Source organism: Stomoxys calcitrans, chromosome 2, assembly GCF_963082655.1.
Source record: "Stomoxys calcitrans chromosome 2, idStoCalc2.1, whole genome shotgun sequence".
In the NCBI taxonomy this organism is placed as follows: Eukaryota; Metazoa; Arthropoda; class Insecta; order Diptera; family Muscidae; genus Stomoxys; species Stomoxys calcitrans.
In genome coordinates this window covers 162,683,122-162,907,797 of record NC_081553.1, presented here as the reverse complement: position 1 = coordinate 162,907,797, position 224,676 = coordinate 162,683,122, and the positions used below count along the sequence as shown (strand labels likewise).

The 224,676-nt window shown below is 38.4% G+C and overlaps 2 protein-coding genes across 2 annotated transcripts; one reads left to right on the top strand and one right to left on the bottom strand.

The window, feature by feature from the left end:
• Positions 1-31,569: 31,569 nt before the first annotated feature.
• On the bottom strand, positions 31,570-157,799 carry LOC106094216 (uncharacterized). Its single transcript, XM_059363099.1, has 9 exons — positions 157,713-157,799; positions 117,693-117,736; positions 62,058-62,641; positions 40,810-41,176; positions 40,517-40,752; positions 37,616-38,497; positions 35,861-36,116; positions 35,486-35,796; positions 31,570-35,367 (listed from the first exon to the last, which is right to left on the bottom strand). Exons 3-9 carry the CDS (start codon positions 62,246-62,248, stop codon positions 34,425-34,427), a joined length of 3,186 nt encoding a protein of 1,061 aa, XP_059219082.1. The 5' UTR covers positions 62,249-62,641; positions 117,693-117,736; positions 157,713-157,799; the 3' UTR covers positions 31,570-34,424.
• A 17,029-nt stretch (positions 157,800-174,828) lies between these two features.
• On the top strand, positions 174,829-175,430 carry LOC106093564 (callisulfakinin). Its single transcript, XM_013260633.2, has one exon. It carries the CDS (start codon positions 174,851-174,853, stop codon positions 175,265-175,267), a length of 417 nt encoding a protein of 138 aa, XP_013116087.2. The 5' UTR covers positions 174,829-174,850; the 3' UTR covers positions 175,268-175,430.
• The last annotated feature ends 49,246 nt before the right edge of the window (positions 175,431-224,676 follow it).

Below are 224,676 nucleotides of genomic sequence, written 5' to 3'. Positions count from 1 at the left end.
CACCCCAATCCCCAGGAGGCCACCGTGGCGCAGATGTTAGCATGTCCGCCTATGACGCTGAACGCCTGGGTTCGAAACCAGGCGAGACCATGAGAAAAAAATTTTCAGCGGTGGTTTTCCCCTCCTAATGCTGGCAACATTTGTGAGGTACTATGCCATGTAAAACTTCTCTCCACAGAGGTGTCGCACTGCGGCACGCCGTTCGGACTCGGCTATAAAAAGGAGGTCCCTTATCATTGAGCTTGAACTTGAATCGGACAGCACTCATTGGTATGTGAGAAGTTTGCCCCTGTTCCATAGTGGAATGTTCATGGGCAAAATTTGCATTTTACCCCAATCCCCAAAACACCCCTAAATCGGGCATATTTACCGACCATGACAATGTGGGGCTTAAATGAAAGGTATTGGGGGGTAGAGCAAGAATTGATACCCATTTTCGGGACCAATTTTTTGGGGGTCTACCCCTTTCCCAAAATACCCCAGCTATACCAACAGTTATTTTTTAGTGACCATCGCAATATGGGGCTAAAATAAAGGTATTTGGGAGTAGAATACGAATTTGATATCCAAATGTAGGACCATGTATTTAGGGCATCACCCCTTTCCCAAAACACCCCCCAAAGGGAAAAAATTTTTCGACCATTCCAAAATGTGGTTCAAATGAAAGGTATTTCAGATTAGAAAACGAATTTGATAACCTATTTTTGGGTCACGTGTTTGGGGGACGCCTCATCCTGTAAACTCCTCTTAAGCCAATGGCAATATGGGGTTTAAATAAATTGTATTTGAGAGAAGAGCACGATGATGACATTTTTTCAGGGCCAAGTATCTGGGGGACCACCTCAGCCCCGAAAACACCTCTAAATCAGACATCTTGAGAATATCGGGCTGAAATGAAGTATTTTAAGAATGGAGAACACCTTACATCCAAACTTAAATTCGTAGGCCAATAAAGATCATATGGGATTAAGATAAAGGCACTTATATTGTTAAACTGTTAGCCAAGCGATATACTATTTTCTACCATGGTATTTCACTAAAAGATCTTTAATTGTCGAAAATAAATATTCCAAGGAAACTTTTGTCCCACATAAAGTAAAAGAAGGCACAGCGGAGCGGGCCCGGGTCAGCTAGTTTGAAGATAAATATCAATCAATGTTTGAAACCTAGAAGCGGATAGAACGGATAGAAACGTTATTAAAATACCCTTAATAAGGTAAGTAAAATATACTAAATTCGACATTAAAAATCTTATGGACGACAGCTTGTTAAAAACTTTCAGCGCTTTATTTTGCAACCTCTAATGAATATTTTGATGTGTTACAAACGGAATGACGATATTAGTGTAGCCCCCATCATATGGAGGAGGGTAGACAAATGGAGTAAAGAAAATTAATTGTATTAGATATATCAATGATTTTATAGTCGGCGAGGTCGGACGAGAGGAATACAAGCAAAAATTTTACCTGAATGGTTCGCTACTAGTGCTGCATCATTAAATCCTACCAACATAGGTTCGCATTAAATTAAACCTTCCAATAAACACACTATATATATTCCCTGATTTAACTGACTGAATCAGTATAAGTCTTAATTTTTGATCCGATTTGGGCGATATTTGGTGCGTAAAGTACATTTATACACTCCAATACTCACAACAAATCCCACTTGGTACAGCCCTCTTATAAGCGATTTCCACATTTGACTTCTTGAGATCCGAGAGGCTTCGAACTTCATCCGATTACATTTGGTACGTCAAGTACACTTAAACCTTGCAATAAAAACACCAAATATTGCCTTTAAACCGCACTCCACTGTCGCAGATTTCTCAACGAGATGGCCGAACAGTTCAGAGAGATATCCCAGGGAATTGTAGAGTAGACGAGTTTGTGAGACTAGGAACTCCTTACACATTACAGGGGAACTGGAACCTGTGGGGATGCCTCTAACGACATGTAAGTTAGGCCATCAGCATCAGATCCGAATGACAGATAGTCACAAAGGATGGGCTGTGAGCATTCCAAAATGATGTGGTCTAACCTAGACTTAAAGAGCTCTACTGCTCTGCTGTCGCTGGCTAGAACAGATGTCGTAGTCATTGAGTCCGTCATGACAGGTTACTGGTTGATCGAAAAACAACCTGATAGGCTTAGGGTTGCCAGTAACGACTTCTGCGGAAGGCGTGAGGACGTCGAGGAAGAATAGACTATCGAACATCTGCTGTGTGTATGTCCCGCACTGACAGTCAGAAGCATTTCCGCTTAAGATTCCCATTTAATTGAGAATTTGGACTTTTAAAGCGACATGGATGGTTCAACAGTAGGAAGTAGAAGAAGATATCTTCGTTATTGTTTTACTATGGTATCGCAGTGGATGAAAACGTCTAAGCGAGTCTGATGGCTGACTGGCACTTAAACCTTACCTAACCTACCTTATTAACCGATCCCTCGATATGACTTCTTAAGTTGTCAGTTGTCTTAAGCAATATTTTTTTTTATTTCTTAAAAATAAACTTATTTAAGCATCATACATTTTAAGACGAATCCATCGTGATGGATGTCCAATGTTCGCCTCAAAATATTCGTCTCGACGTTTTGAGTCGATCTAGTCAGGTCTGTCGCAATCACGATAGCGGTCGAACGCGTAAAACTAGGCGCTTCAAATGTCACAAAGATACTTAATATTGATGTAGGTCGTTGGCGATTGCAAATGGGCCATATCGGTTCAGATTTAGATACAGCTCCCATATAAACCGATCTGCCGATTTGACTTCTTAAGCCCGTGAAAGCCGCACGTAGTGTTCTGTTATTACTTCCAATAGCTGCGTAAAGTACAGTCCAAATCAGTCTATAACCAGATATAGCTCCCATATTTAAGCAGAATCCATGGTGGTCGGTTTTCAATATTCGGCCCGGCCGAACTTAGCACGCTTTTACTTATTTTTCTGTTCATAGAATTGCTTTTGTGCCTTTGCAAGATGTTTTCAATTGAATTCGGCAATTTGTGTGTACCGAATTGTGTCTGTCAGAATTATAAACCGTAAAATGCTTTGCATTTTATTACCATACGATTCCAAAAAGAAGTAAAAAGTTCGGCCGGGTCGAACTTTGTATACCCACCACCTCGGGTATATATGTAAACTATCTTTCGTCATAATCCTGTGAAAAATGCATATCTTATGCCCCATAGCAGCTTTATCGAAATATGGTCCGATTTTTTACAAATTCGACACGGATATTAAGAGGTTTAATAAGTACAAGTCATTATTCAATCTTGTAGAACAAAATATTGGTCTTTTTAGTAGCCATATCCAAATATAGACCGATCTGAACCATATACGACACGGATGTCGAAAAGCCCAACATATATGACTGTGTCAAATTTCAGAGAAATTGGATTATAAATGTGTTTTTATATGGCCGAAACTTTAAATCGTTGGATCGTTCTATATGGCAGCTATATCCAAATCTTAACCGATGTGAGCCAAATTGAAGAGGGCTGTCGAAGGGATTAAGATAACTCACATTCCCAAATTTCGGCGAAATCAGACAATAAATGCGCCTTTTATCAGCCCAAGACCTAAACTTGAGAGATCGTTCTATATGGCAGCTATATCCAAATCTGGACCGATTTGTGCTATATTGCAGAAGGATGGCGAAATTTTAGCGACATCGGACAATAAATGCGACTTTTATGGGCCTAAGAACTTAAATCGAGAGATCGGTTTATATGGCAGCTATATCCAAATTTAGACCGATCTGGGCCACATTGCAGAAAGTTTTTGAAGAGCCTAACGCAACTCACTGTCCTAAATTTCGGCGAAATCGGACAGTAAGCTTAAATCGAGAGATCGTTCTATGTGGCAGCTATATCCAAATCTGAGCAGATCTCTGCTATATTCAAGAAAAATGTCGAGGGGCCTAACACAACTCACTGTTCCAAATTTTGACGACATTGGACAGTAAATGCTCCTTTTATGGGCCCAGGACCTTAAATCGGGAGATCGGTCTATATGGCAGCTATATCCAAATCTGGACTGATCTGAGCCAAATTCAAGAAGGTTGTCAACTGGCTTAACACGACTCACTGTCCCAAAATTTCAGCAAAATCGGATAAAAAATATTATTTTTTTTGGGCCTAAGACCCTAAATCGGCGGATCGGTCTATATGGGGCTATATCAAGATATAGTCCGACATAGCCCATCTACGAACATTACCTGCTTATGGACAAAAACAGAATCTGCGTAAAGTTTCAGCTCAATATCTCTAATTTTAAAGACTGTAGCGTGATTTCAACAGACAGACGGACGGACTTGGCTAGATCGTCTTAGATTTTTGCAAAATTAATATACCCACCACCACCCGAGAAGGGGTGGTGGGTATAAAAATAAAAACATATATTGATAATGTAATATACAAATTTTGAAATTTTAAACTTTTATTCTAAAAAAGATAAAAATTAATTGACACTCCTATGCGCAAGGCGTATGCAATTGGGCAAAACAAATGTCCCATTTCTTCTATAGCCATTTAAATGTTGCCAATGAAATGTAATGTAAATGATATAAAAATCGCACGAAAACCGGAGGATGAACCATGCATCGCACGAATCTTCCATGGATATCGGAACAGGCCGGAATATGCAATATAGAATGTTTTGACTTGTTTATGAACTGTTGATGCTATTTTGAAAATTTTATGGTCCCGTTTCCCGTGTACGCTTTTCGATGTTTTCCTGTTCAGAATTGCTGGAACACACAGCAAGGTGTAAGCTAGCGGGTAGGCAAAGAAATTAGTTAATTAAAACAGCAAAAAAGTTTGTGCAACAATAATGTTTGCTATTTTAGCTACCACAATCTGCCATTTTACTACTATACCGACAATCCACTTTTGCTACTTTAGTAAACATAGTGTTCTGTTATTCTAAACTCTAAAAAATTCTAAATTGAAAATACATTCTGTGCACTTCGTTATGTTTCGGAGTAACCTCGGAGATTTTAGTATTTAGAGTGCAAAAAAAGCTGAATACTGCCTTAGGTGCACACCCATAGTGGCATAGAGGCGGATTTATATCCGCACCCTCTTTTCAACCTAACCTATATTTCGGGAGTACTATCGACAATTTAAATAAAGATCGTTATTTGCTTCCCATAAAATTTTGGCACATAGCAGTTAAATATGCCTCATAACAATCCCATCCTAAATGGAGCAGCTGACCTTTTAATAAGACTTTTCTGTCGTCAACCTGTTATACTGAAATTGTAAGCATTTTGCTATAACAGCAAAACTATGGCTGTAATAGCATGAGAATTAACAGCGAACAATCAGCAGCCAGTTTTTGCTATTATTAGAAGACTTTTTCTAATGAGAACATGGGGGTGGGTTAAGGAGAAATTCATTTAATAGACTAAAATTGTTTACTTGGATTGTCTTTCGTTTTAACTTACATATTTGTTTTGGCATATTCTTTAGGTGTTTTCATAAACATACTTTAAATTTGTCGATTTTCTTAAATGCTTTTAAGCGTACTTCACCTTTAAGTTTTAAATGACGAAACGAACAAAATTCTATCTTTACTTCTGCTTCAGTATTGACAGTGGTGAGAATTGCAGTGTCATCAACAAATGTTCCAATGGCATGCACAACAAATCTGGGAAACCCCAATTTCATTCGATGTGTTTCTTTTCATATTTTCGTTATTTATTTGTTTAACGAATTCTATCCCTCATGCATTGTTGATAACTTATGGTAGAGGAAAATGAGTGTTGAAACTTATGGATCTCAGTTGCAGACAAATCAAATAAAAAAGTAGCATTCTTTTACCCTACACCACTACAAGGTATTATTGTTGTGATCAATACTTTCAATCGAATCTACCTTACTTAAAATATATGTATTAATATGTAGGAGTAGGCTAGGGAAACATTTGTTTTAAATATTTCGTGTATGCATAGAAATTTTTCAGTCTGTAAAAAACCATTGTTCGATTTATTGACTTTTCTTTTATCTTTTAACTAGCCGAACCGGACCCGCTCCCCTGCGCCGTCTCTAACTATCTAATATCTTTTTAGGGTGGGGACACTTCGCCCTGACGCGGATATCGAATTCGTGCCATTGTAGCCTCTGACGCTGAGCGTGTTTGAATCCTGGCGCGAACATCGGACAAAGCGTTGTTTATCCCCTCTTAATGTTGGCAACATTTGCGAGGTACAATGCCATTCATAGACATTTAAAAACATTTTCCCCAAAGAGGTGTCGCACTGCAGGACGCCGTTCGGACTCGGCTATAAAAAAGGACCCTTATCATTAAGTTTAAACTTGAATCGGAAAGCACTCATCGATGTGTGAGAATTTGCCCCTTCTCGGTTCCTGGTGGTAATGTTCTTCCATAGGGTAATGTTCTCATTAGGAGACATTTCGACGCAAATATGGATATCAAATTCTAGCTGCACTTCCAAATCCCATATTGCCATGGTCGGTAAATATAGCCTATGTTTCCATCCAGACAAACGTGCACAATCTAAGAAAATTGTAAGAAAATCGAATCAGCCAGGTATCAACAGATTTTGCGTTGTGTTTTTGGCATAAGTGGGAGGGTCCATCCCCCTTCCGATACCGTCAAATTATATAGCCTACTGGCTGATCCGGACCCGCTCCGCGGCGCCTTTTTTTACTTTATATGGAACAAAAGTTTCCTTGGAATTTTTATTTTCGAAAATCTTTTAGTGAAATACCATGCTAATTTGACTAAGAGTTTAACAATATAAGTGCCTTTATCTGAATCCCATATGATACTTCATTTCAGCCCAATATTCTCATAATGTCTGATTTAGTGGTGTCTTCGGGGGAGAGGTGGTCCCCCAGATACTTGGCCCTGAAAAATATCAGCATCGTGCTCTTCTCTTAAATACCATTTATTTAAACCCCATATTGCCATTGGCTTAAGAGGAGTTTGCAGGATGAGGCATTCCCAAACACATGGACCCAAAATAGGTTATGAAATTCGTTTTCTAATCTCAAATACCTTTCATTTAAGCTACATATTGGCATGGTCGAAAAATTCTTTCCTATGGGGGTGTTTTGGGAAAGGGGTGATGCCCTATATACATGGTCCTACATTTGGATATCAATTTCTTATTCTACCCAAATACCTTTATTTGAGCCCCATATTGCGATGGTCACTAAAAAATAGCTGTTGGTATTGCTGGGGTATTTTGGGAAAGGGGTAGACCCCCAGAAAATTGGTCCCGAAAATGGGTATCAATTCTTGCTCTACCCCCCAATACCTTTCATTTAAGCTCTACATTGACATGGTCGGTAAATATGCCCGATTTAGGGGAAAAAATATCAGCAAAGTGCTCTATTCTCATATATCCATATATCATTTATTTGAACCCAAAATTGCCATTGGCCTCAAAATTGGATATCACTTTCGTTTTCTAATCCCATTTAAAAATCTGTAAATATAAATAAAATATGTAAAAATATGTACTATTTGAGGGTTGTTATGGTGGTGGGACGTCCGCTAGAAAATTGGCCCCTAATGTTGATATCAGATACGTGGTCTACTCCCACATACCTTTAATTTGAGCCCCATATTTCCATAGTCGGCAAACATGACCGGCTTGGGAGGTGTTTTGGGGGATGGGCGGCCAATCAGTGAGTTGGCCTTGAAAATATATATCGGATTCTTGTTCCACCTTAAAAACCCTCTTATTTGACCCTCATATTGCAATAGTCAGAAAATGCTTACTATTTGAGTGGTGTTGTAAGGGGTGGCGTGGCTCCATAGACACTTTTCCCGAATATTGATATCAAATTCGTGCTTTACTCCCAAAGACCTTTCATTTGGGCCCCATATTGCTATGGTCGTAAATTTGTCCCCTTTGGGGGATGATTTGGTGAGAGGCGGCCCCCCCCCAAACACTTGGTCCCATATTTGGATATCAAATTCGTATTCTACATTCAAACACCTTTTATTTAAGCCCCATACTCCCATGGTCAGTAAATAAGTCTTGTTTGGGGGGTGTTTTGGGGAAGGGGTGGACCCCCAGAAACGTGGCCCCACATTTGGATATCAGATTCGTATTCTACTCGCAAATACCTTTCATTTGAGTCCCACATTGCGGTCGGTAAATATGTCCGATTTAGGGGTGTTTTGGGGGTTGGGGTGGTCCCCTTAACACTTGGTCCGACAATTGGACATCAGATACGTTTTTTAATCTTAATTACCTTTCATTTGAGTCCCATATTGTCGTGGTTGGTTTAAATATATGTTTTTTGGGTTTTAGGGTGGGACGGCCCCCCCTAGGTACCCCATCCGAAATTTGGATACCAAATTTTTATTTGTAGGGTACTATATGAAAACACACAAAATTTCGCACCACCCATCTCCGAGATCTGGCGTTTCTGAAAATTAGGGTAAGGGGGAGGGTCCGCCCCCCCTTCAGATATCAAGAAATGTAGGGGATCATTATACACAATCTGTGAAAATTTCAAGAAAATCGGTTCAGCCGTTTCTGTGTCTATAAGGAACACACAAACATACAAACAAACAAACAAACCTACAAACAAACACAAATTGATTTTTATATATAAGATATTTACATCCAGACCAACCTACACAATAAGCGAAAATTTCTAAAAAAATGGTTCTGCTGTTTTTCAGTCTATATGGAACAAACAAACCTAGTCCCATATATCCGTGATTGTCTAATGTGCGCATTTTGATCGTTTTTGTGGGAGTGGGTGACCCATTATACTTCGACATGAATTTGTATGTCAAATTCGTTATCTACTCCCGCATACTTTTCATTTGTTATCCATATTGTCCTTACCGGTCCACTCTAGATTTTGGGTGGTGTTTTTGGGGTAACGGTGCAGGGTCCACCCTCTTCTGTTATCAAAAAATTCTAAAGCCTATTCCTAATTCCTGACCAAATTCGTAATCTATTCCCGAATACCTTTCATTTGAGTCCCATATTGTCATGATCTTCAAATAAACCTGTTTTAAGCGGTTTTTAGGCTGGGGCGGCCCCCCAGGTTCTTGGACCCAACATTTAATATGATATTCGTACTCTACTCTTGAATACCTTTCATTTGAATTCTATATTGTCCCGATCGGTCCTCTTTACGATATACATGTCCGCCTGAACGCCAGAATCGCTGGACATGACCGTGATACTTGGATCCACATATAAACATTAGATACGAACTTTACTGTCATTGACATTTCTTTTAATTCTCATATTATCCCATTCAAACTACATGTCCTATTTAAGGGTATTTAGTGGGTGGACCGCTCACGGACTCTACCAAATGTGTACATCAGATTCGTATTCAACTCCCAAAGACCTTACATTTCATACTCAATTTGTGACTTTGGACATTCATACCCGTTTTGGGGGTTTTTAAGGTTGCGGAGGCCCCGTACACATGATGGACCAAATTCTTACAACAGATGTGAACTCTACTTCCAAATTCATTTGTCCTAATCGGTAATGTGTCCTGTTGAGGGGTTTTAGGTGGTGGGGAGGCGCCTCCAACACCAAAATATACATTTTTATATCAGACTAGCTGACCCGGGCCCACTCCGCTCCGCCTTCTTTTACTTTATAAGGAACAAAAGTTTCCTTGGAATATTTATTTTCGACAACTAAAGAGCTTTTAGTGAAATACCATGGTACGAAAATAGTATATCGCCTGACTAATTGTTTAACAATATAAGTGCCTTTGTCCGAATCCCATATTATCTTTATTGGCCTACGAATTTAAGTTTGGATGTAAGATGTACTCCATTCTTAAAATACTTTATTTCAGCCCGCTACTCTCATGATATCTGATTTATGGGTGTTTTCGGGGGTGAGGTGGTCCCCCAGGCACTTGGCCCTGAAAAAATATCAGCATCGTGCTCTCCTTTCAAAAACCATTTATTTAAATCCCATGTTGCCATAGGTTTAGGGGAGTTTTCAGGATAAGGCGTCCCCCAAACATATGGCCTAAAATAGGTTATCAAATTCGTTTTCTAATCTTAACTACCACATATTGGCATGGTCGAAAAACTTTTACCCTTTGCGGGGGTTTTGGGGAAGGGGTGATTCCCTATATACATGGTCCTAAATTTGGATATCAAATTCGTATTTAGTCCCAAATACCTTTATTTGAGCCCCATTTTGCGATGATCACTAAAAAATTGCTGCTTGTGGGGTATTTTGGGAAAGGGGTTGACCCCCAGAAAATTGGTTCCGAAAGGGGTTATCAATTCTTGCTCTACCCCCATTTTCCTTTCATTTAAGCTCAACATTGACATGGTCGGTATATATGGCCGATTTAGGGGTGTTTTGGGGTGGTCGCCCAAACACAAAGTCCGGAAAATATATGAGCAACGTGCTGTATTCTCATATATCTATATATCATTTATTTGAACTCCATATTGCCATTGGCCTCAAAATTGAATATCAAATTAGTTTTCTAATCTCATTTAAACTCCTTATTGCAAAAGTCAACAAATATGTCCGATTTGGGGTATTGGTCCTAAAAACTATAAATATTGTATTTAGTTCCACTCTCTTTATGACCCAAATTGTCTTGGTGAGCAAATACGTGCTATTTGGGGGTTTTTATGGTGGTGGGATGTCCCCTAGACAGTTGGCCCCTAATGTTGATATCAGCTACGTGGTCTACTCCCAAATACCTTTAATTTGAACCCCATATTTCCATAGTCGGCAAACATGACCGGCTTGGGGGTGTTTTGGGGGATGGGCGGCCACTCAGTGAATTGGCCTTGAAAATATATATCGGATTTGTGTTCGACTCTAAAACCCTCTTATTTGACCCTCATATTGCAAAAGTCAGCAAATACCTACTATTTGGGTGGTGTTATGGGGGTGGGGTGGCCCCATAGACACTTTTCCCAAATATTGATATCAGATTCGTGCTTTACTCCCAAAGACCTTTCATTTGTCCCCTTTGGGAGATGATTTGGTGAGAGGCGGCCCCCCAAACACTTGGTCCCATATTTGTATATCAGATTCTTAAATACCTTTCTACACTCAAATACCTTTTATTTAAGCCCCATATTTCCATGGTCAGTAAATAAGTCCTGTTTGGGGAATGTTTTGGGAAAGGGGGGGACCCCCGGAAACGTGGTCCCACATTTGGATATCAGATTCGTATTCTACTCGCAAATACCTATCATTTGAGTCCCATACTGCCATGGTCGGTAAATATGTCCGATTTAGGGATGTTTTGGGGGTTGGGGTGTTCCCCTAGCACTTGGTTCGACAAATGGATATCAGATACGTTTTCGAATCCTAAATACCTTTCATTTGAGTCCCATATTGTCGTGATTGGTCTAAATATATGTTTGGTTGGTTTTAGGGTGGGGCAGCCCCCCTAGGTACCCATCCGAAATTTGGATACCAAATTTTTTTTTTGGGTACTATATGAGAGCACATAAAATTTCGCTTAAATCGCACCATCAATCTCTGAGATCTGGCGTTTTTGAAAATTAGAGTAAGGGGGAGGGTCCGCCCCCCCCTTCAGATATCAAAAAATGTAGTACCCTATTTTCACCGCGGGGTAATTATGCACCATCTGTGAAAATTGCAAGAAAATCGGTTCAGCCGTTTCTGAGTCTATAAGGAACACACAAACATACAAGCAAACAAACAAAGAAACAAACAAGCAAACCTACAAACAAACACAAATTGATTTTTATATATAAGATTCTTACTCTACTTTTCAATACCATCCATTTGATATTCATATTGTCCCAATGGGTAAATATGTCCTGCCGGGGGGTTTTGTGGGTGGGGGACCCCCTGAACACTTTGGGTGAAATTTGTATACAAAGTGTCTCTTATTTTATCTGAGCCCTATACTGACACGGTTAGGAAATATGCATCCATATTGGGTGGGGGTGGGGAGCCCTCAGACACCAAGGAATAAATTTTTAAGTCAGATTTGTACTCTACTTTCATTTGATATCCATATTACCGGTGAAATATTAGCGGTGAAATAGTCTATTTGGCATTTGCAATATAGGGTTTAAATAAATGGTATTTGGGAGAAGAGCATGATGCTATTGTAATATTTTTTCAGGGTCAAGTGTCTGGGGGACCACCTTAACCCCGAAAACACCTCCAAATTAGACATCATGAAAATATGGGGGTGAAATAAAGTATTTATTTTTAAGCCATGGGCATGGTCGGTAAATATTGTATGTCGATTTAGAGGTGTTTTGGGGGTTGGAGTGGTCCCCCAAACCCTTAATCCGACAATTGGATATCAGATACTTTTTCTAATCTTAAATACCTTTCCTTTGAGTCCCATATTGTCGTGATTGGTATATATATATACATTTGGTAGGTTTTTGTGAGGGGCCAAAGCCTTGGCTTGATTTCACGATACCATCGTGCGGTCGGCTTTTAATATGACCCACCAAGTCCATTTTTTCTTCCGAACTTCTACATCGACAGGGGAAATGTTTGTTCTTTTTTGCAATTATTCATTTGAAATACGCTTTGGTGCAAAATTTTAAGTATTTGTCGTAGGCAGCGATTTATGAAAACTTTGACTTTACGGGTAGTCGCTTGTGTCAAGCTCCAAGTTGTACAACTATATAATAAAATAGATTCCATACAACTGTTGAAGATCCAAATACAACTTTTTTGCCCATGAACTTTCCACTAAACAAAAGGGGCAAATTTCTCACATATCAATGAGTGGAGTCCGATTCAAGTTTAAGCTCAATGATAAGGGGCCTAATTTTTTTAAGGGCGAGTCCCAACGACGTGCCGCAGTGCGACACCGCTTTGGAGAGAAGTTTTTACATGGCATAGTACCTTACAAATGTTGCCAGCATTAGGAGGGGAAAACCACCGCTGAAAATTTTTTCCGATTATCTCGCCAGGATTCGAACCCAAGCGTTCAGCGTCATAAGCGGACATGCTAACCTCTGCGCTACGGTGGTCACCAAGATCCTGACTTTTATATTATGTGAGATGTCGCTGCATCTCCAGACGTTGACAACTTCTCGTAACTTGGCAGCAAAATAATAAAGACGAAGGATCAGAGACAGACATACGCGTACGTATCAACAAGGCTAGAAGCGCCATTCTTAAATTCAGCAAAGTTTGAAGACGTTAAATAAAGTAATAATTAAAACAAGTAAAAAGGCGTTAAGTTCGGCCGGGCCGAACTTTCGATACCCACCACCTCGGATATATATGTAAACCACCTTTCGTCAAAATCTGGTGCAAAACTCACACCTATATATATATATATATAGCTATATCAATGTTCCGATTTGGACCAAATTCTAATAAGTAAAAGTCATTGTTCAATTGTATATAACAAAATATTGGTCTTTTTAGTAGGTATATCTAAAAATAAACCGATTTGAACTATATACGACACGGATGTCGAAAAGCATAAAATATGTCAGTGTGTCAAATTTCAGTGCAATCGGATTAAAAAGGCGCCTTTTATGGGGCCAAGACTTTAAAACGAGAGATCGGTCTATATGGCAGCTATATGCAAATCCTAATCGATCAAGACCAAATTGCAGAAATATGTGGAGGGGCTTAACTTAACTCTTTGTCCCAAATTTCGGCAGCTATATCCAAATCTGGACCGATCTCAGCCAAATTGACGGAGGATGTTGAAGGGGATAACACTACTCACTGTCCCAAATTTCCGCAAAATTGGATAATAAATGTGGGCCTAAGACCCTAAATTGGAGGATCGGTCTATATGGCAGCTATACTCAAATCTGAACCGATCTAAGCCATATTGACGGAGAATGTCGAGGGGCTTAAGACAACGTACTGTCCCAAATTTCAGCAAAATCGGATAGTAAATGTAGCTTTTATGGGCCTATGACCCTAAATCGGAGGATCGGTCTATATGACAGCTATATCCAAATCTGAAGCGATCTGAACCATATTGACAGAGGACGTCGAGAGGCCTAAGACAACATACTGTCCCAAATTTCAGCAAAATCGGATAATAAATGTGGCTTTTATGGGCCTATGACCCTAAATCAGAGGATCGGTCTATATGGCAGCTATATCCAAATCTGAACCGATCTGAGTCATATGGACGGAGGATGTCGAAGGGCCTAAGACAACTCACTTTTCCAAATTTCAGCAAAATCGGACAATAAATGTGGCTTTTATGGGCCTAAGACCCTAAATTGGAGGATCGGTCTATATGGCAGCTATACTCAAATCTGAACCGAACTAAGCCATATTGACGGAGAATGTCGAGGGGCTTAAGACAATTCACTGTCCCAAATTTCAGCAAAATCGGATTATAAATGTAGCATTTATGGGCCTATGACACTAAATCGGAGGATCGGTCTATATGGGAGGTATATCCAAATGTGAACCGATTTGAGCCAAATTGACGAAGGACGTCGAAGGGCCTAAGACAACTCACTGCACAAATTTCAGCAAAATCAGTTAATAAATGTGGCTTTTATTGGCTTAAGACCCTAAATCGGCGGATCGGTCTATATGGGGGCTATATCAAGATATAGTCCGATATAGCCCATCTTCGAACTTAACCTGCTTATGGATAAAAAAAGGAATCTGTGCAAAATTTCAGCTCAATATCTCTATTTTTGAAGACTGTAGCGTGATTTCAACAGACAGACGGACGGACATGTCTAGATCGTCTTAGATTTTTACGCTGATCAAGAATATATATACTTTATAGGGTCGGAAATGGATATTTCGATGTGTTGCAAACGGAATGACAAAATGAATATACCCCCATCCGTCGGTGGTGGGTATAAAAAACTAGTTGAAACCCGTATAGCATTTTATGTATCAAGAAAACTTTATATTTTCCACAAATTCTTGCAAGAATTTATCGCGAAAAGACATGTACTTTTATCGAAAGCAAAATTCAACGTTTTTTAGAAAAAAAGTTTACTTGGCGAAATTTTCTTTTATGTGAAACAAATTATTTTTTTGGATGTAGGCGCTTGAAATTTTGCACAAATACTTCTTAAATGTGCTAAATCGGTCCTTGTTTTGATATAGCTGCCATATAAACCGATCTTGGGTCTTGACTTTTTGGCTAGATGCTCAAGAAGTCAAGACGCAATTCTTATCCCATTTGACTGGGCGCAATTCTTATCCGATTTGACTGAAATTTTGCATGAAGTATTTTGTTATGGTTTCCAATAATTGTATCAAGGGGATCTGTGGATCTAAAAAGATGTGTCAGCAAAGGAACAAATCAAGGAGGTGTACTGTCTCCGCTACTTTGGAATATAGCCATTACCAATATATTATTGTCTCTGGAAGAAAAGGGCGTAAAAGTGGTCGCGTACTGATGACGTGGCAATTGCGGTTAGGGGAAAGTTTCCCAACACTCTAAGAAATATACTTTAGTTAGCTCAACGTGCAACAGCAAAGTGGGCTACCGAAAGTGGTCTAGGTATAAATCCGTGCAAGAATAAAATAGCTCTTTTCAGCTGGAGATACAAGTTGCCTACAGTGGAATCTGTCTCCTTCGGTGGAGAGAATGTTCCATTTACAGAAAGCGCAAAATACCTGGGTGTTTTGCTGGACAGGAAATTGAACTTCAAATCCAACATTTTGGAAAGGGCAAGAAAGGCCACTCTTGCCATATACACCTGTAAGAGAGCCATTGGTAAAAGTTGGGGGTTTAGACCGCGTGTCATTGGGTATATACTGCAGTCGTCAGACTCATAATGCTATATGGTGTTGTGGTCTGGTGGAAGGCGCTTCAGAAATCCACCTACTGCTCAATACTTCACCGGGTCCAAAGGATGGCTTGTTTGTGCATCACAGCCACACTGAAGACGACACCATCTGATGCACTGAATTTAATCCTACATCTTATGCCTCTGGACATTGTGGCTACCCAAATTGCAGCGACCACTGCCGTAAGGTTAAGGAAGCTTTCTCATTGGTCGTGTGGCGGCTACGGACAATGTGTTATCCTTGATACAATATCCGATGTTCCTGGCAGTGTGGACTACACCCTACCTGAGCAGCTTTTTTATAAAAAATACTGTACCGATATTCCTTATAAAACCGATTGGAACTACGATATCCCTAGTAAGAGAAGTTATATAAACTTTATTAGACTATACGGATGGTTCCAAACCAAACGACCAGGTGGGCTTTGGCGTATACTCTAAAGATCTAGAACTGGTCATATGATAAGGTTACCCGACCACTGCAGTGTATATCAAGCAGAGATCCTTGCAATTAAGGAAGTGGTGGAATGGCAAAGATATAATGTTATTACGACGATTGGCATAAATATCATCTCAGACAGCCAGGCAGCCATTAAATCCCTGGAGAAAGTATTTCTGAATATAAAAACCGCCTCCGACTGTCGCAGATCTCTCGACGAGATGGCTGAACAGTTAAAAATTCACCTGTGCTGGGTGCGGGGCCTAAGGGATATTCCTGGGAATAGTAAAGCGGATGAGCTTGCAAGATTAGGAACTACCCTACACGTTCTAGGGATACTGGAATCTGTGGGTATGCCTCTAGAGACATGTAAGCTAATTTTTCAGGACCAGGCCCGAAAGACAACGAATTATAATGGTCACATTGAGGGGGCTGTGAGCATTCCAAAACTATGTGTGGTCACATTGATGGGGCTGGGAGCATTCCAAAACTATGTGGCCCAATCTATACTTGAAGAGGTCTACTGCGTTGCTGTCATTGGCTAGAATAGACGTCTCAGATTGTGTCCGTCATGACAGGTCACTGTCTAATGGGAAAATATGCTGACAGACTGAAGTTTGCCAGCAACGACTTTTGCAGAAGCTGTGGGGATATTGAAGAAGAAGAGACTATAGAACATCTTCTGTGTGTGTCCCGCACTGGCAGTCAAAAGGAGTTCCACTTTAGGTTCTCATTTCTTTGAGAACCTGTCTGATTTGGCGGATGTGAACATTCGCAAGTTATTGGGCTTTTTAAAGCGATCTGGATGGTTCAACGCTAGGAACTATTGTAGAAGGCATTTTCCTTCTTCTGTTTCTGCGGTATCACAATGGACGAAAATGTCATAGTCTGATGGCAGACTGCCACTTAAACCTAACCTAACCTAACTGTGCCAAGTATGGTTGAAATCGGTCAATAACCTAATATAACTGTCATATAAATCGATCTGTGGTCTTGACTTCTTAAGCCTCTAGAGGAAGCAATTTTTATCCGATTTGCTTTGCACGTCGTGTTTTGGTATCATTTCTAACAAATGTACCTGATATAGCCTTCATTTGTAGGTTAGGTTAGGTGGAAAAGAGGGTGCGGATATTAATTCGTGCCACTATGGACATACAACTTAGCCAGTAATCGGCTTGTTGTGCACTCTAAATATCTAAAAGCTACCCCGAAAAAGGAAATCTCTAAACATTTGAGATTTTCGTCGTATGCGAAATTTCGTGAGTTACGTATGTTCAATTTTCGCATTTTTATGTTATGTTGGTACACATGTCTGTTACATTTGTCGGTATATCAGCCATTTTGAATTGTCAGTTTATTTTTGACAGATAAAAAGGTTAGCCCTGTTTTGTTGTGCTCTTCGATATTTTACTAATCGAAAAAATGGACCAAAGAAACTGTTTTAAGTTTTGTGTAACCAAAAAAAGCTTTTCAGAGGTGTTTCAAGAATTGGAAAAAACTGAAAAATTCGGAAAAAATATCTTAGGGGGATTTTTTTGAAGGGGACAATGTAGAAGGTTTATTTATTGATAAATAATTAAATACTTTTTGGAAAAATTTAAAATACGGTTATTTTTTGATTAGACCTCGTATATATTCTTGGGTCTCATATATTGCTTTGCTTCGTATACGCATTTCTAAACATACAGGGTGGCTGATGAATATTGCTACAATGATGAATATTGCTACATTTTTTTTTCGGTGTATGGAATACATTTTTCTTTTATTCATGTTAAATTAAATTATTAAATTAATTATTAAATTATTATTAATTAAATTAATTAATTAATTAATTAAATTAATTATTAAATTATTATTATTAAATAGAAAAAAAGTTATTACATTTTTTTTTGGTAGCGGCTTTCATCAGCCACCCTGTATATCTCAAATATTGTGTATTCTAAATGCTGAATTTGAAGGCTCATTCATCGTATTGGGTAAGATTAAGCACTCAATTAGCTTTCTTTTATTTCCTAACATCCAGAAATAATTAATCGGTCGACAACAAAGTGACGTTTGCGAAGTGGCATAATTGAAATGGAAAAAGTGATTCGAAAATTGGTTTGAGCTGCTAGAGAGAAATTAAAAAAACAAGTAAAAGCGTGCTAAGTTCGGCCGGGCCGAATCTTATATACCCTCCACCATGGATCGCATTTGTCGAGTTCTTTTCCCGGCATCTCTTCTTAGGCAAAAAAGGATATAAGAAAAGGGTTGCTCTGCTATTAAAACGATATCAAGATATGGTCCGGTTCGGACCACAATTAAATTATATGTTGGAGACCTGTGTAAAATTTCAGCCAATTCGTATAAGAATTGCGCCCATTGGGGCTCACGAAGTAAAATAGAGAGAACGATTTATATGGGATCTGTATCGGGCTAAAGACCGATTCAGACCATAATAAACACGTTTGTTGATGGTCATGAGAGGATTCGTCGTACAAAATTTCAGGCATATCGGATAATAATTGCGACCTCTAGGGGTCAAGAAGCCAAGATCCCAGATCGGTTTATATGGCAGCTATATCAGGTTATGAACCGATTTGAACCTTATTTGACACAGTTGTTGAAAGTAAAAATAAAATACGTCATGCAAAATTTCAGCCAAATCGGATAGGAATTGCGCCCTCTAGAAGCTCAAGAAGTCAAATCCCCTCAAGAAGTCAAATGACAGCTATATCAGGTTATGGACCGATTTGAACCATACTTGGCACAGTTGTTGGATATCATGACGAAAAACTTCGTGCAAAAACTCATTCAAATCGGATAAGAATTGTGCCCTCTAGAGGCTTAAGAAGTCAAGACCCAAGATCGGTTTATATGGCAGCTATATCAGATTTTAGACCGATTTGAACCATACTTGGCACAGTTGTTGGGTTTCATAACAAAACACGTCGTGCGAAATTCCATTCCATTCGGATAAGAATTGCGCACTCTAGAGGCTCAAGAAGTCAAGACCCAAGATCGGTTTATATGGCAGCTATATCAGGTTGTGGACCGATTTGAACTATACTTGGCGCAGTTGTTTGATATCAAAACAAAACACGTCGTGCAAAATTTCATTCCAATCGGATAAGAATTGCGCACTCTAGAGGCTCAAGAAGTCAAGACCCAATATCGGTTTATATGGCAGCTATATCAAAACATGGACCGATATGGCCCATTTACAATACCAACCGACCTACAGTAATAAAATTACTCCTTCGGAAGTTAGTGTGCTTTCGACAGACAGACGGACGGACAGACGGACGGACATGGCTAGATCGACATAAAATGTCACGACGATCAAGAATATATATACTTTATGGGGTCTCAGACGAATATTTCGAGTAGTTACAAACAGAATGACGAAATTAGTATACCCCCCATCTTATGGTGGAGGGTATAAAAAAAAAAAATTGAATCCATTTCAATCACTTGTTGCTGAAATACAAAAATATAAATACTTCAATACATAGTAAAAAACAAGTACTTGTTGTTAAATAACAAATAAAATTAAAATTAACAAACGTCTGTGTTAGTAATATTGTTTTGTTTTTGAGATTTTGTTATACTGATAACCCGCAATCCACTCCTTATCGTCGTATTCAATTACTATGCACTAACGACAAAATTCCTTTTTTTGCTCTAGCTTATTTTTAAGAAATATTTCCAAGTACTCATTATTTGTTTACAACAAATCTGTAATATCCAACATTCTTGAATAATTTCGCTAAAACAGATCTCACCTGAAATGGCATTCATGTATGCAATGGAATGGAATTGGAATAGAAAAATTTTTAAATTTAATCCTACGTGCGCAAGCATTCAATGTAGGGGACCATTTACTGATTGGCCAAGATAGGAGGTTTAAATGAAAATATATAAAAGCTCGTTATGTTGGGCTTGGCCGCATTTTATATGCACTCAACCATGGATTGCAAATCGTAAATAAGGACAATGGAAAGGAATTGTCCAAGATATCTTATATATATAAATCAATTTGTGTTTGTTTGTTTGTGTGTTCCTTATAGACTCTGAAACGGCTGAACCGATTTTCTTGAAATTTACACAGATGGTGCATAATGATCCCGTGGTGAAAATAGGGTACTAAACTTTTTGATTTCTGAAGGGAGGGCCGACCATCCCCCTTACCCTAATTTTCAGAAACGCCAGATCTCGGTGATGGGTGGTGCGATTTAAGCGAAATTTTGTGTGCTCTCATATAGTACCCTAAAAATAAGAATTTGGTATCCAAATTTCGGATGGGGTACCTAGGGGGGCCCGTCCCACCCTAAAACCCAAAAAACATATATTTAAACCAACCACGACATTATGGGACTCAAATGAAAGGTAATTAAAATTAAAAAACGTATCTGATATCCAATTGTCGGACCAAGTGTTAGGGGGACCACCCCAACCCCCAAAACACCCCTAAATCGGACATATTTACCGACCGTAATGTGGGACTCAAATGAAAGGTATTTGCGAGTAGAATACGAATCTGATATCTAAATGTGGGGTCAAGTTTCTGAGGGCCCACCTCTTCCTCAAAACACTCCCAAACAGGACTTATTTACTGACCATGGGAATATGTGGCTTAAATAAAAGGTATTTGAGTGTAGAATTAGAATCTGATATCCAAATATGGGACCAAGTGTTTGGGGGCCGCCTCTTCCCAAAAACATCCCCAAAGGGCACAAATTTACGACCATAGCAATATGGGGCTCAAATGAAAGGTCTTTGGGAGTAAAGCACGAATTTGATATCAATATTCGGGAAAAGTGTCTATAGGGCCACCCCACCCCCACAACATCCCCAAATAGGACGTATTTGCTGTTTGGGAGACCACCCCAATCCCCCCAACCCTAAATGGGGCATACTTACCGACCATGTCAATGTGGAACTTAAATGAAAGGTATTGGGCAGTAGAGCAAGAATTGATACCCACTTTCGGGATCGCAATATGGGGCTCAAATAAAGGTATTTGGGCGTAGAATACGAATTTGATATCCAAATGTAGGAACAAGTATTTAGTGCATCACCCCTTCCCTAAAACACCCCCCAAGGGGTAAAAATTAGTTGACCATGCCAATATGTGGCTCAAATGATAGGTATTTGAGATTAGAAAACGAATTTGATAACTTATTTTGGGGCCATGTGTTTGGGGGACGCCTCATCTTGTAAACTTTCCTAAACCAATGGCGATATGGGGTTTAAATAAATTGTATTTGAAAGAAGAGAACGATGCTGATATTTTTTCAGGGCCAAGTGTCTGGGGGACTACCTCACTCCCGAAAACACCCCTTAATGAGATAACATGAGAATATCGGGCTGAAATAAAGTATTTTAAGAATGGAGTACACCTTACATGCAAAATTAAATTAGGCCAATAAAGATCATATGGGATTCAGATAAAGGCACTTATATTGTTAAACTGTTGGTCAAGCGATATACTATTTTCGTGGCATGGTATTTCACTAAAAGCTCTTTGTCGAAATTAAATATTCCAAGGAAAATTTTGTTCCATATAAAGTAAAATAAGGCGCAGCGGAGCGGGCCCGGGTCAGCTGGTAAATTATATATACTGCTGATCAGCATAAAAATCTAAGACGATCTGGCCATGTCCGTCCGGCTGTCTGTTGAAATCACCCTACAGTCTTTAAAAATAGAGATATTGAGCTGAAACTTTGCACAGATGGGCTATATTGGACTATATCTTGATATAGCCCCCATATTGACCGATCCGCCGATTTAGGGTCTCAGGCCTATAAAAACCACATTTATTATCCGATTTTTCTGAAATTTGAGACAGTGAGTTATATTAGGATCTTTGATATCCTTCTTCAATTAGGCCCAGATCGGTCCAGATTTGGATATAGCTGCCATATAGAACGATCTCTCGATTTAGAGTTTTGCGGCCGTAAAAGGCGCATTTATTGTCCAATGTCGTCGAAATTTGAGACAGTGATTATGTTAGGCCCCTCGACATCTTTCTGCCCTATGGCACAGAACAGATTTGGGTATAGCTGCCATATAGACCGATCCGCCGATTTAGGGTCTTAGGCCCATAAAAGCCGCTTGAAATTTTGCGTACATAGTTCTTATTGATGTAGGTCGTTGGGAATTGCAAATAAGCCATATCGGTTCAAATTAAAATATAGCCCCCATATATACCAATCCCCCGATTTGACTTCTTGAGCCCCTAGCAACCTCAATTTTCATCCGATTTGGCTGAAATTTAAAACAAGGACTTGAGTTGTGATTTCCAACATCCATGCCAAGTATGATTCGAAACGGCATATAAACAGATATAGCCCCCATATAAACCGATCCTCTGATTTGACTTTTTTTCATCCGATTTGGCCGACATTTGGAACAAAGACTTGGGTTGCCTAAAAAGTAATTGCAGATTTTTTAAAAGAAAGTAAATGCATTTTTAATAAAACTTAGAATGAACTTTAATCAAATATATAATTGCCATTTTGTTCGATAACCTTTTGCCATCTTCCTGGCGAATTTAGTATTCCGCGCTCATAGAACTTCTGGCAAAAAACTGAACCAAGTGCGATTTTATAGCTTCATCATTGCCGAAAGTTTTACCATTTAAGGAGTTCTGCAAAGATCGAAATAAATGGTAGTCTGATGGTGCAAGGTCAGGGCTATATGGTGGATGCATCAAAAGTTCCCAGTCAAGCTCACTCAGTTTTTGGCGAGTGACCAAAGATGTGTGCGGTCTAGCGTTGTCCTGGTGGAATATGACACCTTTACGATTGACCAATTCTGGTCGCTTCTCCTTGATGGCTGTATTCAATTTGTCCAATTGTTGACAGTAAACATCCGAATTAATCGTTTGGTTCCTTGGAAGCAGCTCAAAATAAACCACACCCTTCCAATCCCACCAAACAGACAGCATAACCTTCTTTTGGTGGATATCAGCCTTTGAAGTGGTTTGAGCTGGTTCACCATGCTTGGACCATGATCGTTTTCGACAAACGTTGTTGTAAACAATCCATTTTTCATCTCCAGTTATGATTCGTTTTAAAAACGGATCGAATTCATTGCGTTTAAGGTGCATATCACAAGCGTTGATTCGGTTTGTTAAATGTATTTCTTTCAATACATGTGGTACCCATATTAAAATTGACGCCAAACAAACATATGTAAAAAAAATTTCGCGCACTTTTTTTCTAAGGCAAGCTAAAAGTAACAGCTGATAACTGACAGAAGAAAGAATGCAATTACAGAGTCACAAGCCGTTGAAAAAATTTGTCAACGCCGACTATATTACTATTGGGTTGCCCAAAAAGTAATTGCGGATTTTTCATATAGTCGGCGTTGACAAATTTTTTCACAGCTTGTGACTCTGTAATTGCATTCTTTCTTCTGTCAGTTATCAGCTGTTACTTTTAGCTTGCTTAAGAAAAAAAGTGTAAAAAAAGTATATTTGATTAAAGTTCATTCTAAGTTTTATTAAAAATGCAGTTACTTTCTTTTAAAAAATCCGCAATTACTTTTTGGGCAACCCAATACTATATTACCGACAGTTATCTTTTGGGCAACCCAATAACTGGTTTCAATTTAATTTGGAGGACATAATGGAAACATAATTTTAAATTATGAAGGCGGTACGGTATTTGTGGATTATAATATAAATGTTAAACAAGCCAATGAACAAATAAATTGGTGCTGGAAACTATCGATATTCGCAACATTCGTTATTTTCGATATTTTTAAAAAAATAACGATAACTATCGATACTATTGTTAATTTCAGTAAATTTAAAGCAAAAAACATACATTTTATTCTCAAGTTCCTAGTTTTTGCAAAATAAAAAAAGAAAAAAAAGAGTTTAAAGTAATATAGACAAGTTGACCGACGAACAGCCAAGCAAGCATCCTAGGATAAGTTACAAGTGGGCCGTCTGCCTGAAAGAACTCAGAGCCAAATCAGACTTTACCAGACATACGTAAGTTTATGCATACTGCTGCGACGCCGTGATTTCTGCGGCAACAGCTATCAACAGGAAGTTAACCTAAAGAACCACATAAAATCGGTCCATGCTCTCAAGGAAAGACTTCCGCAAAGATATTTTAATGCAGTTAAACCAACAAGTGATGGGCCACCATCAGGATGCCTCCAAGCAGTTCAAATGTGAGAAATGTTCGTCGTGTTTTCTATTACGTCAAACTTGAAAGCTCACATGTAGGAACACGAAACTTGGATTACTTTTGTGAAATATGCAGAGAGGGTTTCATATGAGTTTGAATGCCAGCGAAAGGCAATTCCAGTGCTAGCTTAGAAGAGCGAAATTATAAAACGTTCTTCAGGGACTAAGTAAATTCCCCATTTTATACCTACTACCATAGGATGAGGGTATGCTTATCTAGTCAGTCCCTTTGTAACAGCTCGAAATATTAATCTGCGACCCCATCTTATATATAACATATGAGAGCGTGCTAAGTTCGGCCGGACCGAATCTTCTATACACTTCACCATGGATCGCATTTGTCTAGTTCTATGCGCGGTATCCCTATTTAGGCAAACAAAGAATATTGAATAAAAACTGTTGTGCTATTCGAGCTATATCAAGTTATAGTCCGATTCGGACCATAAATGAATTGAATGCTGAACATTGTAGAATTCATAGTGTAATATTCCAGTTCATTCGGATAAGAATTGCGCCTTGTGGGGCTCAAGAAGCAAAATCGGGAGATAAGTTTATATGGGAGATGTTTCAAGCTATTGATCGATTCAGACCATATTAGACCCGTATGTTGAAGGTCATGAGAGAAGCCGTTGTACAAAATTTCTGCCAAATCGGATGAGAATTGCGCCCTCTAGAGGCTCAAAAAGTCAAGATCCCAGATCGATTTATATGAGAGCTATATCAGGTTATATACCGATTTGAGCCATATTTAGCACAGTTATTAAAAGTCATAACAAAACACCTCATGCAAAATTTCAGCCAAATCGGATGAGAATATCGCGCTCTATTGGCTCAAGAAGTCAAGGACCTCGATCGGTTTATATGACAGCTATACCAGTCAAATCGGATGAGAATTGCGCCCTCTAGAGGCTCAAGAAGTCAAGACCCAAGATCGGTTTATATGCCAGCTATATCAAAACATGGTCAGATTTGAACCATACTTAGCGCAGTTGTTGGAAGTGATACCAAAATACCTCATGCCAAATTTCAATCACCATGCAAAATTTCAATACTCCTTCGAATGTTAGCGTGCTTTCGAGAGACAGACGGACGGAAAGACGGGCGGACATGGCTAGATCGACGTAAAATGACATAACGAACAAGAGTATGGCGAGTATAAAAATCAATTTGTGTTTGTTTGCAGATTTGTTTGTTTGTTGGTGTGTTCCTTATAGACTCAAAAACGACTGAACCGATTTTCTTGAAATTATCACTGATGGTGCATAATGATCCCGTGGTGAAAATAGGGTACAACATATTTTAATATTTGAAGGAGGATCTGACCGTGGCAATGTGGGGCTTAAATAAAAGGTATTTGAGTGTAAAATACGAATCTGATATCTGTGTGGCCAAGTGTTTGGGGGGCCATCCCCGAGAACATACCCCAAAGAAAACAAATTTACGACCATAGCAATATAGGACATATGAGGCAATATGAGGCTCAAATAAGAGGTATTTTAGAGTAGAACACGAATCTGATATATATATTCAGAGCCAAGTAACTGAGTGGCCGCCCCATCTCCCAAACCGGTCATGTTTGCCGACTATGGAAAAATGGAGCTCAAATGAAGGGTATTTGGGAGTAAACCATGAATCTGACATCAACATTCGGGACCAACTGTGTAGGGGACGTCGCACCACCATAACAACCCGCAAGTAGGACGAATTTGCTCACCAAAACAATTTGGGTCTTCAAGACAGTGGAGCTCGTTATTCATAGTTTTAGGGCCCATACCTCAAACCGGACATATTTGCTGGTTTTTTCAATGAGTGGTTTAGGTGAATGGTATTTGATTTAAGAAAACGAGTTTGATATCCAATTTTGAGGCCAATGGCAATATGGAGTTCAAATATATGAGAATAGAGCACGTTGCGGATATGTTTTCAGGGCTTAGTGTTTGGGGGACCACCCTACTCCCCAAAACACCCCTAAATCGGGCATATTTACCGACCATGTCAATGTGGGGCTTAAATGAAAGGAATTGTTGGGTAAAGCAAGAATTGATACCCAATTTTCTCGGGGTCTACCCATTTCCCAAAATACCCCACAAACAGTAATTTTTTACTGACCATCACAATATGGGACTCAAATAAAGGTATTTGGGAGTAGAATAGGAATTTAATGTCCAAATGTTGGACTTTGTATTTTAGGCATCACCCCTTCCCCAAAACACCCCCAAAGGGTAAAAATTTTTCAACCATGTCAATATATGGCTCTAATGATTGGTATTTCAGATTAGAAAATTTTTGATAACCAATCTTGGGGCCATGTTTTTGGGGGACGCCTCATCCTGAAAACTCCCCTCAAAACCAATTGCAATATGGGGTTTAAAAAAATGGTATTTAAGAGAAGAGCACGATTCTTATATTTTTCAGGGCCAAGTATCTGGGGGACCACCTCACCCCCGAAAACACCCCTTAATCAGACATCATGAGAATATCGGGCTGAAATAAAGTATTTTAAGAATGGAGTACGCCTTACATCCAAACTTAAATTCGTAGACCAATAAAGATGGGATTCAGATAAAGGCACTTATATTGTTAAACCGTTTGTTAAGCGATATACTATTTTCATAGAATTTTCTAAAAGCTCTCTAACTGTCGAAAATAAATATTGCAAGGAAAATTTTGTTCCATATAAAGTTAAAGAAGGCGCATCGAAGCTTGCCCGGTCCAGCTAGTAAAGTCGATCTAGCCATGTCCATCTGTCAGTCCGACTGTCGAAAACACGATAGCGGTTGAACGCTTAGAGATAGCCGCTTGAAATTTTGGCACAGATACTTGATGTAGGTCGATGAAGAGTGCAAATGGACCATATCGGTTCAGATTTGGATATAGCTATAGCTTATAGCTTACTTTTTGAGCCCTTACAAGCCGCAATTTTTGTCCGATTTGGCTAAAAAATTTAGCATACGGTGTTCTGTTACAGTTTCCAACAACTGTACCAAATGTTGTCCCAATCAGTCTTTAACCTGATATAGCTCCCCTGTAAGCCGCTCTCTTGGTCATCCTTTTTCAGTTCTTAGAAGCTTTATTTTTTGCTGGTTTGACAGAAGTTTGGTATGAAATTGAAATTTTGGCACAGATACTTGATGTAGGTCGATGAAGAGTGCAAATGGACCATATCGGTTCAGATTTGGATATAGCTATAGCTTATAGCTTACTTTTTGAGCCCTTACAAGCCGCAATTTTTGTCCGATTTGGCTAAAAAATTTAGCATACGGTGTTCTGTTACAGTTTCCAACAACTGTACCAAATGTTGTCCCAATCAGTCTTTAACCTGATATAGCTCCCCTGTAAGCCGCTCTCTTGGTCATCCTTTTTCAGTTCTTAGAAGCTTTATTTTTTGCTGGTTTGACAGAAGTTTGGTATGTAGAATATCATTATGCCCTTCAACTAAATTTATTTTGTATAAATTTTTAGCAGAATCCTTGATGGTGGGTTTACAAAATTCTACCCGGCCGAACCAAGCACGCTTTTACTTTTTTTATAATTTTGCAGATGGCGGAACTTTGTAAAAATATTGATAGAAAAAAAAAGTAAGAATCGATATTTAGCCAAAGAATTAAATATCGATAGTACCATCGATATTTTGCCAGCTCTAAAATAAGTGCCATACCAATCCATGTTCAATATTGCACCAATTTTATTTATCCGTAAGAAAACTAAGATGTAAATTTTTTATTAAATTTATTCATTATTTGCGTATATTTATCATTGTATACTTAATAATATATATATAATAAAAAAAAAAATAAAATAAAACGATGATCTCGAGACGAGTCGAATACATATGATATATTGCACATTATTTATTGTTTCTTGCACTTGAATGGTTTGTCTTGGCTATTAAGTATTGCACGTGATATTGTTACCAACTAGATTCGGCGTGACATGGGCCTTATTAAAATACTGGAGCTTACAGACTACATACGACATAAGGCTATGATTAGTAAGGAAGTGTATAAAAATTGATGGATTACGTTTCGCCAAGTAATTGGTTCATGGTTCACTCTATTGTGTTTTATATCTTTCTAAAAATGTAGGTGCCATTAGCAATTACCTTGCGAAACATAAGCTTTGTTATCTAAAAATAATGAAAACTAAAAACAAAAATATTTATTGTATACGATACTCGTATATACCGTATCATATCATTTACTCGTATTCTATGTATGGTAGCACTTACATCAAACGAAACAAAACAATTAAATGCAGACAAATATACATTAAAGGGATTTCGTACGAAGCAAACCAGATTTCTCCAATGAAATCACAATATTTTTTTCTATTTCAGTAATTTTTTTGCTCAGTTCGTGATTTAATTAAATAGTATAAACGATACTGGTTTTTTGTCCCTAACATGTAATGCATAGTGGCCTATCAAGAAATTTTGAAAGGCTTTCGAAACGAATTGCAGTAATTGGTTGGAGGAGATCGAATCAGTCCAGAAATGAAAATGTTTGATCTTAGGGAAATACCACAAAACTTCTTGATGAATTGTTATATTTTATAAAACATTTTTGCTTCATCAAATTAGCTATCAATTTTTAACTGGAAGATTAAAAAATCTATTTCGATCTGAATGTGATGCCATGTTATATAAAAAATTCATTGAAATTCAATTGGAACTCTTATTATACATCCAAATGGATATTTTAAATCTTATACTTATATCTCACCAAGCTCGTTTATTAGAGGTTAACTCCCTCTAATCGTATCTTTTTCAGATGTGTTATACAGGGTGGCTGATGAATATTGCTACAATGATGAATATTGCTACATTTTTTTTTCGGTGTATGGAATACATTTTTCTTTTATTCATGTTAAATTAAATTATTAAATTAATTATTAAATTATTATTAATTAAATTAATTAATTAATTAATTAAATTAATTATTAAATTATTATTATTAAATAGAAAAAAAGTTATTACATTTTTTTTTGGTAGCGGCTTTCATCAGCCACCCTGTATATTCGTACCTTCCTCATTATAACACTTTTTTTATGCTTGTTCGGAATAATGGATCAATGAAAACATTGTTTTAAGACTCAGCATTAGACATTTAGTGTTATTGCAAAATTAAAACAGCAACGACAAAATGTTACTCAGGTCTTCAAATGACCTCACCGTATAAGTGCATCCTGGAGTTACTGCCAACCAACCAACCACCAAAATGATTTCGACAGTACTCCAGATAATGCTTTATATAATCCAAATCAGGTCAATCTTGATTTCTCCTTAATGTGAACCCTGGACACTACCCTCCCTTGTAGTAAGCTAACATGTGTCTCGAGTTTTACATAAGAAATACAACAAGTAAAAAGGCGTTAAGTTCGGCCGGGCCGACCTTTGGATACGCACCACCTCGCGTATATATGTAAACCACCTTTCGTCTAAATTCGGTGAAAAATGCATATCTTATGCCCCATAGCAGCTTTATCGAAAAATATGTTCCGATTTGGACCAAATACTAACAAGTACAAGTCATTGTTCAATTGTGTATAACAATCTGAACCATATACGACACGGATGTAAAATGCCTAACGTAAGTCACTGTGTCAAATTTCAGTGAAATCGGATTATAAATGCGCCTTTTGTGGGGCCAAGACTTTAAATCGAGATATATGTCGATATGGCAGCTATATCCAACTCTGGACCGATTTGGGCCAAGTTGCAGAAAAATGTAGAATAGCCTAACACAACTCACTGTCCCAAATTTCGGCGAAATCGGACAATAAATGCGCCTTTCATGAGCCCACAACCTTATAGATCGGTCTATATGGCAGCTGTATCCAAATCTAGACCGAGCTGTGCCAAATTGAAGAAGAAGGATGTCGAAAGGCCTAACAAAAATCACTGTCCCAAAATCGGACAATAAATTCGCCTTTTATGGACCTAAGACCCTAAATCGGCCGATCGGTCTATATGACAGCTATATCAAAATCTGCATCGATCTGGGCCAAATTGAAGAACGATGTCGAGTGGCTTAACACAACTCACTGTCCTAAATTTCAGCAAAATCGGAAAATAAATGTGGCTTTTGTGGGCCTAAGACCCTAAATCGGCAGATCAGTCTATATGGGGGCTATATCAAGATATATTCCGATATAGCCTATCTTCGAACTTAACCTGCTTATGGACAAAAAAAAAAAATTGTGCAAAATTTCAGTTCAAAATCTCTATTTTTAAAGACGGTAGCGTGATTTCAACAGACAGACAGACGGACGGGCAGACACGGCTAGATCGTCTTAGATTTTTACGCTGATCAAGAATATATATACCTTAAAGAGTCGAAAATGGATATTTCGATGTGTTGCAAAGGGAATGATAAAATGAATGTACCCCCATCCTTCGGTGGTGGGTATAAAAATAAAGCTGAGCAACAAACAAGTAAAAGCGTGCTAAGTTCGGCCGGGCCGAATCTTATATACCCTCCACCATGGATCGCATTTGTCGAGTTCTTTTCCCGGCATCTCTTCTTAGGCAAAAAAGGATATAAGAAAAGAGTTGCTCTGCTATTAAAACGATATCAAGATATGGTCCGGTTCGGACCACAATTTAATTATATGTTGGAGACCTGTGTAAAATTTCAGCCAATTCGTATAAGAATTGCGCCCTTTGGGGGCTTAAGAAGTAAAATACCCGGTATCGGGCTATAGACCGATTCAGACCATAATGAACACGTATGTTGATGGTCATGAGAGGATCCGTAGTACAAAATTTCAGGCATATCGGATAATAATTGCGACCTCTAGGGGTCAAGAAGTCAAGATCCCAGATCGGTTTATATGGCAGCTATATCAGGTTATGAACCGATTTGAACCTTATTTGACACAGTTGTTGAAAGTAAAAATAAAATATGTCATGCAAAATTTCAGCCAAATCGGATAGGAGTTGCGCCCTCTAGAAGCTCAAGAAGTCAAGAAGTCAAGATCCCCAGATCTGTTTATATGGCAGCTATATCAGGTTATTTACCGATTTAAACCATACTTGGCACAGTTGTTGGATATCATAACGAAATACTTCGTGCAAAAATTCATTCCAATCGGATAAGAATTGTGCCCTCTAGAGGCTCAAGAAGTCAAGACCCAAGATCGGTTTATATGGCAGCTATATCAGGTTATGGACCGATTTGAACCATACTTGGCACAGTTATTGGATATCATAACAAAACACGTCGTGCAAAATTTCATTCTGATCGGATAAGAATTGCGCACTGTAGAGGCTCAAGAAGTCAAGACCCAAGATCGGTTTATATGGCAGCTATATCAGGTTAAGGACCGATTTGAACCATACTTAGCACAGTTGTTGGATATCATAACAAAACACGTCGTGCAAAATTTCATTCCAATCGGATAAGAATTGCGCACTCTAGGGGCTCAAGAAGTCAAGACCCAAGATCGGTTTATATGGCAGCTATATCAAAACATGAACCGATATGGCCCATTTACAATACCAACCGACCTACACTAATAAAAAGTATTTGTGCACAATTTCAAGCGGCTATTTTACTCCTTCGGAAGTTAGCGTGCTTTCGACAGACAGACGGACGGACGGACGGACATGGCTAGATCGATATAAAATGTGACGACGATCAAGAATATATATACTTTATGGGGTCTCAGACGAATATTTCGAGTAGTTACAAACAGAATGACGAAATTAGTATACCCCCCATCTTATGGTGGAGGGTATAAAAATTCTGGAAAACCGAAGATTTGTAAAGAGTGACCTCCTTAATATTGGCGTCAAACGTCGAAGAAGATGACACCAGGTTTACTATGGCTTATGAGAGACTAGACAATATTTGCTCAGCGCAAGAAAGCGACCTATAATGATCTGAGGCTAAAAGATAACACATCCCAACATGGAGTAATCCAACAACGAGTAACAAGTAAAAGGGCATTAAGTTCGGCCGGGCCGGATACCCACCACGTCGGGTATATATGTAAACCCCCTTTCGTCGCAATCCAATGAAAATTGGATAACTTATGCACCCGAATTCGGCACGGACTATAAGTGATCTTATAAATATAAGTCACTGTTGAATTTGTATTTAAAATTTCAACAAAATCGGGTACTAAATAGACCCTTAACTGGCATATCGGTCTATATGACAGCTATATATAAACACAGTCCTATTTTTACCATATTTGGGTCGGATGGCGGGTGGCCTAAAAGTACTCACTGTTTAAAATTTCAGTAAAATTGGATAAAAAAAATGCTTTTATGGTCTTCAGACCCTTTATCGGGAGATCGGTCTATGTGGCAGCTATATCTAAATATAGCCCGATCCAAACCATATTTAGGGCGGATGACGGGAGACCTGATGACGGGAGACCCACTGTTTAAAATTTCAGCGAAATCGGGTAGTAAATAAAGCTTTTATGGGCTCCAGAGCCTTTATCGGGAGATCAGTCTATATGGCAGCTATATCTAAATATAGTCCGATTTGAACCATATTTGGGTCAGGTGTTGGTAGGCCTAAAACTACTCACTGTTCTAAATTTCAGCGAAATCGGATAAAAAAAAGCTTTTATGGGCTTCAGACCCTTTATCGGCAGATCGGTCCATATGGCAGCTATATCTAAATATAGTCCGATCTGAACCATATTTGGGGCAGATGTTGGGAGGCATATAACTACTCACTGTTTAAAATTTGAGCAAAATCGGAAAATGAAGTTTTTATGGGCATTAGACCCTTTATAGGAAAATCGGTTTATATAGCAAGTATATCCAAATATGGTTTGATTTGGCCCGTTCAAGAACTTAACCAGCGTACATCAAAAAAATGTATAAGCTCAATATCTCAATTTTTGAAGCCTATAGAGTGATTACAACAGACGGACGAACAGATGGATAGATAATATATATACTTTGTAGGGTCGCAAATTGATATTTCGATGTGTTGCAAACGGAATGACTAAATTAATATACCCCCTATCCTACGGTGGTGGTTATAATAGATATCCAAAATCGTGTACCAAATGCACCCGAGTATAGATTTTAGGAGGCGTGGTACAAACAGGAGAGTAGGAATGGTACAAAAACCAAAAATGCGGCTTACAGAGCAACTCTGCAGTTAGAAGCAATGCGCCAGGTGAAGGATTAGTATCGACTGAAGAGAACAGAAACGCATTTTCCGCAGGAAGAAGAGAGAAATTGAAAGACGTTAGTGTGGAGAAATCAAGATGTTCAGGAGTCAGAGTGAAGTCCGAAAATTCAACCAAAGAAATATACATCAATCTGATGGTTTTGGTATAGGCGCATGCTCCTGCAGAGGCAAAGAAGGAAATCTGGTAACATTTAGAAATAGTGTGCTGTTGGTATTAAAGAAATGGATACCCCAAGACAGTGTCAGATTACAGTTTGCACATGTATGATAAATTAACATTTGAAGGAAGCACAATTTTGATATACAGATATATCATAGGTTAGCAAATAGGAATTGAAAAATGAATTTTTGTTGGCACCTTTGTACTTAAAGGAGGATGAGTTTCATAATCACTTGTCCATATGTCAGATTATGGGTTCCAACATATTAGAAGCTGGACCCAGAAGCGACCTTTGTTCTTTGAATTTTTCCAAATGATAGTTAATTGAGAATTTTTGCATTCGGGAATGATTTGTACCATTGGCTTGAATGTTTAATACTACTGAGTTTGTAAGGGTTAAGAAAACTCGCAGCACTAATTCAATTGATATCATAGTATAGGGGCAAAAGATTAAGTTTCAAAATAAATGCATATACAGAATGAGTTCGTTGAAATTTGTATTGCTTTTAGCTTTTTCCAGCGGAAGATGAAACTTCCGTGCAAAGTGTGAGAGAAAACCAAAAAAGCATCAAAAACGTTTTTGAGGATCCCTGTTTCCATTTCATTTTTTCTGGGGAATGTTGAATTGGATGGACTCCAATTTCATTCGCTTCAAACCCTTGTTTAACCATACATTGTTATTTCTAATCTAATTGTTAGTAGTACAGAGACAGCTAGAAAGAAGAATATCATCTTCGAAAGTTTTATGGCAAATATCCCAAGGTGTCCTCGAGAGAGGCACTGACAGCTCGCATCGATTGATAGTTGTTTTGGAAATTTTCCCGCAGAATTATTTCGCGCGTTTTACTCTTACCGCTATGCACTGAAGCGGCCCGGGCTATATTCTTCTCAATGTAACTCAGCTGCTTGAGCAAATCGTCAGCACTGCATGATTTCTGAGACGAACTGGAGGACAACGACTGAAGTGGTGCAGCATTCTTTTCATTCTTGCGCCCAATGCTGAATGATTCTCTCTTGCGGTATGAATGCGACTGTTTGCGCGATGCTATAGAGTATGAGCGGGATGTAACGCTGTTTCTGGCATTGGGGTTAGAGCAAAGGCTTTTGATATCCGTCGTCTGACTTAACTTGACATCGGCAAAAATGGCGGCAGCCTCAACGCTTTTTTTGACGCTCAACGCTTCATGAGTCTGGACCGGTTTACTGCTGCCATTGCTGTTTAAATTGAAAAGTTCATAATCCACGGCCAATTTTTCCGAAGACTTGCGTGTTGATGAGCGGGACTTACGCTTGTGGGATTTATTCTTGCCATTGATTTCCAACGCTCTGTTAAGGGCGGCATTGGGTTCTATACGCTTACAATAACATTTGCTGGCGCTAATGCAGCTGTCCGTATCGCACCAGGTGGTGTCAGAGTGTGTATGATGTGAGTCTTCTTCGGCACCGGTGACGACGTTCTCCTCCTCCACCAAAGAACAATAACACTTGTCGTCAGACTTGCATGAAATCAGCGATTGACGGTTTGTGTTGGTATTTTGGGCAAGCTTCTTCGATGACTTACGCTCATTCCGCCGGCGTAATTCCTTCTCGTTCAGCTGATCTGTACGTAGACTGCAATAGCAGCGATCCGCTGATGTGCACGTGCATGACTCGGAATCATAACTACATTCTGAGCAAGAGACATATCTGAAAATTGAAGAAGCGACAGTGGTTCGTGTTTAGTATAGTACAGCCGCATCAGTGGGGAAAGTTTGCTGAAAAAGAAGGTTGCTTTTGGTAGACACCGAACCTGCAATGTACATACCCGCTGCTACTGTTTCGGTTCAATCCAGGAAAGGCATTCTCTGGACGCACTAGGGATACATCGGAACCGCTGGTGGTAGCACGATTGCGTTGGTTGTGCTGACGATTGGACGAGGAACGTCCATGAGTGGGGTGTTGGGATATGGTCGTGGGCGGTCCAATTATAATAGGAGGATCCGATTTTCGATGATGATTTTCTAAATCCTTATTCCGAGGCGGCTTTGGTGGCTTTCCACGACACGAGCGAAACTGTCCTAACTGAAAAACCTTCTTCAAACTTTTTGTGCCAAAAATAGGGGTTTTCGGTTTTTTCTGCAAACATATGGCAAATGGTTACTTGAGCAAATGATGGTCTGAATTCAAAATAACAACTTACTTGGGAATTATTGGAATAGAGCTTGCGCTTTAGCTTCTTCTTCTTCTGGCGACGCATGATGTTTTTCGATCTCTGAAAGAGCTCATCTTTTGTCAGTGTTACTGCCAGCTTCAGTAGAAATTCCTTATAGATTGGTTTCAAGTCATTGAACGACATTCCATCGGCATCGATGATGGCAGACAAAATATCATCCAACGAGTGTAGATTCTCGTGTAAGCGGAATTCGTTGAAGAGTTCGCTGAAACCAAGTGGTGAACTAGAAACATTGAAATGGAAGTAAGGGACGACTTTTTCGTAATTAAGTAACAAAACTAAATACAGTGGTGGCCTATTTTCGAATACTTTCAGACATTGATTTCCATTATCCTTAAGTGTAAATTGAATCGTGTCTCCCCAAAAAATAACTAGAAAAATAATAAAGGCAGGAAGTTTAGTCGAATAGAACCATTGATATTTTACGCCGTGGATTCTTTAAAAAGTAAATGGAAAAATTTGCCCAAGAACATTCCATTAAGACGCGGACGATGTTATAAAACTTCTAATGGATAAGGATCCGAACTGGCTATGTAGAAGGACCGAAAGTGTCTTGCATATGGCATATGACTGGGCTAGACCCAGAGGTCTCAATGATAACCCAGAGAAGACTGGAATATGCCTGTTCACGAGAAAGACGAAGGTGGTCAATTTGAAGCACCATGTTTTCTCATCGAAACGATTGCGATATCTGACAAGGTAAAATGCATAAGTGTGATCTTGGATCGGTGTCACATTTAGGAGCTTACTGAGAAGGCTCACAAATGTTGGGCACTATGTAGACGGGCCGTAGGCTCGAAATGGGGCCAGAATCCGAGGATAGTCCACTGGCTCTACGGAAGAGTGATTAGACCGTTACTTACTTACGCCTCACTAGTTTGGACTGGAGAAAAGGTGCAAATAAAGGATAATATACAACAGGTTCAGAGAACATGCAGTATAGGCATAGGCGGAGCGATGAGGACCACATCACTGGAGACTATTCTAGATGTCCGAACCATTGAAATACATATGAAATGTGAGGCAGCCACACTGACCATAATACTATCCTGCAGGCGTAGAACCGGGCGATCACAAAATGTGTGAGGTCGAATGTGAACAACTTTGAGTACAGTATAGCGAAGAAAGGGGTGAAGGCCAGAGGACTGTGGCAGTGAAGGCCAGAGGACTGTCGTCAATAAACTTGTTTAACCCGAAGTCTTTCGGGTCGAGGCAGTCCGAGTTAAGGGCGTGGTCGAAGAACACTATGGAACAGCGAAACGGTCGGTATGACGGCAAAAATCCTAAGGGGGGATCCAGATTGTGAGAAGATGAGGCTATTACAGAAAGGATGTAATAAAGAGGTCAGTATAGCCTTCTCTACCACAACAGGACATATAGAACTACGAGCTCACTTGTTCATAATCGGTGCGGAAAGTGATAGCATGTGGGAAGAAAGATGAGACGTTGGAGCGTTACATAGACCAGATATGAATCAACTTAGGAGCGTGGAATGGAAAACAATTAAGGACTTTGTAATTTGTAAATTTTTTTAAATTCGCAATCGTTCCCCAATTTCATTGAAACCGGTTGGGAAATGCCACTATGAAATGGGAAGTTTTACGGAAGTAAGTTGGTTGAGTTAAACTTATTAGACTTAGACTTAAACTGAATTTTTGGCCTTTGTGTTTTTTCTGTACTTCTCTTTTACGAAGTCCTTGCGGAGTTCTTGAGATTACTTACCCACCACCGCCACCTCCCGAACCAATTTTATCGGAATGGCGACGTGCTGCTCTCGATTTATATCGCGTAAGGCCTCCCGTGTTGAGGAAGCTACCGGATCTTGGTATTGCAACACGTGTAAAAATATCACCGCTCATGTCGCCAGTTCGTAAACCGTTGCCTGAGGAAGCTACTGCCGCAGCTACAACAGCCGGTGGCAAACCATTGCCCAGCAGCTGAGATGCTCTGTAGACTGTCGCGCCACTTGTTTTCTTTGCATGTCCTGTATTGTTGCTTTTCCTTGTGCTGTCCAATTTATCAAAATACGGATGCGATGGGGAATTACGACTCTCACGACCAGAAGAATGCAGCTTTCTTGACATTTCCCCTGGCACTGTTGTTGGTATTGGGGGTGCCCGTTTCGCTTTGTGTGATTTACGCTTTCTCTCTTCCGTCGAGGTCTCTGCAGCTTCATTAATGATATTGCTGCTAGAACTAAGCGAACTTGTAGCAACTCGCTTCTTGCGTCCCGATCTTGAAGACACCGAAGGCACATTCCCAATGCTTCCACTTGTGCTACGGAATGAGCTCTTCCGCCCACCTGACGTTAGCTGAGAACGTGTCAGATAGTTGGATCCAGTGATGGCCGAGCTGCTAGCAATGCTGATACAGCTGACTCCATTCTGATTACGTGGAGTGCGTCGCTTGGTGCTGCGGTGAGAATTAGAACTGACGTGGGCCATAAGGCTTTGATATAGTGTTGCAGCAATGACGATGGCATCTTCAGTGCTCTTGCAAATGAATCCATGACATTCTAGGACTTTTGGCATACCAGCTGATCGCATGACGACTGCGAAAATAGGGGCATGTTGATTTTTAGCCAGTCGCTTTTGTTCCACCACACTAAAACAAACAATTTTAATCAAATGAAAAACAAGATTAATATGTATTTTCAGAAAAGCGAAAGTGTATTTAAATCTTCTGTTTACCATGAGCACATAAAAGGATGCTATTCAAATTTAGCGGTTTTACACTCAACGAAATTTTTTATTCACAATAGCAAAAATTTTTTTGTTGTTCAAAAAGGGAAATAAGACATTTTAGCAAACATATAGTACTGCCATTTCGGCTAGCAAACCCTGCTGTTTTGAACCCAACATTTTCTGATAAAATATTGAAAATCAAGTAAAAAGGCGTTAAGTTTGGACGGGCCGAACTTTGGATACCCAAGACCTCGGGTATATATGTTAACCACCTTTCGTCAAAATCCGGTTAAAAATGCATAATTTATGCCCCCATAGTAGAACAAACTAGACAAACTATCAATAATCACAACATTCGATATTTTCGATGATTTTAATAATTATTATAGATAGTATCGATACTATCGTTAATTTCACATCCCCTATGTTTCAAACGAAAATGAGAAGTAAAAACAAGAGATCGATTTATAAAGAAGAAACAATATCAATACACAGACCAAAAAAAAACCAAGGTTAATAAAGGCAGTTGGAAGTCATGAGAGAAATCATTGTATCAGAAATCACTAGTCCAATCGGACGCAAATGGCGTCCTCTATAGGTTATATTTGGACCAAAATATGCTAAATATGGTTATATTTGGACCAAATTCGGAACGGACATTGAGAGGTTTCATTAGTACAAGTCATTGTTCAATTTTGTAGAACAAATGAAACAATGTGGAAAATGCACAATTTATGCCCCCATAGCAGCTGAATCGGAATATGGTCCGATTTGGATCAAATTCGGCACGGACATTGAGTGGTCTAATAAGTACAAGTCATTGTTAAACTTTCAAGAACAAAAAACTGCTCTTTTTGGTAGCTATATCCAAATACAGACCGATATGAAGCATACGAGATTGGACAACCCTTGTGTTACAATCTGCCAACTGACAGCTTTATCGCAAAGCTTGACATTTTTGAGGTTATACGTACTCAGAACGTTTTGACATACGAGCATTACATACATTTTAGCGCGATTAGTTTTTAGTGTTTAATCGATGTTGTGGTGAATTCAACCGAGGTCGTAGTTCACTCCAAGACGAATTTCGTGAAGGCCGTCCAAAATCAGTTGTTGTTCCAAAAACCATAGATGCTGTACGCCAACTGATATTGCAAGATCGTCATGTGACCTATTGTGAGATTGGGACAACCTTTGGCATTAGTGGGACCAGCTTACATTCAATATTACATGAACATTTGACGGTAAAAAAAATTGTATCGATTGGGCCCAAGACCTTAAATAGGGAGATGGGTCTATATGGCAAATTGACATAGGATGTCGATTTTTGCTGAAATTTCGATTTTACTGTGCGAAATTTCAGCAAAATCGGATAATAAATGTGGCTTTAATGAGACTAAGACCTTAAATCGGTCTATAGCCTGCTACAGCTCCAATATAAACCGATCTCCCTATTTTACTTCCTTAACCTCTCAAGGGCGCAATTTTTATTTGAATTGGCTGCAATTTTACACAACGACTTCTACTTTGGTCTCCAACATACAGATATTAATTATGGTCCGAATCGGACGATAACTTGATATTTTAGCTTCAATATCAGAGCAAGTATTTCCTTTTATCACATGTTTGCCTAAAAAAAGATATCGGTAAATGAACTCGAGAAATGCGATCCATGGTGGAGGGTATATAAGATTCGGCCCGGCCGAACTTAGCACGCTTCTACTGGTTTTTAATCACTTATTTTGGGGCTGGTAAACGTAATTTTTCAGGATTTTCTAGTCACTCGTACTAAGCGTACATATGTCAAAGACCTTTCACCACCCTTTGATTTTATCCCGCGCTGTTATGAAATTATTTTCTTATTATCTGTTTGTTTGGCTTTGATATTTTGTATGCAAAGTAAATGTAGTATGATTTCATTCTGAATCTTGGTACGTACCTTAGAGGTTGAAAAAGTAAACTCTTGTCAATATTTTCAGGCGATGTAATTAATGGCAGGAACGCTGCACCGCCATCATCTGCGGACACTGTAAACTTCACAGCCGACCATACGGCAATGTTGTGAAACGGAGTGATATCTCCTACTTCTGATGATTTCGTGCTGTTATTGCCTTTTGTTGTAACCTTCACTCGTAGTCCTGTGGCGCAAATGTCGAGGGTGCCTATATTTCGTTTCTAAACGGAAAAGAGAATTGTATTCACAAATATTATTGATGGTAAATGCAAAACTACCTCTTCAATGATTTCCTTTAAATATAAGTCTCTTAGCGGTTCTTGAAGACCCAGCAAGCTGGTCACTTTATCCTTTAGTGGTAGTGATCCGAGGCATGTTACCGGAAAACTACTTGTGGCATCTTTAGCGACATCTGTAAATAGCTGTTCGATCTGCGCCTGGACACTGTTGCTAATTCTTTGCACGTCTTTTTTGGTATTGTCTGCAAGAATTTTTGCAGTCTCATTGGTTTCATGCAAGTAACTAGTAATGGAACGCGAACTGTCGCCGCCTGTACTGGCCAATTCACTTCGACCATACATAATTATAGATCTTGTTCGATGGGATCCATGTGGATCATCGAGGCGTTGGCTGCGAGCTGATCGGCTGTAAGAAGGATAAGAAAAATTTTAAATTATTCTCTATTCAAAACTAAATGGGTTAGATTGACTGTAATCGGCATAAATCGTTTAAAGATTCGTTTATAGAAGATACTGTATACGCAGATACAGACCGAAACGCAATAACTTAGAGCACAATACAGGCTGAAACTTTGAGCTTCGACTTGGTAGTGGTCACGGACCATCCACTTTTTTATCCTTTTTATACCCTCCACCATATGATGGGGGGTATACTAATTTCGTTATTTTGTTTGTAACTACTCGAAATATTCGTCTGAGACCCCATAAACTATATATATTCTTGATCGTCGCGACATTTTACGTCGATCTAGCCATGTCCGTCCGTCTGTCTGTCGAAAGCACGCTAACTTCCGAAGGAGTAAAGCTAGCCGCTTGAAATTTTGCACAAATACTTCTCATTAGTGTAGGTCGCTTGGTATTGCAAATGGGCCATATCGGTCCATGTTTTGATATAGCTGCCATATAAACCGATCTGGGGTCTTGACTTCTTGAGCCTCTAGAGTGCGCAATTCTTATCCGATTGAAATGAAATTTTGCACGAAGTGTTTTGTTATGATATCCAACAACTGTGTTGAGTATGGTTCAAATCGGTTTATAACCCGATATAGCTGTCATATAAACCCGTCTTAGGTCTTGACTTCTTGAGCCTCTAGAGGGCGCAATTCTTATCCGATTTGAACGAATTTTTGCACGAAGTATTTTTTTACTACATCCAACAACTGTGCCAAGTATGGTTCAAATCGGTCCATAACTTGATATAGCTGTCATATAAACAGATCTGGGGTCTTGGCTTCTTGAGCTTCTAGATGGCGCAATTCCTATCCGAATTAGCTAAAATTTTGCATGACGTATTTTATTCTTACTTTCAACAACTATGTCAAATAAGGTTCAAATCGGTTCATAACCAGATATAGCTGCCATATATCTGTCAAGATCTGCGATCTTGACTTTTAGAGCCTCTAGAGGTCGCAATTTTTATCCGATTTGCCTGAAATTTTGTGCGACGGATCCTCTCATAACCATCAACATACGTGTTTATTATGGTCTGAATCGGTCTATAGCCCAATACAGCTCCCATATAAATCGATCTCTCTATTTTACTTCTTGAGCCCAAAGGGCGCAATTCTTATTCGAATTGGCTGACATTTTACACAGGTCTCCAACATATAATTTATTTGTGGTCCAAACCGGACCATTTCTTGATATCGCTCTAATAGCAGAGCAAATCTTTTCTTATAACCTTTTTTTGCCTAAGAAGAGATGCCGGGAAAAGATCTAGACAAGTGCGATCCATGGTGGAGGGTATATAGGATTCGGCCCGGCCGAACTTTGCACGCTTTTACTTGTTGTTAATAATAATTTGGTTAAAATTTTGATCTAAAATTTTTTTCCTTTTTTTGAAAATTTGGTTAAAATTTTATTAAAAAATGTTTTTGGGACTTAGCGAACTGGTAATGAAGCTTTGGTCAGCTTCGAAATCGCAATTTCCATAGCCTGCCAAATGCATTTATAGCACACCACATTTTGCCTTAAGAAGGTTTTTATTTTGTCTTATGTTCTAAACAGAAATCTAACGAAAAACGTTATTTCTGAAGTAATAAAATTTTATTTTTTATTTTTTTTTATTTCAAAACATGGACCGATTTGGCCCATTTACAATCCCAACCGGCCTACACAAGTATAAAGTGTTTGTGCGAAATTTCAAGCCGCTAGCTGTGCTCCTTCGAAAGTTAGCTCGCTTTCGACAGACTGACGGACATGGCTAGATCGACTCAAAATGATATGACGATCAGGAATATATATACTTTATGGGATCTCAGACGCATATTTCGAGGTATTACAAACAGAATGACGAAATTAGTATAACCCCATCCTATGGTGGAGGGTATAAAAGTAGAACACGTATGTAGAAGTGTGTCTCAGTGGATGTTTATATCACCACATTTCGAAATATATACGAATGGAAATGTATACCAAAGGTAGTTTCTTCGCAGTAATATTCCACAAATTAAAATCATCTCTTTCTACAAAATTTCTACCAAAAATCTAAGAAATGCCTAAGTTAATCAAAACAAGTAACAGGCAATCATAAACAGTTGCATACAATTTTTTTCAGCAGATTTGTGTACTCAAAACGGCAGATTTGATTAGCAGTAAAAAAATGTTTGCTCTAGTTTGTCGAAACAGCAGTAATGTCTGCTTTCTCATTTTCAGCACGTAAAAACTGCTGTTTTAGCAAACATTTTTGCTGTTTTGAATAACAAATTTGGTTGAGCGTGTGAAGCCAAATATTGGCTGCAGCTTCAAATAATGGAAAGTATTTCTGCACTTTTTTTGATGTTCGCGCCAAGTTTCGAACCCAGGCGTACAAACACACAATTTTTAAACTTTATTATAATACATTTTTATACCCACCACCGAAGGATGGGGTATATTCATTTTGTCATTCCGTTTGCAACACATCGAAATATCCATCCATCCAGCGTAAAAATCTAAGACGATCTAGCCATGTCCGTTCGTCTGTCTGTTGAAATCACGCTGCAGTCTTTACTTTGCACAGATTCTTTTTTTGTTCTTAAGATGGTTAAGTTCAAAGATGGGCTAAATCGGACTTTATCTTGATATAGCCCCCATATAGACGGATCCGCCGATTTAGGGTCTTAGGCCAATAAAAGCCACATTTATTATCCGATTTTGCTGAAATTTGGTACAGTGAGTTGTGTTAGGCTCTTCGACATCCTTCGTTAATTTTGCTCAGATCGGTCCAGATTTAGATATAGCTGCCATATAGACCGATCGGCCGATTTAGAGTCTTAGGCCCATAAAAGCCACATTTATTATCCGATTTTGCTGAAATTTGGGACAGTGAGTTATGTTAGGCTCTTCGACATCCTTCGTTAATTTTGCTCAGATCGGTCCAGATTTAGATATAGCTGCCATATAGACCGATCGGCCGATTTAGAGTCTTGGGCCCATAAAAGCCACATTTATTATCCGATTTTGCTGAAATTTGGGACAGTGAGTTGTGTTAGGCCCTTCGACATCCTTCGTTAATTTGGCTCAGATCGGTCCAGATTTGGTTATAGCTGCCATATAGACCGATCCTCTGATTTAGGGTCTTAGGCCCATAAAAGTCACATTTATTATCCGATTATGCTAAAATTTGGGACAGTGAGTTGTCTTAGGCCCTCTTTCTTTAATTTGGTCCTAATCAGATCACATTTGGGTATAGCTGCCATATAGACCCATCCCTTGATTTAAGGTTTTGGGCCCATTTATTGTCCGATTTCGCCGAAATTTAGGACAGTGAGTTAAGTTAAGTTTAAGATTTTTGGGCCATGCAAGGCGCACTTATTTTCCGTTGTCGCCGAAATTTGGGACAGTGAGTTATGTTAGGCCCTTCGACATCCTTCTTCAATTTGGCTCAGATCGGTTCAGATTTGGATGTAGCTGCCATTTAGACCGATCTCTCGATTTGAAGTCTTGGCCCCATAAAAGGGTCATTTATAATCCGGTATCACTGAAATTTGACACAGTGACTTATGTTAGGCTTTTCCGACATCTATGTTGTATATGGTTCAGATCGGTTTATTTTTATATATAGCTACTATAGAGACCAATATTTTGTTATACATAATTGAACAATGACTTGTACTTATTAGTATTTGGTCCAAATCGGAACTTATTTCGTTATAACTGTCATGAGACATAAGGTATGCAATTTTCACTGGGTTTTGATGAAAGGTGATTTACATATATACCCGAGGTGGTGGGTATCCTAAGTTCGGCCCGGCCGAATTTAACTCCTTTTTACTTATTAGTATCAATATAATCATTCCTTCATATAACGTAAGCATTAATTGCTTCTAAATGTTTTCTTTGCATCCCAAGCAGAGGTGTGAACGTGAGTAATTAGTTTTCGCGTAACGCGTGGGTCACGTGATACGTGAGTGAGATCTTATACAATCACGTGATCGTGCATGACCCTGATTGAATTTAAATTCTTAGTGAGTGATTGAAATCCTGGCAACGATACCAAACACTCCCGACAAAATCACGACTCAAGAGGCACTCACAAAATACTTACAACTCACGGGAAAACCACAACTAACCTTTAAAAAAAAAACGACAAGAACACAATTTTTTTGAATGCGTCTCAAACCATACAGTATGTTAACTTACGAATTCAGGCACGCTGTCACTATTGAAAAAGTAGGGAAGATATAGAAACAATTTCTGGCTACAGATGCATAAAAAATAAAAGAGCAAATAAGTGGATGGGCAGGAGTGATACATGTTATACATTAATATACGTACACAGAAAAATATAAAAATCGGGTTCAATCACGAAATTAATTGATCCAACTATTTTTTTAATTATAACTGCTTCAATCACGAAAGTGATAATACCAATCAAAGTTTTTGGAAAAGGTGATTGAGAAAAATTTCTAGTAAAACAAGTAAAAGCGTGCTAAGTTCGACCGTGCCGAATCTTATATACCCTTCACCATGGATCGCATTTGTCGAGCTCTTTCCACGGTATCTCCGTTTAGGCAAACAAAGGATAAAAGAAAAAAATTGCTGTTATTGGAACAATATCAAGTTATGGTTCATTTCGGACCATAATTGAACTGAATATTAGAGACCAAGTAGACCATTGTGTAAAATGTCAGCCAAATCTAGTAAGAATTGCGCATTGTAGGAGCTGAAGAAGTAAAATAGCGAGATCGGTTTATATGGCAGCTGTATAAGGTTATGGACCGATTTGAACCATTCTTAATACAGTTGTTGGAAGTCATAATAAAACACCTCATGCAAAATTTCAGCCAAATCGGATAAGAATTGTGCCCTCTAGCGGCTCAAGAAGTAAAGATTGTAGATCGGTTTATATGGCAGCTATATCAAAACGTGGACCGATATAGCCCATTTACGATCCCAACATACATACACTAATAAGAAGTATTTGTGAAAAATTTGAAGCGACTAGCTTTACTCCTTCGAAAGTTAGCGTGTTTTTGACGGATAGACGGAAGGACGGACGGACATGGCTGGTTCGACTTAAAATAACATGACGATGAAGAGTATATATACTTTATGGGGTTTTACACGAATATTTCGAGGAGTTGCAACGAGAATGAAGAAATTAGTATAGCCCCATCCTATGGTGGAGGGTATAAAAATAGCATATTTAAATAAAACAAGAAACAGAGGGCTAAATTCAGGCGGGCCGGTTATTATATACCTTCCACCATGGGTTCCATTTGTCCAGATCTTTGCCCAGTATCTCTCTATATGCAAACAAAGGATAATGGATAAAAATTGCCATGTTATTGGAGCCATATCAGATTATGGACCGATTTGGGCGAAACTTATTTGGATGTTGGAAACAATAGTAGAAGTCATTGTGCAAAATTTCAGCCAAATCGGATAAGAATTGAGCCCTATAGGAGCTCAAGAAGTGATATCGGGTGATCGGTTTATGTGGGAGCTATATCATATTATAGACCGATTCAGACCATATATATTGCACGCATGTTGAGATCATAGGAAAAGTCGTTGTACAAAATAATATAAGAATTGCGTCCTCTATAGGATCACGATGTATAATGGAGAGATCATTTTATATAAGAGCGCTATCAGTTTATATCAGTATGAACCGATTTGAACCATACTTGGCAAGGGCGTTACTAATTTCGCCATTCCGTTTGTAACACCTCGAAACAAGCGCCTAAGACCCAATAAAATATATAAACTCTTGATAGTCATGATCTAGCCAAGTCCGTCCCTCCGTCTGTCTGTCTGTCGAAAGCACGCTAATTTTCGATGGAGTAAAGCTAGGCGTTTGAAATTATACACAAACTCTTCTTATTAGTGTAGTTCGATTGGGATTGTAAATGGGCCATGTTTTGGTAAATCTGCCATATAAACCGACATCCCATATTGACTTTTTGAGCCTCTAGAGGCAATTCTTATCCGATTTGGCAAAAATTTTGCACCAAGTGTTTTATTTTGATTTTCATGTGTTTTATTTTGAGTTTGTGCCAAGTGTTTTATTTTGATTCCTAAGAACTCTGCGACGTATTGCTCAAATCGGTTCATTACCTGATGTAGCTCCCATATAAACCGATTTCGGATCTTGACTTTTTGAGCCGATAGAGGGAGCAGTTTTTTATCGAAATTGCCTGAAATTTTGGAATTTTGTTCTAACTTCTAACAAGAGCGCCAGGTATGATTCAATCCGGTTCATAACCTGATATAGCTCCCATATAATCCAATCTCGGATCTTGACTTCTTAAGCCTCTAGAGACAGCAATTCTTACGGATATGTCTGAAATATACGACTTCTCATATGACCTTAAACATATGTGTTAAATATGGCATGAATCGGTCCATAACCTGACAGATTCATGCCATATAAACAGATTTCCCAATTTTATTTCTGGAGCAACAATAGGAAATTAAAGTTCGGCCTAACCGAACTTAGCACGCTTTTACTTGTTTGTCACCCGATTCGTTCGCCAATTTAATGAAAACATTTGTTTTCCCTTTATAAAATATACAAATCAATTCAATTAAGGTATCAATTAATTATTTAATTGATTACAAAAATTTCAATCACAATCGTAATTGAAAAAAATTTCAGATTCAATTAAAAAAAATAATGAACCAATTAAATTTTTAATTGAGAATTACAAAATTGAATAATAAAATCAAATTCAATTAAAACTAGTAAAAGCGTGCTAAGTTCGGGCGAGCCGAATTTTATATACTCTCCACCATGGATTGCATTTGTCAAGATCTTTTCCCCGTATCCCTTTTTAGGCCATCAAAGGCTATGCTATTAGAGCTATATCAAGTTATCGTCCGATTCGGACAATAATTGAACTGAGTGTTGGAGACCACAGTAGAAGTCATTGTGATAGTAAGAATTGCGTCCTTTAGGGGCTCAAGAAGTGAAATAGGAACATCGCTTTATATGGGAGATGTATCAGACTATAGACCGATTCAGACCATATTCGTCACGCATGTTGATTGTCACGGGAGAAGCCGTTGCACAAAATTTCTGCCAAATCGGATAATATTTGCGCCCTCTAAAGCATCAAGAATTCAAGATCCCATATCGGGTTATATGGCAGCTATACCCGGGTATGGACTGAATTGAACCATACTTAGAACAGTTATTAAAAGTCATAACAGAAAACGTCATGCAAAATTTCAACCAAATCGGATAAAAATTGCGCCCTCTAGAGGCACAAGAATTCAAGACCCCAGATCGGTTTTTATGACAGCTATATCAGGTTAAGAACCGATTTCAACCATACTTGCGACAGTTGAAATTATAACAAAACTCATGCAAAATTTCAGCCAAATCAGATGAGAATTACACCATCTAGTGGCTCAAGAAGTCAAGATACAAGATTGGTTTATATGGCAGCTATATCAAAACATGAACTGATATGACCCATATACAATTCCAAGTATTTTCGCAAAATTTCAAGCTGCTACCTTTACTCCTTCGAAAGTTAGCGTGCTTTCGACAGACAAACGGAATGATGAAATTAGAATAACCTCATCCTATGGTGGAGGGTATAAAAATGAATGATCCTATTAAATTTTAAATTCAATACATTTTCGTGATATTTTTATACCCTCCATTATAGGATGGGGGGTATACTAATTTCGTCATTCTGTTTGTAATTACTCGAAATATTCATCTGAGACCCCATAAAGTATATATATTCTTGATAGTCGCTACATTTTATGCCGATCCAGCCATGTCCGTCCGTCAGTCCGTCCGTCCGTCCGTCTGTCTGTCGAAACCACGCTAACTTCCGAAGGAGTAAAGCTAGCCGCTTGCATAAATACTTCTTATTAGTGTAGGTTGGTTGGTATTGTAAAGGGTGATTTTTTTGAGGTTAGGATTTTCATGCATTAGTATTTGACAGATCACGTGGCATTTCGGACATGGTGTCAAAGAGAAAGATGCTCAGTATGCTTTGACATTTCATCATGAATAGACTTACTAACGAGCAACGCTTGCAAATCATTGAATTTTATTACCAAAATCAGTGTTCGGTTCGAAATGTGTTCAAATTTTGACAAATTTTGTTCAGCGATGAGGCTCATTTCTGGTTGAATGGCTACGTAAATAAGCAAAATTGCCGCATTTGGAGTGAAGAGCAACCAGAAGCCGTTCAAGAACTGTCCATGCATCCCGAAAAATGCACTGTTTGGTGTGGTTTGTACGCTGGTGGAATCATTGGACCGTATTTTTTCAAAGATGCTGTTGGACGCAACGTTACGGTGAATGAACACATTTCGAACCGAACACTGATTTTGGTAATAAAATTCAATGATTTGCAAGCGTTGCTCGTTAGTAAGTCTATTCATAATGAAATGTCAAAGCATACTGAGCATCTTTCTCTTTGACACCATGTCTGAAATCCCACGTGATCTCTCAAATACTAATGCATGAAAATCCTAACCTCAAAAAAATCACCCTTTAAATGGGTCATATCGGTCCATGTTTTGATATAGCTGTCATATAAACCGATCTTGGGTCTTGACTTCTTGAGACTCTAGAGTGCGCAATTCTTATCCGATTGGAATGAAATTTTGCACGACGTGTTTTGTTATTATATCCGTCATATAAACAGATGTTATATAGCTGTCATATAAACAGATCTGGGGACTTGACTTCTTGAGCTTCTTGAGGGCGCAATTCCTATCCGATTGGGTTGAAATTTTGCGTGACGTATTTTATTCTTACTTTCAACAACTGTGTCAAATAAGGTTCAAATCGGGTTATAACCCGATATAGCTGTCATATAAACCGATCTAGGATCTTGACTTGACTTGAGCCTCTAGAGGTCGCAATTATTATCCGATTTGCCTGAAATTTTGTACTACGGATCCTCTCATGACCATCAACATACGTGTTCATTATGGTCTGAATCGGTCTATAGCCCGATACCGCTCCCATATAAATCGATCTCTCTATTTTACTTCTTGAGCCCCCAAAGGGCGCAATTCTTATTCGAATTGGCTGACATTTTACACAGGTCTCCAACATATAATTTAATTGTGGTCCAAACCGGACCATATCTTGATATTGCTCTAATGGCAGAGCAAATCTTTTCTTATATCCTGTTTTGCCTAAGAAGAGATGCCGGGAAAAGAACTCGACAAATGCGATCCATGGTGGAGGGTATATAAGATTCGGTCCGGCCGAACTTAGCACGCTTTTACTTGTTTTTGTTTACCTTGGATTACCGCATAATTTGAGACGCTTGGAAAAAATTTTATTCGTTTCAAGTGACTTCTGGTATTTCGTGAGTAGTGAGTGTTCCGTGAGTTGTGATTTTTCTCGTGGTATTTTTAACGTTACCATTTTTTTCGTGAGTGTGAGTGAAAATACACTCACGTGCACATCTCTAGTCCTGCGCATTAAAAAAATTATTTATTTACTTCACACATTTTTCATTTGAAAAGTCGAACAGAATGCCAAACCTTAAATGGCAATGGTCTCTCAAAAGTGTCTTGTGGAAATAATGATGACTGCTACACCTGCATTTGTCACCGAGCTTTAGTCTATCGTACTTTGGTTTTCAATTTCAACATAGTGTCGTAAATAAGACGCAGAAATGCCTTTCAAAATTAAATGCATTTTGTATAAAATCTTATTTTCAGAATTATGAAAATTGGGAAATTAGGTGGTAAATTCAATTATCAAGGGCTATTAATTTTCTATAGTGCATATGACACTTGGTGGCTTCTATCGAAATATCTAAACTAAATACAAAAGAACAAAGCCTTTTTATAAAAACCGGACTTGTATCATAGACGAAACGATCATCATCATTTTGAATACTGGCCCTGGCTTAGAGAAGCGAATGTGCAAACACTGATAGCTGTGTGTACTTCACTGGCTGGCCACTATAGATTTAGACCGCTATGTGACATACAAAATCGGAATCTATGTTTCCCGTCGCCATTGTGCGTATAAGTTGGGCGATTATTGTCTTTTAAATGAAGTTATCAATGGCAAGCCGTGAAGAGCAATCAGGCACTTCTTGTGTGAAACCGAGCAGAGCAACAGGTGTGTCCGTCTGTGTGACTTTCACGGCTTACCTGTCGATGATGGCGGGTCATTTGCAAAGCTCTTGTTTATGGCTCTAATCTAGGTCACCAAGAATCGGTCATAATCGCGTGAGATTTATTACTGCAACATACAAAGGTGGTAAGACGCATTTGGCAGCTAACAGTTCTTTTCATTTTAATTGTTTTATTTCAATAATAGGTTTTTTGATCACCTTTTGTTTTTCCGCTTTAATATTCAAAAGAAACCAAAAACATCGACACTCACTATTAACGCGGAATTTTGCCTGTTTTTTTTTTCTTCTTTGTTTTAATTGTTTTGTAAAGTTACGAATGTGAAGCGAAGCCAAGCGTGTGGTCTCAGAAATGAAAGTGAAGAGCTATGTCTTATAAGCAAGAGCATGCTTCAATCTTCAGAGTCAACGCATGGTTGGAGGCTTGAAAAGATTCAAAAGCCACAGTAGCCACTACAGTTGTTTAAGGAACTTTCTCAATTCAAAACTGTTTATTTAAGCCCGAATTACATATATCGTATAAGCGCCAAATAGACATGAAGTAATCTTTAGCACTTTACAATCAAGGGGTGATTTATTGTAGATCATGGCTAAACCGGTGCAAGGCAAGTTATAAAACGAAGGCCATTTGTGGATTTTATTTTTATTAAATATCAATAAAATGTTTAAATGTCCAAAAAACAATAGAATGTTATTTATGGCTAGGTGTACCAATGACACCTGAGACAACGAATTTGATGTCTTTGATTGATCGAATGCATCATAAAATGCAGATTATTCCCAATCATTTTTGAACTTTGAGAATGTGTGAAGTGATATATCGCATTCGTATTCATCGACGTGATTTATAGAGGTGCCATATTAACCATCCTAATTGTATACCTTACGATATTAACTGTGCTTGAATGTCAAATAAATGTGTCATGCCATAAATTTCAACAGAGTATGGTTTAAAGTATTCATGCACGCAAAAAAAATTATTCGTTTGACATAAAGGAAATTTTCTTCAAGTAAACTTCTTTTACGATGAAAGTGAATGTTGTCTGCGATAAATTCCTGTAAGGATTTGTGATAAACATACATTCATTTTTACCCCGGCACTACCTTTCATTTATTCAATACTAGCTGACACGGGCCCGCTCCGCTGCGCCTTCTTTTACTTTATATGGAACAAAAGTTTCCTTGGAATATTTATTTTGGACAATTAAAGATCTTTTAGTGAAATACCATGCTACGAAAATAGCTGTTAGTCGCTTGACTAACAGTTTAACAATGTAAGTGCCTTTATCTGAATCCCATATGATCTTTATTGGTCTACGAATTTAAGTTTGGATGTAAGGTGTACTCCATTCTTAAAATACTTAATTTCAGCCCGATATTCTCATGATGTCTGATTTAGTGGTGTTTTCGGGGGAGAGGTGGTCCCCCAGATACTTGGCGCTGAAAAAATATCAGCATTTCAAATGCCATTTATTTAAACCCCATATTCCCATTGGCTTAAGAGGAGTTTACAGGATGAGGGGTCCCCCAAACACATGGCCCCGAAATAGGTTATCAAATTCGTTTTCTAATCTCAAATACCTTTCATTTGAGCCACATATTGGCATTGTCGAAAAATTTTCTCTTTGGGGGTGTTTTAGGAAAGGGGTGATGCCCCAAATACATGGTCCTACATTTGGATATCGAATTCGAATTCTACTCCCAAATACCTTCATTTGAGCATAATATTGCGATGGTCACTAAAAAATTGCTGTTTGTGGGGTATTTCGGAAAAGGGATAGACCCCAAGATAATTGGTCCCGAAAATGGGTATCAATTCTTGTTCTACCCCCCAATACCTTTCATTTAAGCCCCACATATATCTATATATCTTGTATTGGGTTGCCCAAAAAGTAATTGCGAATTTTTCATATAGTCGGCGTTGACAAATTTTTTCACAGCTTGTGACTCTGTAATTGCATTCCTTCTTCTGTCAGTTATCAGCTGTTACTTTTAGCTTGCTTTAGAAAAAAAGTGTAAAAAAAGTACATTTGATTAAAGTTCATTCTAAGTTTTATTAAAAATGTATTTACTTTCTTTTAAAAAGTCCGCAATTACTTTTTGGGCAACCCAATATTCTAACCCCATGTTGCCATTGCCCTCAAAATTGGATATCAAATTCGTTTTCTAATCTCATTTAAACTGCTTATTGCAAAAATTATCAAATATGTCTGGTTTGGGGTATTAGCCCTTAAAACTCTCTTTAAGACCCAGATTGTCTTGGTGAGCAAATACGTCCTATTTGTAGGTTGTTATAGTGGTGGGACGTCCGCTAGACAGTTGGCCCCTAATGTTGATATCAGATATGTGGTCTACTCCCACATACCTTTAATTTGAGCCCCATATCTCCATAGTCGGCAAACATGACAGGCTTGGGGGGTGTTTTGGGGGATGGGCGGCCACTCAGTGAGTTGGCCTTGAAAATATATATCGGATTCGTTTTCCACTTTAAAAACCCTCTTATTTGACCCTCATATTGCAATAGTCAGAAAGGGGTGGGGTGGCCTTATAGACACTTTTCCCGAATATTGATATTAAATTCGTGCTTTACTCCCAAAGACCTTTCATTTGAGCCCCATATTGCTATGGTCGTAAATTTGTCCCATTTGGGGGATGTTTTTGGTGAGAGACGGCCCCCCAAACACTTGGACCCATATTTTGATAGCAGATTCGTATTCTACATTCAAATACCTTTTATGGAAGCCCCATATTCCCATGGTTAGTAAATAAGTCCTGTTTGGGGGGTGTTTTGGGAAAGGGGTGGACCCCCAGAAACGTGGTCCCACATTTGGATATCATATTCGTATTCTACTCACAAATACGTTTCATATGAGTCCCATATTGCCATGGTCGGTAAATATGTCCGATTTACGGATGTTTAAGGGCTTGGGGTGTTCCCTCTAGCACTTAGTCCGACAATCGGATATCAGATAAATTTTCTTATCTTGCATACCTTTCATTTGAGTCCCATTGATTGATGATTGTTCTAAATATATGTTTTGTAGGTTTTAGGGTGGGACAGCCCCCTTAGTTACCCCATCCGAAATTCGGATAAAAAATTTTTGTTTTTAGGGTACTATATGAGAGCGCACAAAATTTCGCTTAAATCGCACCACCCATCTCCAAAATCTGGCGTTTTTGAACATAAGGGTAAGGGGGAGGGTCCGCCCCCGCCCCCCTTCAGATATCAAAAAATGTAGTACCCCATTTTCACCACGGGGTCATTATGCACCATCTGTGAAAATTTTAAGAAAATCGGTTCAGCCGTTTCTGAGTCTATAAGAAACACACAAACAAACAAACAAACCTACAAACAAACACAAATTGATTTTTATACCCTCCACCATAAGATGGGGGGTATACTAATTTCGTCATTCTATTTGTAATCATGTCATTTTAAGACGATCTAGCCGCCAAATAAACCGATTTTGGGTCTTGACTTCTTGAGACACTAGAGGGCGCACTTCTCGTCCGATTTGATTGACATTTTGAACGTGGTGGTTTGATATCACTTCCAACAACTGCGGTAATTATGGTTCAAATCGGTCTATGTTTTGATATAGCTGTCATGTAAACCGATCTTTGGTCTTGACTTCTTGAGCCTCTAGAGGGCGCAATTGTCATCCGATTTGGCTGATATTTTGTACAACGGCTTTTCTGCTTTTCTGATGACCTTCAACATACGTGTCTAATATGGTCTGAATCGATTAATAGCTTGATACAGCTTCCATATAAACCTATCTCCCGATTTTGCTTCTTGAGGCCCTTCAAGAGGCAAATCTTATCCGAATGAACTGAAATATTACACAATGACTTCGAAAACGATCAGCATTCATTTATGGTCCGAACTATAAGTTGATATAGCTTCAAAAGCATAACAGTTCTTATTCAATATTCTCTGTTTGCCTAAGAAGAGATACCGCGCATAGAACTCGACAAATGCGATCCATGGTGGAGGGTATATAAGATTCGGCCGACCGAACTTAGCACGCTCTTACTTGTTTTTAATTAAGTTAGAGATCGCATTTATTAACCAATCATCACGAAAATTTGCACATATCATTTTCTAAGATCAAAAACAAACGTTATCAATTTGGGGAAAATCGGTTCAGATTTAGATATAGCTCCCATGTATATAATTCGCCAGATTAACACTTAATAGGGCGTAATTACAATAATTTTTGACGGATATGCATGAAATTCGGTATGGAATGTTGTATATATATATGGGAAGGACGCCAAGTTCAATTTAATTTTGTAACACAATACAAACTCAAATGTTTACCAATTATAGGTAGATTTCAGTTAGCAATTCAAACCCTTTCACATTTAAATACCTATTTTGGAATGAAAATTTTTTTTATCTCGTAAATATTACCAAAAAATATATGTGCCCTAGAAATTTTTGTTGTGTTTTCTTGTATCTGCAAGCTATTTGTCTGTTGCTCTAAAAATTTTTGTCATTGGACATATCAGCATTTTCGTACCTAAGTCAAAATTTTAAAAAGTTTTCACTTTCCTAGTTTACAACAAGCTCAAGAATTCAACCTTTCTCTCTATTAGGAAAGACAAAATTGAATAATTTTTGGGTCGGTAAACGAATAATCGTTTGCGGCTATAAAAACACTTTTGCTATTAAAAAGTTTGTGGTTTCACAACAAAAGAAAGGTATTTTGACAGTAAGTGAAGCTGCTTAAGGGTTTACAATGAGCAAAGTTAGTTACGTTAAAGAATGTTATGACTATGTTGAAGAGAAACGTTATACAGTAACAGTAAAAGAAAAATCTCGTAATAAAAGTATTTTGTTTGTCGTAAAAAAAAACATTTTATTTTTTTTTGCGTGTGCCATTCTGGTGCATCGGTTATAAAATTTGGCTCTGGTTAAGGGTAAAAAAAATAATAATGATTTCTAAAATATTCCAACAAGAGATCTTTATCGATAAACTGTTTTAATTTAAGGCTGACATGAGATAACATGACGTGTGTGGTGTTCATCGTTATAACGGGACAGACAGTTTATGACAGAAGTTTGGTATGTAGCATGAAATATGCCCTTCATCTAAATTTAGTTCATAAAAATGTCTAATTATTCTCCTACTAGAGAGATATGGTGAGGTTTTGAGCGTTTAGACAAGTGATGGGAAAAACAACTCACACTATTCCACATTACTTAAATAATCTCAAGCAAGCCCATGGGCTTGTACATGATTGCAATTGAGTGCTCGTCGCTGGTATTGACACATATAGACTTATACACAACAATTGTTTCTATTTTTTTTGACTGACAAAAGATCAGTCAGTATATTGAGCAGCTCAGTCGAATGCGATAAAAATGTTTAAAGTGTCGCCTTAGGTATAAAAATTCTGTATATGAATAATGAAAGACATTGTCAGAGTAAGCGAAACGTTATCGGTATAGCTATTAGTATCATAACAGGACACATAGCACTACGAGCTCACTTATGTAAAATCGGTGCGACAAGTGATAGTATGTGTAGGGCATGCGGGGAAGATGATGAGACATTGGAGCATTGCTTTTGTTATTGCCTGGCTTTCGAGTCTAAAAGATACCAGCACTTAGGCGGAGACACAATACCGGACATTAACCAACTTAGGGGAGTGGTAGTGAAAACAATTAAGGATTTTTTAAGTAGCACGGAATTCCTAACTTAAAATTTTCTTTTTAGAGGTTATATTACAGTTTTTAGAGCGCACAGCAAGCCGATTACTGCCTTAGGTGTATGTCCATAGTTGCATGGGGCTGATTAATATCTGCACCCTCTTTTCAACCTAACCAAACCTTCTGGAATTTATCGCTAAAGACATGTACTTTAATCGTAAATAACGTCCAAAATTTTTCACAAAAGAAGTTCACTTCTCGAAAATTTCCTTTATGCGAAACGAATTATTTTTGTGCGTGCAGGGTCAACGGGTTACTCCAATGACAAACCCATACTAAATTCATCAGTTGTATACACCAAAAGCAAACGAAAGTGGAACTAGTCCCGATTACTTTGTAACAAGTAAAAGCGTGCTAAGTTCGGCCGGGCCGAATCTTATATACCCTCCACCATGGATCGCATTTGTCGATTTCTTTTCCCGGCATCTCTTCTTAGGCAAAAAAGGATATAAGAAAAGAGTTGCTCTGCTATTAAAACGATGTCAAGATATGGTCCGGTTCGGACCACAATTAAATTATATGTTGGAGACCTGTGTAAAATTTCAGCCAATTCGTATAAGAATTGCGCTCATTGGGGCTCACGAAGTAAAATAGAGAGAACGATTTATATGGAATCTGTATCGGGCTATAGACCGATTCAGACCATAATAAACACGTTTGTTGATGGTCATGAGATGATCCATCGTACAAAATTTCAGGCATATCGGATAATAATTGCGACCTCTAGGGGTCAAGAAGTCAAGATCCCAGATCGGTTTATATGGCAGCTATATCAGGTTATGAACCGATTTGAACCTTATTTGACACAGTTGTTGAAAGTAAAAATAAAATACGTCATGCAAAATTTCAGCCAAATCGGATAGGAATTGCGCCCTCTAGAAGCTCAAGAAGTCAAATCCCCTCAAGAAGTCAAATGACAGCTATATCAGGTTATGAACCGATTTGAACCATACTTGGCACAGTTGTTGGGTATCATAACAAAACACGTCGTGCGAAATTCCATTCCAATCGGATAAGAATTCCGCCCTTTAGAGGGTCAAGAAGTCAAGACCCAAGATCGGTTTATATGGTAGCTATATCAGGTTATGAACCGATTTGAACCATACTTGGCACTGTTGTTGGATGCAATAAGAAAACACGTCGTGCAAAATTTCATTTCAATCGGATAAGAATTGCGCACTGTAGAGGCTCAAGAAGTCAAGACCCAAGATCGGTTTATATGGCAGCTATATCAGGTTATGGGCCGATTTGAACCATATTTGGCACAGTTGTTGGATGTCATAACAAAACACGTCGTGCAAAATTTCATTCTGATCGGATAAGAATTGCGCACGCTAGAGGCTCAAGAAGTCAAGACCCAAGATCGGTTTATATGGCAGCTATATCAGGTTATGAACCGATTTAAACCATACTTGGCACAGTTGTTGGATATCATAGCAAAACACGTCATGCAAAATTTAATTTCAATCGGATAAGAATTGCGCACTCTAAAGGCTCAAGAAGTCAAGACCCAAGATCGGTTTATATGGCAGCTATATCAAAACATGGACCGATATGGCCCATTTACAATACCAACCGACCTACACTAATAAGAAGTATTTGTGGAAATTTCAAGCGGCTAGCTTTACTCCTTCGGAAGTTAGCGTGCTTTCGACAGACAGACGGACGGACGGACGGACAGACGGACGGACATGGCTAGATCGACATAAAATGTCACGACGATCAGGAATATATATAGTTTATGGGGTCTCAGACGAATATTTCGAGTAGTTACAAACAGAATGACGAAATTAGTATACCCCCCATCTTATGGTGGAGGGTATAACTAGTGAATAAACGGGTTTAGAATTAGTGTCCTGGTTTACTGGGAAAAGTAAGTTACAGAACTAGATGATGGCTGGACAACTGGGACAGGCTAAAGTTGTTACTTTGTTGTTAAGCTTATATACCAGAAAAGAGCAAGTTATGAACTGTGGGCCGGCTATTGGGAGGCCCAGAGAAAACACGATAGTGCCAAAGATGGGGTTCTAACCAACATTGGAAACATTCACTAACGAACACACCGTTCGTTCTGTGTCTAATCCGCCTGCGTATTTGGAATTTTTTTTTTTTTTTTTTTTGTAATGAATATAACCTTTCATTCCAGTGAAATTTATTCTCATGGTCAAAGAGTCCGTATTTCTCCCTTTTGGGAGATTAATGAAAGAATGATGAAGCAATCACCAATCCTAATCGGCGAACATACTGAATGAATTACTCTTCTTTCACAAAGCCCATGGTACAATTAAGAAGTAGTGCCGTTGGCACAACAACAAAAGTCTACCACCAACAAAACTAGCTTGATTGGCTATTGCCGTAAATGCAAATGTCAAAATGGTTTTAGAAATAAACGTTGTTTTACAATTTATCTTCTTCGAATGTGTGCTAAAGTTGTATTTTCATCATTATAACACTGTTTTGTAGCTTGTGTGTGGAATATCGTATCTAATAAAACATAATTTTAAGAGCTTAGAAAAACACCACATCTGTGTTAATAAACATTTGACATTTAGATTTATTGCAAAATCAAACAAAAATAAGAAACATTACTCAGCTGTTCGCATGATTTCACCTTATAAGTACATCCTGCACAAAACCTTAAATAGTTTGAAAAATTCAATAAAATCGTCAGGCAAACAAATAAATCCAACATTTTGAGTTTCATATGCATACGCAAAAAAAAAATTATTACTTCTTTTACACTTTTTTTCTAAAGCAAGCTAAAAGTAACAGCTGATAACTGACGGAAGAAAGAATGCAATTACAGAGTCACAAGCTGTGAAAAAATTTGTCAACGCCGACTATATGAAAAATCCGCAATTACTTTTTGGGCAACCCAATATTTATTTGACATAAGATTAATTTTCGACAATAAAACTTCTTTTGTGGGGAGAACGTTAGGACATTGTTACCGATAAAATGTTATTAGAAACTTCATATGGGTTTCCATTGAAAAGCAAAAAAAAAAAATTTATGACGGATATTTTTCATAGCGAAGTTGTGTGCATGCGTTCCCATCAATGCTGACTGACCATTACTCAATAAAACAAGTAAAAAGGGGTTAGGTTTGGCCGGGCCGAATATTGGATACCCACCACCTCGGGTATATATGTAAACCACGTTTCGTCATAATCCGGTGAAAAAATGCACAATTGGTGCCCCCATAGCAGCTATATAGAAATATGGTCCGATTTGGATCAATGGTCCGATTTCGATCGGCGCGAGCATTGAGTGGTCGAATAAGAACAAGTTATTGTCAATTTTGTAGAACAAAATATTGATATAGCTACTTAAATCCAAATAAAGACCGATCTCAGAAAGTCAAATCGGGACATCGGTTTATATCGGAGCTATATCAGGTTATGGACCGATTTGGGCCGTACTTGGCGCTGTTATTAAAAGTCATAACAACAAACTATGAGCATGTAGTTTCAGCCAAATCGGAAAAAAATTGTAACTTGTATGGGCTCAAGAAGTCAAAGCAGAAGATCGGTTTATATGGAAGCTATATCAGGTTAAACGCCGATTCGGACCGTACTGGCTACAGTTTTTGGAAGTCATAACGGAACACTACGTGCAAGATTACAGCCTAAAGAACAAGTCATTGTCAATTTTGTAGAACAAAATATTGACCTTTGGGTAGCTGTATCCGAATATAGACCGATCTGAACCATATAAGATGTCGACAAGCCTATCATAAGTCAATGAGTCAAATTTTAGCGAAATCGAATTATAAACGCGCCTTTTATGGGGCCAAGACTTTAAATCGAGAGATCGGGCTCTATGGCAGCTATATCCAAATCTGAACCGATCTAGGCCAAATTGAAGAGGGGTGTCAAAGGGCTTAACACAATTCAATGTTCCAAATTACTGCGACATCGGACAATAAATGCGCCTTTTATGAGCCCAAAACCTTAAATCGACCGGTCTATATGGCAGCTATATCAAAATCTGAACCGATCTGTGCCAAATTACACAAAAATGTCGAGGGGCCTTACACAACTCACTGTCTCAAGTTTTGGCGAAATCGGACAATAAATGCGCCGTTTATGGGCCTAAGATCTTAAATTGAGAGATTCGTCTATATGGCAGCTATATCCAAATCTGGACCGATCTGAGCCAAATTTCAAAAGGATGTCGAAGGGCCCAACACAACTCACTGTCCCAAATTTCAGCGAAATCGGATAAACAATGAGGCCTTTATAGGCCTAAGACCCTAAATCGGCAGATCGGTTATGACAGCTATAACCAAATCTGGACCGATCTGAGCCAAATTTGGCTTTTGTGGGCCTAAGCCCTTAAATCAGCGGATCGCTATATATGGGGGTTATATCAAGATATAGCCCATCTTCAAACTAAACCTGCTTATGGCCAAAAAAAAAAAAAGAATCTGTGCAAAGTTTCAGCTCAATATTTCTATTGTTAAAGCGTGATTTCCACAGACAGGCTAGACCGACTTAGATTTTTACGACGATCAAGTATATATATATATATACTTTATAGAGTATATATATACTTTATATAGTTCGAGGTGTTGCAAATGGAATGACAAAATTAATATACCTGCATCCTTCGGTGGTGGGTTATAAAAAAATAAAAATTTGTCTTTGAGCGTTCGCTCACGAACTCACACTCTCTGTCAAATGGAAGAGACACAAGAGATAAATGAAGTTTTACTTAATTTATGTGGAAAGACATATTTTGCAGTAAACAAAATATTTTTGACTTAAAATAATTTTTAAATTTTTGAGTAAAAGTACCACAGAGGAAGATTTTACTATAAACTAACTGACTTTCACATCAAAAAGTGTTAAATTCACGACTAACATTCAACCATGTGGGGAAATGTTGCACATTTACTATAAAAATAGTAATTCTATTGTTCTGTTAATCCTTAAGATATTGCAAATGTTTTATTCTTTTTGCGTGTACATGAGAAGATTCATGCATTTTAATGTACAAAAACTAGCACTTACCTGGTGTCGTCGAACATTAAATCAATTTTTAATTTGTAGACCGAATTGCGGCTAACACTGGATGAGGTCTCTTGGTGATCGCTTTCCAAGAGTCGAACTGCCGACGAATTACTACCACTGGCCTTGCGTGAACGCACAGAGTTCATTTTCGGAAGTGCAACAGTCTGATTGTCCGCTTTGCTGGTCACCATTCTTGGTTTGTCAAAAATATCAAGTAAGGCAAAAACAAAAGCAAATACAGCATGCAATGAACGAGCTAAGGAGACCACGAGTGGAATGCATGTGGCAACATGTGCAGTAAATTGCAGTGAGTAACAACCGCAGAGATTATTTTGCTTTGTTTCTCCGTTTTCTGCTTCTTCTGTTTGGTTTGGTTTTTTTTCTATTTCTGTTGTTTCTCTTGCGGATTTTGTAACACTTCACATTCTGATGGTATTGTTGTTAAATACCTCAATTAATTAACAAGTTACGCATAAATGTTGCATTGCAACAAACAAACCCCGAATGTCAGTCTGCCTTTGCAAGCTGTTTTGCATGCCGAGTTGGTGGTATATGAATTCTGTTGCCGCTGTTGCCTGTATGCACTGTAAGATAACAATTGTTGCAAGTAAATACAAGTAAATGAGATTGATGAATGTTTGGTATGGATGAAGGCAGTTATAGATAGATAGGTAGATATATAGGCATTGAGGCGTATAGACACATAACGAATTAGTTAGGCAGATATTCGCGAAATACACAACTAGGTTTTTCACAGGCACTTGCCCCGCGATACCCACGAACATGCAGCCATAGTCATGGTGGTGGATGTCGGAGGAGGCGGTATAGCTAATAAATTGCAATGCAAGAAAAAAAAATTATTTATTTATTGTTTAATTTTTTGTTTGATAGACGGGACCGCGCGCATGTTTGCTGGCGCTGGCAGAGAATGGCAAAGCCAACAGGCAACGGTGGAGGGGTAATTAATTTTCCTTCATAATTTGCACTACAATGGGATCTGATCGGATCTGTTTTCGGTTTACTTTCACTCAAATCATTTGGTGTGGACTAACACTGCAATGGATGGATTGCTTGCGTTTGACTCGCGTTAATTAGTCGACAAAACGAAGCGCATAGAAATTTTTGAAAACAGGTTAGAAGGAGGAAAATTCATGATTGATGCTCCACTCAGTTTTTAGTGTATTTTGTGTCAGCTATAAATTGGGGTTTTTGGTAGGCGATGTATCTGCTTTCAAATGGCAGAGCTGTCGCTAATATTTCACAAAATTCCGCACTGTTTTTAGCTGCCCCAATACAAAGGAGCCACTGTCGTTAGTTTCTCATTTCTTTTTCAAATTAATTTCAAAATTTCGCGTTAAATTTTCAAAATTACTTCTTTTTTAACAGACATTTAAAGAAAATTAGTTATGATGATGTCTGTTGGTTATTAAAATAATTAGTTTAATGTGAATTTCCAAAAAATGAAACACAAAAAATATTAACTAATACACGATAAACTCACATGCACACACACACACACTCACTCGCACTGTTAGTTGGTGGAAAAATATATAACTTAAAAAATATATTAAGATTTCCTTCAGCGCGTAACAAATGGCTGACTGAGTGGTTGGCGTAGCATAAGCCAATTGAAAAAGGTACTCCACTTCAGGTTGTGTTTCTTTTCGTCAACATTGTTTCGCCCGGTATTAAGCCGTGGTAATGTTACACGCGTTGTTTTCTTGCCGAATGCGCACGCACAAATGTCGATGAGCTTCACAGCGTAAAGCTGAATGAACCCCCCGAGATACTGCCACACAGCAGCTGTATAGTCAGATTTACTGAAAGCTGAATGGAGCTGACGGGCGGACGGACAATAGGCAGGCAAGCAAAACCTCGGGCATTGAACAAAGCAATCTTTAGACAGACCATCATCTGTGGTTAGGCCAAGTGCAGCTTAGTAAGCGAACGGGCAGACCAAACGAGCAAAGTTGATAATGGCTTTGCTAAATGAAGAATACCCTAGATGATGGAAGTTCATAGTTTTCAGTTTCTTACATAGGCGTAATTACTTGCACAATGCGCCCAATGGCCATTGAACCAACAGAAATGCGCGAAATAAACGGTCTGTTGCATCTTTCTAATGCATTGGTCAAGTGTAGTCTCTATGAATTTATGTCTTCATGAATGTACTACACTGAAGGCAAGGGTCAAATTCTTTTAGCATCATTTAGTGAAAAACAGTCAAAGAACAGCAAAAAAAAAAAAAAATGCAGCAAAAATGTACATGCAATCATTCATCAGCCTTAAATTATCAAAATACTCATAAAACAATATGAGAGATTTTTACAATTGGAAATACTACAAAGTAAAATATATTTTAAAATCTTTTTAGGAATATAAAGCACTAGCTGGACAGGGCCCGCTCGGCCGCGCCTTCTTTTATTATTATTTATTTTTTTTCAATTAAAGAAAGAAAAGCTTTAAGTAAAATACCATGCTATGGAAATAGAATGTGTACATAGCTTGAGAATTGAGTCCCCCATGATCATTATGCGTCTATGAATTCGCTCGGAGGGTTTATGGTCATTTAAGTTTGGATGTTAAAGACTTATTTTAGTTTAAAAGACTTTATTGGAGCCAATATGGATTTTGGTAGTGGGAAGTGCCCCATGGTGGTGGTTGGTGGGTTAAGGGGGTGGCGTGGACCTCCAGAAACGTGGTCCCGTAAATGGGTATTAATTTCGTGCCCTTCTCCCGAATACCTTTCATTGGTTTAAGGGGAGTTTACACGATGAGGCGTCCCCCAAACACATGGCCCAAAAATTGGTTATCAAATTAGTTTTCTAATCTCAATGTTGGCGAAAGTAAAACATCTTGCCAACGTCTATTAAATATAATTTATAACTATTCCCTTTGCATATAAACTTTTCTTATATACTTGTAATTTTATTAGTTTTACCTAACGATGTCTGCCTTGCTATATTTTTCCCTTTTTTTCTACTTTAAAACCTTAACAAAAACATCTAACAGAAGCTACATATTTAACATTATACTTGGTACAACCAAACCATTGATGTACACTTAACATTATTAATGCTAAATAGTATTTTGCTCACTCGTTTATTATGTTAATAGTATTTGATTTGTACTCCCAACTTACTTTAATTATTCCAATGCATTTCTTTCTCACTGCTCCTTTACTCCACATTTTGCATTCATTTCGTTTGCTCACCACAATCGGTTCTGCATAGCAACAGCCGAAGTTATGACTTAATCAGCATACCCATGCTTCAAATGAGCCGAGATGCACATGCAGTAAATACTGCTACACTGAGGCCTTTACTTCCAACCATTGCTCACTTGAAAACATTTAATTTATTAAATATTTGTGTTTGTTTTGAGAATAGGCCTAAGTGTAATTGGAATGGATTGGAATATTTGACCGTTGTAATGTATTTTTAAAACCACTCAATAGACGAAACATTGAAACTTATTGGGCTTAAGCAAATCAAATGTTAATCCAATGACTCTCTTGTTTTTTGGACTTCAAGCTGATAACATCATTCGATAAGTATAGCTCCGCAGACATTAATTTGCTTGTGATTGATATAGGCTTTTGATATGAGAGAATTTATTTTTTCTTGCTGAATAAACATTGTTGAAACTTAGTATTTTTGAAATTTTGCTTTTACGTACATAAATTGGTGCCGAAACCCGGGACATAATCTTGGAATTATTGAAGATTGATATTTTCTTTATTGAAGTTCTGAGTTCTGGTTGTGATTTGAGCTGTTGTTTTTTTTTTTTTTTTTTCGTTTGCCTTCTATATTGGGACGTGTTTGGTGCTAACTTGGTGTTGGTTAATAAGGAAAGATGACTTCCCTTGATCAGTATATTCAAATGCAAAGAGACACTCTTTCAGTTTTGGTGAAGTATGAGGAAAGATTTGAATTGAGACAGGGTCGTGATTTAGGCTCCGGTTATTTACAATCACTTGCACAGAGAATTGATGATTTGTTTAACGTGTTTGAGAGTCAACATTGTGAGATATTGCAGAAAGTTCATGATGATGCTATTGATGCATCTGTTGTCCCGTACTTAAGGGAGGATGTGTATTTTGAATTTTCGGAACGATATTTCACGTTTAAAGGGCGGCTGATGGACATTTTGTCACGCATTTCCACTCCTTCTCACCCTTTGTCTAGCACCTTCGTCACACATAGCGGTCGTGCGGACACTACGATGGGGGTTGAGGCGAGGCTACCAAAGATATCACTTCCTTCGTTTTCGGGAAATTACATGGAATGGATTCCATTCCGTGATATCTTCGTCTCGCTTGTCCACAATAACGAATCACTTACCAGAGTTCAGAAATTTTACTACTTGAGGGGCTCTCTGTCTGGGGAGGCCGCGAGTTTGATTAGGACGATTGCTGCAACCGAGGCCAATTATGACTCGGCGTGGGCTACGCTGGAATCCAGGTATCATAACAGGAGGATGATTGTAGGCCATTTGGTGACCAGGCTTTTCAATGTCAGTAGGTCGGATGGTGGATTTCAGTCGATAAAGACGTTGCTTGATTCCACGAGAGAATGTATTGCCTCGTTGGAGAATTTGGATATATGTACCGATAGTTGGGATCCGTTATTGATTCATTTGGTGGCTCAGAAGTTGGACTGTCAGACTAGAAGAGATTGGGAACAATCTTTAAAGTCATCGACTGAGGTTCCTACCCGCGCCCAGATGTTTGAGTTTCTCGAGGCCACCTTCAGGACTCTTGAGTCCCTCCATGATAAATTTATTTTCTCTGAGGTTCAGACGACTTCCAGGTCTTCCAAGGGTGGTTCACAGACCAAGAGGGCTTCCGTCCATTCGGGCAAATTTGTGAAGTCCAGCCAGTCAAAGTGTTCATTTTGCGACAAGGGTCATTCTCTTTCGAAGTGCTTTAGGTTTTTAGCTCTTTCACTACCTGCAAAGACTGAATTTGTTTCATCTAGGAATCTTTGTCAGAACTGCCTGGCGACTGGGCATTCTATGGATAATTGTACGTCCCCATTTCGTTGCATTATTTGCAGGCAACAGCATCATACTGTTCTTCATCCTGATAGCCAAGGCAATGCTGTTGATTCATTGAGTACTTTGCCATCTTCCTCCGGCGGTTCTCACAACGCTGGCCCCCGTGTCACTTCTCATAGTGCGAGTTCATTCCACGCGGTTTTACTATACACTATTCGACTTCTTGTCAAGACCGACTGTGGTAATTTTCCTTTGAGGGCGCTGTTAGACCCTGGCTCTCAGGGTAGTCTGGTTACCGAGTCCGCGGTACAGCTCTTGGGTCTCAAGAGGCATAGATCGGATTGTAGGGTGATCGGGATTGGCGATGGGCATGATAACTTATCTAAATTTTCAGTTGATCTTCAGCTTTTGTCTAGATTTGGAAAGCCTGTGTTATCTTGTACGGCCTTAGTTCTTTCTAATCTTTCGTCGTATACTCCCGGACCTTCCTCTAGGTATATTTCGTTGCCCGATTTGGCCGAGGATTCTCTGGCGGATCCATTTTTCTATAAAACCGACAGGATTGACATTATCCTCGGTTCAGATGTTTGTTCCCAAGTTAAGATTCCGACAGAATCGTTTGTTTTCCATAATTTATTTTACCAGAATACATACTTTGGGTGGGTGTTTTCCGGCTCTTCTGATGTTGATACTTCAAGACGAGTCACTATCCACAATACGAATTTGGAGGCGATTCTCAGGTCCTTTTGGGAGCAGGAGGAGGTGAATGTAGGGCGATGTATGACTGACGAGGACTCTCGTTGCGAGGAGATTTTTAGGGCTACCACAAAACGTGCCGATTCAGGGCATTATGTGGTGCGGTTGCCATTCAGGTCGTTGCTCGATGGGGATGAATATCCTGATATTAGGAATAATGTTTTCAATGCCATTAAGAGACTAAGGCAACTTGAGATTTCATTTTCGAAGCGTCCTAGTTTTTCTGAGAGATATAGGACATTCATGAGGGAGTACGAGTCCTTGGGACATATGTCTAGAGTTGGTGTCTATCCCGGAGATGTCCGACCTGACTCCTATTTTTTGCCACACCACGGTGTTTTTAAGGACGACAGTACGACGACGAAACTGAGGGTCGTTTTTGATGGCAGCAGCCATTTGAGAGACTGTAGATCTCTGAACGAGATGCTTTATCCAGGTCCTGCATTGCAAAATGATCTGGCATCTGTTATGACACAGTGGCGAAGACATCGCGTGGCATTTTCTGCGGATATTGAAAAGATGTTTCGTCAGATCGACGTTTGCCCAGAACACCGTAAATATCAGCAGATTTTATGGCGAGGTGACTTTTCTGACGAGATATCTATCTATGAGCTCAATACGGTTACATACGGTACCGCTTCTGCTCCGTACTTGGCGATACGGGTGCTTCGACAATTGGCTCACGATTATCGGTCGAGTTACCCTCACGCTTCCGAGGTTCTGTTGTCCGATTCGTATGTCGATGATATCCTCTCGGGGGCTGATACGTTTGAGGAGGCCTATGATTTACATAGGGACTTATGTTCGCTTTTGGATGAGGGTGGTTTTAAGCTCCGCAAGTGGATTTCGAATTCCGATGAACTTTTGGGTGCTATTCCTAAGGATATTGTGGATCCTTCTCTGATTCTTGATTTTGAAAGTGAAAATATTGTGAAGACTTTGGGTATTCAATGGAATATCAGAGACGATTGTTTTTCGTTTGGAATTAATCAGACCAACTCATGCACTATTACCAAGAGGTCTATTCTTTCTGAGTCGGCTAGCCTGTATGATCCACTTGGATGGTTAACGCCATCCACTGTTGTGGCGAAGTCCTTGTTTAAGAGTCTTTGGGAGCACGGGCTTGATTGGGACGCGGATATTCCTGAGTTCATAAGGGATAGGTGGTTGAAATACCGTTCATCTTTGTCCGAGATGGTCCGATTGCGGTTGCCAAGGTGGATTCACTGGTCTCGAGGTCATAGGTGCGAACTGCACTGCTTTTGTGATGCCTCGAATACGGCGTATGCGGCGGTTGTGTATTCGAGGGTTGAGACTGCCCAGGGTGTTTTTGTTAGCCTTTTACAGGCTAAGTCGAAGGTTTCGCCTATGAAGACAGTCACAATTCCAAGATTGGAATTGTGCGCTGCAGTTCTATTGGTAAGGCTTGCTGAAAGGGTAAAGGGGTCTCTTGCGACAGTAGACATTGACTCTGTATTTTACTGGAGTGATAGCTCGACAGTGCTGAGTTGGATCCGTAAGGCGCCTTCCACTTGGAATGTCTATGTAGCCAATAGGGTGGCAGAAATTCAGCGCCTCAGCGATCCTCATGATTGGAGGTATATACCTTCGGCGTTGAATCCGGCGGACGGTGCTTCGAGAGGGGTTCTGCCCGACAAATTGATTGAGGATGATATGTGGTGGAATGGACCACCGTTTTTGTGCCAACCGAGGGCATCATGGCCTCCTAACTTACCTCAGCTGGACACTACGGAGGAACGGCGTAGGACTAAGATTTCTTCTAATGAAGTTTGTACAGCTTCGTACCCAGGATTATTGTCGAGATTTTCTACTTTGCAAAGTCTGCTCCGAGTCACTGCTCTATGTTTTAGATTTATCCGGAACTGTAAAGGTCGTGAGTTCAGGGTGACAGGCCCTTTGACTTTGCCGGATACAAACAGGATCGTGCTTCTTTATGTAAGATTGACCCAGATGGTGGACTTTCCCGAAGAGCTGGCACAGCTGTCAAAAGGTTGTGGAATTAGGACTGGCTCGCTTCTAAAGCTCATGCCATTTTTAGATGAAAGTGGAATTTTACGCGTTGGGGGTCGCCTGCAGAATTCTTCGTTGCCATATGGGGTCAAGCATCCGATTTTATTAGCAAAGTCCAATCCTTTATCGCGCCTCATTGTTCTGGACGCACATGAGAAGACGTTACATGGTGGAATAACATTGACAATGGCGTATGTTAACCGGAGATTTTGGATAATCTCCGGAAATCAGTTGGCTAAATCTATAATACAAAGTTGCATTCGATGCTTCAGATATTCTGCCAAAACATCACAACAGATTATGGGTAATCTGCCACATGTACGTCTGAATATAACCCGGCCATTCAGGCACAGCGGTGTGGACTACGCTGGCCCTATCTCTATCAAGGCTTCCTCACTTAGATCGGCCTCCACGACGAAAGGTTATATTTGCTTATTTATTTGCATGGTGACGAAGGCTATACATTTAGAAGCCGTTTCGAGTCTGACTACTAATGCTTTTTTGGCCGCTTTTCGGAGATTCATATCGAGGAGGGGTGCATGCACAGATCTGTACTCTGATTGTGGTACGAACTTTGTTGGAGCATCCAAAGAACTCCAGGTTCTTTACAACAAAAATAAGAATTCTCTGCCTGATGACATAAGGGATTCATTAAGCCTTATTGGGACTACCTGGCACTTTATTCCACCTGCTTCTCCCAACTTCGGTGGCCTTTGGGAAGCAGGTGTTAAATCCACCAAGTACCACCTCAAAAGAATCATGAACGATCGTCTCTTAAATTTTGAAGAGCTGACTACATTATTGTGTCAGATTGAAAGCTGCTTAAATTCTCGGCCGCTTGCCCCTGTGTCTTCAGACATCAGTAACTTCGACGCTCTTACGCCAGCACATTTCCTGATTGAGGAACCCACGAACTGCATCCAAGAGGAATCGCTACTGGACAGTAACATCCACCACCTAACTCGATGGAAATGCATAGAAAAGCTCAAACAACATTTTTGGAAGCGGTGGCGTAATGAGTATCTTAATCGCCTACAATCACGGCCTAAATGGCTGAAACGTCAACCAGACATCAAAGTTGGAGATTTGGTACTAATAGCTGATGAACGGTGCGGGCCAGGACAGTGGCTTCTAGGTCGGATACATCAAACGCATCCAGGAGCAGATGGTCACATAAGGGTCGTATCTGTTCTAACAAAACATAATATAATTAAAAGACCAATATCTAAAATATGTTTACTTCCAGGCAATGAACTCCAAAACAGAACCAACAATACAATGGACACATCTTCTCATCTCAAAACTGATTCAAACCTGATGACTTCATCTTTGGATGGGGCCTGATCCCGTTCGCTGTGAGTTGGAGCATAGCGGAGTCAAAAACTCGACTAAAATACTCCCAACGCTAGGCCATCCAAAGTCATCGTTACCTGCAAAAACTGTCGTTCTTCGGGGGGAGAATGTTGGCGAAAGTAAAACATCTTGCCAACGTCTATTAAATATAATTTATAACTATTCCCTTTGCATATAAACTTTTCTTATATACTTGTAATTTTATTAGTTTTACCTAACGATGTCTGCCTTGCTATATTTTTCCCTTTTTTTCTACTTTAAAACCTTAACAAAAACATCTAACAGAAGCTACATATTTAACATTATACTTGGTACAACCAAACCATTGATGTACACTTAACATTATTAATGCTAAATAGTATTTTGCTCACTCGTTTATTATGTTAATAGTATTTGATTTGTACTCCCAACTTACTTTAATTATTCCAATGCATTTCTTTCTCACTGCTCCTTTACTCCACATTTTGCATTCATTTCGTTTGCTCACCACAATCGGTTCTGCATAGCAACAGCCGAAGTTATGACTTAATCAGCATACCCATGCTTCAAATGAGCCGAGATGCACATGCAGTAAATACTGCTACACTGAGGCCTTTACTTCCAACCATTGCTCACTTGAAAACATTTAATTTATTAAATATTTGTGTTTGTTTTGAGAATAGGCCTAAGTGTAATTGGAATGGATTGGAATATTTGACCGTTGTAATGTATTTTTAAAACCACTCAATAGACGAAACATTGAAACTTATTGGGCTTAAGCAAATCAAATGTTAATCCAATGACTCTCTTGTTTTTTGGACTTCAAGCTGATAACATCATTCGATAAGTATAGCTCCGCAGACATTAATTTGCTTGTGATTGATATAGGCTTTTGATATGAGAGAATTTATTTTTTCTTGCTGAATAAACATTGTTGAAACTTAGTATTTTTGAAATTTTGCTTTTACGTACACTCAAATTCCTTTTATTTGAGCCACATATTGGCATGGTCGAAAATTTTTTACCCTTTGGGGCGTGTTTTGGTGAAGGGATGATGCCCTAAATACATGGTCCTATATTTGGATATCAAATTCATATTCTACTCCCAAGTACCTTTATTTGAGCTCCATATTGCGATGGTCAGTAAAAAATTGCTGTTTGTGGGGTATTTTGGGAAAGGGGTAGACCCCCAGAAAATTGGTCCCGAAAGTGGGTATCAATTCTTGCTCTACCTGCCAATACCTTTCATTTAAGCTCCACATTGACATGGTCGGTAAATATGCCCGATATAGGGGTGTTTTGAAGATTGGGTGGTCTCCCAAACACAAAGCCCGGAAAATATATCAGCAACGTGCTCTATTCTCATATAAAAATTTATCATTTATTTGATCCCCATATTGCCATGGGCTTCAAAATCGGATATAAAATACGTTTTCTAATCCCATTTTAACTCCTTATTGTAAAAGTCAGAAAATATGTCCGGTTTGGGGTATTGGCCCTAAAAACTATAAATATTTGTTTCCACTCTCTATAAGACCCAAATTGTCTTGGTGAAATACGTCCTATTTGGGGGTTGTTATCGTGGTGGAACGTCCCCTAGACAGTTGGTCGCTAATGTTGATATCAGATACGTGGTCTACTCCCAAATACCTTTCATTTGAGCCCCATATTTCCATATTCGGCAACCATGACCGGCTTGGGGGGTGTTTTGGGAAAGGGGTGGACCCCCAGAAGCGTGGTCCCACATTTGGATATAAGATTCATAATCTACTCGCAAATACCTTTCATTTGAGTCGCATATTGCCATGGTCGGTAAATATGTCTGATTTAGAGGTGTTTTGGTGGTTGGGGTAGTCGCCCTAACACTTGGTCCGACAATTGGATATCAGATAGCTTTCTACCAATATACCTTTCATTTGATTGTCGTGATTGATGTAAATATATGTTTGGTAGGTTTTAGACTGGGGCGGCCCCCCTAGGTACCTCATCCGAAATTTGGATAGCAAATTTTTATTTTTAGGATACTATTGGGTTGCCCAAAAAGTGATTGCGGATTTTTTAAAAGAAAGTAAATGCATTTTTAATAAAACTTAGAATGAACTTTAATCGAATATACTTTTTTTACACTTTTTTTCTAAAGCAAGCTTAAAGTAACAACTGATAACTGACAGAAGAAAGAATGCAATTACAGAGTCACAAGCTGTGAAAAAATTTGTCAACGTCGACTATATGAAAAATCCGCAATTACTTTTTGGGCAACCCAATATATGAGAGCACATAAAATTTCGCTTAAATCACACCATCCATTTTCGAGATCTGGCATTTCTGAAAATTAGGGTAAGGGGAGGGTCCGGAATGCACCATCTGAGCCTGGTACAGCTTCCATATAAACCGATCTCCATATTTTACTTCTTGAGCCCTTAAAGGGTGCAATTCTTATTCGAATTGGCAGAAATTTTACTCAATGACTACTACTATGGTCTCCAATATATTGTGAATTACGGTCCGAATCTGACTATGACTTGATATAGCTCCAGCAGCAATTCTTTGCTTTTATCTTTTGTTTGCCAAAAAAGGTGGTACCGGGCAAAGAACTCGACAAATGCGATCCATGGTGGAAGGTACATAAGATTCAGCCTGCCCGAACATACCGAACGAACACACTATCACTAGTTTTTTTGTTAATTTAATTTTGTTTTTTAACGTTTTTCTTCTTCTCACTTCTCTTAAGAAAAAACAAAACAAGTAAAAAGACGTTAAGTTCGGCCGGGCCGAACTTTGGATACCCACCACCTCGGGAATATATGTAAACCACCTTTCATCAAAATCCGGTGAAAATTGCATACGTTATGTCCTATAGCAGTTATATCGAAATATGTTCCGATTTGGACCAAATACTAATAAGTAAAGGGTGATTTTTTTGAGGTTAGGATTTTCATGCATTAGTATTTGACAGATCACGTGGGATTTCAGACATGGTGTCAAAGAGAAAGATGCTCAGTATGCTTTGACATTTCATCATGAATAGACTTACTAACGAGCAACGCTTGCAAATCATTGAATTTTATTACCAAAATCAGTGTTCGGTTCGAAATGTGTTCAAATTTTGACAAATTTTGTTCAGCGATGAGGCTCATTTCTGGTTGAATGGCTACGTAAATAAGCAAAATTGCCGCATTTGGAGTGAAGAGCAACCAGAAGCCGTTCAAGAACTGCCCATGCATCCCGAAAAATGCACTGTTTGGTGTGGTTTGTACGCTGGTGGAATCATTGGACCGTATTTTTTCAAAGATGCTGTTGGACGCAACGTTATGGTGAATGAACACATTTCGAACCGAACACTGATTTTGGTAATAAAATTCAATGATTTTCAAGCGTTGCTCGTTAGTAAGTCTATTCATGATGAAATGTCAAAGCATACTGAGCATCTTTCTCTTTGACACCATGTCTGAAATCCCACGTGATCTGTCAAATACTAATGCATGAAAATCCTAACCTCAAAAAAATCACCCTATACAAGTTATTGTTCAATTGTGTATAACAAGATATTGGTCTTTTTAGTAGCTATATCTAAAAATAAACCGATCTGAACTATATACGTCACGGATGTCGAAAAGCCTAATATAAGTCACTGTGTCAAATTTCAGTGAAATCGGATTATAAATGCGCCTTTATGGGGCCAAGATTTTAAATCAAGATATCAGTCTACATGACAGCTATATCCAAATCTGGACCGATTTTGGTCAAGTTGCACAAAAATGTCGAAGAGCCTAACACAAAGCACTGTCCCAAATCTCGGCGAAATCGGATTATAAATGCGCCTTTTATGGGCCCAAAACATTAAATCGAGAGATCGGTCTATATGGCAGCTATATTCAAATCTGGACCGATCTGTGCCTAATAAATGTCTAAATAAATGTGCCTTTTATGGCCTCAAAACCTAAAACCGAGAGATCGGTCTATATGGCAGCTATATCCAAATCTGGACCGATTCGGGCCAAATTGAAGAAGGATGTTGAAGGGCCTAACACAACTCACTGTCCCAAATTTCTGCAAAATCGGATAATAAATGTGGCTTTTATGGGCATATAACCCTAAATCGGAGGATCGGCCTATAAGGCAGCTTAAATCAAGAAATCGGTCTATATGGCAGCTATATCCAAATCTGAACCGATCTGAGCCAAATTGAAGAAAGATGCCGAAGGGCCTAAGAGAACTCACTGTCGCAAACTTCAGCAAAATCGGATAATAAATGTGGCTTTTATGGGCCTTAAACCCTAAATCGGAGGATCGGTCTATATGGCAGCTATATCAAATCTGAACCGATCTGGTCCAAATTGACGAAGGAAGTCTATACTATATGGCAGCTATATCCGAATCTGGACCGATCTGGGCCAAATTGACGAATGATGTCAAAGGGCCTAACACAACTCACTGTCCCAAATTTCAGCGAAATCGGATAATAAATGTGGCTTTTATGGGCCTAAGACCCAAAATTGGAGGATCGGTCCTATATGGCAGCAATATCCAAATCTGAACCGATCTTGGTTCAAATTGAAGAAGGATGTTGAAGGGCCTAACACAACTCACTGTCCCAAATATCAGCAAAATCGGATAATAAATGTGGCCTTTATGGGTCTAAGACCCTAAATTGGAGGATCGGTCTATATGGGAGCTATATCCAAATCTGAACCGATCTGTCCCAAATTTCAGCAATATCGGATAATAAATGTGGCTTTTAGGGGCCTAAGATCCTAATTCGGCGGATCGGTCTATATGGGGCTGTATCAAGATATAGTCTGATATTGCCCATCTTTGAAATTAACCTGCTTATGGACAAAAAAAGAATCTGTGCAAAGTTTCAGCTCAATATCTCTATTTTTAAAGACTGATTCTTTTCCGAATTTTACAAGGGAGTTACAAGGGTTCTTGAGAATTTCGACGTAAATAAATCTCCGAGCCCGGATGTCATACTTGTCTTGCGCAAGTGTTCTTCGACGCTTGCTCGTCCATTACGCAACTTTTTCAACCTTGTTTACCGTGCGAGAGTCTTCCCGGCAATCTCCCCGACGTCTGGAGATTGCGAACGTTCACCCAAAGGTGAGGCGAACAACTCTGCGAATTACCGGCCAATTGCGTTATGCTCCGCTCTCTCCAAGGTTATGGAGAGCATGGTTAATCACCATCTATTAAGAGTCTAATGGCCTTCTTAGTGACCAACAGTATGGGCTGCGCAGAAATCACTATACGGGCGCCCGCAGGCATTTCTTTATTGGGAACGTTGGAGTCGCTTAATCCACCAGTTTGGTGAGCGTAAGGTTATGGCTCTGGATATCTCCAAGGCATTTGATAGTCTGGCATGGTGCACTACTATCAAAGCTTGTCGTATTTCGTGTCGGTAATAACTTCGTTCTGTTTCGGATTGGTCTCGAGAAGATTTTAATGCATTTTAACGAACGGAGTGCTGTGTGTTGTCATACAAACGATTCCCTGACCCATTACGACCATCTCTGTCAATCAACGATATAAATCTTGAGCAATCAGAATCTCTTGATGTCCTGGGCATGAAGATACAAAGTGATGTCCGTTGCGCGAAACATGTATTTGAAGTGTCGAAAGAAGCAATCAAGTGCTTAGGCTTCCTTAAATGGTGCAAGAATTTCTTCACTTCATCTGATTCTCTTAACATTCCACTTTCATAAGGACGAAAATGGTGTAAAACTCATATGTATGGGCTGGAGCTTCAAAATCATCCTTGGTACTACTGGACCGTGTACAGAAGAGAGCGATGGTGTTGATTGGAGACAGTAGGGTATCTAACTCTATTGCCTACCTTGAAAATCGTCGTAAAGTGAGTTTTTTGGAGCTGTTCTATCGGTACTAATATTCGTTTTTTATTCCGGAGGATTTTTAAATAAATCCACTTGGAAAATTCTTGCCCACAAAGTGCGATATTTTTTTTTTGAAAATGAACACTTAAGTTGAACGCATACGAAGAAAACCAAAAATGAACGAATGAAGATATCTTGATGATTTTTTGCAGACAAAACTGACCTTAAAAAACGAAAAATAAATACTGCCCAAATTTTTTCACAAACCACCACTGTGGTACAGGGTATTATAACTTTGTCCATTTGTTTGCAACGCTTAGAAGGAGAAGAGCTAGGCCTATTGATAAGCATACCGATTGGCTTAGAATCACTTCCTGATTCGATTTAGCTATGTCCGCCTGTCCATGTATTGTCCGATTGTCATGAAATTTTACACAAGCCTCTTTTTTGGCCCAAGGACGAAAGCTATTGATTTTGAACAAAATCGGTGCAGATTAAGATATAGCTCCCATATATATCTTTCATCCGATATGGCGTTTTAAGGCTGTAGAAGACACAATTTTGGACCGATCTTTACAAAATTTGGCTTGAGGTGCCTTATCTGATGTCTTCATATGTGTTCAAAATTTCATAAAAATGGGTTCAGATTTAGATATAACTCCCATATATATCTTTCATCCGATATGTCCTTTTAAGGCTGTAATGGGCACAATTTTGGCCCGATTTCTACAAAATTTAGAGTGAGATGCTTTATTTAAATCCCAATGCAAGTGCAAAATTTTATATAAATCGGTCTAGATTAAGACATAGCTCCCATATATATCTTTTGTCCGATATGGCCTTTTAAGGCTGTAGAAGCCACAATTTTAGTCCGATCTTAACAAGATGTAGTACGAGGTGTTTTATTAGACATCCTAACATGTGTGCAAAATTTCATAAAATTTGGTTTAGATTTAGATATGGTCCCCGATATATCATTCGTCCGAAATAGACTTTAGCCTGTAGAAACCACAATTTTCGTCCGATTTTGCTGAGACGTTTTATTATCCGATATGGACTTTTAAGGCAGTAAAAGCCACAATTTGGTCACATCTCTACAATAAAGGGGGTGAGATGTTCTATTTGACGTCCCAGTATGTGTCATCAAAATTAGCACAGGTTTCGATATAATCTTTTATCCGATATGACCTTTTAAGGATGTGGAAATCCAAATTTATTGTCCTATCGTAGGAAAATCTTACAAGGTTCTATGTTAAGTTTCAATAGATATCCAAATTAAAGTCTGACTAGATTTCGAGATAAGTTCTACGTAATAAAAGTAATACGTACACCAGGTGGTGTAGGGTATTATATAGTCGGCTCCGTCCGACTTTTGCCTTTCCTTACTGGTTTAGTACTAAATTTATGCTGAACTTTTTTGTGTGCCACCGTTTAGTAATTTGGTTACTACCTATTGAAAGAAGATGTTCGAAGAACAAAGATTTGCCATATGTGATATATAGTGGACAACAGCAAATTGTGGTGTCAATTCGTGTTTAGCAAAAGAATTTGGTAAATTTTGCAGTGTAACATACAAACTGATGAGCAGTTCGGCCTGCAAATGGTTTGCAAATGCAGACATGATTAGAAAAGGGTAATGCTCAATAAAATAAACAAGACGTCATAAAAATGCAGTACAGCAGTTTGAACAACATATTGGTATCTAATTGGTATCTCATCGCTTTCAATGATATTTCACGTTGAAAACACCAAATTGAGGAAATTTTCGATCATTTAAAATTGGGATTTCAAAGAAAAAAAAAATGTTTTTAAAATATTTTAGGCTTCTAGCATCCCCAAGGATAATTGAATATGTTTTCGAACCTAATATAGCTCCCATATAAACCGATCTCTCGATAGCACTTCTAAAGCCCTTAGAGGATGTAGTTCTTGTCTGATTTGACTGAAATTGCACGAAAGTGCACAACGACTTTTTTTATGACCTTCAATTTACGTGTCAAATCGGTTCTGAAGCGGTTCATAAACGGATCTCCCAGTTTTACTTTTATGAACCCCTAGAGGGCTACACACAAATTTTTACTATGACTTCTACTATGGTCCTCGTCATCCAAATCAAGTTTGACCCGAATCGGCCCATAGCCAGATATGGTTGAGGGTATATAAGATTCTGCCCTGTCGAACTTAGCACGCTTTTACTTGTTATTGTTGTTTTAATTTAATCAGGAAGATTGCTCGACCCCGGAGTAAGCATATAATTTTTTTTTAATTAAAACAATATATTTTTATCTCCTAAGCGAATATGCTGACAAGAAAAAAATTTCCTTATTATTTTATGACCATTTATCGAAGTAAAGTGGATTTTAATGACTTTGACATAAAACCGCACCTGCAGCTAAAACTAGTAGAATTATCGCCATTAAATTATTTTTTAATACAGAAACCATCAAATGCAATAAGGCTCTAAAACGGTTTCCAGACATCTTTCTCCTATGAATTTAAGAAAACTTTTGGTTTGATTTTTTGAGCTATAAAAATTGGCGATTTTCGACAACCCAATTTTTCCCCAAAACATGACCTTATATGACGGGATTTTTTTTTTAGAGTCATTCGTCCACTTTACGCTAATTTTTTTTCTAACTCGAGCTAGAATTTTTGTAAAACAGTTCTAGTCTTCGGTATTTAATGGGTTAAGTTAGCCCACCCATATCTGTTCACCTGTTCACGATAGCGTTCGAAGGAATGTGCCTATCCGCATGAAATTTTTCATAAATACTGCATATTGATGTGGCTCGTTGACCGTAGCAAATGGATCATTTGGTCGAGACTGAATGGATTTTATAATGGCTAGTGGCAGTCTACCATCATACTCAATTAAACGTTTCCGTCCATTGTGATAACACAGGAATAAAATGAGGCAGATGCTTTCTTGTTCCTATCGTTTAACCATACGGACCGTTTTAAAAAGCCCAAAAACTTGCGAATGTTCACATCCGCTAAATCAGACAGGTTCTCAAAGAAATGAGAACCTAAAGTGGAACTCCTTCTGGCTGCCAGTGAGGGACACGCACACCGAAGGTCTCTTCTTCTTCGATGTCCTCACAGCTTATGAAAAGTCGTTACTGGCAACCTTCAGTCTATCAGCATGTTTTCCGATTAGACAGTGACCTGCCATGACGGACACATTGACTGAGACGTCTGTTCCAGCCAATGACAGCAAAGCGGTAGACCTCAAGTCTACATTAGACCACATAGTTTTGGTCTGCTCACAGCCACCTCTTTGTGACCATCTACCATTCGTTGTCCTTATGTCCTGGTCCTGACAACTTAGCTTATATATCGCTAGAGGCATACCCATAGATTCCAGTTGCCCTGGAATGTGTAATCTCGCAATCTCGTCCGCTTTACAATTCCCTGGGATATCTGTGTGGCTCGACACCCAGAACAGGTGAAATTTGAACTTTTCAGCCATCTCATTGAGAGATCTGCGATAGTCGAGGGCGGTTTTTGTGTTCAGAAATACGTTCTTCAGGGATTTAATGGCTGTCTGAGAAGAAGAAGGCAAACATCGTTATGATGTTATATTTTAGCCATTCCACCACTTCCTTAATTGCAAGGATCTCCGCTTGATACACACTGCTGTGGTCGGGTAACATTTTCGTTATGACCATTTCTAGATTTTTAGAGTACACCCCAAAGCCCAATTGCAAGGATCTCCGCTTGATACACACTGCAGTGGTCGAGTAACTTTTTCGATATGACCAGTTCTAGATCTTTAGAGTACACCCCAAAGCCCACCTGGTCGTCTAGTTTGGAACCATCCGTATAGAAGTCTATGTAACTTCTATTATCAGGGATACCGTTCCAATCGCTTCTATCAGTAATAGTGGTACAGTACTTTTTATCAAAAAGCGGCTCAGGTAGGGTGTAATCCACACTGCCTGGAACATCGGATATTGTATCAAGGATAACTAAGTGTCCGTAGACGCCACATGGTCAAAGTGTAAGCTCCCTTAGCCTCAGGGCAGTGATCGTAGCAATCTGTCTAGCCACAATGTCCAGAGGCACTAGACGTAGCATTAAATTCAGTTCAGCAGATGGTGTCGCGGCTGTGAAACAACAACAAGTCATCCTTTGGATCGGTTTAAGTATTGAGCAGTAGATGGACTTTTGAAGAGCCGTCCACCAAACCACAATACCATATAGCATTATGGGTCTGACCACTGCAGTATAGTATACCCAATGAATGACACGCGGTCTAAACCCCTAACTTTTGCCAATGGCTCTCTTGCCCTTTCTAAAATGTTGGATTTAAAGTTCAATTTCCTGTCCATAGAATGTTCCATTTACAGAAAGCGTAAAATACCTGGTTGTTTTAACCAGGTATTTTGCGCTTTCTGTAAATAGAACATTCTATCCGCCCAAGGAGACAGGTGCCACTGTGGGCAACTTGTCTCTCCTACAGAAAAGAACTACTTCCGTCTTGCACGGATTTATACCCAGACCACTTTCGGTAGCCCACTTCGCTGTTGCACGTAGAACTTCTTGAAATATATCTATTAGAGTGCTGGGAAACCTTTCCCTAACCGCAATTGCTTTCTTACGGTTGAGTTGAAGCTTTTTTACGGTAGAGTTGAAGCCTGGAAACTTCAACTCCTTCATGATTGACGTTGGTTTAACATTACTGAATGCACCTTAAATATCAAGAAATGCTGCCATTATATATTCCTTGACAGCGAGGGAACCCTCTATGTAGCCGACTAGGTCGGGAAGGGCTGTTTCGGTGGATTTGTCTTTACTATATGCATGCTGCTGCCGCGACAGGGGATCTCGAGGGATCTTTGTCCTAAGGTATGTTTCTATCAAGCTCTCAAGAGTCTTCAACATAAAGGATGAGAGACTAATAGGACGAAAATCGTTCGCCTTCGTGTGGTATGGTTTTCCTGCTTCAGAATGTCATACCAAAATGGTATGTGAAAATTTTCAGCCAAATCGGATAAGAATTGCGCCATCTAGAAGCTCAAGAAGTATAGTCGGGAGAACGGTTTATATGGCAGCTATATCAGGTTATAAACCGATTTGAACTTTACTTAGCACAATGTTTGGAAGTGGTATCAAAACACCACGTGCCAAATTTTAGCCAAATCGGATAAGAATTGCACCATATAGAAGCTTAAGAAATCAAGACCCAAGATCGGTTTATATGGCAGCTATACCAAAACAAAAAATTTTGAAGAGCCACAAGTGATAAAAAATTAAACTAATCTTATTTTACATTATTTTTAACAAAACGTTCACTGCTGTAAGCAGAACATTTTTGAATTCACGCGTATTGAGGCAACTTTTACCACAGAAATGTTTCAAAAAGTTTTACCATAAAAAAGTGACTTTTACTTCCAAAGATGATAAAATCACTACTTACGTCCAACAGTGGAGAGCAATATTAATCAATTTTGATAATTAGGATATTCCAAATGTATTGTTTCTTTTTCGTGTAGATAAAACTGATCCCATTTGTAGGATTCTCTTCTAATACGTATCGCAAGTATAACAAAAAGTTGTATTTGTTGTTACATTTAACATGTTCTGGAGTGTTAAACCTTGCTGACCTTTTTAAGTTCGGATCAAAGTGCAAAAAGTCATGATGGAGGGAATTTGAAAATCTTATATTAATATGACGGTTATGCCTTTGGGGATGCTTTAGTGTAAATATTTTATTTATTATTTTCAGCCTTTAAATAGATTTCACTTTTTGGCGCAGGTTTATATCATCGACTTAAGTTTTTTGTTATCTGATTTATTGTTGTTGTCATAAACATGACTACAGAAATTGATGTAGATCTACAAAATTTGGACTTCGAATATTAATTTAAGCCAATTCAAAATATTGGCAGTTAAACATGCCATGTACCTGTATTTAGAGCGAGATTGATGTAATGCCAAAGACGACGGTAAAAACGCCCTCAATTACAAATGACTTTTTCGCTGTTACGTAGCCTTTACGAAGTGCGCATGCGCATGTGTAGCCAAGTGTCTCTAGTTTGGCAATTTGGCCGTCATCCCTGAAAGCACATGGCCAATCGTTGAACCATAAACTTCACTACTATGTATCTATTTCCTTCCATATCACTTGATGATTGTTTTTTTGGCCGTCTATTTTGTCAAAACAAGATCGCTGACAATGATTTTAAATGTGACTGAATGATGTGCAATGCATTTACAAACCACCAACAAAACTACCAATGGTTATTAACACAACAACAATAAAACTTGTATACAATATCATCGTTAGAGTTTTGTAGGTTTTTGTTGGTCTTTCTGCTTTGCTGAATTGCAGATTTGTATGAATGATTTCAGTTAGCTTTGATTTAATTTTGTTGCTTTTCTTGTTTTCACGGTTGCGTCTGCATTTTTGGCCGACACCTTTTTGGCACTTTTGCACCTGAATGTAATCGCGAGTTACTCATTGTCGACAATGCAGTGACCGTTGGCATCGAAACACGAAACCCGAGACGCGATGTGTCCAAGCGAAAAATGGCGATGTATGGTCATGGCATCCGCGTTTGTTTGTGCACCCATATGCAACAGCCCATGTTGATTTGCTTCTTACAACATTCGCGATTCATCGCATTAGTGTCCGGGATTGCAACAATTGGATCGCTCGAGAGATCAACTTGGAAGACAAGCAACTCCATTCACGTCGTTCGGTAAACTGAATCATACGTTGTGACCATTGTCAGTGTATGGAGTAAATTTGGCACACGTTGCAATCGGTTGCAACCAGTGAGAGAAATTATGGTCAATAAAAAATTGTAGGGTGACCAGATGTTGTGGATAAGTATACTCAAATTTGTTCAGTTGTACTTACAGCTAAGTTTTAGCTTTTATACCTTCATGCCATCTCTAACATTTAAGAGATTCTCAACCGCTAAGCGAACAAGCTAAGCTAAGCTTGCGATGTACACCGAAAGAAAAATTGATATTGTTTGGTATCAATGGTATTGTTAGTGAAGTAATACTATAAATTAATTCCAAAACAATATCGTATGGTATGTATAACTCCTTACATAATCCATACCATACGGTTTTGTATCTTTACATAATCCATACCATACGGTTTTGTAAAAATTCACTATCAATACCATTGGTATGAAGTTTTTTGGTCAGTGTATCTGAAAATTTTCTGACGTAATCTTATCTTCTTAAGCTCTAGAAGATTGAATTTCGAAACTTCTGATTTTGACAATATTTTAAATGGAAATTCAGATTTACCCATATATCATCGCCTGAAATGCAATCAGCATTTATATCAATCTTCGGAGGTCCGATTACATAGCCAAGGTATGGCTATACTCGTAGTGACAGTCTGTAAACAGATAAACATTTTAGCCCACTGTGATAGCACAGGAACAAAGCAAGGATTATACCTTCTAGTTGCTGCCATTGAAGAAGTCAGATCGTTTAAAAACCCCTAAAAACTAGTTTTTGTTCACATTTGCTAAACTCTACTCTACATGCCAGAGCGGGGCATATCCACATCTGATGTGCTAAAGTTTCCTCTTTTTCGATGTGCTCACAGGTTGTTTACTAAAATAGGGTCGTATAAAATTTCTCTTCCAAGAAGTGTTGTCTGTCAGAAGTTTCTAATAATTGAGCTAAAACTTTAGACGGACAGCACTCTTACATATCATATATATCCTCACAGTTCCCTAACTTAATATAATAATAAAATATTTATTTTATATTATATAATATAATGAAATTAGCTGATTATATTTGGGTGATCTATTCAAAATGTATGATTTGGATGAAAATTATTCTAAAACAAGCAAAAACATGCTAAGTTCGTTTGGAATCTAACAAACCCTCCACCATGTATAGTATATGTCAAGTTCTTTGCACGATATCTCTTTAAGGGCAGTATGCACCTAAGGCGAAATTTTCGTTATCATAGGAAATGCATTGACATATCCTAAAGCTGCCATTAGACGATAAGACATGTCATATGTAATTTCCTAAACAGAAACTCTGAAAATTGTGCACATCGTGTGATACGTACGAAAAATTAAATATGACAAATGGACTTTGGAATAAATATACAACTTTTTGTAGTAAACATGTATATAAAACAAGTAAAAAAGCGTTAAATTCGGCCGGGTCGAACTTTAGATATCCACCACCTCGGGTATATGCGTAAACTACCTTTCGTCAAAATCCGGTGAAAAATGCATACCTTATGCCCCATAGCAGCTATATCGAAATATGTTCCGATTTGGACCAAATACTAATAGGTGGAAGTCATTGATCAATAGTGTATAACAAAATATTGATCTTTTTAGTAGCTATTTCTAAAAATAAAAATGTCGAAGTGCCTAACACAACTCACTGTCCAAAAATTCGGCGACATCGGACAATGCATGCGCCTTTTATGGGCCCAAAACCTTAAATCGAGAGATCGGTCTATATCGCAGCTATATTCAAATCTGGACCTAACACAACTAACTGTCCCGAATTTCGGCAACATCGGACAATAAATGTGCCTTTTATTGGCCCAAAACCTTAAATCGAGAAATTGGTCTATATGATAATCTGGACCGATCTGGACCAAATTGAAAATGGACATCGACATCGACAACTCACTGTCCCGAATTTCAGCAAATTCGGACAATAAATGTGGCTTTTATGGTCCTAAGACCCTAATTCGGCGGATCAGTTTATATGGCAGCTGTATCCAAATCCAGACCGATCTGGTCCAAATTGAAGAAGGGTATCGAAGGGCCTAACGCAACTCATTATCCCAAATTTCAGCGAAATCAGACAATAAATGTGGCTTTTATGGGCCTAAAACCCTAATTCGGCGGATCGGTCTATATGGCAGCTATATCCAAATCTGGATCATTATGGGCCGAACTGAAGAAGGATGTTGAGGGGCCCTTACATAACTCACTCCCCCAAATTTTAGCAAAAGTGGATAATACATGTGGCTTTTATTGGCCTAAGACCCTAAATCGGCGGATCGGTCTATATGGGGGGTATATCAAGATATAGTCCGAAATAGCCCATCTTCATCTTATGGACAAAAAAATAATCTATGCAAAGTTTCAGTTCAGTATCTCTATTTTTAAAGACTTTAGCGTGATTTCAACAGACAGACGGACGGACATCGTCTTAAATTTTTACGCTGATCAAGAATATATATACTTTATAGGGTCGGAAATGGATATTTCGATATATTGCAAAGTGAATGACAAAATGAATATACATCCATCCTTCGGTGGTGGGTATAACAAGTAAAAGCGTGCTTATTTCGGCCGGGCCGAATCTTATATACCCTCCTCCATGGATCGCATTTGTCAAGTTCTTTGAATGACATTTTCAAAATGAAAAACACCAGTCATTGAATAAGACCACTTCCAAAATTTCAGGCAAATAAAGTAATAATTGGGCCCTCCACAGGCTCAAAACTTCAAACTAGGAGATCGGTTTATATGGCAAATATACCAGGATATATACAGATTTAGACCATACTTGGATCAGTTGTTGGAAGTTATACCAAAACGACATATGCAACATTTTAACCATATTGGATAATAATTGCGCCCTCTAGGAGCCCAAGAAGTCTAATCTTGAGATCGGTTATATGGCGCCTATATCAGGATATGGACTGATTTAGACCATACATCACACAGTCTATTTTGACTTCATGCAAAATTTCACCCAAATCGGATAAGAATTACGCTCTCTTGAAGCTCAAGAAATCAAGACCCAAGATCGGTTTATATGGCAGCTATATCAAAACATGGACCAATTGGGCCCATTTGAAATCCCAACCGTCCTACTCTAATAAGTCATTCCGTTGTAAAATTTCGTTTGTAAGACCTCGAAATATGTGTCTAAGGCCCCATAAAGTATATATATTCTTGATCGTCATGACATATTAAGTCGATCCGTCCGTCCGTCTTTCGAAAGCACGCTAACTTTCGAATGAGTGAAGCTAGGCTCTTGAAATTTTGCACAAATACTTCTTATTAGCGTAGGTCGGTTGGGATTGTAAATGGGCAAATAAACCGCTAGCGGATATTGTCTTCTTGGGTTTATAAAGGGCGCGATTTGGCTGAAATTGTCCACCTGTCGTTTTGGTATGTTTTCCAACAGTTGTGTCAAGTATAGTCTAAACCAGTCCAACCTGATATAGCTGTCAAATAAAACGATCTCCGATTAGACTTCTTGACCCTCCAGAGGGCGGAATTCGTTTCCAATTTGGCTGAAATTTTGCACAGAGTTTTGTTTTGACCTCCAACATATCCTGATATACAAATTTGCCCATGAATATTCCATATGGGAAAAGGAGCAAACATTCGCATATCAATGGGCGATTCAAGTTTAATTTTGGAGGTGGTATTTTTCTATGTCCACGTGACAGATTAATCTGTTGGACGCACAAAATTTTTGGAGAATCCCGCGGGGGAGTTTTTTATACGGGTTTCCATATACCTTTGCCCAAACAACACACCTCAAATTCATGTTCCAGGTACACATCTGTGTATCAAATATAGAAATTGCTGTCCTTTTTCATTTGATTAATTAAAAAGTTAATATTTGATTAATTAAAAAATTAATTGAACTTTTAAAAAATTTCAATCAATTTTTGATTGAATGTGGAAACTTTTAAATTGAAATTTTTTTCAATAACTTTTTCAAAAGCTGTAATTTATATTATCATGTTCTTGATTGAAGCAGTTTCAATTAAAAAATAATTGGATCAATTAATTTCGAGATTGAAACCGATTTTTATTTTTTTCTGTGTACAACGATAAGAAGTGTCTGTGCAAAATATCAAACCGCTAGCTCATGTGATTTCGACGGAAGGAGAAAGGGACAGACAATGGATTCAAAACAATTTCGGGTCATGATTTACTAAATTTCCAATGAACATTCCACTTCTCTCATATCAATGAGTGCAGTTTCTCAATGCTCAATGATAAGGTTCAATCATAAGGATCCTCTTTTCTTATGCCGAGTCCGAACGGCGGGCCACTTAACGACATCACTTGGTATAGAAATTTTGAAATGGCAGGACACCTCAAATGGAGACAGCATTAGTAAGGGGATAACCACCGCTTAAAATTTTTCTGATGTGCACGCCGGTTTCAAATCCTAGGCGCCTAGGTTCAAATCCTAGGTGTTCCACTGTGGCCTCCTGCGGGTTTTGATTTATCATTGATATTTGTCTCGTTTTGAAAGTTGTTCACATTTTGCTCCAAGATAAACTGTTGAGAAGTGGTTTGCTGATTTCAAACGCTGCCGCACGAAGATGGGCGATACATCACGCTCACAAAACATAAAAAAATCCACAAAACCATGTCGGAAAACTGAAGTTGAAGGATTTATAGACTTTAGACAGGACAAAGACCGATTTGAACCGGACTTGGCACAGTTATTGCGTCGTAACAGAACACTACATGGAAATTCTAGTGAAATCGGACAAAAACTACGGCTATCAAGAATTCAAGATGTCGAAGCGGGAGATCGGTTTATATGGGAGCTATAACAAGCTATAGACCGATTATAAACATACTTTGTGCAATATTTCAGCTCAATCGGAATGCAGTTGCGGCTTGTAGGGGCTCACCAAGTCCAATCGTAAGATCGGTTTATGTGTGAGCTATATCCAAATCTATATCCCAACGACCTTAATCAATAAGAAGTATCTGGCTAGCTCTAAGGGTTCGACCGCTATAGTGATTTACTGACGGACGAACATAGTTAGATCGACTAAGAATGCCAAGACCATCAAGAATATATATTCTTTTCGGAGTCGCAGATCCATATTTCGATGTGTTACAAACGGAACCACTAGATTAGTGTATCTCCATTCTATGGAGGTGGGTTTAAATGCGTGAAATATATGAGCTATATATTTCTTGGCTCAAGTAGCAACTGAATGCATATTTTATAAAATAATTTTCAAATACGATAAAGGCGTTCGTGTATTTGCATGTTGGTGGTTTGTATTGCATAAACCAAATTCTGCCAGATTTGTTAAAAATTAAGGTGTCTAGAAGCTTAAGGCGTAAATTGGCGATTCGGGTAATATGAGGGCTATATATACTAACAACGAACTTTATGGGTCATATTTAGTGTGAGTGTTTGAGGACTTACCACTACTAAAGTTCCTCAACTACCGATGCGACACATTAACAATATCCAACGAACCACATCAATAATAAGTAGCAGTGTAAGATTTCATGCGGAGAGCTCTTTTCATTCAAACACTCTTGTAATTTCGACGAAAGTTCAACTTAGATTATCCTGACAATCAAGAATATATGCATTTACATCCTTTTACGAAACATGGAAATATTGTTTGCATATTTGTAATATATTTGGCTCCACGAAATAAATACTCATGAAATAACTCCTCCAAAAATTTAAATGAAATAATTCCCCAGTAAATTAAATAAATCCTCAAATAGAAAATGAAGGTGGCAAGCAGATAGCATTCCTCAAGGCCTTCAAACATATAATTGTTCCTATTGCCTCTATATATATTATATATTGATAGAGGCAGTAGGAACAGGAGGAATGCTATCTGCTTGCAAACTTAGATGTCATATGTTGAAAAATTTCAAGTGTTAGCACTGTAAAAGGCATTGGCATTTTGCCTTTGCAAACAACACATTGCAATCCAGTGGATTGTGTGAAATTCTCCTCCTCATTGGTAAGTTCATCCTAAGATGAATCATTCTCCGAATTTTCTATAAAGATATTTAGAATCATGTTAACCACTCTGGAGATAAAAGTTGCAACCGTTATTTTGCATTGTTCCAGTAAAAGAAACTAGGCATGACAAAAATTAAACCTATAACAAATATTTTCATTTAATTTATATGCGAAACCGTACGAAATAATTCAATCCTTTTGAAGCGTATTATTAAACTGAGATATTGTGCAATTTTCTGAATCCATTACGCGAGTAAGCTTGAAGTGCAATGAAAATAAATATTTGTTCATTCTGATCAAGGAAAGAGGTATTTGTAGCAGAAGTTATCTAAGTAGCTTGAAAATATTTTTTGTGTGTATATTGCTAGAGAATTAAAAAATTCGCTCGAATTTATTTTCTTGCTACTTCAGACGTATTCGCATTATGGACTCAATAGATTGCACAATATCTCAACTTAATAAACCATCCATAGAGAGAATTGCGCCCTCTAGAGGCTCAAGATCTCAAGACCCAAAATCGGTTTAAATGGCAGCTATATCAAAACATGGACCGATTTGGCTCATTTACAATCCCAACCGACCTACTCTAATAAGAAGTATTTGTGCAAAAGTTCCTTTAAGGAATTCATTTCCCCAATGCTATAAGAAAGGCATGATTTTTTGCTTATTCTGAGCAATGATAATGTAATTACATACAAATGTTTGCATCCAAAGGATGATGGGATGATGTGTGTTTTTTTAAATATGGTAACCTTATTGCAGTGCAAAGAGAAAAACTTTTCACAACCGAATATTTGCTCATAATTGCTTATATACACGGCTGCTACAACATGGTAATAAAATCTAACCACTCATCTATTTGTAGTTTGATCGTACATGCATATAGTGAGCATCAAAAAAAGTGTGCGAAAGCATTTCTTCGCATGCCCGTAAACAGTTCCGCAAAGTAATTCATTTATATGCTCTACACTACCACTGTAACTTTGTGCATTTGTTTGCAACGCTAAGAAGGAGAAGAACTAAACCCATTGATAAGTTTACTGATCACTTTCTGATACGATTTAGCTAACTCCGTCTGTTTGTCCATGTATTCTTGTGATTATGGTATTGATCGCATATGTTGTAAGATTGACATAAAATTTAACAAAAGTCAATTTTTTGGTCCAAAAAATTGAAAACAAGTAAAAAGGCATTAAGTTCGGCCGGGCCGAACTTTGGATACCCACCACCTAGGGTATATATGTAAACCGCCTTTCAACAAAATTCGGTGAAAAATTCATAACTTATGTCCCATATCAGTTACATTAAAATATGTTCCGCTCTGGACCAAATACTAATAACTACAGTAGATATATCTAAAAATAAACCGATCTGCACCATATACGACACGGATGTCGAAGAGCCTAACTTAAAGCACTGTACCAAATTTAAGCGAAATCGGACAATAAATGCCTCTTTCATGGGACCAAAACCTTAAATCGAGAGATCGGTCTATATGGCAGCTATATTCAAATCTAGACCGATCTGGGCAAAATTGAAGAAGGACGTCGAAGAGCCTAACTAAACTCACTGTCTCAAATTTCAGCGACATCAGACAATAAATGCGTCTTTTATGGCACCAAAACCTAAAACCTAGATATCGGTCTATATGGCAGCTATATCCAAATCTGGACCGATCTGTGCGATATGGCAAAAGTATGTCCAGGGGCTTAATTTAACTCACTGTCCCGAATTTCAGCGACATCGGACAATAAATGAGCATTTTATGGGCCCAAAACCTTAAATCAGGAAATCGGTCTATATGGCAGCTATATCCAAATCTGAACCGATCTAGGCAAAATCAACGAAGGATGTCGATGGGCCTAACACAATTCACTGTCTCGAATTTCATCAAAATCGGATAATAAATATGGCTTTTGTGGGCCTAAGACCCGAAATCGGAGGATCGGTCTATATGGCAGCTATATCCATATCTGAACCGATCTAGGCAAAATCAACGAAGAAAGTCGAAGGGCTTAACACAACTCCCTGTCCCAAATTTCAGCGAAATCGGATAATATATGTGGCTTTTATGGGCTTAAGACCCTAAATCGGAGGATCGGTCTATGTGGCAGCTATATCCAAATCTGGACCGATCTGAGCCAAATTGACGAAGGATGTCGATGGGCATAACACAATTCACTGTCCCGAATTTTATCAAAATCGGATAATAAATTTGGCTTTTGTGGGCCTAAGACCCTAAATCGGAGGATCGGTCTATATGGCAGTTATTCCAAATCTGTACCGATCTGGTCCAAATTGACGGAGAATGTCGAAGGGCCTAGCACAACTCACTGTCCCAAATTTCAGCAAAATCAGATAATAAATGTGGCTTTTATGGGCCTAAGACCCTAAATCGGCGGATCGGTCTAAATGGGGGCTATATCAAGATATAGTCCGATATAGCCCATCTTCGAACTTAACCTGCTTATGGACAAAAAAAGAATCTGTGCCAAATTTCAGCTCAATATCTCTATTTGTAAAGACTGTAGCGTGATTTCAACAGACAGACGGATGGACATGTCTAGATCGTCTTAGATTTTTACGCTGATCAAGAATATATGTACTTTATAGGGTCGGAAATGGATATTTCGATATGTTGCAAACGGAATGACAAAATGAATATACCCCCAGCCTTCGGTGGTGGGTATAAAAATTTAAAAAATTAAACGTTTAAGAATGTGTAAATTTTAAAGGCTAAATTAAAAACTATTTTAAAACAAATACTTTTGTACACTTAATTTTGAAGCTAACTGTACTTACATTTATGCCTTCTCTTGAATATGTGAACGAATTTACGAACACTTGTGTGCATTCATTCGCCATACAGAGCTACAATTGTCGACCACCATGCATGGGTAGTAACTAAGGCTATAATCTTGATCCATTCAACCATCTATCATCCCAGTCAACATATGTTGCAGCGGTCGAGGTGATGGTCATAATGAAATCGTAAATGTCTAGTAATTACTCAAATGAGGTTGTACCAACACTCTTCAAGCAACTGAGACTGACTTGTAATCCGTTTGGTTGTCATCTCAGCAGACAGATCTACGATTATCTCTTCGGCTCCTCACTACTGATGTGAAAAGAATTGACAAAGTATTGAGGAATTTCAAATATGATGCCACAAAGAGAAGGAAATGACAATCAAGTGATGCCTCAAAACGAAAACAATGTTGGTGGTTCAACGAAGACGATTATATATCGTATCGATTCAGCATTTCAGATGATTTAATAGTTTGGTTAACGATTTATTAAATGCATAACTAACTGTACGTTTTTTTACTATTTCTGTTAAATTGCCTTTGTTTTCGAAAATATTTATAAGGCATACATACATTAAAAATATTTTGTCTCAGTCTCCAGTTTATTTTAATAGCTGCTCTTCACAAATGATAACACACAATGGTCGGTCTCCATGTAATACACGAGATTAAAGCTATCGGCACAACCTTATCGAATTTAAATGGCTTCAACTCTAAATAGGTCATGGTTTTATACCCTTCTTTGTAGAATACGATTAAGGCCGCTCGAATTTGCACTAACGTGTTTTTGTTGATTTTGGTTTTAAAATGGGCAAGTCAACACTTCCATCAACCGGTTCATGTATTAATAAGTTTGTCTAATATGAAAGATTTCGACGGCACAATTCTTATAAGATTAAGACGAAATTTTGCTCAAACAGTAATGTGATACCAACATTAGTTCATTGCATATATTCATGAGAATAACAAGACAACACAATAGGATAACAAAGAGTCATATCGTGGTGCCGGTTTACATGGGTGCTGGATTTTGGTGTCAGAGTTTGTGGGCGCAAGTGTACTTCACGTACCAAATTTCAACCAAATCGAGCGAAAACTAAGGCTTATTGGGGCTCAAGAAATCAAACATGGGGCTATATCTATTTATGGTCCTATCCGAGTTGTATTCGGATAGGGACATAAATAGTTTAAGTTCGTGTTCCAAAACTGAAAGGAAAAGCTTCGTGACGGAAATAAATCTTACGTTGTATCAATTAAATTTTGAGCCAACGTAGGGCTTCATAGCATAAATGACTAAAGTTTCATTGACATATATTAACGTGAAATATGTTATTGCATTGGTATATTTTCATTGATACAATGAAAAACGTTCATTTATGTAATTTTTCTTTGGAGTAATGAAATCGTCGGAAAACATGCTGTCAGACTGAAGGTTGCCAGCAACGGCTTTCGCAGAAGCTGTGAGGACATCACACACTAACTTTCGAAGGAGTAAAGTTTGCCGCTTGAAGTTTTGCACAAATACTTCTTATTAGTGGAGGTCGGTTGGGATTGTAAATAGGTCATATCGGTCCATGTTTTGATATAGCTGTCATATAAACCGATCTTGGGTCTTAACTTCTTGAGCCACTAGAGGGCGCAATTCTCATCCGATTTGGCTGAAATTTAGCATGAAATATTTTGTTAAGACTTTCAACAACTATGCTAAGTATAATTTACATCGGTCGATAACCTGATACAGCTGCCATATATACCGATCTTGGATCGTGTCTTCTTGAGCCAATAGGGGGGAATTAGGTTATATGGTCAGGCAGTCTAAAATAGATCTCAGTCCCTGGGTTCTCAATGTAAACCTCCAGGCCAACTATGTCCTCTAGCTTTGATCCATCCGTGTAACTTGATCTTCCAGATGGCAATACTAGGGTTCCGTCAATCCGAGACTGTGCCTGTGGCAGCAGTGCCTCGCACTCGACATCAAGGTTCATCTCAGGTATCCGATCGGAAACCTCTTCCCTTACTTCCAGGTGTCCTATTGCTCCCACCCTCAATCCATTCTCGCATCACCTTAAGTCTCATAGCCGCAGTAGCTGCATCACATTTAATCTGTATGTCAATGGGTCGGATATCTAAAATAGTCTCCCGTGCTCTAGTGGGCGTGGTCCTCACTGACTTAAGTATGGTTCAAATCGGACTATATTTAGATATAGCTGCAATATAGACCGATTTCCCGATAATGTGTCTGAAGTCCACAGAAGCTTTGTTTCTTAATCGATTTCGCTGAAATTTAAAACAGTGAGTATTTTTAGGCCTTCTAACATAGGACGTAAATATGGTTCAGATTATACTATATTTAGATATAGCCGCCATATAGACCGATCTGCCGATAAAGGGTCTTAAACCCATAAAAGCTTTTTTTTATCCGATTTTGCTGAAAAGAAACAGTGTGTACTTTTAGGCCTACCAACATCTGACCCAAATATGGTTTAGATTGGACTATATTTAGATATAGCTGCCATATAGACCGATCTCCCGATAAAAGGTCTGAACCCATAAAAGAATTGTTTTTTATCCAATTTCACTGAAATTTGAAACAGTGAAACAGTTTACCGACCCAAATATGGTAAAAATAAGACTGTATTAAGATATAAATTGAAATACAAAATTCAACAGTGATTTGTATTTATAACACCACTCAATATCCGTGCCGAATTTGGGTGCATTACTTATCCAATTTTCATCGGATTGGGCGAAAGGGGTTTAAACATATAACCGAGGTGGTGGGTATCCAAAGTTCGGCCCGGCCGAACTTAATGCCTTTTTATTTGTTTTTCATAAGACGAAATTTTAATATATTGGGTTGCCCAAAATGTAATTGCGGATTTTTTAAAAGAAAGTAAATGCATTTTTAATAAAACTTTGAATGAACTTTAATCAAATACACGCGGCGAATGATATGTCAAGCTAAAAGTAACAGCTGATAATTGCTGCTTGGGGTCTTTCTGTTTTTTATATTTAACTTATCAATATTTTGCATTTCAATGGATTGCATTTTCGAGATATGATATATCTAAATGAAAAACAAAACTCCATATGCGAAATATCGATAAATAATTAAAAAAAAAAAAATACGAACAGACTGAATACAACAGTCTAGTATAAAAATATCATCATTTTATTTTTTTTTATAGCAAAAAAAATTTAGAACTTGCATTTTTTGTTAAAAAATTTTTTTCTATTTTGTCCTGAGTCGGAGTCGAGATAATTTTTTCGATTCCAACTCCGACTTCGGAGTGGTTGTGAATTGGCTTTTCACAAGAACGGGATATAAGCCGATGTGACTTTTAGCAAACTCTTTATGCATGCCGTTTTGAATAAAAAAATTAATTACATCAATAAAGGAAACACCAACCAAAATTGAATTTCACAAGCTGCTGCGAAAATACTCTATATGTTGCAGTGCTTTTGTGATGGTTAAACTTTTACGCTGTATCATCTAATTGTTTGTATTTTACAACTATGGACATTTGCAAAAGTAAATGAGCCAAAAATAGAAACAATTATGTTAATGTTGTTGACTCTAACCCAACAAAAACACCATTAATCATTTTTAATGTTGTTGTAGTTTTTTTTTCATGCCTTTAACGCACTGATCATTTAACAATTCAAGTGTCATTCTCTGTTACTTTTTTAAATGTCGACAAAAAGACTCACTTTCGTTTCTTACAAAACAGAAAGAAAGCATGTTTAAATCGGTGATCATTATTTAACCTCTAAAGATAAATCTATATTGTGTGAATTTTGCCTAAGGCTTTTAGATAAGCTTCAGATCATCATGTGCTCGCTTGAACATCCACCATTGACGGTGGTAGTGTTCCATGAATCATCACCATTATCATTTGCTTAGAATTCGCAAAATTTATCGGCCTACTTACCACTACGATAAAATGGCAGCATGAGATGCCTGATGATGATGATGATGGAAAAAATAATTAAAAATGATTCTTGTATGTAACGTTTTTATTCGTATGGGCACTACTTAAGTTTAAAGCCTTAATTAGTTGTGAACACAACCCTGTGTTGTAATTATTTGCTGTGTTTTGTTTTAGTACTATATAGTGTAAATCACGATTAATCGTTTCTTATTATCTATTATCGATAATTTAAAAGTGTAACTTTGCAGTGATATTTCATCCAGAACATTTGACTTCCACTGAAGAGGACTAAAATAAGACACAGGAACTATAACGTAGTGGGAAGAAAAAAGAAATGTCAAGAACTAAACGAAGCAAGAACAAACACTTAAAAGTAAAGGTAGTATTTATCCCCAAATTATGTTAATAATTCAAAAGGTGTTTTGTTATGATTTCCAATAATTGTGCCAATTATGGCTCAAATCGGTCCATAACCAGATATAGCTGTCATGTAAACCGATCAGGATTCTTGACTTCTTGAGCCTATAGAGGGCGCAATTCCTATCCGATTAGGCTGAAATTTTGCATGACGTGACGTTGTGACTTCCAATAACTGTGCCAAGTATGGTTTAAATCGGTCCGTAACCTGATATAGCTGCCATTTAAACCGATCTGGAATCTGGACTTCTTTACCCACCAGATGGAGCAATTCTCATCCGATTTGGCTGAACTTTAGCATGACGTGTTTTGTTATGACTTCCAACAACTGTGGTTCAAATCGGTCCATAACCTGATATAGCTGCCATATAAATCGATCTAAGATCTTGACTACTTGAGCCTCAAGAAGGCCTAATTATTATCCAATTTTGTACAACGGCTCCTTCCATGACCTCCAACATACGTGTCAAATATGGTCTGAATCGGTTTTTAGCCTGATACATCTCCCCTATAAATCGATCTTCCTATTTTACTTCTTGAGCCCCTAAAAGCCTAAAAGGCCCAATTCTTATTCGATTTGGCTGAAATTTTGCACATATACTTCTACAGTGATCTCCGACATTCAATTAATTAGCATAGTTATTATTTTCTTTTATCCTTTGTTTATCTAAAAAGAGATACCGGGAAAGAACTCAACAAATTCCATCCATGGTGGACGGTAAAGTACGGTTTTACTTGTTTTATTTTAATGGTCCATCGAACCGGATAAAACTGCCTGAGTTCAAAATAAAATAATTTATCAAGTTGAGATTCTCTATACAGTGCTCGACCAATCTAAAAAATAAATTGTATATTTTCCTCTTAATTGTTTGTTGCAAGTCCCCTACATTTCTCCTTAAGAAATCATTATACCAAGGTAAGGCTGTTGATATTTATTTGTGCTGTGAAAAGAAAAGTGCAAGAAACAAAAAACCGCCAATAATATAACTAAAGAGCCTAAAGGCCTACATTTGTTTTTAGCGTCGCCTTGAAAAAATTGCAACACTGCACGCAAATCCCACAAAAGCAAAGCGGAAAAGTTAAAAAACACTCTGCTATGACAATTGGAAGCGAGCGTCATTATGTGCTGCCGCAACTTTTGCAAGTTGATTTTTCGCCATTTTATTGCAGAGTTGCATTTTTCAAATTCTTCCTAGAGTGCATTCATATGTATACGGTATATGGAGAAAACTAGTTAATGTTGAAATTAATGAGACTAGAATTTTGAGACTCTAGGTTAAAGATTCTCGTTAAGATCGCCATCCATAATTGCCATGCATGGGTTTTTTTCGGCAGAAAACTGTTGACCAAATTATAGCTGCACTTCGCCCCACACTGTCTCGCCCTTTTACATGCACTCGAGTCGATTTCGCAGGCCCCTTTGCTGTATTTGTCTGTTTTTCGACTAAAGCAATTCATTTGAAGCGGCGAATGATATGTCAACCGACTGCTTTCTGGCAGCGTTTACCCGAATTTTCTCTCGTTAAGGGTGTCCCTCTAGGATATTTTCCTATAATGAAATCTCTTTTGCAGCAGTCTCTAATGTTCTTGGTAACCAAGCCCAATTTATATCGTCGATTAAACTAACACTTATTTTGCAACATGCCTTCCATTTATTAGAATGGAAATTTATTCCCCCTGGTGCTCCCCATATGGGTTGCTTATGGGAGGCAGGTGTAACGAGTTTTAAAGACTCATCTTAATAAAATGTGTCTTATATCCAGAGATTTACTTTCGAAGAGTTCACAACTATGTTAGCCAGAATGGAAGCTTGCCTAAAGTCTGAGTCCAATGATTGATAAGCCCAACGATATGACCCCAGGACACTTTAGAATAGGCTGAGCTTTGCTTTCTTAGCCAGACGTTGGAAAGAAGAGTATATGGCCGAACACCATAGACGAAATAAGTGGAAATATCCATGGAAGGAAATTAGGCCGAATTGAGAAAGCCTATTCAAGACTCATAATAAGGTACGTGTTGTTGACATAAAGAACAAAGCTAATTATCTTTTGTTTTGTTTGTTGTCTCCTTTCTTTTTTCCAGAATTTCTCACCCATTTTTAAGTTGTCTCGCCGTCGAGCGCCTTACAATCAACAACCAACACTAAAATTTTCGATGGTCCCAGAAAAAGTCTTCAAATGATCCTGGATTCTCATTCTCCGCCCACCCCACCTACTAACTGCAAATGCTACAGCTTGCATTCATATGGGATGAACGATATATATAGGACTTATATCTAAAACTGAACCGATTTTGATGCAATTTAGCGGACAAGTTGAGACGTTAAATCGAACACCGCATGCAAAATTTTGAAAAGACCAGATCATAACTTTGACTGCTACAGCTATAATAGCTCACATCGGATGAAAGATATATATGGGAGCTATATCTAAATATGGACCGATTTTTTCCAAAACCAATAGCGTTCGTCTTTAAGGCAAAGTCGCCATGCCAAATTTTATGGTAATCGGACAGCATATACAACCTGCACCTTGATTACAAGAATACATGGACAAACAGATGGACGTAGCTAAATCGAATCACGAAGTATTTCTAAGCCGATGGGTATATCTAACAATGGGTCTAGCTCGTCTCCTTCTTAGCGTTGCAAACATATGCACAAAGTTACAACTCCCTGTAACACAGTTGTGGTGTAGGGTATTAAAATGTCAAGAACTAAACGATACAGAAACAAAACAATACCCGAAGGTAATATTTATCCCCGAACTATTGTAATAATTGAAAACCTCATAAATTATTTATTTTTATTTCCTTTCTCAATTGGTAATTATTTTATTTTAATTCCCCACAATTTCAGTTTTGAAAACAAGCACCAAAACGTAGAGTGGTATGATATTAATGAGACTTTATTTACCATTGGTACATTAAGCGTAAATGATGTATGATCAGAGCATATCGCATGATAAATACACAAGCTATGTTTCGATAATCAAGAAAGCTATAGTTATATCATCAGACTTGAGAATGAAGTTTTATTTTAATTTTTAACAAGACGATGAAACCATTACCGACTTCCTCAAGATCCGGAAGACTAGGATACAGGGTGGCTGATGAATATTGCTACAATGATGAATATTGCTACATTTTTTTTTCGGTGTATGGAATACATTTTTCTTTTATTCATGTTAAATTAAATTATTAAATTAATTATTAAATTATTATTAATTAAATTAATTAATTAATTAATTAAATTAATTATTAAATTATTATTATTAAATAGAAAAAAAGTTATTACATTTTTTTTTGGTAGCGGCTTTCATCAGCCACCCTGTATGTAACCATTGTAACATTGAAACATCAGGCAGTGCAGTGACAGGAAACTCAATGCATCCCTTAGAACAGGGAGTCGGCGATGAGACCATCACCCACTCCGTAGAAGCTCATTTATCTCCCCTCCTCCTCTCCTCTCCTCTACCGAAACACCTACTTACGCTCTAATGGAGAAAATCAGCAAGGGCAAGATTAGTATTGCCTTAATAGAGCCATGGACGACCCGGAACAAAGTTTCTCGACTGATCCATATCAACCACCAAGTATTCTATGCTAACACTGGTACTGGCCATAAAAATTTGATTTATATATTTTCCCCAGAGCTGTCAACGTCGGATGCAACAGTGCTTAGACAGGGAGACGGTGAGGCATACCTGATATCACTTTATCTGCCTTTCGACTCTTGGACGGAAACACCCACATAAGAACTGCAATGGCTGAAGAGGAAGACAAAAACGTAGGGAATGGGGTGGGGTAGTACCAACATTAATAAGTGAGTTCAAGCCCTGGTAGAATTCTTGAACACTAACGACCTAATCACACATAATATTGGTAACCCCGCTACCTTTGTTAAAAAGATTTGGGAGGAGGTTTTGGAGATGACAATATGTTCTGAAGTAGAGGGTCTCCATGGAGCACTCATTCTCTGACCATCTCTACATTAGGTTTAGAACAGCACGATCATCGTCGAACCCAATAAGCTTTCGTTATTAGTTGAAAAAACTGGAAAAAAAAATCGGTAGACTACTGAGAAGGTAGACTACGCGCCGAATCTTATAAACCCTCCACCATGGAGCGCATTTGTCGAGCTCTTGCCACGGTATCTCTTTTAGGCAAACAAAGGATAAAAGAAAATAATTGCTATGTTATTGGAACAATATCAAATTATGGTTCATTTCGGACTATAATTGAATTGAATATTGGAGACCATAGTAGGAGTCATTATGTAAAATTTCAGCCAAATCTAGTAGGAATTGCGCACTTTAGGGGCTGTAGAAGTAAAATAGGGAGATCGGTTTATAGGGGAGCTGCATGGACCGATTTGAACTATTGTTAGCACAGTTATTGCTAATTCGGATAGGAATTGCCCCTGTAGAGGCTCTAGAAGTCAAGACCCCAGATCGGTTTATATTGCAGCTATATCAGGTTATGGACCGATTTGAACTATTCTTAGCTCAGTTATTGAAAGTCATAACAAAACACCTTATGCAAAATTTCAGCCAAATCGGATAATAATTGCGTCCTCTTGTGGCTCAGGAAGTCAAGACCCCAGATCGGTTTTTGTGGAAGGTTTATCAGGTTATGGGCCGATTTCAACCATACTCAACACAGTTGTTGGATGCTATAATAAAATACCTCGTGCAAAATTTCAGCCAAATCGGATAAGGATAGGTTTATATGGCAGTTATATCAAAACGTGGACCGATATAGCCCATTTACAATCCCAACCGACCTACACTAATAAGAAGAATTTGTGCAAAATTTCAAGCGGCCAGCTTTACTCCTTCGATAGTTAGCGTGCTTTCGACAGACAGACGGACGGACGGGCTAGTTCGACTTAAAATGTCATGACGATCATGAATATATATACTTTATGGCGACATAGACGAATATTTCGAGGAGTTACAAACAGAATGACGAAATTAGAACACCCCCATCCTATGGTGGAGGGTAAAAAAAGGGGAAGTTTATTGGGATGTATATTGGGATGTGTATTGGGATGTGTACTACACATGGCTCATGGAATTAAATAAACGTATCTTCTGGAAGCTTTTCTTTAAATAGGTAGATATCGTTAATGACGCTGCCAAAATGAAAAAGTTTCTCCTAAAATCCAATGTCCTAACTGAAACGTTGGTAGACGACATGGTAGTGAGCAAAGACAACGGAGGACATGTTGAGGCTTTTGATGAAAACGCAGTTTCCACAGGAAACGACGAGACCCAAGGAGACACCGGAATCTTGAAATAATAAGGTTGATCAAAGACGGAGTTTATGGTAAATATGGAATATTACCGGCGTTACTACGGAAGGAGACCGACGCCCCATCTTACGCCTTACGTCCTTTCTACTCAAAACATTGGAACGTATTGTGAGTACCATGCAAAATAATGTCAAATTTTGCCCATGAAAATTCCACTAAGGAACAGGGGCAAACTTCTCTCATATCAATGAGTGCAGTCCGATTCAAGTTTAAGCTCAATGAGTTATAGCCGAGTCCGAACGGCGAGCCACAGTGCTACACCTCTTTGGAGAGAAGTTTTACATGGCATAGTACCTCACAAATGTTTCCAGCATTAGGAGGGGAAAACCACAGCTTAAAGTTTTTTCTGATGGTCTCGCCAGGATTCGAACCCAGGCGTTCAGCGTCATAGGCGGACATGCTAACCTGTGTACTACGGTGGCCTCCATGATAAAGAGTAGGATATCCAGCGAACTGCTGAAATAAAAACAGCATGCCTATGCCAAGGGAAGGTTGGTGGAGATTCCCCTGCACGTGACTGTGCATAAAATAGAATAATCATTCGATGCCAAGATAGTTTTAATTGTAGAATTTTAAAATATTCAATTAATGGTAAAAACAATTTTAGAAAATTCCTGTACTGTAAACATAAGACGCAAATTTTGCTGTACAGGATAGAAATAAATGAATAAATAGTTGCCTAAATTTGGCAGCAAAACAAAAGTTAGATCATATTTCCAACGATGGGTGTGTAATTCACAAGGACATATAGTGCACCTGTTCGAACATGTTAAAGCGTAATGGCAAGCCAAGCGTAATGGCAGGCCCACTATGAATCGACGTTAGCAGAGGAAGAAAAATAGTTTATGTCTAAGTTGGTTTGTAATTAAATCTCGGAAGATATGTATGTATATATTGGATTTCAGTAGTCTAGATAAAAGACATATCTAGGCCTGAAAGTTCACCTCTAAACCAATCTCATAACACAGTAATGGTGAATGGTACAGATATCAACATTGAAATGATGATCCAAATCTTTGATCTTCTATTTTCACCACATTTAATAACACCTGATCCGCAAATTGATAAGCCAATTTAAACGAAATTTTGTTAACATCAAAGGCTTTTTAAAGAAGTACGAATCTATCGTCCTAAGCGTCAGCCGTGAAAACTTCTTTATTAAGTGGTGTCGCTCTGCGTCAAGCCATTCGGACTCGGCAATAAAAGGGCCTCCCTTATCATTGTATCTATAACACTCATTGATATGAGAGAAGGCAGTTCCTTAATGGAATGTTCATGGGCAAATTTGCAATTTTTATCTAGCATTTAAAGTAGAGTTTAAACCTGACATAATATTTTGAGTTCAAAACCCTGTGAGTTGTTCTATCCCCACAACACTTCCGAGTGAACTTCTAAAACGATCCGGATATCAAGGGACTGCAGTGAATGATATTTCGGGGCAAAGTAAAAATCTGTCATAGTCAAGTTTTCTTCAAGAGTGAAGTGCACCGGCATTTTAGAGTATAGTGTTGTAGAAAATTGTATGTCTGAAAAATTTGAACCATCACCTTGTATGCCAAACGACTAAAGTTTTACAGGCCATGGCAAATGTTTTTGTAGCCCTGGAAATATTTGAAAGGTTTTTTCGTGCTTTAACTTTTTGAGAACCTAACCTACCCACACTTATTTAAGGATTTTGAAAAATTAGCATTAAGCAATTGAGAACAAATGAGGACATAAATTTCATACCAAATATTGAAAAAATATTTACCGTTTATTTCTGGTAAGATGTCAAACATAAACAAGTAAAAGCCATGGATCGCATTTGTCAACCTCTTTTCCCGGTATCTCTTTCTATGCAAACAAAGGATAAAAGAAAAGAATTGCTATGTTATTGGAACTATATCAAGTTATGGTTCATTTCGAGCCATAATTGAATTGAATATTGAAGACCATAGTATAAGTCATTGTGTAAAATATCAGCCAAATCAGTAAAAATTGCGCGCTGTAGTGGCTGAAGAAGTAAATTAGGGGAGCTGTATCAGACTATAAACCGATTCAGACCATATTCAACATGTATGTTGAAGGGGGAGAAGCCGTTTTACAAATCGGATAATAATTGCGTCCTCTAGAAGCTCAATAAGCCAAGATTCCAGATCGGTTTATATGGCAGATATATCAGGTTATGAAGCGATTTAAACCATACTAAGCACAGTTGTTGGAAGTCAAACCAGAAAACGTCATGCAAAATTTCAGCCAAATGGGATAATAATGGCGCCCACTAGAGGCTCAAGAAGTCAAGATACAAGATCGGTTTGTATGGCAGCTATATCGGGTTATGCACCGATTTAAACCATACTTAGCACAGTCGTTGGAAGTTATAAAAAACACGTCTTGCAAAATTTCAGCCAAATCGGATGGGAATTGCTCGCTTTAAAGGCTCAAGAAGTCAAGACCCCAGATCGGTTTATATGGCAGCTATACCAGGTTATGGACAGATTTAAACCATACTTAACACAGTTGTTTAAAGTCATAATAAAATGCCTCATCCAAGATTTCAGCTTAATCGGATAATAATAGCGCCCTCTAGCGGCTCAAGAAGTCAAGACCCCAGGTCGGTTTATATGGCAGCTATATCAGATTATGGGCCGAGTTTAACCATTCTTAGAACAGTCGTTGGAAGTCATAACAAAACACCTCACGATAAATTTCCACCAAATCGGGTAATAATCGCTCCCTGTAGAGGCTCAAGATTCAAGACCCCAGATCGGCTTATATGGCAGCTATATCAGGTTATGAACCGATTAAACCATACTTAGCACAGTTGTTGAAAGTCATAACAAAACACCTCACGATAAATTTCCGCCAAATCGGGTAATAATTGCGCCCTCTAGTGGCTCAAGAAGTCAAGGTCCCAGATCGGTTTATATGACAGCTATATCTGGTTATGGTTAAACCACACTTAACACGATTGTTAGAAATCATAACGGAACACCTCATACGAAATTTCAGCCAAATCGGATGAGTTGCGCCCTCTAGTGGCTCAAGAAGTCAAGATCCAAGATCGGTTTATATGGCAGCCATATCAAAACATGGACCGATATGCTATTACAATCTCAACCGACCTACACTAATAAGAAGTATTTGTGCAAAATTTCAAGCGTCTAGCTTTACTGTTTCGAAAGTTAGCGTGGTTTCGACAGACAGACGAACGGACGAAGCGACGGACTTCGATGAACATTTCCAGGAGTTACAAACAGAATGACGAAATTAGTTTTCGTCCGATCGTCTTAAAATTTAGTTTAAGCATGTTTTTGGTTTAGAGACGCAGTCTATTGAAATTGGAAAAAATCTGTTCAGATTTGGATAGAGCTCCCATATATATGTTCGTTCGATTTGGACTAATATTGAAAAAATGTGGTCATTTGTAAACCGATTCTATTGTAATTTGGCAGGAAGGATTTTCTTATGACTCTCGATATTACTGGTGGATTTCATAGAAATTGGTTCAAATTTAGATATAACTGTCATATTGTATTTATATCGCCCGATTTTCACTTCTGGAGGCACTGCAAGCGCATATATTCGACAATCTTGCAAAAATTTTGCACAACGCTTTTCTCGACGACTACCACCATAATTGAGAAGTTTGCTCGAAATCGGTTCAGATTTAGATATTTGTAACGCCCATGTATATGTTCGTCCGAATTTAAAAAATATTGCAATAAAGTGCTCAATTGGTAACCAATTTTCTCGAAATTTGGCAATCGGTTTATGTGGGAGCTATATCAGTTTATACACCGATTTGGACCGTACTTGGCACAGTTGTTGGAAGTCGTAACTATGTGCAAAGTTTCAGCCAAATCGGACAAAAAATGTGGTTTGTAAGAACTCAAGACGTCAAATCGGGAAATGGTTTATATGAGAGCTATGTCAGGTTATAAACCGATTTGAACCGTTCTAGGCGCAGTTGTTGGAAGTCATAACAGAACGCTATGTGCAAAATTTCAGCCAAATCGGATAAAAATTGCGGCTTCCAGGGATTCAAGAAGTCAGCTCGGGATATCGGTTTATGTGGGTGCTAAATCCAAATCTGCACCGATATGGCCCATTTGCAATCCCCTACGACATGCATAAATACTAAGAATTTCTGCACAATTTCAAACGGTTGGCATTACGCGGTCGACCGCTATAGTGGATTCGACAGACGGACGGACGGACGGACATGTCTAGCTCGATTCAGAGCGTCCAGACGATGAAGAATATATATACTTTTTGTGGTCTTAGACGAATATTTCGAGGTGTTACAAACGGAATGGCTAGATTAGTATATACAATAGTACTAGCTGACCCGGTCCCGCTCCGCTGCGCCTTCTTTTACTTTATATGGAACAAAAGTTTCCTTGGAATATTTATTTTCGACAATAAAAGATCTTTTAGTGAAATACCATGCTAACTTGACTAACAGTTTTAACAGGTGCCTTTGTCTGAATCCCATATGATCTTTATTAGTCTACGAATTTAAGTATGGATGTAAGGTGTACTCCATTCTTAAAATACTTCATTTCAGACCGATATTCTCATGATGTCTGATTTAGTGGTGTTTTCGGGGGAGATATGGTCCCCCAGATACTTGGCCCTGAAAAAATATCAGCATCGTGCTCTTCTCTTAAATACCATTTACTTAAACCCATATTGCCATTGGCTTAAGAGGAGTTTATAGGATGAGGCGTTCCTCAAACACATGGCCCCAAAATAGTTTATCAAATTCGTTTTCTAATCTCAAATACCTTTCATTTGAGCCATATATTGGCACGGTCGAAAATTTTTAACCCTTTGGGGAAATGGATATGCCCTAAATACGTGGTCCTAAATTTGGATATCAAATTCATATTCTACTCCAAAATACCTTTATTTGAGCCCCATATTGCGATGGTTATTAAAAAATTGCTGCTTGTGGGGTATTTTGGGAAAGAGGTAGACCGGCAGATTATTGGTCCCGAAAATGGGTATCAATTCATGCTCCACCCCCGAATACCTTTCATTTAAGCTCCACATTGACATGGTCGGTAAATATTTAGGGGTGTTTTTGGTGATATATTTTCCAAACACTAAGCCCGGAAAATATATCAGCAACGTGCTCTACCCTCATATACCTATATATCATTTGTTTGATCCACATATTGGCATTGGCCTCAAAATTGGATATCAAATTCGTTTTCTAATCTCATTTAAACTCCTTATTGCAAAAGTCAGCAAATATGTCCGGTTTGGGGTATTGTCCCTAAAAACTATGAGTATTTAGTTCCACTCTCTTTAAGACCCAAATTGTCTTGGTGAGCAAATAGGTCCTATATGGGGGTTGTTATGGTGGTGGGACGTCCGCTAGACAGTTGGTCCCTAATGTTGATATTAGATACGTGGTCTACTCCCACATACCTTTAATTTGAGCCCCACATTTCCATAGTCGGCAAACAGATTCGTATTCTACATTCAACTACCTTTTATTTAAGCCCCATATTTCCATGGTCAGTAAACAAGTCCAGTTTGGGGGGTGTTTTGGGGAAGGGGTGGACCCCCAGAAACGTGTCCAACATTTGGATATCAGATTGGTATTCAACTCGCAAATACCTTTCATTTGAGTCCCATATTGCCATGGTCGGTAAATATGTCATATTTAGGGGTGTTTTGGGGCTTGGGGTGGCCCCCCAAGCACTTGGTCCGATAATTGGATATCAGATACGTTTTCTTATACCAAATACCTTTCATTTGAGTCCCATATTGTCGTGATTGGTGTAAATATATGTTTGGTAGGTTTTAGGGTGGGGCAGCCCCCCTAGGTACCCCATCCAAAATTTGAATACCAAGTTTTTATTTTTAGGGTACTATATGAGAGCACACAAAATTTCGCCTAAATCGCACCATCCATCGCACCATTGGCCCACCCACGGTGTCATTATGCACCATCTGTGAAAATTTCAAGAAAATCGGTTCAGCCGTTTCTGAGTCTATAAGGAACACACAAACATACAAACAAAAAAAATCTACAAACAAACACAAATTGATTTTTATATACAAGATTAGTATGGTGGGTATAAAAAAACTTAACATTTGGTTTTAAATTTCTGAGGAGGCTTCAACTAATCTGGGTGCGGTCCAATCTGAACCACATTAAACGGAAAGGTGCAGACGTCTACTAAAACTCAATTTTTAAAATTTCATCGAAAACAGGAAACGAATGCGGTCTTATTACATTATACACTATATTTGGAGATCGGTCTATGCCTATATCCAAATATGGGCCACATTTGACAAAAATGTGTAGAGGTCTACCAAAAATCACTGCCTCAAATTTCGAAATCGGATGGAAAATACTCTTGTTATAGGCGCAATACCCTATATCGGAATAACGGTCTATAAGGCAGCTATATCCGAATATGGTTCGATTTGAACCTCATTTGACAAGAATGTGTTGGGGTCTACCAGAACTCACTGTTCTAAAATAAGACGAAATCGGATAGAAAATGCACTGTTTATGGCCTCTTGACTTTATATCTGGAGATCTATCTAAATAGTAGCTATACATAATTGGGGTCCGATTTCATGAGATCAGCAAGTTAAGGTTATATATAATAATAACAAATCACTTAAAATTGTTTCTAAAATACTTAATATTGCCAAAATATCCAGAAAAAGTTAAAGTTTGGTGCGGTTTATGGGTTGGTGGCATCATTGGACCGAACTTCTTTAAATATGATGCGAATCGTAAGGTAATGGTGAGCGCTACCATGACATGATATCCAACTTGTTTTGCCCAAACTGCAAGAGCTTGACTTGCATGACATCTGCTTTCAACAAGACGGTGCCACATGCCACACAGCACGCGTAACAATAGAGGCGAGTTTGGTGAACATTTTATTTCACGTTCGCGACCGGTGAATAGGACGCCCCGGTAGCCGAGATGGTAGCGTGCTTGGATTACCAGTACAGGGGTCGTGGATTCAATTCCCGCCAGAAGCCTTGGTCTGTCGCTGCTGTGGAATCACAATGAACTTAAAATTGTCTAAGTGAGTCTGTAAAGGACAGCCACTCTTACCTAATCTAACCTAACCGGTCAATTGGCCGTCTAGATCGGGCGAAATAACGCCTTTAGACAATTTTTTGTGGGGCTATGTTAAAGCTCATGTCCATACAGACAAGCCTGCTTTAACTGACGCAATGGAAGACAACATTGAAACATATATTTGTGAGAAACCAGCCGATATGTTGGAAAAGTATGCCAAAATTGGTCTAAGCGGATGGACCATTTAAGGCGCAGTCATGGTCAACATTTGCATGAACAAATCTTCAAGCATTAAATTACATGGACCGTACTATCGATTCAAATAGAGTTTTCATGCATTTTTATGAATTTCATGTGTTTTTTTATTTTTTAAAAAACTTTTCTATAGCTTTTAAAAATCACCATTTAGAACCATTCTTAAAACGAATGTGAAATAAAATCAAAACTTTATCTAGTGGTTAATTCTTCATCCTCAAAGGGTTAACTCCGTGTAGTATTGTGAGAATATTCAAAGCAAACAGGTGGGAAAAAAATCCACAAATTTGTCCTATCAGAAGAACTAGTTAAAGAAACAGATGACAAATCTGCTAAAAGTGCTCCGTCACTGAAATTGTTTGCCCACATGCATTCGAATGCCTAATTTGACAATGTTGTACAATTTGATGGAGTGATGGTTGCTGGCTTTGCATGGTTATTACATCTGGGTTAATGCTTAAACATGTCATTATGTCATCCCATTCATTACGACAGCTATTTGCCACTTTAGCAGACAGAGCGTGCTTAATCAATTGTCGCTTTATGGCCACGGTATGGCAGAGCGCCGTTTTTGTTAAGTGAATGACTAAAATTGAAATGATTTAATTGCCCAAAATTTCTGGGTATACAAAAAGTTTTTGTCTACCCCCCCCTCCCTTTTACCAGTAACAGTAGTTGGACCATTACTGCTCTCGGCCAACCTTTTCAAGTCATTCGTCTTTCCGGATTAATGTCATCCAAATAGTTGTGGTAGCACAACGCGAACATCGAGAGCTCATTTGACCATATCGAATGGTTAAATTGCACTATTGGCAGGTGAGGAGGAAAGAATCCTACCAACTGCAGAGAAAGTGGCTTATTTGCAAACATTTGGGCCATTACGTAAAATTTCATGTTTTCTTTTCATTTGCTCTCTTAATGTAAAACATGTAATGACCACTAAATATTTGAAATATATAATTATCTTGCGTACGGGGAGCATCCATACAAAATGTTTGCTAGCATTTTAACTTTTACATTCAGCTGTTTAAATATGCACATAATTACATTAAAATGTATATCTTCAGATGATGAACAATGGAGTAGGCGATGCTTTAGCTATCAAATGTTAATACACTTCGCTAAGTTTTTGGACGTTTGCCACAGCACAGCATAGGTGGCAGAGAACATTGAACAAAATAGCAGGTACGTTTTTATACCCTCCACCATAGGATGGGGGTATACTAATTTCGTCATTCTGTTTGTCACTCCTCGAAATATTCGTCTTAGACCCCATAAAGTATATATATTCTTGATCGTCATGACATTTTAAGTCGATATAGCCATGTCCGTCCGTCCGTAGGTGATGCTTTAGCTATCAAATGTAAATACACTTCGCTAAGTTTTTGGCCGTTTGCCACCGCAAAGCGTAGGTGGCAGAGAACATAGAACAAAATAGCAGGTACGTTTTTATACCCTTCGCCATAGGATGGGGGTAGCCGTGTCCGTCTGTCTGTCTGTCGAAAGCACGCTAACTTTCGAAAGAGTAGAGCTAGCCGTTTGAAAATTTGCACAAATACTTCTTATTAGTGTAGGTCGGTTGGAAATGTAAATGGGCTATATAGGTTCATGTTTTGATATAGCAGCCATATAAGCCGATCTTGGGTCTTGACTTCTTGAGCCACTAGAGGGCGCAATTCGTAACCGATTTGGCTGAAGTTTCGCATCACGTGTTTTGTTATGACTTTTAATAACTGTGCCAAATATATTTCAAATCGATCCATAACCTGATATAGCTGCCATATAAACCAATCTGGGACCTTGACTTCTTGAGTCTCTAACGTGCGCAATTATTATCCGATTTGGCTGAAATTTTGTACAACGGCTTCTCCCATGACCTTCAATATACGTGTTAAATATTGTCTAAATCGGTCTATAACCCGATTCAGCTCCAATATAAACCGATCTCTCTATTTGACTTCTTGAGCCCTTTAAGGGCGCAATTCTTACTCGAACTGGCTGACATTTTACACAATGACTTCTACTATGGTCTTCAATAATCAAATCAAATCCGAATCGGACTATAGCTTTATTTAGCTCCAATATTATAGCAATTCTTTTCTTTTATCCCCTCTTTGCCTTAAAAGAGATATCGGGAAAAGAACTCGACAAATGCGATCTATGGTGCAGGGTATATAAGATTCGGCCCGGCCGAACTTAGCACGCTTTTAACTGTTATTTCTACAGCATTAAGCGCGTATTTCAAAAAAAACTTCTGTAGAGAGAAGTGTGTTATGTCTAACCACTCCCTACACCCAGAGACAAATTGATATCATACGTGACACCGTGCGGTCACGGTCATGGTAAAGAAACACCATATCGCAACAAATTAATACCACATGGTATGGATGATATATAAAATGATGATAACCGTGGTATTGGTTTTAATACCAAACTGTTGTCGGTTTTAGTACCTAATCGTTATTGTTTGTAGTACCAATTTGTTATTGAATATTGCATCTCTCATGAACCAAAATGAACAACCATTGAAAATAGATTTAATTTTAATTTATTTCGTTTATGTATGTCAATAATTACAATTAAATATTTCAACAAATAATATTACACCACCGTAGCGCAGAGGTTAGCATGTCCGCTTATGACGCTGAATGCCTGGTTTCGAATCCTGGCGAGACCATCAGAAAAAATTTTCACCGGTGGTTTTCTCCTTCTAATGCTGGCGACATTTTTGAGGTACTATGCCAAGTAAAACGTCTCTCCAAAGGGGTGTCGCACTGCGGCTCGCCGTTCGGACTGGCTATAAAAAGGAGGCCCATTATCATTGAGCTTAAACTTGAATCGGACTGCACTCATTGATATGTGAGAAGTTTGCCCCTGGGGAATGGGCAAAATTTGCAACTTGCAATATTACACCAAGACCAATCTCGATTATATATGTTCAGCATATCAGGGATTCATACACCGACACAGCATGTTTTAGCATACAAGAGACTTTATAATGTTTTTGATATAGACAACTTCCTTAGAGTTTGTTTATTTCCATTTTCACCACTTTCGAGTATTTGAACACGTTTTTAAGCACATAAATCGTATTTAAATATTTCATTAAATTAAAAGAAAAATTTTACAATGGCGTCAAAGTTAAGCTTAATTTTTGCAGCTATGACAAGAACACAAATGTGACGTCGTCAATTCATTATATCCTCCTTCGTCTGGTATTAAATTGATACCAAAGGGCATTTAAAATATTTCAAATAACTCCAATAAAATAATAACACCCAATATAGGCAAAATACCATTTTTATACCCGCTACCGAAGGGAGGGGGTATACTCATTTTGTCAATCCGTTTGCAATACATCGAAATATCCATTTCTGATAAAGTATATGTGTATATACTTGATCGTGATAAAAATCTAAGATGATCCAGCTATGTCTGTCCATCTGTCTGTTAAAATCACGCTTCAGTCCTCAAAAATAGAGATATTGAGCTGAAACTTTGCCAGACTCTTTTTTTGTCCATAGGCAGGTAAAGTTCGAAGATGGGCTATATATAGCCCTCACATAGACCGATCTGTCGTAAGTGTAAGGCCCATTAAAGCCATATTTATTATCAGATTTCCCCGAAATTGGGGAAATTGAGTTATGTTAGAACTCTTACCATCCTTGTTCAATACAATTCGGACTAGATTTGGATATTGCTGCCGTATAGACCGGTTTCTCGGTTAAAATTTTTGGGCCCATTAAAGTCGCATTTATTGTACGATTTCGCTGAAATTTGTAGCAGTGACTTGTATTAAGACTCTCGATGTCCTTGTCCAATTTAGCTGAAATATGGGATAGTGAGTTGTGTTAGGTCCTTCGACATCCCTATTCAATTCAGCCTAGATCAGTCCAGATTTGGATATAGCTGCCATATATAACGATCTCTCGTTTTAGGGTTTATCCCCTTTAGCGATTTTGCTGAATTAAAGCACAATGAATTTCGTTAGGCCTCTGACACTCGGTGCTAGATGGACCGATCTCTCAATTTAAGATCTTTGGCCCATAATACGTGCATTTACTGTCGGATTTCGTTGAAATTTGGGACAGTGAGTTATATTAGGCCCCTTGACATCCCAGTTCAATAAAGATGTAGATCGGTGTAGATTTGGAAGTAGCTGCCAAATATACCGGTTTAAGGTCTTGGTTCATAAATGAGTTGTGTTAGACCCTTCGGCATTCGTACCAAGTATGGTCAAGATCGGGCTATATTTAGATATGCAAAATGCAAATTTGCCCATAAAAATTCCATTAAGGATCTGGGGTAAACTTCTCACAAATCAATGAGTGCTGTCCGATTCAATTTTATGCTCAATGATAACATAAGTCACTGTGTCAAATTTCAGCGAAATCGGATAATAAATGTGCCTTTTATGGGGCCAAGACTTTAAATCGAGAGATCGATCTATATAGCAGCTATTTCCAAATCTGAACCGATCCGAGCCAAATTGAAAAAGGATGTCGAAGAGCCTAACACAACTCGCTGTTCCAAATGTCAGCAAAATCGGATAATAATTGTGGCTTTTATGGGCCAAAGACCTTAAGTCGTCGGATCGGTCTATATGGGGGCTATATCAAGATATAGTCCGATATAGCCCATCTTCGAACTTAACCTGCTTATGGACAAAAAGAGCATCTGTGCAAAGTTTCAGCTCAATATCTCTATTTTTAAAGACTGTAGCGAGTTTTTAACAGACAGACGGACGGACATGGTTACATCGTCTTAAATTTTTACGACGATCAAGAATATATATACTTTATAGGGTCGTAAATGGATATTTCGGTGTGTTGCAAACGGAATGACAAAATGAATATCCCCCAACTTTCGGTGTTGGGTATAAAAATGAGAAATATATATTGCTTACTTTACTTTAATTGGCTATGACAGAACATTTGTTCCACTAGCTCGTTGTTCATATGACGCATATATTTTCCATTAAAGCAAACTGGTCCGTATATTTAACGAAGAATCATTCTGCTGGCAAAAGTGTCCATACCTCTGAAACATATAACAACACGTTTAGTACCTGTGTTTTGTGTAGTGTAATCTTCGTCTATCAAGAGGAGGCATTGTTTCCAAACGGCTTAATTAATCCAAAGTAGGATCAGCCAGCAAATAGCCAGTATTATTCTTCGCTTTATTTCGAAACTGGTATCATTCGTTTCGGTTACGGCGGCGCCGAGGAAGAAAAAGTTGCTGACTATTTCAAAGTTGTGGTTCCCAACTTTCTCCATTTTCTTCATCTGATCGGTTGTACAGGGCGTTTTGGAAATTGATACCATGTATTTTGTCTTATCTCCTTTCTTTCAAAGGCCGCAGTTATTACTTCCGGTGACCGACCTATGATATCGATGTCGTCGGCACAGGCCAGTTGCCTTTGTTGTCTTGTGAATAGTATGCCATATCTATTCACATCTGCATCTCGTATAATCTTCTCCAGCAGAATATTAAAGAGATCACACGATAAGCTGTTTCTTTGTCTGAAACCTCATTTGGTATTGAATGGTTCGGAGAGATTCTTTCCTATTTTTACTGAGGAACATGTATCAGCAAGTGTCATCCTTCAGATTCTTATTAATTCTGCAGGGATACTAAACTCAGACATGGCTTGAAATACCTTTGGACGTATAGGTCTGCCGAAAGCTGCTTTGTAGTCGACAAAGAGATGGTAGGTGTTGATTTGTCCTTCTCGGGTCTTTTCCAGGATTTGGCGCAGTATAAATATCTGGTCTAGAGTGGATTTACCAGGTCTAAATACCTGGTAGACCTGACTTTAGATTTTAATCTCTCACATAGTTCTCTCGAAAGTATCTTGTATGCGATGTTTAATTGTACTTTTTATTCGCGAAACAAATACATATATTGAGGCATCAGCTCGGTTTTGCTCAAAATTGGATGTTAGTTCGATTTTATCTTAATTGCAATAATATTAAAATGTAATATATTTTATTATGTTCACTTTGAATAAATACTAAAAAACATCATTAAAAATTCATTAACGCTATACCAATAATGAGACCATAACAAAGGAAAACAAAAAGAAAAAAAACTTGTGAGTTCGGCCATTCTGAACTTTGAATAACTACTACCATGGTGAGTATCATCATTAATCATCCTATTTTATTATAACTCCACTTACATATCCTTAGTTATATCTAAATAGTGGCTGGTCTGGATCATATTCGATTCAGGTCCCGAGAACTCTTATACAAGTCACAGTTTCAGCGAAATCGGGCAATAATAATTCGGCTTTTTATGGGACTAATACCCTAAATTGGAAGATCGGTCTACATGGATCATATTCTGGTCGGATGACGGGAGGTTTAATACAAGTTAATGTGTCAAATTCCAGCGATCGGATAATAAATGGGTCATTTATGGGATTTAGACACTATGTCAGCAGATCGGCAGCTATATCTAAATAAAGTCCGATCTAAACAATCGGGACATCGGGAGGCTTAAAACAACTCACTGTTTCAAATTTCGGTATAAACGGGTAATAAATGGAGTTTTTATATACTTAAGATTCATAGGCGGCATGTGGGTCTACATGCCAGTTATATCTAAATATAGTCCGATCTGAACTATATTTGGGTCGGATGTCGGGAGTCTTAATACAACCCACTATTTTAAATTTCAGTTAATTCGGGTATTAAATAAAACTTTTATGTTCTTCAGACCCTTAATCGGCAGATCGGTCTGTTTGGCAGTTATATCCAAATATAGTCCGATTTGGCCCGTTCAATAACTTAACCTGCATGCACCAAAAAGACGTATCTGCGCCAAATTTTAATTTAAGGTCTCAAATTTTAAAGGCTGTAGCGTGATGACAACAGACGGGCATCATTAATTCGCCTTAGAATTTTACGACGATTCAAAATATCTATACTTTGAAGGGTCGGAAATGGATATTTCGATGTGTTGTAAATGGAATGACTGCATGAATGTACCCCCTATATAATGGTGGTGGGTATAAAAACACAATCCAATCGAAAATAAAATCACGCGTCATCGTTTTGACGATGGATGACTGTCCCAGATTTAATACATCTCTTGTCGATAGAACCGTTTAACAATCTAAGTCATTAATTTGACAACAATATTTACAAAGTTGAATTAGACAAAGGTTCAAATACACTTTTACTTGTTTTTATACCCTCCACCATAGGATGAGGGGTATACTAACTTCGTCATTCTGTTTGTAACTACTCGAAATATTCGTCTGAGACCCCATAAAGTATATATATTTTTGATCGTCGTGACATTTTATGTCGATCTAGCCATATCCGTCAGTCAGTCTGTCTGTCGAAAGCATGCTATCATTCGAAGGAGTAAAGCTAGCCGCTTGAAATTTTGCACAAATACTTCTCGTTAGTGCAGGTCGGTTGGGATTGTAAATAGGCCATATCGGTTCATGTTTTGATATAGCTGCCATATAAACCGATCTTGGGTCTTTGCTTCTTGAGCATCTAGAGGGCGCAATTCTTATTCGATTGGAATGAAATTTTGCACGACGTGTTTGTTATGATATCCAACAACTATGCCAAGTATGGTTCATATCGGTCTATAACCTGATATAGCTACCATATAAACCAATCTTGGGTCTTGACGTCTTGAGCCTCTAGAGGGCGCAATTCTTGTCCGATTGGAATGAAATTTTGCACGACGTGTTTTGTTATGATATCCAACAACTGTGATAAGTATAGTTCAAATTGCTCAATAACCTGATATAGCTGCGATATAAACCGATCTTGGATCATGACTTCTTGAACCTCTGCAGGGAGCAATTAATATCCGATTTGCTTGAAATTTTGTACGACGAATCCTTTCATGACCAGCAACATACGTATTTATTATGGTCTGAATCGGTCTATAGCCTGATACAGCTTTAATATAAATCGATCTTATTCGAATTGGCTGACATTTTACACAGGTCTCCAACATATAATTTAATTGTGGTCCGAACTGGACCATATCTTTATTTCGCTCTAATAGCAGAGCAAATCTTTTCTTTTATCCTGTTTTGCCTAAGAGAAATGCCGGGAAAAGAACTCGACAAATGCGAACTATGGTGGAGGTTATATAAGATTCGGCCCGGCCGAACATAGCACGCTTCTACTTGTTTGTAGTTACTTACTTTGTAGTTAATGTTACTTACCTGAAAATTTTGAAATGCTTAGGCATTTAGAAGCCTGTCCACACCTTAAATAAACAAAACGAAATAATGAGAAATACTATAAAATATTATGATTAAAATTTATAGTGTTCTCACTAAAGACTTATTTTATATTATTTTATGATTCTTAGGGTAGCCATATCATTTTACCTGCACATATTAAAGCATCATATTGAACACTTCTATACACTCTCTCAACGAAATTGGGGAAGTGTTTGTAGCATTTGTGATTACCTGAAGATCAGAGGTTTCCATCTTACGATTTAAAATGTTAAATACTTTGTAAAGTCGATGGCATAAAACGATTTTAAACGATCAGACATTGATGCCAGAATACGAAAATTGATTTTTTTGATATTTGGTACATTTGGCCCAGAATTACTCACGCCAGAAATGTATAATTGATTATTTGAAAAAAAAAGATGTGTAGATTGTTAAGACTGATGGCGTGTATTAAAACCATTTACAGCTTCGGAATTTATTGATTATAATATTTTTATACCCACCACCGAAGGATGGGGGTATATTCATTTGGCATTCCGTTTGCAACACATCGAAATATCCATTTCCGACCCTATAAAGTATATATATTCTTGATCAGCGTCAAAATCTAAGACGATCTAGACATGTCCGTCCGTCTGTCTGTTGAAATCACGCTACAGTCTTTAAAAATAGAGATACTGAGCTGAAATTTTGCACAGATTCTTTTTTTTTGTCCATAAGCAGATTAAGTTCGATTTAGGCTCTTAGGCCAATAAAAGCCACATTTATTATCCGATTTTGATGAAATTTGGGACAGTGAGTTGTGTTAGGCCCTTCAATATCCTTCGTCTATTTGGCTCAGATCGGTCCAGATTTGGAAATAGCTGCCATATAGACCGATCTTCTGATTTAGGGTCTTAGGGCCATAAAAGCCACATTTATTATCCGATTTTGCTGAAATTTGGGAGAGTGAATTGTGTTAGGCCCTTTGATATCCCTCATTAATTTGGTGCAGACCGATCCAGTTTTGGATATAGCTGCCATATGGACCGATCTCTCGATATAAGGTTTATCTCAGATCGGTTTACTTTTAAATAAAGCTACTTAAAAGACCATAAGATACATATAAGTATTTGGTCCAAATCCGAAAATATTTTGATATAACTGCTGTGGGACAAAAGGTGTACACTTTTCAACGGATTTTGATTAAAGGTGGTTTACGTATATTCCTGAGGTGGTGGGTATCCAAAGTTCGGCCCGGCCGAACTTAACGCCTGTTTACTTGTTATAAGTAGAAATTTTCACTTAACTGAAAAAGATATTTAACCTCCACCATAGAATGGGGGTATATTTATTTCTTCATTCTGTTTGCAACACCTCGAAATATGCGTCTGAGACTCCATAAAGTATATATATTCTTGATCGTCATATCATTTTAAGTCGATCTAGCCATGTCCGTTCGTCTGTGTGTCAAAAGCACGCTAACTTTCGAAGGAGTAAAGCTAGGCGCTTGAAATTTTGCACAAATACTTTTAATTTAGCATGAAGTGTTTTGTTATGACTTCCAATAACTGTGCTAAGTATGGCGCAAATCGGTACATGACCTGATATAGCTGACATATAAATCGATCTTGTATCTTGACTTCTTGAGCTTCTAGAGGGAGCAATTCTCATCCGATTTGGCAGAAATTTTGCACAACGGCTTTTCTCATGACCTTCATCACACGTGTCTAATATGGTCTGAATCGAACAATAGCTTGATACAGCTCCCATATAAACCGATCTCCCGATTTTGCTTCTTATGCCCCTACAAGGCGCAATTCTTATCCGTATGAACTGAAATATTACACAATGACTTCTGCAATGCTCAGCATTCATTTATGGTCCGAATCGAACTATAATTTGTTTAATATTAAATTCTAAAATGCACATTTAGAGATCATGATTAACTCATTCCAAATTTCATATTAATCAAACAAAATAGAAAGATCTGTAAATATCTGCCATATTTCGTATGCTATAAATATTAGGTTTTTGATTTTCCCCTTTAAATATAAGGCAGTACTCCGCCAATACGATACAAAAATGTGTCAAAAATTGAAAAACACAAGTCGTTTTGCTTGAAAAAAAAATTTAGATGTTTTACTTGTACCGAAATATATGAATCGGCAAATTGGTCTATATGACGGCTTTATCAAAATATGGTCCGATACGAACCATTTTCAGTTTGGATATCGGGAAGTTAAATATACGGTTTTACGCATAATAAATGCGTCTTTTAGACCCTTTGTCTGCAGATTGGTCTGTACGGCAGCTATTGGCCTATATGACAGCTATATGAAAATATGGTCCGGTCTGGACTGTTTTCACTTTGGATGTCGGGAGACTTAATAAAACGCACTTACTCAAATTTCAGTGAAATCGGGTAATAAATGCGCCTATTACGTATTTAAGATCCTTAATAGGCAGATCGATGTATATGACAACTATATCCAAATAAAAGACACTGTTTTAAGTTTCAGCGATATCGGGTAATAAATGAGCCTGTTATGGGCTTAAGACCCCAAATCGGCACATCGGTCCTAAGACCCCAAAACGGCGGTTCGGTCTACAAGGCTATATCAATGGGAAGAGCGGCAAAATACAAAAGCCACATTTATTACCCGATTTCGCCAAATCGGACTATATTTCGATATAGCTGCAATATAGACCGATCTACCGATATCCGAACCTAATATGGTCCACGTCGGGCTATATTTCGATATAGCTGTCACATAGACAGATTTGCGGATATTTAGTCCTTAGCTCAGAAGGCCAGTGGATTGCCGTCAGCAAACTTGGTTACCCCAAAGCCTTTCGGGTCAACGCAGTCCGTTTTAAGGGCGTGGGCGGTAGGATGGCGAAAACCATATGGGGTGATCTGGATCATGGGAGAATGATGCTATTACTGAAAGGAAGTAAGAAGGAGGTCAGTATAACTTTTGGTATCATAACGGGACACATAGAACTACGAGCTCACTTATTCAAAATCGGTGCGGCAATTGATTGCATGTGTAGAGCATGTGGGGAAGATGCATTTCCTATGTCATTGCCCGGCTTTCGCGGCTAAAGGACACCGGTATTTAGGTGGGTATACAATACCGGATATGAACTAACTTAAGGTTGTGGCATGGAAAACAATTAAGGATGTTGTAAGTAGCACCGAATTCCTAACTTAGATTTTCTTTTTCGAGGTTACTTTTTTCCGTATTTAGAGCGCACAAGCCGATTACTGGCTTAGGTGTATGTTCATAGTGGCATGCGACGGATCAATATATGCACCTTCTTTTCAACCTAACCTAACCTATTGGTTGTGTCGGTCAATTGGTTTTAATTGACTTTTATTTCCATGAAAATTTGCATAAACCCAATTAGAACATTAAGCAACTATAACTCCTAAATTAAAAAAAAAAAATATTTTTTACAATTTTTACGAATTGCTGCGTAAGTTTTGCTTAAATGGTGTCACTAAATTCTCCTTCAAATGTTATGAAAATCGATTGAAAGTCCGTTTTTGATGGAAAAGATATTTGTTAAAAATTGCATCCAACTATTGCGGGCATTCACTTATAATTTGCATCATGTTTTTTTATGTCCTAGGTTAGGTTAGGTTAAAGTGGCCGTCGGGCCATCAGACTCATTTAGACGTTTCCGTCCTTTAAAACAGTATTGGTTAAATGAAGTGTCGCATTGAGAAGGCAAAAAAAAATTTAATTGAAATTTTGGTGAATCTTCTTATATGCAAAAATCTTCTTATATGCAAAAATCAATTTGTGTTCGTTTGTTTGTGTGTTCCTATAAACTCAGAAATGGATGAACCGAATTTCTTGAAATTTTCGCAGATGGTGCATAATGATCCCGTGGTGCAAATAGGGTACTAAATTTTTTGACATCTGAAGGGGGCGGATCCTCCCCCTTACCCTAATTTTCAGAATCGCCAGATCTCGGAAATGGGTGGTGCGATTTAAGCAAAATTTTGTGTAGTCTTATGTAGTATCCTAAAAATAAAAATTTGGTACCTAAATTTCGGATGGGGTACCTAGGTGGGCCGCCCCACCCTAAAACTTACCAAACATATTATATTTAGACCAATCACGACAATATGGGACTCAAATGAAAGGTATTTAGGATAAGAAAACGTATCTGATTGTCGGACCAAGTGTTAGGGGGACCACCATAAGCCCCCAAAACACCCCTAAATGTGACATATTTACCGACCATGGCACTATGGGACTCAAATGAAAGGTATTTGCGAGTAGAATACGAATCTAATATCCAAATGAGGGACCACGTTTCTAGGAGTCCACCCCTTCCCCAAAATACTCCTCAAACAGTACTTATTTACTGACCATGGGAATATAGAGCTTAAATAAAAGGTATTAGGGTGTAGAATACGAATCAGATATCCAAATATTGGACCAAGTGTTTGGGGGCCGCCTCTCCCCAAAAACATCACCCAAAGGGGACAAATTTACGACCATAGCAAAATGGGGCTCAATGAAAGGTCTTTGGGAGTAATTCACGAATCTATAATCAATATTCTGGAAAAATGTCTATGGGGCCACTCCATCCTCACAACACCACCCAAATAGGAAGTATTTGCTGACTATTGCAATATAAGGATCAAATAAGAGGGTTTTAAGGGAAGGAGGACACTAATCCGATATATATTTTCAAGGCCAACTCACTGAGTGGCCGCCCATCCCCCAAATTACCTCCCAAGCCGGTCATGTTTGCCGACTATGGAAATATGGGGCTCAAATTAGAGGTGTTTGGCAGTAGACCAAGTATCTTATACCAACATTAGTTATCAACTGTCTAGGGGACGTCCCACCACCATAACAACCCTCAAATAGGACGTATTTGCTCACCAAGACAATTTGGATCTTAAAGAAAGTGGAACTAAACATTTATAGTTTTTAGGGCCAATACCCCAAATTCGATATCCAATTTTGACACCAATGTCAAAATGGGGTTCAAATCTAATATATAAAAATCAATTTGTGTTTGTTTGTTGTATTTTGTGTGTTCCTTATAGACTCTGAAACGGCTGAACCGATTTTCTTAAATTTTCACAGATGGCCCCGTGTTGAAAATAAGGTACTACATTTTTTGATATCTGAAGGGGGGGCGGACCCTCCCCTTACCCTAATTTTCAGAAACTGCAGATCTCCGAGATGGGTGGTGCGATTTAAGCAAAATTTTGTGTGCTCTCATATCGTACCCTAAAAATAAAATTTTGGTATCCAAATTTCGGATGGGGTACCTAGGGGGCTGCCCCACCATAAAACCTACCAAACATATATTTAGACCAATCACGACAATATGGGACTCAAAATAAAGGTATTTAGGATAAGAAAACGTATCTGATATCCAATTGTCGGACCAAGTGCTAGGGAGACCCAAAACACCCCTAAATCGGACATATTTAACGACCATGGCAAAATGGGGCTCAAATAAAAGGTAGAATACGATTCAAATATCCAAATGTGGGACCACGTTTCCGGAGGTCCACCCCTTTCACAAAACACCCCCTAAACAGGACTTATTTACTGACCATTTGAATATGGGGCTTAAATAAAAGGTATTTGAATGCAGAATACGAATCTGACATCCAAATTTGGGACCAAGTGTTTGGGGGCCGCCTCTCACCAAAAACATCCCCCAAACGGGACAAATTTACGACCATAGCAATATGGGGCTCAAATGAAAGGTCTTTGGTAGTAAAGCACGACGTCCCACCACCATAACCACCTCCAAATAGGACGTATTTGCTCACCAAGACAATTTGGATCTTAAAGAGAGTGGAACTAAATATTCATAATTTTTAGGGCCAATATCCCAAACCGGACATATTTGCTGACTGTTGCAATAAGGAGTTTAAATGAGATTGAGGGCAATAGCAATATGGGGTTTAAATAAATGATATATAGATAAATGAGAATAGAGCAGAATTGGGGGGACACCCCACTCAACAAAACACTTCTAAATCGGGCATATTTACCGACCATGACAATGTGGGGATTAAATGAAAGGTATTGGGGGGTAGAGCAAGAATTGATACCCATTTTCGGGACCAATTTTCTAGGGTCAACCCATTCCCAAAATACCCCACAAACAGCAATTTTTTGCTGACCCTCGCAATATGGGACTCAAATAAAGGAATTTGGTAGTAGAATACGAATTTGATATCCAAATGTAGGACCATGTATTTAGGGCATCACCCCTTTCCCAAAAAACTCCCAAAGGTACAAAATTTTTACCATGCCAATATGTGGCTCAAATGAAAGGTTTTTGAGATTCGAAAGTGAATTTGATAACCAATTTTCGGGCCAAGTGTTTGGGGGACGCCTCATCGTGTAAACTCCTCTTTAACCAATGGCATTATGGGGTTTAAATAAATGGCATTTGAGAGAAGAACACGATGCTGATATTTTTCAGGGCCAAGTGTCTGGGGAACCAACTCACCCGAAAACACCCCAAAATCAGACATCATGAGAATATCGGGCTGAAATAAAGTATTTTAAGAATGGAGTACATCTTACATCCAAACTTAAATTCGTAGACCAATAAAGATCATATGGGATTCAGATAAAGGCACTTATATTGTAAAACTTTTAGTCAAGCGATATACTATTTTTGTGGCATGGTATTTCAGTAAAAGCTCTTTAATTGTCGAAAATAAATATTCAAAGGAAAAATTTGTTCCATATAATGGAAAAGAAGGCGCAGCGGAGCGGACCCGGTTTAGCTAGTAAAAAAAAATCGATATAAGCTGCGCAAAAATTTGTCTTTATAGATTTTTTTCCGAAGTTTAGTCTTTAGGGAAAAAAGTCATTGAAGTTAAGGCTTTAGAAGATTTTTCCTGAAATGTTATAAAAACTTTGTATTTAGAAAAAGTTTTAATAAAAATTTTGCCTTTAGGAAAAATTGTAATGAAATTTTGCCTTTAAAAAACAGTTTCGACCCCGGTTGAAGATTTGTCCTTAAGTTACGCTGAAATTTTGTCTAAGATAAAATTTAATTAAAAATTTTTTAGAAAAAATTTCATTCAAATTCCTGTTTAAGTAAGAATTTAAAGAGCAATGTAAACGGGGTTTTATGGGATATAATATAAATAAGTAATTTTGTGAATAAAAAACATTTTACTGAACTTTTGTGTTTAGAATATATTTAATGTATTTTTTTTTTTTTGCTTAGGCAAAATAATTTTGGGAGAGGCTCGGGCCCGGTAAGTTAGTTGTGGCCATTTTATATTATGCTAACACAGGGCACCAATCTGTGCTAAACAGTCTAATACAGCATCAATAACGGGATACATTTTCCATAACAAGTCCACTAAACTTAATAAATAAAATTGGAAATCCATTTATATGAGTGTGTTATTGACCTTTCTTTAATTTGGTTTTTCCAATGCCTGAAATATGCATGTGCGTCATCTAAAATAAGCCAATTATATCTTATTTAAATCCCTTTTAAAACGTAAGACATAAAGTGTATATAAGTCACACATTAAATGCTATGTATCTAATTGCAGTTAATTTGACACAAATACGAAATTGAGCTGCTGTTTTCGCAATGCGTCGTAATTAATCAGCTTTTCAACGTAAAAAACCGCTTTTCACTGGCGCAGACTAACGGCATAGTCTCAACACACGCACTTTCCAAGTGGCTAGTTGAAGTTTCAATGGGTCGTCTAAATTTATGCTCCTCATACCCCACATTTCCATCTCTATTCATCTATCCTGCAAACTGGGCTGACTACAAACATCTTGGCCATATTTTCTTTGGTCTACGTGACAGGTTTGAGAGATCACAAACTGGAGCAGCTATTTATTGGCGCACCAAAATATCTTTGCTATTGCGAAGCTTCGAAAGAGATCTTCTTAGTAAGTGGATAAGGCAATGGCAGCCAATGGAATCCAGTTCTAAAGCTGGGTCACAGACTTGAATGTACCATCTGTTGTATGCTCTCTTGATGCTATGTAGCCAGGAAAACATGCTCTCGCCAAGAGCTACCAAAACAACAATTAACGGCTTGGAAAACTGTTACATTGGCCGACAGCGGGAAACGCAGTTTTCTCCATCTTTCTTTCCTTTAGTTTCTATCTAAAGCATTATAAGCAATGCCACTACGGTAGGCCTCTCTTCTCTACACTACAATAGGCTTCTCACTAAAAACTACTTCGTAGCCTTTATTTATCGAGAATTGAATTTAGATCACATTTTAATAGAGGCTTTTTGCGAGATATAAGTCCGACGGCGAACTTGTATTTGTTAAAGTGTACATGAAATGGCTGCATAGCATATTCCGGTTTAAGTAAAATATTTTTAGGACATGTATGGTTGGTTTGACAGGCCTTAAAAATAGTCTTATACTAATTAACCTATTTCAATACTTACATAGATTTATTTTTTTAAACTAAAGATATATATTCGTATGTAGATCAATGGCAAGCTGCACAAACATCTTTGTGTTTGAAATATTTCAAAAGTGTTTGTTGGTGAAAGTTAGAACTTCAAACTTCGAGCTAGGGTTTATACTTAAAGCTTTGGACAAATAAGTTAAACTTTTTAATTTTGTGACACAAACTGGATATTTTGTCACACGAAATGAATATATTGTTACATACAAATTAAGCTTGAAATAAGCATGCAGGCATTAGTCTAGATAGGGCTATGGAGGGGGCTTAGCCCCGAGGAACATTTTAGCCCCACTCCCAGAATTTCGAAACAAAATTTAATTTATTTAATTGAAACGGTTGCAATCTTCTTATATATAAAATTCAATTTGTGTTTGTTTGTTTGTTCCGTATAGACTCAAAAACGGCTGAACCGATTACCTTGACATTTTCACAGATTGTGTGGCTTGGACTGGAAGGAAACATAGGCTATATAATTTTTTCATGTCGGAAGGGGGGTAGAGTACGAGTAGAGTACGAATTTCATAATTAAAGTTGGGTCTAAGTACCTGGGGGCCGCCCCAGTCCCAAAACGCCTTAAAATAGGTTTATTTGACGATCATGACAATATGACGAATATGGTCAGGAAGTAGGAGTAGGTTTATTGATAACAGAAGGGGCGGACCCTCCACCGTTACCCCAAAAACACCACCCAAAATCAAAAGTGGACCGATAGGGACAATATAGGTAACAAATGAAAAGAATGCGGGAGTAGATAACGAATCTGGCATACAAATTCATGTCGAAGTACAGAGGGTCACCCCACCATCACAAAAATGCCAAAAATGGGCACATTAGCCAATCACGGATTGTTTTTTCCGTATTGTTTTTTCCGTATCGACTGAAAAACGGCAGAACCAATTTTCTCGAAATTTTCTCATATTGTGTAGGTTGGTCTGGAAGGATACATTGGCTATATAATTTTTCGGTATCGGAAGGGGGACGGACTCTCCCCCTTATGCCAAAAACACAACCCAAAATCAAAAGTGAACCGATCGGGACAATATAGGTATCAAATGAAAGGTAAAATGTAGAGTAGAATACGAATATGGATTTAAAATTTGGGTCTACGCACCCATCAGGCCGCCCCAGTCCCAAAACTCCCACAAACAGACATATTGGACGTTAATTTCAAAAGGGGCTCAAATGAAAAGTATTCGGGAGTAGATCTCGAATCTGGCATACAAAATCAGATCAAAGTATGGGGGGTCACGCCATCCCTCAAAAACGACATTAGACCCATTATGACTATATGATACTTGGTTGAAACGAGTTTCTTAAAATTTTCATAGATTGTGTACGTTTGTCTAGAAGGAAACATAGGCTATATAACTATTAGACATCGGGTGGAGGCGCCAAACACGCCACCCATATCCGAAAGTGGCCCGATGGGCACAATAAGGGTATCAAATTTAAGGTATTTGAGACCAGAAAACGAATATGGTATTAAAATATGGGTCCAAGAACCTAGCGAGCCCCCCAACCCCAAAACTCCTCTAAACAGATATATTCGAAGTTCATGTCAATATGGTACTCAAATGAAAAGTATTAGGCAGTAGAAGACAAATATGGCATAAAACATTAGGTCGAAGTAATGGGAGGTCGCCCACTCCCAAATACCCCCAAATAGGCATATTAGCCCACCATCACTTAAATGAAAGGTATTAAGGAGTTGATTACGTATTTGACATTAAAATTTGCGTTGAAGTCAAGGTGGCGCTTTTCCTCCTAAAGATACGTCAAATGGGTTATTTGACCCATTATGACAATATGGGACTCAAAAGAAAGGTATTTGAGAGAAGAAAACGTATTGTATTTGATATCCAATTTTGGAGCCAAGTGTTTTGGGGTGCGCCTTAAAGCACACCCTTAACTGAACTTCATTTCCGTTGTGAGTAAAGAACGAATTTTATACCTATTTTCAGTGCGAAATGCCGGTGGCAGCCCCGGTGGCCGATCCAGCCCCAAAACACCCTCCAAACGGTTCATATATACCGCCCATGGCAATATGGGGGTCAAAAATAAAGGGATTTGGAAGTGCAGCTAGAATTTGATATCCATATTTGAGGCGAAATGTCTGAGATGCCGTCCCTCCCTTAATGAGAACATTACCCTAAGGAAGAACATTACCACCAGGAACCGAGAAGGGGCAAATTCTTACACATCAATGAGTGTTTTCCGATTCAAGTTTAAACTCAATGATAAGGGACTTTTTTATAGCCGAGTCCGAACGGCGTCCCGCAGTGCGAGACCTCTTTGGGGAAAATTTTTTAAATGACCATGCATAACATTGTACCTCGCAAATGTCGCCAACATTAAGAGGGGACAGGATTCGAACATGTTCAGCGTCATGGGCTACAATGGCACGAATTCGATATCGGTATTCAGGGCGAAGTGTCTCCAACCAAAAAGATATAAGAGAAATAAAGAAGGCGCAGCGGAGCGGGCCCGGTCCGGCTAGTATTTAATGAAAATGTGAGAATTTCGTCCGTGCCGAATCTTGGGAAACCAGTCACAAATTTAAGCTTCTTGCGGCCGTAGAAGACCAATCGGAAGACCGTTTTATATGGGAACCATTTGAGTAATTAGTGGATCCCAGAAGCGGAAATGCTCCCGCCAGTGAATCTCTAGATCCCATATGTACTTCTATACCCATCACCATAGGATGGGGGCATACTAATCTAGTCTTTCCTTAATATTGATGCACGTCGTAGGGGATTATTTATGGGCCATATCGGTTCAGATTTTTATGTAGCTCCCATATAAACCGATCTCCCGATTTGTTTTCATGGGCCTCTGGTGTAGTTCTGTTATGACTTCCAACAACTGTGCTTAGTATAGTCCTAATCGGTCTATAATCTGATATGGCTCCCATATAAACCGATCTTCAGATTACACATCTTGAGCCCCTGGAAACCACAATTTTTGTCCGATTTGGCTGCAATTTTGTATGCAGTGTTCTGTTACGACTTCTATCAACTGTGTCAAATACGATTCGAATCAGTCTATATTCTGATATAGTTCCCATGTAAACCGGTTTCTCGATTATATTCATTCGGTTCCAAGAAGCTCTAATTTTTGCTGGTTTGACAGAAGTTTGGTATGTAGATAAAATTATGCCCTACAACTTAATTTATTTTGTATAAATTTTTAGCAGAACCCATGGTTGTGGGTTCCTAAGATTCGGCCCGGCCGAACTTAGCACGCTTTTACTTGTCAAGTCAATAAACATTTATAAAATGCAACCCAAAAAAATTATACCCCACTTTAAAATTTCGATTCCAAATATAAACAAAAGTTAAGAGTGAACAAGTAAGAGCGTGCTAAGTTCGGCCGCGCAGAATGAATCGCATTTCTCGAGCTCTTTTCCAGGTATCTCTTTCTAGGCAAACAAAGGTTCATTTCGAGCCATAATTGAATTGAATATGGGAGACCATAGTAGAAGTCATTGTGTAAAATATCAGCTAAGAATAGGGGAATTGTATCAGGCTATAAACCGATTCAGACCATATTCAACAACTATGTTGAAGGTCATTGAAAAAGTCATTGTACAAATCGGATAAAAATTGCGCCCTATAGCGGCTCAAGAAGTCAAGACCCCTCATCGATTTATATGGTAGCTAAATCGGATCGGAATTGCTACCTGTAGAGGCTCAAGAAGTCAAGACCCCAGATCGGTTTATATGGCAGCTATATTAGGTTATGAACCGATTTAAACCATATTTAGCACAGTTATTGAAAGTCATAACAAAACACCTCATGCTAAAATTCAGCCAAGTCGGACAATAATTGCTCAAGAAATCAAGACCCCAGATCGATTTTTATGACAGCTATATTTGGTTATGGACCAGTTTCAATCATACTAAACACAGTTGTTATAAATCATAACGAAACACCTCATGCAAAATTTCAGCCAAATCAGATAAGAATTGCGCTTTCTATTGACTCAAAAAGTCAAGATCCAAGATCGGTTTATATGGCAGCTATATCAAAACATGGACCGATATGGCCCATTTACAATACGAACCGACCTACACTAATAAGAAGTATTTGTGCAAAATTTCAAGGGGCTAGCTTTACTCCTTCGTAAGTAAGCGTGCTTTCGACAGATAGACGAAAGGCCGGACGGACAGATTGACGGACATGGCTAGATCGACTTAAAATGCCATGATGATCAAGAATATATTATATACTTGATAGGGGTTTAGACGAATATTTCGAAGAGTTACAACAGAATGACGGATTTAGTATACCCTCATCCTATGGTGGAGGGTATTAAAATCGCAAAGTGAATGCGATCGACGTTAATTGTGGCGAGCAAATTTTAAGGGTTTAATAAATAAGAGCAGCAAAAGTCTAATTAAGGAAATTTTTTTTTGAAAATTGGAAAATAGTTTTTCACATGTACTTTGGAGTTTTGGTTGATGTTGTATTAATAACAAAATCTGTCGTATAAACGAGGTCGGATTAAAAACAAGTAAGAGTGTGCTAAGTTCTGCCGGGCCGAATCTTATATACCCTCCACCATGGATCGTATTTGTCGAGTTCAATGCGCGGCTGTATCTCTTTTTAGGCAAACAAAGAATATTGAATAAGAACTGTTATACTATTGGAGCTATAGCAAGTTATAGTCCGATTCGGACCATAAATGAATGCAGAACATTGTAGAATTCATTGTGTAATATTTCAGTTCATTCGGATAAGAATTGCGCCTTGTTGGGGCTCAAGTAGCAAAATCGGGAGATAATTTAATATGGGAGCTATATCAAGCTATTAATCGACTCAGACCGTATTAGACACCTATGTTGAGAGAAGCTGTTGTACAAAATTTCTGCCAAATCGGATGAGGATTGCGCCCTTTAGAGGCTCAAGAAGTTAAGATCCTAGATCGATTTATATGGCAGCTATATCAGGTTATATACCGATTTGCGCCATACTTAGCACAGTTATTGGAAGTCATAACAAAACACCTCATGCAAACTTCAGCCAAATCAGATGAGATTAACGCGCTCTATTGGCTCAAGAAGTCAAGATCCAAGATCGGTTTATATGACAGCTATACCAGAATGAATCATACTTAATACAGTTGTTGAAAAAGATATCAAAACACTACGTGCAGTCAAATCAGATGGGAATTGCGCCCTCTAGAGGCTTAAGAAGTCAAGACCCAAGATCGGTTTATATGGCAGCTATATGAAAACATGGATCGATTTAAATCATAGTTGTTGAAAGTGATACCAAAACACCATGTGTAAAATTTCAGTTAAATCGGGCGAGAATTGCGCCCTCAAGAAGTCAAGACCCAAGATCGGTTTATATGGCAGCTATATCAAAACATGAACCGATTTTACAATACCAACCTACACTAATAAAACGTATTTGTGCAAAATTTCAAGCGCCTAGCTTTACTCCTTCGAAAGTTAGCGTGCTTTCGACAGACAGACGGACGGACATGGCTAGATCGACTTAAAATTACATGACGATCAAGAATATATATTTTTTATGGGGTCTGAGAAGCATATTTCGAGGTGTTAGAAACAGAATAACGAAATTAGTATACTCCCATCCCATAGTGGAGGGTATAAACACATTATTTTCAAATTTCGTGAGTTACGTTTGTTCGATTGTCGCATTTTTTTATACCATTCACCATTGGATGGGTGTATAGTAATTTCGTCATTGCGTTTGTAAGACATCGAAATATTGGTCTTGAATGCCATAAAGTACATGCATTCTTGATCGCCACGATATTTTAATTCGATCTAGCCATGCCCGTCCGTGTGGAAAGCACGCTAATTTTCGAAGGAGCAAAGTTTAGCGCTTGCAATTTTCCACAAATACTTCCTATTGGTGTAGGTCCGTTGAGATTATAATAGGTCCATGTTTTGATATAGCTGCGATATAAACCGATATTGGATCTTGAGCCGAAATTTTTAGCTGGTGTGGCTGAAATTTTGTATGAGGTGTTTTGTTAGAAACTTCCAACAACTTTGCTGAGTATGAGCCAAATCGGTTCATAATTTGATATAGCTCCCATATAAACCGTTCTCACGATTATACTTCTTGAACCTATAGAGGACGCAGTCTTTATCCGATATTGTTGAACTTTTGTACTGACTTTTGTATAAACAGATAAAGCTCCCATATAAACTGATCTCCCGATATTACTTCTTGAGCTCCTATAGGGCGCAATGCTTATCCGATTTGGATGACGTTTTGCACAATGACTGCAAAACAAGTATAATCTCAAACAAGTTCAGTCCGCATCGGTTCAGGTTATGGCTCGGATAGCATGGCAATTTTTTTTCCATTATCCTTTGTTTGCTTTTAAAGAGATACTGGGCAAATAACTTGACAAATGCTATCTATGGATGGTATATAAGATTCGGCGACCGAACTTAACACGCTTTTATTTGTTTTCTGTTATGTAGGTACACATGTCTGTCGTATATGTTAGTAATATCAACCATTTTGGATTGTCAGTTTGCGTTTGACAGATGAAAAGGTTAGTCGTGCTCTTATTGTGCTCTACGATTTTTTACTATCAATGAAACTGTATTAAGTGTTGTGTAACTAAAAGGTGGCCACCGTAGCGCAGAGGTTATGACGCTGAACGCCTGGGATCGAGACCTTCAGACAAAATTTTCAGCAGTGGCTTTCCCCTCCTAACGCTGGGAACATTTGTGAGGTACTTTCCATGTAAACCTTCTCTCCAAAGAGGTGTCGCACTGCGGCACGCCATTCGGACTCGGCTATATAAAGGAGGCCCCTTATAATTGAGCTTAAACTTGAATCGGACTGCACTCATTGATAGGTGAGAAGTTTGCCCCTGCTCCTTTGTAGATGTTCATGGGCAAAATTTGCATTGTAACCAAAAGGCGCTTTTCAGAAATGTTTCGATCACTGGAAAAAACCGAAAAAATATCTGAGGGTAATTACTTTGGTATGGACGAGATAGTTATTGATGAATAAATAAATAAAATGAAAATAACGGTTATATTTTGATCAGACCTCGTACACTTTGTTGGTTCTCAATCATTATTTCGATGATTTGCAAACGAATGGACAATGTTAATATTACTTTAAAGGGGACAAGATAGTTTTTGATGAATAAGAAAATACTTTTTGAAAAAATTTCAAATGGGGGTTATTTTTTGATGAGACATATGGGTATTCCGCTTATCTTAGTTTTAAACCCTCCAGCATGGAATTGATACTAGAACATTGGTGTAAGATACTATAACGGACATATATCTTGATCGCCATGATACTTTAAGTGAATCAAGTCCGTCTTGATCCGTCTGCCTGTAACTTTTTAGCGTGCAATGCTAACTCCATGAAATGTTCTTATTGATGTAAATCGTCTCAAATTTAGCTATAAGCCATGAAAGTCGAAATTAATATTTGGCTTCCCTGGGCCTCTGAAGGCACAATTTTTTCCAATTTAGCGAAAATTGGGCACAAAGAACCTTGGGAGTGAAATTCTTGTCGGATGTGAATAAATTTTGATTTTCAGTTTATAAATGTGAGCAGTCCAAAGAACATTACAAATCCTTGGTGAGGATTTCGTAGGGGTCAATCAATTTCGGAACAGGAAAAGGTATTAAATACGCACGCTATAAGTCCAAATCGACTTCTGCGAGGAAGTCTAGCCCAAATATATCAGATACATAGCCTAGAAATCCGAATATTAATTTCAATTATGGCATCAACGTTTGGTCGTTTACAATCGTTTAATGTTTTCGACTTGGCGATTATTTTTCAATTTAAGTCATTATATACAAACCTCGGATCTTCTTACAATCAAAAAAGGTGTATGGGCAAAATAGCGTAAGCTCGGAGTTATGACTTAAAAGCAATAAAAAATATTTACAATAAGTACGCTAGCATTCACAAATTTTCACGCGCTCTCAGTTTATTGACGTCTGAGAGCCACTATAAAGAAGTAATTGGAGAGAAGCTATAAAGAAGTAATTGGTCCTCAAGGAATTCAGCCCACCAATTAAGGCACAAAGGAAACAGAAACTAGTTGAGGTATCATTACATATGTATACAGTACAAAAAAAAAATAATTTTATAGTTGGTTGCACAAAACACATAAATTTTAAGAGATACATTGATTTTAATAGCAGGAAATTACTGTTGTCCAGATTTTCTGTTCTAATAGCAAACATTTTTACTAACAAATTTCTCTGTGCTTATAGAATACTTAACCTGGCAGGCAGATTATTTTTGGCGATGCCTTTCGCTGACTGGACCGATTCGGCCGTTGGAAATTGGAAAAAGGCCATATTGGATCAGATTTCAAAGAAAAAAATCCTACTGATAATACATAGTCTGCTGACTGTTTTCAGTCAATTTTGTTGCTATTGTAGCTGTAATAGCTAAATGTTAGCAACTTTAGAACATCAGTCTCACTATTGAAAAGTCTGCTGTTTTGCTAAAAATTACTGCAGCTTCATTTATGATGGGGGTTTTAGAATGAGAAGATACTAAAATAAAATGTAAGGAATGACTTTAATTTTTGGAAAGAAAATGAGAAGAAATTCCCTGATCGCATACCTGAAATAATAATTATAGCATAACATTCCACAGATCACGCGTGACTTGCGAAACAAAACGCCATTCAGAAGATGTTGTTTTTGTTGAAACAGCATGAAATAGAATGTAAAGGGACAAGGGAAGTTATGCTGTTCTTGTTGTGCTTACTACCAAGGATCTGCAAGGCACAAATGATGTTGTAGTCAATGTATTGTACACATAAGGGTTGTGCTTCACCCACAAAAAAGAAACTGATTGGTGCGGTTTGCATGCCGGCGGCTTCATTGGGTGAAACCTCTTATTCGAGGATGTCAATCGTCACATACCGTGAATGGATAACGCTACTACACCGTGCTGGCTATTTTTGACCTGAGTTGGAATATATGGACCTGGACGACACGGTTTCAACAGCACAGTGCCACAATCCACAGAGCACGCGTGACAGTTATCTCAGGAATGGCCGCCTCGTTAGTGCGATTTGAAATCTCTTTACTTTTTTCTTTAGGATAACATCAAGTCATTGCTCTATGGCTATGAGCCAACGATGCCCGGTGGCGCCGTTTGAGATTATCTTATTTGAACCGAATAAGATAATTGAATGATTTAAACGGCAAATGATAGATAAGTGTTCAGCCTATGAAATAAATGTCTGAAAGTTGTGCTACGCCTTGTAGTTTCTTAGTTATGGCTCATTAAAATCAAAATTTGTGGAAAAATGGTAGCTAAGCGAGGTAAAAAAATTAGTTTTGCAAAGTTTAAGCTTTTAAGTCTTTAGTATTGTATAGTTACTAAGGAAAGCACTCATTGATGTGTGAAAATTGGCCCCTTCTCGGTTCCTGGTGGTAATGTTCTTTCTTAGGGTAATGTTCTCATTAAGGGAGGGATGGCACCTCAGACATTTCGACTCAAATATGGATATCAAATTCGTGCTACACTTCCAAATCCCTTTGATTTGAACTCCATATTGCCATGACCGGTAAATATGAACCGTTTGGAGGGTGTTTTATGGTTGGAGCGGCCACTGGCACTTTGAACTGAAATTAGATATCAAATTCTTTCTTTATTTCCCAACGGAAATGAAGTTCTGTTTAGGGGGTGCTTAAGGGCGTACCCCAAAACAATTGACTCCGACATTGAATATCAAATTCGTTTTCTACTCCCAAATACCATTAATTTGAGTCCCATATTGTCATAATGGGTCCAATAACCCATTTGACGTATCTTTAGGGGGAAAAGCGCCACCTAGACTTGAACGTAAATTTTAATGTCATATTCGTAATCTACTCCCTAATACCTTTCATTTGAGTCTCATATAGCCATGGTCGCCTAATATGCACTTTTGGGGGTATTCGGGGGTGGGCGTTCTCCCATTACTTGGACCTAATGTTATATGCCATATTTGTAATTTACTGCCTAATACTTTTCATATTGACATGAATATATATGTTAGAAGAGTTTTGATGTTGGGGCGCCCGCTGGGTACATGGATCCTTATTTTAATTCCATATTTGTTTTCTTGTCTCCAATACTTTACATTTGATACCTTTATGGTGCCCATCGGACCACTTTCGGATATGTGTGGCGTTTTTTGGGTTAGGGGGAGTGTCCGCCTCCACCCGATATCAAAAAATTATATAGCCTATGTTTCCTTCCCGACAAACGTACACAATCTATGAAAATTTTAAGAAAATCGGTTGAGCCAAGTATCATATAGTCATAATGGGTCTAATGGCGTTTTTGAGGGGTGGCGTGACCCCCTATACTTCGATTGGATTTTGTATGCCTGATTTGAAATCTACTCCCGAATACCATTCATTTGAGTCCCATGTTGAAATACACGTCCAATATGTCTGTTTGAGGGAGTTTTGGGGCTGGGGCGGCCCGATGGGAACTTAGACTTAAATTTTAATACCATATTCGTATTCCACTCTCCAATACCTTTCATTTGATACCTATATTGTCCTGATCCCGGTTTATTTTTCATTTTGGGTTGTGTTTTTGGCATAAGGGGAGAGGTCCGCTCTCTCTCGATACCAAAAAATTATATGGTCTATGTTTCCTTCCAGATCAACCTACACAATCTGTGAACATTTCAAGGTAATCGGTTCAGCCGTTTTTGAGTCGATACGGAACAAACAAACAAACAAAAACAAATAGAATTTTATATATCGGACTAGCTAACCCGGGCCCGCTCCGCTGCGCATTCTTTTACTTTATATGGAACAAAATTTATTTTCGACAATTAAAGAGCTTTTAGTAAAATGCCATGCTACGAAAATAGTATATCGCTTGGCTAACAGTTTAACAATATAAGTGCATTTATATCTGAATCCCATATGATCTTTATTGATCCACGAACTTAAGTTTGGATGTAAGTTGTACTCCATTCTTAAAATACTTCATTTCAAGTCGATATTCTCATGATGTCTGATTTAGGGGTGTTTTCGGGGGAGAGGTGGTCCCCCAGATACTTGGCCCTAAAGAAATATCAGCATCGTGCTCTTCTCTCAGATACCATTTATTTAAACCCCATATTACCATTGGTTTAGGGCAGTTTATACGATGAGGCGTCCCCCAAACACATGGCCCCAAAATAGGTTATAAAATTCGTTTTCTAATCTCAAATACCTTTCATTTGAGCCACATATTGGCATGGTCGACAAATTTTTTCCCTTTGGGGCTGTTTTGGGAAAGGGGTGATGTCCTAAATATATGGACCTAAATTTGAATTTCAAATTCGTAATATGCTCCCAAATACCTTTGTTTGAGCCCCATATTGCGATGGTCACTAAAAAATTGCTGTTCGTGGGGTATTTTGGGAATGGGTTGACCCCAGAAAAGTGGTCCTGAAAATGGGTATCAATTCACGCTCTACCCCCCAATACCTTTCATTTAAGCTCCACATTGACATGGTCGGTAAATATGCCCGATTTAGGGGTGTTTCGGGGATTTGGGCGGTCCCCCAAACACTAAGCCCAGAAATTAAATCAGCAACGTGCTCTATTCTCATATATCTATTTATCATTTATTTGAACCCCTTATTGCCATTGCCATTGCCTCATTGCAATAGTCAGCAAATATGTTCGGTTTGGGGTATTGGCCATAAAAACTTTAAATATTTAGTTCCACTCTCTTTACGACCCAAATTGTCTTGATGAGCAAATACGTCCGATTTGGGGTCGTTATGGTGGTGGATGTCCCCTAGACAGTTGGTCCCTAATGTTGATATCAGATACGTGGTCTACTCCCAAATACCTTTAATTTGAGCTCCATATTTCCATAGTCGGCAAACATTACCGTCTTGGGGGGTGTTTTGGGGGATGGGCGGCCACTCAGTGAGTTGGAATTGAAAATATATATCGGATTAGTGTTCTACTCTAAAAACCCTCTTATTTGATCCTCATATTGCAATTGTCAGCAAATACTTACAATTTGGGTGGTGTTGTGGGGGTGGGGTGGCCCCATAGACACTTTTCCCAAATATTGACATTAAATTCGTGCTTTTCTCCCAAAGACGTTTCGTTTGAGCACAATATTACTGTGGTCGTAAGTTTTTCCCCTTTGGGGGATGTTTTTGGTGAGAGACGGCCCCAAACACTTGGTCCCATATTTGGATATCAGATTCGAATTCTACATTTAAATACCTTTTATTTAAGCCCTATATTCCCATGGTCAGTAAATAAGTCCTGTTTGGGGGTGTTTTTGGAAAGGGGTGAGCCCCGGAAAACGAGGTCCCACATTTGGATATCAGATTCGTATTCTACTCGCAAATACCTTGTATTTGAGTCCCATATTGCCATGGTCGGTAAATATGTCCGATTTAGGGGTGTTTTGGGGGTTGGGGTGGTCCCCCTAACACTTGGTCCGACAATTGGATATCAGATACGTTTTTTAATTTTAATTACCTTTCATTTGAGTCCCATAATGTCGTGGTTGGTTTAAATAAATGTTTTTTGGGTTTTAGGGTGGGACGGCCCCCCCTAGGTACCCCATCCGAAATTTGGATACCAAATTCTTATTTTTAGGGTACTATATGAGAGCACACAAAATTTCGCTTAAATCGCGCCACCCATCTCCGAGATCTGGCGTTTCTGAAAATTAGGGTAAGGGGGAGGGTCCGCCCCCCATTCAGATATCAAACCTCGTTTTTTATGCCATATTCGTAGTCTACTCCCGAATATCTTCCATTTGAGTCCTATATTGATATATACGTCCAATATGTCTTTTTGGAGCAGTTTTTGGGCTTGGGCTACCCCTTGGATACTTGAACCTAATTTATACCATATTCGTTTTCTACTCTCCAATATCTTTCATTTGATACCCATATTGTCCCTATCGGTCAACTTTTGATTTTGGGTGGCGTTTTTGGGGTAACGGGGGAGGATTCGCCCCCTCCAACATTAACAATTTACATAGCCTATACCTCCTTCCTGTCCATATTCGTAATCTACTCGCAAATACCTTTCATTCGAGCCCCATATTGTCATTATCGTCCAATAAACCAATTTGTGGGGTTTTGGGGTCAGGGCGGCCCCCCAATTACTTGGATTCACTTTTTAATATGGAAATCGTACTCTACTCTTAAATACCTTTCATTTAAGTTCCATATTGTCTCAATCGGTCCACTTTTAGTTTTGGGTGGTACTTTTGGGGTAAGTAGGAGTGTCCGCCCCCCTTGCGATATCAAAAACTTATATAGCATATTGCTCCTTTCGGACCATATTCGTAATCTACTCGCGATTACCTTTCATTCGAGCCCCATCGGTTTAGCCGTTTTTGAATCTATACGGAACAAACAAATTTACAAACCCACAAACAAACAAACAAACACAAATTAATTTTTATATATATAGATAGATTTTTGCATTTAAAACAGCAGATTGTGTTATTTCAAATAGCAGACGAAAATGTTTCTTAAAACAGCTGCCCCATGTTAGTTGAAAAAGCAGTAATTTCTGCTTTCCCATTTTCATCAGATAATAACTGTTATGTAAGCATAAATTTTGCTATTTTGAAAAAAATATTTCCTTGAGTGTAGCTCTCGTATTAGGTGGTCCTTCGATTTGACTTCTTGAGCCACTAGAAGCTTACATTTTTATTGGTTTTTGGACAAAATTTGATATGTAAAATACGAGGGTTACCTTTTTTATTTCCGGATTGGACAACCCATGTGTTGCAATCTGGCAACTGACAGATCTACCGCAAAGCTTGACATTTTTGAGGTTATACGTACTCAAAACGTTTTGACGTACGAGCGATAGTTTTGTTGTTTACAGTAACTTAAAAGATTCATCTCGTCCAAAATATGGAATTAAATCGTGAACATTTTCGTGCGATTATTTTTTACAACTTTCGACGTGGATTAACTTAACAATAGTGTTTATCGATGGTATGGTGAATTTAACCGAGGTCGCAGTTCACTCCAAGACGAATTTTGTGATGGTCGTTCAAAGTCAGTTGTTGTCTCAAAAACCATTAATGCTGTATGCCAACTGATATAGCAAGATCGTCATGTTGAGATTGAGACAACCTAAGGTATTAATGGGACAAGCATACATTCCGTATTGCATGAACATTTGACCGTCAAAAAAATTTGTTTGAGTTGGATCCCACATACTTTGTGAATCCCTCAAAACAAGGCTCGTGTCCATTGGTCGAAAGAAATACTCCAAAAATACGAAAGAACTGCAGTTGTGAGCACTTAAAATATCGATTTGATGAGTCATCCGCCGTATAGTCCAGACTTGGCACTGAATGACTTCTTTTTATTCCGGTACATAAAACAAAATGAGAGGTTAGAACGTTTTTCGACACCTGAAAAGCGGTTGATGCGTTCAGAATGCATGTTATGGAGATACCTCAACCAGAGCGGCAAAAGTGCTTCGATAATTGGTTCAAACGCATGCAAAAGTGTATAGATCAAAATGGAGAATATTTTGAAAAACAATAAAGTGATTTTCGATGATTAATGTTTGTTTTTTGTGTTCTCTAATCCCGAAGTATAAAAGGCAACCCTCGTACGTTTATACCCGTTCAGTTAGGTGCATAAATAGCCATAAACCCATAAAAACCAAACTCCGGACTTGACTTCAAAGACAACTCATAAATATAGCCCCGGTAGTGACTGATCCCGCGATTTGAGATAGAGACTAAAGACGCCTTAAATTTTATAAAATTATATGTACACGCAAAACATAAAACGTTTGGGAAATTTTTAAGAAAAACAAAATACTATTATTACAAAGCTTTTCTCTTGTTGTAACTGGGCAACGTTTCGCTTCAACATATCAAGCGTTTGGCATAAACGGTGCATTATTGAAGGTAACTAACTTTGTTTATTGTAAACCTTTAGCAGTTTTGCCTACGGTAAAAGAACCTTTCTTTTGTTGAAAAACCAAAAATGGAAAAAGTGTTTACTGGACCAATAATTATTCTCTTGTATATCTCCTACTCGAGAGAAATGGTGAGTGTTTGAGCGACTAAACCAGTGTTGGGTAAAAATACTCACATAATTGCACATTTCTATATACGTATACATGAAAATAATCACAAGCAACCCCATGGGCTTGTAAGTAATTGCAATTGTGTTAAATACAGCACATCGTAATAAAAATCACAATGGATTTGTGTGAAAATGGAATGCTTCTAATATAATTGTGTATCGTAACATCGAAAAAAAAAAACTCAGAAAGAGTTTGAATTATGCCACCACATTAAATTGAACATGCCTCACTTTTTTAATATGCACGATTTATTTTAAAATTAAAACTAAAAGCGCGTTAAGTTTGAATGGGTTAAATCCTTTATACCTTTTACCAAGGATTGCATTAGACAAGTTTTTCGAAAGACTTTAATATATAGGAGATACAGAAACTTATGAACTGATACTGACTACTAGACGATCGGGAAAATATATAATTTTAAAGATATTTCTTATTGATGTATATAGGACGTTGTAGATTGGATATGCCATATAGCTTCAGATTTGGATTTAGCTCCGAGATAATGTGGTCCTACTATTTGACTTCTTGGGCGCCAGAATAGGTCTGAAATTTGGCATATTTGTGTCTTCCAATATATGGAAGATGAATCCAAATTGTGTCTTATATAGACGGCAATTGGCAGGCTCATTCATTTTGGAAATGCTGCCATCACAGTCCTTTATTTTTGACTTGTGAATTTCGTTTTGCTTTGGCAAGGTTTTGGTGAGACTTTCTTTTCAAATCCATCCACCCGAAAATATCAACTGGCTACACGTACATACATCAATGAAAACTATCCCCCACAATTGCGTATCCAGTACAGGAAAGTGGGTGCGTGGTATATCAATCTTACGCCCAAGTAAGCAGTTTGTTGGTCTTATAATGCTGGTCGTTATTTTATGTCATGCATGGAATCATGATATGGTATCATATGGGGATGTAGCGCTTTCTGTTTTGACTGTGTTCATTGTTGCCAGAATAAATTAAATTTTTCGATTAATGTTAACAAGTAAAAGCGTGCTAAGTTCGGCCGGGCCGAATCTTATATACCCTCCACTATGGATCGCATTTTTCGAGTTCTTTTCCCGGCATCTCTTCTTAGGCAATGGATAAAAGAAAAGATTTGCTCTGCTATTAGAGCGATATCAATATGTGGGCGGTTTGGACCACAATCAAATTATATGTTGGAGACCTCAGTAAAATGTTAGCCAATTCGAATAAGAATTGCGCCCTTTGGGGGCTCAAGAAGTAAAATAGAGAGATCGATTTATATGGGAGCTGTATCGGGCTATAGACCGATTCAGACCATAATAAACACATAAGTTGATGGTCATAAGAGGCAATCGGATAATAATTACGACCTCTAGAGGCTCAAGAAGTCAAGATCCCAGATCGATGTATATGGCAGCTATATCGGGTTATAATCCGGCACAGTTGTTGAAAGTCATAATAAACTACAATACGTCACGCAAAATTTCAGCCAAATCGGATAGGAATTGCGCCCTCTAGAAGCTTAAGAAGTCAAGTCCCCAGATCGGTTTATATGACAGCTATATCAGGTTATGGACCGATTTGAACCATACTTAGCACGGTTATTAGAAATCGTACTAAAACACGCAGTTCAAATTTTTAACCAAATCGGATAGAAATTGCGTCCTCTAGAGGCTCAAGAAGTCAAGACCTAAGATCGGTTTATATGGCAGCTATATCAGGTTATGGACCGATTTGAACCATACTTGGCACAGTTGTTGAATATCATAAAAAAACACGTCGTCATTCCAATCGGATAAGAATTGCGCACTCTAGGGGCTCAAGAAGTCAAGACCCAAGATAGGTTTATATGGCAGCTATATCAAAACATGGACCGATATGGTCAATTTACAATCCGAAACCGGCCTACACGACCTAATAAGAAGTATTTGTGCAAAATTTCAAGCGGCTAGCTTTACTCCTTTGAAAGTGAGCGTGCTTTCGACAGACAGACGGACGGACATGGCTAGATCGACATAAAATGTCACGACGGTCTAGAATATATATACTTTATGGGGTCTCAGACGAATATTTCGAGTAGTTACAAACAGAATGACGAAATTAGTATACCCCCATCCTATGGTGGAGGGTATAAAAAGAAATGAAGAGACACAAGAGAAAATCACCTTTTCGTATAATAAAGCATCTTTGGTACAAACAAAACTTTTTTTTGGCTTAAAATTACCATAAACGAAGTACCTTTAAGTTTCACTATAAGCGAATTGACTTTTTCATCCAAAAGTGGCAAATACTCGACTAACGTTCCCGGTTTCAGGCATGACAACGAGAAGAACGCGATCCAACACATGGTACTGGCAACTGATGAACTTGAGTGGGGCTGAACTTTCTTTTCCAACATTTGCTGCAGTCGAGTTAAAACGCCTGTCTTTTTGCCGGTATTCACGCTTGTTGTAGCGGGAACAATCATCACAAATGATGATTAAACTCATCTAACACATTCTGCAGTCCTTCTGCGATTGTTTGAGCTTTCCAATCTTTTAATTTGAGCGCATTTAACTTAATTTCTTGAGGACTACGGTAGGATATTCAACGATCTGAAGTTGTTTGCCGTCAAAGTACATGCTCCACTTCTCCTTATAATATGTACTTACCAAGTAATCCGTCACCCGAGCAGCATCTTGTATATAGCCTTGTGGATTCCCGACTGACATGGTGTCGGGATTTCAATCCTCTGAGTTGAAAAATATGGATGGATGGTATTAGCACCAGCAAGTTTGCCGCTGGAATAGCAAACCCTTCCTTTTCTCTCAACTTGTTGTTTGTAGAAGTTTCATATATTCTTTCCACATCCATTCGCCTTTTACCTTGGTTATGTTAAACAATTCCTTCAGTTCTGTTCTTTCTTTCTGCAATGCTCGTTGTCTTTCCAAAGGCTACTGGACACCGAAATGGGTTTAGATAAATTTCAGACAATTTTTCCCCAAAAATGTGACATTATATGGTTTCAAACCATTTTGTTAGTTGTTTTGATTGAATGAGAACGGAAACATTTCATTCATCACTTAGAAATTATTTTATACATATAAAATGTATTTATACGTATAATGTATAAATAATCTATCATTATACCCTCCACCATAGGATGGGGGGTATACTAATTTCGTCATTCTGTTTGTAACAACTCGAAATATTCGTCTGAGACCCCATAGAGTATATATATTCTTGATCGTTGCGACATTTTATGTCGAGTAAAGCTAGCCGCTTGAATTTTGCACAATTACTTCTTATTAGTGTAGGTCGGTTGGTATTGTAAATGAGCTATATCGGTCCATGTTTTGATATAGCTGCCATATAAACCGATCTTGGGTCTTGACTTCTTGAGCCTCTACAGTGCGCAATTCTTATCCGATTGGAATGAAATTTGCACGACGTGTTTTGTTATGACATTCAACAACTGTGCCGAGTTTGAGTTGAAACTTTGCACAGATCCTTTTTTTGTCCATAAGCAGGTTAAGTTCGAAAATGGGCCATATCGGACTATATCTTGATATAGCCTCCATATAGACCGATCCGCCGATTTAGGGTCTTAGGTCAATAAAAGCCACATTTAATATCCGATTTTGCTGAAATTTGGGACAGTGAGTTTTCTTAGGCCCTTTGACATCTTTCTTTAATTTGGCTCTGATCGATCCAGATTTGGATATAGCTGCCATATAGACCGATTTCTCGATTTAAAGTTTTGGGCCCATGAAAAGTGCATTTAATGTCAGATGTCGCCGAAATTTGGGACGGTGGGTCAAGTTAAGTCCCTTGACATACTTCTGCAAAATGGCACAGATCGGTCCAGATTTGGATATAGCTGCCATATAAACCAATCTCTCGGTTTTAGATTTTGGGGCCATAAAAGGCGCCTTTATTGCCCGATTTCGCCGAAATTTGGTACAGTACTTTATGTTAGGCTCTTCGAAATTTCTCTACAACTTGGCCCAAATCGGTTCAAATTTGGATATAGCTGCCATATAGATCGATATCTCGATTTAAAGTCTTGGCCCCATAAATGGCATATTTAAAATCCGATTTCACTGAAATTTGACAGAGTGACTTATGTTAGGGTTGTCGACATCCGTGTTGTATATAGTTCAGATCGGTTTTTTTTTTAGATATAGGTACTGTACTTATTAGTATTTTATCCAAATCGGAATATATTTCGATATAACTGCTATGGGACATATAGTATTCAATTTTCACCGGATTTTGATGAAAGGTGGTTTACATATATAGCCGAGGTGGTGGGTATCCAAAGTTTGGCCCGGCTGAACTTAACGCCTTTTTACCTGTTCATCCTATTTCGATGAAATTTGGCACAGAGAGTTCTAGTAGACCTATATTTGGTCTACTAGACCAAATATAGGTCTAGTCATATAGACCGAACTCCCGGTATAGAGTGTTGAGCCCATAAGTGACTTTTGGTATTCCCTTACCCATTCCTGTCAGATGTGCTTCAAATCGGACCATATTTCGATATAGCTGCCAAATAGACCAAGCCCCCAATATGAAGAGTGTTAAGATCATTAAAGGAGCATTTTTCATCTGATTTTAATGAAATTTGGCACAGTGAGTTTTAGACCTCTACACCTTTTTGTTGAATGTTGTCCAGATTGGATCATATTTAGATATAAATGCTATATTGACAAATATCCCCGTACATACACTCATAGAAAATAGCAAAGTCTGTCTGCTGAATATTAGTAGTTAATATTGCTGCTATTGTAACAGTAGTTCTTCTATTAGAGCAGTTGTACTGCAATTTTAGAGTGACAGGCTTGCTGTTGAAAATTCTGTTGTTTGCTGCATATGATTGCTGCTTAATTATGAAGGGGATGTAAGAAGAAAAATTAGAACACTTATATAAATGTGTGTCTCAGTGGATGTTTACAATCATCACTGAATGTATACTTTCCATAACATTTTTTCCAAATTCTAATAAGTACAAATCATCGTTCAATTGTGTGTAACAAAAAATTGGCCTTTTTTGTAGCTATATCTAACAAGTAAGAGCTTGCCAAGTTCGGCCGGGCCGAATCTTATATACCCTCCACCATGGATCGCATCTGTCGAGTTCTTTGCGCAGTATTTCTTTATAGGCAAACAAAGAATAATGAATATGGTCGGAGGAGGGGAAGGAGCTATATCATGTTATAGTCCGATTCGGGGCTCAGGAAGCAAAATCGGGAGATCGGTTCATATGGGAGCTGTGTCAAGCTATAGATCGATTCAGACCATATTGCATACGTATGTTGAAGGCCATAGGAAAAGCCATTGTACAAAATCTGTGCCAAATCGGATGAGAATTGGACTGTCTAGAGGCTTAAGAATTCAAGATCCCAGATCGGTTTATATGGCAGCTATATCAGGGTATGGACCGATTTGGACCACACTTCGCATGAATGTTGGAAGTGATACCAAAACACCACGTGCAAAATTACAGCCAAATCGGATAGGAATTGCGCCTTCTAAAAGCTCAAGAAATCAAGGCCCAAAATCGGTTTATATAGCAAGTATATCTGGTTATGGACCGATTTGAACCATACTTCGCACAGTCGTTGAAAGTAATATCAAAACACGATGTGCAAAATTTCTGTCCAATCGGATAAGAATTGCGCCCTCTAGAGGCTCAAGAAGTCAAGATCCAAGAACGGTTTATATGACAGCTATTGGGTTGCCCAAAAAGTAATTGCGGATTTTTCATATAGTCGGCGTTGACAAATTTTTTCACAGCTTGTGACTCTGTAATCGCACTCTTTCTTCTGTCAGTTATCAGCTGTTACTTTTAGCTTGCTTTAGAAAAAAAGTGTAAAAAAAGTATATTTGATTAAAGTCCATTCTAAGTTTTATTAAAAATGCATTTACTTTCTTTTAAAAAATCCGCAATTACTTTTTGGGCAACCCAATATATCCGGTTATGTACTGATTTGGACCATACTTCGCACGGTTGTTGGATATAATAACAAAACACGTCGTGCAAAATTTCATTCTAATAGGATAAGAATTGCGCACTCTAGAGGCTCAAGAAGTCAAGACCCAAGATCGGTTTATATGACAGCTATATCAAAACATGGACCGATATGGCCCATTTACAATACCAACCGACCTAGACTAATAAGAAGTATTTGTGCAAAATTTCAAGCGGCTAGCTTTACTCCTTCGGAAGTTAGCGTGCTTTCGACAGACAGACGGACGGACGGACAGACGGACGGACAGACGGACGGACATCGCTGGATCAACATAAAATGTCGCGACGATCAAGAATATATATACTTTATGGGGTCTCAGACGAATATTTCGAGTAGTTACAAACAGAATGACGAAATTAGTATACCCCCCATCCTATGGTGGAGGGTATAAAAATAAACCGATCTGATCCATATACGACACGGATGTCGAAAAGCCTAACATAAATCACTGTCAATTTCAGTGAAATCGGATTATATATGCGCCTTTTTATATCGAGATATCGGTCTATATGGCAGCTATATCCAAATCTAGACCGATTTGGGCCAAGTTACAGGAAAATGTCGAAGACCCTAACACAACTCACTGTCCCAAATTTCATCGAAATCATACAATAAATGCGCCTTTATGGAATGACAAAATGAATATACCCCATCCTTCAGTGGTGAGTATAAGAATTCCTAAAGTAATCAAAACAAGTGACAAGTAACCATAAAAAGTAGCATACAATTTATTTTTGTAGCAGACTTGTGTACTCAAGACAGCACATTTTGTGGGTTGAAATAGCAGTAAGAAATGTTTGCTAATACAGCAGCCCTATGTTTGCTTAACATCAGTAATGTCTGTTTTCTCATTTTCAGCAGACAAGAACTGCTGTTTTAGCAAACATTTTTGCTGTTTTGAATAACAAATTTGGTTGAGTGCAGGGTTGAATCAATAAAAGGAGCATCCGATTTCGATGAAGTTTGACACAGTGATATAAAAAGTTTAATTCTAAAATGTCAAAAGTTTGCTTTGTTTTTGGTGTTTTCTTAACAGATCCGTCAGAATAAAAAAAACTCAAGTCAATTTCTGTGGTGGTTTAAAAATGGGAGCATACATGTTTTTTTATCTTAAAAAATTTCCTAAACTTTCCAAATAAGGTGTGCCTTCAAGTATTAATAAACTTTTGCCCTCAAACCATAATCCTTTCTTTTCATTTCATAAAGTGAGGCATCAAAAAAATATTGTTAATGCAAAATTGGCTTATTTACATATCAAACCACTCTGTTGGGCTAAGACAATACGGTAAACATTTTTTCTTAATATCAAAAGTTTCAAAACGGGAAAATTTTCCATTTTTTTACTTTTTCATACTTTGAATTAAAGCTTGAAATGTTCCCAATAATTTATGGTACACCTCTTTAAACAGTAGCTACAAATGAGGTCATGGCAGCAAAAATACTAAAAAAATCAAATTTCAAGTAGTGATATTTTCACTGTTAAAAACCAAGTACATTTTATTGCACACATACGCTAGAGACTTTTATCCAGTCTCATTTTCTTCACAAACCTCAAAAAGAATCATGAAAATTTCCCTATCCGATTTTATGTAATCGGCAGCATAAAAGTCAATTTTTCAAAAAAATCTAATTTTCCGGGCTGAAAAGAAAGAACTTGGTGAGATCATGCACCAAGTGCCATGCCATCGTGTACCGTTAACAAGAGTTAACGAGTTTAATTTTAAAGTATCAAAATTTTGCATTGGTTTTTTTGCAGTGTTTTCTTAATAACACCATCAATTTTTAAGCTATTTCACATAAATTGTGCCAGTGCTTACACGCCATATATGATCCATATAGACCAACCTCCAAATTAAGTATCTTAAGCTTACAGAATACGCATTTTTCGATTTGGCTTATTAGACCTACCAACAACTGTATCGAATATGGTCTAGATCGGCCCATCTTTAGGTGAAGGTCCCATATAAACGTACCCCTGTTTGTATTTTTGCACTTGGCCCCACATTTTGACTCCTCTTTTTATACCCTCCACCATAGGATGGGGGTATACTAATTTCGTCATTCTGTTTGCAACACCTAGAAATATGCGTCTTAGACCCCATAAAGTATATATATTCTTGATCATCATATCATTCTAAGTTTATCTCGACATGTCCGTCCGTCCCTCTGTCTGTCGAAAGCACGCTAACTTTTGAAGGAGTAAAGCTAACCGCTTGAAATTTTGCACAAACACTTTTTAGTTGTGTAGGTCGGTTGGGATTGAAATCGGTGCATGTTTTGATATAGCTGCCATATAAACCGATCTTGGGTCTTGACTTCTTGAGCCTCTAGAGTGCGCTATTCTTATCCCATTTGACTGAAATTTTGCACGTGGTGTTTTGTTATCACTTCCAACAACTATGTTAAGTATGATTCAAATAGGTTCATAATCTGGTATAGCTGTCATATAATCCGATCATGGATCTTGACTTCTTGAGCCAATAGAGCGCGCAATTCTTATTCGATTTGGCTGAAATTTTGCACGAGGTATTTGTTATGACTTCCAATAACTGTGCTAAGTATGGTGCAAATCGGTACATACCCTGATATAGCTGCCATATAAACCGATCTGGGATCTTGAATTCTTGAGCATCTAGAGGGCGCAATTCTTACCGATTTGGAAGTAATTTTGTACAACGGCTTCTCTCATGACCTTCAACATACGTGTCTAATATGGTCTGAATCGATCAATAGCTTGATATAGATCCCATATAAACCTATCTCCCGATTTTGTTTCTAGAGCCCCTACAAGGCTCAATTCTTATCCGAACTATAACTTGAAATAGCTCCAATAGCATAACAGTTCTTATTCAATATTCTTTGTTTGCCTGAAAAGAGATACCGCGCATAGAACTCGCCAAATGCGATCCATGGTGGAGGGTATATAAGATTCGGCCCGGCCGAACTTAGCACGCTCTTACTTGTTCTTTCCTTCGATTGTCTAAGTTTTTTCAATTATTGCAAATAACTTTTAAAACTTGTAGTGGGCAGAAAACGATGATAAATCTTTTCTTGATAAATCTTTTTCTTGCTTTCAACATTGCTTGTTTTCAAAATATCTGGTGCAGCTAAATCTATTCATTTAACCAGTCTACTTATTTATCATCGAAACTCTTAAAATCTCGGTTGATCTCTTCCTCCGACGAAAACATTATAAAACATCATAGAAAGTCACATATTTCAAACAAAACATAAATACATTGAAACAAGTAAAATCGTGCTTAGTTCGGCCAGGCCGATTCATAGGTACCCCCCACCACAGATTCCGCTTAAAATTTGACTTTTTTATTCAGTTTGTATTTGAATTATTTACAAAAACCAAATCGGGAATTGGTTGCGGCTGTTTTGGTATTAAGTAGTGATATATGGGCATCTGTATTTAATGGGGCTACTTTCACAGGCTGACTGCTGAAAACTCTATTGTTTGCTGAAAATGACTGCTGCTTAATTATGGAGGAATAAAGAATGAGCTCAGCCATATTTCGAAATGTATGCCAATGGATTCGATCGATATCACATATACAAGGCATCTGTTGATCATGTAGCTTCTTTACAGTAATATTCCACAAATTAAATTCAGTTCTTCCAACAAAATTTCTAAAAAAACATGTCTGAAAAAATACCTAAAGTAATCAAAACAAGTACCAATCATTGTTGGAAAACATATCAGAACCAATGTGCAAAATTTTAGCTAAATCGGACAAATATTGCTGTTTCCAGGGGTTAAAAACGTCAAATCGTGAGATCGGTTTTTATGGGAGCTATGTCAGGTTAAAGACCGTTTTATACCATACTTGCCACAGTCGTCGAAAGTCATAACAGAATACTACACACAAATTTTCAGCCAAATCGGACAAAAATTGCGGTTCCCGGGGCTCAAGAAGTCAAATCGGGAGATCGGTTATTATGGGAACTATATCCAAATCTAAACCGATATGACCCACTTCAAATCCCCAACGACCTACATCAATATTTAGTATCTGTGCAAAATTTCAGCTCCACGCGTTCGACCGCTATCGTGATTTCGACAGACGGACATGGCAGAAAGTTAATTAATAACTTATCTACTAAAAAAAGGATTTGTTGGCGAAAAAAGATGGGTCATCAGAGGAAAACCTCAAGGAGGTGTACTGTCTCCTCTACTTTGGAATATAGCCATTAACAATATATTATTGTCTCAGAAAAAGGTGTAAGTGTTCGTGTATGCTGATGACGTGGCAAATGCGATTAGGGGAAAGTTTCCCTGCACTCTAAGAGAGAAACTTAAGGAAGCTCTACGTGGTGCAGCAGAGAAGTGGGCTACCGAAAGTAGTCTAGGTATAAATCCCTGCAAGACCGAAGTAGTTCTTTTCAGCAGGAGATACAAGTTGCCTTCAGTGGCACCTGTCTTCAGGGGAGGAGTGAATGTTCCATTTACAGAAAGCGCAAAATACCTTGTTGTTTTGCTGGATAGGAAATTGAACTTCAAATCCAACATTATGGAAAGGGCAAGAATGTCAACTCTTGCCCTATACACCTGCAAGAGAGCCATTGGCAAAACTTGGGAGATTAGACCGCGAGTCGTGCATTGGGTATATACTACAGACCTATAATGCTATATGGTGTTGTGGTCTGGTGGACGGCGCTTGAAAAGTTCACCTACTGTTCAATACTCAACAGGATCCAAAGGATGACTTGTGCATCACAGCCGTATTGAGGACGACACCATCTGATGCACTGAATTTAATGCTACATCTAATGCCTCTGGACATTGTGGCTAGACAAATTGCTGCGACCACTTCCGTGATGCTATCGGTGCTTTCTCATTGGTGATGTACTTGATGCAATATCCGATGTTCCAGGCAGTGTGCATTTCACCCTACCTGAGGCGATTTTTGATAAATGGTACCGAACCACTTTTCCTGATAGAACCGATTGGAACTATGATATCCGTGGTAATGGAAGTTATATAGATTTCTATTTGGATGGTTCCAAACTAGACGACAAGGGGGCTCTAGAACTGGTAATTTATACGTCTACTGCAGTGTGTATCAAGCGGAGATCCTTACAATTAAGGAAGTGGTGGAATGGCCAAGATATAATGTCATAACGACGATTGGCATAAATATCTTCTCAGACAGCCAGGGAGCCATTAAATCCCTGGAAAACGTATATCTGAACACAAAAAAGATGGCTGAACAGTTCAAAATTCAACTGTTCTGGGCGCCTGGCCACAGAGATATCCCAAGGAAGTGTAAAGCGGACGAACTTACGAGACCATACATATTCCAAGGATACTGGAATCTATGGCCATGCCTCTAGCGACATGTAATCTAAGTGTTCTGGACCAGGCCCAAATGATAGATGGTTACAAAGAGGGGGCTGTGAGCATTCCAAAACTATGTGGCCTAATCTAGACTTGAAGAAGTCTACCGCTTTGCTGTCACTGGCTAGAACAGACGTCTCAGTCATTGTGTCCGTTATGACACGACTTTTGCAGAAGTTTTGAGGACATCGAAGTAGAAGAGACTATAGCACACTTTCTGGGTGTGTCCCGTACTAGCAGTCAGAAGGAGTTCCACTTCAGGTTCTCATTTCTTTGGGAACCTGTCTGATATATCGGATGTGAACATTCGCAAGTTACTGGGCTTTTTAAAGCGATCTAGATGGTTCAACGAAATCATCTGATGGCAGACAGCCTTAAGTGGCTAACCTAACCTAACCATAACAATTTATAGGCCGATTCGGATCATATTTGGCGCGGGGGGTTTCTGTGTCAAAGTTCAACCAAATCAAGTGCAGATTTAGCAGAAGACTTTGTGCCAAATTTTAGCCAAATCCGATAAAAATTGAAGCTTTAAGGGGCTTAAGAAGTTAAATGCGGGGATCTGTTTTAATGGCGGCTATATAAGATTATTGACCGATTCGGAGCATACTTGGCAGTGATTTTGGAAGTCAAACCCCAAGTCCTTGCGTCAAATTGGATGGAAATTACGGTCTCTAGGGGCTTAAGAAATCAAAACTGGGGATCGGTTTATATGAGGGCTATTTAAAAATTTGAACCGATTTGGCCCTTTTTCAATTCCTAATGACCTACATCGAGAAAAAGTATATGTGCAAAATTTCAGGCGGATATCTTAATTTGCCAAACACTATCGTGATTTCAACAGACGGATGGACGTTGCTAGATCGACTCAGAATGTCATATAGTGGGATGAAAAAAAAAATAAGTGGAAATAAGTCTGCCGTTTTCGAAATGATAAGGAAATCATCATGAATATTAACAACATTATGACTGAAGTGTAACCTGCTTATGTTCTAAATTTCGGGGCCCTAGAGCGTCCCAGAGCCCATTGGTGGGCCTTCAAATTTGGTCACCTCGGGCTTACAAAATTTTGTTCGGGCTGGCAAAAGCTCATTTATGGTCTGATATTCAAAATTTGCTGGGAAGTGCTCAAAAAACTTGCTTAAATGTGAGAGATATCTTTTATAGTGTCCATAAAATTCGACTTACAAAATTCTTTTTACTGCTGAAAAGTCTGTTGCCTAATTATAAGGGGTAGGAAGAAGAACCAGGAAGGAAAGGCAAAAGTCGGGCGGTGCCGACTATATAATACCCTACACCACCTAGTGCATGTAGTACTTTTTATATGTAGAACTTATCTCGAAATCTAGTCAGACTTTAACTTGGATACCAATAGAAATAGCAATTTAGAACCTTGTAAGATGTTCCTACCATAGGACAAAATATTTGGATTTCCACATCTTTAAAAGGCCATATCGGATAAAAGATTATATGGGAATTATATCGAAACCTGTGCCAACTTTAATGACACATACTGAGACATGAAATATAACATCTCACGCCCTATACTATAGAGATGTGACCAAAATTGTGGATTTTACTGCCTTAAAAGTCCTTATCGGATGAAATATACACATTGGATCTATATCTAAATTAGGACTGATTTTAATGAAATTTTGCGCACGTATGGGAACATTAATTTAAACGTCTCATGCAAAATCGAACGAAAATTGTGGATTCTACCAAAAAAGTGACATGTGCAAAATTTCATGACAATCGGACAACAAATACGACTTGCACTTTGATTAAAGAATACCGATTTTGATGAAATTTTCCAGAAATGTTAAGATCAGTAACATAATAGTCCGTGCTAAATTTTGTGCAGAGCGGTTGAAAATTGTAGCTACTACGGCCATTTAAGTGCAAATCGGGCGATACATATATATAGGAGCTATATCTAAATCTGAACCGATTTTTATAAAATTTTTCAAACATATGGAGACGTCAAACAAAACACACCTTGCCAAAATTTTGTAAAGATCGATAAACAATTGTCTTCTACAGCCTTAAAAGTCAATTTCGTATGAAAGATATATATGGGAGCTATATCTAAATCTGAACCTATTTTTATGAAATTTTGCACACAAATGTAGACCTTAAATAAAATACCCAATGCCAAATTTTGTAAAGATCGGACGAAAATTGTGGCTTCTACAGCCTTAAAAAGCCATATCAGATGAAAGATTTATATGGGAGCTATATCTAAATTTGAATCGATTTTTTTCCAAATGAATAGCATTTGTCCTTGGGCCAAAAAAGCGACATGTGCAAAATTTCATGACAATCGGACAACAAATAAGACCTGCACTTTGATTACAAGAATACATGGACTCACAGACGGACAGACGGACATGGCTAAATCGAATCAGAAAGTGATTCAGAGTCGATCGGTATACTTATCAATGGGTCTAGAACTTCTCCTTCTTAGCGTTGCAAACAAATGCCCAATTCTATAATACCCTGCACCACAGTGGTGGTGTAGGGTATAAAAATAGAACACATATGTAAAAGTGTGTCTCAATGGATGTTTGTAATCAAAGCCAAAAATTGACTTTTTCACATTTTTATACCCTCCACCATAGGAAGGGGGTATACTTATTTCGTCATTCTGTTTATAACTCCTCGGAGTATTCGTCTAAGACCCCATAAAGTATGTATATTCTTGATAGTCATTACATTTTAAGTCGATCTAGCCATCGCTCCATGGTTTGATATAGCTGCCATATAAACCGATTTTGGATCTCGAATTCTTGAGCCTCTAGAGGGCGCAATTATTATGCGATTTTGCTGAAAATCGCATAATTCCTATCCGATTCGGCTGAAATGTTGTACAACGTTGTGTACAATAAACTGCTCATTTTCATCCGATTTACATAAAACTTGGCACAGTGAGTTCTGGTAGAAATCTGGTTTACATCGGACCCTATTTGGAAATAGCTGCCATATAGACCAATCTCCCGATTTAAAGTGTTGAGCTTATAAGAAGAGCACTTTTCTTTCGATTTCAATGATATTTAGCACAATGAGTTCTGGAAGACTCCTACCCATTCCTGTCAAATGTGGTTTAGATCGTATCATATTTGGATATAGTTGCCATGTAGACCGATCTCCAGATGTAGAGTGTCAAGCACATAAAAGGGGCATTTTCCCCCCCACATTTCACAGGAATAGGAAGGGGCCCACCAGGGCTCACTGTGCCAAATTTGATCTAAATCGTATGAAAAATGTGCATTTTATTGTCCCAAGCCTTAAAGTCGGGACATCTGCCTATAAGGTGGCTATATGTATCTATTATCTGATTTTATGAGATCTGATGATCAGGTTTACATACAAAGAATAAAAAATCATCACAAATTGTTTGCAAAATGTTTTATATAGCCAAGATATCTGCAAAATTATAAATACCAAGCTTTTGGGTATACATATATGGGTAAATATCCGGGTATTTAGCCAAGTTACCGGGTAAACATCTTTTGGGTATTTTCCCATCTCTATCGATTTGTCAAAGGATGTATGGAGCGAAATACCATTAACTTGTCTCTCTCTTTATCCAAATATATTTCCATGTGTCTTTTAATATGTATTGTATTTATACCTTACACCACTACTGTGGTACAGGGTATTATAACTTAGTGAATTAGTTTGTAACACCCAAAAGGAAGAGATATAGACTATGTCCGTCTGTCGGTCCGTCTGTCCATGTTAATTTGGACATGTATGTTTCTCGGCCTAAAGACGAAGTCTTTAGTTCCGATTTGGATAGAGCTCCCATATATATGTTCGTTCGATTTGCTGTAATACTGCAATAAAATGATCATTTATTTATTAACCGATATTCTCGAAATTTGGCAGGAATTATTTTCTTATGATTCCTGACATTAGAGCTTAATTTTGTACAATCGGTTCAGATTTGGGTAAAGCCCCCATATTATATTCGTCCGATTTGCTGTAATAATGCAATGCAATGGTTATTTGTTAGCCGATTCTTTTGAAAATTGTTAGGAAGGATTTTCATTGACTCTCGGCATTACTAGAGAATTTCATGGAAATCGTTTCAGATTTAGATATAGCTCTCATGTATATACATATATATCGCCCGATTTTCACTCCTTGAGCCACTGCAAGCGCATTTATTGACCAATCTTCCAAAAATTTTGTACAACGCTTTCCTCGACGACTTCCATAAGGTCTATAAAGTTTGCTCGAAATTGGTTCGGATTTAGACATACTTCCCATATATATGCTCGTCCGATTGGCAATAATATTTCAATCAAATGGTCATTTGTTAATCGATTCTCTTGAATTATGGCAAAAAGGATTTTCTCTTGACTATCGACATTATAGGTGAATTTCATAGAAATCGGTTCAGATTTAGTTGTCATATATGTATATAGTCCGATTTTCACTTCTAGAGCCCCAGAAGGAGCATTTTTTTACCAATCTTGGCAAAATTTTGCACAATGCTTTTCTCGACGAGTAGCACATTATCACATTTTCGGTAATTTGCAATAATGTCGTCATTTGTGAACCCTAGATATTATTTGTTCGATATGTGATACAGATTGTTTAATAACCCATCTGGAAACATCCGGCGGGGTCAATCAAAATTGATTCCGAATTAGACATAGCTCCCACTTTGTATCTATACGGTAGGTGTAGGGTATTATAAAGTCGGTACCGCCCGACTTTGGCATTTCCTTACTGGTTTTTTTACACATTTGTTTCCGCAGGATGTCTGATAAAAAATATAGTTCGCTCCAATCAAACAATTCCTGTTATTTTTCTGCATTCGTTTTACACCTTGAATGTTTTATATGTATGTATCAGTTGTGTACACTTGCAGAGGTGAGGTCTATAGCACTATTCCAATTTTTCAAGAAATAAGAATATATATCCACAATTTCGATAGAGTTTCATACTCAAATTTTATGATCACAAGGTACAACAGCACATTTATATGTGAAATTGAATATGCAAAGGGTTTACAACAGTTTTTAACGATACCTTCATCCTTTCAAGATTTCAAAAACAATTATCGTAGACTACTTTCATTATGGTATACATGGGTTTTGCAAGGAAAAATTTCCACCGCATTCATTATAAATTACCTGTAACTTAGAAAGATTTCTATTTAGCGAAAATGTTTTTGCATTGATCACATGTTATAGTCGTTTTAAGGGATTTTTTTAGTTCATGAATTCCCCAATTTATTTATTTTTTTTTATTTTTTTATTTTTTTTTATAGTCGAGACAAATTTTATCAAGTAGCGAACTGTTTGATTTGTTTAGTTTATTTTACACCATATTTCTTTGTTTGCGGATGAACGACCGAACCGCTTGAAATCAATATTGCAACTATGAAAATGGAAAATCATCCGCCTTGTACGAAGTGGCCAAAAGAAAAGTATTTCTCGAAGCAGCATTCAACATTCACTGTCAATGTTGCCCCACTAGAACAAGTTGCTCCATGGCTTTTCTAGTTTTCATTTCAGTTCAATTGCCATTCGACAACCTGTGGCCGTCAGCCAACATTGGTTGACTGACGAATGAAGTGGGGGGTAAAGGCGTTCTGGCCGTCACTAGGCCAACCAACATCCAGTCTAATTGGGGTTATTAAATACTGACAAGTAATCATCTCCAATAAAGCTTAAATTTTTAACTGTTTGCCACATTTGGCGAATACAAAAACGAAAACATAGGAAAGATGGGGAACTTCTATTGTATCACAATCTACAAAAGCAATTAGAAATGCTTAAAATTGCAGTACGGCCAAAACATATTGTATTCCATCAGCAAATGTGGCGGCCATTGGCTTCGTGGCTGCATTTACATAAGTAACCATCGCCAATAGTTTCAAATGCATGATCTAACAATGAATTGCAGGAAAAATTTCAAATTTAATTGTCAAGTCATAGTGGGGAGTAGCTGAGTTGAATCTTTCTTCTAGCACCCATTGCTATATAGCCATGCATGGCCAGAATATTCATAGCTTCCCTCTAAGCATACGTTTCCTTCTCCTATGTTGTCCACCTTGACTTGGTTTGTGCCCTCAATGTTTTTTTGACTTGTTTCCTTCTCACTTGACCCACTTCCATATTAAGCTGTGACTACGTTCTGTATTTTGCCGTTAGCTTAGAAGCGCTTTTGTGCTAGTAATTCTGGCCGAGATTATTTATGCCGATTGAGAGACATAAATTCTAAGCAATTTCCTTCGTTTTATTTAAAAAATGAAACCAGATTAAGTTTGATTTGGGAAAAGTAATTTTTGTTGTCACTAGCCACTTAAAATTCGTTTGAAGACTTTTATTTAGATGTTTAAAATTAAATGTAAGAAGATTTGTCATACCTCTATTGCCAGTGTACAAGTACTTTGTTTTAGAGTTTGCACCAAATATCCATTTCCAACCCTACAAGGCATGTATATTCTAAGCCAAGTAAACGCCGCACTATTTACCCTTTTTCGCGGAAATTCGAAACAGTAAGTTGCACTAGTCCTCTCAATATCCGAGCTGAGTGGAATATCCATATAGACCGATCAGCTGATTTAGGGCCTCAAGCACAAAAAATTGCATTTATTACCTGATTTCATTGAAATTTGTAACAGAGAGTTGTACTCTGCTTAACCTGAGTAAAGTTAAGCAGATCATATTTCTTTTATTTGAAATTATTGATGGGGGTATACTAATCTATTTATTCCGTTTGTAACACCACGTAAAAATCGTCTAATTCTTGATCGTCTCGTCGTTCTGAATCGATCTAGCATTTTCCATCAGTTCGTCCGTCTGTCGAAATTACGATGGGGGTCGAACGCGTAAAGCTAGCCGCTTGAAATTTTGCACAGATATTTACTGTCGATGTAAGTCGTTGGAGATTGGAAATTGGTCATATCGGCTCAGATTTAAATACAGCTCCCATGTAAACCGATCTCCTGAATTGACTTCTTAAGCCACTGGAATCCGGAATTTTTTTCCAATTTGGCTGAAATGTACCAAGAATGGTCTATAACCGGATATAGCTCCTATATAAACCGATCTCCCGATTTGACTTCTTGAGTCCTTACAAGACGCAATTTTTGTCCGATTTGGCTGAAATTTTCCATGCGGTGTTCTATTACAACTTCCAACAACTGTGCAAAATACGGTCCAAATCAGTCTATAATCTGATATAGCTGAAACTTTGCACATTCGTTCTGTTATGACTTCCAACAACTGTGTCAAGTACGGTCCAAAAAAACATAAAATTATGCCCTTCCACTAAATTTATTTTGTTTAAAATTTTAGCAGTTCCAAGATTCAGCCCGGTCGAACTTAGCACGCTTTTTCTTGTTATTCCCACCACCGAAGGATGTGGGTATATTCATTTAGTCAATGTTTGCAACACATCGAAATATCCATTTTCGACCCTATAATGTATATATAATCTTGATCAGCGTAAAAATCTAAGACGATCTAGCCATGTCCGTCCGTCTGCCTGTTGAAATCACGCTACAGTTTTCAAAAATAGAGATATTGAGCTGAAACTTTGCACAGATTCTGTTTTTGTCCATAAGCAGATTAAGTTCGATGATGAGCTATATCGGACTATATCTTGATATAGCCCCCATATAGATCGATCCGACGATTTAGGGTCTTAAGGCAATAAAAGCCGCATTTATTATCCGATTTTGCTGAAATTTGAGACAGTGAGTTGTCTTGGGCCTTTCGACATCTTTCTTTAATTTCGTCCTGATGGATCAGATTTGGATATAGCTGCCATATAGACCGATCTCTCGATTTAAGGTCTTGTGCCCATAAAAAACGCATTTATTGTCCGATATCGCCCAAATTTGGGATAGTGAGTTAAGTTAAGCCCCTTGACATACTTCTGCAATATGGCACAGATCGGTCTAGATTTGGATATAGCTGTCATATAGACCGATTTCTCGGTTTTAGGTTTTGGGGCCATAAAAAGCGCAATTATTGTCCGATGTCGCGGAAATTTGGGACAGTGAGTTGTGTTAGGCCCTTCGACATCCTTCTGTAATTTCACTCAGATCAGTCCAGATTTGGATATAGCTGCCATATAGACCGATCTCTTTATTTAATATTTTGGACCATAAAAGGCGCATTTATTGTCCGATGTTGCCGAAATTTGGGACAGACAGTTAAGTTAAGCCTCTCCACATAATTCTGCAATTTGGTCTATATCGATCAAGATTTGCATATAGCTGCCATATAGACCGATATCTCGATTTAAAGTCTTGGCCCCAAAAAAGGTGCATTTAACTTAAATTTGACACAGTGACTTATGTTGGAGTTCTCGACATCCATGTTGTATATGGTTTAGATCGGTTTATTTTTAGATATAGCTACTAAAAAGACCTATATTTTGGTATACACAATTGAACAATAACTTGTACTTATTAGTATTGTAGTAGTATTAGTAGTAGTAGTAGTATTTGTAGTAGTATGTGTTCCATAATGATACCGAAAGCTATACTGACATCCATCTGGCCCCTTTAGCCAAGTCGACAGCCTTCTTACTCCGCTATAGCCCGTTTCTCCTTCTTAGTCTCCAAAACTGTCCGGGTTGTTTGATCCCTAATAGCCGATTCACAATATGTAAAGAAATTTACGCTTGCTGGGTCCTGGATTTCCTGTTAACATATCTTAAAACTAAAAAATCTAATAAAATGTATTTGGCGGTAAAGCACAATGTTAGCTCTCAAATTTGGATTGACACAAGAAGAACTCGTATATCTTTGAAAATGTATGCTCTGTGGTAGGTCTGTAGATTAAAGATTATAAATTGGATTAGAAATACAGTAAGAAACCAATAAATGTGGATGCGAAAGACCATATAGCTCTGAGTGCCTTAATGATTGGGACCAAACTCCAAAAATTATTAAAAATAAACTTTTTTACTAAAAATCCTTTTTAGGGTGTAGCGAAACGCACCGGGCCAATACATGTAGTTAACGATAAATGTCACATAAATGTGTACTTTGATTACGAATTTCATTCTTTGTTAAAAACAAAAATCACTAATGGATCCTCCTCTCCAATTTTCACCATTATAGTGGCACACGAATTCCAGCTCCTTTAAAGTATGGACTGGTTAAGCATGCATGTCCGTTTAGGACGCCCAATATTGATACTTGGCCTAAATTAAGATGTGTGATTCGTACTTTACTGTAAATGCCTACCATTTAAAGTTTTAATACCTCCCACCATAGGATGGGGATATACTAATTTCGTCGTTCCACTGGTAACACATGACATGTTAAGTCGATATAGCCATGTCCGTCCGTCTGTCTGTGGTAAGCGCGCTTACTTTCGAAGCAGTTAAGAGAAACGGCTCTTGAAATTATGCACAAATTCTTCCTGTTAGTACAGGTAGGTTGAAATTGTAAATGGGCCATATCGGTCACTATTTAGATATAGCTCCCATATAAACCGATCTTCCGATTATAGTTCTTGAACCTCTAGAGATCGCAACTCTGATTTGGCTATGTTTCCTATGACATTCAACAGATGTGCCAAGTATGATCCGAATCGGTTCAAAACCTGATATATGTCCCCTATAAACCGATCTCCTGTTTTTACTTCTTGAGCATCTAGAGATCGCAATTCTAATCGGATTTAGCTAAAACTTTGTACTATGACCTTTCCTATGACATTCAACTGATGTGCCAAGTATGGTCCGAATTGGGGTAAAACCTGGTACAGCTCCATTATAAACTAGTCTCACGATTTTACTTCTTGAGCCCCTATAGGGCGTAATTCTTATCCGATGAGTTTGAAATTTTGCACAATAGCATCTACTATGGTCTCCAACATCCAAACTAAGTATGGCCCGAATCGCTTCACAACCTGATATAGCTCCAATAGCATAGCAGTTCTTATCCATTATCCTTTGTTTGCATATAAAGAGAACTTGGCAAATGCGATTCATCGTGGATAATATATAAGCTTGTTTCAGTTCCCAGACTTTTATAGTGCAGGTGCAGTAAGAGTGGTGATTTTATACCCACCATCGAACGATGGCGGTATATCCATTTTGTCATTCCTTTTGTAACAGATTGAAATATCCATTTTCCACCCTAGGTTAGGTTAGGTTCGAAGATGGGCTATATTGGACTATATCTTGATATAGCCCCAATATATACCGATCACCCGATTTAAGGTCTTAGTCCATTAAAGCCACATTTATTTACCGATTTAGCTAAAATTTGAGACAGTGAGTTTTTTTAGGCCGCCTGATATCCTTGTTCAATGCGGCTTAGATCGGTACAGATTTGGATATAGCTGCCATATAGACCGATCTCGCGATTTAAGGCCTTGTACTCATAAAAGAAGCTTTTATTGTCCGATTTCGCTGAATTTTGGGATAGTTAGTTATGTTAGGCCCCTAGACATCCTTGTACAATTTGTGCCATATCGGTTCAGATTAAGGTGGAGGTGCCATGTAGACCTATCAATCTTTTAAGGTTTTGGGTCCACAATTGGCCTACTTACTGTCCGATTTCGCTGAAATTTGGAACTGAGAGTTGTGTGTTAGACTCTTCGATATTCCTGTTCAATACGGCCAAGATCGGTAAAGATTTGGATGTAGCTGCCATAGATACCGATCCCCTGATATAAGTCATTAGGCCTATAAAAGGTGAATTTATTAACCAATTTCTCCAAAATTTAATACAGTGAGTTCTGTAAGGCCCTTCGATATTCATACCCGGTGGTATGGTCAAGATCGGGCTATATTGGTATATAACTTTCTTATATGCCGATTTCCCGATTTAAATTCCTTGGACAATCGAAGCACGTTTATAACTCAATTTGGCTGAAATTTTACTCAATGGGCTGTGTTAGGCTCTTCGACATTCCTGTTGAATATGACCCATATTAGACTATACTTAGATATAGATACCATATAGACCAATCTCCCGATTTAAGGTCTTGGACCTTTAAAATGCGCAATTATTGTCTGATTTTGCTGAAATTTGGCACAGTGAGCCCTTTAAAGCTTTCCGAAATCCGTGTCCTATCAAGTTCAGATCGGTCTGTATTTGGATATAGCCATCATATACATATACCGATCTCCAGATTTAAGTTCTTATGCCCATAAAAGGTGTATTTTTTAACCGATGAATTTGGTGCCATGAGTTGTGTTGGACAAATTTTAATAATTTTGTTGCCGCAGAGGATTGAACTCATGATCTCATGTTTGGTAGCATCCTCTAGCCTTCATCATCTTATTTATGAAATAACTCAATAAGTATTGCTGCACAGTAATAAGTATCTCAAATAATTACATTTAAAACAAGTAAAAAGGCGTTAAGTTCGGCCGGACCGAACTTTGGATACCCACCACCTCGGATATATATGTAAACCACCTTTCATCAAATCCGGTGAAAATTGCATATGTTCCGATTTGGACCAAATACTAATAAGTACAAGTCATTGTTCAATTGTGTATAACAAAATATTGGTCTTTTTTGTAGCTATATCTAAAAATAAATCGATCTGAACCATATACAACATGGATGTTGAAAAGTCGTACATAAGTCACTGTGTCAAATTTCAGTTATTCGGATTATAAATGCGCCTTTTATGGGGCCAAGACTTTAAATCGAGATACCGGTCTATATGGCAGCTATATGCAAATCTTGATCGATCTAGACCGAATTGCATAAAAATGTGGAGGGGTTTAACTTAACTCTCTGTCCCAAATTTCGGCAACATCGGACAATAAATGCGCCCTTATGGGCCCAAATTAAACCGAGAGATCGGTCTATATGGAAGCTATTTCCAAATCTGGATCGATCTGAGTCAAAATGAAGTAGGAGGTCGAAGGGCCTAACACAACTCACTATCCTAAATTTCAGCGAAATCGGACAATAAATGCGCCTTTTATGGGCCTAAGACCCTAAATCAGAGGATCGGTCTATATAGCAGCTATATCCAAATCTGGGCCGTAAGGCAGAAGTGTGTTAAGGGCTCTAATACAACTCACTGTCTCAAATCTCGGCGACGTCGGACTATAAATGCGCCTTTTATGGGCCCAAAACATTAAATCAAGGGATCGGTCTATATGACAGCTGTAACCAAATGTGGACCGAACTGTGCCAAATTAACAAAGGATGTCGAAGGGTCTAAGAAAACTCACTGTCCCAAATTGCAGCAAAATCGGATAATAAATGTTGCTTTAATAGGCCTAAGACCCTACATTGGAGTATCGGTCTATATGGCAGCTATAACCAAATCTGGAACGATCCGGGCCAAATTAACGAAGAATGTCGAAGGGTTTAAGATAACTCACTGTCCAAAATTTCAGCAAAATCGGATAATAAATGTTGCTTTAATGGGCCTAAGACCCTAAATTGGAGTATCGGTCTATATGGCAGCTATAACCAATTCTAAACCGATCTGGGCCAGATTGACGAAGGAGGTGGAAGGGCCTAACACAACTCACTGTCCCAAATTTCAGCAAAATCGGATATTATATGTGGTTTTTATTGGCCTAAGACCCAAATCGGCGGATCGGTCTATAAATACCCACCACCGAAGGATGGGGGTATATTAATTTTGTCATTCCGTTAGCAACACATCGAAATATCCATTTCCGACCCTATATAGTATATATATTCTTGATCAGCGTAAAAATCTAAGACGATCTAGACATGTTCGTCCGTCTGTCCGTCTGTCTGTTGAAATCACGCTACAGTCTTCAAAAATAGAGATATTGAGCTGAAACTTTGCACAGATTCTTTTTTTGTCCAAAAGCAGGTTAAGTTCGAAGGTGGGCTATATCGGACTATATCTATATATAGCCCCCATATAGACCGATCCGCCGATATTGGGTCTTATGCCCATAAAAGCCACATTTATTATCAGATTTTGCTGAAATTTGGGACAGTGAGTTGTGTAAGGCCCTTCGACATCCTTCGTCAATTTGCCTCAGATCGGTCCAGATTTGGATATAGCTGCCATATAGACCGATCTCTCGATTTAATGTTTTGGGCGCATAAAAGCCGCATTTATTGTCCAATGTTGCCGAAATTTGGGACAGAATGTTAAGTTAAGCCCTTCAAATGTTTCTGTAATTTGGTCTAGATCGATCAAGTATTAGATATAGCTGCCATACAGACCGATATCTCGATTTAAAGACTTGGCCCCGAAAAAGGCGCATTTATAATACGATTTAACTGAAATTTGACACATTGACTTATGTTAGGCTTTTCGACATCCATGTTGTATATGGTTCAGAGTGGTTTATTTTTAGATATAGCTACTAAAAAGACCAATATTTTTGTTATACACAATTGAACAATGACTTGTATCTATTAGTATTTGGTCCAAATCGGATCATATTTCGATATAACTGCTATGGAACATAAGGTATGCAGTTTTCACTGGATTTTGATGAAAGGTGGTTTACATATATACCCGAGGTAGTGGGTATCCAAAGTACGGCCTGGCCGAACTTAACACGTTTTTACTTGTTTTTTTCTTTGTATGTTCTAGTTAACTATAGCCAAGAGGGGCCATTGGGCCACATAAATATCGACTATACTTTGTGATCTGTTAGTCTACTTGTCACCAGAGGCATACAGATTCCAGTTCCTCTGGAATGTGAATGGGAGTTCCCGGTATCTGAAGGATAACAAAGTGTGCGTAGCCACTGCATGACCAACGCAGTGGTCGCAGCAATTTGTCTAGCCACAATATCCTGGGGTATTAGGTTTAGCATTAAATTCAGTGCATCAGTTGGTGTCGTCTTCAGCGCGGCTGAGTATTGAACAGTAGGTGGACTATTATAGGTCTTACAACTGCAGTACACACCCAGTGCATGAGAAGCGGCTTAAACCGCCGCTCTCCTCCCACTAATGGATCTCTTGCAGGTGTATATGACAATAATTGATTTTCTTGCCTTTCCCAAAATATTTGATTTGAAGTTCAACAAGTAAAAGCGTGCTAAGTTCGGCCGGGCCGAATCTTATATACCCTCCACCATGGATCGCATTTGTCGAGTTCTTTTCCGGGCATCTCTTCTTTGGGAAAAAAGGATATAAGAAAAGATTTCCTCTGCTATTAGAGTGATATCAAGATATGGTCCGGTATGGACCACAATTAAATTATATGTTGGAGGCCTGTGTAAAATGTCAGCCAATTCGAATATGAATTGCGCCCTTTGGGGGCTCAAGAAGTAAAATAGAGAGATCGATTTATATGGAAGCTGTATCGGGCTATAGACCGATTCAGACCATAATAAACACGTATGTTGATGGTCATGAGAGAATCCGTCGTGCCAAAATTCATTCAAATCGGATAAGAATTGCGCCCTCTAGAGGCTCAAGAAGTCAAGACCCAAGATCGGTTTATATGACAGCTATCTCAGGTTATAGACCGATTTGAACCATTCTTAGCATAGTTGTTGGATATCATGACAAAACACGTAGTGCCAAAATTCATTCAAATCGGATAAGAATTGCGCCCTCTAGAGGCTCAAGAAGTCAAGACCCAAGATCGGTTTATATGACAGCTATATCAAAACATGGACCGATATGGCCCATTTACAATACCAACCGACCTACACTAATAAGAAGTATTTGTGCAAAATTTCAAGCGGCTAGCTTTACTCCTTCGGAAGTTAGCGTGCTTTCGACAGACAGACGGACGGACGGACGTACGGACGGACGGACGGACAGACGGACGGACATGGCTAGATCGACATAAAATGTCACGACGATCAAGAATATATATACTTTATGGGGTCTCAGACGAATATTTCGAGTAGTTACAAACAGAATGACGAAATTAGTATACCCCCCATCTTATGGTGGAGGGTATAAAAACACTCAGGTATTTTTCGGTTTCAATACATGTTCTATGTTCTCTCCTCCCAAGGAGGCAGATGCACCTTTGGACTACTTGTATCTTCCGTCGAAAAGAACTGCTTCTGTCTGAGGTGGACTTATGTCTCTAAAAGTGCCAAGAGGCTTTCCTTAACTAGTCACGTCATCAGCATACGTGTCCACCTTTACAGCTTCTTCTTCCAGAGACAATAATATATTGCTAATGGATATATTCCGCAGTGATGGAGAAGTCTCTCTGCAGGTGTCCCCATTCTAACCCATTTTTACAGATCTACACATACCAAGTTTGCCGTAAAGCCTGTTTTAGTAAGGAAGTTAGTAATAAAATTCCTCATGGTAGTATTGATACCTAGAAACTCCATCTCCTTCATGAATGACGTCTGTTTTGCTCAAAGCACCCATTAATGTTAAGATTTGTCACCAATGTGTATACCTTGACATGAATCGGACCTTTTATATAGTCGACTAGGTCGTAAAGAGCTGTTTCAGATGACCTTTTCCTGCTATACGCATGCTGTTGGCGGGACAACCTGTCTCCGGTGATTTTTGCCCTCAGAAATGTTTCTTATAAGGGATGCACAAGCCGAATGATGAACCCATGACAGCATGCAATTGTCCTGCTGGGTTATGCCGTACACATAAAATAACAGACACAACCCATCGTAACAGCATACGACACTTATAAAGGCATGCACCCAAGCCCATGTGCGGCATGGCGTGCAATAACAGCGGTATGTAGGTGACGATCATTACAGGTATATCAAAAACAAAATAGAAAACCGTTAAGCGTTATTTTTTCCATTGGGCTATTTCAAACGCGAATGAGCTAAGCAAAGAAATGATTGCATTGAAGTGAGAAAAAAGCATTTAAGAGAACTTCTAAGCGAAATATAAAATGTTTTATTTTCTCATTCAATAAAGGCAAATAAAAATTATTTTGTTACCATATTATGTCATGTTTTGGGAAAAAATTGGCTTGTAAAAAATCGGTAATTTACTAAATTTTAAAAACTCAACAAAAATTGTTTTAAAAATAAAATTTCTTTAAACCCATTCAGTTTCCAATAGTATTTCCTGCTGTTTATTTTTATACCCACCACTGAAGGATGGGGGTATATTCAGTTTGTCATTCCGTTTGCAACACATCGAAATATCCATTTCCGACCCTATAAAGTATATATGTATATTCTTGATCAGCGTAAAAATCTAAGACGATCTAGACATGTCCGTCCGTCTGTCTGTTGAAATCACGCTACAGTCTTCAAAAATAGAGATATTGAGCTGAAACTTTGCACAGATTCTTTTTTTGTCCATAAGCAGGTTAAGTTCGAAGATGGGCTAACTCGGACTTTATCTTGATATAGCCCCCATATAGACCGATCCGTCGATTTAGGGTCTTAGGCCCATAAAAGCCACATTTATTATACGATTTTGCTAAAATTTGGGACAGTGAGTTGTGTTAGGCCTTTCGACAACCTTCGCCAATTTGGCTCAGATCGGTCCACATTTGGATATAGCTGCCATATAGAGCGATCCTCCAATTTAGAGTCTTAGGCCCATAAAAGCCACACTTATTACCCGATTTTGCTGAAATTTGGGACAGTGAGTTGTGATAAGCCCTTCGACATCCTTCGTCAATTTGCCCCAGATCAGTCCAGATTTGGATATAGCTGCCATATAGACCGATCCCCTGATTTAGGGTTTTAGGCCCATAAAAGCCACATTTATTACCCGATTTTGTTGAAATTTCGGACAGTGAGTTGTGTTAGGCCCCTCGACATCCTTCGTCAATTTGGCTCGGTCCACATCGGTCCAGATTTGGATATAGCTGCCATATAGCCCGATCTCTCGATCTAAGTTTTGGGGTCATAAAATGCGCGTTTATTGTCCGATGACGCCGAAATTTGGGACGGTGAGTTGCGTTAGGCCCTTCGATATCCTTTTTAAATTTGATCCAGATCCGTCCAGATCTGCCATATAGACCGATATCCCGATTTATAGTCTTGGTCCCATAAAGTCGCATTTATAATCCGATTTCACTTAAATTTTACACAGTGACTTATGCCAAGCATTTCGACATCCGTTTAGTACATGATTCAAATCGGTTTAATTTTAGATATAGCTACTTAAAAGACCAATATTTTGTTATACGCAGTTGAAAAATGACTTGTACTTATAAGTATTTGGTCCAAATCGGAACATATAAGACCAATATTTTGTTATACGCAGTTGAAAAATGACTTGTACTTATAAGTATTTGGTCCAAATCGGAACATATTTCGATATTGCGGCTATGGGGCATAAGGTTTGCATTTTCACCGGACTTTGACGAAAGGTGTTTTACATATATACCCGAGGTGGTGGGTATCCAAAGTTCGGCCCGGCCGAACTTAACGCCTTTTTACTTGTTAAATATTAGTATGGCGATAAGCCATGTCATGAGCATTTAGTAACTAACATAATTAAAAGAATTTTTTTAATTTTAATACTCTACACCACCACTGTGGTATAGGGCCACAATTTTGGTCCGATCTTTACAATATTTGGCACGAAGTGTTTTCTTTGAAGTTTCAATAGGAGTGTAAAATTTCATAAAAATCAGTTCAAATTTAGATATAGCACCCAAATATATCTTTTATCCGATTTGGACTATAAAGGCTGTAGTAGGCACAATTTTGGGCCGATTTCTAAAAAATTTAGCGTGAGTTGTTTACTTTAAAGTCTTAATGCCATTGCAAAATTTCATACACAATCCCATGCATATCTTTTATCCGATATGGTTATTAAGGCTGTAGAATCCACTATATTAGTCCGATCTTAACAAGATGTAGTACGAGGTGTTTTATTTGACGTCTTAATACGTGTGCAAAATTTCATAAAATTCTGTTTAGATTTAGATATGGTCCCCGATATATCCTTCATCTGAAATAGACTTTAGCCTGTAGAAACCACAATTTTGGTCTTATTTTGCATGAGACGTTATATTTGACGTTCCAATACTTTCGCAAAATTTCATTAAAATCGGTCCTGATTTAGATATTGCTCGAATGTACATATTTTATCCGATATGGAATTTTAAGGCAGTAAAAGCCACAATTTTGGTCACATCTCTACAATATAGGTCGTGAGATGTTCTATTTAACGTCCCAGTATGTGTCATTAAAATTGGCACTGGTTCCAATATAACTCCTATATAATCTTTTATCCGATTTGGCCTTTTAAGGATGTGGAAATCCAAATTTGTTGTCCTATCGTAGGAAAATCTTACAAGGTTCTATTTGATATTTCAATAGGTATCCAAATTAAAGTCTAACTAGATTTCGAGATAAGTTCTACATTTAAAAAAGTACTACGTCGACCAGGTGGTGTAGGGTATTATAAAGTCGGCTCCGCCCAACTTTTGCCTTTCCTTGATCATTCCATGTCCGTCTGTCTGTTGAAATTACGCTACAGTCTTTAACAAGTAAAAAGGCGTTAAGTTCGGCCGGGCCGAACTTTGGATACCTACCACCTCACTGTGTAAAATTTCAGTGAAATCGGAAAATGCGCTTTTTATGGGACAAAGACTTAAATCGAGAGATCGGTCTATATGGCAGCTATATTCAAATCTGGACCGATCTGGGCAAAATTGAAGAAGGACGTCGAAGAGCCTAACTAATCTCACTGTCTCAAATTTCAGCGACATCGGACAATAAATGCTTCCTTTATGGCCCCAAAACCTAAAACCTTGATATCGGTCTATATGGCGGCTATAGCTAAATCTGGACCGATCTGTGCGATATTGCAGAAGTATGTCAAGGGGCTTAACCTAACTCACTGTCCCAAATTTCGGCGACATCGGACAATAAATGAGCATTTTATGGGCCCAAAACCTTAAATCAAGAATCGGTCTATATGACAGCTATATCCAAATCTGAACCGATCTGGGCCAAATTGAAGAAAGATGTCGAAGGGCTTAACACAACTCACTGTCCCAAATTTCAGCCAAATCGGATAGTAAATGTGGCTTTTATGGACCTAACACCATAAATCGGAGGTTCGGTCTATATAGCAGCTGTATCCAAATCTGGACCGATCTGAGCCAAATTGACGAAGGTTGTCGAAAGGCCTAATACAACTCACTGTCCCAAATTTTAGCAAAATCGTATAATAAATGTGGCTTTTATGGGCCTAAGACCCTAAATCGACGGATCGGTCTATATGGGGGCTATATCAAGATAAAGTCCGAGTTAGCCCATCTTCGAACTTAACCTGCTTATGGACAAAAAAAGAATCTGTGCAAAATTTCAGCTCAATATCTCTATTTTTAAAGACTGTAGCGTGATTTCAACAGACAGACGGACGGACATGTCTAGATCGTCTTAGATTTTTACGCTGATCAAGAATATATATATTTTATAGGATCGCAAATGGATATTTCGATGTATTGCAAACGGAATGACAAAATGAATATACCCCCATCCTTCGGTGGTGGGTATAAAAATAGAGATATTGAGCTGAAACTTTGCACAGATTCTTTTTTTTTATTTTTGTCCATAAGCAGGTTAAGTTCGAAGATGGGCTATATCTTGATATAGCCCCCATATAGACATAAAAGCCACATTTATTATCCCATTTTGCTAAAATTTAGGACAGTGGGTTGTGTTAGGACCTTCGATAGCCCTCTTCAATTTGGCCCAGATTAGTTCAGATCTAGACCGATCTCTCGATTTAAGGTTTTGGGCCCATAAAAGACGCAGTATAAGTCGATTTCACTGATCTATGTTAGGTTTTCGACATCCGTGTCGTAAATGTTTCAGATCGGTTTATTTTTAAATATAGCTACTTAAAAGACCAATATTTTGTTATACACAATTGAACAATGACTGGTACTTATTAATATTTGGTCCACATCGGAACATAGCTGCTATGGGGCAAAAGGTATGTATTTTTCACCGGATTTTGACGAAAGGTGGTTTACATATATACCCGAGGCGGTGGGTATAAAAAGTTCGGCCCGACCGAACTTAACACCTTTTTACTTGTTAAAATTTAAACCGTTGGCTGATGTATTGCAGGTATGCCGTGATGCTATGATAACAGTCAATGGCATTGTGGTTGTTTCGGCATTGCAACATATGGCAAGGTGTTGTCGCTCAGCACTCATTGTATGATGTTGAGTTGATGATCGCATATCGTAGCAATGCATTTGTTTTCGACAGATGGCATTAATAGAGAAAAAAATTACATTTACAGGACGAAAAATTTCGCCTTCGCATGGTAAGGGTTTCCTGCTTTGAAATGAAAAGGTCCGTTGTATATCTTCATCCCACAAGTATATATGACTTGCTGATAAGCAAATTGCAAGTGAGTTGCGCATGAACATTCCACTAAGGAGCAGGGGCAAACTTCTCACATATCAATGAGTGCAGTCCGATTCAAGTTTAAGCTCAATGATAAGAATAGAATATATCGCCAGAAGCCAAGGAGCAAGTCAATCGAACACAGCTTGTAATTCAACCAGTGATACATCATTATGGCCTGGTGATTTAAAGGAGTCTAAACTTTTTATGGCCCAAAAGATTTCGACTTAGACACAGTTTTCCCAATATCCACCGACAAATGCATATCAGTGGCAAACTCTTCTAGCACCACATTGGACAGTGGACAAAAAAAAGTTAGTGTTAACATAGATCTCTACAATTTTGCACAGAGTTATATTTGAATGTAATATAGAAAAAATGTGAAGTATTGTCCGCATCGGTCTATAACCTGATGTAGCTTCCATATAAACCGTTTTCACGATTATATTTCTCGAGCCTTCAGGGGAGTAATTATTAGCCGATTTGGCTGGTTATACGTTTCAACAACTTCCACAAGTATGGCCCCGCTGCTATAGCTCCCACATAATCCGAACTTCCGATTTAACTTCTTGAACCCCATTATCCGATTTGGCTGAAATTTTTCTTCGCTCAGCTATATATACGAGTTCTGGGGTTCTAAAATAAGGTTATGCCATATTTCGCATGGTTGTTGGAGTTTCCAGGAGAAGTCATTGTCCAACATCTAAGCCAAACCGGATATGAATTGCGCACTCTAGAAATTGAAGAAGAACAATAGGGAGATTGGTTTATATTGACGCTATCGTTGTTTTCACAGACAGGGGGGTGGACTGAGGGACGGACGGGCATGGCTAGGTCGAGTTAAATGTCACGACGATCAAAAATACAATACGGTCGAAGGTCAATATTTCACAGGAACGTAGACGATCAAACTACTTTGTAGGGTCGGGAATAGGTAGTTCGATGTGTAGCAAAGGGAATGACAAATTTTTTTAATCAAAAATAAACGAAAAGAATGTCAAAACTAAATTTTTTACTTTTGAGCAATGGAGTGGTGTTTTGACCATAGTGCTCTGAGCCCACCTTACTCTAATCTTATAAATGTTTTTTGTTTGTGTGCTTGTAGAAATTCATGATTTTTCTCCCTATTTCTTTTTTGGAAAAATTTCTATATTCGATTAACTTAACGGTTTATATAGACGCTATCGTTTTTAGCTGGTATTAGGTACATTAGATTGAAAATATACAAAAGCGGATAAGTGCGTTGCTTTTTTTGAGTTCAAAAATTGCTAAGAATTTCATTAAGAATAATAAGTAAAATGTGTTAGATTTTTGTTTCATTTACATCCACATACTTCCTTCAATTCTGAAACCTGAAATGCAGTTGCAGACAGTGTGTTATTTTTTGCTTATAAGCTGGAGATTCCGTCGACTAGCCATATAAAACACATTTTTCGTCACTAACCCAAAATTGAAAAATTCCTGTTTTTCAACATTGAAGGTGCTATGCTGGAGCATGGTTAAAAAGTGTTCCATAGACAACAATGACAAAACCGCATACTCTTGTGCCTGTTACAGCTGAGTATTGAGGTCATGTACCACTCGGTGGTTTTATTCAGGACATTAGGCTTTTTTAGGCGAATTTGTTGTCTGCTATTTGGGAAAATCCCATTGCTGGCTTTGGTTTCACTGATGTGGTTCATATTAGAAAGTATTTTTTAAAGTTTCCTTAACTCTCGCAGACGCAAAACGCAAAGAGGCCATATGGCCGAATTAACAATTTGATTGGAGAGGAAGTGAGTAAACTTGCATTATGTTCACAATGTGAAAAATTATAGATTCTGACATAAATCACCTGTCAATTATAGAAGTCTCACATCCCACGCAACCCTGGTAAGCATCATGGGCGGTAATTCAATTACCTGTAGAAGATTTACACGCAGAGGGAACTTGATAGGAATATGAAAACCGTTAAGGCAAATTGGAATCGTGAAGGACTATAAAAACCACAGAATGCAACAGGATAGCACGGCAGTCATTGTCTTACATTCGAATCGAATACCACGAGAACATGTACCAGCAACACCGAATTCGTCTCTCAATGGTTTTCTTTGCATATGCCGCCTTCTGCTTATTTTGGATACCCATGACTTTGGCAAGAAATGTGGACAACACTAAGAATGAGATTCACGATGGCCTATCGGGTAACTTTGGAAAAACCAACAACCAATTAAACACTCCTGGTTCACCCGGATACTATGCAGCAAAAAGAAGTCTTCACTCCTTGCTATTCGGTCCCAGAGAATACCAGCCCAAGGCTCATGGCAAAACTTCTGCCAACATGGATTTGGTGGACTTCCTGCTGGAATATGAGGACGACGATAGGAACAAGCGTTTCGATGATTATGGGCACATGCGATTCGGCAAACGTGGCGGAGAGGAACAGTTCGATGACTACGGACACATGCGCTTTGGCAGAAGCATTTAAATTCATTCCCTTCTGAATTCGACTATCGGACATCCTCGTAACTGCTGCCTGCAAATGTGTTTTTAAATTGGGGTCTTAATGAATCACGTCAGTCACACTGGAAATTATTTTAAATGCTTTTATTTTGAGTAAAATTGTAAATAAAATTATATATATCAATGTATATTGCAAGAAGTTGTGAGTTGCAGTTTTATAATAACCGTTAAAGAAAAGGTTGTAACATTTTAAGACAATTTAGCAATGTCCGTCCGTCTGTCTGTATGTCGGTAACTTTCGAATGAGTAAAGTCAGGTGCTTGCAATTTTACACAAATACTTTGTATTAGTGAAGGTATTAACTGCTGCTTCTAGGACTTAAAAAGTTAAGTCGAAGTACCACTTTATAAGGCGAAGTACCACTATATCCAAAATCTAATCCGATATGAGAATTCCCAACGACATACATCAATAAGAAGTATCTGTTCAAAATTTCGTTCAGCTAGCTCTACGCGTTCGACCGCTATCTTGATTTCCACAGATGGACGGATAGACCGATATGGCTAAATCGACTTAGAATGTGAAGACGATCAAGTATATATATACTTTGTGGGGTCGCATATCAATATTTCGAGGTGTTACAAACGGAATGACTAGACTAGTATATCCCTCATCCTATGGTGGTTAGTATAAAAAAATACATAACATATGAGAATACATGCCGATTAAAGCCCGATCAATTCGTATCTGACGTACATAAGTATAGTCTTCTAGATACAGAAAGTGGCGCATATATCGTGTAATAGCAACTTTACTGAAAAGAATTTGCCTGACAAGAAATAGAGTTGATCGCAGACAACACTCCATTTGTAGACGTTTCTTAGCATGGCGAGGCGAGGGCTTGCCATCAGTATCATAGTATTGTTCTATAACTTCCTGGTTTGGTTTTACTTTTCTATGAATTATTTTCTTAGGGGTTTATTTAACACACAAAGAGCGATACCCTGCATTTTGAGACGATTAGTCCATAAATACTCCTATCAGATCTTTATAAATGAGAATCGGGTAATATGAGAAAAATATGTGGAAAATATGTAGCCTAATATCAATCAATCAATCTTACTTCTCTCACATATACCTCTCATTTGAGTACAATACGAGACTTCTAGGTTGGTCTATATGACCGTTTGGTGTTATTGTTCTTGGGGTGGTGGGGGCGTGTGCCCCAGCCGTTAGAACTCAAATTATAATATTAAATGTTTACTCTCCTCTCAAAGATGTGATGTGGGAGTCCCTTATTGTCTTATATCAACATGTCCTGTAGAAAGGTAGGACATGACCCAAACTCGTACTCTACTGTCAACGACCTTTCATTTAAGTCCCGTAGTGGCTCGATCTAAATGTCCTATTAGCGTTGGCATACATATCCTGTTGTTTTGGCGGTGGGGCGGCCCCAGAAACTTTTTCCGAAATATTCTTACCAGATTTCATATTGCTCCAATTATTATGTCCAGATTGGTAGTTTTTAGGGGATGGGGCGCATCTTAAATTCGTACTCAACTCCAGTCGATAAACATGTCCGTTTGGGAGGGTTTTGGGTTGGGCGGTCCCCCCTGATAAGTTGACCCCAAAGTTCTATACCTATTTAGTGTTTCTGGGCGATCATGAGGGTGCACACGAAAGAAATATTGCAAGTGCAAATTTGACCTTGAACATTCCAAGGATGTCCACAAGGATGTTCTATTCAAGTTTAAGGTCAATGATAATGGACTTCTTTTACAGCAGAGCTCCAACGGAAGGCGCGAATGGGAGGCCTAAGCCAAAACTATATAACTAATCACATCTGGGTACACTGATACTACTACATGTTGTACTCCATGTACAATGTACAGGGGTACAACTGTAGCAAGCGTGTGGTGAGAAGGTGTAGAGGGTTGCCTTTTATATAGCCGATGTATGAGAGCTCGCATTTTCATGGTGAAGAGTGATCCGTCTACGGCGGTTGGTTTTCCTGATTTCATGGAAGACAACTAGCAAACAAAGGTTTGTGTACCACTCAGAATTAACTGTTCTAGTGGTACGATTGCGACATGTCTAGTTTTTCCGAAAAAACAGACAATCATTTGCTTGCAAGTCCTTCGTGCGCGAGCAACTTTTGCTGGTTTTGGCTCATCTTGAAAGAACCACTCAGTTGACTGCTGTTTTTTCTTTGGGCTCATACGCGTAAATCCACGATTTATCATCTGCCACGTTGTCATTGACGTGTTTCAAAGCACCGTGATCGCATTTTTGGAACATTTCTTTCGAGCAATCGACACGAGCCTTTTTTTGAGCGATTAACGAATTATGTGGGATCCAACGCGAACAACAACGGTCAAATGTTCATGCAATATTGAATGTATGCTGGTCCAACTAATGCCTAAGAATGTCTCAATCTCACGATAGGTCACATTACGATCTTGCAATATCATCCATCAATGGTTTTTGGAACAACAACTTACTTTGGACGACCTTCATGAAATTCGTCTTGGAGTGAACTTCGACCTCGGTTGAATTCACCATACCATAGATAAACGCTGGTCCTTGATGGAGCTTTAACGCCAAAAATTTAATTAAGATAATCGATGCACTGTTGTTGATTTAATCCACGTCGAAAGTTGTAAAAAATAGTCGCACTTAAATGTACACGATTTAATTCCATTTTTTGGGCGAGATGAATATTTTAAGTTACTGTAAACAACACAAAAAACGCTCGTATGTCAAAACGTTCCGAGTACGCATAGCCTCAAAAATGTCAACCTTTACGATAGAGCTGTTAGTTGGCAGATTACAACACAAGGGTTGTCCAATCCCAAAATATAAGAGGCAACCCTTATAAAATACGATGGTGTCTTAAGCCTAGTACTGACTTACTGTTCTATTCGGATGTGCTGTCAATAAAATTATAAAACCAGTAAGGAAAGATAAAAGTCAGGCAGTGCTGACTTTATAATACCTTATACCTACCCTATATGTACAAAGTGGGAGCTATATCAAATCTTGAACCAATTTTGATGGACCTCTGCGGATGTTTTCAGATGTCAAATAGAATCGCAATAACTACGGTTGACAAATGACAACATTATTGCAAGTTACCCAAAATCGGACGAACATATCAGCGATGTTCGTATATATCAGCGATGCGAAAAGAAAATGTGACTGTATATGTGAAATACTCTCTTTTTAGGTATCTTTATACCCTCCACCATAGGATGGGGGTATACTAATTTCGTCATTCTGTTTGTAACTCCTCGAAATATTCGTCTAAGACCCCATAAAGTACAATATATATATTCTTGATCGTCATGGCATTTAAAGTCGAACTAGCCATATCCATCCGTCTGTCTGTCGAAATCACGCTAACTTTCGAAAGAGTAAAGCTAGCCGCCTGAAATTTTTCACAAATACTTCTTGTTAGTGTAGGTCGTTTGGGATTGCTAATTGGCTATATCGGTCCACTGTTTGATATAGTTGCCATATAAACCGATCTGGGATCTTGACTTGTTGAGCCGCTAGTGGGCACAATTCTTATCCGATTTGGCTGAATTTTTGCATGAAGTGTTTTATTATGACTTCCAACAACTGTGCGATGTCAACCATTCTGCACTCTAGACGCTCAAGAAATCAAGACCCCAAGATAGGTTCATGTGACAGCTATATCAGGTTATATTCCGATGTCAACCATGGTTGACATGGTTGACATCGGAATATAACCTGATATAGCTGTCACATGAACCTATCTTGGGGTCTTGATTTCTTGAGCGTCTAGAGTGCAGAATTCCTATGCGATTTGGCTGACATTTTGATCGACGTGTTTTGTTATGACTTCCAACAACTGTGTTAAGAATAAGTCAAATCGGTCCATAACCTGATGTAGCTGCCATATAAACCGATCTGGGGCCTTAGCTCCTTGAGCCACTAGAGGACGCAATTATTATCTGATTTGGCTGAAATTTTGCATGAGGTGTTTTGCTATGACTTCCAACAACTGTATTAAGAATGGTTCAAATCGGTCGATAACATGATATAGCTGCCATATAAACCGATCTGGGATCTTGACTTCTTGAGCCAATAGAGGGCGCAATTATTATCCGATTTAGCCGACATTTTGCATGAGGTGTTTTGTTATAACTTTCAATAACTGTGCTAAGAATAGTCTAAATCGGTACTGATATAGCTACCATATAAACCGATATGGGATCTTGACTTCTTGAGCCTCTTAAGGGCGCAAATATTATCACATTTGGCTAAAATTTTGTACACAGCTTCTCTCATGACCTTTAACATACGTGTCGAATATGGCATGAATCGGTTTATATCCTAATACTGCTCCTCTATAAACCGATCTCCCTATTTTAGTTCTTCAGCCCGCAATTCTTACTTGATTTGGGTGAAATTTTACACAATGACTTCCACTATGGTCTCTTATATTCAGTTCAACTATGGTTCGAAATAACTTGATATTGTTCCAATAACATTGCAATTATTTTCTATTATCTTTTGTTTGCTTAAAAAGAAATACCGTGGCAAAGAGTTCGACAAATGGGATCCATGGTGGAGGGTATATAAGATTCGGTCCGGCCGAACTTAGAACGCTCTTACTTGTTCATTCACTCAATAGCATTTTTTGGACTGAATGATGAATGTTTTGCAAAAGTAAACATACGGAATTTTAAATAGTTTTTTTATATATTTAAAGCGTTTTATCTATTGTTGTAAAAATAACAAGTAAAAGCGTGCTAAGTTCGGCCGCGCCGAATCTTATATACCCTCCACCATGGATCGCATTTGTCGAGTTCTTTTCCCGTCATCTCTTCTTAGGCAAAAAAAGGATATAAGAATAGATTTGCTCTGCTATTAGAGCGATATCAAGATCTGGTCCGGTTTGGACCACAATTAAATTATATGTTGGAGACCTGTGTAAAATATCAGCCAATTCGAATAAGAATTGCGCCCTTTTTTGGGCTCAAGAAGAAAATAGAGAGATCGATTTATATGAGAGCTGTATCGGGCTAAAGAACGATTCAGACCATAATAAACGCGTATGCTGAGAGATATCCGTCGTACAAAATTTCAGGCAAATTGGATAATAATTGCGACCTCTAGAGCCACAAGAAGTCAAGATCCCAGATCGATTTATTTGGCAGCTATATCAGGTTATGAACCGCTTTAAATCTTATTTGACATAGTTGTTGAAAGTAAGAATAAAATACGTCTTGCAAAATTTCAGCCAAATCGGATAGGAATTGTGCCCTCTAGAAGCTCAAAGAAGTCAAGTCCCCAGATCTGTTTATATGACAGCTATATCTGATTATAAACCGATTTGAACCATACTTGCCGAAGTTGTTGGATATCATAGCAAAATTTCATTCCAATCCGATAAGAATTGCGCACTCTAGAGGCTCAAGAAGTTAAGACCCAAGATCGGTTTATATGGCAGCTATATCAAGTTATGGACCGATTTAAACCATACATGGCACAGTTATTGGATATCATAACAAAACAAGTCGTGCAAAATTTCATCCCATTCGGATAAGAATTGCGCACACTAGAGGCTCAAGAAGTCAAGACCCAAAACATGGACCGATATTGCCCATTTACAATACCAACCGACCTACACTAATAAGAAGTATTTGTGCAAAATTTCAAGCGGATAGCTTTACTCCTTCGTAAGTTAGCGTGCTTTCGACAGACAGACGGACAGATGAATATTTCGAGTAGTTACAAACAGAATGACGAAATTAGTATACCCCCCATCCTTTGGTGGAGGGTATAAAAACAGAACAACGATACATTAACGACTCCTAATCATGTTCATTCGACAACGATAAAAACAACGTGCGTAAGAGTTCATGTGTGTTGCCATCAACGCTACCGTAAAGGCTGGGCATAACTGGTCTAATTTGAGGGATGAAAGAGAAGCAGCGAGACTGGTGGTAAAGATGTTATTTAACTATATTGCAATTTTGTCACTTAAAAAATATTGTATATTTTTTTATAAATTTAGGATACAAACATGTTCAATTTTGTAAACATGTACGTTTTTCATGTATGGTTACCATATTTTTAATTAAATTCTCTGAACATTGTTGGCAACGTAATGAATTTTCATGAAAATGTGGCAACATTTTCGGACAGAAATGAGCTGAGAGAAGATAATAACGAGAGCGACGCTGCCAAAATAGAATAGAAGGTTCTATTTATACCCACCACCGGAGAATGGGGGTATATTCATTTTGTCATTCCGTTTCATCGAAATATCCGTTTCCGACCCTTTGAAATATATATATTCTTGATCAGCGTAAAAATCTAAGACGATGTAGCCATGTTCGTCCGTCTGTCTGTTGAAATCACGCTACAGTCTTTAAAAATAAAGATATTGAGTTGAAACTTTGCACAGATTCTTTTTTTGTCCAGGTTAAGTTCGAATATGGGCTATATCGAACTGTATCTTCATATAGCCCAATCCGCCGATTTAGGGTCTTATGCCCATAAAAGACACATTTATTATCCGATTTTGCTGACATTTGGGACAGTGAGTTACGTTAGACCAACCGACATTCATCTTCAATTTGGCCCAGATCGGTTTCAGATTTGGTCTTGGTCACATAAAAATCGCATTTATTGTCCGATTTTGCCGAAATTTTAGACAGTCAGTTGTGTTAGGGCCTTCGAAATCCCTCTTCAATTTGGCTCAGATCAGTCCAGATTTGGATATAGGTGCCATATTGACCGATCTCTCGATTTAAGGTTTTGGGCCCATAAAAGGCGCATTCATTGTCCGATGTCGTCGAAATTTGGGACAGTGTGTTGTGTTACGCTCTTCGACAACTTTCTGCATTTTGACCCAGATCGGTCCAGATTTGGATATAGCTGTCATATAGACCGATCTGTCGATTTAAGGTTTTGGGCCCATAAAAGGACGATATATAATCCGATTTCGCTCAAATTTGACACAGTGTCTTATGTTACGCTTTTCGACATCCATGTCGTATATGGTTCAGATCAGTCTATATTTTTTATATGGCTACCAAAAAGACCAATATTTTGTTCTACAAAATTGAACAGTGACTTATAATTATCAAATCTCTCAATACCCGTGTCGAATTTGGTCCAAATCGGACCATATTTCGATAAAGCTGCTATGGGGACATAAATTATGCAATTTTCACCGAATTCCGACGAAAGGTGGGTTATTTATATACCCGAGGAGGTGGGTATCCAACGCTTTTTTATTTGTTTGCTTTCCCATAAACAATGCATGCAATACAACTTGACGCTGACTCTTGACGCTTTGATTGCATTTAGACCAGTGGTGGAGTCACTAAAACATGTGCACAATTCTTCTAAGCTCCTGGGCTTATGTTCTAGTGCGCTTTACAATAATGTGCAATGGCATGTGTGTATTTGCCCACCATTGGTTTAGACCAGGGATGATAATTGGTATTGAAACTAAGTTAAAAAGGTAATTTTTGGAGCCAAAAGGTACCATTTTTTGGGTCGGTCCTCGCGTGTATAATATGCGTGTACATCAGCCACGGAAATCCTCTAAAAAACACAGGAAATACTTTTCTCATGTCTATGAGTGCATTCGGATTCAAATTCTTAGCTCATTGATACAGGATCTTTTTGTTGTAGCCGAGTATGAACTCAAAATATATCTTGAGATAGAACAATCTCCTAATTTTACCTCTTGCTTTTAAATAAGGAATAATGAGATACATTAGTCCCTTCTATATATTTTAACAAGTAAAAAGGCGTTAAGTTCGGCCGGGCCGAACTTTGGATACCCACCACCTCGGGTATATATGTAAAACACCTTTCGTCAAAATCCGGTGAAAAATGCATACCTTATGCCCCATAGCAGCTATATCGAAATATGTTCCGATTTGGACCAAATACTTATAAGTACAAGTCATTTTTCAACTGCGTATAACAAAATATTGGTCTTTTAAGTAGCTATATCTAAAATTAAACCGATTTTAATCATGTACTAAACGGATGTCGAAATGCTTAGCATAAGTCACTGTGTAAAATTTAAGTGAAATCGGATTATAAATGCGACTTTATGGGACCAAGACTATAAATCGGGATATCGGTCTAAATGGCAGATCTGTACGGATTTGGATCAAATTTAAAAAGGATATCGAAGGGCCTAACACAACTCACCGTCCCAAATTTCGGCGTCATCGGACAATAAACGCGCCTTTTATGACCCCAAAACCTTAGATCGAGAGATCGGGGTATATGGCAGATCTGAGCTATATCCAAATCTGGACCGATCTGAGCCAAATTGACAGGGGATATCGAAGGGCCTAACTCTACTCACTGTCCCAAATTTCAACAAAATCGGGTAATAAATGTGGCTTTTATGGGTCTAAAACCCTAAATCGGGGGATCGGTCTATATGGCAGCTATATCCAAATCTGGACTGATCTGGGCCAAATTGACGAAGGATATCGAGGGGCGTAACAAAACTCACTGTCCAAAATTTCAGCGAAATCGGATAATAAACGTGGCTTTTATGGGCCTAAGACCCTAAATCGGCGGATCGGTCTATATGGGGGCTATTTCAAGATATAATCCGATATAGCCCATCTTCGAACTTAACCTGCTTATAGACAAAAAAAGAATCTGTGCAAAGTTTCAGCTCAATATCTCTATTTTTGAAGACTGTAGCGTGATTTCAACAGACAGACGGACGGACATGTCTAGATCGTCTTAGATTTTTACGCTGATCAAGAATATATATATTTTATAGGGTCGGAAATGGATATTTCGATGTGTTGCAAACGGAGTGAAAAAATGAATATACCCCCATCCTTCTGTGGTGGGTATAAAACGTGGTCCCCATAGATCCAGATTTGCACGTAGGCTCCATATGCACCTAACCCTGGATTTTATTTTTTGGGGACCTAGTTTTCATACGTTTTCTGTATAATAATGAGTTATGTCAGCCCCTCCTACGCGTGTTCTAAATATTTTTTACATTTTGATATAGCCGCCATATATATTAATTTCTTAATTTAGGTTTTTGTACCGAAGATTCGATTCTTCGGATTTCGCAATAATTTAATAGGCACATTCGATGCAAATGAAGTCAGCATTCATCTTAAAGCCTTGTACTGACTTCATTTGCAGCGAAAATGGCTATTAAATTATCACGAAATCCGACAGACTCTATTCTTTGCTAGAACACAAACAAAAGTCAAACCAAAACACACAACAAAGACAACATGATTGAAACCGAGTTGAATGGTGCTCATTTCTTGAGCTACTATTTTGCTCATAGAACTAAGTGCCACTTCTACGGAATGTGTTCGCATTTTCTTCGTCACCATTTTTTATAATGCGTTTTGACATCTGTTCGACCGAAAAGTCAAAGTCAGGCTTAAGGGTTAAAAATAAGTATTTCTGTTGTTTACGCCTAAAAATAGGCTTTGAAATATCATCTATTCGGAATGTCCGACAATGTGATTTTGCTTGATAGCTTTAGGACGACATAATAATCAGTATTAAAAGGTTGTTGTCTTAGATTGACCACTGGGTGTTCCAATATTATAAAGAAGCATTGCCATACAAGACATATAATTAAACAATTCATGAAAATTTTATGTTTCAATCGCAAGCAATGGATGTCAGATGACGTTAGTACAACCAGACTCAGTCCAAAATCCTCACCGCTTTGCCTGAATTATATCGAATAGTTTTTTTTTTTGTCATCAAGATGAATTAACCCCTAAATGCGCACCACGGCAAACTCACTCATAAAGACCCCAGGAGGTAACCTGAACCAAATATTTCATATAGGTCAAAGCCATACAATGCATACAGATATTCACTTATTACACCCATCACCGTAGGATGGGGTTATACTAATCTAGTAATTTCGTTTGTAACACGTCGAAATATTGATCTGCGACCCCATAAAGAATATACATTCTAGATCATCTCGACATTCAGAGTTGATCTAGCCCTGTGCGTCCGTCTGTCTGTCTATCGAAATCACGATAGCGGTCGAGAGCGTAAAACTAGCCGCTTGACATTTTGCACAGATTCTCACTACTGATGTAGGTCGTTGGAAATAGCTCCCATATAAATCGATCTCCCGATTTGACTTTTTGGCTAAACTTTAGCCCCGATTTGGCTTAACTTTTGCATTCTGTTTTCTACTACGGCTTCCAGCAAGTGTGCCAAGTACGGTTCAATTCGGTCTATAACCTGATGTAGTTCTCATATAAATCGATCTCCCGATTTGATTTCTTAAGCCCTAACAAGATTCCACTTTTTGTCCGAATTGGCTGAAATTTTGCACATAGTATTGTGTTACGACTTCCAACAACTGTGCCAAGTAAGGTCTATAACCGTATATAGCTCCCATATAAACCGGTCTCTCGATTATCCTATTTCCTTCCCGAAAAGCTGTAATTTTTGCTGGTTTGACAGAACTATGGCATGTAGAATAATATTATGCCCTTCAACTAAATTTAGTTTGTATAAATTTTTAGCAGAATCCATGGAGGTGAGTTCCCAACCTTCGACCCGACCGAACTTAGCACGCTTTTACTTGTATTTTAGTAACATACTAAAAATATTAAAAAATATGATAGCTAAAATTTCAAAGAGTTATTTCTACCCAATTCCACCAAAGGATGGGGTTTATTCATTGATCAGTGTAAAAATCTAAGACGATTTAGACGTGTCCGTCCGTCTTTCTTCTGAAATCACGCTACAGTCTTTAAAAATAGAGATATTGAGCAGAAGTTTTGCACAGACTCTTTTTTTTTGTCTATAAGCAGGTTAAATTCGATGATGAGCTATATCTTAGGCTCATAAAAGCCATATTTATTATCCGATTTTGTTGAAATTTGGGACAGTGAGTTGTGTAAGGCCCTTCGACTTCCTTCTGCAATTTGGCCCAGATCGGTGAAGATTTGGATATAGCTGACATATAGATCGATCTCTAGATTTAAGGTTTTGGGCCCATAAAAGACGCATTTATTGCACGATGTCGCCGAAATTTGGGACAGTGAGTTATGTTTAACCCCCTCGACATACTTCTGCAATATGGCACAGATCTGTGAAGATTTGGATATAGCTGCCATATAGACCGATCTTTCGATTTAAGGTTTTGGGCCCAAAAAAGGGGCATTTATTGTCTTATCGCCGAAATTTGGGACAGTGAGTTATGTTAAGCCCCTCAACATACTTCTGCAATATGGCACAGATCGGTGAAGATTTGGATATAGCTGCCATATAGACCGATCTCTCGATTTAAGGTTTTGGGCCCATGAAAGAGGCATTTATTGTCCGATTTCGCTTAAATTTGGGACAGTGCTTTAAGTTAGGCTCTTCGACATTTTTATGCAACTTGGCCCAAATCGGTCCAGATTTGGATATAGCTGCCATATAGACCGATCTTTCGATTTAAGGTTTTGGGCCCAAAAAAGGGGCATTTATTGTCTTATCGCCGAAATTTGGGACAGTGAGTTATGTTAAGCCCCTCAACATACTTCTGCAATATGGCACAGATCGGTCCAGATTTGGATATAGCCGCCATATAGACTAATATCTCGATTAAAGTCTTGGCCCCATAAAATCTGATTGAAATTTGACACAGAGAATTATGTAAAGCTTTTCGATATCCGAGTCGTATATGGTTCAGATCGGTATATTTATAGATATAGCTTCTAAAAAGATCAATATAATTTGTTATACACAATTGAACAATGACTTGTACTTATTAGTATTTGGTCCAAATCGGAACATATTTCGATATAGCTGCTATGGGGCATAAGGTATGCATTTTTCACCGAATTTTGACGAATGGTGGTTTTCATATATACCCGAGGTGGTGGATATCCAATGTTCGGCCCGGACGAACTTAACGCCTTTTTACTTGTTTTACAAGTTTTTTCGTTTCGTGACCCAACCCTCTTTTTTAGCGATTTCCCTAAAATTGGATATTTTTATTGTTATTTAAGCTCATACCCGACGCACAACAATGGATCGATATAAAGAAAGAAGAAGTAAAGACCGCGCATACTGCGAGGAGCGTATAGACCAGAGATGGGCAAAAATACTCACACCTTTGCACATTATTGTGTATGTGCACAAAAAACATTGCGTACGTACACAAAACTTGCACGTCGTTGCAATTGTTTCCTTGTCGTTGGTATAGACCAGGGGTGCACTAAACTAAAAATTTCTTCACGCTAGCGATGATGCTCAATGCACATGTATTCTTATTCTCTTGATTTTAGGCGTTGTTGAGACAACAACGAATGAACATACGTATGGGTGTAGGCAAAATGTTTCTATTTTAAATTTAAAAACAATGTTTCATTCCGACTTAACGCTACTTTACTTTTAGAAAACTTCATTCGTTCTGATAAATAATTTAATTTTTAGTCTCGGAGAGATTTAAAAACATGTAAAGAGCATAACTCACACATACAATCTAATTTTCCTTTTTTGCACCTCTGGTAAATTTTTTCCGGTATGTTGAGCAGGTCGGTCGAGTGCGGATGGTAAGCTCGCAAAGTGTACATTTTTAAAGTTTCGCTTTAGGTATATCCAATGACAAAAATCATTAGAGCAACAGATAAATGGCTGACAATTACAAGAAAACATAACCAGAATCTCTAAGGAGATCTAATAAAAACAACCGTTATTTTCAAAAAGTATTTATTCATCAATAACTATGTTGTCCTTTCAAAGTAGTCCCCCTCAGACTTGTTCCAATTATTTCCGTTTTTTCCGATCTTGGATACACTTCTGAAACGCGCTTTTTGGTTACACAGAACTTAATACAGTTTCTTTGATCCATTTTTTCGAATAGTAAAAATCGAAGAGCACACCAAAACATGACTAACCTTTTTATCAGTCAAAAATAGACTGAAAATCCAAAATCGCTGATATTACCGACATATATAACAGACATGTGTACCAACATAACAGAAAACCAGTAAGGAAAGGCAAAAGTCGGACGGAGCCGACTATATACAATAATACCCTACACCACCGAGTCTGCGTAATACTTTTATTATATAGCACTTATATCCAAATCTAGTCAGACTTTAATTTGCATACCTATTTAAATATCGAATTGAAACTTTTACGATTTTCTTACGATGGTACGAAAATTGTGGCTTCTACAGCATTAAAAGTCGAAACGCATCAAATATATATATGGGAGTTTTATCTGAAAATCTGATTCGATTTTGATGAAATTTTGCACACGTATTGGGAAGTCAATTAAAACATCTCATGAAAAATTTTGCAGAGATCACACCAAAATTGTACTTCAGCCTTAAAAGTCGAAAGGATTAAAATGAAATATATGGGAACTTTAATAAATCTGGTTTGATTTAAATGACATTTTTTGCATGTAGTGCCACGTCAAGTAAAACATCACCTTAAAAATTTTGTAAGGATGGGACCAAAATTGTGGCTACTACAGTTTTATAAGGGCATATCGGACGAAAGATATATATGGGAGCTATATATAAATCTGATCCGATTCTGATGAAATTTTTGCACACAAAAAAAGCCCTTCGTGCCAAATTTAGTAAAGATCTGACCAAAATTGTGCCTTCTGCAGCCTTAAAAGACCATATCGGATGAATGATATATATGGGAGCTATTTATAAATCTGATCCGATTATGAAGAAAATTTTTTTCACATACTAGGACGTCAAAAAAGCAATTTGCGCCAAATTTGGTAAAGATTGGACCAAAATTGTGCCTTCTACAGCCTTAAAAGACCATATCGGACGAAAGATATATATGGGAGCTATATAAAAATCTGATCCGATTCTGATGAAATTTTTCGCATATATTGGGACGTCACAAAAAGCACTTGGTGCCAAATTTGATAACGATAGGAACAAAATTGTGCCTTCTACAGCCTTAAAAGACCATATCGGATGAATGATATATATGGGAGCTATATATAAATCTGATCCAATTCTGAAGAAATTTTTTTCACATACTAGGACGTCAAAAAAGAACTTTGCACCAATTTTGGTAAAGATCGGACCAAAATTGGTCAAATCGGATGGAAGTTTTAGATGGGAGCTATATCTAAATCTGAACCGATAAGATGAAATTTTGCACTCGTATTAACACGTCACACGAAAAATCTAATGCTAAATTTTGTAGAGATCGGACCAAAATTGTGGCTCTTACAGCTTTAAAAGGGCATATCTGATGAAAGATATATATGGGAGCTGTATCTAAATCGGGAGCGATTTTTTTCAAAATCAATAGCAAAAAAGAGATTTATGCAAAATTTTGCAAAAATCGGACAACAAATGGTACACCTTGATTACAAGAATACATGGATAGACAGACAGGCGGACATAGCTAAATCGAATCAGAAAGTGATTCTTAGCCGATAGGTATACTTATCAATGGGTCTACCTTCTTAGCGTTCCAAACAAATGCACATTGCAAATTATGCCCATGAGCATTCAAATAAGGAACAGGGGCAAACTGCTCCCATATCAATGAGTGAAGTCCGACGCAAGTTTAAGCTCAATGATAAGGGGCCTCTTTTTATAGCCGAGTCCAAACGGCGTGCCGCAGTGCGACACCTCTTTGGAGAGAAGTTTTACATGGCATAGTACCTCACAAAATGTTGCCAGCATTAGGAGGGGAAAACCATCGCTGAAAATTTTTTCTGATGGTCTCGCCAGGATTCGAACCCAGTCTTTCAGCGTCATAGGTGGACATGCTAACCTCTGCACTACGGTGCACAAATCTATAACACCCTGTACCACTGTGGTGGTGTAGGGTATAAAGAATGCAAAAATCGAGCATACGAACTCACGAAATTTGAAAATAATGGTTATTTTTTTGTCAGACCTCGGAGCATGCCTGGCATCGCTTTTGCATCCTTTCGACGCTCCGACACCGCCACCTACCACGAAGCTGCAGACAAGAAATTAGATGCAATGCGAACTCTCACAACTCACTTTTTCGAGGCGTAGTGCCATCATTAATAAGCGGAGCCAAGCCCTAACTGTATTCTTCATTACTAACGACTTAATTACATTTAATTTTGGTAACACCGCTACCTTTGTTAATACTGTTAGGTTAGGTTGAACAAGTAAAAGCGTCCTAATTTCAGCCGGTCCGAATCTTTTATAGTCTCCACCATAACTTCTTCAAAAATATATGAGCTATATTGAGTTATAGACCGATGTGAACCGTACTTGTCATGGCTGTTAGAAGTCATAGAAAAATACCACCTCCAAAACTTTAGTAATAATTGCGCCCTCCAGAGGCTCAGAAAGTCAAATTGGGAATTCATATGGCAGCTATATCAGATTAGGCAGCTATAGCAGATACAGGCTTAGGTGTGTGTCGATAGTGGTATGTAGCGGATTAATATCTGAACCCTCATTTCAAACTAAACTAGACTAGAACAGACGTCTCAGTCATGATAGGCCACTGTCTGATCGGAAAACATGCTGATAAACTAAAGGTTGCAAGTAATAAATTCTGCAGAAGCTATGAGAAAGTCGAGGAACTGGTAACTATAGAACATCTGCCACATATGTGTCCTGCTCTGGAAGGCGGAAGGAGTTCCATTTAGGCTATCATTTTCTTGAGAACTTTTTGAATTAGCGGATGTTAATATTTGCAAGTTGTTGGGCTTTTAAAGCGATCTGGATGGTTAAGCGTCAGGAACTAGAAGGCATCTTCCTTTCTTGTTCCTGTAGTATAACAATGGACGAAAAGTAGTAAGTTAGTAAGTCTGATGACAGATTGCCACTTTAACCTAACCTTATCTAGGCTAAAACCAAGTTTTACCATCTGGAAGGAAAACAAGTGAAGCGTGCTAAGTTCGACCGGGCCGTATCTTATATACCCTCCTCCATGGATCGCATTTGTCGAGTTCTTTTCTCGGTATCTCTTTTTAGGCAAACAAAGGATAAATCAAGTGGAGCTATATCAAGTTATGGTCCGGATCATAATTGAATTGAAGGTTAGAAACCATAGTAGAAGTCATTGTGTAAAATTTCAGCTAAATCGAATAGGAATTTGCGCCGCTTAGGGCTCAAGAAGTAAAATAGGGAGATCGGTTTATGGGAGAGGTGTATCAGACCATATTTGGCACGTATGTTGAAGGTCGTGGGAGAAGCCGTTGTACAATATTTCAGTCAATAATTGCTCACTCTAGAGGCTGAAAATATTAAGATCGATTTACATGGCAGCTATATCAGGTTATCGATCGATTTAAACCATACTTGGCATAGTTGTTGGAAGTCGTAACTAAACATAACATGTTAAATTGCCGTTCTTACGCTCCGCTCCAGCAAAAAATTTTCCGCTCCGCTCCGGCTATTTGTTTTTGCTCCGCTTCGCCGTATAATCTGACCACCTGATTTTACTCAAAAAGCGTCTAGAGGGCGCAATTATTATTTGATTTGACCGAAATTTTTAATAGTGATTACTCCTGTAACCTCCAACATCCATGCGAAGTATGGTCTAAATCCGTGTCTATTGTTCTTACATAAACAATTCATTCAAATTTACTACTTAAGCATATACCGAAAGGAATTCCTAACCAAATTGTAAAAAACAAATAAAAACGCATTAAGTTCGGCCGTGCCGAACTCTGGATTCCCAGCAACCTGAATATATTTATTATCCCAATTAATTAAAAACCTTCTTTATCTTTATTAATGTCCAAGTATGGGTCAATTTGGATCATATTCGGTTCAGGTACCGAGAAGCCTTACACAAGTCACAGTTCAAACTTCATGGAAATCAGGTTATAATTGAGGATTCTATGGCTTAAGATCTCTGATCTGGTATCGACCATACGCGGTTCGAATATCGGATGGCCTAGTACAACTCCATGTTCCAAATTTATATCAAAGTATGGTCCGATCTGGACCTAATATGGTTCGGACAATGGGAAATCTAGTCCAACTCACTGCTCTAAATTACAGCGAAATGGGAAAATACGACCTTTTATCGGTTGGCCGGTCTATATGGCAGATATATCTAATTTTGGGCCAATATGGGCCATTTTCGGTTCGAATGTCGGGGGCCTTAGTACAACTAAATGCGGCTTTCATTGGCTTAAGACCCATGGCAGCTATATATTAATATGATTCGATTTTGCTCGTTCAAAACCTTAACCTGCTTATAGACAATATACGAATCTGTGCCAAACTGACACACAGACATAGTCAAATCATTTTAGAATTTAACGAAGATTCAGAATATATGTATTTCGATTTTTTGCTTACGGAATCATTTCCTAAGTTGGTGGGTATAAAAATCCATGGGGATTGTTGCTTGATCCGTTTTAGTTTCTACCATTTAAAAGAACTTGACAAATGCCTTCAATGGTGGATGGTATATAATATTAGGTCTTACCGCACTCAGCTCGCTCTTACTTGTTTTGACTTTAACACGAAACTTGTTAAAATTGGTACAAATCGGTTGTGTAATATGTTTTCGATAACGTATAGTGAAAGTTAACTCTTAACTTCTCTCATGTTGATGCAATAATTTTAGATGTTTCGTACACCAAAATTTTTTTTTTAAGACTTTAATTTTTTTTTTGAGATTAGAAACAGCTCCGCTCCAGGTTCAAAAAAAATTCGTTCCCACTCCACTCCCGCTCCGGCAAAAATAGGCCTGAATCCTCGGTTTAATCATATGTATTACTTGAAGAAGCCGGAACCGGTTGACCGAATTAATCGCATTTACCTTTAGTTATGCTTGAGATATAAACAAGTAAAGGCGTGCTAAGTTCGGCCGAGCCGAATCATGGGAACCCACCACCAAGAATGTATATAAAAATCCAAATCAGGCACAAATTGGGACTGTAGAAGACTATTCGGGAGATCGGTTAGGTTAGGAAAAAAAGAGGGTGCAGATATTAATCCGCCCCATGCCACTATGGACATACACCTAAGCCAGTAATCGGCTTGTTGTGCGCTTTAAAAACTATAAAGTAACCTCTGAAAAGAAAATTTTATGTTAGGAATTCCGTGCTACTTACAAAGTCCTTAATCGCTTTCAATACCACTCCCCTAAGTTGGTTCATGTCTGGTATTGTGTCTCCACCTAAGTGCCGGCATCTGTTAGACGCAAAAGCCTGGCAATGACAAAGGAAATGCTCCAACGTCTCATCATCTTCCCCGCATACCCTACACATGCTATCACTTGGCGCACAGATTTTACATAAGTGAGCTCGTAGTCCTATGTGTCCCGTTATGATACCAATAGCTATACTAACCGCCTTCTTGCTTCCTTTCAGAAATAGTCTCGTCTTCCTACGATCTGGATCCCCCCATTCCACAATGTTGCGTGCGCATTCGTCGCCCACTCCCTTAATTCGGAATGCGTCGACCCGAAAGGCTTCGGGTTAACCAAGTTTATTGACGGCAGTCCTCCGGCCTTCACCGCCAAATCGTCTGCCCTTTCATTTCCCCTTAATCCGTTATGGCCCGGCACTCAAACGATGCGGATTTTGCCATCCTAAGTGATGGCGTTAATCTCCTTCTTACACTGCAAGACTGTTCGTGACCTTACCGTCCTGGTTGTTATTGCGTTTATGGCAATTTTACTGTCGGTAAAGATGTTCACACTCGACGTCCTCGCTTTATCACCACACCACTTCACGCATTCCGTGATCGCCCGGATCTACGCCTGCAGGACCGTGTTATGGTCAGGCAGTCTAAAACAGATCTCAGTCCCTGGGTTCTCAATGTATGCCCACTCTGTCCACTAGCTTTGATCCATCCGTGTAACGTGATCATCCAGATGGCAATACTAGGGTTCCGTCAATCCAAGACTGTGCCGGTGGCAGCAGTGCCTCGCACTCGACTTCAAGGTTCATCTCAGGTATCCGATCGGAAACCACTTCCCTTCCTTCCAGGTTTCCCATCGTCGTCTCGATTATACCGCGATGGTATGAGCTGCTCCTCAATCCATTCTCCCATCGCCTTAAGTCTTATAGCCACAGTGGCTGCCTCACACTAAATCTGTATGTCAATGGGTCGGATATCTACAATTGTCTCCAGTGCCGTGGTCCTCATCGCTCCGCCTTTAGTCTTTATGTTGCACTTTTTCTCCATAGCAGACCACCAAACTACAGAGGCGTATGTAAGTATTGGTCTAATCACGCTCCTGTAGAGCCAATGGACTAACCTCGGGTTCAAGCCCCATTTCGAGCCTACGGCCCGTCTACATAGTGCCCAACATGTGTGAGCCTTCTCAGTGCGCTCCTGAATGTGACACTTCCAATTGGAAGTCAAAACAGAACACTATATTAGTATACTCGCATCCTATACTGGTGGGTATAAAAAGTCAACAAAACCTACGAGAAGTAAAACAAAAGTTATGAAGCAAATAATCATGTTACTTCTTGGGAAAAATGCAAAACATTTTGCAAGTACAAGTTTTATTAACAAGTACAGTTTGAATTCTAATAAATGCAAGTATAAGTAAAAATATTACTTTTTTCTGTTTATTTAGAATTGTTCGAAAATTCAATTTAAATTATTTGGAGAGAACAGATTCAGCATATGAGAGTGACCATCCGCCACTTATTCACGCACCAGACTAGACCAGTCATGTGAACAGGTTAACATCATACACAGAGTGGCAGAGCTAGCACTAACAACGCCAGCCGGCGATGAGGTGGAACAAGTGAGCGCGCACTAAAGTCGATTTGCAATCGAACTTTCTATGGATGGTATTCATAAGTTTTGGTAGGTAGTGTTAAAGTTTCATTGCTGACCAGATTGTCCGCATTCCATTCAATCGCCACAAGACAATTTGAGAGACGTAGTCAGGCACTTGTTTGGCTGACGGTGTAAGCTGTAAGGGTACTGCTCAACTGAGTGTTTGCCTAGCATCTGCAGCCTAGCTGACTGACTGACTCACTGACTAAGCTGTGCAGACCGGTCAACGATGGCGATGGCTATAAACGACCAAATTAACAGCTAGACACTAACAATCTCTGAATGGTGTACAAATATCTGCCCATATGTATGAATGACCATATGCCCAGGAACGAGAGAGCAACAAGTGAGGAAGTGGCGAAAGCCATGAATATCTGCAGGTCCAACCATAACCGATCACTAATAAAAACTTTGCCACCACATGGGCAATCCCACACGTCCCCCACTTTGTGCATGCTACAACTGTAAAATGTTCAATAGGGAAGACAACCGTTTTTATCAGGCCACAATGCACCATACAGCTGAGTTATTTCGTATGATATTTGGCGGTTTTGAATATTTAATACTTACCACCATCGAATGGGGTTGTACAATATAATTCGCTTAATCAAAGTACGATTATTTTAGTTAAATTTTTCAATGTTTTCAATTAATGAAACGTTCTTATACCCTACACCACTATTGTGGTACAGGATATTATAACTTAGTGCATTTGTTTGTAACACCCAAAAGGAAGAGAGATAGACCCATTAATAAGTATATCGATTGTCTCAGAAACACTTTCTGATTCGATTTAGGCATGACCGTTAGTTCGATATAGTTCGAAATTTATGTCAGATCGTCTTAAAATTTGGAACAGACATGTGTTTGGGCCTAGAGGCAAAGTCTATTTAAATAAAAAAAAAAAAAAAAAACGGTTCAGATTTAGATATATCACCCATATACACATATTTATCGCCCGATTTTCACTTCTGAAGCCACTGCAAGTACATTTATAGACCAATCTTTCCAAAATTTCTCGTATTTGATACGGACTGTTTGAAAACCTCCACCAAGTTGTATCAAATTCCTTTAAGAATTAAATATAGCTCCCAATTTCCGCTCATTGGATAAGTGTAGGGAATTATAAAGTCCGCATCGTCCGACTTTTGCCCTTCCTTACTTGTTTTTCAACATAATTTGTATTTCATATAAAGTCGAAACCACTTTATTGAAAAGGCTAAGATAAGAAACTTCTTTCAACTTTCCGATGTTTTCAATTATACGACATCTGGTTAAAAGAATTACGTATCAGTTAACAAAAGTTGGCACATACATTTTTTTGGGAGCTGGGGGACCGCCCTCTCACCCGACAAAGACAAAATTTTAATCACCATTTCTCTAAAAACAACATTTTTTATAAAATTTCCTCGGAAGACAAAATTTTGATGACATTTTCTCCAAAGAAAAAATTTCAGTAGAATTTTTTCTTAAACAAATTTCAATTTGAGTAAAATTTTTTGTAAAGAAAAAATTTCAATAAATTTTTTAAATTTAAAATTTAATGAAATTTTTTTTTTCTAAAAACAAAATTTCAATGGAATTTTTTCTAAAAACAAAATTTCATTAAAGGTATCTCTGAAGGCAAAATTTCAGTGAAAGTTTCCATAGAAAAAAAATGTTGGACCAAAATTTTAGATTTTTCTTTATTCGCAGGATGTTAGCAATGAAAACGAGCCAAAGAACAAAAATTTTATAATTAAGATGCTATTTTTTTTAATTAATTTTCTTTTTAATAAAAATTATTTTTTTAAACTTAGCATTTTAACTTAAAAAATTAAATATAAATAAATTATTTGTAAGACTAATTTGCGTCTTTAACTACGGTTCAACGTTAATTTGTCCCAAGGCCAATATCCCAACTCTCAACGATATTTTGACCTTAATTCTAGATATTTGACTTTAATATCAAGACACAAACTTAAGGATTTATTAGGTTAGGTTATGTTAGGTTGAAAAGAGGGTATACCTAAGCCAGTAATCGAAATATTGTGCGCTCTAAAAACTAACCTCGAAAAAGAAAATTTTAAATTAGATATTCAGTGCTACATACAAAATCCTTAATTGTTTTCCATACCACTCGCCTAAGATTGTTTATGTTTGATTTTGCGTCCCCACAAAGTACCGGTGTCTTTTAGCCGAAAAGCCGGGCAATGACATAGGAAATGCTCTAATGTAACATCATCTTCCCCACACATACAATCACTTGCCACACCGATACTTATATACTGACCTCCTTTTTACTCCCTTTCAGTAATAGCCTCGTCCTCTCACGACCCCGATAACCCCATAGGATTTTCGCCGTCCTACTGACTGTTTCGCTTTTCCACACTGTTCGTTCGTCGCACACGCCCTAAAATTGGACTGCGTCGACACGAAAGGCCTTGGGTTAACCAAGTTTATTGAAGGCAATTCTCTGGCCCCCTCACTCCGTTATGCCCGGCTCCCAAACAATGCGGATTGTGTTATCCTCAGAGAAGGCGTTAATCTCCTTTTTACACTGTAAGACTATTTGTGACCTTACCGTCTTGGTTTAAAAAATATGTTTACACTCGACATCCTCGCGGTAACACCACACCACCTCACGCATTCCGTAATCGCCCAATCTCCGCCTGTAGGACCGTATTATGGTCAGGCAGGCTAAGATATATCTCAGTCCTTGGGTCTCAATGTCTCCCAGGCCCACTCTGTCATTAAGCTTTGATTCATCCGTATAACACGCTCTCTTAGATGATCCCGTCAGTCCATTGTGCGTTGGCAGCAGTGCTTCGCACTCGACCACAAGTGACGTCTAAGGTATCCGATTGGAAACCTTTTTCCTTCCTTCCAGGATTTCTTTTGTCGCCTCGATTACACAATGATGGTATGAGCTGTTCCCATCCTCAGTCAATTCTCCCATCGCCTTAAGTCTCATAATCGCAGTGGCTGCCTCACACTTAATCTTTATGTCAATGGGTCGAATATCTAGAGTAGTGTCCAGTGTCCAGTGCCCTAGTGTACATGGTCCTCATTGCAAACGCAAAAATTCTGGTATGTCGCATGACAAAATAATAGGAGCAAAACACAAATGGCTGCTAGAACAAAAAAAAAAAAAAAAACAATATTTTCTAAGGCACATATATAAGTAGGTATTTTAAAATACGAAAACAACAACATCCAGAAGTATTTTTATACCCTTCACCATTGGATGGGGGGTATAGTAATTTCGTCATTCTGTTTGTAACTACTCGAAATATTCGTGTGAGACCCCATTAAGTATATATATTCTTGATCGTCGCACCATTTTATGTCGATCTAGCCATGTCCGTCCGTCCGTCCGCCCGTCCGTTCGTCTGTCTGTCGAAAGCACGCTAAATTACGAAGGAGTAAAGCTAGCCGCTTGAAATTTTGCACAAATACTTCTTATTAATGTAGGTCTGTTGGTATTGTAAATGGGCAATATCGGTCCATGTTTTGATATAGCTGCCATATAAACCGATCTTGGGTCTTGACTTCTTGAGCCTCTAGAGTGCGCAATTCTTATCCGATTGGAATGAAATTTTGAACCATGTGTTTCGTTATAACATCCAACAACTGTGCCAAGTATGGTTCAAATCGGTCCATAACCTGATGTAGCTGCCTTATCAACCGATCTTGGGTCTTGACTTCTTGGGCCATTAGAGTTCGCAATTATTATCCGATTTGCCTGAAATTTTGTACGACGGTTTCTCTCATGACCATCAACATACGTGTTTCTTATGGTCTGAATCGGTCTATAGCCCGATACAGCTCCTATATAAATCGATCTCTCTATTTTACTTCTTGAGCCCCCAAAGGCGCAATTCTTATTCGAATTGGCTGGCATTTTACACAGGTCTCCAACATATAACTTAATTGTGGTACAAACCGGACCATATCTTGATATCGTTCTAATACCAGAGCAAATCTTTTCTTATATCCTTTTTTGCCTAAGAGGAGATGCCGGGAAAAGAACTCGACAAATGCGATCCATGGTGGAGGGTATATAAGATTCGGCCCGGCCGAACTTAGCACGCTTTTACTTGTTTTTGTTACATAATAAGAATTTATATTTGCATACAGTAGTCTGTAAGGATATTTGATAGATAGACTCATTAAACAAAAAAAAAAAAAAAAACTCAGTTATCGAACAGTTTGAAAGATTGTTCTTAGAAACGCAGTACGAAACAATTTTTAGTATTTTAAAGTTAATTTAGTACCATTAACGAAAATCAATCTGTACCGAATGCCCCAAACACCTACTTCAATAAGTAGTATCAATGAAAAATTTCATGCGGCTAGTCTCATTTGTTCGAACGCTATTGGGACGAATATGGCTAGACTGACTAAAAATATGCAGACGATTGAAAATATTATATATATTCTCAGGTCTCAGATAAATATTTCGAGGGGCTTCAAACGCAATGGATGGATTCGTATACCCCCATTCTATGGCGTGGGTATAAATGCTTGGCAATGTAAAGTGTTCGGAGTGAACTCTGAAATTGAAGTCGAACATTTCCCGGAGTCGGTTTCGATTCAAAATTGCTCGACTCAGCTGCCCTGGTTGCAGCAAGGGTTTCCATCCGTTTAAGCGTGGCGAGAAAAGTGCGAACTGACACTGCACGGAAACTGGACATTGAAAAGCCGGCAAACTCCACTCGACTGAGCCAACCGCTTGATGCAGCCTTTGTCTGGATGATATATAGGCGCAGTGGCACCCCACTGCCTACTCTATGGAAAATGCCACGAAATCCATGTTTGGGGACCTCAAGGCTCACCCAAATATACAGAACAACCCTGAAATAAATAGCACATGTAAGAGAGGAGAAACGTCTATTCCGCAGAAAGAAAAAGGTATTAAGCGACTGATCCGAAATTTTAACAAACAATCAAATATTAAACTGATGGCTTTAGTACAGGCACATCCTCCAGAAGAGATAAAGAATGAAATCTGGCAACTGATACAGATAGTGTGCTTGGGATATGAAGAGAACTTTTTCTTTAGCTGCTAGAGTCCAAAAATGGCGCCGGTTACGCAGAACCAATCCCAGATGATGGTATAGAATGTTTACATCCTAGTCAGAATGAGGTTCAAATGGCAGCAGAAGCCACCGGGATTCCAGCTAAACCATTTAAGACTGGAGACGACACGCAGATAAGCCGTACGCATTAGCTCGTTTGCTCGATCTGGCTAGAAGAACTCATACCCGATGATTAGAACCTCAACATACTATGTCCCATGCACAAGAAAAGAGAAACAAAAGAGGCACACTGCATCAAATCCTGCTAAAGACCCGACAAGGACAGGTCAACACTTACCATCCTTGAATACAAAACTGCTTTCGACGGCACTATACGTTCAAAGATACTTCAAGCCATATCTGAGTTTGGTAGGAAAGGGCATGGTGTGAAAGGGCATGGCATACTACTCACAAGAGAACACATGCTACTCGCATGTGTCGATGACATCGATATCATGGGTCGAGAAACGGAAATTTTAAGTGCAGCCTTTGAAAGAATCAAAAGAGAAAGAGTGAAACTTCTTGTACTGCAGCGAAGATAAAAAATGGAAAAAGTTGGGAATTACTACTTCGAGATAGTCAGAAACTTTATCTACCTCGGTACTGTCGTAGTCGAAACGGATGCCACAAGTTTTGAAATAAAGCGAAGAATTATATTGGTAAACAGATGCTACTTTGAATTAAGCAACAAGGCCACGACTTACGAGACACTAATAAAAATTTCTACTGATACTACCCGTGTTGTTATATGTTTCCGAGGCATGGGAACTTGTGAAGACAGACGAGGCATGCTGGGAGTGTTTGAGAGAAAGATTCTTCGTAAAATTTATGGACATGAAGAAGGTACTTTGAAATCTATTCTGATTTCGGCTAATGGGACATACGTTTATGTCATAGCCAATTGAAATAAAAGTAAAGGTAAATATCGTGGTATATTGCGTAATCTGTGGATAGTTCGAAATTCAACTCCGTTTAATATAAGACTGCTGCTGGAGAATACCTACTATGCTATATGGATGTAAAGTAATTGAAGTGAAGTTGTGATGTAGATGATAATAAAAAGCTAAAAGTTACTTACAATGATAATGCGACTATGACCGACAGGTATTGACAATTCACAGCCTCTTTTCCATCTGTATAGGTTGTAGAGTAATAGGACATATAGAGCATATTTTAAGGCATATGTATACACATTATAGATGTGCTCGTGAGTGAATTTTCACTGACGCTCAGGCATGCTCAGAATACAAAAATTTTACTCACTCACGAAACACTTACGACTCATGAGACAATCACAACTGACGAGGCACTCACGAGACAACCACGACTCACGAGACACTCCGAACTCACAAGTCACTACGAAACAAAATTTTTTCCATGAATTGAATAATTATTTTTATACCCACCACCGAAGGATGGGGTGTATTCATTTTGTCATTCCGTTTGCAACACATCGAAATATCCATTTCCAGTCCTATAAAGTATAAATATTCTTGATCAGCGTAAAAATCTAAGACGATCTAGCCATGTCCGTCCGTCTGTCTGTTGAAACCATGCTACAGTTTAAAAATTGAGATATTGAGCTGAAACTTTGTACAGATTCTTTTTTTTTTGTCCATAAGCAGGTTATTTTCCAAGATGGGCTATATCGGTCTATATATTGATATAGCCCCCATATAGACCGATTCTCCGATTTAGGGTCTTAGGCCCATAAAAGCCACATTTATTATCCGATTTTGCTGAAATTTGGGACAGTGAGTTGTGTTATGCCCTTCGACATCCTTCGTCAATTTGGCTCAGATCGGTCAAGATTTGGATATAGCTGCCATATTGACTGATCTCTCGATTTAAGGTTTTGGGCCCATAAAAGGCGCATTTATTGTCCGATGTCGCCGAAATTTGGAACAGTGAGTAAAGTTTAACCCCTTGACATACTTCTGCTATATGGCACAGATCGGTCCAGATTTGGATATAGCTGCCATATAGACCGATCTCTCGATTTAAGGTTTTGGGGCCATAAAAGGTGCATTTATTGTCCGATGTCGCCAAAATTTGGGACAGTGAGTCAAGTTAAGCTCCTCGAAATGTTTCTGCAATTTTGTCTAGATCGGTTCAGATTTGGATATAGCTCCCAAATAGTCCGATCTCTCGATTTAAGGTTTTGAGCCCATAAAAGGCGCATTTATTGTCCGATTTCGCCGAAATTTGGGACAGTGCTTTGTGTTAGGCTCTTCGACATTTTTCTGCAACTTGACCCAAATCGGTCCAGATTTGGATATAGCTGCCATATAGTAGACCGATATCTCGATTTAAAGTCATGCCCCCATAAAAGGCACATTTATAATCCGATTTCACTGAAATTTTACACAGTGACTTATGTTAGGCTTTTCGACATCCGTGTCGTATATGGTTCAGATCGGTTTATTTTTAGATATAGCTACTGTATCTATTAGTATTTGGTCCAAATCGGAACATATTTCGATATATCTGCTATGGGACATAAGGTATGCAATTTACATCGGATTTTGATGAAAGGTGGTTTACATATATACCCGAGGTGGTGGGTATCTATATGATTTGAGAGCATGCGAAAAATGTTGTATTTCATAGTTTTTTTACACTTAAGTCGTGATTTTCTTGTGAGTGTCTCATAAGTCGTGATTAAAGTCGTGAGCATGATTTCAATCACCTACGCTCACGCACGAAGTATTTTAATTCAATCTCGGTCAAGCACGATCACGTGATTGGATTTGAATCGCACTCACGAATCAAGTGACTCACGCGTGATTCACGCATGACACGACAACTCACGACTCACGTGCACACCTCTAATGAACATACCTGCATTCATAGCACATATAGGCTGGCAATAAGGAGCCTAATGCGAAAATTTTGATCCCTGTTTTTAACTACCAATAAACTAATACTTTCTCCCACAGCGTATTCATGATCCATGAAGGGTAAGCAATACCAAATGCCTCGGGGAAGTATACTTTTTACCTCGAAGCGTATTAGTTTGGCCAAAAAGTAATGCAAATTAAAGTAGTACATAAGATAAGTCACTTTCGGCCATTCCAAGGTAAAAACAAGACCTCCGCAAGCTTGAAATAAAAACAAACATCAATGTAGCTAAGGGTACAAATTGTCTATCAATCTATGCCAAATTAACTATCTGTCACGTGGCGTATACCCATCCATCCATTGAGGCGATGGCATTTTACCCTGCCAGCAAACGTGGGTTTTGCATGTTTTGAATTAATTACTGGCAGCCGCACTCACCGTGCTTTGGATCATTGTGTGGTGGGCCTTAGATGCCTTGTTCATTGGCTCGAAAGTTCGCAAAGAGAAGTTGAACTCGACTTTGTGCTCGCACAAGTTCTTTGTTATTTTAAAGGCGTTCCACTGAATCGTTTGAGAGGCATTGGTGACAATTTAAGTATGTTTGTCGCGTTGTACACTATTTCAATGTTGGTTAAGTTATGTCCACATTCTAGACTGAGTCAAGGATTATGGCTTTATGCTTGGAAACGCACGCACAATGTCGTAAGTTGGCTTGTATCTACGTCGTCGTGCTATATTATTATTGAATGGTCACACATGGCCCCCTCACTGTTGGGCATACGTTGTCATTTAATTGTAAATATCTGCGAACCTCAGAAACCAACAAACCATTTAAAATAGCTACCCGTTTATATCGGCTATTCGAAATCGAAATGATTATGATATGTATAGAATCCTAGGAGTACACTGACATGAGTACCAGTGCACAATGACATGACAGAGAACATGTAAAAAGGCATTAACCCTCCGATGAGTGAGTAGGTCCCTAGGGACCTTTTTGCCTTTTCAAACTGAAATTACTCCTACTTCGGCCACTACAACCCACCCCCAAAGTTACTCTGTATTCCAAGAGTATTTTGTTCCGCATCTTTGGAAAAAAAATCAAGCCGACCGGATCATTACTTTAGGAGTATTTGAGGTTTTAGTGAGAATAGTACGCGGACGTGTGAATAGGTCCGTATGGACCTCGTACTGAATTTCACTAATAAATGCATATCTTTGGGCATCATTATAATTTTTTTATTGTTTCAACACATAATTTACTTGTTCGGAACACAAAGACCTAAACTCAAAGACATTAGGGATGATGATAAAAACAATAAAATTTGATTTTTACGGACCTAAGACCCTCAAGTCTCAATATCTCTATCTCTCTGCAGCTCAATATCTCTATTTTTAAAGAATGTAGCGTGATTTGAATAGGCAGACGGACGGACATGGCTATATCGTCTTCGATTTTTACGGTGATCAAGAATAAATATACTTTATAGGGTCGGAAATGGATATTTCGATGTGTTGCAAACGGAATGACAAAATGAATATACCCCCATCCTTCGATGGTGGGTATAAAAATAGAGCGGATGAATTTGACTGAAAAAGGTCGACTTTGAGCAGTATTGACCTTTACTTTACTTTAATTGGCTATGATAGAATATTTCTTCCACTAGCCGAACGTAGAATAGTGTTCCAAGCGCCTCGGTCTTCTGCACTCATTCTAAAATCTCTGACACCAAGTTTCGAGGTGTCTCTCACAACTTGATCTTTCCATCGGGCCTTTGGTCTTCCCGGTTTGCGTGTACCACCGTGTTTGCCTTCAAAAGACTTCTTTGCTGGAGCTTCTTCATCCATTCTGACAACATGACCTAGCCAACGCAGCCGTTGTATTTTGATGCGTGTAACTATGCTATCGTCGTCATACAGCTCATGGTTCATACGTCGCCTATATTCTCCGTTAACGCAAACTGGTCCATAGATTTTACGAAGAATCTTTCTCTCAAATACTCCAAGCACTGCCTCATCTGCTTTCACAAGTACCCATGATTCAGAACCATATAACAGCACGGGTAGTATCAGTGTCTTGTAAAGTGTAGTCTTCGTGTGTCGAGAGATGGCCTTGTTTCTAAACTGCTTACTTAGTCCAAAGTAGCATCTGTTTGCCAGTATTGACCTTCATTTATAAAAAACAAGTTCTATGTCCGGTATCTCTTTATAGGCAAACTATGGATAACGGATAAAATTTGCTATGCTATTAAAGCTACGTCAAGTTATGGACCGGTTGAGGTCTTACTTGGTTCGGAGGTTGGAGACCATAGTGGAAGTCATTGAGAAAAAATTCAGTCAAATCGGATAAGAATCAGGAGATAGTTTTATATGGGAGCTATATCAGGTTATAAACCGATTTAGACAATACTTGGCATTGTTGTTGGAAGACGAAACAAAACACTTCATGTAATATTTCAGCTAAACCGGATAATATTGCGCACTCTGGAGGCTCAAGAAGTCAAGATCCCAGATTGTCTTATATGGCAGATATATCAGGTTATGAACCGATTTTTTTTCAAAATCGAAAAATTGCTAAAAAATTCTTCTATTATTGTGAAATTGGTAGAGATACCTCAAATTTTTTATTGAAATTTGTGGACGCTACTCAGAGCAAGAACTGACCCATCGGAGGTGACATTTGCTTATAAAGTCAGAGCTGAATTTTGTACTAATATTAATATTTCAAATCCTTCAAAATGGGCTGGTCTTTGCGAATAGCTTAGATTTGAAGTGATAGTTTCGGCGAATCAAATTCAGTATTTTACAAAGTTTTTTCTTTTGCTCTTATTTTAATTGGCTCTAAAACTAGTTTTATGATCTCAACGGGTTATAATTTGTTTCTTTCAATTGGTTTAAAATGACTTTTATTTTCATAAAAGTTTACGCAAACACACTGAAAATATTTACACAATTTTGAACCACTACCCCTTCTGGTGGTATAATCGCTTTGAAACGTTACATGTTAAAAGCTTTTGATTTTCGTATTAATAAAAAGTAAACTCCGTATTTTCATGTGGCATGGATTCGGAAAAATCGGGTTTGGAGCAAAGGAAGTTTGGAGAAAAGAAGTATATATTATTATTTTTTCCTAACTTCCAGGGTATTTTGATGGGATGCACTAAAATTAATTTTATGAAATATTTCTTTCTTTCCCATCAAAATATAAGGGTTGCAAAAAGGGAAATTGTTTACACTTTGGATTGGAATGGAAAAATACGACAGTAATTTAAAAAAAAAATTATTTCCATATTATTCTGTAGAGTCAAAGTAATCCGTATACATTGTTTTTTCAATGTAAGTTAGTAATGTACAGCTAATACAAACATGTAAATTTTCGCCAAGTCACTGATGAAAAAACACCAATATAGTGTTAAGCAACTATAATTGTTAAATATTGCAAAAAAATAAATGTTGACCCATTTTTACGAAGAGTCATCAATATTCTGCTTAAATGATGTCGCCAAATTCACCATCGAACTCTATTAAAATTGAACAAAAATTCGTTTTTGATGGAAAAGAAAAAAAATGCATTCAACTTTGCCATATATGCTTATAATTTTCATCATGCCTTTATACGTCCTAAAGGTTTCCAAATTTATTGAAGATAAAGTAGGTGGAAATGGTGATAGAACTAAAATTCAGAAATATCTAGAGATTTCAGGGTTTTTTGCAGTTGTAAACTTATTTCTTTTTTGTCAATTTTATTGTGTTTTAAATTTGATTTGATTTATTTTTCGTTACCTAATAAATAATTCATGTCCTCCTCAAAAATGATATTTTTCAAAAAGAAAATTATTTTCAAATATTCTCAAAAAGCATATTCCCTGGAAAGCGTTTTCGTTCAAATAGCCCAAAATACCCGCCAATTGATGCTAAATGACCTAGCGGCCAAAGTAAGTGTAATATAAAACTTATTCTCATTGAAAATGATCTGTTAACTAAAATGACTTTACGATGATAAGAACGATTGAACATGGAATTTGACTCCTTAAATTTCGTTAAAGTTTTTCGTACTAACACTTAAGGAAAAATTTATTCGCAAAATCTTTTCATTGTAAAGAGATTTTCTTGAAAAAAATCAAAGAGTAAATTTTAAAAAATATAAATATATTTCGCTGTGTTTAAATCTACGGTCAAAGTCGACAGAACTAATATTTACATTTCTAAGAGTACCCACGCTGCTTGCTATTTCCTGATAGATTATTCCACCGTTAATCACTATGAGCTCCATATCAATTGCCTTAAATACTCTTTTGTAAATTATAGAATTCCAAGAAAAAAACTAAATGGTTTCTTTTAAAATCTACCCTTTAAATTTATAAGGAAGATTATTTTGCAACTTTAAAATTGTGTTTCTTTAAAATTTTTTATTTCATTGCTAATTATTCTTTGGAAACCATATTTATTATTAACTAAATTTTTTCAGACTAATAAGCAAAATATTTCATTTAAAGACAATTTTGAAATAATAGTTTTTCTACGGAAAGAATAAAAAAGTAATAAAAATAATTAGGGGAAAATTCATATGAAATTATGTCCAAGAGAAATTTTTGTTAAAGGTTTCTCTTTCGTAACGGTTTTTACTGAAAAATTTTTTTTTTCAAAAATATTCCATAAAGATTTTGGCTTAAAGAACTTAGGTCACACACACAAAATACATTTCTAAATACATGGCCGATATTTTTGCCACAGTTAAAAGGAAACAAACGGAAATAATACTTAAACAGCTAAATTTTATTCACAACAAACTCCAGTTCATGGTGGAAAAGGTACAAATTGGTATACTAAACCAACATCATCCGGGAGAATAATTAATTTTAATTCGGCACAACCACTGGCCTGTTTAAAAATGGGAATATAACCAAGTTCGAGAAGATGAAACTAACAAGCATTGCAGCAGAAGCACCAGAGTTATACAGACTTCCCAAAATACACAATGTCAGAATTCGTCTTAGACTAATAGCTTCCGCGATGAAAGTCCCATGCTTTAAATTGTTAAAATTTTTTGGAAATATATTGCAAAATCTAATTTCACCAGAATTTAATATATAATATAATATATTCGACTGAACTGAGAGGGCAACTACAGAAGATCGTATTGGAGGAAGATGACATCTTGGTGGTATCATTATTTACAAATATACCGATCTTCCTGGTAATAAAAAACATAATGGAAAAATGGAAGAAACTTGAAGCGCATACCACAATATCAAAGCCAAAATTCCTGAAAATACTTCAATTCTGTCTGAATGACAACAATTACTTCCAATATGATAACAACTTTTGCCATCAAACATATGGCATGCAGATGGGAAATCCCTTGTCACCTACTATTGCCAATATAATACTTGACAAACTTCTTGACGACCTGATGGGGGAAATTAGGTCAAAGGACATACACATAAAATACATTTCTAAATACGTGGACGATATTTTTGACATAGTCAAAGTAAATCAAATGGAAATAAAGCTTAAACAGCTCAATTTGTATCACAACAAAATCCAGTTCGCGGTGGAAAAGGAACAAGAAAGTGCAATACCCTTTTTGGACGTTAGAATAATTAGAGAAAATAGGAAAAAAATACAATTTGGTATGTAAAACCAACAACATCCGGGAGAATAATTAATTTTAATTCCACACAACCATTCAAAATGAAAATTAATACTGCCACAAATCTAGCAAAGAAGATATATGAGACAAGCGATAACAGATTCCACAAACAAAATAAGAAAATACTACAATTAAAGATATATTAGGTTAGGTTACGTTAGTTAATATTAAAAAAGAATAATTTCCCAGCAGACGCTATAGAATATATAATCGAAAAGAGATGGCAGAAGAATTCAATACAACCAGATAGACAAAGGTTATATTATCTCAGTGTACCATTTATTCACAAACTGACGGAGAACAGTGAAAAGCTTAATCATAAACTAATAGGAAATTGTAATTTTCATAGCCTTATTTGTTCTCCAATAGAAATTCGAAATAAACACCCCCTGAAGAAGTCGGAAAAAAACTGACGAAAAAACAAGTAAAAAGGCATTAAGTTCAGACGGCCGAACTTTGGATACCCACCACCTCGGGTATATATGTAAACCACCTTTCGTCAAAATCCGGTGAAAAATGCCTACCTTATGCGAAATATGTTCCCATTTGGACCAAATACTAATAAGTACACGTCATTGTTCAATTATATATAGCAAAATATTGGAATTTTTAGTAGCTATATCTAAAAATAAACAGATCTGAACCATATACAACATGGACGTCGAAAAGCCGAACATAAGTCAATGTTTTAAATTTCAGATAAATCGGATTGTAAATGCGCCTTTTTTGGGGCGAAGACTTTAAATCGAGATATCGGTCTAGATGGCAGCTATATGCAAATCAAAAATCGATCTAGACCAAATTGGAGAAATGTGTGGTGGGGTTTAACTTAACTCTCTGTCACAAATTTCGGCAACATCGTACATTAAATGCGCCTTTTATGTGCCCAAAAAATTAAATCGAGATATCGATCTATATGGCAGCTATATCCAAATCTAGACCGATCTGTGCCATATAGCAGAAGTATGTCAAGGGGCTTAACTTAACTCACTGTTTCAAATTTCGGCGACATCGGACAATAAATGCGCCTTTTATGGGCCCAAAAACATAAATCGAGATATCGGTCTATATGGCAGCTATATGCAAATCTTGATCGATCTAGACAAAATTGCAGAAATATATCGAGGAGCTTAACTGAACTCACTGTCCCAAATTTTGGTGACATCGGACAATAAATGTGCCTTATATGGCAACTATATCCAAATCTGATCCGATCAGGGCCAAATTGAAGAAAGATGTCGAAGGGCTAAAGACAACTTACTGTCCCAAATTGTAGCAAAATCGGACAATAAATGTGGTTAAGACCCTAAATCGGAGTATCGATCTATATGGCAGCTATAACCAAATCTGGACCGATCCGGGCCAAATTAACGAAGGATGTCGAAGGGCCTAATACAACTAACTGTCCCAAATTTCAGCAAAATCGGATAATAAATGTGGCTTTTATTGGCCTAAGACCCTAAATCGGCGCATCGGTCTATATGGGGGCTATATCAAAATATAGTCCGATATAGCCCATCTTCAAACTTAACCTGCTTATGGACAAAAAAAAAAGGATTTGTGCAAAGTTTCAGCTCAATATCTCTATTTTTGAAGACTGTAGCGTGATTCCAACAGACGGACGGACGGACATGTCTAGATCGACTTAAAATGACATGACGATCAAGAATATATATACTTTATGGGGTCTCTGACGCATATGTCGAGGTGTTACAAACAGAATGACGAAAGTAGTTTACTCCTATCCCATGGTGGAGGGTATACAAATGGTTTTGATTAAAAATAAGTTTTTTTACCAGTTCATAACTGTGTTTATACAATATTTAAATTGTCATTCTCATCATTCTTCCTGTTTTAGCCATTGTCATTGAGATTGAATGATGTCACTATATGTTTTCAATTTTACCGCTTACCTACTATTAGAGTTGTGCACGTGAGTAGCGATTTGTCGAGTCACGCGTGAATCACATAATTCGTCAGTGCGATCCAAATCCAATAAAGTGATCGTGCGTACCCGTTATTAAGTTACAATTCTTCGTGCGGGGCGTGAGTGATTGAAATCATGCTCACGACACTAATCACCACTCACGAGCAAATTACGACTCACAAGACACTCAAGGCTCACGAAACAAAACAAAAATAGCGAAAAACTAAATTTTTCGCATGTTCTCAAATTCTGTGGTATTTTAACGTGCGAAACTGTCTACAGATGCAAAGAAGGAGTAGAGCAATTAAGTGGTTATGCACGGCTGATCCATTTTATATTTACATTAACATACGTACGTTCAACTGCTGTATAAGTTTAGACGCATGGAAAAAATTATTATTTGCTTCCTGGAAAAATATTTGTTTAGCTGTGAGCTGTGAGTGTTTCGTGAGTCGTGAGGGTTTCCTCGTGAGTAGTGATTTTCTCGTGAGTCGTGCGTGAGAAAAATTTTTGTCTCGTGAACGTGCGTGAACTTGAGTCGACATAAAAAAGTAGTGCGTGAGTAACATTTTTCCCTTGAGCGTGCACGAGCGTAAGTGAAAAATCACTCACGTGCACATCTCTATATACTATGTCATTAAATGTAGGCGATAAATAGATGGGGAAAAGGTAATTCGCTTAGTTATTATTTTTCTTCATACATAAGCAAGAAAAACGCGTATTGGGTAAATAAAACAAATGTATTATTTTGTTTTGACCATTTTAATCAATAACAGTCCATAGTGTTGCGATGTGAGGTGGTGGCTATAGATCTGAAGTGGGCTTGGCCTGCTTCTTTTGCATGGTACTAATGGCATGCGTTGTTGTTATTCATTATATGTTTGTGTATAAACAAGCGTAGAGCTAAAAAAACATTCAAGATTTTATAGCAAATTTATGCAAATATTACATAAAATACGAAAAATGTGATTGTGGCCATAATCCTTTAGAAAATGCAAAAATGACATTAACATCCGGAGTTCTTCAGGCTAAACTTGGACGATAGCATATTTTCTAGTTTTCCATTGATTAATTTTTATAGCAACCACCGTAGGATAGAGGGTATATTCAGTTAGTCATTCCGTTTGCAACACATCCAAATATTCATTTCCGACCCTACAAAGTATATATATTTCGGATCGTCGTAAAATTCTAAGACGATTTAACGATGTCCGTGTGTGTGTCCGTCCGTCTGTTGTAATCACTCTACAGCCTTCGAAAATTGATATATTGAGCTGAAATTTGGCACAGATGCGTCTTTTTGATGCACGCTGGTTAAGTTCTTGAACGGGTCAAATCGGACCATATTTGGATATATAGACCGATCTGCCGATAAAGGGTCTAATGCCCATAAAAGCTTTATTTATTACCCGATTTCGCTGAAACAGCGAAACAGATTTGAAACAGTTGACTATTTTAAGCCTCTCGAGATTTGACCTAAATATGGTTCCAATCGGACTGTATTTAGATATAGCTGCCATATAGACCGATAACCAGATACGGGTCTGAAGCCCATAACAGATTTATTTTTTAACCGATTTTGCTGAAATTTGAAACAGTGGGTTTCAAACATAGGACCCAAATATGGCTCAGATCGGACTATATTTAGAGATAGCTGCTATACAGACCGATCTGCCGATAAAGGGCCTGAAGCCCATAAAAGCCCTGTTTATTACCCGATTTCGCTGAAATTTGAAACAATGACTAGCTTTAAGTCTCCCGATATCCGTCCCAAATATGGTTTGGATCTGACTATATTTAGATGTAGCTGTCATACAGACCGATTTCCCGATAAATGGTCTGAAGCCCATGAAGCTTTATTTTTTATCCGATTTCGCTGAAATTTAAGTAGTTTTAGGCCATCCGCCATCCGACCCAAATATGAAAAAGATAGGCCTGTATTTAGATATAACTGTCATATAGATTGATATGTCGGTTAATGGTCTGAAGCTCATAAAAGCTTTATTAATTACCCGATTTTGTAGAAATTTGAAATACAAAATTCAACAGTCACTTATATTTATTAGACCACTAAATGTCCGTGCCGAATTGATATGCCGGTTAAGGGTCTGAAGCTCATAAAAGCTTTGTTAATTACCCAATTTTGTTGAAATTTGAAATACAAAATTCAACAGTGACTTATATTTATTAGACCACTAAATGTCCGTGCCGAATTTGAGTGCATAAATTATTTCACCGGATTGTGACGAAAAATTTCAAACAATTTTTCATGATTTTGTATTCTTTGTATATAAACCTGATCTACTGATCTCATAAAATCGGATTTTAGTTATATATAGCCGCTATATAGACCGATCTCCAGACTTAAAGTTTGGAGGCAATAAAATTCATTTTTCATCCGATTTCGATGAAATTTGACACAGTGAGTTCTGGTAGACCCCTGTTCAATTCTGTGGAGTGCTGTTCAGATCGGAATATATTTGGATATAGCTGCCCTTAGACCGAACACCCGATCTCCCGGTACAGGGTATTGAGGCCATAAAATATGCATTTAAGTTGCAATCTGGCTATTTGTAATAAAGGGGGTAAACCGACCTTTATTACCAGGAACAGGCAGGAGGTGCTAGATATTACCTTTGTATCGGAAGATGTAAGCCCACATGACCACAGCTTCTCTGATCATCGTTATATTAGTTTCAGCCTTGGAGAAAATACTGCAGAAGTGGTCCCTCGGCTAAACAGAAGAAAGGCGGATTGGAATAAATTTCGGCATAAATTCTACACGTCTATCCTTCTAGACTTGAAAAGGAAGTGGAAACTGCTGTGAATATAGATTTTGTCCTCTAGACCTATTACCGAGGAATAGGTCTAGAGGACCCATGGAAATTGTCTAGTGAGGAAACACTAGAACTACTCGATGATACATATTTCCCGGGAAATTCTTCAACGGAAGGTTCTTTCAATAATTTAAAATCGCGTATGCTGATAAGGTGGCAGTTGCGGTTAGGGGAAGTTTCCCACTCTAGGAGATATACTTCAGGAAGCTCTATGTGCAACAGCGAAGTGGTCTAGGCGTAAATCCGTGCAAGACAGAAGTAGTTTTTTCTCAGTAGGAGATACCAATTACCTACAGTGGCTCCTGTCTACTTGGGAGGAGAGAATGTTCAATTTACAGAAAGCGCAAAATGGGAAAAGTTGGGCGTTAAGACAGTGCACCATGCACTGGGTAGTTACAGCGGTTGTCAGACCTATAGTGCTATATGGTGTTGTGGTCTGGTGGTCGGCGCTTTAAAAGTCCACATACTGTTCGATAGTCAAGCTGATCCAAGGGATGGCTTGTTTGTGCATCGCAGCCCCACTGAGGACTACACCATCTGATGCACTGAATTAAATACTGCATCTAATGCCTCTGGACATTGCGGCTTTAGGTTCTCATTTGTTTGAGAACCTGTCTGATTTAGCGGATGTGAACATTCGCAAGTTGTTGGGCTTTTAAAACGGTAGGAACTAGAAGGCATCTCCCTTCTTCTGTTCCTGTGGTATCACAATGGACGAAAACGTCTAAGACTTTCATTTAAACCTAACCTAACCTTGACGCTGCAAATTATCAAGCAATGAACTGAATGTCCGACAGACGGGGAGACGTGAGGTTATAGATGTACCTCAGAACGTGTCAAATGTGATCCATGGTGGAGGATGTAGAAGATTCGGCCCGACCGAACTTAACATGCTTTTAGTTGTTTTATTTTAATTTTACTCTCCTTCCAACAACCCCATCAGTCAGTCTGCTGTTCTGAAATTGCAAACTGCAGAACTACTGCTCTGCTTGGAAAAAAAATATCCAGCAAAACATTCGCTTCGAATGTTTAAAGGGCATGATTTTAACATTTATATGAGAAGTTGCCCCTGTTCCTTAATGAAATTATCATGGTCAAATTTGCTTTTGCATGATTTTAACATAGGTCGCAGGAAAAGTGCTACATTTTATAAGCTCTACCATAGGATGGGGTGGAGCTTATAAACAACTCGAAATATGCGTCTAAGACCCCATAAAGACATTGTAAGTCGATCGAGCCATGTCCGTACGTCTGTCGAAAGCACGCTAACTTTCGAAGGAGTAAAGCTAACTACTTGAAATTTTGCAAAAATACTTTTTATAAGTTTTGGTTGGTTGGGATTATAAATGGGCCAAATCATTTCATAACCTGGTATAGCTGTCATATAAACTGATCTTGGATCTTGACTTCTTGAGCCGCTATAGAACACAATTTTCATCCGATTTGGCTGAAATTTAGCATGAGGTTTTTTGTTTTGTGCTAACTATGGTTCAAATTGGTACATAATATAAACCGATCTGGTATCTTGACTTCGTGAGCCTCTAGGTGCGCAATTCTCATCCGATTTAGCAGAAATTTTGTACAACGGCTTCTTCCATGACCTTTAACTTACTTGTCCAATATAATCTGAATCTATATATGGCTTGATACAGCTCCCATATAAACCGATCTCCCGATTTTGCTTCTTAAGCCCTTACAAGGAGCAATTCCGAGTCCGAAAGGACTGAAATAGTACACAATGACTTCTATAATGTTCAGCTTTTAATTCATTTTTGGTCCTTATCAGACTATAACTTGATATAGCTCCAATAGCATAACATTTCTTATTCATTATTTTTTGTTTGCCTAAAAAGAGATACCGTGCAAGAAACTTTACAAATGCTATCCATGGTGGAGGGTATATAAAATTCGAATCGGCCGAACTTAGCACGCTCTTAATTGTTTTGCATTTTAGTGAAATATACACTTTTATCAAAAACAAAATGGAAAAAGCAGCAATAGAATTGGATTTAAAAGTTATGATGGGATAGAAATAATATAACCAAGTTGTCTGTCCGCTCAATCACTTGGCATAGGTTAGGTAAGAGTGGCAGTCCTTTAGAGACTCACTTAGACAATTATAGCCCATTGTGATACCGCAGTAGCCACAGACCTAGGCTTCTGTGGGAATTGAACCCACGACCCCCTCACCGGTATTCCGAGCACGCTGCCAACTCGGCTACCAAGCGTTTATCTCATCTGGCATAAACGCTATCGAAAATCTATGGGACATTGTAGATCAAAAGACTTAACTTGAACCTAGTTTTCCTCCCGTGGTGTTGAATATAAAATTTATTGTTTTCACTATGTGGACTAAGGGAAATTGAAAAAATTAAAATATAAAAAAAAACAAGAATTTTGCTCGTTTTATTTGCCATTATCAGTCTTTTTGCAGTTTGTTTTTGGTTGCATACATTACTGAAGCAGCTTTCTATCTTCGCTAACGAAAACTACATTACTGACATATTTAAAACTTGACACAGGGAAGCTGGGGAGTGGTACAACAACCCATATTAAACAGATGCTAAAACTTTTACCAGACTATACAGACATTACTTAAGAGCTGTCGCGTCTCTCAATGCTGGCAGAGTGGTTCGAAGTAGTTTTGCAAGCCTACAATAGAGTCGAACCGCCAAACATGCCACATACGCACTTGGTTTAAAATTGTTAAATTGTTTTTATCTTACGCAATTTTACAAACAAGACGCTATAATTTTCCTCCAGCATAATTCCATGCTTACCAACTACCATCATCAGCTGCACCATGTCATATTGCCAACCAGGTATGGATGGAGGCGATCCAATCGCCAGGCTGAGACAAAACAACAGCCTAAAATCACGTTTGTGCTGTGCAAACATTTTGCGAATCGATCAATGAACATGTTTTCAGCATAATTTTCAGGTCAACATAACCAGTACCAAGCGCGAGTGCAATTTGCTTGAAGAACGCATTTCTTAGCCGTTTTGGTGTGTCCAATGTATGTAATAAATGGTCGGTCAGGTGATCTTTTAGCGACATCGGATTTTCCAATTATAAGGTCCACACAAAGGTATTTAGATGGGAATGCAAGTATGTATGTGTTAACATCGTTTAGCTTATTTCCTGTACATACAAGCATAGCATTGATCAGCAATAAGATCGAGGAAATATTTCCCAGGAGAAATATTAAAGAGACAATAAAATTTGTATGCCATAGTAATATAAAAATTTGAATCGCACTAAATCGTTTCCGTTGTACCACTTAGAGGTAATTTGACATCAACTTTTTTTGGAGGTTTCTTATTTTTTTATATACTAGCTGACCCGGGCCCGCTCCGCTACGCCTTCTTTTACTTTATATGGAACAAAAGATCTTTTACTGAAATACCATCCTAACTTGACTAACAATATAAGTGCCTTTATCTGAATCCCATATGATCTTTATTAGTCTACGAATTTAAGTTTGGATGTAAGGTGTACTCCATTCTTAAAATACTTCATTTCAGCCCGATATTCTCATGATTTCTGATTTAGTGGTGTTTTCGGGGGAGAGTTGGTTCCCCAGATACTTGGCCCTGAAAAAATATCAGCATCGTGATTTTCTTTCAAATACCATTTATTTAAACCTCATGTTGCCATTAGCTTAAGAGGAGTTTACAGGATGAGGCTTCCCCCAAACACATGGCCCCAAAAAGGTTATCAAATTCGTTTTCTAATTTCAAATACCTTTCATTTGAGTAACATATTGGCATGGTCGAAAAATTTTTTCCCTTAGGGGGTGTTTTGGGAAAGGGGTGATGCCCTAAATACATGATCCTACATTTGGATATTAAATTCGTATTCTACTCTCAAATACCTTTATTTGAGCCCCATATTGCGATGGTCAGTAAAAAATTAATGTTTGTGGGGTATTTTGGGAAAGGGCTAGACCCCCAGAAAATTGGTCCCGAAAATGGGTATCAATTCATGCTCTGCCCCCAATACCTTTCATTTAAACTCCACATTGACATGGTCGGTAAATATGCCCGATTAAGAGGTATTTTGGGGTTGGGGTGGTCCCCCTAACACTTGGTCCGACAATTGGATATCAGATACGTTTTCTTATCCTAAATACCTTTCATATTGAGTCCCATATTGTCGTGGTTGACCTAAATATATGTTTGGTAGGTTTTAGGGTGGGACAGCCCCCCTAGGTTCCCCATCCGAAATTTGGATACCAAATTTTTATTTTATTTTATTTAGGGTACTATATGAGAGCACACAAAATTTCGCTTAAATCGCACCATCCATCTCCGAGATCTGGCGTTTCTGAAAATTAGGGTAAGGGGGAGGTTTCAGATATGCTAAAATTATGCACCATCTGTGAAAATTTGAAGAAAATCGGTTCAGCCGTTTCTGAGTCTATAAGGAACACAAAAACATACAAACAAACAAACATACAAATAAACAAACATACAAACAAACACAAATTGATTTTTATATATAAGACTAGCTGACCCGGGCCCGCTCCGCTGCGCCTACTTTATATGGAACAAAAGTTTCCTTGGGATATTTATTTTCGACAATTAAAGAGCTTTTAGTGAAATACCATGCTACGAAAATAGTATATCGCTTGACTAATTGTTTAACAATAGAAGTGCCTTTGTCCGAATCCCATATGATCTTTATTGGTCTACGAATTTAAGTTTGGATGTAAGGTGTACTCCATTCTTAAAATACTTCATTTCAGCCCGATACTCTCATGATATCTGATTTAGGGTTGTTTTCGGGGGTGAGGGTGTCCCCAGGCACTTGGCCCCGAAAAAATATCAGCATCGTGCTCTTCTCTCAAAAACCATTTATTTAAACCCCATATTGCCATTGGTTTAGGAAAGTTTACACGATGAGGCGTCCCCTAATCACATGGTCAAAAATGGGTTATCAAATTCGTTTTCTAACCTTAAATATCACATATTGGCATGGTCGAAAAATTTTTACCCTTTGCGGGGTGTTTTGGGTAAGGGGTGATGCCCTAAATACATGGTCCTAAATTTGGACCCCCCCAAAAAATTGGTCCTGAAAGTGGGTATCAATTCTTGCTCTACCCCCAATTCCTTTCATTTAAGCTCCACATTGACATGGTCGGTAAATATGGCCGATTTAGGGGCGTTTTGGGGATTGGGGTGGTCGCACAAACACTAAGCCCGAAAAATATATCAGCAACGTGCTCTATTCTCATATATCTATATATCATTTATTTGAATCCCATATTGCCATTGGACTCAAAATTGGATATCAAATTCGTTTTCTAATCTCGTGTAAACTCCTTATTGCAAAAGTCAGCAAATATGTCCAGTTTGGGGTATTGGCCCTAAAAACTTTAAATATTTAGTTCCACTCTCTTTACGGCCCAAATTGTCTTGATGAGCAAATACGTCCTATCTGGGGGTTGTTATGGTGGTGGGACGTCCTCTAGACAGTTGGTCCCTAATGTTGATATCAGATACGTGGTCTACTCCCAAATACCTTTAATTTGAGCCCCATATTTTCATAGTCGGCAAACATGACCTGCTTGGGGTTGTTTTGGGGGATGATCGGCCACTGAGTGATTTGGCCTTAGCATTATATATCGGATTCGTGTTCTACTCTAAAAACCCTCTTATTTGAGCCTCATATTACAAAAGTCAGCAAATACTTACAATTTGGGTGGTGTTGTGGGGTGGCCCCATAGACACTTTTCCAAAATATTGATATCAGATTTGTGCTTTACTCCCAAAGACCTTTCATTTGAGCCCCATATTGCTATGGTCGTAAATTTGTCCCCTTTGGGGGATGTTTTTTGGAGAGAGGCGTCCCCCCAAACACTTGGTCCCATATTTGGATATCAGATTCTAATTCTACACTCAAATAACTTTTATTTAAGCCCCATATTCCCATGGTCAGTAAATAAGTCCTGTTTCGGGGGTGTTTTGGGGAAGGGGACCACCCCTAAGAAACGTGGTCCCACATTTGGATATCAGATTCGTATTCTACTCGCAAATACCTTTCATTTGAGTCCCATATTGCCATGATCGGTAAATATGTCCGATTTAGGGGTGTTTTGGGGATTGGGTGGTGTTGTGGGGGTGGGGTGGCCCCATAGACACTTTTTCCGAATATTGATATCAGATTTGTTCTTAACTCAAAAAGACCTTTCATTTGAGCCCCATATAGCTATGGTCGTAAATGTGTCCCCTCTTTGAGAGGTTTTTGGAGGCGGCCCCCCAAACACTTGATCTCATATTTGGTTATCACATTCTAATTTTACATTCAAAACTCTTTTATTTAAGCCCCATATTCCCATGGTCAGTAAATAAGTCCTGTTTGGGGGGTGTTTTGGGGAAGGGGTGGACCCCCAGAAACGTGGTCCCACATTTGGATATCAGATTCGTATTCTACTCGCAAATACCTTTCAGTTGAGTCCCATATTGCCATGGTCGGTAAATATGTCCGATTTAGGGGAGTTTTGAGGCTTGGGGTGGTCCCCCTAGCACTTAGTTCGACAATTGGATATCAGATACCGTTTCTTATTCTAAATATCTTTCATTTGAGTCCCATATTGTCGTGATTGGTCTAAATATATGTTCGGTAGGTTTTAGAGTGGGGCGGCCCCCTAGGTACCCCATCCGAAATTTGGATACCAAATTTTTATTTTTAGGGTACTATATAAGAGCATACAAAATTTCGCTTAAGTCGCACCACCCATCTCCGAGATCTGGCGTTTCCGTAAATTAGGGAAAGGAGGAGGGTCCGCGAAAGTTTTCATTTTCACAGGCTTAGGGGTTTGGGATTGCCATGGGTGTGGGTTTCAAAGATTCGGCTCGGCCGAATGTTTCGAAAGAGTACAGCTAGGTGCTTGAAATTTTGCAAAAATTCCTTTTATTTGTGCATGTCGCTTGCGATTGTAAATGGGCCAAATTGCTTCTTGTTTTGGTAAAGCTGCCATATAAAACGATTTGGGATTTTGATTTCTTGAGTCTCTAAAGAGTGGAATTGGCTGAAATTTTGCCCGTAGCGTTATGATTTTTAACGACTGTGGTAAGTATGGTCCAAATGGTATAGCTGTCATATAAACCGATCTCTGGTGTTGACTTCTTGAGCATCTAGAGTGCGAAATTCTCAACCAATGTAGCTGAAATTTTGCATGAAGTGTTTTGTTATGACTAATCATTCCGTTTGTAACACCTCGAAATATTCGTCTAAGACCCCATATATATTTTTGATCGTCTCGAGTCGATCTACCCATCTCCGTCCATCCGTCTGTCGTAATCACGATAGCGATCGAACACGTAGAGCTAGCCGCTTGAAATTTTGCGCAGATATTAACTTTGGATGTAGGTCGTTGCGGATTGCAAATGGGCCATATCAGTTCAGATATAGCTATTGCCAATATAAATCGATCCCCGAATTTCAAAGTCAATCTAGCCATGTCGAAATATCGTGGCCGGTTGAACGCTTAAAGCAAGCCGCTTACAATTTTGCACAGATACTTAATATTGATGTAGGTCGTTGGGGATTGCTAATGGGCCATATCGGTTTAGATAGGTTAGTTTAGGTTTAAATGGCAGTCTGCCATTAGACTCACTTAGACGTTTTCGTCCATTGTGATACCACAGTCACAGAAGAAGGAATATGCCTTGTAGTTCCTACCATTGAACCATCCAGATGGCTTTAAAAAGCCCAACAACTTGCGAATGTTCACATCCGCTAAATCAGTCAGTTTCGCAAAGAAATGAGAATCTAAACTGGAACTCTTCCTGACAACTAGTGCGGGACACACACACAGAAGGTGTTCTATAGTCTCTTCTTCTTCGATGTCCTCACAGATTCTGCAGAAGTCGTTGCTGGCAACCTTCAGTCTGTCAGCATATTTTCCGATTAGACATTTACCTGTCATGACGGGCACAATGACTGAGACGTCTGTTCTAGCCAATGACGGTAAAGCGATAGGCTTCTTCAAGTCTAGATGAGGCCACATAGTTTTGTATTGCTCACAGCCCCCTCTTTGTGACCATCAATCATTCGTTGTCCTTCAGGCCTGGTCCTGACAATTTAACTTACATGTCGCTAGAGGCATACCCACAGATTCCAATATCCCTGGAATGTGTAGGGTAGTTCCTAGTCTCGCAAGCTCGTCCGCTTTGCAATTCCCTGGGATATCTCTGTGACCCGGCACCCAGAACAGGTGAATTTTGAACTATTCAGTCATCTCGTTGAGAGATCTGTGGCAGTCGAGGGCGGTTTTTGTGTTCAGAAATACGTCCTCCATTGATTCAATGGTTGCCTGGTTGTTTGAGGATATATTTATACCAATCGTCGTTATGATATTAGATATAGCCATTCCATCTAGGATCTCCGCTTTATACACACTACAGTGGTCGGGTTCTTTTCGATATAACCAGTTCTAGATCTTTAGAGTACACCCCAAAGCCCACCTGGTCGTCTTGTTTGGAAACATCCGTATAGAAGTCTATTTAACTTCTGTTACCAGGAATATCGTAGTTCCAATCGGTTCTATAAGGAATAGTGGTACAGTACTTTTTTCAAAAATAGCTCAAGAAGGGTGTAATCCACACTGCCTGGAATATCGGATATTGCATCAAGGAAAACACAGTGTCCGTGGCCGCCACATGACCAAAGAGAAAGCTCCCTTAATCTCATGGCAGTGGTCGCTGCAATTTGTCTAGCCACAAAGTCCAGAGACATTAGATGTAGCATTTAATTCAGTGCATTAGATGGTGTCGTCCTCAGTGCGGCAGCGATTCACACGCAAGTCCTAATTTGGTTCCGCTTGACTATCGAACAGTAGGTGGACTTTTGAAGCGCCCTCCACCAGACCACAACACCATGTAGCATTATAGGTCTGACAACTGGGTATATACTGCCCAATGTATGACACGCGGTCTACACCCCCAACTTTGGCCAATGGATCTCTTGTAGGTGTAAAAGGCAAGAGTTTCCTTTCTTGCCCTTTCCAAAATGTTGGACTTGAAGTTCAAATTCCTGTCCAGCAAAACACCCAGGTATTTTGCGCTTTCTGTAAATGCAACATGTTTTCCTCCCAAGGAGACAGGTGCCACTGAAGGTAACTTGTATCTCTTGCTGAAAGAACTACTTCTGTCTTGGATCGACTTATACTTAGACCATTTTCGATAGATCACTTCGCTGTTCCACGTAAAGCTTCCTTAGAGTGCTGGGAAACTCCTAAAAGGACGAAAATCTTTCGCCTTCGTGTGGTAAGGTTTTCTTGCTTTCGAAATGAAAATGACCTTCGTGTACCTCCATCCCACAGGTATACATGACATTCTGATACAAGCGGAGTATATCTCCCTTATCAAAGGAACCAGTCTATCAGACATAGCTTGTAATTCAACTGATGATACATCATCAGGGCCTGGCGACTTAAAGGAGTCGAAACTTCTTATCACCCAAAGGATTTTCGGCTCAGACAAAATATATAGTTCTAGTATTTCCTCACTAAACAATGTCCATACATTCTCTGACTTCTGGATATACCCCACCGTAATAGGTCTCGAGGACAGAATCATCCTTAGCCTAGAGGCCTCAGATGTATCCTCCACGGAGCTGCAGAATTCTACCCAGGATTTGTTCTGAGCCTTTCTCAGCTCGCCCTTATATTTTATTAGCTCTGCCTTATAGATGTCCCAATCGTGTGGTGCTCTTGTGGCTTTCGCCCTGTTGAAGAGTTTTCTGCAGTCTATATCTTGCGCAGTTGCCACTTCCTTTTCTGTCTAGAAGGAATAGACGTGCAGAATTTTGCGCCGAAATTTATCCCAATCCGCCTTTGTTCTATTTAGCCGAGGAACCACTTATGCAGTATTTTCTCCAAGGCTGAAACTAATATCGATGATCAGAGAAGCTGTGGTCATCCAACACTTCCCAGTCGCATATTCTTGAGCTTATTTCCTCCCATACAAAGGTAATATCGAGTACCTCCTGCCTGTTCCTGGCAATAAAGATCGGTTTATTCCCTTTATTACAAATCGCCAGATTGCAACTTATAATATATTCGATAAACAGCTCACCCCTTAAGTTGACATCCGAACATCCTCATTTTCTACAATGAGGATCTTCTTCCCTACGGAAGCGGCTTCAACCAGCGATTTAAGGTCAGCCAGTAACGAGACTCGTTTATTTCAAGGCTGGTTACTACTAAATCTTCAGTGCTTAGGGACGGAAGAAAAACAAAACATTTATAACACCCTTTGTAAGAATATAAGCTCTGTGTTTCCCATCTCCCATCACCATCGTTGCGTTAGCCTCGTCTTCTTATTCCGCCAGGAGTTCATCCTTACAAGATTCATTTGATCTTCTCATGATGAACTTCTGTACGCATCCAGGGGCAGGTGAGAAGGCATTGGAACCACTTTCTTCAGGACACTGGACACTTGCGGTGTGGACGATTCCTCCTTAGATGCTTCACTAGCTGCTGCTGTCGAAGTACTTTTACCTTAAACCCAGTTCAACCGGATGGCCCACCCACACAGGGCTTGTCGGGTCCCGTTTCAATGTCTTCCTCTCCTGTCTCGAACGTGGAACGGTTATTTTCAGTCTCCTGCAATCCGCCAGACTTTAGCGATGTGGTCGATAGTTCCTCAGGCAAATGTTCAGCAAAAACTGCTGAGTCGTCTCCTTATTCCATAAGTCCACCGCTTCTATATGCCTTCAGTTTCAACTTGTTAAATCCGTAGGATACAACTCCTTCAGAGTTGTTCAGGTCTGCCATCACAACCACCATCAGTCTCATCCAATCGACCAATCTTCCACTCGGGGAAGGAATATCTTCCTTCTTGACTAATTTTTGCGCTGCACCTGGCCAGATCTCACCAATACTTTTTAGCGCACAATGACACTTTTTAATCGAGTATTGATCCCCGAAGGCACTTAGTGGGAATCGGGGCCGATACCAGCCTCGATCGTCATAAACCGGAGGAGACCCAAGATATTCCGCAAGGACATCGGAGTATACCAATGACAGTCCATTAACTATCCCACTCCAATTATTCCTATGTATGCAGCCTTGTTCTTCTCCCTTGGAGTCAACTGCCATCACCAACTGTACCTAGTGACATTGACAAGGTTCTTGGACCCATCTTACTATTGTTTGCCCTGTTCTTTTAGGCATGGGATATCCTGTAGATGACCGCAGCCTTTTGGCTGACAGCAGTGCAGTTTCTAAATCTAGACGTGTAGTCTTTGGGGGTAACCTGTGCAGCGAATCCCGACCCCAATTTAGGGAGTCTCTCACTCTATTAGTGAGAGTCTTTGGATCATTCGCACCAAACATCTCAATAAACCTGAGAG

Coding starts and splice junctions, on each gene's coding strand:
- LOC106093564 (XM_013260633.2), top strand. CDS start 174,851: ATGTACCAGCAACACCGAATTCGTCTCTCAATGGTTTTCTTTGCATAT.
- LOC106094216 (XM_059363099.1), bottom strand. CDS start 62,248: ATGGTGACCAGCAAAGCGGACAATCAGACTGTTGCACTTCCGAAAATG. Junction 40,753..40,809: donor TAAAGGAAATCATTGAAGAG/GTAGTTTTGCAT, acceptor TTTTCCGTTTAG/AAACGAAATATAGGCACCCT. Junction 38,498..40,516: donor TTACTTTTTCAACCTCTAAG/GTACGTACCAAG, acceptor TGTTTGTTTTAG/TGTGGTGGAACAAAAGCGAC.